Source organism: Ochotona curzoniae, unplaced genomic scaffold (genome assembly GCF_017591425.1).
Source record: "Ochotona curzoniae isolate NIBS_2020 unplaced genomic scaffold, NIBS_Ocur_1.0 scaffold_2453, whole genome shotgun sequence".
NCBI lineage: Eukaryota > Metazoa > Chordata > Mammalia > Lagomorpha > Ochotonidae > Ochotona > Ochotona curzoniae.
In genome coordinates this window covers 15,244,021-15,494,430 of record NW_024467094.1, presented here as the reverse complement: position 1 = coordinate 15,494,430, position 250,410 = coordinate 15,244,021, and the positions used below count along the sequence as shown (strand labels likewise).

At 52.9% G+C, this 250,410-nt stretch overlaps 1 protein-coding gene and 1 non-coding gene across 5 annotated transcripts; both read right to left on the bottom strand.

Annotated features, from left to right (window-relative positions):
* Positions 1 to 147,929: 147,929 nt before the first annotated feature.
* On the bottom strand, positions 147,930 to 148,001 carry TRNAT-CGU. Its single transcript has one exon. It is a non-coding gene; the product is annotated as a tRNA-Thr (tRNA).
* Positions 148,002 to 156,964: 8,963 nt separating this feature from the next.
* Positions 156,965 to 249,606, bottom strand: RAB11FIP4 (RAB11 family interacting protein 4). 4 transcript variants are annotated; one of them, XM_041001048.1, is made up of 15 exons: positions 249,423 to 249,606; positions 220,595 to 220,682; positions 219,276 to 219,364; positions 168,481 to 168,707; positions 167,540 to 167,734; positions 166,992 to 167,126; positions 166,781 to 166,816; positions 166,091 to 166,190; positions 165,873 to 165,976; positions 165,188 to 165,328; positions 161,861 to 161,942; positions 160,928 to 161,065; positions 160,696 to 160,851; positions 159,759 to 159,902; positions 156,965 to 158,814 (listed from the first exon to the last, which is right to left on the bottom strand). In XM_041001048.1, the coding sequence occupies exons 1-15, from the start codon at positions 249,579 to 249,581 to the stop codon at positions 158,698 to 158,700; spliced, it is 1,911 nt and encodes a 636-aa protein (XP_040856982.1). In that variant the 5' UTR covers positions 249,582 to 249,606; the 3' UTR covers positions 156,965 to 158,697. The 4 variants fall into 4 exon arrangements, with proteins under 4 accessions (XP_040856982.1, XP_040856984.1, XP_040856983.1 ...); XM_041001050.1 differs by lacking the exons at positions 219,276 to 219,364; positions 220,595 to 220,682; positions 249,423 to 249,606 and adding an exon at positions 187,580 to 187,691; XM_041001049.1 differs by lacking the exons at positions 219,276 to 219,364; positions 220,595 to 220,682; positions 249,423 to 249,606 and adding an exon at positions 169,506 to 169,605 and having other exon boundaries at positions 168,481 to 168,702.
* Positions 249,607 to 250,410: the final 804 nt, after the last annotated feature.

Sequence of the window (250,410 nt, the reverse complement as noted above, 5' to 3'; positions counted from 1 at the left end):
CAAAATATTAATGTGGAAACGATGGTCTTACCCACGTTCCTGTAGCCCTTGACCCTTTGTGCCCTAATCAACTATGTAAATATTATCAAAATAAAAAAACAATACAAACAAAAGAGAAACATACAGGTATGTAGATTTCTGAGGATGGGCAGCATATTAGTTCTGAGCTGCCTGATCTGCAGCTTCTTGCTGGTGCATCATAGGAGGTGGTGAGCGATGGCTCAATTGTTTAGGGACCTGTGACCCTGGGGGAGGCCTAAAGGGAGCCCTGGGCTCTCGTTGCAGCCTGGCTCTACCCTTGCTACGGATTGGGGCAATGAGCCAGTGGATGGAAGATCTCTGTGTCTCTGCCTCTGTCTTTCAAGTAGAAGTAGACTTTTTTTTAAAAGTACATGTGGCAAACTATAAATTTTAAAACATAGTTTTGTTATTATAAAATTCTAAATACTTTCTAATTTCCAGATTTATTACTTATAACCTTTTAGAATATGCTTCTTAATTTCCAGATGATTTTTTTTTTTTTTGGTTTGTAGTAGACTTCAAATATAATTGTATTATGATGAAAGAAGGTGATCTCTAAGATGCCAGTCCTTTGAGGTGTGTCAAAAAAGACATGTTTAAATTTTTGTAATGGCCCATGTTTTATTTATTTTTTTTAATAAAAAAATTTTATGTACTTGAATGGTTGGGGGAAAGAGAGGACTCCATTCATTTGTTCACTTCCCAAGTGTCTGTAATGGCCAAGACTGATACCCAGCGCTGAGTGCAGGTACCCAGTCCTGGTCTTGAGCCAGTATTGCTGTTTCTAAGGGCTTCACCAGCAGAAAGCTGGAAGAGGGAGCCAGAATTGGCTAGTGAGCTGTGGGACTCCCAAATGGGACCATGGATATGTTAACCAGTAGAAAAAAAAAATGCCTGCTCTTAAAAAAAAGAAAGATTTATTTTTATTGGAAAGTCAGATCTACAGAGTGAAGAAACACAAAGATCCTCCATCCACTGGTTTACTCCCCAAATGGCCGCAATGGGCGAAGCTCAGCTGATCCAAAGCCCAGGAGTTTCTTCCTGGTCCCCCAGGTGGGTGCAGGGTCTTAAGGATTTGGGCCGTCCTACACTGCTTTCCCAGGCCACAAGCAGGGAGCTGGATGTAAAGTAGAGCAGCTGAGATATGAACCAGTGCCCATACGGGATCCCAGCGCACACAAGGTGACAACTTTGAGGATCGGTGAGCCTCTTCCCACATCTGCTTGCCCTCTGTAGCTCTTCCTTAATGAATTCACGGTTAGTGCTCTGGGGCAGCTGTTAGTCCTTTTTTGGGGGTAAGTTTGCCGCAATAAGCCAAAATAGCAGATGCAGGGAGGTACCTAGGGGGTCCTTCCTTCCTGTAGGGTATGGTTGGGAGTGGAGGCGGAGGAAGGGAGAGGCGCAGTGAGAGAGAAACTGGGAGGAAGAGAGAAGACATATGGACACACGTGGAGGGCCCTTTTAAGCGCTCCAGGTCTGTGAGTGATTGGTCCATGAGGGCTGTGGGCGGGCCTCAAGGGATTGGTGGCTAAGATTGTTGGAATCGCAGGGGATTGGTAGGTGGGTGGAGATTAGGGAGAGGGTCCTGAAGGGATTGGTCAATGGGGTTGTCAGGTACGCATCACGTTACAGCGTATTGGTGGAGGTGGGACAGTCCTATAAGGTTACAGCGGATTGGTGGGCAACCAGAATGGCTTGACTTTTGCGAGCTAAGGGAAAGGGAAACAGGAAGAGCCTGCGTCCAAAATGGCGGGGTCTCATCATTCTCTGGATCGGTATTTGAGTCACTCCTCACAGTCACTGTTCACATCCTTTGCCGATTTGCTTACTCTACTGTTTGTCTTACTACAGAGTTTTCAGGGTTTGTTATTGACTCTGGATATGAGAACTTAGTGTAACACGCTTTGGGGAATATTTTTCCCCATCTTGCCTCTGCTGCGGCCCTATGGCTAGTTCTCAGGGATGACGTGGCGGTTGGAAGCGCTGACATTGGAAGGTCGCTCAGGTCAACTTTTAGGAAAGAAGCTTCTCTGGATTTTGGCCACTTTCACCCTGGCTGTGGAGAGACCCCAGGGAGAATATTGTAGAGGATGGTTCCAGTGCTTGGCTTCTTGCCATCCATGTGGGTGAGCTGGATGGAGCTCTTGGCTCCTGGTGTTGGCCTGCCCCAACTTTGGCTGCAGTGAGCATCTGGGGAATGAACCCAAGATCTCTCTTTGTCTGTTTTTCTGCCTTTCAAAGAAAAGAGAAAGACTTTGACATTGGGCTGCCAGGCAACCTTTGGGATCGTCCCCGGCAGCATTTGAGCCAGAGTTTGTCTTGCTGCTTGCCCACGCTGCTTTCTGGATCAGGGCTGTGTGAGCTGTAGCCAGGCTCAAGGCGTTAACTTCTGCTCCCTGGCTTGCTGATTTCTCTTGCTGCTTTCTCCCTGGGCTCGGGAATTCCAAGAGCAGACATTTGCTTCCTTCTGCCAGGCTCTCCTTGGGGCTGAGGGCCACCCAGTATACTCATGACCCCTCCCTGCCTCATGATCTCCCCCAGGGCGCCCCCACCCCAGCCAGCCTCCCGTAGGCTTCATTTAGGAGCCCGGGGATCTGGGCTCACTGACTTCTCAGGACAGAAGACGGTGACTGCACTGTGGGATTGGGAGAGAAGGCCAGGAGAGGATGCAGCGCCCTACCTGGAAGGTGGGGGTGTCTCCTGCAGCAGACGCTGGGTCCAGCCTGTGTGACTCGACTCATGTTGGCCTCCTCCTGACTTTGTGTCTGCAGCTTGGACAAACTGCTGTTCAGCCCAGATAACTCAGCTCTAGTGAGATGTTTCCTGGGCTCAGGGGAAATGTTGCAGGTAACAGAAATGTATGAGCCTAAGGTATTACGTTAATGAAGGAATATAAATCTAGAATAGGTGGCCATAGCAGGCAAAGGGAGGTCAGACTCTTGTGCAGGCCATGCTACGGAGCTGGGAAGGTGAAGGAGGACTGATCCTGTTAAGAGTCCTGCCTGTGACTTCTGGGCACTGTCCTGCTTGGAGGCTCTGGGCAGGCCATCACTCTAGACCCACCCAGACATGCCTGTATTCCTGTGTTCCTGCTTCTATGCCTTCCTGTCTCTTGAGAGACCTTTCTGAGCTGTGTCTGGACAAATACTCAAGTGTCCCTTTTATGTTGAACAGCTCCTTGATGCATTCGCTGGTAAGTCACCAGAAATGATGGCTTCATTTTGGGAGACATCCAATTTCTGCTTATCTGGTGTCCACCCCTCTCCTGCTTTGGCCGTGAATGGTGTTCGTTACTGTCCACTTCTCAGCCTGTGACTCCCTTCTGGGAACAAGGCTGTGCCTGCTGCTTGTCCCTCAGGACCCAGCTCAGTATCTGGCCCTACTGCCCGCAGGGTCACTGCTATTACTGGTCTTTGTCCTAGCAATTCTTACTCTTTCTTTCTGTGTGTGACTTTCTGCCCAGGTATATCCTGAGGCTCAAGTGAGCATACAGCACATCCAACCTGCTGGGATTAGAGCCATGAACCCAGCCAGTGCCAGTCCTCCAGCAGAGCTGGGATGAGAAAGACCAGCAGGCACATGTTCTGGCATGGTGACGGAGCAGAGGTCAGAGGGCAGTTGTGCTCTTCAACAGTTAGCTCAGAGAAGGACCTGGAGGACAGGTAAACCTTGGGCCTAGGGGCTCTCAGAGAAGACCTGCACGTGGTCTCTGTGGTGAGGCCAGCCAGCCCATGCCACTAGAGAAGGCAGGGGGTTTGTGCCTCATCAACTTCCCATCTAGGTCAGAGCCATGTTTGCTGGGGAGCAGGTGGACAGAAAAGGTTTGTTGACTGACCAAGTGACCAACAGAATGAATGAACTCTTTTAAAAATTTAGATTAATTTTCATTGATTTATTTTATTTGAAAGGCAGAGTTAGAGACAGAAGGAGAGGTACAGAGAGTTCGTTCTTCAATCTGCTGGTTTACTCCTCATGGAGCAGGCACCAGGGCTGGACCAGGCCAAAGCCAGGAGCTTCTTCTTGATCTCTCCTATGGGTGGCAGGGGCCTAAATACTTAGGCCATCTTCCACAGCTTTTCCAGGCACATTAGCAGAAACAGCTGGGAATTGAGCTGGTTCCCACATGGGCTGCTGGTGTCACAAAACCTGTAACATCACAACCCTGGCCCTGAATGAGTGAGCTCTTTCACTCCTGGTGGGTGGGGAGCCATAATGACATATGTATCTGTTGGATAATCTTAGATGACTCTCCAGAGTTTGTAGTACCTTAGTTTGATTTTCCCTTATTTCCATGACTTGCAGTGACTGGGGGAGCTTACTATGGGATGCAGTCCTCCCAGAGATCCAACTCTACGCTTAACAACTGTTCTGGAAAAGTCCTGTGATCAGACATGCCACCAGCAGATACGTAAGCATGACGTGGGTGTCTAGTAATAGTGTGTATCCCTGGAATCTGGAGGAGGAGGATGGGAGAAGGTTTGTTTATTTGTTTGTTTAAAAGCCAGAGTTACTCAGAGAGAAGGAGAGAGATATCTTCCATCTGCTAATTCATTCCCCAGAGGGCCACGATGGCCAGGCCTGGGCTAGGCTGAAGCTAAGAGCCAGGAGCTTCATCCAGGTCTCCCTGGATGGCAGTGGGTAACAGAGGCTGGAGACACTTGAGCCACCTTCTGCTGCTCTCCCCGGGCTGTGAGCAGAGAACTGGATCAGAGGTGGAGCAGCCGGAACTGAGGACATCCATTTGGGATGCCAGCACTGAAAGTGGAAGCTAAACCTGCTGAGCCATCACACTGGTCCTTCTGATGGGTGAGTGGGCTGAGAACTTGCTTAAGCTCAAGTGGAGGACGGCCCTTCCTGGAAGCTGGAAGTTAGTTCAGCCTAGGCGGGAGTTTGCAGCACCTGAGCCACATGCTGTGCCTGAGTGTTTCTCACTTGGACATGTACCTTAGGGAGCTTGTGAACCCCCCCAACTCCCCGAACCTAAGGCACCGTCCAGACCTGCGTGGGAGTGGAGGAAGGCAGTGAGGAAAGGCTGGGGCACATTACTTTTAAAAAAGCTTCCTAGGTGTTTCACTTTTTAAAAGATGTATTTATTTGTCTGAAACGCAGAGAGAGAGGAGAGAGGGAAAGATGGAGAGAAGTAGGGAGAGAAAGAGAGAGAGAGACAGAGAGACATAGAGAAGATGTGAGTGATTCTTTCTCTACTGATTTACTCCCCAAATGCCTATAACAGCCAGGGCTGGACCAGGCTGAGACCGCAGGCCTGGAACTCCAGCTGGATCTCCCGCTTGGGTGCAGCGGCCCACACACATGCGCTGTTTTGTTCTGCTTTCCCAGGTGCATTAGCAGGGAGCTGAATCAGAAGCAGCACAGCTGGGATTCCAACCAGCACTCCGATATGGGATGTGGGCACCACCAGTGATGGGTTTAACCTGCTGCTCCACGACGCTGGCTCCCTTTACTGTTTTGGATAGTCCTGGAAACATGGCTTGGTGTGGCTGGTGACGAAGCAGCCAGGGACCTGCAGTAGCCAGGAGAACAGCCTGTTCCACAACCCTGGTTCTAAGAGGCAGGACTTAGCTCACTTGTCAGATCCAATAACCCAGTGCTCCTCTCTCTCTCTCCCTCTCTCTCTCTCTGTGTTTTAAGATTTATTTATTTATAAGATTTATTTTATTTTATATTGCAAAGTCAGATGTACAGAGAGGAGAGACAGAAATTCCATCCACTAATTCATTCCCCAACTGGCCACAACTGCGGGAGCTGAGCCAATCTAAAGCCAGGAGCCCGGAGCTGCTTCTGGGGCTCCCACATGGGTGCAGGGTCCCAAGGCTTTGGGCCGTCCATGACTGCTTTCCTAGGTCACAAGCAGGGAGCTGGATGGGAAGTGGAGCTGCCGGGATTAGAATCAGTGCCCATATGGGGTCCTGGTACATGCAAGGCAAGGATTTTAACCACTAGACCCCAGTGCTTCTGCTTTTAAAAAAATCACTGTGCTGCTGTCTCATGACTTATTCAGTATTTTCTAAACCATGCCATCAACCCAAAGGCAAAAGTGCCAGTGAGGAAAAGTTAATGATCGTGCATTTCTCGTGGGTTAGGGTGCTTTCATTTCTTGGGGAGCAGCTGTGACCTTGTGCCTGCCTGTTGTCCCTCTGAGTGTAGCGTCTTCCTGTTGGCTTAGAGTGAACGTCTGTGTTGTTCTCCTTGGCTTCAGCAACCTAACCAACGCCATCCTAGGATCCCTGATATGGGGTAAGCTCCGAGGGTCCTGCTCAAGATGTTTTGATAGTTCAGCAGTTCTGAATTACTGCCGATCTTGCCACTCCAAGTGCGATGAAATCTCTCCAGACTCCACTGGTTGACATAGTTCACTTTCGAGTTTCTGTTTGCTCAGATATGCTTGGCTGGGGTAGTTGATCCATTTCTTCTGTCCTCCATCCTCTGCCATGGTACCAGGTGTCCTCTGCAGGCTCCAAAATACTGCCACATCCTCCATGTGTATCTGGATATGCTGTCCACTGCTCTATCCAAGCCACTGAGGAGGCCCAGTTATGACATATGCACTCCACGGTCAGACCATGGAATCTGTAATTCTCTCCATGGTTGGATTTCTGAGTCCAGTGGTTCAGTTGGAGGGATCCCTAAAGAAACTTCATCTGAGGTGATCCCAGACCTGATTCTTGTGTGTATTTGCCAATACAGGGTCTGGCACAGTCTGTCACATACACTGATAGTTGTAAATGCTGGGCCAATTCTGTGTCCAGCTCTGTCTTCTATGCAAACCAATGGGTGTTGCAGCCTAGCCCGATTCTGCCCACCACACACTTGGCCTACACGCAAACCAGTGGGAGCTGCAGCTTAGTCAGAGTGATCCACAATAACTCCCACCAGGCCTACCCTATGTCCTGGTTCCCATGCTTGCCAGTGTATACAGTAGACTGGTCCAGTCTGTCCCACAACCCATTTGGCTCTCATACATGTCAGTGGGCATTGAAGCCTAGTTTAACCCAACCATCCCCATTATCCAGCCCACATGAACTGGCAGGTGCCACATTCTGTCTAGCCATGCCTGCCCCTAGTCCTGGTTTTCATGCTTACCAGTGGAGTGGCAACCCAAGATGGAGGTGCCCACTGTTTCCCTAATGGACCCACTCCTGGATCTTGTACTCTGCAGGTGGTTCTGCAGTTTAACTTGATAGACTTTGCACCCCATACCTGGATCTGCCAGCTGATACTTTAGCAAAGCCCAACCAACCCACACCCACTCTGGCTTATGCACGCACCAGTAGGAACAATCAATCCAGCCTGGCTTTTCCCCTGATCACGTGAGGCCAACAGGTGTGTAGTCCTGCCTGGCCTGGTCTGCCCCTGATGCCAACTCACGTTCTCCAATGGGAGTGGTGGTCCAGCAGGGGAGGCCTCTAAAGCCCCCCTACTATATTCACCTCCTTCCCCCTGCCGGGACTCAAGTGTGCTGATTGAGTGCTGCGGCCCAGTCTGACATGGCTCACCTTACCTCAGCATTTGCCAGTGGGAGCTGAAGCCTGGCTTGGCCCAGCGCACTCCAATTCTGGCTCATGCTGGTGGGGGCTACAGCCTGGAACTCTTTTTTTTTAAAGGTTGACTCAAAAGGTAATCACTAAAGATCTTTTTAAAAATGATTTATTTAATTTATTTGAAAGAGAGTTAAAGAGAGAGGCAGGGAGAGAAGGAGGGAGATCTTCCATTCATTGATTCTTTCCCCAGATGGCCACAACAGCCAGGGCTGGGCTAGAATGAAGGCAGGAGTTTCTTCTAGGTCTCCCACGTAGGTGCAAGGGCTCAAACACTTGAGCCATCCTCTGCTGCTTTCCCAGGTACAATAACAGGGAGCTGGGATGAAAGTGGAGCAGGTGAAACTCAATAACTGGCATTCATGTGAGATGGTGGCATCACAGGTGGCCCTTGAGCCTGCTGTATCACAATGCTGGACCTAACAAAATTTGTTCAAAATAACAAAAAATTGGGTTTATTTTAGAGGGAGAGAGAGGGAGAGAGCAAGCAAGTACTAGCTTTCATATGTTAGTTTACTCCTCATGTATCTATACCAACTAGGGCTGACCCAGGCTGAGGCAGGGAGTCAAACACTCCATCCAGGTCTCCCACTTGGAAGGGAAGGGGAACAGGAGCCCAAATACTGGCACTGGCACCTGTTGCCCCCAGGGTGTGCATTAACAGGAAGCTGGAGTCAGGACTGGAGCCAGACTCAGGTCTGGGAGGCAGGCCTTGCACTGATGACTCAGCTGCTCTGCCAAACACCTGCCCTAAGGCTCAGTTTTGCTGACACCAAAGCCTGTGATCAAGGTCACAATGGCTTGGCTTTCATTCGTGGATCACGGGAGAAAAAAAAATATGTTTGGATTTTTATTTCAGAGACCAGAAAATTGGCTTGGCCATAGAGCTAGGCTGGGCTCTGGGCTGTGAGTGCAGAGGGATGCCCAGCACCAGAGTGGATGCAGGTAAATAAAACTGCATCTTGTTTGGAGCATTTTAAACTGGTGGCTTGCTATGCAGGGTGATGGTCTATACGCAACAGGTGACCTGAGTGTGAGCCAGCGCTACCAGCGGGTGGCAGACACCTGGGTCTTCTCTGCCCTTTTCCAGTTCAAGGGTGAGACCTGTGCCAAGAGGTGTTTCCAAGCCAGTTGCCCCTTAGGCACCTTTGAATGAGCTCTTCCCTGCCCTCCTTGGTCTTGCTCTGGAAGTGGGGAGAAATGCCAGACAGGCCCAGGCAAAACCTGTAAGGCCAAATATTATCCCCATGAGAAACTGGAAATGCCCCAGATGCCCACGGGTCAGAGAGAGGAGGGGAGGACAGAAGCTTCCTGGCACATACTCCGTGGGCAGTGAATCTGCACGGTGATGGTATGCACTCAGCCACACCTGTCTTGTTTGTTTGTTTTGTTTTTGGCTTAGGATTAACGTTCTGGAGAGGGGAGTGATGCAAAGGGAGGTCTGGAAATCCTGCCCTGGGCAGCTGTGGCTGAGATGTGGATGGGACGAGGAGCCTTGTCCTGCTGCTTGGGCACTGGGCACATTCATGCCCCGCGGCTGTGGTGAAACCTCTGTGTCTACGAGAACTGAATACTGACTCATCTGACAGCTGGCGGGTAGCAGGTGTCTTTGACCCCTGCTCTGCCTGGGCTTGCTTTTGCTCAAGGTGATTCATTCTGTAGCAATTCCGTAGTTTGGAGGCCTCACCGTTTCTTGCCTTGACTGTTAAAATCATCCCCTGTCTAGTTCCGGTCTCTGGTCTGGCACCTCTCCTGTCCCTCTGTTGTGTAGGCCAACAGGTGTTGACCAGATGCATGTTCTGTTCTGGGAAGGGAATGTTGGCTTTTGGTTGCTTGGCCCTCTGCTTTATCTCTCTGAGACCCTGAAGGACTCCTGGAAGTCACCAGGCAAGCCCTCTAGGCCACCACTCCTTAAAAAGCATGTCCCCCGCTCTGGGCACCCATAGCATCCTGCCAGCAGCTCACCTTGTGCATGCTGAGTGTTTAAATCGGTCTTTTCCCTCCACGGGGGCTTTGAAAAGCTTATGGAAAAATGCAAGGTATGAAAAAAAGATTCATGGATTTCAGGTTTTTTTTTTTTTCCCACCAAAAGTAAACTGTGAGTTCTGTCTTCCTATGAGTGCCTAAAAGTCCTCTTCATGCAGGTGCTTGGGCAGGTGGCATGGGACATCCTCACAGCCGTAGCCAGAGGAGCCAGAGGAGCCTGGGAGCTTGAAGCACCCTTGTCCCTCATTTTTCCACAGACCCCAGGGTCTTCTCTCTGCATGCTCTGCAGGGTCCCGGGGCTGCTGGGTGTCTGACTGGGAAGCTTGGTTGGTTCGTGTCTGTAGAAGAACTCTGATGGGCGAGGGCAGGAATCACCACAGGCTGAACCTGGAGAGATACGGTCCTGGGATAAACATGGGGGAGTGGGAAGGCTAAGGGCCAAGCCCCTTGGAGGCTCCCAGGCCGAGGCCTCCTATAGCCACTGTGGGGTTCACCTTCTTCCACTGAGCGCCCACTGCAGCCTGCACTTGCTTGGGCTCAGGTATTGATCATTGTTTTCTTGACTTCTTGGTTCATTCACCAGGCGTTTATGCAACACGCAGTGGGCAGGGTTTGGTTGCGCCAGGCATGGGAGATTCTGTGAATAGGACAAACTCAGTTCTCAGGGGCTTATATGGTATTGGGGCCAGGCCCCAGGCCAGGTGACTGACTGGGTGGAGGTGGCTGTGGAGATGAGAGAGACAGGGTGCTGGTTGCAGGTCAGAGGTGGATGGGTAGGCGTATCTTCTCTGGCTTGGTGAGTGGTAAAGGCCTCATTGGCTTTTTTTTTTCTTCCTATATTTATTTGAAAGGCAGAGAAAGGGAGAGAGGAAAAGGAGGTGGAGGAGGAGGAGAAAGCTAGGTCTTCCATTTGCTGGTTCACTTCCCAAAAGGCTGTAATGGCTGGGGCTGGGCCAGTTCAAAGTCAAGAGCCAGGAGTTACCTTCAGCCTTCCCATGTAGGTGGCGGGTGCCCAAGTACTTGGGTTATCCTCTGCTGCTTTTTCTAGGCCATTCATAGATAGCTGGATGGGAAGTAGAGTGGCCAGGACCCAAACTAGGGTTCATATGGGATGCCAGCACCACAGGTAGTGGGTTAACCTACTACACGCCAGTGCGCCTCAAGCCTGCCTCCTTTGCTCATCACAATGGACGATTGCTATGTCCTCTACCCCTGTCTTCCTTCCTGTGTTCCTTTGGATCCCTTGGGCTTCAGCTCAGCAGTGACCTCTGAGCGCCGAACTGAAGGAGCTTCTACTTACCTTGTAACTGTGTGTGTGAGAGAGAGACTGTACCTGCACTGGAGAGAGAAGGAACGCAGAATGAGGTCAAGGACTTTGCTTTTTGGTGTCAGCTGTGGTTTGGTCGGGGAAAAGAAAAGCCACATTATGTCCTCCATGTGTGAAGAGGGTTCATCTCTGACATTGGAGGCAGACAATGTGGTCGGAGCTGCTGGGCTGGCCCAGGAACCTGCCGCATCGCAGCAGGTGGTTCTCCAGCTTGTACCTGCCATCTCAGGAGCACTGGCAATTGTCATCGGCAGCCTCCAACTGCAGCCTCAGGAAGGTATTTCTCAAGCGCTTGCTCAAAAGATGCTGAATTTTCTTAAAAAAGGTTATTTGTGCATTGGAGAGGTAGACGAAGTCAGGGTGAAGCAATGCTTTGCTGCACTGATCTCCCCCTTGAACGGCTGCAACCACAGGGCCCCGGCTGCTGGAGCCATCACTGCTTGCGACCTCCCTGGGGGCCGCACAAGCAGGAAGCTGGTGCCGGAGTCTGACTGGTAGGTGTGTGTGTCCTGACCCCTGGGCTCCATGCGTTCCTCTGCTGTGAATCGTGAAGAACTTCCAGGAATCCACGGCTGGCACCCTCACTTGCCTGTAAGTGATTTTTAGAATCTGCCCTATGGATTGCTGTAGACAGCATGCCTTCTGCCTGGCCAGCCTGTAGCTCCTCTGGGCTTTCTAAATCCCCTTTGTGTAAACACCTCCGTCACTGCTTCTAACCCAGAAATATCCCCGGGGAGGAGATTCTGGGGGCACTGTGACTCCAAGCTTTCCCCTAGCAGAGGCATCTGCAGGAGGTGGCAGTGATTCCAAATGGGGGATCACACAGTCCGATCCCTGCAGCCACGCTGGATGCTAGCAGGTGTGCATAGTGGACCATGTAGTGGAAGATGTCCTTGGTCCTTGGGGAGGACAAGGTTTAACCCTCTTCTGTCCGACTGCAAAGTCCAAGCAGCTCCATTAAAACACCAGCTCAGCAAGCGTGACCTTGACTGAGGATCTCAGCCTGGGACTACAGGCAAGTGAGTCCCAGACAGTGGGGTGCAGGAGCAGGGAGTGTGCTAGGAGGATCTTAGGTGCTCTCAACTAGAAAGAGTGGGCTGAGGAAAGGCCAGTGGCACTCTGCCATCAACCCTCCGAGACCCCCTGGAGGAGGTGGCAGCACCGGATTGGAAGAGAGAGAAGTGCTAAAAAAGCTGTTTTGGGTGGCCAGCCCCAGTGGCAAAGGGGGATTAGTGTGTCGACTTGTGGGTGGGCCTGACATTTGGCCAGAAATAACCTTTCTGATGTTTAAAAAACAAATTAGAATTAAAAAAAATATTTATTTACTTGAAAGGCAGAGTTGCATAGAGAGATCTTCCATTTGTTGGTTCACTCCTTAAATGGCTGCAACAGTCAGTACTGGGCCTGCCTGAAGCCAAGTTTTTTTGTTTGTTTGTTTGTTTAAGATTATTTATTTGAAAGAGAAGGGTGGAGGGAGATGGATTCCCATCTGTTGGTTCACTCTGCAAATGCCCATAGCCAGAGCTGGGCTAGCCCTGAGCTAGGTTATGCTTTCTCACTAATCTGGAGGCCAGAAGTTGACCATGGGATTCCCCAGGCTGAAATAAAGGTGTAGCCAGGACTGTCCTCTCTCTGGGCTCTGGAGGGGAGAATCTGTTCCCTTACCTCCTCCAGCCTTGAGAGGTTGCCTGAGTGCCTTGGCGCCTGGCCCCTTCCTGGAGTCACTTCCACCTCTGGCTCCTGAAGTCACCTCTGACTTTACTGGTGAGGTCTTTGTGACTGCATTTAGGACCTCTCCCTGAATACTCTGGGAAGTTTCAGACCCGCTAAGTTCCTTTTGCATACAGAGTTCCAGGGAGAAGGATGTGGATGTCTCCGGGGACCATTGCTCTGCCTCCTGTACTCACCCTTGAAGTTAGCCTGGCCAGGCCCAGGAGCTGAACCCTCTGCTCTGAAAGAGTCAGCTTTTGAGGTTCATGGCACAGCCAGCCGGTGTGGCCTGCAGGGCATCTGGGCCTCCGAGTGTGCGAGGGAGTGAGGACAGCAGCTAGCCTACAATCTCTGTGCTGGTGCTGGGTTGGGGAGGGGAGAGCAAGCTGGGAACACAGATACCAGAGCCTCTGGGTAGCCTTATGATTAAGAGTCACAGATTAAGCCAACCAAAGCACAGGGCACTTGGGTATTTAATCTGGCTATCTGTCCCCGATTTCTGATGGCAGGTGGGCTGAGCTGGGTGACATGCAGCCTGAGCTGCCTGAGCTTAGATGAGACTCCATACCCCATTGCCAATTCCAGCTGCCCCCCCACCCCCACCCCCACCTAGCCTCAGGTGTGTGGGCAGCATGTGAGGAGCTGGCCCAGGACACTCACAGGGAGGCTAGGGAAGGCTAGGGGAGGAGTGAGGAGGTCTTAGGGAATATAGCACTTCCTTCCAGGGGGGCAGACAGCATTTCCCCTGCTGTTGCTTAGTGTCCTCTGCTCTCCCCCACCCCGTGGCCACCAGTGGGCTGGCCATGGCCCTGAGCCATTGTGTGAACCTCCAAAGGTCAAAGGCAGCTGGCGGCGAGTGCAGGACCTAGGCTCCTGGAACAAACAGCATGTTTTTCTTCCTCTGCAAACATCACACATCTGAGAAACTCATTTCCTTTTCCAGACATGTCTTGCCCAGCTGTGCAAGGCCTGGATGGGCAGCGGGGGGACTGGATACAATAGAGGGGGTCAGGGCTGGAGATGTATCTCACTGCTACATCCCTGCTCTTTGCCCCAGGGGCACGCCCATGCTCCCTGGCCTGAGACTGGCTTTTGCTGTTTCTTTGGGTGAGATTTTGTGGGGTCCAGGATGCCAAGTTTTCTGTACCAATAAGAATAATAACAGAAAAGTGGACTGGCACCCTGGTTTCAGAGTCGATGTTCTGATGGCGCATCTCAGAAACCATAAAATGTGGTAGTATTTTTCTCATACTCATAATATCATAATACCATGGTTGCCAGTGCTCTGCTACTGGGGTAAAGAGATGGAATTAGAACCATGGCAGTAATTCACCTGTTTATTTATCTTCAACTTGACTGTGGCTTTATGGCCCTATCCTTAATAGTTAAAAAGTGGTCCCTAATTTTTTGCATGTGGAATGCGATGTGGTATGGCAGAGGGTTGGGGGGGTAGATGTGGGTTCTCATAAGGGTCTTCCTGCTTTGAGTTCCTGCCCCACTGAATTCCCCCTCCATCCCACACTCATGGAGACGTACTGTTTCTCACTCTTGATGTTAGTACGGATAACACGCCATTCCCTAGCATTCCACAGTGTGTGGTGGCATTCAGTGTACACTTGCTCTTGTGCGCATGAGTGGTCTCTGGTCTTGGCTCTGCACGTGGCACCTGCAGGGGAGTTCAGCCTTGTCCTTAGCTGGGAGTGCAGCGTGTGTGTGGGACAACTGTTTCCTGAACACACGGGGAGTCCGGAGGAGCCCAGGCTGCCGCCCCCTTTGTTGTCCCGCCCCTTCTGGTCTCTGGGAAATGCACAGCTGCCTCCTGACCAAGGTGCCTCCACCTCACAAGGTGTCCCTGAGTCTTCCCTTCCCTGCCAACTCCCTGGTGGCCTTCCAAGCCCGTGACTTTATCATGCAGAGCAATCTCTTGCTTCCCTTCCCGCTCAGTTCATTCCCATCCATCCCAGAGTTTCTTCCTTTGCAGGTAATTCCCACACTAAGAACCACCTCGTCTTGAGATAAGGTTATTTTGCTCTCCCTCCAACTGGGAGAAACCTCTTCCGGGTCAGTGATTTGCTGTCGGTTGGCTTTAGACCTGGCCAGATGTCTTCTGCATCTTCGTGGAACAGTGTCTGGGGCAGGCAGGCAGGTGTGTGATGCACTGACTGACTACTGAGCTCCCAGAAAGCAGAGTCCCAAGCCTGCTGGAACAGAGCAGGCTCCTCACCCCATGAAGGCCAGACACTGGAGGTTGTTATTGCCAAGTTCCCTTCCCCATCCGGCACTTTCTCATGTGGGCATCACCTCCTCCCTCTGGCACATGTACACTGCCCACTGGGCCTGGGTAGGGGTGGGCACATGCCAGGGCCTGCCTGGCCCATCAGCACTCGCTCTGCCTAACAGGAACTGGTTCAGACACAGACTTTGTCCTGGAGCTGCCGGGTGAGATCTGCTCTGGGAGGTTGTGAGCCCAGAGGCTGCTGATGGTCAACAGGGCACCACGCGAAGCACAGCTGCTCACCTGGAAGCCAGCCTGGGGTACAGAAGAAAGATGTTCTGGGTGAGCAGATGCCAGGTGTTCGGATTCTAGAGTCAAATATGTCACTCTTAACGCAAAAGGCAGCCTGAATCAGGCATCTACAAGCCACGGTCCAGGAACTCTGACTGAGTCGGGGGAGGCTGCAAAGGGCACAGGTGAGGAGGATCTTGATGTTTAAAGGAGCAGCTTGCAGTAGAGCAGGAGGCCGGAGGCCTGGACCTCACAGCCTGCAGCCCAGGGTGTCTAGGCAATGCAGGAAGGTTGATCTCGGTCTCACAAGTGGTCCCACAGCCAGTGCAGGGCTGAGTGGCCGTTTTCATGAACAGAGTTTCACTTTGTGGAAGAGCATGAGGCTCAGAGAAGTAGTGGGAAGGAGGTTTGTCCTTGAGCACCTCCCCTGACTCCTCCTCGCCTAAGAGCATCACACAGGTGCCGGGGATGCAGCGAGCTGCAGGGCCAGCTGGCAAGGCGAGGGAGGGAACTGGCTTTGGCCACTGTGTTACCCCATTCAGGGCCTCACCCACTGTGTGTTTCAGCGCCTGTGGGTTGAGAAGCCCAGGCAGGTTGGGTTGTGGTTTTCAGTTGAACCACTTGGTAGGATCAGTCCTAGCCCTCTTGGTGCAGAGTGGCTGGCACAGGCCAACTCCATTAGGATTTAAGGATGGGGCCCTGAATTTTAGGTTGCAAAGCACCTCCAGGTGATTTCAATGGGCAGCAAGGCTCACCCAGGGATTGTGAATCCCAGGTTTCTGGGCCCAACCCATTCTCCCTGATGTGGAAGGCCTGTTGGAGTTCCAGGCATTTGCATTTGTAACAAGTTCTCAGGTGTTATGGTTGTTAATGGGTTACCCGTGGGCCTCACCAAGCTCCTTCAGAGCTGCAAGTGAGGCCTGGCTTGCTGTCGCGCCCAGGCTGGGCTGCCAGGCCTGGGACCTGCCACTGGCTAGACCACTGTCTTAGCCTGCCTCGGTCGTTTCCTCCTCTGAACCTTGGGCTGCTACAGCTGGATGACATCGCCTGTCAAGTGCTCCTAAGCTCTAAGCATCTACAGTGAGTCTGTGGCCTGCCACTGTTTTCAGTCAGGCTTGAGCTGGGTGGTTTGGGCATTAACGGGAGGGGTGCTGGGTTGGGTCTCCCTTCCCTGGTGGGCCAGGTTGGGCCTGAGGCCAGTGGTCGCTAAGAGGGTGGGCAAAATGGGCCCTGCTGTCATTTCAGGGCTTTGCCGCTCAGAGAGAGGAGGGTTGCTGAGTGGACAGCAGGGCAGGGTCCAGGCCAAAGGCTGAGGGTGTCGCTTCTGCCCTCCCAGCCTGCCCCTGCCACCGGCAGTGGGGGAGCACAGCCTGTGGCCCAGGGTGTCCGGGGAATGTAGGAAGGTTGATCTAGGCCAGGCGTCCTCTAGAAGTGGGCAACATCTGCTGCCCTGGGTGGCTTGGGGGAACCTAGCGGCAGAGGTCCCCGCTGCCTGTGCCTGTATTGGGGGTCCTGGCTTGGCCACTGCTGCCTGGTTGCTCCCCCTGCACCCTTTTGCTTCTGTTTCTGGAGCCTGCTGTGGCTAATGGTACCCCTGCTCATCATAAGTGGTACATTGGCATTGATGCTTTTCTGGAATATTCCTTGTGTCCAAGTTGGCTGCGCATCTTGCTATGATTCTGTTTCTTGGTTGCAAGTCCTAGGAGGAGGAGGAGAGGGGGCTCTCGGGGGTCTTCTCTGGAGAGTGGGTGTGAGTCATGGAAGCTGCTGGGGGGTGGTTGGCATGGAAGGGGCAAGGGAAGCCTGAGGCCTGCAAGATGGGGCGGCAGCTATCTGCTTTTGACAATGATCCTAGGCGTGGGGAGGGGGGTTTGAGCGGCAACTGTGTGTTATTGGGCCTGTGGCCTCAGTGCGAGCCCAGACATGTCACTCTGGGGAGAGATGCGTGCAGAAGTGTTGGGGTGCCTGGTGTTTGGGGAGATGGGGGCTTGGGAGCCTTTGCGAGGCATGATGTACCTAGTGGTTGCTGAGGTTGCATGGATCCAGGAGTGGGCAGAGCTGGGGGTGACTAGAAGGTTGGTTACATTCAGGAAATTGTGGCTAACAGGAACTGGCTTTTCTACCATGGAGAGATGTGATCTGCCAATGTGGAGAGAACTCGGGGTGGATAGATGTGGAGTCACTGACGGGCAGATTTGCACAATGGCTGTATGCGTTGATATTCAGATGCGCGCAGATACAGTTATAGCTGCTTGTCGGCAGCAATGCAGTGATAAGCATGCCATGCCCCTGCCTCTTGGGTCTAAACATCCTTCTCCACTGAAAGGAACCCGCTGACTTCCAGAGTGGGGCCAGGGAAAGGCAGGACAAAACCTGAGCATCTTCTGTGTCAGAAGGTAAGGAAGAGGCTGATGCAGACCTGTGAAAAGGCCACAGGAGTCAGAAGGGGCTTCTCTTGACTGAAGGGGGCCACCTGAACACCTGCACCAGTAATGGTGGTGGACAAGATCCACTGAAATTAGATTCATGAATCCATTTTGGTGTAATCGAATCCCTGAGTACATGGGGGAGCAGGGCAGGCTTGTTCTTGAAGTCGACTGACTACTAATGTTAGAAAAAAAAAATGCTGGGTATGGGAAACATCTTCAGGCAACTCAGTGGCAGTGGATTTGGAGGGAAATTGTCCATGGATGCCAAGATGGGCAGTGGAGGTCTGAAGAACTGGAGGTTGATATACTACTGGAATGTTACCCAGAAAGCGTCTCTCAGTTACAGAGAGAAAGTAGTGACTTTCTGGTGGAAGAACCTGGTAGCCGGAGACTGCACAGGTGATCCAAGTGAAGTGCCTGGGTGGGGGTGGGGTCGACCTCACGTGCTCCTGCTGTGCGAGGTGGCCTTGGGCTGTTCCTGCCAAGAGCGCCTGGGCCTGGGGTGATACAGGTTGGGAGTTTTCCTGTAAAATGACAAACAGTGCATTTCAAACCACCAAAGTCACGGGAGATGGAAGAACTGTGCCAATGTGAAAGAGGACAGAGGGACATGAATGAGTGTGAGGTGTTTCTGGACTGGGAGAGGAAAAAATAGCTGATTGGGATGGTGGAGAGGAATTGTGGGGGATCTGTGGACAGGGTGGGGTGCTGTGTGGATTGGCTGAGTTGAAAGTAAACTGTACCATGTGTCCCTATTTGTGAGAAATAACCCTTAGAGTGCCGAAGGGTGATGGAACGGTAGATATGTTGCTTGGTTAGTAACAGGTGAGAAGCTTGGGTAAGAACAATCAAATCTTTGATTCCTGCAAGTTGTAGTTCTAAAATCATTGCACAACAAATTATTTTTTAAAAGACTAAGAAAAAACGAACTCACATCTCCACCAAGCCCATAGGGAATTGGAGAACCTTGTACAGTATTTCTTTTCATTCCTTTTATGTGATTTTAAAAATGTAGTTAAAATCGTGCCTTACATACAATTTTATATCCTACTGTATCGTTTAACATGGTAACATAAACATCTCCCTGAGTGTTACTAAGAAGTCTCCATAAACATTGTTTTTAATAGCCACATAGCACTCCACTGAGAGGCTGTACCAGAACTTACATTCCAGATATTGTTGGCCACTATACAGGCACTTCCTTCTTAAAAAGAAACTATAAATCACATTGCAATGAATCTCTGACTATAAAGCATCCTATGCTTGCCTTGGAGGAGGCTTCTAGAAACGGAGTTGGACAAGGCAGGTGCTGCGCCTTGGCACGCTGCTCATGGAAAGCACCGTGGCAGAGCGTGCGGGACTGCAGCACGGCAGCACACCCTGCCAGCGTCTGTAAAACCTTGACTCTCCTGGCGACTTGGGGTTCTGCTGTGTGTTCCTTCCAGGCCTGGAGAGGCCAGCTCGTGATTCTTCGCGCGTGTCGTCATGTTTTCCTTGAGCTTATCTAGCCTGGATACTTTGCTGATCCCAGAGCCACGTGATGTATGTGGCTTGCCTGGAGCTCTTCCAGGAGAGCTGCTGCCTGTATCTGGCTCTCGCTGGAATCATCCTGACTTGACGCTTTCGCATGGGCCTGGTGGGCTTCCTTCACGATAGGGGCCATTTAGAGAGCCTGGGTCACCTCCCAGGTCATCCTCTGGTCAGTTCCAGCCACCCAGCTTGTAAGTAAACGCTGGCCCACCATCACTTGACTTTTCCTCCTTCAGCTTTTTGTGGAAAATAAAACTAGGGTCATGGACTTCTGCCTCCTCAACCCGATTATAAAAACAATTTATACTTAGTGTAAAAAATCAGATATTACAGAAGGTTGTTAAAAAGGAAACAATGTCCTGTGTGATCAGATAATCTAGGGTTACATGCTGTTAATGGAATTTTTTTTCTAATTTTCTTTATGCATCTAAACAGATTAATGTTTAGGAAAATATGTTCAAAGATTCTGATTGAACTTCTTAGTTTCTTTTCAAAAATTAGCGGCAGATCTCAAATTTACATATATGGTTTGCTTCTACTACTTGAATAGCAAACATTAAGAACAAATATCATCCTATTTCACTTCTGTGCTACAAACAAGTTACTGTTCCTAACATACAACATTCCTGAGTTGTTGTAAAGACTCCTTGGAATTTGTATGTGGGGTTTTTAAGAAAACATTGCTTGACAAATAATTACCTCAAAAAAACATTCTGAAAAGGTGAGAAAGCTAAAGGCAAGGTTTTATTTTATTTTTTAAATCTGGTCCTTAAAATCCAGAAGAATCGAGCGTCCTGTCGGCATTGTCCTGCTTGCCTGTGTCGGTTCACTCGCACAATTAAGCATTGGCTTCTGGCTTGAGCTTGTTTCTCATTTATAAAATTATTTTTGCTGGAACGGTAAGCTCTGTACAGTTTTACCCTGGCGACATAGGAAGTCACTGCTATTGCAAGTGTTTCAATTTACTTATCAACTAAAAGCGGAACGAGGGCCTGGCACAATAGCCTAGTGACAAAAGTCCTCACCTTGCACACACCAGGATCCCATATGAGCGCTGGTTAGTGTCCCAGCAGCCCCATCCAGCTCCCTGCTTGTGGCCTGGGAAAGCAGCCAAGGATGGCCAAAGCCTTGGGACCCTGTACCCTTGTGGAGACCTGGAGGAAGCTCCAGGCTCCTGGCTTCAGAAAGGTGCAGCTTTGGCTGTTGTGGCCACTTGCGGAGTGAATCATCAGACGGAAGATCTTTCTCTGTCTCTCCTTCACTCTGTGTATGGACTTTCCAATAAAAATAAAATCTTAAACAGAATGAAGCAGCAATCCCAGCTAAGTGGATCCACAGGTCATGTGCAGGCTCTTGAAGAGACACAGGTATGACCATGGGAACTTTGGTAATTAGGAGAGGGTTGGCTGGGGACTGTCAGGGCAAGATGGAGTCCACACTTAAGTCAGTGGTTAGTGGCAATAGTATTGTAACCAGATAAGACTCTCAGAGGGCCTGGGGTTACAATGGGCATAATGTGACAGAAGGGAAGGGATAGAATGGCCTGACACATGAGGCAAGCTTGATGGGACCAATGGACCAACTTCTGCCCAAGAGGTGCTGACTCCTATCAAGAGCTTGTGATGCTGGTGGCGACATGGTGGCAGGGCCGTTTAAGCCATCACTGTGACGCCAGCATCCCATACTTGGAGCACCCATTTGAATCCCTGCTGCTTGACGTCTGATTCAGCTCTTTGTTGATGTTGCCGGAAAGGCAGAGAAAGATGGCTCAAGTGCTTGAGCTCCCGCACGTGTGGATGAAATTCCTGCCTCCTGCCTTCTGCCTGGCCATAGCCCTGGCTGTTTGAGCCATTTGTGAATGTTGCGGGCAGGGGGAAGGCTGAACAGTAGATTTAATATCTCTCCTTCTACCCCACGTTGCTCTGCATTTAAGGTACATAAATCTTAAAGGCTTAGAATGCTGCTATAAAAAGCTCATTGATGTGGCTGAAGGTTGTGTGGGTTTAGGTTTCATACAGCCAAGACTCCTAGCAAGTGAAGTCCAAATTAATATTACAGCAGATGAAACTTTGTGATGCATAGGGCCAACTTGGAAGTTTAGACACTTCACCTAATAAACTATGGTGAAAACTAGAGAATGGGAAATCATAAAATGATGGGTAAAATAAACGTATTTACTGACTATCAAAAGCTAAAAATCCCTGGACTTTGGTGGAGTGGATTCCACTGAGGTTCTCCCATGAAGAGACTTCAGAACCTCTTGCTAAGTGTATCCCGAGCAGCAGACTGGGAACAGGAAGTGCAAGGAGACCAGTCTGGTGAGGGATGAGCAGGTGTGTGTGGCGATTCTATGTTAAGATACCTGCTCAAGTGCAGGTGATCAAACCTGGCTTTGTTGGAATCTCTGCCCCCAGCCTTTGTTGGCGTGGCTTGCTTGGCTGGCCACCATTGTCTATATTGTTCTGTTCAATAACCTCTGTTTTCCATATATATGTACATAAATATTTTGTCCATATGTTTTTTCCATATATGTGTATATTTTTTTTCCCATAGCTGGATGGGAAGTGGAGCAGCCAGGATTGCAACCTATGCCCATATGGGATCCTGGCATGTACAAGGTGAGGACCTAAATCACTAGGTTACCATGCCAGGCTCATCTCTCTTATATATATGTATTTTATACTTTTTAAAAATTTCCCATTTTATTTGGAAAGCAGAGAGATAGAAAAACAAGATTTTCCATCCTCTGGTTCACTCCCCAAGTGTTCACAACAGCCATGGCTGGACCAGGCTGAAACCAGAAGCCCACAACTCGGTCCAAGCCTCCTACATGGGAGGGAAGGACCCCAGCACTTGAACCACTGATTGCTGTCCCAGAAGGTAGATGGGAGCAAGAAGCTGAGTTGGAAGTGAAAGAGTCGAATATTTCAAAATGGATAGGATAACCCATCTATGTCCTCTTCCAGTTGCCTGCTTCTGATCCTCTTGGGTTTTGCTTTTTTCTACCGAGATGCTGAGTGAAAGCTCTGGGTCTTTGCACAGCTGTGGGCTGCATCTGGGCTGTGCCTTGCCCACGGGACCTTCCTTCTATCCATGGCCTCTGTGGTGGCCCCAGTTGGAGGAAGACAACCTGAGGCCGCAGGAAGGACTTTGTCTCAGCCAGCTGGATGTTACCCAGGACCCTCTGGGTGCATCCTGGGGCTTGGATGTAAATGTGGAAAATAATATGGTTCCATTCTTTGAGATCCCTGTGGGGACCCTGCAGATCGGGGCCTGGGCCTGCTCATGCTCCTGGAAGCCTCTGATCGTGCTTCTGAGCCCCACAGTGGACTGCTCTTCCCAGTTCTAACTAGATGCTCCTTCCCTTGTCTTCATTTTCATGGGAAAGGATCCCAACCATTGACTTGATGGTTTTCTGTTTTTCCTTTCCATGGACTTTATTCTTTCCCAATTACTGCAAGAATGTAAATCGTTACAGAACTTGAGAATGGCAAAGAGAATGACACAGAAGCACCCATGCCCCACAAGAGTTGCCAACAGTCTTTTATCCTGGTGGCCACTTCCTGCCTTGCCCCACAGTGGTTGACTTAACCCTTTGCTTTCCACTGGTGTGTTAGTCCCAGTATTCTGTGGAAGGCTCTGTGCACAGAGGTCTTAGTGACTGTGTAGTGTTAACTTACACGTGTTATTTGAAGTGGAATTCTAAATAGGCTTAGAAAGTAGAATGCCTGGGTCAGGTTCCTTTGAAACTTTGACTGTACAGAATGGTAGCAGCGTATGCTCCTATGAGAGAAGTGACTTTGTGCTTCAGTGCTGAGTTAGCGGCATCAGGCCTTGTGGAGGGAAGTTTGTCTCTGCAAGTGTCCAAAGGGAGGGTGTTAAACTGCTGGTTCTCCACGGGCACAGTGTCATTTTTTTAAAGATTTATTTTTATTGGAAAGGCAGATATACATAGAGGAGGAGAAACAGAGAGGAAGATCTGTCCACTAATTTACTCTCCACGTGGCCACAATGGCCAGTGCTGAGCTGATCCGAAGCCAGGAGCCCGGAGCTTCTTTGGGTCTCTCACATGGGTGCAGGGTTCCAAGGCTTTGGGCCATCCTTGACTGTTTTTCTAGGCCACAAGCAGGGAGCTGGAGGGAAGTGGAGCTGCCAGGACATGAACTGGCACCCATATGGGATCCTGATGCATGCAAAGTAAGAATTCAGGTATTGAGGCATCATGCTGGGCCCCTTGTCCAGTTTTGAAATCAAGATAATGCTGGCCTTGCAGAATGAGTTTGGAAGGGTTCCTTCCCTTTCAATTTGCTGAGTTTGAGAACTTGTGTTCTTAATAGTTTTGTGAAATTTCAGCAGTGAAGCCACCTGACCCTGGGCTTTATATTGTTGAGAAACTTTTTGTTACTGGTTTAATGGCACTGTTTGATTAGGTCTGGGAGGTTTTGTCTTCATGGTCCCATTTTTATAAACTGTTTGCATTCAGGAATGTTTGCATTTCTTCTAGATTTCCCAGGTTTTTCTTGGCTTGCGGATGTTCACAGTAGTCCCCAAGGAATTTGTTTTTATTTCCTCATTATCAATTAAATCTCCTTTTTGAGCTCTGATTTTTATCATCTCTTTTTTAAAAAAAAGATTATTAAAATGTATTTGGAAGACACAGTTACAGAGAGAGGTTAGTTGGTTGATTGGTTGATATTCCACCCACTGGTTCATTCCCCACAGGTGGCAATGGCTGGAGCTGAGCTGGTCCAAAGCCGGAAGCTACTTCTGGACTTCCCACATGGGTATGGGGGATCAAGCACTTGTTTTGTTCCCAGGCACATTAGCAGGGCTCTCTAGGAAGTAGGGTACCCATATGGGATGTTAGCTGTGCAGGTAGCAGCATAAACCACAGTGCCACAGTTCTGGCTCCTAGAAAAACTTCATCATTGTTTCATTTATTTCTGATCTTTCTATTTTTTTTATTGTTTTGTTCTGGCCTTTGAAATGCAGTGCTAGTGATTACTTGTGAAAAGAATATGAATTTCTGGACACAAGGCTCAAATGCTATAGTTTGTATATGATTTGGCTCCCCAACTCACATAGATGACTGAGTTGAGTCCTTGGACCGGTAGTATTCTCAGAATGGAGGTGGGCCCAGCTCTAGGACCTGGGACACTGGGGGCATGCTCACAGGCAGGGACTCTTGGGATGAGCCTCAGCCTTTCTGTTTCCTGGCTCTCCATGTGGTTGTTCTCTGCACAGGTCCAAACTGATAGGACTGCTTCATCTTGGGGGGACTCTGCAAAGCCACCATCAAGGTTCCTTTATAAGCAGCTTGTGGCAGGTGTTTATTTGCACTGAATAATAGTAATATACAAACCTAATATAGCTAGGTTACCTATCTGATATACTTGTTTTTTTCAAATGAGCACTTCTTTCTATAAACTCCCCCTCAACTAATACTGCTTTTTCTGTATTCCATATGTTTGTGTATGTTGTATTTCCATTTGCATTAACTTCAAAGAATTTTCTAAATTCTCCCCTAAATTTCTTCAACGCCCCCTGGCTCATTCAGGAGTGCGTTATTTGGTTTTCATATGTTTATATCATTTCTAAATTTTTTTTTGTCATTTCCAGCTTCACTCCATTGTAATCAGAAAAGATATAATTTTTATTTTTTAAACTTATGGAAATTTATTTTCTGGCCTAATGTATGGTGTGTCTTAGGCAGTGTTCCGTGGATTGATAGATTATGCTGCTACAGATGGAATGTTGTGTAAATGTCTGTTGGATCCATTTGTTTTATACTGTGGTATAATTCTTATATATGTATATATATTTTATCTAATTCACCCATTGCTGCTAATGGGTTGTCAAAGTCCCCCAGGATGATTTTATTGCCGCTTGCGTCTCCCTTAAGGTCTAATGTGGTTGCAGACAGTTGGACACTCCAGTGTTAGTGTATACACAGTTATCATCAGCTGGCTGAATTGATCCTTTGATCATTAGTGACCTTCTTTGTATGTTTTGGTAGTTGTTTTAAAGTTTGTTCTTATTTAATACTAATTACAGCTACTCCTCCTCACTCCAGGGTTCTGGTGGCCACCAGTTGTTTTATTTCTGGTCTGTGTGCGCTGCTGGAGTTTCTTGAAGCTGTGCCTCTCTGGGTCTTTTAAATCATTATACATTTAGTCATTATTTTTTAATTAGGGAACTTGTCACTTAAATTTGAACTTATTGAGAAGTAATGGCTTAGTCAATCATTTTTTTTAAGATTTGTTTTTATTGGAAAGTCAGACATGCGGAGAGACGGAGAGACACAGGAAGATCTTCCATTTGTTGATTTGCTACCCAAGTGGCCGCAACGGCCAAAGCTGCACCTATCTGAAGCCAGGAGCCAAGAACTTCCTCTGGATATCCCACGCAGGTGCAGAGTCCCAAGGCTTTGGGTCGTCCTTGACTGCTTTCCCAGGCCACAAGCAGGGAGCTGGATGGGAAATAGGGCTGTCTGGATTAGAACTGGTGCCCATATGGAATCTCGGCACCTGCAAGGCGAGGACTTTAGCCACTAGGCATGCTTTCTAAAATGAGCTTTGTAGTTCCACATGTTTTCATAATGGTAGTTACCTTTGTTTCTGTAAAGCACTCCCTTAAGCATCAACTGTAAGCTAAATCTGGTCATTATGAATTCCTTCAGTTTTTACTTATCTTGGAAAGTTTTTATTTCTCTGTTTATGAAAGATAGCTTTGATGGGTGAAATATTCTTGTTGAAAATTTTTCCTTTAAGAATTTGAAATCTTATATTCCCCTTTGGCCTGTAAGATTTCTGTCGGAAAAAAAATTGGCTGTTAATCTAATGAGTGATTCCCTTAAAAGTGCTTGGGCACATTTGTCTTGCAGATTTTACAATGCTTTTTCATGTTCTTCTTTTGAGAGTTTGACCATCCCAAGTCGTGGTGAGCATCTTTTCTGGTCGCTTGTGTCAGGGATCCGGGGCCTCCTGTCACTGGATGTCACTGGATGTCACTTTCCTAGATTAGTGACATTTTCATCTGTCATTCCACTGACTAGGTTTTCTGTGTCTCCACTCTCCTATTCTCCCTTAGGGATTCTGGAAGTTAGAGTATTTGCTCATTTAATGAGGTCCTAAGGGTCATGAAAGCTCGTCTCATTCTTGTGCTTTTTTCTCTAACTGGAGTATTTTCAAAGGCTTGCTTCAGGTTCACTTTTGCCTCTGCTTGATCAAGTTTGCTTGAGGATTTTAAAATATTTATTTAAACAAAGTTTCAGAGAGAAAAGAGGAGACAGAAGAAAGGTCTTCCAACTGTTTGTTTACTTCTCAAATGGCCACAATGGCTGGAGTGGAGCTGAAACAAAGCCACGAACCAGAGAGCTTCTTCCTGGTCTCCCACGTGAATATGGTGGTCCAAGGACTTGGGCCATCCTGTGCTGTTTTCTCGGACCATGAACAGGGAGCTGGAAGGGAAGTGGAACAGCTGGGATACAAACTGATGCATATAAAAGATGCTAACACCACAGGCAAAGGCTCAGCTTTATATTTTTTAATTTGAAGATTTATTTATTTTTATTGAAAAGGCAAATCTACAGAGAAAGAGAAACAGAGAAAGATCTTCCACCCACTGGTTCATTCTCCAAGTGGCCACGTGGCTGGAGCTGAGCTGATCTGAAGCCAGGAGCCAGGATGGTATGTTGGCTCTACCCGAATGGAGGCTTCATGGCTGAGGAGGAGTGAGCTGGCAAGCACCCACATGAGGCCCACAACTCTCCATGCCTGAGACTGTCTGTTGGGCCACGTCCCCACTGCTGCCATCTGAGACAACCCTTGGTGATGTTGAATGAGGGAGTGATGAGGGCTGGGCTATTTTGATATGTGCTCCCTGTGCTGTCCTATGCCCTAACGTCTGTGACCTACGTTTGAGTCACATCTTTGACTATCTTGCCTCAGGACCCTGGGTGTGCCCCTCTCCCTGCCATGGCCTATTAGGAATGGTTTCTACTTAAGGAGCCTTTTGAGAAAGAAAGGAACAGCACGCTGACTAGCCAGCCTTGGGCTTAGCACCCAGTAGGTGCTCATTCAGACACACTGAAGAGCCAGCTCTGAGCCTAGCACTCAGTAGGTGCTCATTCAGGGTTCAAATTTCTGCTTCCCAGGATTTGAGGGTCTCTTTCTCCCTTGCCCCTCTCCTCCCTCTGCAGTTGTGGCATTAAATGGATTCTGTTGTGTAGCCATCCCACCTCTTCACCCAGATGGGACAACCTGCACCAGGATGAAGTGGGAATGCCCAGCCCTTGATGGCCGCCCTTCTCCTGTGTCTGACCTTGACCATCCCAGCGCATGCTGTCTGAGGTGCTTTGTGGCTGATCTATTTTGTGGAGTTGTATCAGGAAATGGAGGGCTGGCGCTGTGGCACAGCAAGGTAAGGTACAGCATCCCTTCTCCGGAGTTTCTGATCCAGCTATCTACTAATGTGCCTGGAGAGGCAGTGAAGGATGGCTCAAGTGCTGGAGTCCCTGCTCACCTTCATGGGAGAGCTGGATCCAGCTCTTGGCTCCTGGTTTTAGCCATTAGGGGCCACTTGGGCAATGAACAGGCAGATAGAAGATCTTTTTCTCTCCCTGTCATGTTGTGTTGTAAATTAAACGCACACACACACAAACAGGTTACTTTTAGAACACTCCTACCATGGCTTACCTTCTAGGTTGTGAGCCAAGCCCAGTAGCTGGAGGGATGGGCCAGCTGGTCAGGGCTAGTGATGATCCTTCTGCTGTCCCTTGGCACTGCCTAGCCCCTGGCATTCTCTTCCTCCCAATCCCCCACCATGGCCTCTGTGTGCATAAGGGGCTGTGGCCGTGCCTTGCCCATCCATTTTTCCTTTAAGCCCCCATTCTGTCCAATGAGGGAGGCACAGGCTCTTGGAACGTATTGCAGGTGAGGATGTCAGATGCCCATGGAGAGTGGCTGATGCAATACTCACGGAAAAAAAAAATAAAGTAGCCACAGGCTACTTTGCCTGGTACTGCCCCCTGATTCCTTAGCCCACATTTTCTTTTGTTTCCCTTTTGTTTTTCTTTCTCTCTCCCTTCCTTTCCTCCCCTCCCTCTTTTCCTGCCCTCCCTCCCTCCTTTCTTGCGTGCTTCATTTATTTACTGGAAATGCAGATTTACAGAGAAGGAGACAGATAAAAAGATCTTCCATCTGCTGGCTCACTCCCCAAGTAGCCGCAGTGGCCAAAGCTGAGCTGATCTGAAGCCAGGAGCCTCTTCCAGTTCTTCCAAGCAGGTGCAGGGTTCCAAGGCTTTGGGCCATCCTATACTGCTTTCCCAGGCCACAAGTAGAGAGCTGCAAGGGAAATGGAACAGCCAGGACATGAACTGGTACCCTTATGGGTTGCCAGCACTTACAGGAAAATTAGAAACCCACATGTCATTCTGTGCTTCCTGCCCTGCCCTGCCCTGCCGTGCAGCCTGATCCAGATCTGCTCAGTGGTGCCCAGAGTCTGCCCTTGGCCCTCCACTGGATTTCTAAACTCAATTACTTTTTGAGAAAGAAGACTTTTCCCTTTAATAATAAGAGCAAAATTCATCCATTCACCCATTACAGGAAACTTGGAAATTACAGGAAAGTGTGCATAAGAAAATTAAAATTACCCAGAATCCTCTGGCCTGAAGAGATTATGACAGAGAATGTGACTCATTCCTTTCATTCTTTTTTTCCTTGCATATTTCTCTAGCTTAAAACAGAATTAAAAATATAGAAAACAGGAGACATGTGGACATTTCTGGCTAACAAAGAAGCATATAGCCTTTTGTATATGCTATATCATATCCCGATTTCATGCTTTATTACAGGTTATTTAACAACATGTAAAAATTACCAAATAGTCCATTGATATTAATAATCATCATGTGTATTGAATTCTGAAGATGTGAGATGCGGGGTTGGCAGCATGGTGTAGCACATTAAGCCATCATCCTGTAACACTGTGTGCCTGGTTTGGATCAGATTACTCTGTTTCCAATGCAGCTTGCCGGGGGTGTGCATCCTAAGTGGCAAAAAATAATAGGTCAAGTATTCACGTCCCTGCTTCCCATGTGGGAGACCCAGATGAAGGTCCAGGCTCCTGGCTTTCTCCCGTTGTAACCCTGACTCTTGCAGGCATTTGGGGAGTGAACCAGCAGACGGAAAACCAATCTCTTTATTTCTCCACACCTCACTTTCATTAAATGGAAAGAAAGCAATTTATTTATTTATTAATAAATCTTACGCTATAATCTCCTTTCTGTAAAATATAATATACTTTTTTAAAAAAGATGTATTTATTTATTGGAAAGTCAGATATACAAAGAGGAGCAGAGACAGAGAGGAAGATCTTCCGTCTGATGATTCACTCCCCAAGTGAGTGCAATGGCCGATGCTATGCCGAACCGAAGCCAGGAGCCAGGAACTTCCTCCAGGTCTCCCGCACGGGTGCAGGGTCCCAAGGCTTTGGGCTGTCCTCAACTGCTTTCTCACGCCACAAGCAGGGAGCTGGATGGGAAGTGGAGCTGCTGGGATTAGAACTGGGGCCATATGGGATTGCAGCGCGTTCAAGGCGAGGACTTAAGCCGCTAGGCTATGCTGCCAGGCCCCAAAAGAAAGCAATTTAAAAGACGTGGGTCCTTGCAGTAAATGGATGCTCATTATCTGAATTCAGTGCAGCTGTAGCACTTAACAGGTCTTCTATGTAAATAATGCTGTAATGAACATCTCTGTACATCTTTACATTTTATGTATTTCTAATATTTTTTAAAGATTTATTTATTTGAAAGTCAGTTATAGAGATAGAAGGAGAGACACAGAACAAGAGATCTTTATTTGTTGGTTTATTCTTCAGATGGTTGTAATGGTTGGTGCTGTGCCAGGCTGAAGCCAGGAGTGAGAGCTTCACCCATGTGTCCTGAGTGGGTGCAGGAGACCACGTCCTTGGTCTGTCCTCCACTGCTTTCTTGGGCACATTAGCAGGGAGCAGCATTGGAAGTGCAGCAGCCAGGACTCGAATCTGCATCTGCATGGGATGCAGGCATTGCAAGTGGAGGCTTTACAGTGCCAACTTTCCTCTCCTCCCCACCCTCTGGATTGTTTCTTTAGACCAGGGGTTGTCAAACTTTTTGGGATGGGCCAAATAATAAATATTTTATGTTTAGTGGACCATGTAGTCCCTGGCACAACCATTCAACTTTTCCATTGGACAGAATAACAGTTATAACTTACGAGGCAAATGAATGTGATTGTGTTCCAATAAAACTTTATTTACAAAGGCAGGTGGCTGGTTGGATTTGGTCCCTGGCTCACACTTCACTGACCCCACTGTAACATCAGTCAAGGACTGGCAGGTTTTCTCAATAAAAGGCAGGCAGAAAATATCTCACAATGGGCCAGATCAGGTTTGTGCCACCACTGCTGCTTCTCCTTCATCCCCTGCTCTTTTCCTCCCTCCTTTCTTCTCCTGCCCAATTCTTACTTTTTTCAAACTTTAAAAAAATAAAAACCATTTTTAGTTTGTGAACCATACAAAAGCAGAACCTTTGCTGTTCTACATGGTAAGTAGAGGTGGGATTTCTAATTCAGACAGTGTTAAAATATTTGAGAGGCAGAGAGAAAGAGTGTGCCCATCTGTTGCTTCACCCCTTGGAAATCCACAGCAACAGAGGGCAAGCCAGGAGCTGGCACCCAGGCCAGCTTTCCCACACAGAGGGCAGGGAGCTGGTTAGTTGAGCTGTCACTTGTTGCCCCCCAGCAGGAATCCTAAAGTTGGGCTGGAGCTGGGACTTGAACCCAGGCATTCAGACCTGAATTGCTGGCATCCTAAGCACTAGGCTAAACTGCCTGCTGCCGTAGGAGCATTGCTGAGTCCCTGTACACAGGCCTGAGTGCCTGCTGAGCAGTTTTCACCCGGATCTCCATCCATACAGCAGGCAAGCATCCATCATGCTCTTCCCTCACTGCTGGGAGAGGTCCCCGTTTCTCAATCTTGGCCGATTCAGTGGGTGGAAGTTTCATTTTGGTTCACATCGTTTTGGTAGCTAACAGGTGGGCCATTTTTTTTTTCCTTATCTGTTTGTGTTTTGGTGAATTTTTTGGCATTTTCTTTGAGAATCTTGATTTTCTTCTAGATTTTGTTTGCATTCTTGACCGAATGTTTTATTAGTTGCAATTCTTCACCCTAGTTTTTAATTTTGCCTGCTAATTGTATATGTGATTATTGTGATGGATGGAGGTGCTTTATTTTCTTTTGTCTTTATTCCTTTGTAAGTTTTGTTTCCACCTTAAAACTTAGTCCCTACTTGATTTACAACCTTGGCTCTCCCTCGCTGCTCTCAGCCTCTTGGTATCTCATAAACAGTTCAGGGATGTGGTGGAGAAATGAATAATTGTAAATAACTTTCAGCTGTGCTTTGCAGGAAAGTTGGTGTAAGATGCTGGTTCTCAAATGATAGCCCCCACTTAATCACTTTGGGTTGAGTGGCTTGTGAAAAGAGGGACTTCAGGGTCTGTAGGATTGGGGTGGGGCCTGAGAATGTGCATTTCCCATTAGGTGGGACTGACACCTGATAGTTCTGAGGACAAACTTGCATAGCCAGTGGCTTTGGTAATTGAGGCACTGAATTATATCATAGGACCAACAAGTCCTGGCACTGGGTGAATAGCTCAGGGGTGTCTGGTTCTAGGTCAAGTCTTGGCAGAGGCTGTGACCACATCCTCAGGGTTGCAGGATAGCTGCCATTGCTCCACACAATTCATACACCAACACCCAAACAGATGCCTTTTGGGCATTCTGCCACTTTGACCAAAGCTTATAAGCAAACATTAGCAAGCTGGGTGGATTTGGGGTGGCAGACTAAGTCTGTGTTGGGTTTTTCCTCAGTGGGTAGCATGGTGGATGGTTCAGGCACTGGGGCTCTGAGCTGTCCTTTTTGGGGATCAGCAAGAAGGACCTAGTATCAAGTTGGCTTGGTCTCCAGACTAGTTCTTGGCTTTCCTGAAATCATTGGACTTCTGCCTTGTTTCTGATCCAAAGGCTGGCCTGACTCCCTCTTTCAGTATTTACATACACTTGTGCCTGAATTCCTAACTGAATAATTGGCCAGGGCCTTTCTACATTGAAAACTTGGCTTACTTCTCTCAGTTCTCTAGGTCAGGGCCCCTGTCCCAAGTAATGACCTGGTGCTGTTGCAGTCTTGCTGCGTGTCAGTCAATCCAAGTGCCACCTGCCTCGTGTTCCCAGAGTGTCTCAGCCTGGTGCCAAAGCCCTCCTGAGAAAGGTGGATTCAGACAGGGAGGCAGGGATCATGCTGTGATTTGCCTGTGACTCCATCTTTCTGCTTTCTGCTTATATTCAGTCTTGGAATGATTTCCAGCTTTCCTTGGGGGCCCATGGCTGTCTCAGCTGACAGCATCTGGAGCAGGAAGTGGGAGAAGGAAGTTCCTGGCTGAGGCGGGAGGAAGAGTGAAAGGTCTCAGAGCAGTGGACTGAGGCAGTGTCTCTCGGTGCCGATCTGACTTTAACCTAGGCCCCCTCTTCAAGATTTTATCAGAGGACATGAGATGGCCACAAGGGATATGAGGTGACCTAATTCAAAAGGAGTCAGAAGTGGCTTGTATCTTAGGATCCTAGCAGTCCCAAGGGAAGAAATAAAACTGACCCTGAGCCACGTAAATCTAAAAGCTGAGAAATGCAGGGGTGAGGCCGACTTCAAGCATGGCTCATTGCATTGAGTCCAATAACACTGGATTCCAGTCCTTTCTCATCAGTTTGGTTCTCTGGGTTTGCTTTTTTCTCAAACTGATTCTGCCCTCATGGCCTCAGGCTGGCTGGTAGCACCACTGGAGGTTATATCCTTCCTGTTTTGCTTCCAGAGGAGAATGAAAGAAAAACATCCACTTCCCTAATAGCACCAAGAAAAGTCCTGGAATTTGAAAGTGTTTGTCACCTGTTGGTTCACGGCCCTTCCCTGAAAGCAACTGTGAACACCAGGGAAATGGGATCGTGGGCTGGGTCATGGAATGCAACACTGGACATGGGAATATAATCAATCCAAAGGTCTTGGCAGTCCACGGGGCAGGAATGCTTCTGAAGGGGTACCCCTGGCCTTGGCTGGGGCCACGAAGGAGGGGTGAGTGTGGGGCTGATGCTCACAAACCTTCTCCTTGGTTAGAGATGGAACTCAAGGTCCATGGCTGTACTGGTAGTGTAACAGCAGCATCTTGAAACTCAGAGAAAGTGTGTAGGACTCTACAGATGGAGAGGTGTGGTGGCAAGAGTTTTTCTGAGCACCAGCTTGTGATGTGGGACTGGTGAAACAGGAGTAAAAAGCTGGGGGCAAGTGGGCACCAGCCCAGCCCATCACGTCTGCTGGTGTCTGCCCCCAGCTTGGTTTGCAGGTCTTGTTCTAATTCATCTAGTTCTGGGTCTCAGCCACTGGCTGTAGTGAACTTTTCCATGTTTGGGACACAATTGCCATCCTCCAATTCAAAGGACACATGATCCAGTCAACCAGTGGTTTGGTTTCGGCAGTGAAGAAGACCATTTAGAGTGTGTGGTTGCCGTTTGGAACATGCCTTTTTTTTGTTTGTTTTTGTTTTTAAAATTTATTTTGGAAAGGCAGGTGTACAGAGAGGAGGAGAGACAGAGGAAGAGCTTCCATCTGATGATTTGCTACCCAAGTGGCTGCAGCAGCCGGTGCTGCGCTGATCTGAAGCCAGGAGCCAGGAACTTCTTCCGGGTCTTCCACACGGGTGCAGGGTTCTAAGGCTTTGGACCGTCCTCGATTGCTTTCCCAGACCACAAGCAGGGAGCTGGATGGGAAGTGGGGCTGCTGGGATTTGAATCAGTGCCTATATGGGATCCCGGTGAGTGCAAGACGAGGACCTTAACTGCTATGCTATTGTGCCAGGCCCAACAATGCCTCTTTCAAACATCCTCTGGGCTTATGGTCCCTGTTACCCTCTGTAACTCAGATGTGACTTGTTTGCCCCATATTTCAGCTTGGGTTTGGTTCTAGAAGCAAGTTGGCAGTCCCAGATGCATTTGCTATGTTGCTTGCCATTGTCAGCTTGGGATTGTGGCTGAGTTACAAATGGACCAAGTAACCAGGTGAGCATGTCGTGCCTCTGCCACCTGCACGGGCTTCCCGTATCTCTGATGATTCATTCATCTTCATTGTGTTTAGTCTCCATGAGGCTCCTAAAGCCTTTTTGGAATCCGTCAATTCAAGGGAAATAAATAACATGGGGTGTGTTGATTTATTTTCCCCTTAGGTATTGGTTTTCTCTGCGAGGAAGGGATTTAATTCAGACATAAACTTGGTCTGATTAAGATCAAATGAGACCCAATGAAGTTGTCTTCCCAGCCCCCGCCTCCCCACTCCTTCCATTGTGAGGAAGCGTTTGATCCCTCCTCTGGAGGGGAAGAAGAGATGCTGGGAGCTCAGAAGTGGCTAGTGGGGCATGCCTGCTGCTCGACTTCCTCTGGGGTGGAAATTCATTTAGAACTTGGAGTTTCCAGAATGCTTGCCAAAGCCACAAGCCTGGGAGGGAGGAGAGGCGGCCTGGCATCTCCAAGGATGAGCTGGAGCCAGGGCTGTGAGGCTGGGTGAGCGGCCCTGCCTTGCACAGCCCTTCCGTAGGAAACCTCCTTAAGGCATAACCAAGTTCTCATCCTGAACTGCTGAGGGGTCGAGCCCTTGATTCAGGCAGTGCTGACCACCGCAGCTCTGGTCCTTCCTGATTGCTCCTAAAGCTGGTAGAAGCGATCTGTTGACTTCTTCTGTAAGTTCAGCCTCCTCCTGACTTGTATGGCTAAGATAAACACATGCTGCTGAAAACACCTTCAACACTACTAACACCCAACATAACCCTTGGCTCTTCCCCGACCACACACACACACACACATACACACACACACACACACACACACTCTCACATTCTTCTTAATTTATTTTGAGCAGATCTGAACTTCAGGCACTGGAACCAGCAGACAGAGCTCCATAGAATTTGCAAAGTGTCACAGCCAGTTCCAGCCGCTGTCTCTTTGGCAACCATTTGCCAGAATATCCTCCACTGATTGGTTGGTGGGGTGGGCAGGTGACTTAGGCTGGTCCAATCCAAGTGGGTCTCAGTAGAAAAGAGTGAGATGCCCACACTCGGGCTTCTCAGCTGCTAGTGAGCGGGAGGGGTGTGGTTGTAGCAGAGGGGTTCCCCAGTCAGTGTTGGAGCCTGGTGTCCCCACACTGGCTGACTGCCCCCCCTGGCTACCCTCTCCTCCCTCATGCTCCAAGTCCTTCCCGCCATTGTAGACCAGCACAAAAGTTAGCTGTTGCAGGACTCTGATGCCGGAACCCTCCAGCACAGGACCCCATTGACTTCACCATTCAGCCCTCATCAGGAGTGGCTCCTGGGGTCTCTGTGAACGCCCCACTGTCTGGGCATGGGCTCAGTATATTAAATGTGCAAAACTAGCACTTGTCTCCTAAAGTGATTGCTCTGCAGGGGCACGGGTTTGGAAGAGCCTCGCATGGCCTGGTGCGTAGCCACTGGGTAGGGCCTCGACAGTGGCGTGACTCTTGGGAATCTGGTTGCAGAACTGCCCAGGGGAGCTGTGTGCCTGTGGTCAGTGGCCTCACTCCTGTGAACTAGGGCCTCTGCCATAACCCGAAGCAGCAGTATTTCCCACACAGCCTGGGGAGTATATTGAGACAGCACGTACGGAGGTGCAGGTGAGGAAAGTACTCCAACCCTGGAGGAGGCAGCATGCCCCAGATGATGGAATTGAGTTACTGGGGTTGGGCATATGTGGGGAGAGCAGTCTCCAGGGCTGTTTCAGTGGTTCCAACCCAGAGCCCTTTTGTCTTGCTAGGAAATGGCTAAGTAACTCACCCAAGTTTCATGCTAGCACTCAGTCACTTCTCCCTGGCACTTTAATGAGCCTGTCCCTCTGGCATTGTCAGTGTGTTCCTGTGTGTGGAGGGCATTCATCGAACAACAACATCCGTAAGCTCCCTTCCTCCTCTCTGGTCCAGAAAGGCTGTGTGCAAGGCCTGGGAGACAGCAGTAGAGGACAACCTCAGGAGGGAGCCTGGGGTGCTCCTGGAAAAGAGAGATGGGCTCTGATTTCCCCACCCTTCTCGCTCCTGGGGACCCACAGAAACTTGACGCTAAATCTGCACTCAGATCCTAACTCTGCCACCTGCAAACTGAATGGCAGTAGGCAGGCTACTGACCCCCTCTGAGCCATCGGATTGTAGCCGAGGGAGTCCTCCACGGGGCCCTGCTTACTCTCCGGGAGCCCCAGTGCCCCTTGGGGCCAGCCCCCTTCTATCAGGGCTGCCTGCTACGTCCTCAAGTGAACAACGTGCAAGCCGGTGGAAGCCCATGTCTCTGATCTGTCTGCTTCTGCAGGGGATTAAGTTCTGTCTCACCTTCCCCATGTGGAATGCCAGGGTTTGATTAAGGATTCAGCTGCCCATTTTTTTATGAGACTTTAAGAAAAACCCAAATTAAACCCTGATTTGTTTGTGAAGATCAGAATTCCTAATCTTTCAGCGTTTGGCTCATTTTCCTTACAGGCTTCGAAGGCAACATTAAACAGATCCCGTTTCCAGCACACTCTGCTTTTCCTCTGGCAAGGGTTGGGGGATGGTTCGGGTGTGTATATGCGTGGGGGGGTGGTAGTGCTCTAGCTCTTCAGACCTCTGCCACATGCCTTGCCACACTCCTTTAGCTGGCTGGTGCCCTGGGTCGAGTCCCTGGCCCACTTTGGGCCTTCATGTCCTTGTGCGCAGAGAGAGGGGGCATGCCCCTGGGGCGCGGGAGGTCTTGGGGGAGACCTGGGCATCAAGCTGTGGCTCCCGGAGAGGAAGGGACTGACTCCCAGGCCCACAGCTCTGAGCATTTGATGGGCACAGAGCTTCCAGTTTCCAGGAAGGCCCTCCTCTTTCTGAGAAACCTTGTCTTCTCTGAGGACAGAATACAAAATATGAGGCCCATGGATGACAATGCCTGAATCACTTTGAAAATAAGTTTCACTTGTTTGAAAGGCAGAGTCAGAGAGAGAGAGAGAGAGAGATCAAGATCTCATTGGCTGGTTTGCTGCCTAAATGCCTAAATGTCATCCAGGCCTTGGCCAGGTCGAGACCAGGAGCCAGGAAGTCCAACCAGGTGTCCCACATGGGTAAAAGGGGCCCAACATTTGAGCCCCCACCTGCTGCCTCCCAGGGCAATGGCAGGAAGCTGGGATCAGGGGCAGAGCCGGGATGGGAACCTGGGCACTGCCATGTTGCCCAATATGTAGAATCTTCTCTTTCCTCTTCTCTTCCCTCCTTTCTCTTCTTTGCTCTTCCCTCCCCTCTTCCTCTCCCCTCTCTCCTTCCCTTCCCTCCCCCCCTCCTCCTCTCCCCTCCTCTCTCCCTCTCCTCCCTTCCTCTCGCTTCTCGCCTCCTTTCCTCTCCCTTCCCTTGTCTTTCCTCCCCGCTCTCCCTTGTCCCCTCCCCTCCCCCCCCCGCTCCCCCCTCCCCCCGGTCTCTCCTCTCTTCCCCTCTCCTTTCCCTTTTCCCTGTCCCCTTTATGTGGCCTGGCAATGGGAGCAGACCCTCAGGGGAACAGGCTTGGGCCCCTCGATCTCCCTCAAACAGGCTCTGGAAGAGCAGGGGCTGAGGGGTCTGTAGGGTCTCCTGGGGGCCACACCTCCAGCCACTCTCCCCACTCCCATTCCTCTGTGTCCTGTGACTGCTGTCCTCTGCCTCTCTCCCCACTTGGAACAGTGTGTGGCCACTGAGTCACCTACAGAACTTCTCTGGCCATAGTGGTTTAAATCAGTTTTCTCAGGGTGTGTCCCAGGAATGCTGTAAATCTCAAATTCACTGTCAACTGGACATCACTGCTCGACTTCTGATCTTTTCTCATCTGAATTCCTCTTTGCTCAGAACTTACCTGTGGCTAGGCTCTGTCAACCTTGTCAGTGTTTCTAAAAATCTATTGTTTTTCAGCAGCTTTCTTCTGAAAATCTTTATTCAAACCCTCAGAGATCAAAATCTTACTGGCTCTGATGTTTTCTCCCCTTGCCAGCCTGTGGCTTGACTGTCCTGGGTCACGTGTCAACGGGTGCCAATCAGCCGGGTGTCAACGGGTGCCAAAGCAGGTAGAGTTGGTGGATCACAGGACAAGTCTATTTCTAGTTTGTTTTTTTTGGGAAACACCCATGCTGTTTCCCACAGTGGCTGCTCTAACGTAGTTCCCGTCAGCAATGTTGCTCTAAGGAGCCAGCAGTTGTTACTGGTTAGTGATGGGGAACATTTTTTCATCTATTTGTTGGCTATTTGTATTCTTTTGAGAACTGTCAAGGTCCTTTGCCCATTTTGCAACTGGATTAGTTGTGTTGTGTTGAATTTTTAAGGTCACGTACACATTCTGGATATTAACCCTTGGTCAGATAAGTGGTTTGCAAATATTTTTTCCCATTCCCTTAGATGTCTTTTCACTCTGTTGATTGTTTGCTTCACTGAGCAAAATGTATGCTTTTGATAAAGTCCCATGTGTTTAGCTTTGTTTTTGTTGCCCTGTGTTTTGGGGCAAATCATCCCCTACACCAAAGTTTGAGTGTTTTCCCTATATTTTCTTCCAGCAACTTCATGGTCTTAGATCCTACATTTAGGTCTTTGATCCATTTTGAGTTGGTTTTTGTGTTTAGTAAGAGATCTGGATCTAATTTCATTCATTCACATATATACATTTAGTTTCTCGGGCACCATTTTGTTTGTATTTTTAAAATATTTATTTATTTTTACTGGACAGGCAGGTATACAGAGAGAAGTAGATGTATAAAGAAAGATCTTCTGTCCACTGATTGACTCCCCAACTGGCTGTAGCAGCTGGAACCGAGTCTATCTGAGGCCAGGAGCCAGGAGCTTCTTCCAGATCTCCCACACAGGTGCAGGGTCCCAAGGCTTTGGGCTGTCTTGACTGCTTTCCCAGGCCACAGGCAGGGAGCTGAATGGGACATGTAGTAGCTGGGACACAAACTAGCACTCATATGGGGTCCTGGCACTTAAAGGTGAGGATTTAGCCACTAGGCCAGCAGGTCACAGTGCTGGGCCCTTGAGCGCCATTTGTTGAAGAAATTACCCTTATTCCAGTATATAATCTGGTCACTTTTGTGAAAAATCACCCTTTTGTATGTATGTGAATAAATCTCTGAGCACTCTATTCCGTTGATCTGTGTATCAATTTTTATGCCAGTTTCATGCTGTTTTAATGACTACGGCTCTGTATTATGTTTTGAAGGCTGGTATTGTGATGTGCCCAGCTTGATTTTTCTTGTTCAGGATTTCTTTGATTATTCTGGGTCTTTTGTGATGTCACAGGAATTTTAGGATTCCTTTTTCTAATTCTGTAGAGAATGTAATTGATAATTTGATAGGGAATGCACTGAATCTGTACATTGGTTTAGATGGAAGACATTTTAATGATATTGATTTATCTGGTTCATGAGTAAGGAATATCCCTTTTTAGTGCAGTTGATTTTTTTTTTTTTGGTCATTGTTTTGTAGTTTTAATTGTAAAGATGTTTCACTTCTTGGGTTAATTTTATTCCCAATTTTTTAGTGGATATTACAAATAGCATTTTTAATTTTTCTGTGAGGTTATCATTAGCATAAAAAAGTTACTGTTTTTATGTTTGCTTTGTAACCTGCTGCTTTACTGGACTGTTTTATCAATTCTAACAGGTTTTTGGTCGGATGTTTAGATTTTTTCATGTATAACATCATTTCATCTGCAAACATGACTTCCTCTTTGTCATTTTTGATGCCTTTTATTTATTCTATCTACTTTTTTAAAATCAAGATTTTATTTCTATTGGGAAGTCAGAGAGGAAGAGACAGCAGGGAGCTGGATGAGAAGCAGGGCTGATAGGATTAGAACCAGTGCCCATGTGGGATCCTGGTACGTGCAAGGTGAGGACCTTAGCCACTAGGCTACTGTGCTGGTCCTGCTCTACCTAATTGCTCTGGCTAGAACTTCCAGTACTACGTTGAATAAAAACGTACAAGTGGACATCCTTACCTTATTCCAGATCTGAGGGAAATGCTTTCAGTTCCCTTTCAATTGGTTTGTGAAGGGTTTTTTTAATCATGAATTTTTCTCTGAATCTATTGATGACCATATGACTCTGTTGTTTATTCTGTTAGTGATTTATAACATTGATTGATTTGAAAATGTCTAACCATCCTTGGTCTTCTGGGGTAAATCCCACTTGATTGTGATGTGTGATCTTTTTGATGTGGTTTTGGGTTGGATTTGCTGGTATCTTGTTGAGAACCTGTGTGTCTATGTTGAGTCAGGGTATAGGTCTGTGATTTTCTTTGGTGTTGTATCTTAGTTTCATTTTGATACCATAGTAGTGCTGGCCTCATGACGACTTTGGCAGAGCTCCATCTTGTTCAATGTTTTGGAATAATTTGACAAAGATTGGTGTCACTTCCTCTTTGAATGTTTCGTAGAATTCAGTAATAAAGCAGTCAGGTCCCAGACTTTTCCTTGATGGGAAACTTTTGATTACTGTTTCAGTCTCACTGCTTGTTTAGGTTGTCCATACACTTTCTCTTGGAAAGTTTTATAAATTTGTCGGTTTCTTTTGAGGCTTTTCCAGTTGATTAGCATATAGTTCTTCCTGATAATTTCTTCTGATTCTTTACATTTTATTGGTGTTGGTTGTAATGTCTCCTTTTTCATCTCTAATTTTATTGAGTTTTTTTTTTTCTTTTTTTGTTAGTCTGGCTAGCAGTTTATCTATTTTGTTGATCTTCCCCCCCAAAACTTTTGTTGATTGATCTTTTGTATTTTAAAATTTTCAATTTTATTTATTTCTACTCTGATCCTTATTTCTTGCCTCCTGCTGATTTGGGTTTGGTTTATTCTTCGTTTTCTACGTCTTCAAGATGCACCATTAGGTGTTTGAGATTTTTTTATTATCAGTACTTAATGCTGTAAACTTCCCTGTCAACACTGATTTTGTTGTAGCCCACAGTTTTTTACATGTGTCTTCACTTTCACTCATTTAAAGAATTTTTGTTTCCTTTTTAATTTCTTAATGACCCATCGATTCAGTAACATATTGTATACATTCCAAGCATTAAGAATATCCTATTATTGTTGTTGGTTTTTAGTTTTATCTCTTATGGTGGGAGAAGATGCAGGATATAATCTCATTCTCTTCAGATTTGTGTCCTAATATGTGCTCCATCCTAGAACATTTTCCATGTGCTGGTAAGGATGTGCACTCTGTAGCCGTTGGGTGGAATGCTCTGTGTCTGTGAGGCCCGTCGGCTTGATGCTGCTTCCACTCTGACGACTCTTTACTGCCGTCCTGTGTTGATGATGGGTCATTGATGAGGGGGGGCATTGCAGTGGCCCACTATTTTTTTTTTAAATTGGAAAGGCAGATATACAGAGAAGAGGAGAGACAGAGAAGATGATCTTCCGTACGATGGTTCAATCCCCAAGTGGCTGCAATGGCTGGAGCTGAGCCAATCCGAAGCCAGGAGCCAGGAGCTTCTTCCTGGTCTCTCATACTGGTGCAGGGTTCCAAGGCTTTGGGCTGTCCTTGACTGCTTTCCCAGGCCACATGCAGGGAGCTGGATGGGAAGCAGGGCTGCCAGGATTAGAACCAGCGCCCATATGGGATCCCGGTGTGTTTCAGGCGAGGACTTTAGTTGCTATGCTATCACGCCGGGCCCATGCCCACTATTGTATTTGAGCCATCTCTCCCTTTAGGTCTAATGGTATTTGCCGTGTGCATCTGGGTGATCTTGTGTTGGGTGTATGTATATTTCTGATTTTTTTTTTTTTTTTTGCTGAACCTTTTAATAAAATATATTTCTTCAGTGTTTGATTTAAAGTTTGTTTTATCTGATATCAGGATAGCCACACCTGCTTGCTTTTTTTCCTCCATTTTTTATTATATTTTTGACAATCTTTACATAGTTAATTAGGGTAAAAAGGGCTACAGGAAAATGGGTAAGATATTATTTCCATGTTGTTTCCATCTGCTTGCTTTGGATTTCTGTTGGTGTATCCTTCCAAGCCTTCACTTTGAGTCTGTGTCTGTGTGAAGTGAGGTTCTTGAAGGCAGTGTGCACTGTGGCTCTAAGTTTTATGCATTGAGCCAAGTCTTCTGGTTAGTGAGCTTAATCTGTTTACATTGAAGTTTACTGACAGGTAAGAATTAAAACCTGTCATTTTATTGCTTGGACAGGGAGTCTACCTGCTCTCAGAGAATTTGATGTGCTCCATGTTGATTTAATGCAGCATATTCTTCAGAATTTCTTGCAAGGCTGATCTAATGGCGGTTGAGTTCTGTGCTTACGTTTATCTAGAGAGTATTTCTCATTTACTTTTAACTTTATTTATTTGAAAGGCAGATCCATAGAGAGAAGGAGAGATGGAGAGGAAGATCTTCTGCCTGCCGGTTCATTCGCCAAATATTTGCAATGGCTAGAGCTAAGCTGAGCTCAGGCTGGGACAGGAACCAGTGCCCGCATGGGATCCTGGTGTGTGCAAGGTGAGGATTCAGCTGCTGAACCATTGTACTGGGCCCTTCTCATTCAATTTTTTTTTAATATATAGATTTACTCAGATTACCTAAACACTTGTATGATTTTTTTTTTTAGTAAAAGGCAAAAGATTTATATGATCTGAAATCAGTATTATCTGACTTTTTAAACTTAATTTGTTTATTTTTATTGGAAAGGCAGTATACAGAGAAAATGAAAGAGAGAAACATCTTCCATCTGCTGGTTCACTCCCCAACTGCCACTATGGCCAGAGCTGAGCCAGTCTGAAGCCAGGAGCCAGGAGCCTCTTTCAGGTCTCCCACATGGGTGCAGGGTCCCAAGGCATTGTGTCATCCTCAACTGCTTTCCCAGGCCACAAGCAAGGAGCTAGATGGGAAGTGGAGCAGCCAGGATATGAACTGGCTGCCCATATGGGATCTTGGCATATGCCAAGTGAGGACCTTAAGCTGCTAGGCTACCATGTTGGGCCCGTCATATAGATTTTCTTCATTCTTTTTCATTCTTTCCCCTTTATTTTTGTCTCATTGGGTTCTTTCAGAAGTTTTATCCTCAAGATCATAAATTCTTTCTTCCACTCTGTTCTGCTGTTACAAGTCTCAATCATATTTTTTAATTTCATGACTTGATGATTTCATCTCTAAAATTTGATTCTACTTTTGGTCCCAAGGAGTTTGTCCTTGTTGTTGTTTTTCTTCTTTGCCAAAGGTTTCCATCAGCAGAACCCTGTAAGTGTAGCCCCCCGCCCCTTTTTTCCATACTCCATAGCAGCATAAATGAGTGTGGCTCTGTCCTATCCAGCCATCTTGGGTTCCCAGGCATGGTGAGTTGTTAATGTGGGCCTGGAGACTCCCAGTGTGTGGAAAACATGTGGTTGGTTTCCCACTGCACAACCTGAATTAGTGTCGAGCCTAGTGCTCCTGGTATGGGGAGCCAGAGGTGTTCCCCCAAAGCTGCATAGAGTTGAGGCTTAGGGACAGACCCGGGCCTGGCTTTCCCCAAGGCTGTGGGCACTGGGGGGTGGCAGGTCTCTAACTTCTTGACCCAGCCCCGTGGGTGACACTCACTCAGGTTCTCCGATCTCCCCAGGGACCCAGATGGGCTCCATGCTCTGTCATCCTCAAAATTCGGATTTTATTCTCTGTATCATAAGACAGAAGCCTAGTAATCACATGGCAAGACAGGGCCTAACAGTGTACCGGCTGCACCTGTGTCTGGATAGCTTGCGTAAGAAAACACCCTGCTCTGTGAGTTTGGTGTAGCTTGCAGCCTAGTGGACGGAATCCTGCCCAGGAGGAAAGAAGGGCGTTGCGTTCCGAGGCAAGGGCAGGTCGGGTCAGGACCACTTCTGTTGCTTATATTCCCGTTGTCTTGGAACCTTGGCTTCCTCCGAGTCCCAGGAGCCAACCCCATTTCCAGATGGTTAGATTTTTTTCTTAAAGCCTTAGAGCCCTGGCCAAAAGAAACTGCCAAAGTCAGCCTGGGAAAGAGGGAAGGGCGCCGTTTTCAGTCAGCTGGTCTGGGTTTGAGCCCGGGCTCCGTTCATTTCCTGCTTGGGTCAACACTGGCTCTGCCACTTAAGGTGGGACGGACTTTGCAGCTTGGGTCCAGGGCCCTAGCGCTGTAGGAGAGGAAGATGTGGACTTGCAATGACCAATTAGAACAGAAGTTGAGAAGAGTGGTCTTGGCCGGGGCCTGAAGGAGGTGCTGCCTATTTTGGCTGGGAGGAAGAGCTTGGGGCAGGGAGAGCTACAAGCCTCCCTATGTGACATCTTTGACTTGAGTGAGTCCTGCTGTCCGCAAAAGTGAATTGAAAACAAGACCTGGGGTAGAGGATGGGGAAGGGGAGAGCCTGTCACCACCCTCATGAGAGGGCAGTGAGCTGGTAGATCTGGGGTGCAGACCATGCAGTGGACCCCGGGACTGGGAATGCAGCTTACGGGGGGAGGCTCTTCAGGCCCTGCTTGCTGGTGACATCTCAGGGTAAGAGCTCTTCCACAGCCACGCTCCTGAGAAAGCTGGGGGGCATTTTTCTCTAGTGACTGCCACTGGCAGGGTAGAGGTTTCCACAGGTCACAGGCCCCTCGAACTGGGCTAGGGAACTTTGGAATAACCTCGTGTGGTATTCTTTAGTTTCCCAAGAGTTCATCTCCCCACAAGTCATAGTGGGGTTAAGCTTGCTCTTCTGACCTTGACCCCTGCACCTGACAAGGCATATGTGCTGGAGCAGAATGAGAAGCAGCCTGAATGCGGGGGCCGGGGCTTCTGTCCTGAATCTGCCACTGGCCAGTGGGAGGCCCTGAGCTGGTCTCTGTCTTCTCTGGCCCCAGTCTGCTCCCAGGGGCTTCTGATTGTGCTCCCATCATTCCCAGTACCAGCCACCAGCTGGAGGGACCCAGAGGCTGTGGGAGGTTCCCGTGTTATACAGGCACCCCTGCCATTCGTGTCCCGCAAGAGGATGAAGAGGCTGAGGGCGTTAATGAGAGCTGGCAGCTATGGATCCTGAGCAGGCTTGAAATACATCACCTCCCCTGATTGTGGGAGCTGCTATTTTCCCATTTCACAGATGAGCAGAGAGAGGCAGAGTGAGCAGTCTAGGTTCCGGCAGCCTGTACACATGAGGGACATCACTGCATTTGAATACTGCCCCCTCCTGCCCCAGTTCGTGTTGGGTTAGGATGGGAGATTTTATAGTGACAGAACAAAGGCATGGCTCCTTTAAGGGGGGAATGAGTTCAAATGGAGGGAGCAGCTGAGGAAGTGGGGTGGGGATACTGTGTGTGTGGCGGGCTGTGGCGGGCTGTGGGCTGTGCGGCTGGCAGACCCACCATCCCTGAGTCTCTGGTATTGTCACAGCCCATGTCCTCAGCTCCTGCCCAGCCTGGGATGGCCCAGACGTGAGTCCTGTGGCAGATGGGACCTCTGCAGCTCAGCCACGTGGCCCCCGGCCAGCAGAAGCGGCTTTTGGGGACCGGGGGATTGGTGGGGAGTCTCCGTGAACTGTAATTTTGTCTATTATACCTGTCTTGAGTGATTCACAGACGGGCGGGGGCTTATGTAGGAGTGGTGTTCCTTTTTTTTTTCAGTCTTCGTTTTCCGGTGACTCACTAGGGTTGAGAATGCAGTCTCATTGAGTAGAGAGAAAAGTGAGGGAAATTTTTTTCAATAGGAAAATGTCGTCAAGGCCCTTCAGGACAAATACAATGGTCCAACTCGGGGCCAAGAGATTCCGGTGTGTGCTGCACGGATGTGAAGCCAGTCGCCCACTCTCTGAGCTCCTGGCCTCTCCCGCAGAGGTGCCCAGGAGCCCTGTCACTGTGTGAAGGCAGCAGGCAGACAAGAAGCCTCAGGCTGCCAAGCTTGTGTCTTGGCTCGGAAAGCTCTGGATTCACGTCTCTGCCAGGACCCCTGTGCTTGCTGTGTGACCCTGAACAATTTCTTTTTTTTTTTTTAAGATTTCTTTTTATTATTTTTTTTATTGGAAAGGCGGATATACAGAGAGGAGAGACAGAGAGGAAGATCTTCCCTCCGATGATTCGCTCCCCAAGTGAGCGCAAGGGCCAATGCTATGCTGATCCGAAGCCAGGAGCTTCTTCCGGGTCTCCCATGCGGGTGCAGGGTCCCAAAGCTTTGGGCCGTCCTCGACTGCTTTCCCGGGCCACAGGCAGGGAGCTGGATGGGAAGCGGGGCTGCAGGGATTAGAACCGGTGCCCACATGGGATCCCGGGCGTGGAAGGCGAGGACCTTAACCACTGTGCCACCGCGCCGGGCCCTACAATTTCTTTTTTATTTAATTTTCTTTTTAACACTGTTCAGTAGTTGAGGGCTGCATGCCCGTGTGGACCTCTGATTAGGGTGGGAAGGGTCAGGTATGGAGGAAGGTGGTGGGACAAAGGTTTCAGGGTTTTTTCCCCTCCTCCTGTGTCCACAGGGGAAGCGGGGAGGTGGCTGCTTCTTGCTGTCAAACTACGTCAACACCCAGTCATTTGATGTCACCAGTGTGGGGAGGAGTGTTCCGAGAGTGTTAGTTTGAGTGGTTTTGATAGTTGTGGGTTGCTGTTGGTTTCATTGCTCCAGGGTTGAGAAAATCTTGCCAAAGTGTACTGGCTGACCAAGTCCACCTTAGTGTACCTGCGGACCCAGGAACTTGCCCTGAGCAATTTGTTACCTCTCTGGACCTCAGTTTTCTCATCTGTGACTTGGGGGAAAAAAAACCCAATGCTATCTTCCCAGGTTCCTACGGGAGGATTAGAGGAGTTGCATATATCGAGCTCTTGGCATAGGCAAGGAGCATGACATCTGGTATTATGAGCCTTGGGATGCACCGAGCATCGACAGGACACGGCAGGAAGCTGGCCGAGAGGCTGGTTGGGGTGACCAGTGACCCTCCGTTGGTGAATGGCAGAGTCTGCAGGAGTGGGCACTTGGGGCTCGCCAAAGGCACGGCCAAGGTAGACAAGTGGATTTTACGTGTCAACCCGCCCCACCCCATCCCCAGCTCTACCTGCTCCCACAGGGAACGGAGTTGTCCTTCCTGTCCCTCCACGGGAGCCTATGTAAGTCAGCGCCCCGCAGCTTCCCTAACAGCGCTGCTGCTGATCCTACTGACCACTCAGGCACCCCATCAGCAGCTTGGCGCTCTCTTGGCCCTTCTCCACCTACCTGCCCACAGTTTCCATGCCAACCCTGGAGCCAGCCCAGCAGCTGCAGGTTCCGTGCTGCTCTGGCTGCCTCCCGCACACCCCGTGTTGGGCCCGTCACCCTGTCCTGAGACCTCCATGGCTCCCTGCACCTGCCACACTTAGCACAGACTCCTTGTGTCATCACAGGCAGGTCTTTCCCCTCTCCAGCCTCAGTTTCCCCAGCTGTGGACAGAGATATGAGTGGCATTGGGCCTGAGTGTGGGGTTTCTCTTTCTCACCCCTGCCTGCCTCAGGGGATGTTAGAAGGCCTGCAGCAGAGTGGGTCAGCCAGCAGCCTGCCCAGGTCCCAGCCTTTCCATCCTGCTGTCGTGGCTAGGCTGCTTGCTCCAGGCTGCTGCCACCTGCTCCTTCCTTTGCACTGCAGGAGAGAAGCGTTTCCCTGCTGGCTGGCCCATGGCTTCATGGGCACTTCCTGTGGGCCTTATCTGGTGGGCTGTGATGGGGACCCTGCTCTGCTGTTTCCCGGAGGACATCTGGGATGTGATCCTGGGTTTCATAGCCCGGAGGACGGAGGGGCAGGTGCAGGGAACAGCCAGGGGTTCCAGGAGAGGCTGGGGTACCCTCGAAGCCAGTTGTGTTTTGGAGGGCCCTGGGACTGAGGAGACCCCCGAAAGCTTTGTGCCACTGTCAGCTGAGGCTGCTTCTGTCCTGAGGGATGTCTTTTCCAATGGCCTGAGCCAGGGCAATCCCTGCGTGCAGGACATGGATTGAGTTCTTTGTAAGAATTTCTAGCAGAGTGCTGTGGACTCAGCCCTGGGCCCCACAGCTTCATATGTTGAGGATCAAACCCTCCAGTGTGGCCCTTCTTGGAATTAAGGCCGTTAGGGTTAAATGCATTTTTGTATGCATGGAGCCCTGCTCTGCCAGGTCTGTGGTGGTCCTGTTCTTTTTCTTTTCTTTTTTTTTTTTTTAAGATTTATTTATTTTTATTGCAAAGTCAAATATACAGAAAGGAGAAGAGACAGAAAGATCCTCCATCTGCTGATTCACTCCCCAAGTGGCCACAACAACTGGAGCTGAGCTGATCAGAAGCCAGGAACCTCTTCCGGGTCTCCCATGTGGGTGCAGGATTCCCAAGGCTTTGGGCCATCTTTGACTGCTTTCCCAGGACACAAACAGGGAGACATATGTGAAGTGGGATGGCCTGTCCTACTTAGTCAATCTCCTGTCCCACAGGAATGGTGATCTTTCCTGACCAGCCTTCATGCATTCCGGTTTTTACTGTTGGGTGTTACAGCTCAGCCAAACCTGTCCACACCCAGACACAGTTCATGTGTGGCTCCTAATGGACAGAGACCTAACCAAGCCCATTCTATACCCACCTTGGTTTTCGCAAACACCAGTGGGTGCTGAAGTCTAGCCCAGTCTAGCATACCCCAGACCCACACTTAAGCTGAGGGACGCTGTAGCCATGTCGAGACCAGTCCACAGCCTCCACCTTGACCCTCAAGCTCACCAATGGGAATCACAACCAAGCCAGGGCGTCCCCTTAGCTCCCCAAACAGGCCTATTCCCAGCTACAGATCTCACATGTGCCAGTGGTTTCTCTGAACAAGCTTTGAATAGCCCCTCGCCTGTCTTGGCCTTTGCCTTTGGATGCTGCAGCCTGGCCTGACCTAATCAGCCCTCAGTCCCATCTTGCTGGTGGGAGCTGCAACCTGGCCCTGATCAGTCTGCTCCCATCCCTGGCTCATGTAAACCGGTAGATGTGATAGCTAATCTGGCATGACATGCACTCCAGCCTGGTTTCTGCATTTGCCAGTGGGCTAAGGTTTGCTTGGCCCTGCCTGGTCCATACCATTCTAAAACCAACCCACACACTTGCCAGCAGATGGAGCTACCATGCCCATCCTACCCAAAACCCATGCCTGGAGCATGCACTCACCAATGGGAGCTGTGGTCCTCCAGGGGAGGTTTCTCAAGTTCCCCTGTTAGGCCTACTCCTAGACCCAGATCTTACACATGCGAACAAGTGATAGGCCCTTACCCAGCATAGACCTTCCCTTCTGTTCCAGCCTTTGTCTGGGCTGGTGGATGTTACAACCTGGTCTGCTCCATACCCTGTTTGAAGGTGTTCATGTGAGTGCTGCAGCCTGGACCTAACCAACCTGTTTCTAGCCCCAGCACCCGTGAGTGTCGGCAGGTTCCATGGTCACACCTAGCTCGGTCCTTCACCACCCCAACTCTTAAGCTAACCAGCAGGACATGTAATTCAAAGGATTAGGTGCACATATCCCCCACAGAATCTACCCCCAAACCTGGTTCTCTTGTGTACTTGTGTCATGGCTCAACCTAATGTGACCCATCCCCTGTTCCTACACTCACTGACCAGTGCCGGGATCTGGCCTTGCCAGACAGGCCCCCGGCCCTAGCTTTCATGTGGGCTGACATGTGGTGGTCAGCAATGATCCATACTAACAAACCCAGCTCAGGCATCTCTTATGGGCAGGTTCGTTCATCTGACCCATAAAGGTCTCCTCGTCTCTCCCCTCCAAAACACCAGGTGTCAGTTCCCTCGCTTGCCTGAAAGTACAGTGGCCTTTTCATTGGGAATTCCTCAGGAGTCCTTCCTCACCTGCAAGATACTCCCACAGCATTCCTCCCTACCCTATCTCCCCTTGCTCCTTTGCCTATTCAATCCGTAATCCTTGTGCCCAGGGGTGCATGGGTTCTTCAGCCCAGCCTTCAGAAGCACAGTGGGTGGTATGCTGACCCAGAGCTCTACCTGCCCACCAGGGTCCCAGTCTCCTGGCACACATGCTGGCCTGGTGCCTTACCTCTCCACACACCCAAGATCCAGGCTTACTGCAGTTCTCCAGGCCTGATCCACCAGCACACCAGGGCAGTGTGCTGACCTGGGGCTCTCCCCTCGCCTCACCTTGCCCAGGATCAAGCATATGGGGAAATCTCCAGGTTCATTCTATCCGCTAGAGGTGAGCTCCTGCCCATAGCCCATAGCCTGCCCCACCTCCTAAGCCCACATCCACAGGCCCCCAAGGGTTTCCAATGACCTACCCAGCCCTGTGAGCCGCGAGGGCAGGAATCTGCATATTAAATTTCACCCAATTGAGAAATCATATGGTCAGTGTGTCTGGTATCTTTTGTTCAACATCATGTCTGGAAAACCCATCCACGCTGTTGCACAGATTGCATTTTCATTGCAGAGTAGACTTCCATTGTACAAGCATGGCACCATGGTTTATTCCTTCCTGCCCTTGAAGACATGTTGGTTGTTGCAATCATGGGCCACTGTGCATATAGGCCAGAGGCTTCCCTGTGCCTCTCTCTGGGTGCACATGCACTGCCTTTTCTCGGGGCTTAAGAGCTCAGAGCGTAATTGCTGGGTCACAGAGCAGGTGTATGCTTACCTTACGAAACACTGAACTTCAAGCCTGGAGCAATAGCCTAGTGGTTAAAGTCCTTACCTTGCATGCACCGGGATCCCATATGGGTGCCGTTTGTGTCCCAGCTACTCCACTTCCTTTCCAGCTCCCTGCTTATGGCCTGGGAAAGCAGTGGAGTTTTGTACGTGCATGGGAGACCTGGAAGAAGCTCCTGACTTCGGATTGGCTCAGTTCTGGCTGTTGTGGTCACCTGGGGAGGGTATCGACAGACAGAAGATCTTCCTGTCTTTCTTCTCCGTAGATCTGACCTTCCAATAAAAATAAATGTTAAAAAAAAAAGGATGGAACAAGTTAATCAACCACCTCAGCCATAGGTTGACAACAAAATACCAGGCAAATAGAGACACTATGATGGACAATGTCAATTAATGGATTTTTCAACAACCTCATCGTGTTTGGAGAGGCAAGATTGGCAGCAATTTCAAAACTGGTGACCTATTGAAACCACTTCAACGAGCATCTCGGAGCATGCCCCACATGCGGGACTTGGGGTGGGTGGGAAACCGGGTGGGGCTTCTCCCTCAATATCCCCCTCTACCTCAGATATATGAAGGAAACAATATGGAAATAATAGTCTTGCCCACTTTCCTGTAGCTCTTGACCCTTTTTGCCCAAATTAACTATGTAAAGATTGTCAAAATAAAAAAATTATTAAAAAAAAGAAAAACAACAAAACCCTTAGATTTGTTAGAGGCATTGATTGCCATCAGATTGAGCCATCTCTCTGTTATGTTCTATGCTGACATAACAAATCTTTTCCTAAAGTCATATATACTTTTCTACAATTTCTGAAAGCTTTGAGCTTTATATTTCATGTTTTGGGCTTTTAACAGGGGTGGGAGCTGTGTGTAAAGTATGAATATGGCTTTTTTTGGCCCCTGTAGCCATCCTCAGGTGGGTAGCCAATGTTCCTAAGACCATGAGTCACTAGAAGAGGGCCCCAGCCCGCCCCCAGGGATGCCATGTCTGTCATCACACAGCAGGTTTCACCGTGGATACAGGTCTGTGCTCTTGGTTTATATTTCTAGCTCGGGGCCGAGGCCATGCCATGCTGATGACTGATTCATAAAATGTCCTGCTATCTGGTGGGATAAGTCATCTGATGCTGTTCCCATAATGGGCTTGGATGCTGAGGGCCTCTCCTCCATGTGAGTGTCAGGGGCCATCAGGCTGTGCACACAGGCACACATGAGCAGTACCTCTGTGTTATTTGCAAGAGGGATTGCCAGCCTTGTGACGCAGACACTTCCCACCTTTCTGTTCATGAACGTAGCTCACTTCTCTCTCTTTTTTAGCCTTCCCTTTCTCTTGCCTTTGAAGTCTTTTCATAAAGTTAAATACTTTCCCTTGTAAAGATTTATTTTTAGATATCTTAGTGTTTTTGATGATTGCAGTTTAGTTGAAAAAGATCTATAAATTTCCCATCCACTAATTCACTCCTTATTTGCCTTGCAACAGCCTGGACTGGGACAGGCTGAAATCAGGGGTCTGGAACACCATCCAGGGTCCCCTATGTGGGTGGCAGGGACCCTAGTACTTGAGCCGCCATCTGCTGTCTCCCAGGGAGTGCATAAGCAAAGAACTGGGGTTGGGGTGAGGCAGAGGCACAAACCCAGGCCCTGGAAGATGGAATGTGGGGGCCCCAAGTAGCAGCTTAGCTGCTATACTATATGCCCACCCCTGGATTGTGAAAAGATGTTTTACAATCACTTCCAATTGTGTACAGAAGCACAGTTGGTCTCTGCACATTGTAGTTTGCATCTGGCCAGACACTTTTATTAGTTCCTGTGGCTTCCCAGCTCGGCTTCTTGGAGTTTTTCTATATGGGCATTGTTATAATCTGTACAGAATATTTTGTTTAATTTTTTTTTTTTTAAGAGAGGGAGAGACAAATGTTCCACCTACTGGTTCACTGCCCTGGTTCACTGCTGTCATGACAGCCAGGGCTGGGCCAAGTTGAAGCCAGGAGCCAGTGCTTCCTCCTGTAAGCAGGATATGTTTTTAAATCCAGTCTACTAACCTGTGATGTTTGATTGATGAATTTAAGCCATTTATATTCAGGGTTAATATAGATAGGCGGTAATTAGTCCTGTCGTTTTAGCAGTGGGTAGTTCATTGGTTTTGTCTTCTCTTGTTTTACTGGGATGTTCTTCACGTTGTCCTTTGGTTTTGGTGGGTACAATTGCTCTTCTTTGTCAATAAAACATCTTAAAGTATCCTTTAAGGGAAGGTCTGGAAGAAATAAATTCTTTGAGCTTTTCTTTACTGTGGAAAGTTTTTATTTCATTTTCAAAGACAAAAAGTTCACTGGGTACATAATTCCGGGCCAACAATTTTTTGCTTTTAAAATCTGGAATATGTCACTCCATTCTCTTCTGGCCTATAGAGTTTCTGTGAGGTCAGCTGTGAATCTGATTGGCATTCCTTTATGTCGATTTTTTTCTTTTAAAATTTTTATTTATCTTATTTACGTGAAAGGCAGGGATAGGGAGATGAACAGAAAGCCAGGCAGATGAGATCTTACATCTGCTGATTCATTCCCCAAGTGGCTGCAGTGGCCATGATTGGGCTAGACTTAAGCCAAGACCCAATAACTTCAAGTGGCTCTTCCGCACAGATGCAGGGGCCCAAGGACCTGGACCATCTTCTGCTGCTTTCTCAGGCACATTGACAGGGAGCTGAATCAGGAGTGGAGCAGCTGGGACATGAACCAGCTCTGGAAGATGATGCTGGCATTGTAGAGGGCAGCTTAACTTGCTGTACCACAATGCTGGCCCCACAGGTATACTTTTTTTTTTTTTCTTCCAATTTTTCTATTTCTTGTTGTTCTAGGGGAAGGGGAAAAACAAAGGGACAAACCACTCATGACTTTGTATACATCCTAGTACCCAGGAATGAGGAATCGCCACCTTGTATCAACCCAGAGTGTCTGTGTGTATGTATCAGTATTCTGAGGGTTCTGTCCAGGTGGTTTGGACAGTTCTGAAATGCTGCTGATTTCACTGATCCAAGGATGATGTCACCCTCCCAATGTCCATTGGCTCCATTCACTGAGATTTTTTGCTGTCATTGTTTGTTTGCGGTAGTTGTCTAGTTCTGTTCTTCTGCTATAGCACCAAATGTGCTGCCATATTCTCCTTTTACAACAGGGCCTGTGTCCACTGCTCCGCCTTTTTCATTAAGTAGAGCATGTTCTTGCAGGTACTTGGACCAGGTGTCTCAAGCCAGATCCCCCAACCCTGGGGTTCACAAAACCAACACCCACCTAGAAGGTGGGCCCTAGGATCTGGACCAAGCAACCCACATCCACCAGTTCCCTCATCTCCCGGGGCTCAGGGACCCCTCCCCACCACACAGGTGGGCCCCAGGACCTGAGCTAAGCTATTCAAGCCTTGTCAGATATCCCATCCCTGGGACTCACATACCTGGCCCCCACTGGGCCCAGGCTGGCATAACTCCCGTCACCTCAGTGTCTATAGTCTTATTGCACAGCCTGGCCTAGTCTAGTCTGCCCCCCTGTTCCAGCTCCTGTTGGTGGGTGCTGTAGCCTATCCCAGCCCAGCCTGATTGCTAACCCAGTCTTAATGTGAACTGGCTGGTGTCAGGGCCCAATCTGGCTCCTGCTGCCCCCTGCCCTGGTTCTGCCATGGGTGTTATGTGTTGGCCCAGACTGGTCTGCCCCAGACCTGACCCACATGTCTGTTAGCAGGTACTGTAACCTGGCGTGGTCTGAGCTGCTCCTTGCCTTGCTTCTTGTACTTACCTGCAGGGACTGCATCCCAAGGAGTTTCCCCAGCTCCTCCATTGAGTCTCCTCCCAGTGGCAGTTCTCATGCACACCAGTGGATCATTGGCCCAGGTTGACTTTGTCCACCTCTTGTCCTGACAAGAATATTGGCCTTGCTCAGTCGGTCACATCCATTCTGGTTCTTGTTGGCTGCTGCAGCCTAGCGCTACCTGGTCTGTGCCCAGACACAGCTTTCATGTAGTTCAGCAGGAATCAAGATCTAGTCTGGCCTATTCTACACTCAACCTGGCTCTCATGAGTACCAGTGGGGGCTAGAGTCAAGCCCAATCTGTCACTCCACTGTTCCAATGCTCTCGTGCACATTTAAGCAGTTTTTCCTTATGTTCGATTGAAGAGAGCTTGATTATTATGTGTTGTGGTGAAGATCACTTTTGGTCAACCCTGTTAGAAGTTTTGTGCCTCTCCTGCATGTTGGTTCCCAATTCTTTCTCCAGATTGTGGAAATTTTCCTTTATTTCATTGTATTTTTAAACCCGGCTTTTCTTTCTGCACCTTCTGGAACTCCCATAACTCTTATGTTCGGCTTTTTAATAGTGTCTCTTAATTCCTGTCCCATAGCCTTTGCCTTCCTACACAAAATGATGGCCAATTCGGCTCTACTTGGGAGGGGCGGGGGTCTGGATTGTGAAATCCACCCTGTTCCCTCACTGCCTGTCTGGGATCTGCTGCTCTGTCTCTGTTCTTGGTCAAATCATAAGCCAGCAGGACAGGCAGTTCTTTGTCTGGATTCACCTCCTGAACTCTGGGTAAACTTCCCTTCCCACCTGGTTGTTGGTGGAGTTCTGGCCAAAATTTTCTAAAATACACATCATAAATGTATCTTTTTTTCAAAGGGTTTTTCTGTCGATATCAAATGATGGTGCAGTTTTCCTGTTTAGCCTGTTTTTGCAAATATAGTAACAGATTTTCTAATGTTGTAGCATTTTTATTTCTAGTTTCAACCTGCTGGGTCTATGTTGGTGGTTATTTCCACTGAATGTAGTACCAAACAGGTTTGTGAATATTTCAAATTTTTGCATCACCTGAAAAGGCAGGATTGTGGGCCTGGCAGCATGGCCTAGCAGCTAAAGTCCTCCCCTTGAATGCGCTCTGGGATCCCATGTGGACACCAGTTCTAATCCCGGCAGCTCCACTTCCCATCCAGCTCCCTGCTTGTGGCCTGGGAAGGCACTCGAGACGGCCAAAGCTTTGGGATCCTGCACCCATGTGGGAGACCCGGAAGGAAGTTCCTGGCTCCTGGCTCTGGATCGGCACAGCACTGGCCATTGCACTCACTTGGGGAGTCAATCATTGACAGAGAGGAAGATCTTCCTCTCTGTCTCTCCTCTCTGTATATCTGACTTTCCAATAAAAATAAAGAAATCTTAAAAATAAAAAAGGTAGTATTGTGCTATAATTTTCCTTGATTGATTTTGATATTAAAGTTTTATTCACTCATAAAATAGTCAAAGGCGTGTTCCTTCCTTTCTTGTTCTTTGGAGTTATTTAGACGAGATTAGATCCACTGTGCCTCAAATGCTTGCTAAACTAACTTGTAAGATCTAGTGGATGGATTTTAGGTATTGGTAGAACTAGAGAGAGAGGGAGAAATCTTCCACCCACAGGTTCACTCCCCTAGTGCTCACAGCACCCCACGTGGGCCAATAGGAAGCCAGGGCCAGCAGCTCCAGCAAATCCCGCCATGTGCCCCTCAGGTACCCACGTACTTGAGATAGAGCCTGTTGTCTCCTGTGTGAGCAGGAAGCTGGATTTCAGTGGAGGTGGGACTCCACCCCAGGTCCTTTGATGGGAGGTGGGGGTTGGGCCACAATGCCTGCCCCTGTAGGAGTGGGTTTTTAAAGACACAGTCCAGTGTAATAAATGATAGTTCAGATTTTCTAATTCTGACTTAGTTTTGCTAAGTTATTTTTTTCCAGGAAAATTTTCATCTAAGTTACTGGTATTCCTATATCCATGGCATTCTCCGTCATTTTTATGTTCCCTGCCGTTATCTGTAGTTACATCTTCCCTTAATTTCTAATACTATTTGTTTGTTTCTTATTTTGGTCATTCGGGCCAGATGTTTGTTTCATTGGTAATTTCAAAGAACCAGACTTGATTGCCTCTTCTGAGCTTTTTTGGTTTCCATTTTACTAGTCCCTTTTATTTTTTTTTCTCTTCTCTTTGAGTTTACTTTGTCATACATTACATGTCTTGATAGTTAATGCATTGCGTTTCCATTACCTTCTAACATGTTAATGATTTTTCATGTGTTGCTTTAAACTGTGACATTTTATTCACTTTTAAGCATTTTCCCATTTCCATTCTGCTTTCTTCTCTGTTCCTTTGGTTTAGTAGTGTGGCTTTACTTTTTCCAAACATACTCTATGAACGACTGTGTTGTTACTGATTTTGAATTTAGTTGAATTCTAATGAGAGAATGTCGTCTGCATCAAGTTGGTTCTTGATTGGCTTCATACTGCGATAAGAACAACTCCCCAACCTGGTGGGAGCGTTTCCTACAGAACCCCCAAAACTATGTGTGGCTCAACTGCCACACAGAAAACCACCCATGACATTGGGTTGGTGGAAGAGAGAAGCAGGTGGGGGTGGGGGCAGCTGTGGTTTAATTTCCAGGCCCCCTGGGGGGCGAGGGGAACAGGTGCTCACAGGCTGAAGGTGGGGCTGAGAGGCACAGGTCAGCTCATGTCCAAGTTCCTCCCTGGTTTGTGGTGCACGTGGCCTGCCTTTGGTTGGCAAGGCTGTGCTCTTCCAGGCATTTGATGACAGGTAGGTTCACTCCGTAAAGGCCATGAACAGGTGATGGTTACTTTCTACCCCAGACCTGTAATCACATCAGTACTGGCCATCACAATGTTATCTATTAGATAAATTATCTCCTGGGTCCAGTGATAAGCAACTTGTAGGGCCAGCTCTGCCGCTACCAATTTAGTAAGTAGTTGACTTGCTATCAGAAGGGAAGAGGACCCTGAAGGTGGGGCCAGAGGCTTGGTGGCATCCAGCATGTGCATTCAAAGCTGACTCAGATGTGCTGTACCAGTGTTTCAAGATGTTCCTAGAGGGCTTAAGATATATATATTTTCTAGATGTTGGTGGAGTTCTATGAATGCCCATCTGATTAAACTTGCTGTGCCATTAAAATCTATAGTGCAATTTATTTTTCTATTTCCATGCTCTTTCAGTTTCTGAGCAGTTTCTTTGTTAAAATCTAAGATTGTAGACTTTTAATTTCTTCTTGTAATTCTGTTTTTCCTTTATATGTTTTGAGACCCACTTAACTAGGTGCATGTAATATCAGAAATTTCTGTCTCTGAACTTTTTAGCTTGTTATGTAGTAACTTACATTTTGAATAATGCTTTAAACTATTTACTACAAAGTATATCTGTTTTTAATGTAGCAAATTATATCAAATTTATTTTGATTAATGTTTTCCTAGTTTCTTTCATCATTTAACAGTTTCCAACTTTTAAAAAGATTTATTTATTTTTATCGGAAAGGCAGAGAGAAGGAGAGACAAAGATCTCTGCTGGTTCACTCCTCGAGCTAAGCTGAACTAAAGCCAGGAGCTTCTTCTGGGTCTCCCATGCGATGGCAGGGTCTCAAGGCTTTGGGCTGTCCTCTGCTGCTTTCCCAGGCCACAAGCAGGGAGCTGGATGGGAAGTGGAGCAGCCGGAATACCAACAGGCATCCATATGGGATCCTGGCACATGCAAGTCTAGGATTTAGCCACTAGGGGATTTGTTGGGGTCTGTGCAGTGGATGTAGGGGGACACGAAGGTGTGAAAAGTATTGTTCCATTGCAGGCAGGGCCGCAGGGAACTTCTGGCTGTTTGGCAGGGCCCCCGCAGATGTCTCTGCAGCCACCTGAATGCAGCTCCACCTTCTTTTGCATGGACACCAGACCACCCTGCCGGGGAATTCTAATCCATCCAGGCATTGTTTGCTACTGTGAGGCTGGCCTTTTGCTCAGTGTGAGCTTGGAGGTTAATGTCAGTGATAGCGTCTTGCAAAAGGGCCTTCTATTATCCCTACGGTCTTGGCTGTCCCCATTGACCTTATGCTAATCAAGGGACCTATATTTAGGCTTTCATTCTTTCCTCATTCTTTAGATTCCCCTTTTCTTTGTGATACAAGATTGAGTTATAGGGTAAGAATTGTAGCAGGAACTTCTGTTGTTTCTCGGTAAAACTAATGGCAGAATTATCCTTAGAAATTCCCAGCTTGACCATGACGTAAAAATTCTGAGCCAGAGTTTGACTGATTTTATATAAATAAAGCGGACAGCTTTCCCGCATTGTCCATTATGATCATGAAATCCTAGTGGTCCGTCTTTCCTCTTTACGCCTCATCCACGCACCCTTCTGGAGTTCTAAACTCAGCAGGAGCTGGACTCCAGCAGGGTATCGTGTTGAGCCCCCAACTTATTAAAATCCTTATGCTTTAGTTATGTTTTTTGTAAATAGCACAACCACAGGTTTCATTTCTTAATTTAATGTATCTATCCACTAAGAATAATTTAGCATTTAAAAATATTTGTTTACTTGAAAAGGAGAAGGATGGATACATTCCATCGTCTAGTTCACTCTCCAAATGACTGCAACAGCTAAGGCCAGACAAGGCTGGACTCGGGAGCTGGGCACTCCATTCAGGCTTCCTAGCTGGGCAGCAGGGACTTAGGTAGTGGGGCCATCACTCACTGCTTTCCCAGGTGCATCAAGGGGAACTGGAGCAGAAGCAGAGCCCTGTGGCTTGGGATGGATGTGGCATTCCCACTGCGCCAAAATGTTAGCCCAAAGACTTCACTCTTTTCTAATGCACTGTGATGACTGGTGTATTTGTATTAATTATTTTGGTTACATGAGAAATGCATGCAAATTTACTTTTTTTACTTTGCCTACTTTTCCTTATTTTCTATGGGGTTAAACCTATTCGGTTTTATTTCTTCCATTTTATACTGTTTTGAAAGCTATCCTTTCTATGTTCATAGTGTGATTCCTGCAGTTGTAATGCACAGCTACTCTTTACATTTTTAATGTCATTTTTTAGTATTGTTTACATTGTTAGAGGGATGCCTGCCCATGCGGGCTTCTGATAAGGGTGGAGAGGGCTGAGGTATGGAGGAAGGGGGGTGAGAGAAATGTTTTTTTCCATGAAGCAGTAGTGAGGGATAGTGAGAGGGTGGGGGAAAGAGGGCCTGCTACTTGTGGTCAAAGCACATCAGCCCCCAGGCATGGAAATGATCATTTGATGTCACCTCAGGGAATCCTGAAGTGGGGAAGAATATTCCAAGGGTGCTGCTTGAGTATTCTTTTTATTATTATTATTATTATTATTATTACTTGCATTGCATTATGTGACACAGTGTTATAGGCACTGGGATACCCCCCACCCCTCCCTAAACCTTCCCCCCATGGTGAATTTCTCCACCTTGTTGCATTACCACAGTTAAATTCAGTTGAGGTTCTTTCATTGGAAGTATTTGCCAAACATCAAGTCCAGCATCTTATCATCCTGGTGAGTTCAACGATTTCTTGGTGAGACCATCTCTGGTCTGAAGGTAAAGCCAGCAAAGTATCATCCCAATCAATTAAAAGCCCCAACATAACATCAACAACAATTTACAACATTATGGCATTAATTGACATGGTATTGATTAACCAATATGTTAATAGGAAATTGCAGGTTCTTAACCACATCCTGTGATTTCTTCATAGACATTTCAATTTTGGTTTATATTCAACCGGGTTCTATACACCTGAAAATGACTATAGATTACTATTCAGGTGTCTCGTGTCTATTTTCATTTTTGTATTTAGCTGTTTATAGTGTTGAAGCATGATATTGCTGAACTTAGTTGTTTTTTGGGTGGTCTGAACTGGCTTATAACTCCTCACTGGGGTATTGGGGATTTCTCTGCACACCCCTCGTAAAAAAATGTTCTATACCTAAACTGAGGACACGTGTCCTGCTTGAGTATTCTTGATAGTTCTGAGACATGGCCAGCATTGTTGCATCAGGATTGAGAAAATCTCCAAGATCTGTTGGCTGATCCAGATCTAGTTTGGTGTATCCACAGACCTAGACCTTTGCTGCAAAGCCTGAATAGGGAAGTTGTTGAGCCAGTTCGGCGTTCCATCTTTTGATGAGATACTTGACATCCTCTGTTGGCTTAGGTGAGCTGGCTCGTCTCACTCTTAACAAGGATACAGAAATTCAGTTATCTTACATTCCTCTCAAATAATGTAAGTTCACTGAAGGGTTTTACTAAGATCATTTCTTTCCTAACTTGTATTTGTTTCTAGTTTTCTTGGTTATACATTATTTCAATATTAACTTGTTTTCATTTTAGTAGTTAATGTTTTATGGTATCCATGCCTATCCAGAATTCTATATAATTTTGCCAATTTAATTATATTTTAATGCTTACTTTTTATTTATGAAGCAGTGACAAAAGGGAGACACAGACATCTACCATATATTTGTTAAATCCCCAAATGGCCCAAGCAGCCAGGGCTGAGCCAGGCTGAAGCCGGGAGTCAGGAATTCCAACTGGATCACCTATGCTGTTGGCAGGGGCCCCATCACTTGGGTCATCTTCTGAGGTTTTCCCAGGCACATTAGCAGGGATCTGGGTCAGAAGTAGAACAGCTGGGATTCAGACTGGTGCTCCCATATGGAATGCTGGTGCCACAGGTGGCTGTGCCACTGCTGTGCCACAGTGATAGACTCCTCACCAATGTATCTGTTCATTATTGTCTGTTGCTTCTCATTTGTTACATAAAGTAAAATGGCAGGAAGACAGAGGGGTGAAGGGAGAGTTGAGTGAGCATGAGAGCTACTTTCTATCTGCTAATTTTTCTTAAAATGCCTTCAATAATTAGGACTGTGGTGGGTGAAAGCCAGGACCCAGGAACTCCCATGGGTCTCCAGGGCTTTCCCAGAAAACTGGATTGTAAGTGTTGAGCAGCTAGGATTCGAACCTCTCTTCCAAGAAGGAATGCAGGGGTCCCAAGCAGCTGTATGGCGCACTCCTCATTCCAGCTTCGATATTTGGGTTCCTTCTCCCCCCAGTATTTTCCTTCAGTTCTTTCAGTGTGGTGTGCAATGGTAATCTCTTGGCCTTGCTTTGGAAACAAGTTGTTGTTGTTACTTATTTGCAGACAGAGTTCCATGTTGGCGGTTACTGTGTTACTGTTGGAGAACTTTGAAGATGGTCAGCTGTGTTTTTCTGGAGGCCAGTCCTCCATGATACAATGGGCACTGCTGTGTCCTGGACAGCCCTGGGCACTGACCCTGCCCTTGTATGTTACTATCAGTAGCACCCCTTTGATGCTAACATCCATCCTCATTAGAATGATACATTAATCACTCTATTGTGATTCGTTTTTATTTGCTCTTCTAAGCACTCACTGCATTTCCTGTCTGACAGTCATCAGACCTGGCAGAGGTGTCATCATCATGTCTCGTTTGTAAGACTTTAAATTTAGAACCAGATGTTTGGCTCAGTGGTTAAGATACCATCTGGGATACTACATTCCACATCCAAGTGCTTGGGTCCAAATCTCAGAGTTTGTTTTTGATTGTAGCTTCTTGGTCATGCCTACCCTGAGGGAGCACTTGGTGGGTCAGAAGTTCATGGTTCCCTCCCACCCATGTGGGAGACATGATGGAGTTCTGGCCCCTGGGTCCCTCCCATTCAGGTGGGAGACATGATGGAGTTCTGGCCCCTGGGTCCCTCCCATTCATGTGGGAGATATGCATGGAGTTCTGGCCCCTGGGTTTGGCTGGTTCTTGCTAATGTGACATCTTGGTGGAAAGCCAGTGGGTGGAAGATCTCTGGTTCTCTGTTTGTTTCTTATCAAACAGTAAATAAGGAATTAACCAACTTGATTTAAAATTGCATCTTTTAAATTTTATTTTTGTTTGAAAGGGAGAAGGATGGATAGAGATCTTCTGCCTGCTGGTTCTCTCCCTAATGTCACAATAGCTGGAACTGAGCTAATTCAAAGCTGGGAGTCTGAAGTTTTTCTAGTTCTCCCACATGAGTGCAGGCACCCAAGGAGTTGAGTCATTCTTGGCTGCTTTCCCAGGCCATCAGCAGGGAACTGTATGGGAAATGGAGCAACCGGAGCTCCAACAGGTACCCATATGGGATGCCAGCCCTGCAGACACAGGATTAGCTTACTATACCACTGTGCCAGACTCAAATTATATCTTAAGAAATAGATAGACTATATCATTATCAGACTTGCCTATTATCTTCGAAAACTAACATGATTATGTGACAGCATGTTGCTTTATGTAGAGTGAACGTTGATGTGACCTCCAGTCTGAGACCCTGGCCTCAGCTTTGTGTGTTTGTCCTGACTGGGGATCACATGCCTGTCGCCCTGTTAAAGAATGGTGTGCGAACAGTGACTGATGAACTTGGGTGCTCTGTTTTGGCTTCTGTTCAAGTGCCTCCAGACCAGCCCCTCTGTAACTGCTGTTCTTAATTTTATATTCCTTGTTGAACAACATTTCTTTGCAGTTTTTACCACATTTGTTTACTGTAAACATTTTGTTACCAAACTTTGTCAGCTTTTAACGTCTGCCCAAAGGGAACTGTATTACATAGATTGTATGGCTTCTTTCCCCTTCCATGTGTCTGTCTGAAGTTCCTGTAGGTTGATGAATGTCACAGCTGTTCATTTTGGAGGCAATGTAAGGTCTTGTGGTTTGGACAGATGACAGTGTATGCATTGGTCTACTTCAGATGGACACTTGGGATGTTTCATATTGTCTTAATAATTATGTTCCTCTTGCAGGGACTTCCGGGTCATAGGACACATGCTTACTCAGAAGTACCGAATGGTACCTCACCATTAGTGGATGTACTGATAAGCATTCCCATTTTCAAGATGTGCATTTGTTTTGCTTCACATACTCACCCTTGAACTTCAGTTGTGGCTGTGTTGGTAAATGTGCAATAGTATGCCATCTGTGTGTGTTTACACTTTGCATGTTAACATTGTGGTTTTTATTTGCAGTTCCTTTATTCCCAAATAGGTTCTCATATTTATTAGACATTTATCATTTCTCTCCAGCACAATTCCTGCTTTTGCCTTTCATCTTTTGTCTTCAGGGTTATTTTTCTTTCCTTTATTGATTTATGAGGTTGCTTTACATGTTGTGGAAATGAATCCTTTGTCAGATGGGCTGCAACTGTCATCACAATGCTTATGGCTTGTTGTTTGCTTTTTTTCTTTTTTTTTTCTCATTCCTTATAAAGTTTCTTAAGCACTGTTTGTTCTGTGTTTGTCTCCCTTTCCTTAAAAAAGGTAAGTGCTTTTTGTTGAAGCCCCTCCCTTCCCGCAGGGTCCATGATTGCCCTTCATTGTATTATGGTCTTGGCTATAGTTTTACCTTTCACATCTGTGTTTTATCTGCCTTAAATTGATTTTTATGTGGTGCATGAAGGAGGAATTAATTTTATTTTTTTCCATATGGATAATCAATTGTGTCTGTATCATTTGTCATGGTCCATCCTTGTCCTACTAATCTTAATGTCTGTTCTGTCATCTATCCAGTTTCCATGTCTTTCTTCATTTGGGTTTCTGTAAGACAGCACTGTAAACTGGGTAGCTTATAAACAAAGGGCATTTATTTCCCAGAGTTTTGGAGGCTGGAAAGTTCAGAACCATAATGGATTGAGTACTTTTTTGGGGGGTGGGAGCCTGAATTTTCTCCATGGGATAGTGCTTTTGCTGTGTCCTCACAGGGTAGAAAGGGTGAGGGACATCTCTGAGACCCTGTTTGCAATGCTATAGGACAACCTCAAAATATTTGGAGGGGGAGATGCAACAGGAACCCCCCAAAGAGTAAGCCCATCACTGGCATTGAGAAGGTGGGGTAACGTAGATGCTGTTATAGGCCTGTGTGCCCTGGTTTTTAGTTCAGGTTCTTGTCCCAGTAGAAGTAAGAATTCAAAACACAGCATAAATATGGTACACCCAGAGGGCAAGATTAATTTCAAACAGAGAATTTGAATGAGAATAAATGTTTATGCGAGGGTGTAGGCCACCCTACACAGAGACACCTGTCGTGGGTTGGTCAGAGAGCAGCCTGTAGGAAGATGGGGAGGAAGAGGGCTACCCAAGCAGGGGCACGGGCAGAGAAGGCTCCCTCTCATGTTGCCAGTCTCACGATGGAGGCTGCCTCTATTGGACACATGGGTATGGTAGAGTTTCATTTCTGAGATTCTCATGGCATCTCCACGTGAAGTTGAACTTCCACGTGGCCATCACATCATTCTCCCTTCCCAGTCCTGGATGAGATCATGGGGATGTGGGTGTGCTAAACTGAGAGGTGCAATGCAGGGCTGGCAGAAATCCGAGCTCGACCGGACAGTAAGATGCTGGACTCTATGCTTGGTATATGCTTGCAATGAAGGAATTTCAACTAAACTTGAACTGTGGTTACGCAACCCATCATGGGGGGAGGGTTGGGAGAGGGGTGGGGGGAATCCCAGTGCCTATAGAACTGTGTCACATAATATAATGTAATTAAAGTAATAATAATAATAAAAAAGAAAGAAATCCGAGCTCCCCTCACCCTACCTAACTCCCTGTCTGTGTCCCCTAGATGGTTATTTCTTGCAATAAGGAACCCGGTGGCTATTGTCAACTCCTGGATGCCATGAGAGAGTGAAGGCAGTGCATCGTTTAGTTCAAAGCTGGGTGATGAGCAATGAGTGGCCAGCTCCTGTGTGGGCCTCTGCTTGGTCTGCTGTGTACATGGCCTGTCTTTGATTGGCTAGTGATGGGGGAACAGCAAAGATAGGCTCCAGGCTGTGGGTTTAAGGGTAGACGAGGCATTTTTTTCTTTGAGGTTTGAAGTCCCTGAAATCCATTTCAACTGGAGTCCAGGGTGGGGATGTTAGCTATAGGGAGTGGTCTATGCATTCTTTTTCTTTTTTTTTTTAGATTTATTTAATTTTTTATTGGAAAGTCAGATATACAGAGAGGAAGAGAGAGAGAGAAGAAGAGCTTCCATCTATTGATTCACTCCCCAAGTGACCCCTAGCAACTGATACTGCGCCAATCCAAAGCCAGGAGCCAGGAGTTCTTCCAAGTCTCCCACATGGGTGCAGGGTCCCAAGGCTTTGAGCCATCCTCATTTGCTTTCCCAGGCCACAAGCAGGGAGCTGAATGGGAAGCAGGGCTGCCAGGATTAGAACTGGCTGCCCATATGGGATCCCGGCGCGTTCAAGGCAGGAACCTTAGCCACTAGGCCACCGTGCCGGACCCAGATCTGTGCATTCTGAGGCCTGCCATCCAGAGTTCCACCTGTGGATTCTCATCCATGTTCTCAGATGAGGCGAGTGCTGAGGTGTGACCTTGGTTGAAGACAGGGACACCTATGCTGCTCCCTCACCATTGGGAGGTAGGCTGTGCCAAGCTAAGGAGGAGCTCCTGGGACCCGAGGAAACCTACATTAGAGGTTGCTAGGGATGGTGCTTCATGGGAGAACAAGCACTAGTTCCATTCCTGAAAGCTCTGCGCATCCCCTCCCCGACCACCACCTCCAACTGGGCACCAGCAGAAGCCTCAGCTTTTAATTCTCCCACCTTATGCAGGAGTGTGTGTGAGTGAGTGAGTGAGTGAGTGAGTGTGTGTGTGTGTGTGTGTGTGTGTGTGTGTAAAGCTTTCAGCATGAGAATTTGGGGCAGGAGGCACTAACGCATTCAGATGAGGGCACCCTCTTGCTCCAGTTTTTTGTGGGCCCTGTCCTCTGTTCATCCAGGTATTGGCCCCTGCACCAGTACTGGTTGTTATAGGTTTATCTTGTTAGCTGGTAGGACAAACGCTTTCCTTTGGCTCTATTTCAAGAACGACTTAGGTCTGCCATCTTCCATACAGACTGTTTTAAAAATTATATTTATTTTAGAAACAGATAAGAGCTTTCATCTTCTGTCCCCAGCTTCCCACAATTCCTCTTCCAAAGTCCCTGTGCTTCCAGTCACGCATCAGCCTTGGCCTCTGCCTGGGGAAGCCACACCTCCTGGTGCTCAGTGAGGCCAGAGTTGTGGAAAGGCTGGTCCCCACTGCTTCCGGAAGCTCAGGGAGAAATGTGAGATGGCCATAGTATCTGAAGCGAATGCCTGTCGCTTCACCCTCTCGCCCACCCCCAGTCTAGTGCGAGTGGATCTAGAGCAGACGGTTCTCTGACAACAGGAGTGGTGATGCCAAGCTGACAAAGGAGCATCCTGCTCGGCAGCATCCCCGTATGTTGTTTGCACTCATTTCCACATGCAACTGCTCCTCCATTTGCGACTGGACCATGTTAGAGAAAAGCTCACTGTTAAGCTGAAAATATCTACACTGAACTCGCATTGAATACAATTAACCCACCCAACATTCTGCTTACCCACACTGCCTGTGGGCCAGGATAGCTGTTTGCTCCTACGATTATGTAAAGGACTTGCAGCTATAGCTTGGCCACGAAGACGTCAGCATTCAGCAGCCCCAGTGTGGTTTCTAGTGAGCATCTACTGCTTCCCCAGCATTGTAGAGACAATGGTTGTGAGTTGCACCATCGCAAGTCAGGACCATCCAGACATGTAAAAGAGGAGGAGAGACAGAGGAAGATCTTCTGTCCAATGGTTCACTCCCTAAGCAGCCGCAATGGCTGGAGCTGAGCCAGTTCAAAGCCAGGAGCCTGGAGCTTCTTCCAGGTCTCCCATGCAGGTACAGGGTCCCAAGGTTTTCGGTCGTCCTTGACTGCTTTCCCAGGCCACAGGCAGGGAGCTGGATGGGAAGTGGGTCTGCTGGGATTAGACCCAGCGCCCATATGGGATCCTGGTGCATTCAAGGTGAGGACTTTAACCACTATGCTATCGTGCCAGGCCTGAGCATTTGTTTAGTCAGAGTGATGTGTTCAATGGTTAATGACAAGAAAGCTCAATTAAAAGTAATTGGCTTTCTCTTTCAAGATTGAATAATTAGCCTGAAAATGACGTTGCAACTTTTAACTATACAATGTTTTAAAAATGTTCTGTTGCATAAGAAAGTAATTTATTAACAGAGCTACCTTCCAGTTCTCCAGTTCTCTCTCTAGCTATATTTAGTCTGCTGTTTAATTCATTCATTGGACCCTTCTTTTTAGCAAATTTATATACTTTTCTAATAGTTCAAGTTGGGTAATTTTCCAAAAATGCTTGAATTTTTTTTTCATTCCTTGTTTTATGTTGTTAAGTATTTAATAGTTACCTTGTAGTCTGTATGCTGTTTGTTCTAATGGTTAACCACTTGGCAGGCAGGATCAGACCTGTTGCTTGCTTTGGCTGACTCTTGCTCTCAATGCTCCTAGTTGGAGTGCTCAGTTGCAGGAATGGGAATCTGGGGAAGACCCAGGTCAGAGTGCATCCTCTCTGTCTGGAGTCAGTGTACCGAGGCCAGTTTTCAGTTTGTAAGTTCATGAGCTGCTGGCGGGGGTTGAGGGTAAGATAACCAAAGTTTCTCACCAGATGTGAGCTGAGGACTGAAGGTTACATCTTTTGGGGAGATTTTGTCCCCCTTCCTTAGAACCTCAGCTAGGGCAGAAAAGCATCCTTAAGACTTGCACACAATGAGGTCAGCATCGCAAGTTAAGCTGCCTGTGATGCTGATGTGGTGTGTTTGGATTGAGTCTTGGCTGCTCCTCTTCCCATCCAGCTCCCTATTGGTGCATCTGGGAAAACAGCAAAAGGTGGTCCAAGTGCTTGGTCCTCTGCTACCAGCATAGGAGACATGGGCGAAATTCCAGACTTCTGCTTTGGCTTGGCCCAGCTCTGGGCATTTGGGAACTAAACCAGCAGGTGGAGGATATCTCTGTCTGTCTGTAAATAAATGCATCCTAGAGAGGGGGAGAAAAGAATCTCTGTAACCCACCTTCTACCTCTGTCTCACCCGTTAATGCTGTAGCATTAACTCAAAGGCATGTTCCTTTGAGGTTCAGTCTCCTCTTGATTTTTTTGATCCCTGGGAGTCTCCTTTCTTGAGTTCTTTGCCATGGTGTTCAAGGGACATGTTTATAACTCCCTCTTACCTTTGGGAACATGTGTAAGAGCTCCCGTACAGTCCTGAAAGCCTGCAGAGTGCCTGGGCCCTGTGTCCAGTACACTATGCTGCTTCTGTGACTATATGCATCCACAACTTCAATATCTTTTCCGTCCTAACTGGGCACTCGCCACACCCTGCAGCATGGCCTTTCTAGTGGAAGGTGCAGCTGTAAAATCATACATGTCTTTTGCCTTCTTGACAGTTTCTTGGATGAAAGTTTCCTTCTTACCATGAATCTTAGCAACCTCAGCATGTGATTTTTTTTTCTTTCCTAAGTTAAGAATTTTAACTTAAATAAAGTACTTTATGGCTGCTTGTTGGCATATTCTAATTACTGGAATCACTCATCTGAAATTGTGTGACCATTATGAGGTCATATTGAATGCAAGCACTGTGATATTGCAACACTTGATTAGATATTAACCTGTTACTAAGTGAGTAAGGGACAGGTGGGGTACACAATGTGGATGTTTTTCATAGCCAACATCCAAGTTAAGAATAAAACATTGCTAGCATTCTACAAGTTGTCACTATTCCCCCCACTCCAGTTGTTTTGTTTTTTCCTTAAGTGTGGGGATGGTATGGATCTTTGGAACAAGGGATGGTCACGTTTCTGGAGGGATGGAGCAGGATGGCACACGATTTTATCATACTATGCAAAGCATCTTGTAGTATGGAGTGAATGCGTTATTTTCCCTTTAATAATCTCAGACTGTAGTCAACCCCACATAACCAAGACATGGAAGTAGACATCTCAGATAGGTAAGGGACCGCTATATATTTTGTCCAAGATTTCTAGATGTTTGTTATTGGGGAGGGGGACGATTTTCAGGGTATCTGGTATATCAGGTTTCCAAAACCCTAAGCTTTACTGTTTGTTGATCACTTTGTCACGTCTGCCTATCATGATGCCCAAAAAGGAAAGGCATGAAATATTTTCTCCCTTTTAATATTTGTTTCTTTGAAAGGTAGAGTGACAGAGAGAGGGAGAGAGAGAGCGAGAGAAAGAGAGGGAGATCTTGTACCAGCATGTTCACCCAAATGGCTGCAGCCGCCAGGAGCTCCATCCAGGTGCAGAGGGCCATGGTCTGCTGCCTCCCTGGATGCAGGCAGCTGGATTGGAAGTGGAGCAGCTGGGATTTGATCCCACTCTGGCATGGATGCCAGCATCCTAAGTGGCAGCTTAACGCACTGCTCCGCAACACCAGCCCCTATTAGCTTGTTGGCTTTTCCTGATACTGGAAATCCTTAAGCCCTAAGGCCTTTTCTGAAGGCCCAGCCCTGAGCCTAGAATACAGCAAGCATTCCGGGAGCATTGCCAGAATGAATGAAGAATAAATCTGATAGGTGACGATGCTGGAACCAGATGCAGGAAGTGAGATCAGTCTTGACAAATTCAATGCTGGTCAGACAACTCACATTATTCACTCACATACTGCGTTTTTCATAGATCACCGTTGTCCCGTAGGCATGGGAAATGTGGTTCCTTCTGGGTCTCACTTCAGTGCAGGCTGTACTGTTACTCCAGGTTTCAGGACATCAGTATCTCAAGCTCAAGGGCTGCCAGTCCTATGATTCCAGCGAGGCTGTGAGGGAGAGGGGAGGGGAGGCCAGGTTGCCGGGGCGGGGGCAGGGAAATGGAAAAAGTCAGGCTTCCCGACTCAGCTGTCTCTGGGGCCTGTGTGCCTTTGTCAACTGCCATTTCTCCCTGAAAAATTATTATTATTAGGTTTGAACTCCTACAAGGGGTCTGCTGCTTGCGCCAACAACAACTCGCTTGATTTATTTGTCCTCATGTCAAAGAACAACAGACTTTTCCCTAACTTGAGCTTTCTTGGCTCTTTGGGTGCAGTATTGGGGTGGGAGCATGGCATGGGAGAGGGTCCTGAACTAGGAGTTAGGACACTGTGGCTTCTGGCTGGACACTACCCTGTGTGACCCTGGGCAGTTCATGTGCCCACTCTGGACTCTACCATGTAAGGGGATGATTTCCATATGGTTCTTTGAGGTTCTTCCTTTGACTCTTAATGTTTCCTGTAAGGCTGGCCTACTAGCAATACATTCTCTCCAATTTTAGTGCCTTTTTTTCCCCCCTCTGGTAGAGGTCAAAAGTACTAACAGAAATGAAGCATAGAGTTCCTTACAATTGGTTCTTAGAATTCCCACCTGTTCTTGCATGTGATCTACTTTTCCCATCAGTGACTTTAGCACAAATCATAGCTTCTCTTAGCATTTCTGGTCTGCTGATTGTAGCATTTCTGCTGCATCAGAGCCTGGTTCTGATCTGTGTGCTGAATCTGCAGATTTTGGTTTTTGCCTTTTAGTATGCCTTGTAATTTTATCTTGGATGTGGATACAATCGGTGGCAGGAAATAGGGCCACAGTGCTGTGATGGTGAATTACCTAGGGAAGGAAAAGCATTCTATCATCCTGTGACTAGGGATCAATTTTTCTTTCATAGGATTTATGTACGTGAAAAACAGAGTGGTAGATTGGTCTTCCATATGCTGGTTTATTCCTCAGATGATTGAAGCAGGGGTAGGCCAGGCTATAAAGCCTGGTACCTGAAGCTCCATCTGGGTCTCCCAAGTGGACAGCAGGAACCCATAGACTTGGCCCATCTTCGGCTGGCTTCCCAGGAGCATTAGCAGGGAGCTGGATCAGAGGCAAAGCAGCCAGGTCTCAAAATGGTACTCCAGTATGGGATGCTCAGTGTGTCACAACACGGCTACCAAGGTCTCAGTCTCCTGGTGAACCTCTACCTCAGATGTTAACTTCAGAAGTGCTTCTTGGGTTTCTGCTAGAAGGGAGGAGATGGTGGGGGGCAGGTGGGAGTTGTGCTGGAGTTGAATATTATAAGAGTCAATGTAATCCCTATCAAAGTATCAATTACATTCTTTATAGAATTAGAAAAAAATGGTCCTAAAATTCATCTTGCATCACAAAAGACCCAGAATAGCCCAAGTGATCCTGAGCAGAAAAATCAAGCTGGGGACATCACAAGATTGGACCTCAAAATCATTGTAATTAAAACAACATAATACTGGCATAAAAACCAACACCTAGATTGGTGGAACAGAAATTGACTCATGCATATGCAGCCAAAATGTCCAGACCATACACTGGAGTAAGGATAATCTCTTCAACAAATGGTGCTGGAAAAAATTGTATATGTATGTAGGAGAATGAAACTAGATCCAAACTTTTCACCATATACAAAAATCAAGCCAAGATGGATCAAGACCTAACTGCTAAGACCTGAGACTAGGAAGTGGCTGGAAGAAAGCATAGGTGGGGGCCCGGTGCGGTGGCGCAAGTGGTTAAGGTCCTCGCCTTCCACGCCCGGGATCCCATATGGGCGCCGGTTCTAATCCCGGCAGCCCTGCTTCCCTTCCAGCTCCCTGCCTGTGGCCCGGGAAAGCAGTCGAGGATGGCCCAAAGCTTTGGGACCCTGCACCCACGTGGGAGACCCGGAAGAGGCTCCTGGCATCGGATCGGCATAGCATCGGCCGCTGCACTCACTTGGGGAGTGAATCATCGGATGGAAGATCTTCCTCTCTGTCTCTCCTCTCTGTATATCCGCCTTTCCAATGAAAAAATAATAAAAATAAATATTAAAAAAAAAAAGAAAGCATAGGTGGAAACAATCTGACATTGGTATAGATGACAACTTCTCAAATAAGACCCCAAGGCGTAGGCAACAAAAGCAAAACTAAACACATAAGACTACATCAAACTTAGGAGCTTCTGCACAGCAAGGGAAATGTTCAAAAGTGAAGCGACATTCAACAGAATTGGGAAAAGTACCTGCAAACCACCTATCTGAAAACCATTCATCTGAAAAAAAAATCATTCATACCTAGAATATCACAGCAACAAAGAAAACAATCCAATTAACAAATGGGCAAAGAGGGCCTAGCCTTTAGTGGAGGCACTGACATCCCACATGGGCACAGGTTCTAGTCCCCGCTGTTCCACTTCTGATCCAGCCCCCTACTTAAGGCCTGGGATGGCAATGGGAGATGCCCAGATCCTTGGGTGCTCGCACCCACACGGGAGACACAGAGGAGGCTACTGGCTTTGGGTTGGATTCTGCTCCAGTCATTGCAGCCATTGGGGAGTGAACCAACAGATGGAAGACTTCTCTATGTGAACTGGCCTTTCAAATAAAAACATAAATTTAAAAAGAAGAAGAAATGGGCAGAGGATCTCAGTGGACAGTTCTCAACAGAAGAAATACAAATGACCAGTACAAAATGCTTGGCATCACTAGCAATCAGGGCAATTCAGGGTGAGAAACCACCGCCCCCTCCTCAGAGTGGCTGTGATCCAGAAGTCGGGGGTAACGGATGCTGGAGGGGAACACTTACATTCCACTGGTGGGAATGCAACTTAGTGTACCCACTTTGAGACAGTGTGGAGAATTCTTTAAAAATGAAAAATAGACTTGCTATATGATCCAGCCCTACTTCTAACCCAACTCCCTGCTAAGAGCCATGTGTTTGGTCCTCTGTCACCTGAGTGGGAGATCCAGATGTGTTTGTGACTCCTGGCTTTGGCCTGGTCCATCATTGACCACTGAGACTGGTGTGTGTGGGGCGGGGGGAGGTGATTCAGTGGATAGAAAGTCTGTCTTCTCTGTGTGACTTTGACTTTCAAATAATCTTTTAAAAAAATGTTATCTCAAGAACTAAAAAAAGAAGAAAGGAAGGAAGGAAGGAGAGAGAGACGGAAATGGAGGGAGGGTCAAGGGAAGAAAGGAAAATTGTTTCATTGATAGAATTGTAATCTGTGAACTACATTGAGTTCATACTTTATATAGTAATATTACAGTAACATGAAAAAAAACAAAGTAGATGAATGGCTGTGTCTACTCCCCTCCCAGAAGCACAGGGGACATTCTCTGATTGTCACCGTAAGAGCACAGGAGAACTCTGGCAGGTGGGACTCACAGACATGGGGCCATCCTCTTGCAGGACGGGGGATGCGATATGACCCATGTCCTAGGGATGGTTTGCCCAAGGCTGCTGAGTGTTGTCAGGGACACGGCTGTGACACTGGACCCGAGGAGCTCTACCCTTGCCTTCCACGTGTTAAGGCAGGAGGAAGAGTTGAGGGAAGAGAAACGTGTGCCGTCACGGTACTGGTCCAGAGCGGGGGTGGGGGACCTTTCCTCTGCACAGGGGCATGGGGACGTTTGACACCACGTGGGCCACACAGAATCACCGCCTGAAAATCCAGCCAACTGTAGGTGTGCCGAATGTCAAGTCCTGCCTGCAGTTGCCTTGGCAGGGCCAGACCAGACGATTTCCGGGGCCTTACACAACCTGCGGGCCACCCCTGCTGTGAGGAGAAGTGGCATCTCAAGTCAGACCCCAGCACTGAAAGCACTAGACACAGTGGCCTACTTAGCAGGGTGAATTCTGGTCAGAGGCCAAGCTGCTCTGTGCCTCAGTTTGCTCACTTCCATAATGGGTGCAACAGCGCAGGGAAGCTGTGATGAAAAAGTGAGACAGAGGCCGCAGGGCTTGGTGCCCAGCCCTAGCACCTGACAAGAGCTCAGTGGAGGTGTTGGGGGGCTGGGGTGGTTTCCCAAGGCACTGAAGAGGCCAGGGCCTCTGCCCACTTGCTGAGCTCATAGCCGTCCAAGTCACGTTTGGAATTTCCACATCTGCTGGTCCAAAGTCATAGTCTGTGTTTGGCCGAACTAATTTTATCCAGGGTTATTGCTGACAGAGTCAACATTCTTCCCTCTCCCACCCCTGAACCCCTTCTTAGGTACACAGGCCAGCCGCTGCCCCAGCTCCGTTGCCATCTCCCAGCCAGGAGCTGGGTGCCCAGGAATTCCGGCCCCGCGCGCCGCCAGCCCTGCGGCCAGTGCATCTGCTTCTAATCAGAGCTTGTGTGGTGCATTCTTCGTGCAGGGCGTGCAGGCCTGGAGCCTGGGGACCGCGCTAATTGATTGCTAAATGGGTCTTGTCATTTCCAAAAGAAGCCTCTAGGCCTGCCCTTTGCTCAGCCTCTGCTCCCCACGGGCTGGAGAGCTTCAGAATTAACTCATGCACTGCCTTTGAGGCCAGGCCAGCACCATCTTCAACACTGGTCGTGTGAGTGCCTGGAAGATTTTGAAAAGGCCCGCTGTGCCTTGTAAAGAGGTTCACATCTGAAATAGCTCTTACCCCTTTCCCCATCACGGTCAGCGGAGATTGTAGAAATGCGAACACAGGGCTCATCTTTCTTCTAGAAATTTCTTCCTTGGTCCAAGATGCCCAAAGGGCTTACTGTGGACCTGGGGCAGAGGTTTGCAGAGCCTATAGAGCTGTGGGTTTACCTGTGAGAGACTCTTCATTTGACCAATTGGCTCAGGTGGGGGGAACTAGAAGGGGCAGCTGTCATCCCCATGCCCTGGCTCCTGAGTCCTTCCTCTGCTCGAGACCTTTCTGCTATGGTCCACCCCCTTCACTGCAGGAACTGAGACCTTAGTTAACAAATGGCTGATCAGGATGGCTGAGCATTTGGGTTTGAGTCCCAGCTTCCTGCTTCCTGCACGAGAGGCGACAGGTGATGCCTCAAGTGCTTGGGGCCCTGCCACCCTTGTAGGAGACCTAGTCTGAGGTCCCAGCTTCTGTCTGCCTTAGGCTTGGCCCAGCCTCAGCTCTTGTGGGCACTAAGGGGAGCCAACCAGTTCGTGGGAGATCTCTGTCTCTCTGCCTTTAAAATACATAAAATTTGAAAGTAATTTTAGGGAGCAAATTAGAGATTAAAAGACTTTGCATAAGAAAATGAAGGGAACAATGTGTCTCTTCTTTTGCAGACCCCAGAATGCACAGGAACAGAAAAGCAAAGTGCCGGCTTAGCAGTGCAGTGCCTACAGCTGCGCTAATGCTGATGGCAGGTCGCTGAGGCTTGACACGGCCCAAGCACTGTACTCGGGGCTGCTTCATTGTTTCACTTGTCGATTGCAGGCAGGAGCAGGCTGACCACTGCTGGCGTCCCAGCCCCACCAGCTCCTGGCCTGGGTGGCAGCAGTAGGTACCCCCTCCCCTGCCTGGACCCTCACCAGTAGGGAAAGAGTAGATAAGCAAGCCCCGGCTCTCCAAGCTAGGGCCTGGAGTGGTGTGTGGGCAAGCCTGCCCTTCCATCTAGAATGCCTCCAAGTTCTGGGGCAAACAGAGTAAAGGAGAGATGATCCAATCAGATCCTGAGGGACTCAAGGCCTACCTGAGGTCCTGGCTAAGCTGCAAGGCTCATCTAGGGCTTCCAAGTTCAGCATGGACAGTGGCTGCAATCCACAAGGCTGGACTCGCCCCTGCACATACAGGGTCTCTGTGTTCATGCTATCATACTCCTGGTAACAGGGCAATCTCGCCCAGTTTGCGGGTAAGAAAATAGAGGCCCTGAAAAGCTGAGTGTAGCATAGCTGGGTCTGCATAACCAGGTTCTGTCCCAGTCCACACTCCCACTGCTGCAGGATGCCACTGCCCTGACCCCACACCCACCTGTCATGTACCTACCACATACCTGCCCCGTGAACACCTGTGGCCAGGTATGTAAAATGGCCTTGGGAAGTTTCAGAATCCTTCAACAGATCAACATCTCATGGAAAAGTGCTTCCTAGGGCTTGGGATCTTTGAGAGAACTAGGATAGCTCATGTGAGGGATTTGGGGATCAATGAGCTCCTATGAGAGGCCAGGTTAGGGGGTATCCTTCTGACTTCCTGGAGCCCCAAAGCCTATCTGTGAAATCATGTCAGGTCCAAGCTTAGCACCTGTGCCACGGGATGGCTGTGAGTCATCCCATGAATGCTGCTGGCATCCGCCCAGGTGTTCTCTTCTGTCAGCTACAGGGATGGAAGCTGGGACTGGGCAGGCGGGGTCCGCAGCCTGTGTGAGTCCCATGCACAGTGGAGAAGCCTCAGGAGTCTCACCACTTGGACAGGCTGAGCCTCTCCCCATTTCACTCAAGCTGGCCTCCTCTTCTGATTCTGAAAACTTTGTTCCCTCTCCGCTCAGAGGCTGTGCTCTGGCCACCCTACCCCAACCTCAGCATCTCACAGTGCTCCAGGCTCCTCCTTGGCAGCACAAAGCAGAGTTGGCCAGGGCTGCTGTTAACATTTTGAAGATTTATTCTGCTCTCAGAGTCTCCTCTTCCTTGGCCTCGCACTGTTTATTGAAAGAGTTCATAGGATGCCGTTAAAGACTAAAACAAAAGTCAATAGAAAAATATTTATGGGCACTGCTGGGACGGCTGCCACGCGATGATGTTTGACAGCGGTTTGCTCGGGAGGGGCAGGGGAGAGGGTTCCTGGTGGTTTTTACACGCTGCGTCCCAAGAAGCCCATCGGGTGATGTTGCCCTTGAGAGAGCTGCTGGTTCTGTGAAGCCAGGTCCCTCCCCAGGGGAGGTGGCTTGGAGGCTGGACCTGGAGGACCTCCTCCTCTGCTCCAGCGATTGCATGGCACCACTGAGCATGTAGAAGTATCCCCTTTCCCAGCATGTGGCCACTTGGCTGCCAGGCTTAATGCAGTTTTCCTCTGCTTGACTAGTTGTTTGTCATGTGTTTTAAGGGATCAAAAGCATACCCTTGAGGATGGGTGTTTGGTGATGCGACCAAAACACCGCTTAGGATATCCATCTCCCAAGTCAGGGTTCCTGGTTTATGTCCGGGTTCTGCTTACAACCCAGCTTGCTGCTGCACAGCCTGAGAGGCACTTAGGTTCCCTGCGACCCACCAGGGATACCTGAACTGAGTTCCAGGCACCTGGCTTAGCCTGTCCCATCCCTGGGCATTTGGGGAATGAAGCAGACACAGAGAAGAACTCTTGGTGTCTGTCTGCTTTCTTTCTTTTTTTTTTTTTTTATTATATTTTGACAATCTTTACATAGTTAATTAGGGTAAAAAGATTCAAGGGCTACAGGAAAGTGGGTAAGACTATTATTTTTTCCATATTGTTTCCTTCATGTTTAAAGGGGGGTATTAAGGGAGAAGGCCCACCCAATTTCCCACCCTCCCCTGTCTGCTTTCAAATAAATAAAATTGAAACAAACAAAAAGGTTTCTCCCAGAAGTTAGAATAACGAAGTACAGATGAGGGCATATCTCAGAGTGTTCTGCAACCTCTATACTGGAATCCTCCAAAGAACTGCACTTAGAGTTCTTAGGAGAAAGCTTCCAAAAGTTAATAATAGTAAAAAATGGGCCAACATTGTGACAGAGGTGGGTAAGTCATTGCTTGCAATGCCAGCATTCCATACCTGGAGCACTGGCTGCTCTGCTTGCAGCTTCCTCCTAGCATCCCTGGACAAGCAGTGGATGCTGCTGCTAGTGTTTGGTCCCCTGCACCCGCATGGGAGGTGTAGATGAAGCTGCTGGTTCACCTGGGCCAGAGCTATTGAGGCCATTTGAGGTATGAACCACCAGAAGGAGGATCTCTTTCCCTCCCTTCGTTTCATTTGTAGTTCATATGTATGTGTGTGTATATGTGTATATATGTATACATAAATTATTATTTTAAATGAGTTAATAGAAGATACCTATTATGAAAAAGTGAAGCATGGACTTCTTTCCTTCCTTCCTTCCTTTTTTTTTTTTTCTTTTGCATCACAGTGAATTCATTTCCCTCTGTGTGAATCCTAGAGAGGCCGAAGGTGATGAGGAGGGCCTGGGTAGTTTCAGAGCCCACACTGCGAGGCCAGGGCCAGAGGTTCAAGTGGGGAACAATGGGGGCTAGGCAGGGCCTGGGCAAGGGCTGAGGATCCGGGATGGCACCCAGGACAGGAGAGCAGCACCCAGCCCAAGGTGTGGAGAGTGTGGTAGAGCAGGAGACTTCATGGGCCAGCAGTGAGGCCCTGAAGTTCTAACAGGTGATCCCACTGGGTGGAGCAAGTCCCAGAGCTGGGTGGGCCAGTGAGCCCTTGGGCTGTGGCTCCTCAAAGAGAGCCAGGTCCTATCAGGGCAGGTGACCATGGCCAGGTGCCACCTAGGACCTGACTGAGTTTGCAGACTGCAAACTTGGTGGAATCGAGCGTGTGGTACAGAGGGACTAGCAGAGTCATTCAGTGCCTGGATATGATGGACACAGAGCTGCCAGACACAGGTGGGGCAGCAGGGACCCCTTGACCTCACCTGACCAGGCAGTTTTACTGTTGTGTTAAGCTTCTATTAAAAAAAAAAAAAAAAAAACAAGCACTCAGGATAGGATTTGAGAAGTGCCATTCCACACTTAGCCATGTGTTTAAGTAATGTCATTGTGGGTGGTGTGAGCTAACATTTGCATCTGGTACAGGAGCTGTAACCATACCTATCTTTGAGTCATCTTGATTCCACTGAATCCTCATGGTCACCTTGCACAGCTAGTGCAATAGCTGTCCCTGTTAGATAGATAAGAAAACTGAGTTGATGAAAAAAAAATGAAGGATTTGACTCAGGTCTGACAGCAAGTAAGTAGCAAAACCTAGACTTGAGAGCTGGAAGATTTGATTCCAAAGTATGGAGCCTTAGCCATCACCCATAGCTTTGTCAGATCCATGTACACAGCCTGTGATTGACCCTATTCAGGCTGAAGCTAAGAGCCTTCATCTGGGTCTCCCATATGGGCCCTGCTGCTTTTCCCAGGCCCTTTAGCAGGAACCTGGCTCTGAAGTGGAGCAATTGGGACTTGAACTGGCACCCATATCCATATACGATGCCAGTGTTGCGAACTGCAACCTTATTTACTACACCACACACTGGCTCTGTCTACACACACTCTTGCTCTGGACCCTATAAATATTAAGAACAGACCTGTCCAGAACAGGATCAATTGCAGGCTATGCGTGTGCATCTGACAAAGCTGTAGGATAGATGGCAGAGCCCAAGCACTTAGGGCATCTTCTGCCCTGCCAGTTGCATTTGCAGGAAGCTGAAGCTGTGCCTATATGGATGCCATGGTCACAACTGGCAACCCCAAAACGACTCCAACAGTCTGATGTTTTTATTTAAAAAATTTAAAAATTCATTTATTTTTATTGGAAAGGCAGATTTATAGAGGAGAGACAGAAAGACCTTCCATCCACTGGTTCACTCCCCAAGTGGCTGCAATGGCTGAGGCTGAACTCAAAGCCGGGAGCCAGGAGCTTCTTCTGGGACTCACACAGATGAAAAATACTTCCTATCCCTCAGCCCTCCTTTTCCCCTTCCCGCCCCCTGTGACTCTGTCTTTCAAATAAATGAACAAATCTTTTAAAAGTTGTTCTACATCAGAGATCAAAATATGAAGGTTCATAATTTGGGGCCTAGTTTTGTAGATATAGGTTTATGGGACTATAACCACACCTGCTCATTTACATACTATTTGTATCATGTGGAGCCAAACCTTTGGACTCTGATCCCTTGCAAGGAAAATCTGCCAAACCTCGTTCTAAACATTATGCTAAAATTCTCAACAAAATACAAATTCTAATTAATACCAAACTAATAAGATTATTTGCACTTCTGATACTCAAGTTAGGGTTAGGGCCGGAGCAGAGCTGGCCACAGCCAGACTTCCTGAGTGGCAAGTTGTTCTCATCAACCCATTATCAATGACCGGGAAACCATGAACTGGAGCAGCCTGAAGGGCTGGGCAGAGAACCAGCTCCTGTGTCTGAGAGGTGGCACAGCCTCCCATCCTGCCACTTGCTGGCTGTGCGGACTTGGTGTGGATCTATGTGTTCTGAGACAGTTTCCTCATCTGTAAATGGAAACGGGAACAGTCCTACCTGTGACCATCAACAGGGATGGCTGTGGATGGGATCTATTAACCAGAATGTCTGCCCCCATCACCGCCGCTGCTGCATACTGGGGCTCGGAATCCAGGGTAGATGGGAAGCTTAAGAATCCAAAAAGGAAAGGCATTTCTCCCCTCCCTGGCATACAGGAAGTGCCAATGACCTAGATGCAACTGCATGGTTTTTCCTGGGTCCTTTAATCCTGAGGAAATAACACAAAGAACTCTTGTCTTGCCAGGGAGACTTGGACGTTTCTGTAGCAGTGGTGGTGTAAGAGGGTTCTGCAGTCCAGTGCTGGTGACACTGGGAGCAGCCCCTGCAAATGTTTAAGCCCAGCCGGACCAGTGGTGCTCAGAATGGACATGCTTGGGTGATTTCTCAGCACTCAGTCCCTCCTGCTTCCTGAAAGAGCTGACTTGATTCAGATACCCACTCCTTTTCCCCAAATTACCCTTGTGCCCTGGGGTGCCTCTCAGGTCCCACCCCAGCTTTAAGGGTGGACCTGATTGGCCTGAATTTATATAATCTCAAATTTCTTGCCAGGGATCGGTTTACCTTTCTAGGATTAAATCCACATCAGTTCAAGAAATTTCCCTAACCACAGTTACTGGCTGGGGCTAGGCATGTGACCTTGGTTGGACCGATGAGATTAAACCCAAGAGTTCCGTTCCATGATTCGGAAGGAAGCTTACTGAATTGGAGTCTTTAGACTACGTCCAGTCCATCCAGCAGTCCCCGTGTGGACATTTCTGCTGAAAGTCCCCTACCCTTTCCCTAAAATAACCACTGTTCTGACTCTCTAGATACATTTTTTGCTTTTCATTTTCACCCGTATGTTCACCCTACACAATACAAATCTATTTTGCAAAATCTAACATGTCAACATTTTTGAAGAAATCAAATGATGCGAAATGGATCTTTGTATTCATGCTTTGCTCAGCCATATAGTTGTAAGCCTTCTCTGTTGCTCTTTCACAAAGCTCCAGCTTCTTCTACGTTGGCACTGCTATGCACGGCATGCCATTGATGAGTTCACTGCAGTTCATGTAGCCAATCTGCCTGTGAGAATCAGGGCGTAACAAGAAGGCCACGGCAGATACTTGTGGCCCGTTGCTCTCAGGGCAGGTGTACTGCATGAATTGGTCTAGGCATGCTAGACCAGTGATCAGTTTTACCAGAAAAATGCCAAGCCACCTGCCACGTGGCTGCTCTCGTGTACCGACCTTTAAATGGTGTATGAGCATTCCATGGCTCCACATCCTCACTAAACACTTGGTGGCCTCAGGCTCCGCCCTGACGGTATGGGTGTACTAACATCTCTATCGTTTTAGTGTGTATTTTCCTGGTCATCTTCACAAGTTTATTAGCTGCCTTAATTCCCTCTTTCATGAAGTACTTAGAATTTTGCCAATTTTTCTCTTGTCTTCTTTTGCTTGTTTGCTTGTTTTGACCAATTCTGTTACTTGAAAACGTCTTCTCTCTGTAAATTGAGTGATTAAAAATGTCCTCTCCATCTCTTTTGAGCTCTAGGGCTTCACTCTGGCTGCTACTGACTTGAGTTTTTAGTGAAAGGTAGGGGTCCCTCTGAATGTTCAGCTGTCCCTGTGCCATTTGTCACAGTCTCTCACGTCTCATGTTCTGCGGTCCCGTCCATCCTACCCAAGGCAGAAGTGGACACATAACAAGGACTCTGAGGTGGACATTGAGCTACAATGGATTTAGCCACTGCTCGAGATTCCAACCTCAGATCAAGTCCCAGCTACTCCACTTCCAGTCCAGCTCCCTGGTAATGTGACTGGAAAATAACAGGTGATGTGCTTGGGTCCGAACCACCCATATCAGAAACCTGGATGGACCTGGCTTCAGTTTGGCCCTGTCTCAGCTGTTGTAGCTGTTTGGGAAGACAATTAGAAAGTGGAAAATCTTTTTGTGTCTCTTCCCCTCTGTCACTCTACCTTTCCAGTAGATAAATCTTACACACCTGTACAAAACTTAGAATCTCTCACCCTGCTGCTCTATCCCTTAAGTCAACTTCATCCTGTCTTAATTTCTTTAAGTTGAAAATAATCTGTGTTGTCAACCAAGTTCTCCTGTTTTGAGGGAGAAATTTCGAGAGCATCTGGACTATTCTTCATCCTTTGGACTTTCACAAAAAGTTTAGAATGAGCTTGTCCAGTTCCACAAAAGAACAGAAAAGCAACTGGCATTTTTATTGGGCTTGCAGAGAATCTATAAATCAAACTGGGAAATACTGTTGAGTTTGCCACTCCACAAACACGGTGTATTTCTGTTGATTGGTGCCTTCTATAAAGCAGCTTTATTGAGGTGTGATTGACACACAATAAGCTGCACATATTTAAAGTGCAAAGTCCTGTAAGTCTTGGCATGTGTGTGTCCGTGTGAAACAGACACTTGGCCAAGATAATGGGCTGTGTCTGCCAGCCTCAAATATTTCCCTGTCCCCCTTGGTTATCTCTGTAGCAGTGTTGAGCTTCATTTTGTGGGCTTGTTTTCCTTTCATGTTCTTCTTCAGTTAAGTATTTGTTCAAATCCTTTGCTTATTTGAAACTGAGTTTATTTTTCAGTATTGCAAGAAAATTCTTTATATCCTGGACACAATTCCTTTATTAGATATTTGCTTTGGGATGATTTTGCTCCCCTTCCTCCAATCTGTTTATCTTTTCATCTCTTATCAGTATCTTTTCAAGCAAAAGTTTTAAGCTTGATGAAATCTAGCTATCAATTTGTGCTAGATTATGCTCTTCTTGCCATACCTAAGAAGGCTTTGCATGATGGCAGAGTGGCAAAGAATTCCTGCTTTCTTTTCTTTGTGTAGTTTTAGGACTTACATTGGTATCTATAATTCCGGTTAACTTTTGTAACAGTGAAGGTATGAGGTCCGGTAGGATGGCCTAGTGGCTAAATCCTCTCCTTGCATGCACCAAGATCCCATATGGGTGCTGGTTTGTGTCCTGGCTGCTCTACTTCCCATCCAGCTCTCTGCAGGTGGACTGGGAAAGCAGTGAAGATGGCCCAAAACCTTGGGCCCCTACCCCTATATGGAAGACCTAAAAGAAGCTCCTGGCTTGTGATTGGCCCAACTGCAACAGAGGTGGACATTTGGCGAGTGAATCAGCAGATGCAATCTCTCTCTCTCTAACTCTGCTGTTTCAAGAAAAATAAATTTTAGGGCCTGGCTTGGTGGCTTAGCAGCTAAAGTCCTCTTACCAGGCGCACACCAGGATCCCATATGGTTGCTGGTTCCTGTTCTGGCAGCCCCACTTCCCATCCAGCTCCCTGTTTGTGGCCTGGGAAAGCAGTCAAGGACAACCCAAAGCACTGGGACCCTGCACCTACGTGGGAGACCTGAAAGAAGCTCCTAGCTTCAGATAGGCTCAGCTCTGGCTGTTGTGGACACTTGGGGAGTGAATCAGCAGATGGAAGAAAATCTTCCTCTCTGTCTTTCCTCCTCTCTGTATATCTGCCTTTCCAATCAAATAAATAAATCTTTAAAAAAATTTTTTTAACAATATTTTATTTGAAAGATGGAGGCATAGACAAATTTTCTATCTGCTTTTTTTACTGCTCAGTGCCCACAGCAGCCAGGCTTGGACCATGCTGAATGAAACCAGAAGCCTGGAATTCTATCCGAGTCCTCTGCAGGTATGTCAGGGGCCTAAGAACTTGGTCCATAGCCTGCTATCACTCAAGGTGTGCGTTCACAGGAAGCTTGAATCCGAAATGGAACTGGGACTCTGAGGTGGGATATGGGATGTCCCAGCTGCACTGAACCAATCATCTGAAGTCTTCCTGAAAGTGTCTCAGTTCAGATTCCTGCTTCGCCCGCAGAGAGAGTGCACACCATCTGTCATTTTTATTCCCATTCACTACTGCTCTGATGTTCTTATGAGTGGTATGGTTTTAAAAGCATTGCTTTCTAATTTTGGGTGCTAGTTTGCAGAAATATGAACAATTTGACTAATACTGATTTGTGTGTCTAATATTAATGTTAAAAGCCACCTGGGTGATCTATGTACAAAATTCGTGCCATTTCCAAGTAATGACATGTTTGCTTTTTCCTTTTAAATTCTTTCATCTCCTTTTTCTGAGAATAATCTGTAAATACTGTTTTCTAGGTAAATTGAACCTTAGCCACTGACTCTCCTGGTCTGTCATTAAAGTCTTCTGGCTTTGCATCTATTGTGTGTGCTATGTACAAAGCCAATGTGTACGGCAACTAACATAGCAGACGTAAGATTTTTTGGAGTTTGCAAGCTAATCTTTTTCTATCCTTTTTTAGTCACTCCTTACTTACATGGCTCTTGCAAAAAGTATATCGTTGGATTTTAGTTTTTCATTCATATTTGCTATCCTCCAACTAGAGTTCTTCCATAATATATGTCTTTTCTTTAAACTTGCCACCTGAGTTTTTTCTCTGTCCTGTCTTCTCTGGAGTGCTTACTTTTCCCATTCTTGCCTTCTTTTGGAAGACTTATGTGCAAAAAAAAAATTTTACTTTTTTAAAAAGCCTCTTTTCCTATTCTTTTAGTGATTACTCCCAAAAGTACAGCATGTATTCTCAGTCAGGAGTCGATGGAAGCTTGAGTCTTCCTTCCAAACATCATAAGGATCTGAACTCACAGGATTCCGCGGCTCCCCCAGCCCTGGCAGGTGCTCCAGTCGCCTTGCGTCTTGGTTCCAGCGTGCATGCATGCATGAGTGTGATTGTGTGTTTTCAACCTTGTATAAAAGCAAGAATTGTGTCAGAGAAACAGGAGTTAGTCTAGGTCTGTCAAGCAGAGCTTGAACATGGGCAGTCTGGTTACACATTTGTTGGGAAGCCCAAAAGAACAAAACAGAGGATGGAGGGTCAGCAGCTATAGGAAGTTGCTGCCCTTATAGCAGGTGCAAGGCCCCAGACCCCTGCCACCTCAGGGCTCTGTCCACTCCTGCCTCCTCTGCTAGAGCTAGAGCTAGAAGAAAAGTGGCAGTAGCTCTACCACCTTCCATCTCCTGTCCTTTCTGAGGGACATTGAAAAAGCTCATGGGGTAGAATTAAGGGATACATTTAACTTGGTGTACAATACTTCAAAATCCTTACATACTTACAGATTCTTCTCACTGTTGGGACCCAAGTTGGAATCCTACTGATGTGGAAATCAACACAGCTTCTACTCTTCTAATCTGAAAATGAAGCATGAATTCAGCCAATAACTGGCAGCGAACAGGCAGCAAATGCCAAGACACAGCAATCAGTGGTTTAGGAGCCGGCAGCAAGACACCTGTGTCTCGGGGTACGTTGGTCCAGTGCTTGGTTTCAGGCTCCAGCTAACACAGCCCTGTGAGGTAGTGGCTCTAGCTGTTGAGTCCCTAACACCTACACTGGAGACCTAGGTTGAGTTCCCAGTTCTCTTTTTGGCCTGTCCTAGCTTCAGCCATGGAGTGTGTTTGGGGCGTGAACCAACACAGAGTGTTGGTTTGCCTTTGCCCTTTCTTTTCCTTTTCTCTTTCTCTGTCTCTGTCTCTCTCCTTTATAAATAAACAAATGAACAGAGCTAAAAGATACTTGCAGTTTTATATGATGTATGTTCATTGAGCTCTATCTCATATTTACTTTTTGATTTGTCCTTCATTCATGTCTCAGTTTTTCTGATCAGAGTCGGTTTCCTTCTGTTAAAACCAATCACAGAATTTTCTCTCAGAATATTCTAGAAGTGATTTTTCTTGTCTGACATGAGTTGATCTTGCTCTCCATCTGGAATGATAGTTTTGCTGGATGAAGGTCAATGACTTACACAGCAAGTACTATGCTTGCTGTCTCTAGGCACGCCAAGGGCACCATCCCATCCCATCCCATCTCATCTTTAAGCATCTCATCCCATCCCATCCCATCCCATCCCATCTTTGAGCATCCATTGGCAGCTGCATAAAAACTGATTCTCAGGCACTATCTCTTGTTCTGCTTTTCATAGCTTCCTGTTGTCTTTGGTGTTCTGAAGTTTCACTAACTGGGTCTGGATGGGTGTTTTCACTCCTGGGTTTGGGATCGCCTGGGTGGCTGGATTCAAATATGAATGATTTCCAACAGCTCAGGAAATGTCCCAACCATCCTTTCTTAAAACATTCCCTCTTTCCTGTGTGGATTTCCTGAGACTGTCATGACATGTAACCACAAGCTCAGGGGCTTCAAACAGTGGAGACTGATTCCAGCGCAATTCTAGAGGCCAGGGGTCAAGCTGTCATGGGGTGTGAGTCCCTCTGGGGGCTTGGGGATGTCTCGGGTGGTTTGTGTGTGCATGAGGCATTTGAAACAAACAAGGAATTAAGGGATAAGCTCATCCTGACCCAAAAGCCATTTTTGAAATCTGTACATGCAGGAAGATCTTCAGAAACACAATGGAAAGTACACATTATGGGAAAATAACTGGATTTTAATTTTTTTTCATCCAATTAAACTCTCTGATTTTTCCAGGGACATTTTGAAGTCCCCGAGAGTTATCTGAGAGGCATGTTATCCTGAGAAGTTTCTTGCTGGAAATTCTTTGAGGCCTGAGTCAGGGCTTCCTCTAAGGATGATTCACTCTACAAGAGGGAGGTGCTACCACATTAGGAAGCGTTAACCAAACATTTCCATGGGGCCCGGTTGTTGATCTGCACCTTACACAGGCCTGCTCATGGTCATGCGTTGCCAGGGGGAATTCCCCTCTTGGCGGCTACCCAAGCCAAGGCAGCAGATGGTAGAGCTTTCGTATCCACCCTCTGCTGGATCCCGGCTTCCGGTGGGCTGTCCTAAGGCCTTCCCCACCATACCAGGTCTCGTTCCCTGTACCCAGGGCAATTGTCAGGGTTGGAGGTCAGGGCCACACAGTTTTTACTTAGATGCAGCCTGCCATGCTGTCCTCTGGTCCCTCCACCCCACCACCCCCACCCTGCAATATTCCTAGTCACCTCACTAGTGTCTACAGGTTCCTCTCTGTCGTGCTCAAAGTGATGATTCAAGAACTTGCATGGTCATGACAAGAAGGCACACATATGTTTTAGGTAGGGAATTTCAACTTCCGCTCTGAATTGGGGGACCTCAGTTCATAGAGGGAGATTGGCCATCCGTGTACCCACACCCTACCATGAGGAAGGGGACCATAGGGTCCTGTGTTCTCAATGAAGTGGTAATCCAGGCCGCCATGCTTGGGTCCAGTCCCAGGAGTCCCATATTTTGTCCCCTGGACCGTTGCTGTGGGTTTCTTTCCTCCACTCTGGGTAAACTGGGTAAACCGTGGTGCCCAGCCACTGTCCCTTTCTCGACAGCGGTGTGTTGCTCTGTGCTACGAACACAAGGCTTCACTGAAGCTGAGCCCTTTTGATCCAGCATTCTTTTCTGTGGCCCTACTGCCCCTCTCTGCTCCCAGGGGTGTAAGCACAGGCCCTACTGGCTCCAGCTGACAGGGGACAGGCCACCTGCTGCTTCATGTGATGGAGTCAGCCCTCTGTTTGCAAAGTCTACATCTATAAATTCCATCGACTGCACAACAAAAAATGTATTTAAAAAAATTGCTTCTGTACTGAACATGGACAGGCATTTTTTCCTTGTCATTATTCCCTAAACAATACATTATAACCATAATTTATATGATGCTTGCGTTCTGTTCAATGTGATTCTAGTACTCTAGAGATGATGTAAAATATATAGAAACTTGTTTCATCTCAGTGATTTGAGCATCTGTGGGTTTTGACATGTGTGGTAGTCTAGATCCAGTCTCCATAGATACTGGAGTGACTGGGAATTCACTTTTTTTGAAGAATTATTTATTGGGCCAGGAGTGGTAGCCTAGTGGCTCAAGTCCTTACCTTGCACATGCCAGGATCCCATATGGGTGCAGGTTCATGCCCCGACTGCTCCACTTCCCATTCAGCCCCTTGCTTTTGGCCTGGGAAAGCAGTCGAGGACGGCTCAAAGCTTTGGAACCCTGCACCCATGTGGGAGACACAGAAGAAGCTCCAGGCTTTGGATCAGCTCAGCTCTGGCCTTTGTGGCCACTTGGGAAGATCTTTGTCTCTGTCTCCCCTTCTCTCTATATATATGTAAATATCTGCCTTTCCAAGAAGAATAAACAAATAAATAAAAGAATTACTTACTTTGTTTGAAAGGCAATATTAGAGAGAGGGATATACAGAGAGATCTTCTATCTGCTAATTCATTCCCAAATGGTTCCAGTGGCCAGTCCAAACTGGTCTGATCTGGACCCAGAAGCTTCTTCCAGGTCTCCCACTTTGGTGCAGGGATCCAAGGACTTGAGACATATATATTCTGCTGGTTCCAGGCCATAAGCAGGGAATTGGATCAGAAGTGGAGCAGTCAGAACTCAAAGGGGTGCCCCCATGGGGTACCACAGCTGCAGGTGGCAGCTTTGCCCAGCACACCAATGTACTGGCCCTGAAGTTTACATGTTGCATGAATTCAAAGCAACCCGGTGGCATCGCACCAGAGGTCATCTCCCCAGGTGTGGATGCTGATAGAGATGCAGCCCTGGAGTCTGTGGCGTCACATTGGGTCTGGGGTCACCGTGTGTGGGCCAGGGACAGCATGCTTTCTTGTAGGTGTCCATGGTAAGATGCACTTGCTGTGTGACTGGGCAGTCAACCAGTCCTCAAGCCCCCTGGGTAGCATGGTTAACCCTAGGCACAGCACAGACCAAAGCTGGCTCTTCAAGATACATCCCGAGGCCCCCTCCCCCAACCCAGCATGGGCACCCGCCCCACTGGCCAACTGGAGACCTTGGGCTTCACTTTCACATTTTTTGTTTTCATGGAAGTAATTTGTTTTAGTTATCTCATTTTGAGGACAAATCCACAGATTATAAATAAATTCTCCTTTCACTCCCACTCAGATCCCACAGTTCGCTCCCTGGGTTTGATATGACATGTTCCTTCCCAGGGTCTCTTTCCTGCACCATGTATAGACTGCAGATAAACCAATGCAAGTGCTTTGTCTGAATCATTGAATATAAATGATACCCATAGCCTGTGGCTTGGAACTCCAGTTTCTTAGAATGAAGACTGTTTTAGCGGCTGGCCTTGTTGATGAAATCATTCTCTTTCCAAGTGCTGTGGAGATGTTCATAGAGCAGGCAAGACAGGGGCAAGCCCTTTCCCACTCCTTTACAGACAGATGGGCAGGCGGCCCTAGCTCTGCCTGGTCACCAGCATTGAGTACTTCAGGGAGCATGCCCCATCTGCCAGCTCAAACCTCAAATGCCTGCAACAGGCAGGGTGGGCCAGGCCCAAGTCAGCAGGTGGGAACTCCATCTGGTTTCCTATGTGTGTGGCTACAACCCGACTTCCCAAGCCATCGCTTCAGGCCCCAGGTTCGCAATCCTCAAACTGTCACCCATGACTGCCAGGGTGTGCAGTCACTGAGCCATCACCCATAGCCCCTGGGTGCGCAGTCTCTGAGGCATCACCGACGGCCCTAGCGTGCACAGTCCCCAAGCCATCACCCACAGCCCCAGGGTGCTCAGTTCCCGAGGCATCACGAATGGCCCCAGGGTTCACAGAAGCAGAAAATTGAACTAAAAAGTAGAACCGGAACTAGAGACAGATATGGGCGTTGGCATCCCCAAGCAGCATCTTGCCACTCAGCTGAGCAGCTGCCCCTGAAAGCATCTGCTGGAGGACCTCTAAGACCATCTTTGTCCACCCTTGCTGTGTACCCCTGCCACTCCTCTTCCCAGATGCCAAGGTCACATTTTCAACAATATCCAGTGACAGCCACCATGGATGGCATCCCCTTCAGATACCAAATTTCTGGTCACTTTGGGGCTTCAAATTCTCCCATTTTGACCAGTTTGTAAACAAGTTTTGGAGTCCTCTGTCAGGCAATTAAGTGCACATCCTGCCCTGGCCCCTTCCCTGGTGGGTTTCCAGAAGGTTCTAGACCTTTGGCAGACACTGCAACACCACAGCTGGGCTACGTGATATAGGTCAGGCCAGCATGACAGGCTGGACGGGACTGTCCCTGCCTCTGGTCCACGAGTCTCGTCCTCTCACACAGTCTTGTCATTCCCTTTTCTCGTTTCAAAGGCTGTGATGGCTGTCACTTCCGCTTTTAGCGGCTAAAGAGACTCAGTCCACTCCATGTGGGGTGAGGGATTTAGACAAAGCCGTCAGAAGCAGGGCGTTACACTCTGGTACCTGTGTGGGGGACCAGCGAAGGCCTGAACACCTTAGAAAAGATCCCTGTCCCGGGGTGCTGACGGAGGCTATGAGGGAGTTCCCCAGGGGGTGGGAGAGCAGCTGTGGGCTGACCCCCACCTGCCACGATGGCCCACATCGTGATGTCTGCTTCAACACGAAACACTGAACTCAGAGTCCGGCAGTGGGGCTCTGACCCCCTTGTGCTCCTTAGGTACTTCCTCAGCAGCCCTCAGTTTCCCCACCTGTGAAATGGGGAGAGCAACACCCCCAAAAGGTGACTGGACCACCAAGTGAGATCATGTCCATTAAAATGAAAAAAAAAAATAGCCCAGCCAAGTGGCCATGTATGATATAATGGAATCGGTATCTAATCCAGTTGTCCCGCAGCCAACATGAGCTCATGTGGGAAGGACGGGAGTGCCAGGGGATTGCTAAGAAATCCTGAAAAGGCGCAGTGGAGAGTGAGTGCTCCTGGGATGGTAAGAGGGGGAAGGTGAGCCCGGCTCCAAAGCCTGGATGAGACAGCAGCAGATCCAACTCCCTCCGTTCCGGTTCGCCAGGCAGGCAGCCGCCTGCTTCCTGCTCATTTGTTCCCTTCTTGATCTTGAACTGAGCCCAGGCATGAGAGCAAAGGCCATTCACACGTTGCTTGTTCGTTGTCCACTGTAATTGTACACAGAAGTGTCGTGGGGTCGATTTCACCAGCCAGGAAATAACGCTCGGGGAGCTTCATGTCACCGCACTGGGAAGGGGGCGTGTTGAAGGCCATTGTGCTGGGTCCTCCAGGAGCTGTTCCTACCCCGATCCTGGAGAGGCTGTGGAGTTTGGGCCTCAAGGACTTTATTCCTCCTGCCCAGCCAGAGTCCCGCCTCTGCCCCTGCAGCTCTGGGATGGCCCCCCGACCTTGAGCCACGGTGACTCAGCATGGTCCATCTCCAGCTGTCCCCCACATGCACAGTTGCTTCACATGCAGAGGCTTTTGTAACTGCCTTGAAGCAGGCCAGCCCAGGAGTTAGGCTGCAAGCCAGGCGGCCTGGGGCCGGAGGGGAGAGGGCAGCCAAGGCCGCTGCCGGGCTTTGTGCAGCTGCTGTACAAGATGGGTGACCAGCCAGGCCCAGATTCCCCTACAAGCTTGAAATGTAGCCTTGACATGGATAGAAGGGCATGGGTCTGTAGGGGGCTGATTCCCCATGCCCCATAGCCCACCCTCTGACCCAGACACACTCTGCAGGAATGGGTCCTTGTCCCTCAGCTGGCCTGCAGAAATGATGAACAGGCTCAGAGCATGTGGCCCTCCAGCAGGTCAGCTCAGCCTCTTGTGTGTGTCAGGGTCCCCAGGGTCAAACTGGGCCTGTGTTTTCTCAGCTTCTTTTTCCTCTCCAGTGATGATCCGCTTGGCCTGCTCGGCCAGTGCACCCTGCCCCTGCTCTGTGGCCTTCCCCGTAAAAATGCCTTCTGGCCTGGCTCCACCCAGGGAGCCTCTGACACTTGGGAAATCAGAGTAGGCAGCGTGGAGATCCCTGCTAAGAAAAGACCCATGCATGAATCACTCTCGTGGGTACCGTTGCAGCTTGGAATGGAGAGCTGGAGACTGCGGTGGCCTGGGATCTGCTGCCATGGCTAGGCTGAGAGGTTCTGGTGGAACATCTGGGCAGCTGGTGTACTTGCTGACCTCCATGTCCCAGAATCAGTGACTGTGTGACCTGATGGGGTTAAAATGTGCTTTTCAGATGTGAGAAAGGCAGGCATCTTGACCTGGGAGCTCATCCAGGTAGGCCTAGTGCCCTCACAAGGCAAGGGCGAGGCAGATGAGGTGCACTGTGACGCTGGAAGCTCGGACAGGACGATGTGGCCATAGCTTAGAGGAGCTGCAAGCTGTGGAATGGGAGTCTCCCAGAGGAGCCGACCCTGAGGACATCTGGTCTGAACCCCTCAGATTCCATGCAGATGAGTGAGAGAATGAATCACGGTTGTTTTAAGGCACTGAGTTGGTGGCAAGCTGTTAGGGCGGCAATGGGAGAGGCATGCAGTGTGGCTTAGACAAGGCAAGTTCTGAGAGAGCAGGGACTCCAACCTCAGGGAGGTGTGTGGAGGGGTGGGGCTCCCTGCAAAGGGGCTTTCCTGGTCTTACTCCCATCCTGCTGTAGTTAGTCATGTGTCTGGCTTGGGATCCCTGTTGTCACCACTCACATGTCCCAAGCTCATGACACCTGCTGTACCTGCAAGGCTTTTTGTGGACAAGGACGGACATTTCGACACAGTCTCCACCTCATCCACCATGTGTGCATGCTTCAAGGGTACTGATCGCAAGAGCCTGCTGAACCCTCGGAACGTGGTGGGAGGACCATGTAGGTGTTACACTGTTAGGCAGGGAGAACAGAGAGATTGACTGACCGAGGTGCATGCAGATAGCAAGATTAGCTCAGCCTTCACGTATCTCACTTGGCAACTGGAGTCTTTTTCTTTTAAGGCTTGTGTATTTGTAAGGCAGAGTGACGGAGGGGAGGGAGGGAGAGAAAAAGAGAGAATCTTCCACTTACTGGTTTACTTCCTAAATGACCAGCAACAGCCAGGGCTGAGCCAGGTTGGAGACAGGAGCCGAGAGCTCCATCCAGGTGTCCCTCGTGGATGGTAAGTCCCAAGCACTGGGCTGGACATTTTATTATTTAAAGATTTACTTATTTATTTGAAAGGCAGCGTTACAAAGAGAGACAGATCTTCTTGCTGATTCTCACCGCAAATGGTCATGATGCTGAGGCTAAGCCAAGCCAAGCTAAAGCCAGGAACCAAGAATTTCATCTGGGTCTCCCACATCCGTGTGGAGCCCCAAGCGCTTGGGCCACCTGCCACTGACTTCCCAGGCACATTAGCGGAAGTGGGGCAGCCGGGACTCGAGCTGGCACGCTGATATATTGTGATGATCCCTTCCGAGGTGGCGCTGAGACAGCAGGTCCGCACACAGGGGTGAGAAGCGCAGCTGCTTTGGAGGAAGCCTTTGAGGAGTGCGGTGCATCAAGGGAAGGAGTCGACCGTGAGGTCCTACTGCTAAGAAGCAGGACCTCATGGAAGAGATGATGGGGTGGGTTTTGAAGGAAGCACAGGAGTTGTCTGGACAGGAGGGGAAGAGGTAATTTAGACAAGGAGAGCAGCTTCTGCATAGGCATGAGGCATGAGACACGTGGCACGTTCAGGAAAGCGTGGACAGCGTGGGGCCCTGATGGGCCTCACCTTTCACCAGATGACCCTTTCTGTCCTTGGAGCATGGTTTTCAGTTACTCTACACCCTTTCCCTATATTTTCCAGAAACCTGTCATCCCCAGGGTGACCTGGCATCAAAGCCAGGGAACGTCCACGTGCTTGCCACCCCAAGTGTGTCCAGTGGCAAGACTGCTCCCAAGGGGGCTGCTGTGAGCAGTCCTGCAGGGAACTGGCCCTGCTGGCGTTGGAGCTCCAGCCCTGCCTCCTGCAACCTGGAACTGGCCATAAAAAGTTGCTCAACCTTCGTTCTCTTTTCCGAAGTGAACCCAGTTAAGAGACATGGCCTTCCTTTGTCTATTGGCCTGCTCCCACTCAGTGCCTGGAACTCTGCAGATTTCAAGTGCATGTGGGCTTCTTCCTTCCTCTCCTCCTCCTTTTCTAAGAGGCAATCAGGAAGACAGGACTTATTGAAAGGAGTAGCACACCCCTAGACGTGAATCCAAACAAACTCAAGAAAGACTTGCTCCCCACCTAAGTTGGGCCTGAATGTTTGATAGCACAAGGTCAGTGCTTGGGCAGGGTCTGGGATGAGGCTGCAGCACATGTGGTGGTCCCCAGGCAGGTATCCCAGCATGATGTGTCTGATAGGAAGTGAGGCTGAGCCTCAGGAGGAGGAGTGGGTGTGCCAGGCCTTCAGCCATGTTGGAACAGCACAGAGGTGGGTAGGATTGGGCGAGTTGGCAGTCCTTAGCCCCTTGTCCTTCACCAACCCCTGCAGAGCCCACATCTTTCCCTCAGAGACTTGTCCCGTAGACTTGATAGCAAGTGCAGGGAGGAAGGGTGGAGGGTTTGACTTCTGTAACTTCATGCTGAGTCAGGACTCAGTCCCTGACTTGTTAGGGAAATGAAACCCCTTCGCCAGCTGCTAGTGGAAATGATTTCTGAGAAGCTAGGTGTCTGCCACCGGTCAGTGGCACTGGCTGGGATCCCTGCATGACCACTGGTGTTACATAGAACTGTTAGAGATGTTCTGGGGCCCAGAAAAAAGAACTGCAGCAGGAATCTCCTCAGATCTCTTCTCGGCCTTCTGGCTAAGATCGAGTGTAGGTTTCGTGTCCAAAAGGAAGGTGCCTTTCACCACTTCCCAGGAGGTAGAGGCAGAGGGACCTCTCCCACCACAGGCACAGACTGCTTGGCTTGATCGCAAATGACCCATGTCTTTTTCTTTGAGCCCGTTGTTAGTCACGTGAGTGCATTAAGTGCATTAGGCACCGCACACATCCTGCCTTGTGTGCGGGAGCCAGACTTGGAATCAGTCATCAACTTACCTGGCGATGCAGCTGCTTGAGGACAGGGGTCCTGCGTGAGAGTTCAGTGCTAAGCCAGAGGCTTCAGGGTCAGTTAGCGGCCCTCTGGGACCTCCTGACACACACTCACCCAGCCCTGGCTGGCTTCATCAGTGACGCCTATGGAGCATCTATTAATGTTTGTTTAATTGTATTCACTTTATTTGGAAGGTAGAGAGGAGAGAATTTGTCTGTGTTAGTCAAACTCCAAAATGCCCTCAACAGCCAGGGCTGAGCCGGGCTGAAACCAGGGGCTGGGAACTCAATCTGGCTTGGACCCAAGTTCTAAAGGCATCTGCTCTGTGTGTGTGTGTGTGTGTGTGTGTGAGAGAGAGAGAGAGAGAGAGAGAGAGAGAGAGAGCAAGAAGCTGCATTAGAAGCGTGGGAGTCAGGACTTGAACTGTGATACGAGCATCCTCCCTCACCGTGCTGGTAACCTGCCCCTAGCCGTGGTTCTCACCAACACAAGATTCAGGACTGTTTCTTAGATTAAAAACAAAAACAAAAACAAAACAGGACTAGACAAGCTCCTCCTTCTCTGCCTCAGGGGTTTGTTAGCCTGGAACTGCTCCAGTTTTTGTATGATTGGGTGTGTTGTAAGGCAGACAGCTGTCACTCCCCCTGTGACCCAGCTCCTAGGCCACAGTGACATATGCAGGGCTGGATGCGTGACTACCCCTGGGAGTCTGAGCTCTCCTCTAGAAACTGCTGAGCTGGGTCCAGCCAGGAGGTGCCCTTTCCGTCTCTGGTCAAAGCTGGAAGCACAAGTGTCTGGAAGCTTCTAGCGATGCAGGTGGGAGGAGCAGAGGGACTGCGGCTATGCCCAAGGCCCTGGTTCCAGCCGAGTGGGAGGCAAGCTCTGCCCTTGCTCCCCTTAGCCTCTGCACTGGAGAACTGTCATTCTGGAGGCTTTCCAGGAGTGTTTCACCCTTTTGCCTAATCTAAATCTTGGTTGCTGCTGTCTCTTGTGTCCAAAAAGACTGAAGATTCAGAGTTGTGTAACCAATCGTATTTTCAGGTGAGGGATTGAGAAATTGACAAGCTTGCCCAGGGCATGAACACCAAGGGCATGGGATTTGGCCCAAAGCTGCTGCCCTTCCCTCTGTTCCACTTGGTCCCCTGTAAACCGGGGCAGCTCCCTAGAGGAGCTGCTCAGAGAAAGAGATCGCACAGAGGGAGTTTAATGGAAGGGCAGAAAGAGAGAAAAAGAAACTACAGAGGGGAACCCACGGAAAACAACCGCAGATGGCAGCTGTGACCCCTGGGGCTGGAGAGATGACAGGGAAGAAGGACTTGCAGGAAGTGAGGAGCTGCAATGGGGAGCCCTGGAGCTCAGAGCCTGGGCAGGTGGGGCCCCCTGCCCAGCAGGGACCTCTCAACAGGTAAGTCAGGGCCAGTGCCCATCTGCTAACGGCCAAGCAGACAGACAGGGTGTGGGAAAGACCTCGCCCCACCCACTGACCTGCCTCCAGGGCTTCCTGCAGGGAGCACCATGTAGACAGACAGCTGCAGAGGAGGCTGGGAAATGGGGCTGCAGAGGTGCCCAAAGGCACAGACCACATGGCCAGCCAAGCCACGGGACAGTAGCTAAACAGTTGACACGACTCTGTTTTTCCCACTCCTGCAGACACAGGGTCAGGCTGACCAGAATCAAGCCTCAAACCCTTCCCTGGGCCTATCCCTTATCTCTTCGTTAGACTGTATGTGAGAGAGATCTGCCATCTGCTAGTTTACCTCACAAACCACCACAGCCAGCTTCCGGACAGACCAAAGCCGGGAGCCTGAGACTCCGTCCATCTAATGGAGCCATTGCCCTCTGCCTTCCTGAGCTGTGAGCTGGAACTTGACATCAGGGACTGTGATATGGGGTGTGAGTGGGTGTCCTGTGTGGTACCTCCCTGTGATATGGGGTGTGGGTGTCCTATGTGGTACCTCCCTGTGATATGGGGTATAGGTGTCCGCGTGGGTACCTCACGTGAACCAAGCAGGCTTCCCATGGCATGCTAGGCAAGTTCTGACACTTGCCCCACCCCATAGCTCCCTCCTGGGAGAATTGCACTCTGCTTTGTCCAGGGCTGTTGCCGAGGTCTTGGCAAGCCTGGACAGCTGGTAAGGAGATGTTGGTGGAGAACGAGCCCCTCCCTGGCCAGTGGGCAGGTGCAGGGTTCGGCCTGGGAATAGTCAGCTTCCTAACCTGCTGAGGGTCACCTCCCCACAAAAGCACCTGTCCAGACATGTGGACTGACCTCAGGACTAGACGACGAGGTGGCTCCTGGCACTGGCCGCTCTTTGGCACGTCAGGTCCAGTCCTGGGCCAGCCAGGCTTGAGGCCTGGGAGTCGTTTGGGCTCCATGACGGGCATCCCAGGCTGCTCCAGGCATGGGGACTCTGGCCACCGTCTGGTCCTCTCCTGCTGCCCACTCCCTTTGCTCGTCTGATGTAGATGAAAAGGGCGGAATGTGGGCATTAGTCATGCTTGTTTCTGCCACTTCCTGACTGGAGGACATTGGCACATAACGGGGATTGCTCATTAGACACAGAGGCCTTGCAACTTCGTAGGCGCCTGCCTGGCAAGCCCAACCCCCATCCTGCGTGGGATACAGGACTGTCATCTTGACACCTTACCGCCCCTCCTCCAAACCGCTTTAAACCATCACAAGAACTTTAACGACGTTAGAGACAGTGTTTTCGCCATTACCCTCACGTTGGCTCTGTCCAGAGGTCTCAGGCGCTCCCTTCCAACGTCCTTGGCAGGCCAGGCGGCTGGTGTGAGCTCTCTCGGCTCTCAGATGTCTCAGGGACCACTTCACTTTTCTTCTCGAAAGATGCTTTCACAGAGTATCAAGCCGCACTTGTTTTTCATCCAGCACTGTCCCAGTCTCCCTTGTCTGGTGCGGAGCCCGTGATGTTTCTGAGTGACTGTCCTGTATGAAACGTGCTGCTTTGCTCCCGCCTCTGGCCGTCTTCACATTTTTCACGTTACGTTTGTTTTTCAGTGGTTTAGTTCTGTGTGTGGTGTGTCACTTTGTGCTCTTCCTGCTAGGAGGTTCATGCATGCCTGGTGTGGAAACATGCCTAAATCCCAGTGGAGGAGGGTTCAGTCACTATTTTTTTCAAACCTCTTCTCTGCTCTTTTTTTTTTTTTTTTTCATTTTCATATCCTTGCTTTCTGGGATTCTATTTACATGAATGTCAGACCTTGTTCATGTGTCTCTCAGGTGGCTCCAGTTCTGCAAAACTGGTTCACTCCCCAAATGCCTGGAACAGCCAGGGCAGGGCTGAGCTGAAATCTGGGCCACCCACATGGGCGTCAGGGATCCAAGCGCTGTAGCTGTGGCCCACTCTGCCGACCCTGTTAGCATTGGCCGCCAAGCCATGGTGTCCCCTGCACCTCTGACACCAGCAGCACTGCCCACTAGGCCTCCAGCCCCAACCCTGCCTGGCAGGGCCCCATAGGCACATGGGTCTGGCTAGCACAGCCCAAGTCACACGTCCCTTCCTTGGCACTGAAATGGAAGACTCGGGAGGCAGGAGCTTCCCCAAATATAGTTGGGGATCCCAAGGCCAGTGGTTAAAAATGGTAGCAAGGTGGAGTGTGTGTTGCTGAGGTGTTTTTTTTTTTTTTCTTTCTGTCATTCATGGTAGGTACATTCTATATGGCCGCCTTGAGCTAAGTTGACAGATACTAAACGCTTGCTCTGGGGGACGTGGGCGTTTAGTTCTTTGAACCTCTGGTGATGCCCACAGGTAGACCTGTGACCTTGTGTTATGCTGTTTCTGTGTCAAGCAGCCTTGTTAAACACGCGTCCTGTGGATTCACTGCGCCATATCTGGGGTTCACTGAACACTTGCGTTTTTCCCATGCCAGGGTGTGGTGCACCCCACAGATGTGCTCTGATGGCAGGGCCAGGCTGTGCTCACGCACCACACCTGCAGGCCGTCTGGAACCATGAAAACCCCAGTGGAAACCATGAGGTCATAGAAAGTGTGTCGCTGACCAGACCATGGAGGGGACACATGTGCTCCGCGGGCGACTGTGCTGGGGGACAGGTCACCACCTTGTTGGTCTTGGGCAAAGAAGGAGCATGCTGGGCCGCTCAGGTTTTTTCATTTTCCAAACTTGTCCACAAGTGACTGTGGAAGGGCTACTTTGTAGACTTGGGGTTCTACACAAATGTTAGTAAGTAGGAAACTTGGAAAGGGTGGGGTCAATGAATGGTGCATACTGCTACATGTAAGTAGATGATAATTACAAATATCAACTTGATTACACATAGAACTTTTCCAGCACATTTTTCCAGGCCATCAGTCTATAGCGAGGCTTCTCCCCTACTTGAGGGATTATGTACCTACAGTTACTGGGCATCGGTATCCACGTAGGAAGTTTTGTTTAATTTGAGCGACAGTTCTCCCATCCACTGGCTTACTTTGCCCACAATGGCTAGGACAGGTCTAAGCTAAAGCCAGGCGCTAGGAACTCAATTCCTATCTCCCATGCGGGTGGGCAGGTGATGGGAACTCCATTAATTGGATCATGATCATTGCTCCCCAAAGTCCAGACTAGCCAGGAACCGTGGGGCTGAGGCCTTGCACCCAGGGAGCTCCTGAGGCCAGTAGGACCCTCAGACAAGTCTGGGCCATGGTGGCCTTGGCCCTCTGGCCCTCCAGGACTTTGCTGGGTGTCACGGAAGATAGACTCTTGGTTTGGAGTCAGGCTGCTCTGACTGCAAGTGCCATGTCGCTCTGCCTGCTCTGCGTTATTGGCTAAGCTTCTGGTTTCTACCCCACAACACCCAGTACAGGGCTGGCCCAGCCACACCATGAAGCTCCATGGACTGCCTACCCAGTCTGCTGCCCTGCTCATCTCTTCCTGGTTCATGACCTGGCAGCGACCTGGGTGAGGACAGTGGGCACAAGCACGCCCTTCCCCCACAGCTGCCATGAGGACACACAGTGAATCCTCTTATTGTTGGTTTGTAAAACATCCTGGCTTTGGCATCACAGCAGGGACTTGGGCACCTGGGTTATCTGCTACTGAATGGGGCTGGGCCAGGGATGCTAATAAGTGCCTGGTAGTGTGCAGGACAGTCCCTCACCATTCTGACACGGTCAGTTGTACCCCAACAAGTCTCTAGACCCCTTGGCCTCCTCATCGCTCCTGGGGGAAATGGCGCCACCTCCTTCTGCCTCACAAATACTAAGGCTCAAGTGCTAAAACTAGCTATTCCAGAAGCCAAAGTTCACCTTCTTCCCTGGGCATCTCCCCTGCTCTAGTCAGAGAAAGAGCTGTGCCACCACTTCTGGGTTCCCTGGCTCTCTGCCAAATACAACCTAAGAGTGCCAGTCCCAGACAGTGGACAGGAGGGGGAAGCAGCCTTGAGAGCCTGGAAGATCCTAGATGAGCCTGCTGGGGCAGCGGGAAGGGCTGGGAAGGCTGTGGGTGAGCAAAGTATCTTGCAGCCTGCAGCAGCCTGCCCCCTGAGGTTCGCCTATTTCTGAGAGAATGACAGACCGGATTGGGTATCCTTCCAGCGGAGCCCTCCCATGCTGGTCTTTGGAGACCTGCTCCCAGGAGGATGTGCATGGCAACAGGGGGTGAGGCAGGATTCCCAGGAGGGTGTGCAGGACCAGGTAGGAGGGCCACTGAGGCTGCCCCAGCCTGGCAGGTTGCCCCTTGTTGCACTACAGATTCTGGCTCCCTCCACACCTCCCCCCCCCCCGGGTGGCCTCACTTCCCTAGGAACTTCCACAACAGCAGAGTGTGAAGGTTCTGTGTCTGTCTGCTCCAGCTGCTTCAAGGAAACTCCCTGGGCTGGCTGCAAAGGCCAAGGTGGAGGCCAGGTGTTCACTGCTGCCCTAGGAGCAGTCCTTTGGGGTTGGCATTTCCATGGAGGATATTTTGGTGGTGGAGATGCTGAGTACAGTCACACCCCAGGTCTCGCACCCAGTCAAGCTAGGCAGTGAGTCTGGTGAGGGGACAGTGGGTGATGGAGCTGGCAGAACTGTAGACATAGTACAGTGCTGCTGGGGAGGCCTCATCACTGGTACCTGAGCCCATGTGAGCTCAGCTACCATCCCTCCCTCCAGAACTTTTGAATATGAAATCTCTTCAGCCACAGGGTCCGGGAACTCCTTGTTAGCTCTGCATCACCTCCCACCCCGAGCCTTACGAGGATTTGTTGCATATCAGCAGCGAGAGGGACCAGACATCCCAGACCCAGGCAAAGTTCCTGGGAGCCTCGCTTGGCAACTATTGCTCCCCCGAGAAGGCCAGAGCCTGGCATGGTGCTGGGTTCCTCGTGGGCTGTGCGTTTTGGTCTACGTACATGGCTGTGTTTGAAGCTGTTGAAGCTGCAAAGTCACGTTGCAGCATCTTGACTTTGAACAAGTTCTCAAGGGTGACATCCATCATTGACTTGTGAGGTGATTGGTCCCATGACTGTTCTTCCATCAACTGCATTACGTCGATGTGGGTTACTCCTGAATTGTGGCTATTACAGACCATGCAGGGTAAGTCTCACTGTGTCCGCCTGAGAACATTTCTCTGGCACATACACCTAGGAGGAGAATGGCTGTCTGGTTCCCTATCACTGTGCAAAAAACCATTGCAAACATGCAGCTTATAGCAGGAAGAGTGTCTAACTGGCTACGGTGTTGGCATGGCTGGAACTGTCCAATAGCCGGCAGGTCAGGGCTTTCCCATGTTGTTTAGACTTGCTTGCAGTATGGCAGCCAATTCCATTTTTTAAAAAAAATTATTTATTTTTATTTGTATGGTAGAGTTACACAGAGGTGAGACAGAAAGATATTCCATCCACTGGTTCACTCCCCAAGTGGCCACAACCGCCAAAGCTGAGCAAGTTTGAATCCAAGTGCCAAGAGATTCCTCTGGGTTTCCCGTGTGAGTGCAGGGCTGTATGTACTTGAGCTATCCTCTGCTGTTTTCCTAGGCACAGGAGCAGGGAGCTGGATTAGAAGTGGAGCACCCAGGAGTTGAACTGGCTTGTGGGATGCTTAAACCACAGGTAGATGTCCAGCCCTCTACACCAGGACTGTGAAGAGAGAAAGGCCTATGGGCCTGGGCTCCTAGCATGAGATTACAAGGTTGCTGGTGACTTGACAGGAGGTCACACTGTTGTGTAGCCAAGAGGTCCACTTCAGCTCTCAGGAGAGGGTGAGGCAGAGGCTACCGGGTAAACAGCATAGCTCCTGCTGCTTGGGCAGCTGTTTTCTGTCTCTCCACGGCCAGTCAGACTGCTGGCGAGCCAGTAATTGAAGGTTGCCCAGCCTGTAATTCAACGGCTCCGTTCCCAGCCGTGGCTGTGGCCCAGCATGCCCAGGCCTGGAGGATATGCAGCCAAGTGGGAAGAGAGCGGTAACCAGTCCTGCTCTACGTTCTCCTGGAGGAAGGTGAGGTCGGCCGCGTACACCAGCAGGTGCAAAGGGTACTGAGGCGACAGGGCAGCTGTCTCCACGGTCCACTGAAGTCATCTTCAGCAATTTCACTTCAAGATGTGTATGAAGTTTTCTCTCCCAATCTGAGGAGTCTTCAGAAAGCTCATGGCAAAGTGGAATTAGGAAATGTTTGAATATAAAAAAGTCGAAAATTCATCGCTTTTACATAAAATGCAGTTCCCATGAATTCTGGAGAACCCCTCAGTATGCATGGATCTCAAATTTTTTGCACTAACAATGAATTTTGAATTCATTTTCCATGAATTTACTGAAGTACTTTCATATTCTCATTATAATCTGATATAGACACACAGTATTATATACATATAGTATATATAGCATATAAATATGAAAAGTTATCTAATGAAAGATAGTTGCGACTGATACATCTGTAATGTGACATTTCACGGAGTTGTTCAAAGTGTTGTGTGTGTGTGTGTGTGTGTGTGTGTGTGTGTGTGTGTGTGTGTATCCTGGGGAAATATAAAACTTGCTGAATTCCTTCCCACTGTCACCAGTATTTTGTTATCGTTTATGATTCTTTACAAAATGGCCTCTTGTCACCCTTACAATTTGCATCTGTTAATAACCTTGATGGAGCATATTTATTTATGTTTATCTGTTACCTCTACTTCTTTAAGATGTGCCCAAGCTTCCATTTGCTTTTCTGTTTGTACGTGTGTCTTAACAGATTTTGAGTATTTTATATTTTGAGGCATATCTCAAATTTACAGAAAAGTTGCAAGTATAATGTCAGGAACTTTTTAAGCTATACTTTTTTCTTTTAAAGACTTTTTTTTTTTTAAATTGGAAAGTCAGATTTACAGAGAGAAGGAGATATAGAGAGCAAGCTCCTCCATCAGCAATGGCCAGAGGTAAGCTGATCTGGAGCCAGGAGGCAGGAGCTTCTTTTGGGTCTCCCATGGGGGTGCAGGGTCCCAAAGCTTTGGGCTGTCCTAGACTGTTCTCCCAGGCCACAACCAGGAAGCCAGAAGGAAAGTAGAGCATCTAGGACCCCACGTGGTGGCCTAGTGGCTTAAGTCCTCACCTTGAACGCACCAGAATCCCATATGGGCACTGGTTCAAATCCCGGTAGCCCCACTTCCCATCCAGTTCCCTGCTTGTGACCTGGGAAAGCAGTCAAGGACAGCCCAAAACCTTTGGACCCTGCATTTGTGTGAGAGACTTGGAAGAGGCTCCTGGCTCCTGGCTTTGGATTAGTTCAGTTCCAGCTGTTGCGGCCACTTGGGGAATGAATCATCACACAGAAGATCTTCCTCTCTCTCTCCTCCTCTCTGTATATCTGACTTTGCAATAAAAATAAAAAAATCTTAAAAAAAAAAAGAAAGAAAGAAAGAAAGAAAGTGGAGCATCTGGGATACGAACTGACGCGCATTTTGGGATCCTGGCACATACAAGATGCAAGATGAGGACTTTTGCCACTAGGCTACTGTGCTGGGCCCAGGGATTTTTATTAGTAGTAGGTGTTTGGCCTAGCCATATTGAAGCCTGTTAGGTTGGTCATATTTCACAGGAAAGTGCCTTGGTTCAATGCCTGACTGCCAATCCCAACCTTCCAGTAAGGTGATTCCTGGGAAGCAGTGGTGATGGTATTGAGGTTCCTGCCAGCCAGGGGGGAATGTGCTCCTGGTTTCAGCCTGGCCCAGCCCTGGTTGCAGTGGCCCTTTGGGAAGTGAACCAGCTGTTGGAAGCTCTCCCACTCATGCCCTGCCCCTGCCTGTGACTCTGCCTGTCGAATTCACCAGTAAATCTTTTTAAAAGCAAAGAAGAGGCTGCCTGTTTCTCCCAAGCATGTCCAGAGCAAGATCTGAGGTTGGCAATGAGCCTGCCCTGCGCCATGGGGGTGTACGCCAGGGTGAGGGGACAGCGACACGCCGTGCTCTTGTCCTCTGTGAGGCTGTGGTCCGGGTGCCTTCAGGTCTGGGCAGGAGCACAGCAGGTGGGGCCAAGGGTGACTTCCAGAGGAGCAGCTGCTCTCTCGCCCCTCGGCTCAGTCTGCTACCTCCCCGGACAGGCGGCCATTTGACGATGTCCCTCAGTGTGAAAGTGTACCCGGTGTGCGCCTTCTTCCTCGCCTCGCTAAATGGTCATGTGACACACACTCTTCTTGTCCCACACACACACTCTCCTGGCAGTCACCCCCACTGCCTTGGACAGCTGGGTGGTCCTCCATTATATGGACGGATCATGGTTTGCCCAGCCAGTCCCTAGCTGATGGACTACATGTCTGACGACAAACTTCCAGCCACAAAGAGCTCCATGGATGAGCATTCTGTGTGTTTACTGTTGTGGATGTGGGAGGCATTCCCGGGAGTGGGGCTGCTGGCTCAGCAGGATGTTACTTACATGATTTCCCTGGATATTACCATGCTCTCCTGGGTGGGAGCTGATCTGTGTGAGCACCGCTGGGACTGAAAGTGGTGCCCTGATTCTATGCCTTCCTGGTGGAAGGGCACAGGGTCAGAGGCTTGAATGCTTTGTTCAAGCTTCTGGCTTGGCGCTAGCCAAGAAGCTGTCCCCCCTGGGCAAGAAGGTGGTCTGTGGCAGTGGCCTTGGGAAGGGGCTCACTTTCCCTGCTGGTGGGAGAAGAACGAGGGGCCCAGGTCCTTCATAGCCTCACAACTCCCGGGACTGCCTCTGTTCCCAGGAACTTAGCCTTGCATTGTGGGGAGCCCTCAGTGTGTTGTCCACCTGTCATCTCACAGGGGTGACGCTGGGCTCCGAGTAGCTCTCCAGGCCTCTCCACCTCCTCTCCGCTGCCTACCAACCCTAGGCCAGACACGTTGGGCTCTGCTGCCAGGTGAGCAGTGGGTGACCTCAGGCCAGTCTGGTTCAGACCCCTGAGTGGATGCCTCATCTCACAGAGCTTGCTGCAAGGTAGGCAGCTGTGATGGTCACCTGTTTGTTTTCATGCCCCTCTTCTCCACCTTGCATCATCCCAGTGGTGGTGTAATCCTCGTTCCCCTTCATGGTTGCACATTGGCTGTCAGCAGCTACTGGGGCCTCGTGATTCTGTTTCAGTCAGGGGGTGTGCCTTCTGGGTGCTCATGGAAGAACCGGGTCATCCTGACTCATGTCTGCCTCAGTGTGCTTGCTCCCCGTGGGGTCAAGCGTGGGGACACAGTGATTCCCCAGCCTCAGCAGGGAATTTCTCAGTCCCATCCCCGGGGTGGGGGTAATCTCCCTCCAAGTGCCTGGCAGCTATGGTCCCAGGAAATGGTGTGACTACAACGCAGGCAAACACACTTCAGTCCCGAGGTCCAGATCGCACCTCCCCACCGCCCTTTGCGTTTCTCCTTCACTCAGCTGCCTGGTCCTGTCTCACATGAATGTCTCAGGTGAATGGCCTGAGACCCCACCTGCCTCTCCTGCTGTTTTGCCCACTGTTTCTTGGTAGGTCTCCATCTCTTCTCACCTTCCACTTCACACACAGGGGCATGGCAGTGTGATTTGGGTTGCCAGCACTGCTGCCAGCTCCGGGCCTTTGCTGTTCATGATGTGCACAACTTGGCTGTCTCGTTAGGACTTGGCTTGAGAGAGCCCTGTCCAGCTGGGGCACACCCTCTCCCCCACTTGGGAAGTCTACGGCCCCACTTTGGTTACTTCGTAGGACTGACTTTTACAGGGAATGATTCTGTGGATATGTTTCATTCGCTTTGTGATCATTCCCCCTTTTGAAGGAGAGATCTTGGCAGGCAAACACCTTGTCTGTCCAGGGGATCTATGCAAAGACCATCATGTGAAACATGGCAACCCTAGCTGTATCCCAACGCTGAGATATAACTGAGGCCTGGTGCTCAGTACATGTAGGCACATGGATGGATGTGTGGGTGGAGAAAGGGGTGAGCAGGTGGTGGGCGGATTGGTAGTTGGAGAGGAAGGAAGGGAAGGGAAGATGAAGGGAAGATGAAAGGAAGATGAATGGATAGGCAGTAGGCACACATGAGGTCTTGGAGCAGAACGCTGCCTGAGAGGAGGTCGGCTGTAAGGCCAGCAGGGCCGCTTCAGGCCAAGATTGGCTCTGAAACCAGAACTGCCTGCAGCATCTTCCTGCTGCCATTTCACTTATCAGTTTGAACTAGGCAAAAACAAAAAAAGGAAAAGCCTCCTAGCTCTGAAACCCCTGATTGTTCCAGTGCTCCTGTCCTAGAACCCCAAGGGGTCATTAATCCCATAAAACATGCTGTGACCCAGACATCCCTCCCTGGCCCAGACAGACCACCTGCTGCTCAGGCCTCTGCTTTTCAGAAGGATTGGGGAAGTAGCATCATAAAGCTGAAACAGCAATAGTGGCTGTGACAGCAGACCCCTTCAGAGCACTTCTCAGGTGGATTGTTTCAGTCCCACTGCACGAGGAATCAGGCCGTCCGCATGATCGCTGGTACTGAGGCTTAGAGGGGAACCTTAAAGCTGAGCTGGTGCCGAGGCGGCTGTCCAGGCCCAGTGAAGCATGCATCAGCATCCGGGGCAGGCATCCCTAACTGGTTAAGCCCTCTCCTGTGTGACCCACCCCAGGCTCAGCATCCTTCTCAACACTGTTGAGATAGACCGCGTGTCAGATGGCCACAACCAGGCAGACTGACATGCAGGACCGAAAGCATGCCCCGATCCCGCCCTGGGTCATGGCCACATTTCTCATTTTGTCTGTGTGAAACCTGGGCCTAGGGAAGCTAACATGATCTCCAGATGCTTAGTCCATGTACAATTGGAGTTCTTCTCACTGACCCTGAATATGGTTAGAGGTGTTGAGAATTCTGTTTCATCAGGCCTGGGGGCTTCTCAAGCTGCCTGGGAGGATCCAGTGGGCAGCCACACTTGGAAACTCCCAAGGTTCTCTGGTGGTCACCTGGGCCTCATTTGCCTGATGTTAAGAATTACCTTTGGATCAGGCGTGGTAGCCTAAAGTCCTCACCTTGCATGCACCAGGATCCCATATGGGTGTCAGTTCTAATCCCGGCAGCTCCACTTCCCATCCAGCTCTCTGCTTGTGGCCTGGGAAAGCAGTCAAGGACAGCCCAAGGCCTTAGGAGCCTGCACCTGGACCTGGAAGAAGCTCCTGGCACCTGGTTTCAGATTGGCTCAGCTCTGGCTGTTGTGGCCAGTTGGGGAGTGAACCAGCAAATGGAAGATCTTCCTCTCTGTCTCTCCTCCTCTCTGTATATCTATCTTTCCAATGAAAATAAATCTTTAAAAAAATTACCTCAGGGTTCCTCATGACATGCACATTTCAAGTATACAGATTCTTCCTCTAAAAAACCATTGTCCCCGGCCAGAGATGGGACGAAGCCAGGAGCCAGAAATTTGCTCCAGCATCTTCTGCCTCTGAGGCTGGATGGGAAGCGGAGTGGCTGAGCCTTGTACTGCCCTGCCAGTGTGGGCTTCTGGCACCCCAAGGGGCAGTTTAAGGAGCCACTGCAGCACCCTACTGGCCCCTTACATGACATTTTAGCCCCTAGGCCAAATACCTACTCCCAAATAAGCTTGCTTTTTCATCCTGTTTTCCCCTGAACTTTTTTGAGGCCCCCAATACAGTTCTAAAGAGGCTTATTTAGGACTGTGTGGAAGCTCCGGGATGAGGCCAGCCAGCTGCTGAGAGCTGGGAGGTAAGGGAAGAGCTGACCTTTTAAATCCTTACACGGACTTGTCCATCTACCAAGCAGCTGCCTTGACTCCTGTAGTCCATGATCTACATAATGCATCTCTAAAAATTCTAAGAATAATATCACTCTCATGCCTGGCTGGTGTAGCAACAGGGACAGCAAGGAGACAGATGAAGTGGCTCATGGAGGGAGGAGATGAAAATGACTTGTCTATTTTAGAAAGCAATTTTCTCGAATGTTCTGTTCTCTCCTGTGGTTGTCCTTTGGAGAGCTCCAGGACCTCTGGGATAGAGTGGGTTCGGGGGTTGTTCTTGGGAAGATGGATTAGCCTCAGAAACGTGAGCAGCGACAGCCAGGAGCAGGGTCCGGGGGGACCAAGCATTGGGCACCCACACCCAGGCTGAACGTGCTTAGGTTCCATCACAGCCACACGTTGAGTTGGTTTTATTTTACCTGCATGAATATGCTGCAAAGTACCAACAATACCTCCATTTTATAGATGAGTAAACCGAGTCTCAGAGAATGGACACTGTCTCTGGCTCCAACCAGGACCTTCCCACAAAGGGAGGGAACAGCATTTAATCTCATCCCGAAAACGACCAGGCAGAGCCAGGTTTAACAGAACACTGGGGTGTGAATATGGGCGGCAGTTTAAAAACAAAAGCTAGTCGTGTTTTCCACGTGCACATGTTAACGGAGGAAAGTTGTGCAGAGAATTAGAGACTTGCCACCTCAGTCTGTCGGTCCCTGAGCTAAGGCTGGAGCAGGTGACAGTGACTGGAGGTGAGTGTGGCTTGCAGGATGAGCCATAAATACGCTCCAAAATACTTAAACACAGACATGCGCTGGGTCGGAGGGCGAGGGCTGTCCTCAAGGCAACGTCGCAGACTTTTTCCACAGCTCACCGAGACAGGGTGCGTTTGTGTAGGCAGAGCATAAAAACTGGCACGGTGCATGCATGGCGCTTGGCACGGAAGCAGTGTGCCCACAACAGAAAAGACTGTGGGGCCAGCGTGTGTGATGTGGCTGAGGCTGTGTGGGCAACACACGGGCAGTGCTCCACAGCAGTAAGTGACCTGGTCATTACCCACACAGCAGGCACGCCACACCCAGCAGTGGCTTATTGGGTTATTGTCTTTAGAACGGAATGAGAGGTCTTTTCTAGTTGCTTGTTTTTCCCTTAAGTTTTTTTTTTCTTTTTCCGATTTATTTTCTTCAGAGAATATGTGTCATTTGCATAATGAAGTGAAAACTTAAATCTTTTCAAGAAAAATGCTCCTGAGCTCCTAAAAACTTTTACGAAGAAATGATTTATTTTTTGGTGTTTGAAAGGTAGATTGACAGAGAGGTTGGGTGAGAAACAGATTTTCTACCTGCTGATTCTCTCCTCAAATGGCTGTGTAAGCTGGGCTGGGCCATGCTGAAGCCAGGAGCTCCATCTGGGTCTCCCACATGGGTGCAGGGGACCAGGGACTTGCGCCATCTTCTGCCTCCCTAGGCACGTTAGCAGGAAGCTGGATGGAGGGGTGGAACAGCTAAGACAAATGAGATGCCGCTGCTAACAGCATCAACTTCACATGCTCTGCTACAACCCTGGCCCCTCCAACTGACTCTTGACAGTGAATTCTCCAGAAAGAAACTACTAAAGAAAATGTTGGCTACAGGGAAGGGCCTGCTAATGCCATTGGTGAAGGAAGAACAGAGGACAAACTTAGGCGTGGGGAGCCGGGGCAGGGGCAGCAGTTCCAGAAAGACTAATCAAGGATGCATGGGGCCTTATCAACCTAACAGATATAGCTATGATCACTAGAGCGGGCACATCACCCCCTGTAAGCCAGTGCTGGCAGGCTCAGAGTATACAAGGGTGGCAGCTGCCACACGTCTGTCCCTGACATGTCCTTGCATGGCAGTAATTGATGTCAGGGCCGAGAAGTGTTTGAAGTGACCCAGGCCACTGCTGGTGTCATTCACTGCTGGAGAGTGTGGCTGCCTTGCAGAGGGTGAGGTGGGTGAAGCACAGGGCTTCTGGGATGAATTCATAGTGAGTAGAGGCGTGTCCGGCAGGAGAAGCCCCCTCAGAAGCCAGGCTGGGTGCTACGGGGAGCCGGGTGCTACAGGGAGTGGGGTGCTACGGGGAGCGGGGTGCTATGGGTGCTATGTGCCCTGTGGTAGCCAGCGTTGGCCAAATGTGTCTGCTAGTGTTGACCAGCGTTGTCTGCTAGGCAGAGCGCAGTGGCCTCCTTGGAAAGCAGGTGGAGATCAGGGTCAGCAGAGGCGGCTGTATCCTGGTTACCAAGGAAGCAGCAGGGGCCAGAGAGCCTGGGCAGCTTGGAGGAGAATGTGTGTGGCTTGTTGCTGGCAGACAGGGGAGGGAAAGATCTTCTATCTGCTAGTTCATGTCACAGATGGCCGAAACAGCCAGGGCTGGGCCAAGCCAAACCCAGGCCAAACCCAGGAACTAGGAACTCCCATCTGAATCTCCAACAGATGTTGAGCAAACCCAAGACCTTGGGCCAGCATCTGCTGCCTCCCAGGCATGTCAGGTGGAAGCGCGTTGTGAAGCAGGAAGGGGACTTGACCCCAGACACTCCAGTGTAAGATGCAGGTTCACCTACTATACCACAGCCACTACCCCAAGGCCCTCCACGTCAGCACAGCTGCATGGCCTCTTGCCAAGCCAGGTGTGTTCACAGATCCTGGGGCATAGGACCGGAACGCCTTCTGGGGGCCAGCATTCATGCAGTGCATGCCAGGGTACCTCCCCCAGGCTCCAGGAAAGACCCCAAGGAGCAAAGTGCTGGTAGTGGAAATGAGGGCTTGCCAGGAACAAGCTTTGGGCATTGCTATGTGGTGGAAACTTTAAGGATGCAGAGGGTTGAGAACAAATGGGGCAATCAGGCAGCAGGATGAGCGCTGCCTGGCTTGCTCTCTGAGGGCACAGCAGAGGTGGCATTTCTCAGGCCATGGTAGGAGTGGAACCTTTTGGGTTCTCCTCCAGGGCTTGCTTTGCAAGTGTTAACCCGGGACTCCAAGCAGCCTCAGGCACTTGCTGGGCCTTTGGGCCCATTGTTGAAAGCTGCTTCTGGGAACAGGGTCACCCCGGGCAGGTATGCAGGAGCCAGGAGCCAGGTGGCAGCTCCCTGGGCTGCTTGGCCACTCCTGGTCCCACCTGTGTTGTTTCCACCAGGAAGAGACATCTGTCTGGAGTGGGTGGGGGCTGGGAATGTGGGACTTGTCCAGATAAGTTTTCTCTCGTGCCTGGGACTGCCTGGGGAGTGGGGCATGCTTGTGCCCATCTGCAGGGGAGCAGAAAGACAGAGTTGGGGCTGTGCCAACTTCTCATACCAACCCGTACCTTGGTGTTAGTTGTCATAAAGACGCTGACAGCAGACCCCTGAGCTCGTGTCCTGGCCTTGGCTCTCTCCCAGCATGCCCCCTGGATACCTTCGATTTCCCTGGGCCTCAAGTGGACCCAGTGGTACAATCAAGGGGCAGCCGGGATGATGGCCAAGGTCGCTGCTAGGAAGCCAGCACAGGTCCAACTCGTGCTTGCCTACATTTGATAACCTTCCTGCTGGGTTCTGGGCTCTCCAACCCAGCTGCTCTCTAGAATCCAGTCTCACTAACCATGTTCTCTTTGACTCACCCTGCATGCCTTAACATCCCCTCAGCAGGCCCAGCTGTGGGAACACACAGCAGAGGCTTCACAGCCCCAGGGTGGGTAGCATCGGGTACCCCAGTCCTGTACCCTGGAAGAGGAGCCCCTCTCTTCTGGCTCATTCTGCGTGAGCATTGCAGAATCTCAGGAAATGTGTTGTTAGGGAGCCTACAGTGGTACCCAGCTTAGACAAGGAGTCTGTGGGTCTTCACCTGTTTACCCCACACCAAGTTCACATAGCTACTATGCTAGGCAGCTGGCACAGTGACTGTGGCTGGCCAGCCTCCGGCCACCCTGGGGGGTCCCCTGAGCCTCAGTCACTGCCCACCCCACCAGTAAGCGGACTCAGGAGGGCACCAAGACCATGGCAGAGCCCCCTGGCCACCTGCCTCCTCCTAGGTCAGCCACTGTCCTGCAAGAAGCATGTGGTGTCACTTGACCCTCACAACATCAACTTGCCCGCTCAGCCTCCTTACCCGCAGGCCACCTCTCTGGTGTCCAGCTGCTTCCATGCCCACCACAGGAGGGCATACTCCCACCGAGTTTCCACCTTCCCACACCATACTTCCCATCCCAAAGACAGCCCCAGGTTTGCTTTGGGGCAGTTCTCTGAGGTATGACAACCTAATAGCTGCTTCAGGCTTCCTCTGGCCCAGTGAGGCTGGGTGAGGCACGGCAGGGAGCAGTGGCCTGTCACTGGTCAACAGACTTGAGTGCTGGGCCAGCATGTGGCCTCTGCAGCCCTGCAGAATGAAGGGTGGGCTCAGGGCCCCAGGAAGGAGTCAGGACCAGGAAGACTGGCCCTGAATACACACAGGAGGAACTGGCGGCCCAGTGTTCCTTCCCTCCATGGCGGCCTCCAACACGGCCCTGGGCAGGTTCCTCTGCACTGGTGTGGAACTGATTCGTGCTAAGAGCGTGAAGACAGAAGGCCTGGTGCTGCCTGCCGGCTCCCAATCTGGAGCCAGGTACAGGAAACTCCTCACACTCTGGGTGTCCACCCTGTGTGCACCCCAGTGCAGCAACTGAGAGGACTGTGGCCAGCAGAGGCAGAGTCTGCATGTAGGGAGTCAGTTGGGGCTCACAGGGCTGGGAGAGGCCCTGTGCTACCCTGACCTCAAGGGGCACTTGTCCAGTGCCAAAGACAAACAGGCGTCCTGGGCTCAACGTGAGCTGTGAGCTCAGCTGACTATGGTCACCTGCAAGATGAGCCATGGCCAACGTCATGGGGCAGGACGGTAGGGGGAAGATGTAGCAGGGCAGGACCCTGTGAGAGGAATGGGACAAATCATTTCAGGTCAGGCTTCCAGGAGCTGTCAGGGCCCCGTCCTGTCATCATTCTGGACCCAGGGTGAGCCAAGCCGCTCCACCTGCTAGTGCCCTGTCCATTGATCCTGAAGCCACAAGACTACATTGTTCTGATCTGGAAATAACCACACCAGCCCACCTCCGAATCCAGAGAGGAGACGTCCCAATTCCCGACCCCCTGCCCCCATTCTCCCAACCGTGGCCATGGCAGCCACTTCCTCCCAGCAGGCCGGGCTAGCAGTTTGCAATGCCTATAAATAGAAGAGCAAGATTCCTCGTGGCCCATGAATGGCGCTAACATCCTGCCTCCGCCTGCCCGAGCCCTGAGTCACGGGCCCCTGCCAGAGGCCCACCACGGCCAGCCAGGCCTGCGCCCCCGCTCAGCCTCAGAGGAAACGCCAGGGCCGCCCCAGGCTCCCAGGGGAGGCTGGAACACAGTGGCTGGTATTTCCTCCCAGTGAGGCCTGCCAGGGCTTGGGGCCTCACACTGGCTGGGGAGGGAGGGGGCCCGGGGTCCACTCTGTGTGCTGTGCAGCAGCTGCTAGGTCCAGGAGGGTGGGAAAGAGGGAGGGAGGATGCCTGCTGGCTCCCTCCGTGCTCATGGCACCCTCATGCTGGCTTGGATCCTTTCAAAGGCCAAACCCACACAGAGACAGCCACGGCCACAGTTCAGAGAATCAATGGGCAGAGTGGAAGTCCAGGCCTGGGGCTGGGCAGGAGCCCAGACAGCCCAGGAGGGACGACGGGCAGGAAGGGCAGGCAGGAATCTGGGGCAGGAATGTGAGGCAGGAGGCAGCTGGAGGGACCCCATCCGTCTCTGTCACGCTGCACAGGGGCTGGAAGTATGGGTGTGCTGGCTGGGAGGGCGGCGGCCGCCGGCTGCAGGCACGGGCCCAAGGAACCTCACGGATGGACTGTCCAGTGGAGAAGAGTCATCCCCTTCCTCCAACTGGAATCCCAGTCCTGTGGGAAGGGCAGCAGCTTGGGCGGCCCAGGCCCAACAAAACCGCTCTGGAAATTGCCTGCCTCATTCTCTGACGCTGCACCACCCCTTCCCCCACCACACACACTCTTGCTGCTTCCTGCTTTGACTTAGGAAATGCATTTGAGTTTGTTTTCTGGCTTATTCCTTTCTCCGCCGCCAGTTCTGCTCGGTCACACACTCCACACAGGAAGGGGCAATTCTGTGCTTGCTGCTGTTTCCTGGGCTTGTACTTGTTGAATGAATGCAGAGACAGCCTGTGCATAGGTGGGCACACACTTCTGAGTGCACTCACCCACGCTCATCCCTGCATGTGAGGATGTTTGGGCGGTACCCCCTGGCCACCTCTAAATCCCTCTCCGATCTGGGCACACCGCAGTAAGAAAACCCCACTGTGTGATACTGCTTTTCTTTTTTTACAGGTAGATATATTTGTTCATTGGAAAGATAGGATTGAAAGAGGTCTTCCATCAGCTGGTTCATTCCCCATTCCCCTGGCTGGAGTTCGGCCAGGCTGAGGCAAGGGATCCTGGTGCTGCAAGGTGGAGGAACAACTTGCTGTGCTACCACAGCAGCCTCAGGTGTTCACCTGTTAATGCAGAAAATACTGTAAAGAAACTGCACAGTCGCCCGTAGCATTCTTGCTCAGAGAAACTGTTAACCTTTTCGATGACACACAGGGAAACCGACTCGCCTGTTACCAGAGGGAGAGGATGAACAGCAGTGTCTCCCTGCTTCACCTGCACCTGCTGCGGGTCCTTCCAGCAGGAATTCCTGCTGGCGTTCCTTGTAGCCAGCCGGAAATACAGCACTAAACGACCCCACCCAAGGCTTCTTACTCTTCAGCTTGCTTCCTTTGCGAGGCGCACAGAAACATTTCTACTGTAGTTCCTGGGTCCCATCTCGATCTTTGTAACTACTGCAAAGAACAACTCAGGGCTCTACTTTGTTAAGATTTGCCTATTTATTTTAAAGGCAGAGTGACAGAGATCTTCCATCTACTAGTCCACTCTCAAAAAGGTTACAGCATCCAGGGCCAGATCAGCTGGAAGCATGGAGCCTGGAACTTGCGCCACCTTCTCCTGCCTTCCAGGTGCGCTAGCAGAGAGCTAAATGGAAAGTGGGGCAGCCGGGGCTAGAGCTGGCACTCGGGGTGCTGGCTTCACAAGCCACAGCTGACTCTGTGGCACCACAGCACTGGCCCCAGTGTTCCTGCTGTCACTGTATAGGTCTCTTACTGATAGACTGGGTAGGTGGTTTGCTCTTGTATGTAGGGCTGCACTGAATCTTCCCCCATATACATTTTAGATTATGCAGAGTTCAACCTCCCTCTAGACCCTCTCGCTGTGCCCTTCCCAGTCTCTTCAAATCACTGTGCTTAGATCATTTTGTTTTCATAACTGCTACATGAGAGAAACCATGCAGCATTTGTCTTTCCGTGTCGGGCATATTTCACTTAACATGATGATCTCCATCCATTTTGCTGCCAGTGTCCGGGTTCCGTTCTCATTCGCGGCTGATGAATCCACTGTGAGCGTGTACCTTATTTTCTTTATCCACCTGTCCATCAGTGGACATCCAGGTTGACTATGTATTGTGGTGGATAGTTCTGAGATGAACATGGGGGTACAGGTGTCTCTCTGATAAATTTCAGTACCTCTGGACACAGCATAGAACTAGGGTAGCAGGGTTATATGGTTGACCTGCTGTCAGGTTTGCGAGACCCATCGGACTGTTTTCTAGAATCTCTGCACTAACTGGATTCTCCCCGCCGAGTGTAAGGGGATCCCTTTTGTCGTCAGCATTTGGGATGATGTTTATGCTTCATTTATCGAAGGGCAGAGAGAGGCCAAAGGAGGCAGCTGGTTCTTCCACAGGCTGGTCACACCCCAAATGTTCCCCAAGGCCAAGGCTGTGCCAGTCTGAAGCCAGGGTCCCAGAACTCCATCTGAGTCTTCCACATGAGTAGCAGGGACCCAGGTGTTTGAACCATCATATTTATTTATTTTTATTGGAAAGGCAGATTTACAGAGAGAAGGAGAGACAAAGATCTTCAGTCTGCTGGTTAACTCCTCAAGTGGGCCCAACAGCTGGAACTGAGCCAATCCAAAGCCAGGAGCCAGGAACTTCTTCTAGGTCTCCCAGGCAAGTGCAGGGTCCCAAGACTTTGGCTCATTCTTGACTGCTTTTTCCAGGCCACAAACAGGGAGCTGGATGGGAAGCCAGGATATGAACTGGTGCCCATATGGGATCCCAGTGTATGCAAGGCAAGCACCTCAGCCTCTAGGCTACTGTGCCGCTCCCCTCCCCTCATTTCTTTACTGGGTAGTTTTTCTGTTGCTGAACTCCTTGAGTTCCTTGCATTTTCTGGATAATAATCCTTAGCAAGCCTGGGTCTTGAGGTCATGTAGCAGGTTGGGCACCACAGTGATTGGCACTCTTTCTCAGGGGAGAGGGTATGTCCCAGTGTGGTGAGCCTGGAGGCATTCCTTTGACCCTCCCCCCCACCCCCCGCCCCAGTCCTTAAGTCCTGGCCCGACCCTGATCTCACTACCAGCATCAGGGATGTTGTGGCATTACGCCTGGGAATGTCCTGCACCTCCCACCAGCACCTGCCCCTTCTCTGGCTATGCTAATGATCAGATGGCTACACATGGCCAAGGACAGGCCTGGGGTGTGGGGCCAGAGGCTTCAGTCACAGCGTCCAGCCCATGAGATCCTCTGAACATGAAGCCATACTTTGGATCTGAGCCTGGGTGACAGTGATCACAACCCCCAAGGCCCCACCCCGGCCGTGGGAGTTAGGGAGAGGGGACAAGACTGGTACTTTAAATTAGCCCCTCACCCTGGCCATCCCCACATTGCTCACCCTTAGCCCTTTTCCACAGGCAAGAAGGGACTTTGTGAAAACTAAAAAGCTCCAGCCAGCATGGTATAAGACACACCTGCTGCTCCAACCCTGGGTTGCCACCTGATTGCCCGTGATGTGTCAGACCACGCCCTCCTCGTCCACAGTCCCAGCCTGGATGAGAAGTGAAACAGCTGGAACATGAACTAGGGCTCTGTATGAGATACTGGCGCTTGCAGGTGGAGGACCAGCCAAGGGACTTGTCATGTTGCCCCACCACCCCATCCCCAATATTTATTCTTATGCTGAAACTAAGTAAGCAAGACAAGAATTCCTACTTAAAGTTGAACCAAAGAAATGTGTCTTAAAAGGCCATTAGTAGCACACTAAATACACAGCATCAAAGTTGAGAGGAAGGAGGTGGGGAGTGTAAATTTCGTGTTCAGGGACCTTATAGAAAAGCCCATGGTGGCCCAGTGGCTAAAGTCCTTGCCTTGCACTGCACATGCTGAGATCTCATATGGGAGCTGGTTCATATCCCAGTAACTCCACTTTCCATCCAGCTCCCTGCCGTGGCCTGGGAAAGCAGTTGGAGATGGCCCAAAACATTGAGACCCTGGACCCACGTGGGAGATTCAGAAGAGGCTCCTGGCTTCGGATGAGTGCAGCTCCAGCCATTGCAGCTGCTTGGGGAGTGAATCATCAGACAGATCTTGCTCTCTGTCTCTCCTCTCTGTATATCTAACTTTCCAATACAAATAAATCTTAAAAAGACAAGATGATGGATATGGTTCTGTTACCAATCACAAAGCAGGTGTACAAGCATAGTGTCTCAAGTGGAGAAGGTAAGCTACACATAGAAGGGAACAGATGGACGAGTCAGCCTTGGAGGGAAGCCGGGGTGAAGGACTGAAGAGCAGATTTCATTTCTCAATTCTTTCGCGCTCTTTGTTACAGTCTTCTTGTCTACCATCTGTGTGATGGAGGTGCCATCTGCTTTTTCACTCCCTAAATGCCTGTGACAGCGGAGCCAGACCCGGGATCCAAGAACTCAATCCAGGTATTGCATATGGGTGGAACCCAGACACTTAGCCATCACCTGTGACTGAGTCTTCTGTATTTCTTATGTATTCTGAATAATAGTCCTTTATCAACTGCTAAGTTTGCACAAAGTTGTTTCCATTTTGTTATCTGTTTTTCACTCTTTGCTATGCAGAAGCTTCCTAATTTAATATTATCTCACTTGTCTAGTTTTGATGACAGAGCTTTGGGGTCTTATTCTAAAAACCATTTCCTGTGTTTTGAGGTGTTTCCCTTGTTTAGTAATTTCATGTCTTTTTTTTTTTTAAGAAGATTTGTTTATTTTTATTGGAAAGCCAGGTATACAGAGAGGAAGAGAGACAGAAAGATCTTCCATCTCCTGATTCACTCCCCAAGTGACCACAACAGCTGGAGTTGAGCTGATCTGAAGCCAGGAGCCAGGAGCTTCTTCTGAGTTTCCCATGGGGGTGAAGGGCCATCCACCACTGCTTCCCCAGGCCATAAGCAGGGAGCTGGTTGGGAAGTGCAGCATCTGGGACACAAACCAGTGTCCATATGAGATCCCAGGCATGCAAGGTGAAGATTTAACCCCTAGGCTGGGTCCCATGTCTTACTTTTTTAAATTAAGGATTTATTTTTTATGATGTTTACATAGTTGAGAAGGATGCATGCCCATGTGGACCACTGATTAGGGTGGGAAGGGTCAAGGATTAGGGGAAAGTGGATGAGACTCTTGTTTCCAGCTTTCTTTTTCTTACTTCTGTATCTGGCGGGGAGAGGGAGGAGGAAGAAGGGGAGAAGCAGCACCCAGGGATGAACAGCCACCTGCTGTCATCCTGGGGTCCTCGATTTGGAACATACTCCGGGGGTTCTGCCCAGGTGGTGCCCATAGTTCTGAGATGCTGTTGATGCTCCAAGGATGAGGAAATCCTTCCAAGGTCCATTGGCTGACAAGTCCATCTCAGAGTCTCCATTCTCCCAGATATTTGTTGTCAATGCTTAACTGGGAGATTTGTCCAATTTGTTCTGCCCTCTTTCCTTTGCTATGGTACCAGGTGTCTTCCGCAGGCCCAATGAACTGCCATATCCTCTGTGTACATCTGGACATGCCATCCACTGCACCATCTTAGCAACTGAGAAAGCCCAGTTCTGACACACTCTACTGTCAGACCACAGATCCTGTGATTTCCACTCCACCTCCGCCCCCGGGGTTGGAGTTCTGAGTCAATTCAGTTGGGGAGTCAGGTTCCCAAAGAAACCTCATCTGAGGTAACCCCAGACCTGACTTGTGTGTGTGCTAACTGGTGCAGGGTTTGGCTCAGTCCATCTCCTTGCATCAGCCTACACACACCCATGTCTTACCTTTTCAAGATGTTAGAAAAATGTCTCGCACCCACAATTAACTTCTCAAATACTTGCAACAGCCAGAGCTAGGCCAGGCTAAGGGCTAGGGGTTCAGTGAAGGCCTCCCAGATGGGTAGCAAGGACCCCTCTACCTGAACCACCACCTGCTGCCTCCCAGGGTGCCCATCAGCAGGAAGCTGGCTATAGAGGTGGAACAGCCCTAGCCACTCCAAGATGGAACATGGTGTCCCACATGGCAACATAACCCCAATTTATTCAACAAGTTTTTTATTGATGTACATAAAGTGCTGATTTTGTATGTTGATGTTATATCTTACATTTATTGAAGTCATCAGTTCTAACAGTCTCATGGAGGAATGTCAGCTGAAAACCAGGCCACTTTGACTCTGCTTTCTATGCCTTTTACTTTCTTCCCCACCTAACTATTCTGACTCTTCCAGTACGATCATGAGAAAGAACAATCAGAGTGGACATCTTTGTCCAGTTCCAGATCTTAAGAAAATGCTCTCAGGTGTTCTTCAGTCCATGCCAGCCCTGGGTGCGGCACTGACAGCGTTTATCATGCTGGGGTATGCTTCTTTACCTTTTGTGTTCAAGGTTTTGATCATGATTAGCTGCTGTTTTATTCAGTGCTTTCCTACATCTGTTGGTACTGCATGATTTGTCTGTTTGAAAGGCACAGTTGGAGAGAGATCCTCCAGCTGCTGGTTCATTCTGCAGCTGTTCACCATGGCCAGGGCAGGGCTGACATCAAAGCCAGGGGCTTCTTCCTGGTCTCCCATGTGAGTACAGAGCTGGGCTTTTTCTCACTGCTTTCCCAGGTGCATTAGCAGACAACTAGATCAGAAGTGAGCAACTGGAACTTGAACCCTTGCCCATATGGAAGGTTGGTACCGTAGGAGGCAGGTTAACTAGCGGTGCCACAACACCGGCCCCATTATCTCCTTATTTTGATTGATTGTTCTGTTGATGTGATGATATTCACTGATTTTTTTTTGTTCAAACTATCCTACCTCACTGGCATAAATCTTATTTGAGGTGGGGCGGGGGAGGGTGAATGATCTCGTGATGTGCTGTTGGATTCAATCCGCTAATATTCCACCGAGTATTTTTGCATCCGTGTTCATCGGAGAAATTGGTCTATCATTTTCTTTTGTTATTTCCTTGTCTAGTTTTAGAAATGAGGTAAAGCCAGCCCTGTAGAAAGAGTTGGGAAGAGGTCCATTCCATTCCCGTTTTATTTCAGTGATAAACTCTGACTTACACAAATAAAGACAAACTTGGCTGATACATCTGTTCCTAAAAATACAAGTGGCTAACTAGCTTCTGGCATGGCTGAGCCCATGATGCTGCACAGGCATCATCGGGACCGTGTGTCCTGCCCCATCTCTTGGCTTGCATTCTTCTGACTTCATTTTCTGACAGCCAAATAGGAACAAAGGCCTTGGCCCCAAGCGAATGATCTTAGCCAAGAGCCAGGACCTCTCTCCCCGACTAATAGTGAGGATCCAGAGCAGTGTCCCGTGATAGGCCAGATGCAGGTCCCCTGCCCCGACTCAAGTCTGTTCTTGGGGAGAGCATGAGTGCAGTGCTTAATTGAGGGATGGTGGTAGGGAAAGCTCAGCATCCACTCAGGAGGGCCTGAGCCTGAGGGTGGAAGAGAGCTGCTGTGCCCTGCAGGGTTCCTGCCTCAATAATGCCCTCTCCAGCTATGCACCAGGCACAGGACTGAAGCCAGACTCCCAATTATTCATTTAACAGATGGAGACTGGCCGGAGAAGCTGAACAACTTGCCAGTCTCACATACCTGGACGAGCTGGAAACATGGATGCATCTGCAGCAGACAGACGGCAGTGGGCAGGGTGCAGCCAGGGAAACACCGCGGAGGATCAGAGAAGACCTCACTGATGAGACCTAGTACATGGAGGGCTCTGACAGACATGCCAGCGTCCTTGTCCCCACCCGCACTGCATCCCCATCGAGACAGCCAAATTGCGGAAGTAGCCATGCATCTCTCCTCCTGAGCAACATGTGCTCAAACAATGCAATGCAGATGCTGGAACCCGACTGCCCGGGGTCCCTGGAAGCAGCCTGGAGCAAGCCTAAGTGCTCCACTTCAGTGGGGAGGTCGAGTCACCAGCAGCGAGTGTGCAGGAGCAGAAGTGAGGTAGGAAGGTTTGCGTGCCGCAAAGAGGTTGCATCCTCCCATCCACTGCCCCATAGGACAAACCGCTCCCACACTGCGGCCCCTGGGCAGCCCCTCAGAAGCCCTGAGCTGTGGTCAACCCTGGATGGAGCAATGGAGACCCTACTCCCTGAGGCCAGCAGTCCATCGTACAGGGTGGCTGAGAGGGTCTGTGGAAGCACAGGAGATGCAAATGGGCAACAAACCCATTGACTTGGCTGCCTCATGCCTCAATTTCCCCCAAATGAAAAAGGGATACCACCGCCTCCCTTAAGGCTAGGAGGATCTGGGATAATGCAGGTAAGATATTTCCTAGTTCTGCCTCCTGGGAGATCAAGTGGCCAGGTGGGCAGCTGGCTTGGCCTGGGGCACTTGGGGTGACGTCGTGGCCCAGCTAAATTAGCCATGACTAGCTTGGTTGCAAGCTGGCTCAATGACAAGGACACACTGGCTTGCCAAACAGTCCTGGAGTGCCTCGACCTTTAACACAGCTGCACCCAAGGGTGACGTCCCACGTGAGTGCTGGGGAAATGCTTGGCCTGATCAAGGGCTAGACTGGGCAGACACCTCTAAAATGAACTCAACTGGGGATACCTGCTTGCCCTTCAGATTTGCAGGGGTCACCACGATGCGCTGGTGTCAAGCCATGCAGAGACCTGTTTGCAATGGAACTGGTTTCCTCACCAGGTCTCCCTGCTGGCTGGGACGTGACTGCGTGGTGAGTACGCACAGCACTGCTGAGTGTACCTGCAGCACTATGGGGAGGGTGAGTGCTCCACAGCAGTGACCTTCCTGGGATCTGCAGGGAGCAGCAGTCCTGGGGGAGGGAGAAGGCGGAAGCCAAGGGTCGGCGCTGCAGCCTGACCTCCCAGCAATGACACTCTTGCTTTCCAGGGTTCTGTGAGCGCCCTTTTTCCAGAACACCCCGCAACCCCACCACGCTCCTGCAGCTGCGCTCTCTCCATCAGCCGTGGGTCTCTCAACGAGGCAGCCATGCTCTGTAGAATGATGCGCATGTTCTGATACAAACACCTGGAAACATACCTGCAGACAGGTGTGAGCTTGTGCAAATGTTTTTATTCTTTAGCTGCCAGCTTCTGATCAGTGCACACGATGGAAGGAACTACTGACACACACTGTGAGTATCTCTACAGGAAAGTCTAGAAAAAGTGATACGGGTCTTTGCAAATGTTAAAGGGACCGGCTGGCATGGGGAACGAGGCACCTTTTTGAATCATACACCGTGATTCTGGTGCTAGCTACGAGGGTGTACACATCTGAGAGATGACTTGGGTGGATTTAATTGCATATCAAATACCACTCAATAGAATAGATCTCTTAAGAGCAAAGAAATATGCTGCCCTGTAATGGAACCCTTTCTGTGACCTACAGGGAAGGCTCCGAGCCTCAGGGCTGCAGCTGGCTGCAGGGGCTTACTGATGTCTGTGCACTTGCATGTTCCATCTCTTGGCTCTCCTTCCTCCCTGCCGGCTTCATTTCCCAGTGGAGGACAAGGCAGCCCGCAGTGCCCAGTGTGCATCCCATCTGCTTGGCAGCTCCTGTGTGGAGTGTCCCCCAGGGCAGAGTTCATGGTGGGGGCCCAGAGGTCCTGGAGGAGGCTGTGGGTTCACGCCTCCCTGATGTGAGCCCAACCCTGCCTGGCTAGAGGACACAAAACAGAGCGTGCACAAACTGCTTCCCCACGGGTCAAGCCAAACAGAGCCCTCGCTGCCCATGCTGTTCTGTCTGCACCCCGAGTAAGGGCAGGGGCCAGCGGTCAGACAGCCGCCCTGGGCCAGGCCTTACAGCTGGCGTCTGCATGTCTAGGACCATCCCTCCTGGCCGCCCACCATCACCCCAGAGAAGGACACCTTTGTGGCCCAGGGCTGAGGGAGATGCAGGGCCAAGAGGCAGAGAAGGTGGCTCATACAGTGTAGCAGCAGCATCCTGACAGGGCCATAGGGGACCACTTGGAACAGGCATCCTACAGCATCAAGGACCTCTCTGCCAGGTGGAGACCCAAACTCAACCTCCCAAGCATGATGAAGCCATGGCCATTGATGTGCTGTCATCTCTCCTAGGCGTCCTGGACTGCAGTGTCCTGGAAGAGAGAAAAGCTTTACTCAGAACAAGCCTAGGAAGGGGACGGACACACACAGGCAACGGCCTCACCCATCCAACAAATGCAGAGAGGGCCAGCAGAAGGCTCTGCTCGCATCCCACAGCTGAGGGTTGATCAGTCACCTGAGCCCAGGCCTCCGCACCCCAGCTCCAGGAGCGCAGCACGCCCGGCTCAGTCTTGTTTGGCAGCTGGGAGCCCAGGTTGTACACCGCCCAGATCAGACAAGGCAGTGGGCTGCAGCCCAGGCCAGCACCCCCGAGCAGAGGGCCAGGGAAGCCAGAGCTGATGCCACGGCCCTGATTCCCAAGAAGATGCTGGCTGAGTCGCCTTGTGCATCCATCCTGCTATCCGGAAAGTCAGTTTAGTGTAAGCCTTTGTCCAGAGTGAACACATCACTGCTGGTGGGGAGGGGGCTGTGCCAAGCAAGAGAAGGGTGGGCTAGTGCTGGGACCCTATTTGTTCAACAGCAGCCTGAAGGTCTGGTCCCAAACCCGGGAAGGTGGTGCCCTCAGCTCCCAGCCCTGCCACCCTGGAGATGACAGCACCCTGGCGGGGCAGGCACAGCTGCTGGAGCCCAGGCTCCCGCCACAGGGCTCCTTCCTCAGTCCACCTGTCCAAGCAGAGGAGCAGCAGGGATGGTCAGGCTCCACCCCACCCGGCGTCCTGGGTGCTATAAGCCAGGCTCTCATCTGTAGAAGGGTGCAGGGCTGACACTGGTGGCAGCATATAGCTCAGCAGGCAGCTTCAGGCCTGCATCCAGGATACCACGGAAGTCCCAGATAACAGCACTGCCTGGGCATGATGTGGATCAAGCGCTGAAATTAGCAGTTCTGATGCACTTCCTGCATGGTGCTCATAAGGATCCAGTGACAAGGATCCAACACTGGCATGGGCTTGGAGGGTAGAAGCTGCCCCTTCAGTCCCAGCCTGACCACGTCCTCGGCTGAAGTCCCCACACCTCCTTAACCCGCGCTCTTCTGCCTGCAGATGAGCAGACGATGCCAGTGCAAGTGCCCCAACTTGCAGATGGCCACTTTCTTCTCTCCAGCTCTGCCTTCAGAACCAGGAACAACAATGCCCATCACTAGGGACTATGTGGCCTGATGATCCCCAGCGGTCGGACATGCTCACCTTGGGAACCTGGGGAATAGGCAAGGAAAAAAAGCAACAAACGAAAGTCAGGGTGGCACCCCCTGAAATGCATGTCCAAGCCGCTGAGGCATGACGCTTTCCTCATGTTCCCCAGGTGAGCCTAGTGGCCACTGTGGCCCAGCAGGACCCCACCCACCATGGCTGGCATCTCCTCCAGTTTCAGCAACCCTGGTTAGGAGGGAGACCCAGGGCAGCTGACCAGTGCTACAGCAAATCTCAGAGCCTGCTGGCTGGGGGCCAGCAGCACATCCCACTTGGTAAAGGGAAGAGCATTCTGGCTCAGGGGACATGGGGACGTTGGTGAAGGGGCTCTGATGCTGTTAACGGGGTGTAGCATGCAGGTGGAAGGGAGCTGAGCTGGCAGGGTCTGCTGTGCTGGCGCCCAGCATCTCCAGGTGTGAACATGTATATGCCTCATTTTTCTACCTGTATTCTGCAGAACCTGCAAACCATTTGTTTGCAGTTGTAGAAAATCAAGTCACTGGGGCCGAGCACCATGGCCTAGCGGCTAAAGTCCTTACCTTGAATGCGCCGGAATCCCCTATGGGCACTGGTTCTAATCCTGGCAACTCTACTTCCCATCCAGCTCCCTGCTTGTGGCCTGGGACAACGGTCGAGGACCTGAGGACCTTAGGACCCTGCACCCATGTGGGAGACCTGGAAGAAGTTCCTGGCTTCTGGCTTCGGATCAGCACAGCACCAGCCGTTGCACTTACTTGGAGAGTGAATCATTGGATGGAGGACCCTCCTCTGTTTCTCCTCCTCTCTGTAATAAAAATCTTTTTTATTTTTAAAGATTTATTTTTATTATTTTTTCATTGGAAAGGCGGATATACAGAGAGGAGAGACAGAGAGGAAGATCTTCCGTCCGATGATTCACTCCCCAAGTGAGCGCAACGGGCCGATACTATGCCGATCCGAAGCCAGGAGCCTCCTCCGGGTCTCCCACGCGGGTGCAGCGGTGGCGCAAGTGGTTAGAGGTCCTCGCCTTGCACGCCCGGGATCCCATATGGGCGCCGGTTCTAATAAAAATCTTTTAAAAAAAATCCAGTCGGGCCCGGCGCGGTGGCGCAGGTGGTTAAGGTCCTCACCTTGCACACCCAGGATCCCATATGGGCGCCGGTTCTAATCCCAGCAGCCCCGCTTCCCTTCCAGCTCCCTGCCTGTGGCCTGGGAAAGCAGTGGAGGACGGCCCAAAGCTTTGGGACCCTGCACCCGCGTGGGAGACCCGGAAGAGGCTCCTGGCTTCAGATCGGCATAGCATCGGCCGTTGTGCTCACTTGGGGAGTGAATCATCGGATGGAAGATCTTCCTCTCTGTCTCTCCTCTCTGTATATCTGCCTTTCCAATAAAAAAAAATAATAAAAATAAATCTTTAAAAAAAAATTTTAAAAATCCAGTCACTGGCAATCTCCCTGATGCAGTCACCTTTTGCAAATGCTTTGGGGTAATTAGGGGGGAGCACCTGCAGGGCCAAGGTATTGGCAGAGGGAAGAGCAGGGCAGAGGCTGCTGGAGAACGCAAGGAACACAAGCAATTTGAAATGAGCAGAGGCTAGCATGAGGCTCTGAGACCCTGGAAGGCACCAGACCACTCAGACCACCCCATGCAGGAGGGTGGGGGACCCTCCCTTCAGGACAGCCCCGCCCACCTTTGCAACTTTACCTGCGGAGCTCTCCCCTTCCTTTGAGCAAAGTCTGGCGGAAGGACCATGGTGGTCAGGACATGCGGTCATCCTCAGTGGGCACCTGGCAACCTTAGGAAAACCCTGAGCATGAAGTCTCAGCTGACCTGTGCAGCCAATAAGACATGGGGTGCACCTGATCCTGCTGGCTGTACTGTGACACTCCCTCTCTGTCCCACTACTGCCCGGCCTGGACGAAAAAGCAAAGGGTCTGATGCTTTGGGACTGGGGGACATTCCTGTACACTGGGGGGGCGGGGGGAGAATGCACATAACAAACTGGGGCCCATCTCCAAAGGAGTTTCTGTTGCTGGACTGTCTCCCCCCCAGCCCCTTCCCTGACAAGGCCTGAGCTCTGTCCAAATATTTGATGACAGAGAGGGAGGCACAGAGCGAGGCCAGCCAAGAACAGGCCAGCTGCAGGGGTACGGTGAGCCATAAGATGCAAGTCCACGGTAACAGACTCTTCGACACTGCCAGGTCCCCGGGACTCTGCAAGTAGACTTGGAAGTACTTTCTGTTTCAAAAAAAAAAAAAAATCACACAAGTTCCTGGCCAGGTGCCGCCCCTCCTGCCCTCACTTCTCAGGAAAGGCGTGGTGGCCCGTGCAGTCCCACACTGACCCTCCAGCAAGCTCCCTGGAGCCCCAACGTGCTTTAGGCAAGCCAGGAAGGCACCACACTTGCCCGGCCTGTGACCTCTGCAGGAAATGCCCGCTGTGCAACCCTCCACGCCCTCACCCACCCCATCTTCCACCAAAAGAGAAGTTGCAAAAATATATGTTAGCCAAGGCCTGACAAAACTGTTCCCTGACCAGCACGCCCCAGCTCTTGCTGGCTCGGGGGACGCATTCCTGTCTGAGCCCACAAGGCCCCTCTGACTGCAGAGCAGCCAGGAGGGCATGGGTGAGTGGGTGGCCGCCCGATGCACACTGCAAGAACAATAAGGATTTTTAGGGGCATTATGACTGAGTCAGAAAACACAGCTGCCCCTGAAAGTCCCTCATTTTTCTTGCTGTCCTTGAGTGTCCTCCAGGTGAGGTGAAGTAGAGATGGGGTCACCGCAGCCCAGGGGACTGGTTCCCCCACTCGGGGCAAAGAGACACATCCTCTCCGATGGCCAGCCTGGCCCAGGAAAGAGCAGCCTTGGTCTGCTTGGAGTTAACACTTTAGCAAGTCCTCTGTGCCTGCAGGGAGCCCCTGGAAGAGGGGTCACCTGGCTCTTGTTCCACTGCAGCGTGGGCACCCCTCATCTTGGAGGGACTGAGTGCCAGGACTGATGAGAGGTGAACAGAAGCGAGGGTCGCTGCCTTTGCCTCCGCCAGGGCTTCTGAGAAGGAGCTGAGCTTCCTTGACTTTCCATGGAAAAACAAAAGAGGAAATGAGAGAATTTCAGCTCTGGCTTGGACGCCAAAGGCACTGTTGCTGCAAAGCGAATGCTCGGAGACTTCCATCCCTACTGGTCCCAGGCTATGGCTCTCCGCTCACACAGAGTCTCTGTTCACACAGGACCCACATACATCAGCAATTCCACCCCACCCAAAAGACAACATGAAACCTACAGTGGGCAACAGAGCCCAGTGCAAAGACGTCTGCAAGGTTCTAAACAGAGTGCAGGTTCAAGTCAGTGAGCTGACAGGCTCTGCTGGGAGGTAGCCAACAGGAAAGGAACAGAGGGGGGACACTGGAAGGCAGCAGGCTAAGCCTCTGCCTACGATGCTGGCATCCTGATCCAGCTGCCTGCTAGGAAAGCAGCAGTGACCCAGTGCTGGAGCCCATGAATCTACAGGAGATCGGGAAGAACTCTGGGCTCTGCTCCTGGCTGTTGTAGCCATTTGGGGAAAGGCAGACCCACAGAGAGAAGGAGAGACAGAGAGCAAGATCTTCCATCCACTGCTTCACTCCCCAAGTCTCCGCAATGGTTGCAGCTGAGCCCATCTGAAGCCGGGAGCCCTCCTCTGGGTCTCTCACACGGGTGCAGGGTCCCAAGGCTTTGGGCCATCCTCTTCTTTCCCAGGCCACAAGCAGGGAGCTGGATGGGAAGTGGAGCAGGCAAAACACAAACCGGTGCCCACATGGGATCCCGGATCTTACAAGGTGAGGATTTAGGCATTGAGCCATCATGTTGGGCCCTGCCTCTCCTCTATCTATGGAGAGGAAGGGTACCTGGCACTCTGGCCACTCAGCGGCAGCCTCTGTCCTCTCAAACATGTTGTGGTCACACATTCCACCCAGCAAGGTAAAACCAATGTGTGTCCCACGCAGCAGTGAGCACTAATGCTGTGTCACATTTTATCTGCTCTGCCCCATCCCTACAGTGTACCTGATGCAGCGGAGGCAGCTGCCAGGCGTGCCCTTCCCCACACAGTGCTGTGGAGCACGGGGAAGGGCCAGGGGCTTCTGCCTGCTCCCCCTGAGCTGGAGTCACTGTGGGGCTTGCATGAGTACATTTGTACAACTGTGCCTGGCTCGAAATGCCAGGTGTAGATTGAATATCAGACAGGTATCCGGCCCAGCGGCTGAGACGTGGCTTGGAACATCCCGTACTGGAGTATGAGAATGCTGGTCCTGAGCCTGCTCTTGATGCCAGCTTCCTGCTATTGTACACCCTGGGAGTCAGCAGATGACACCTTGTGTGGCAGAGCTGGATTGATTTCTGGGCTCCTGGCTTTGACCTGGCCGAGCCCCGGCTGTTGCAGCCCTGTTGGGAGTGAACCAGCACACACATCTCAGATTGATTAAGAACCAACTGCTGCCTCTTCCGACCTCAGCCCCTCTCTGGGTCACCTTCTCTCTCCACCATCACAATCCTCCCTCCTGGAAGACCTCCCCAGAACATGGCCTTGTAAATACTGCTGGTTCAGGGACCCCTTGAGGGCTGCCAAGAGGCCCTGGAATCTGCAATGCTAACAAGTGCTCTGTGTGTCTTACCACCATGATGCTTGTGCTCAAAAACAAAACAGATGGGCCCAGCGCAGTGGCCTAGTGGCTGAAGTCCTCACCTTGAATGCACCGGGATCCCATATGGGTGCCGGTTCTAATCCCAGCAGCTCCACTTCCCATTTAGCTCCCTGCTTGTGGCCTGGGAGGGCAGTCGAAGACAGCCCAGAGCCTTGGGTTCCCGTGCCTGAGTGAGAGACCCAGAGGAGGTTCCTGGCTCCTGGCTTCAGATCAGCACAGAACCGGCCGTTGCACTCACTTGGGGAGTGAATCATCAGACAGACGATCTTCCTCTCTGTCTCTCCTCCTCTCTGTATATCTGACTTTGCAATAAAAATAAATATATTTTTTTAAATAGGTGTGGTCAGGAGGGCTGCCCCTGGCTATGGCCAGAGGAAGTCCCACACCAGGCCAGTCCCTGAAGCTGAGCCTGCTGGGCTTTGAGGCAAGGGCAAACTTGGCACCAAGCACACCAGGTACCCACACTAGTGCCCCAAGCCTGCCCCAAGGTTCTGCTCTGGCCACTTGACTACAAGGTACCCCTGTTCTTTGTAGGGCTAAGCCACCGGGGGTTACCATGGGGATGCAGGGTAAGGAGGCTCCACCCCAAAGCCCCTGAAATAGTCTGCAACCCACAAACTTGCTAGGAAGGAAAGCACCAGCAACCAGCTATCAGCCCTGAGTGGAGACTGCCTTAGAAAGGAACCATGGGGCCCGGCGCGATGGCGCAGTGGTTAAGATCTTCACCTTGCATGCCCGGGATCCCATATGAGCGCCGGTTCTAACCCGGTGGCCCCGCTTCCCTTCCAGCTCCCTGCCTGTGGCCCGGGAAAGCAGTCGAGGAGTGAATCATCGGACGGAAGATCTTCCTCTCTGTCTCTCCTCTCTGTATATCGCCTTTCCAATAAAAATAAATCTTTTTTAAAAAAGAAAGGACTATGTAGCACATATCGCCCCCTTCCCTGTTGCTAAAGGAGTTGCTCCGCCAGGCCATGCAGCGGGGGCTGGCCCGAAGGGTCTGGAACTGCGGTCTGCAGTGGCCAAACACGCTGATAGAGCTGGGTGGGTGCACTGAGCTGATCCTGGCTCCCAGAGGAGGGGAGCAGGCTCTGCAGGTCCCATGTACCTCCCACCCACCCACCAGGCTGGCCTAGGCTAGCCCAGTGGTCGAGTGGGTCAGAGGGTTGGGCTGGATTCAGCCTCGCCTGTAGAGAAAAGGCTTGTTTCTTAGCCTCGCTAGGCAGGCCAGAAGACCTGAACCTCATCCATCAAAGTTGCTGGGTTTACGATAACCCATCTCACACTCTGCCAGAAATTCTTCTGCTAAGAACACACACTCCCAGCCCCTCCGCTCCCCCACACCCTGCAAACTCTTCTGGGATGGGGCCTGCCCCAGCAGTGGCCCTGCCTGGCCCAAAGCTGCCAGCCAGTAAGCTCTAGGGGCTTGGCTCAGCCCATGACTCATCAGTAGGTAGAGGGTCTCAGTGCTCCTTGGTAAGGCTGGAACCTTGGCCTGAATGCCTCTGTCCACACAGATCCTCACTCCTGCTCTCTAGGCTGGGCCAGAAAGGGCAGTGCCTGACCATCTGCAGGAGCCAAAGCTGGGGCGGGTGCTGGCTACACTGGTTATCTTCTCTGCAGACTGGGGCCAGGGAATCCAGACTAGCAGAAAGCAAGGGGAAGAAAAGAGAGTCTGTTTAAAGGTGCAAGTATGCAAGTATCCTGCTGAGGAAGAGGCCAACCCAGGCCAGCACCCGCCTTTCTGCACACAGCTGTGTTGGAATGTGGCCGTTCTCGTTGGTTCGTGTATTTTCTACAGCTGCTCCCATGCTACCATCAAACAACACTCATGTCCCTTGGCCAATGGCAAGGTTAAATTCCAATAAAGAAAAATGCACAGAAGACACCGCAGTAGGATGCACATCCTGGCCTACCCGTGCAGCGGTCGAGCACTGTAGGGGGCGGTCCCCCCATCTTGGGGCTCACTATCCCACACACTGTCTGCCTTGCACAGGGACTCACACTACGCTGTCCTCTGACCGCATTAGCATTTTCACACCCCTTTCAAGATCTACATACACGAGCCAAAGTAAGAGGAGTCTGCCTAGAGTTAAAACAGAGACCTACTACACAGTCCAGAAGTCTGTAAGATGGACACCCTGCCATTACAGAAAGCGTGCTGACCTCTGCCTTCCAACAGTACCCAGTGTATTGGTCAGCAGCTGATATGCACCAGGGATGCAAGTGAGCAAACCCTGTAAAAGTGTTAAGGCCTGGGTGGGGAAGGGCGGAGCATCAAAGGTGGCCAGGTCACCTGCACCAGTACAGGCACAGTTGGACCCTCCGTGAGCTGGAAGGGGAAATGGGTCCTGTAGTGGCCGAGTCTGCCCTGGCCCTAAGCATGTGGCTCCCTGAAGCAGATGCTACTCCCAGGCTGGTAATCCCCAAACCTTCAGCCAACCAGAAACATGGTTCAGGTTTCAGAGGGATTGTGGTGGTGGTACCACATACCCTGCCACGCCTGTCACCCGACACACCAGTCTCTCTGCCGGGAGGCTAGAAGTACCCACACTGCTCCACGCACACACAGAGGCTGGGAGTCTCCGGGCAGTACGGGTCAGCTCTTCCCAGGAAACGAGATAAACACACCTTTCGGGGTGCAGGATTGGTGACATGGGGAGTCCACACACCAGCAACAATGACTGTGGGAGTATCTCCACCTCACTAGGACCACTCCTAGACTGTGCTCACCGCCAAGCAGAGTGGGAGCCAGGGGCGCGGGAAGCAGGAACTGAGCAAACACACAGCACCTGAACATGCCCTCCAAAGAAGCTTCTACATAGTCCGTGCCGACCTAGGTCTGTGACTTCATCACTGGGGCCAGAGGTGCCCGGGTCAAGGGGCAGCCGCTCCCACTCTGTTTCTCTTGTCTTGTGGCCACTGTAGCTGCAAAGCCACAATGACTGATTGCATCACAATTCCTAGCAGTTGATTCGGAAAATGTACTAACTGGATAATCTAGTATCAGAAGTTACAATCCTTTGGAGGGGGGAAATGCAATACCTACACATACATGCAAAAATAACAGTACTTATTCCAACATGTGCAAAGGGTTAAAAACCACTTAAGGTGGTAGTGTACAGCGGCGCTCTGACACAATGGGGCCACAGCAGACGAGCGATCCTGGGTAACCAGCATAGCTCCTCTGCAGCAACGGGCCCCGGCCACGTCCTCTTCTGAACTCAACAGCACGGTGAACGGTCATGCCCTCCGTTTCTTCACAGAACGCTCCCATGAATGACTACCAGAAGTTTCCCCATCGCCTGAGATTTCTAAACCCCAAATTGGGAAAGAGATTCTCCATTCCAGCAGCGCTCGTCCCAGCCTCACCCTGGCACCGGGCACCCGTCAGGGAGGGATCTCACTCTGGGAAACCCTGGAGGAGCCTGACAACAGGTGAGGGGGCAGGGCGGGTGGATGGCTGGCAAGAAAGGACAGCAGGTGTGAAGGGGGCTCTGCGTGGAAGCATGGGGGGCGCAGGCGCCCGGTGACCTAGGGCTGCCCAGAGGGCCCTGTGCCCTTGCCCTGTAGGACATGCTCCTGCGATGGGCAGGGCTCCAGGACCCTGAGGGCTGGCGGCCAGGGGCCATTCCTATCCCGTTTCACTTTCTGGGTTTCTTCCTGGGTTACTTCTCGCCCTGAAGGGAGAAGGCAGCCTTTACAAGCCCACAGAAGAGATCCTGAAGCTGTCTGTGTCCTTTCTTTTTTTTCTAAGGACACTGCTTTTCTCTGAAGACTGGGTGAGAGGCTTTGGTGAAAACCCCAACGACGTAATTCGGGTCCCGGGGGCCGCTTAGCTCTAATATGATTACACATCTCAATGCAATAAACGGAGCAAAGTGGTATTATTTTTCTGGGAAAAACCAACATCATAAAAGGGTCTTTATTGAATCAAGGGCCCGGAGAACTGTTCTCTTGCCTAATTATGGCTCCCAAGTGATGGAGGCGGGTTTCCAGGCAGGAGCCCTCACCAGTCCTGAGGCCTGAAGAGTGAGGGGGTATTTGTCACAACTCGTCTCATTCTCATTACAACAGAACCCACCCAGAGGAGAGAGGGCAGCATGCCCTCCCCCACTCAGGTCCATGTTCAAAGTCAGGAGCCTGGACACTGCCCTCCTTCTCCCTGGCTTTCCAGGGCTTTCCAGCATGCCCCACCTCTCACCTCATCTCTATAGAAAAGGCTCATTGTCCAAATGTGGTATTTTGCCAGATGTTTTAGCATTTAGCAATTCATCTAGCACGCACCCAGACCTGAGCAAAAACGGACCTAGGGTGGGTGAGTGTGTGTGTGTGGTGTTTGTCTCAGCCAGGGCAGGGCTCACCTTGCACACCAACCAGCCGGGAGAGAGTGGCCTGGCCAGGCACTTTGAAGACGAACGTTTTGCTTATGCTCAAGTCCCAGCTCCAAGAATCTATCTAATCACCTTCTAGGGCCTGGCACCATGGCCTAGTGGCTAAAGTCCTCGCCTTGAACGCGCTGGGATCCCATATGGGCACCAGTTCTAATCCCAGCAGCTCCACTTCCCACCCAGCTCTCTGTTTGTGGCCTGGGAAAGCAGTCGAGGATGGCCCAAAGCTTTGGGATCCTGCACCCACATGGGAGACCCAGAAGAGGTTCCTGGCTCCTGGCTTCGGAACCAGCCATTGCGGTCACATGGGGAGTGAATCTTCGGACGGAAGATCTTCCTCTCTGTCTCTCCTCCTCTCTGTATGTCTAACTTTGCAATAAAAATAAATCTTTAAAAAAAAAATCACCTTCTACTCCACCCTGCGACCTCCCCATTACACGCACTCACAAGATGGGGTGCAGGAGAGCTGGCTGTCACAGGAGCTTGTCCCCCTCAGCAAATTCTGGCATGGGGACGATGACAAGGGGACTCTACACTGAATCCATACTGAAGCAAGCCAGCAATGTCTGCTCCCTGCCCCTCTCCCGGGCCCCAGTCATCCCAGGCCTGTTTCCCCCAGTTCCAGCAAAGACTTGCTCTTCTTCCAGCATTTTCTCCCCAGCTGTGAAGCCCACCAGCCCCAGGCAGTCCTCCCTCAACCTCCCAGGGTCAGGGGCCTCACAGACACAGGGGTGAACTGCTGGTGTCAGGGGGAGCCTGCTGTTGAACAGCCATCCTTGTCCAGGCTGCACAATGCCCTGCGGAAAGGGCCCGTGCCACTACACAGGGGAAACTGAGTCTTGGGCCAGTGTTGTCAGCCCCGCCCGGCAAGGGCACACAGAACAGCTGTGCTTCTGACCCCAGAGCCAGGGTCAGATTTTCCTAGAAGCAGTCTCCAGAAGTGCTAAGAGTACCCCAGGAGCAGGGTGGATGAGACTTGTTCGTGAGGACCATCTCCTCAGCAGACACTGGGGAGGGCCTTTGTTGCCTCCAGGATCTTGACTGAGAAGGAAACATTCTTGCTCCAACCCACCCCCATGCCCCAGGGCAAAACTACAGTGAGAGAGGAAGAACTCCGTGAGGATTGGCCACAAACTCTTCGCAGAGGAATCCAACTTTCCCAGCTGCACAGCCCCCAGGGCCTCCCGCGCCCTTCCCCAGGCCTCCCCTGCACCTCCTGGCCCAGGGACCTAGGGGCATGCAAGGTGGCAGTGCAATAGGCTCAGAGGCCAGCTGACAGGGAAGAGGGGGTGCTCTGGGGCCCCAGGAGGGCCAGCTAACCCGAGATTGCAATCAGAGCCACAGGTTGCTTCCTCCCTTGCTGCCCTGGGCAGTACGATGCAAGCTCCGGGCTCCAGGAGGATTTCCAAATTCCCCAGGGTGTGCCAAGGGGAAGAGAGTGGAGCACCCATAGTGGGTGAAAAGTCACCTACTCTGAGTCCCTTCTTAAGCCCTGCCCCAGGCCAGGGAGGCCTCCCAGAGGCTCATCAAGAATGGAAACCAGTATGGACTATGCCCACTTGTAGTTTGAAACTTACAAAGCTTCACCAACAACACATCACAGAGAATACAGGCCACAATCTGTGCTGTCCCCCATCCCATCCCCTAAACTCTAGCACTTTGGAGATTATCAAGTCATCCCCATCTGCTCACGCTGCCTTCAACTCTGCACCCTACTTTGTGGACCTGGACCAGCAACACAGCTCTCCCACTGGGTCAGTGATGGAGCAGGCCTTGGGTGGCCAGGGCAAGCCCAACACCCTTGCTTAGACCTTTCCTACAATGTGCTCAGCGACAACCCAGGAGTCCCGGGGACCTTCAGGCTGGCTTCCCTGCAGAGTATGTGTGGGAGGAGCCCCCAGCTACACACCAGGATTCCCAGAAGGCTTCTGAGCTGGCTCACCCAGACCCCTCCACCTTTCCCAGCCCTCGCTGCTGCTCCCCTGGGGTCCCACTCCTGCTGGGAGAGGTTCCACCTCTTTCCTGTACACAGAGAGGCCTCCCCACACCCCTCCTCTGCTCAGAGCTGAGATACAAACCCAAGTGGGCAGTGAGGGCCCATGCCTGTCTCATCACACACACTCACGTGCACACACACAGAGTTGGTCATCAGCAAAATCAGGCAGGAGAAGCCAAGGTGCTCCCAGATAACGGCCCGTGACCCTAGAGGGCGAAGGGGTCCGCCCAAGGCCACACAGTAGCAAGCCACAGAGTCACCCTTGGGTCCCCATCACTCTGCACCCTCCTCAACCAACACGTACACACTGGCAGCCCCAACTGGTTTGTGCCAGGGATTGCTCATGCACATTTCATAGAGGGCTCACCATGCCCTTACAACGTAGGGATCCTAAGCCTCATTGCACAAGGGAAGAAACTGGGTCACCCAAGTCACTTGGCAAAGGCCACCAGCAGGTGGGATCAGCCACTAGGACTTGAACCTGGTACCGTGGACCCACACTGCACCGGCATGGCCCTCACCCTAGGCTGCTTCCAGAGAAAAACTCAAACTAAAAAGATCATTTGCTTCGGAGACAACCCTCTGCCAGGGACTTCACGCAGAGGAGCAGGGCTGTTCTTTTGTGTAACAGAACTCAGACCAGCCAAATATTTACTGGCTCGGCAGCGGAATCAACCGAGTCCTACAGAGAGGCCCAAGCTGTTACCAGACCTAGGGGAGGGGGCATGGGGGCTCACCACGAGGAGCCCTACAGGAACAAGAGACCAAGACCCTAGGGGAGCAGTCTAACAAAACCTGGAGGGTTTTCCAAAACTTCCAGGCAACAGGGCTGACATTCCAATCCCCTGGACAAAAACTGATCACTAATCTCTCAAGAGATTGGGATTTTATTTTTCTTTAAAAAAAAAAAAAAGAAAAGAGGGCCTGGCACAGTAGCCTAGCAGCTAAAGTCCTCAGCTGGCATGCGCTGGGATCCCATGGGCACTGGTTCTAATCCTGGTGGTCCTGCTTACCATCCAGCTCCCTGTTGTGGCCTGGGAAAACAATAAAAAAAAAAATGTCCCAAAGCTTTGGGACCCTGCACTCACATGAGAGACCTGACCGAGGCGCCAGGCTCCTGGTTTCAGATCAGTGCAGCTACAGCCATTGTGGCCACTTGGGGAGTAAATGATCGGAAAGAAGATCTTCCCTTCTCTTTCTCCTCCTCCTCCTCCCTGCATATTTGCCTTTCCAATAAAAATAAATAAATCTTAAAAAAAAAAAAGAAAAGAAAAGAAAACTAGAAGAGTGGGGTTAATTATTCACCAGGTTGCAATTTCCTTAAGAGTGAAGGGAATGCAAGTTTCTTCCAGGAGGCACAACCTTTAGGAGTTACTAAGCTCCAGGGGGTGCATCTCCCTGCTGGGCGGCTAAAATCTTTCCTTCCACCCCCCTGCCCAGTAGGCCACCTGGCATCTAGCTAGTTGCAGAAAAAGGCTCCAAGGCAAACTGTCCAGCCACTTCTCTTTGAAATCTAAAGGCGCCCATCTTCAGAGGATGGCACGGGTGGGAGAGGCAGAAGGCGGCACCAGCATGGGTGAACTCTGAAAGCACAGTCAAAACGCAAGAGGATTCCTCCACGAGGCAGCTTCACAGTAGAAATAGCTGCTGGAGGCCAGGCCAGGCCAGCCCATCCCAGCGCCCGACCGACCGACCGACCGACCCCGTCAGCATCGCCTGGACGCCTCATCTCCCAAGTCCCCCAAAGACCTGAAGCACCAAGTCATTTCCTAAAAAGTCCTAAACCCCTCTGGCAAGCCAGAGGGACCCAGGTATGGTCTGAGGCAGCGTCGCCGGGCTCCTGGACATGCCTAGGCCACTGAAAACCCTGTGGTCCGAATGCCTGCCCTGCCCCCCACCCTGGGGTGGGTGCACAGCAGCCAGCCCAGCCTGCTTTCTGCACCACACTGGCCCAGCCTGCTGCTGCGGGTTTTATGGCCATGCAATATTCTGGAGATCTGCAACTCACTGACATTTCCATTAGATCCCCAGGACCCAGAGAGATGCTGGTTCCAAGGGAGAACCTGGCCAGCAGACTCCGGGCCACAGCGGGAGCTTTTCCTTAAGGAGAGGCAAAGCCTCCTCCGGCTGAAGTTCCCACTGGCCACCCGCCTCCAGGAGTCTATCTTACAACAGAAAGAAGATCGAGTTGCTCAGAGATCCACCCTGGCCAAAGACGCCCTTCTCCAGCCACTGTGCGTCTGCCTATCACACTGTCAGGCCATCCGCAGGGAAGGGCTGGGCCCCTCCTTGGTGCCCCCATAGCCGACTTACCCCACACACACTGGGCTGCTCTCGGCTCTGGCCCTGCAGGCCATCAACCCTGGGGGTCAGGACTACACCGTACGTGGCCCACAGGCCTGCAGTGAAAGTCCCCCTTGAACTCGACTTTGCACAACTTTCCCCCAGAGGATCCAATCTGGCCAGGCTGGTTTCTCCCGCGCCCTCCTCCCCACTCCGTGAAACCTCTCCTGCTTTCCAAAGCCAGGCAACGGCAGCAGCCAGGAGCAGCCTACTTCATCAGCCAGCACTTGATCCAGTTCAAGTCACCTTCCCCGCACTGCCCCAAGGCGCGAACCGCCAAGAGCCCAAACACAACCTACCCTCACAGCGTCACACACCGTAGGCTTGGGGGGGTGGGGGCGGGGAGAGGTTGTTTTCCCTCTTGGGAAGCAGAAGCACTTGGAGAAACAGGTAAAAGCATTTAGGAGGGGGAATTTCAGCAAATAGTTGAAGAGGGCGGGGGGGGGGGGGGGGAACAGCATTATGTTGCATATGTCAGCCAACAAAAGGCCAGCCCACAAGAACCCAGCCAAAGAAATAGTGAGGAGGGTGGGGAGGCCAGGGTTAACCCCCCACCGGAGTCCCACTTGCCCTGGGGCAGTTCTGCCAGTCCCTACCACCCCATTCTACCGCCTTTAACGGAGGCAGGCCGCCGCACCCACCCCCAGTCCGGCGCAAGCACAGCCGAGCAGGGCAGAGCGTGCTGGGTGACTGCAGAATAGAGGGGCCCGCCAGTCCCGGCATGGCGAGGCCCTTAAGCAAGCCGAGATGCATTGCATCCTGTGGGCACCGGCCACGGAGACCAGCTCACACTTGCAGGCGCACAGCCGTTTCTCCGGCGCAACACCGCGTGTGGATTCCCAATCCCCCACCCCCACCCAGCCCGGCCCAGGGTGACTGCGCTTCACCACCTTCTCCAGCGGCGAGCTGGGAAAGGCGCATCCGACGGGAGCGTGAACCCCGCAGGACCCACTATCCACACCGGGGGTCCGGGAGGAAGCCAGTTTGCAGTGGAGTGCGAAGACGACGCAGGGTCCGGCTAGCCGAGGACTGGGACTTTGTAGGCCAGTTGAACCGACACCCTCATCTCGCCCGCAAAGACCCAGCCCTCAGCTCCCATCCGTCTGGGAGTCTGGGATGAGGCACACCCCTCGACGGGCTTCCCAGGGCTGGATCTGGTCACCCACCGGGTCCACGGCTTCAAGTTGTCCCCACATGGCGCTTCCCCAACCCCCGGAAAGCCACCCTGCCGCCTCGCCAGACCTCAGGCTGCAGGCTCCAAACCCAGCCCCCGAAGGGTTACAGGACGCGCGCCATCCCGAGGGACAGTGCTGCGCCGTGGCGGGAGGCGCGGAGACAGGCGCCTTCCACTGGAGTGCGAGCCAGATACACGCAAGAAAACCTGGTCACACTCCCACGCCGCGCTCGCGAGGCCCAGCTCCGCGCCGCCACGGTTACCTGCGCTCGGCTTGGCCGGCCGTGGGGCTGGGGCCCGGCCGAGCCACAGGCGCCTCTCGCTGCAAGGCCGCGCCCTCGTTTTGCCGCTGGTGTCCCGGGGAGCCTCACCAAGAACCAGGACTCCGCGCCCCGACGTTCTGGACGCCCCCAGTGCGCCTAGCCAGTTGCCCAGGGCCCGTGGCCTCGCTCGCCCAGCTCGAGACTTGGGGATCACCTCCGCAAACGGGATGAACCCAACACGGTGGCAAGAGGAACAGGGCCGTGAGACCCCTCGAAGGTCAGGAGCGCAGCGGGGGCTGAGGGGGGTTCTGCCGGCTGGCACGGTCCGACCTGGCTCCACGTGCTGGTGACACATCAGGAAGGCTGCGCGCCCCGCGGCTCTCGGAGGGCGGACGCGGCCAGCGCCCGCCCGAGCGCACCGCCTCCCGGAGCCCAGCGCCCAGCGCCCCGCCCCGGCCCGCCCCCCGCCCGCCCCTCGGCGGCGCCGCCCCCGGCCGCGATGCCCGCTCCCGCTGCACCCGCCCGGAGGACAGTGGGCAGGGGTGCGGGCGCGACCCGGGCGCCCCTCTCTCCGGCTGTCTGCACCACCCTGGCGCTCCGTCCCCATAGCCTCCGGTGCCTTCCTCCCGGCGACGCAACCCTTCCAGCCCCCTAACCCCAATAGTTTTCCCTTTCCCTGCCCTGACCCATCAGAGCCACTGCCTGCGCTCCCTCCCGCGAAGCCCGGTGCAGGGAGCCCTCTGCCGGCCACTCGGAGCCTGGGTCGCGCCCCATCCCAGGCATCCCCCTCCCCACCTGGAACCCGAAGTTTGGCAAGGAGTCGTGAGAGACCTTTGTGGCCCATCTAGGAGACCACTGGCGCTAAACACCCCACGTGCTACTTGGCATTCTTGGGATGTGAAGTTTGTGTTCCCAGATCCTGGTTCTAGTTGCCCTCCAGCAACGTCGTGGCTGAGATGTGAAATACCGTGTTCTTTTAGGGGGTACTTTGGATGACACTAGGACGCAGGCTTCCCCAACACTGGAGGTCCGTGGGAACCCCTGGGCTAGCAACATCCTGCCCCAGGCCCCAGGTTTGCGTGTATCACCTGGGACCTGGCTGGACCAGCCCATACCTCTCGTGAGACCTGCACACAGAGGCTGACGGGGAAGCCAAAATAACCACTGATACAGATTGTCCTGGCTTCAGGCCGGCCCTTGGAGCCAAAGAAAATCAGGCCACATCTTTGTGTAGCCTCTGTCCCAGCCTCACTGTGGTGGGCCGCATGGCTGGTCCCTGGCAGTACAGACACGTGCAGAAACAGATGCTCCAGGAGGCTGTGGGTCTACAAGGGGCAAGGGCAGATGGGCAGGCTCATGCAGAGATGCCTGGTGCCCAGAAGGGGCCCGGCTGGCCGGCCGGGGGCTCTGTGGGAGCCCGGGATTAGAAGGGAAGAAAGAGGGTGCTGTGGTCCTGCTGGAGGGGGTTCGAGCGCCCCCCTTTCATTCCTCTCTCCGGATCTGACAGGCCTGAGGCTCTCTGGGACTCCAGGAGCCTGGAGGCGCTGGTGTCCTGGGGGATCAAAGGGCAGAGATGTAAGGGGCTTACCCCAGCGCTGAGCCCACAGAAGCCAAGGAAGATTAAGATTTGCTCCCTGGGCCCTAAATCCCCCTGCTGCCCCCTGACCACATCAAAGGACACAGCCATGGGGGGCACCTAATCCTATCAATAGAATCAAAGCTGGACAAGAAAAGAAATTCTGCGAGCATGGGGCAGGGCACCGAGAAAGGCAGATATGCAGGCCCGGGCAGTTACCTCGCAAGGCAGCTCCTTGGCCAGCTCGGACCAGGGCCTGTCTGACAGGGCCTGTTCTCTGCTTCACTGGGGGGACAGCCATGCAGCAGGGCCAGAGGGGACCCAGAGCAGGGTCAAGATGGCCCGACCTCACAGCTTGGCTTGTGGAAAGCACTTTGGCATAATGCTCCTTGCACTGGCATCCTCCATCCACTCATAGGAGATGGCCTTGAGCAGGATTAAACGCTCAGTTGCAGTTGTACACGTAAACTTGACAGACATCGCTAAAATGGTTAGTGAGCTGACTCAAAGGTGAGTATTGTATGAATAACTGAAAAGGTAAAAATGCTATTCTGATGGTGAGGTTGGCAAGCAGGTTCCTGAGTCAAACACTCCTTCAGCTGTCTTTACGGAAGCATTGCTTCCAACAGAGGCTTCCGAGCCCAGCCAAGCCCCACCAGAGCTCTGTGTGTGCACATGGACACACACACACGCAAAAACATTTTATGAAACAATTCTTATGCCTTCAATATATGCTCAGCATTATTCTCTTCTGCTCCATTAAAAGAAAAAAAAAAAAAAAAACACAACAGGGCCCAGCGGTGTGGCCTAGCGGCTAAAGTCCTCGCCTTGAATGTGCCAGGACCTCATATGAGCATTGGTTCTAATCCTGGCAGCTCCACTTCCCATCCAGCTCCCTGCTTCGGACCCTGCACCTGTGTGGGATACCCAGAAGAAGTTCCTGGCTTCTGGCTTCAGATCGGCATAGCATCAGCCATTGCGCTCACTTGGGGAGTGAATCATCGGACGGAAGATCTTCCTCTCTGTCTCTCCCCCACTCTGTATATCTGACTTTCCAATAAATAAATAAATTTAAAAAAAAACTGTTTGCAACTCCCACTTGATTTTAGCTGGGGTCTCTGCCCCCTGCTTAGCGCGTTGACTCAGACGCCCTGTGTGGCCAGTGTGGACCACCATCGGGCAGCCCTGTCCCCCTTCCGAGGGTCACTTCAAGACCCAGTCCAGCTCCCTGCTAAAGTGTTCTGAATGGCAGTAAAGGACGGCTCAGGTGCTTTGGGGTCCTGCTACCCAGGCAGGAGATCCAGACGAAGGTCTAGGTTCTTGTTGTGGGCATTTGAAGGTCAGTCTCTCACTCTCTCTGCTTTTCAAATGGATGAAAATAAAGAAACCAAGCAGAAAGCCAAAGCCCTGTCCTGGGAGGGTCTCTTATGGTCCCCTGAGCAGCCCAGATCACAGGGGTTATCACTAACCACCCTGTGCCGATGGGCGAGCAGGCAGGGTCAAGGGTCCCTTGGCCTGTCAGCACAGACCTGAGGCCAGCCGTCCCCCAGCTTCCAGCCTGCTGCCCTTTCCGGCTGCTCCGAGGGAGCATGCCAGCAAGGCCACCACCCGGGGACAGCATGTCCCTCCCTCCGTCTCTCTGAGTCTACCATGACTCTTGCTCTGTCCACCTCCACGGCAAGACAGCCTCCCAGCCCTGAGGTGGGAGTGCCGAGCATCAAGAGTCAGTGCCCCGCCACCCCACTGAACACATCCTTCTGCATGGGTAGGGAGGCTCGGCCTGCACCGGGTCCAACACCCCATAGGACACAGATGCTGCCCCTGTGCCCTGACTCCCCTGTTTGGCATCCCTTCCTAGGCCCACCCTAGTCACCTTATTAAAAATTTTTACTTGAAAAACAAGGGGAGGGCCCAGCGTGATGGCACAGTGGTTAAGGTCCTCGCCTTGCACGCCCAGGATCCCATATGGGCGCCGGTTCTATCCCGGCAGCCCCGCTTCCCTTCCAGCTCCCTGCCTGTGGCCTGGGAAAGCAGTCAAGGACGGCCCAAAGCTTTGGGAACCTGCACCCGCGTGGGAGACCCAGAAGAGGCTCCTGGCTTCGGATCGGCACAGTATCGGCCCGTTGCGCTCACTTGGGGAGTGAGTCATCGGACGGAAGATCTTCCTCTCTGTATATCCGCTTTTCCCATAAAAACAAAATAAATCTTAAAAAAAAAAAAAAAAAAAACAAGGGGAAAAGGAAAGAGGGAGGGGAAGGAGATGTCCCATCCACCCGTGTAGTTCCCAAATGCTTGCAGTGGTCAGGGCTGGGCCAGGTTCAAGATGGGAACTTGGAACTCCCCACCTACTAGGCCACAGGAAGGGATTTCAAGCAGTTTATGCAAAACTGAATTAAAAGATAAGTTTATTTTGATGCAAAAAAGACACACATAGAAATCCATGCATAGGCAGGATCTTCAAGTAGTCCATGGAGGGCCCGATGCAGTGGCCTAGCGGCTAAAGTCCTTGCCTTGAATGCACAGGGATCCCATATGGGCACCAGTTCTAATCCCAGCAGCTCCACTTCCCATCCAGCTCCCTGCTTGTGGCCTGGGAAAGCAGTTGAGGACAGCCCAAAGCCTTGGGACCCTGCACCCACATGGCAGATTCAGAAGAAACTCCTGGCTCCTGATTTAGGATTAGTTCAGCTCTGGCTATTGTGGCTACCTATGGAGTGAACCAGTGGACACAGGTTCTTTCTCTATCTCTTTGTAAATCTGCCTTCCCAGTAAAAAAATAAATAAATCTTAAAAAAAAAAAACAACTGTGGGGCTGACATCACAGTCTAGTGGGTAAAGCTACTGCCTGCAGTGCCAGCATCCCATAAAGATGGGAGCACACACCCAGGGCCGAGCTTGCCACCCATGCAGCCTCAGAGCAGCGTTTCCTGCCTCCGAGACTAGTCTCTTCACCAGGAAAATTAGGATGTGACTTTTCTCTTTTCTTCCAGTTTGACTGTTCCATAACTATAGGAAAAGAAGTTGCTGGTTTTTTTTTTTTCTTCTTTCATAGAACGGCTAACATAAAAACCCCTTTTTAAAAAAAGTTGTTCTCATTTTGTTTCAAAGGCAGAAAGATAAAGACACAGAGACAGACTACCCACTGGGTGCCCCCCCAAGATGCCCCCAGGAGCCAGAAGTGCCGTCTGCGATTGCGCGGTGCAGGCGGCAGGGACAGCAGTCCTTGAGCCCTTGGCTGCCTTCCAGGGTGTGTGCTACCTGCAGCTGGCAGATGCCCCAAGCTGTGTCTCACCCGTCTCATCCAAGCATCTCATAAAAAGCCTCTTTCTTGGTCCACCTAATTCCTAGACAAGACGTACCCCTCGCCCTGGAGAACCGGCAGAGGTGCCAACTCCCACCAAGGACTCAGCTCTCTGCTGGCGTGAGCCTCGCTCGGCCACACCAAGCATGCACCTTCCCTGGGGAGCGGAGAGGGTGGGGATCAGGCAGGAGGCCCGGCTCCCTCTACATGATGCCCAGTGCCTGAGGGTTCCGGCAGCTTCCTAGAAGTGAGGTGCCACCCCCCCCCCCGCTGTCTCACTCAGGACTCCTCTCGGTGGGCATGGTCAGCATCTAGAAAATGTCGGAGCCTTTGGCCACAGCACCATGAAGCTCAGCTTGGCCCATGGCCTCTGTGACTGAATTAATTCTTACGTTTCCCCCAACACACCCCATGTGCGTGCTGCCCCTTCAAGACTGCCACAGTCGCCTGGCCTCAGTCACATGAAAGGAAGTGGCAGAAGGCGTTCTCCATCTGCTCACCCCTGCTCCTCCACCCCGTCCCACGCAGACAGAACAAGCAGTGTCTGTCCACACTCAACTCCCTCACAGCCGTGCTCCCCAGGTGCCAGCGACCCTTCCTCTCCCCTCCCTCTGTGACTCCCCCCACCAAGCTCCTGGCTTCGGATCAGCTCAGCTCCAGCCACTGCAACCTCGTGGGGAGTGAGCCAGTGGATGGGAGATCTTCCTCTCTGTATTTATTTATTTATTTTTTATTGAAAATCTAGATATACAGAGAGGAGGAGAGACAAAGATCTTCCATTCAATGATTCACTCCACAAGCAGCCCCAACAGCCAGAGCTGCACTGATCTGAAGCCAGGAGACGGGAGCCTCATCCAGGTCTCCCATGTGGGTGCAGGGTCCCAAGGCTTTCCCAGGCCACAAGCAGGAAGCCAGATGGGAAGTGGAGCTGCCAGGATAAGAGCCAGTGCCCATATGGGATCCTGGCACTTGCAAAGTGAGGACCATAGCCACTAGGCTACTGTGCCGAACCCTAAAAATAAATATATCTTAAAAAAAAAAAAAGACAGAAATGCTCCTAGGCCTTGGGGTACCCTGCCCAACTCCATTCTACAGAGCCCAGCTTGGACATCACTTCCTCCATGGAAACGTCCCTGGACACTCTAGAACACCCAGTGCGCCAGGGCTCCCCTTCCCTTCCAGCTGCCGGAAATGCCAAAGTGACCAACACGGGGCAGTTGTCAGAGCAGCTGAGACAGTGCTAGAACACCCACACCGTGTGGCTGAATTTCTAGGGTTTGGTCCCAGCTCTGCTTCCCATTCCAGCTTCCTGGTAATGCACACCTTGAATTTAGTTCTGGCCTCCTGCGGTTCCGCTTGGCCTGGCCGCAGGTGCAACGGGTTTGCGGGCGAATGCCCCAATGACTACAAGATCTCTACTTGTCCGTGTCTCTGCCCTTCAAATAGGTTATTAGTAAACAGCTGTCTTTTTTAAAGGACATAAAGGAGCGGGATGATGGCCCAGCCCATCAAGTGGTCCCAGACAAGAAACTGAGCGACTCCTGGCCTGCGCCACCAGCCCCCTCAGAGCACTACGCATGACTGATCCAGCAGCTCACTTGTAGGAAATGCTCGGGACGCAGGAGCGAACTGGAATCTAAAGGCTTTTTGTCAGCAAAGCACAGACCGCATAGCACCTCGGCAAGCCAGGCAGTCCCAGCTGCTCCACAGAGCGAAGGAACGAAGGGGAAGGAAGAGAACCCTGCGGGGCTGGGGCAGAGAGGAAAGAGCTTCAACACTTCGGCGGGTTCTTCACAATGAACCTTTGAATCCGTGTCTTAGTAAGCAACAAAAGACTCTAAAACCATCTCCCTAGGCTGGACTTTGGGACCGAAACTCATAGCACAATTCATTACACACAGAAATATGTATACATGTGGCTGCCAAATTCTGCTTTTAAGTAACAGTCACTCATGGGAACATGGCTGACAGAAAAGATTTTTTAAAATATCGTAGAGGTTTTAGCCGCCCACAAGTGACAGTGTCCGCCTGGGCGCTCTCAGCCCGCACTGGCAGAAGCCCTACTTTCTATTCTAGACCCTGGAGGGGGAGGAGGCGAGTGAAGAGCAAAAGGGGAGAGCTGTCCAGGGGCCGGGATGAGGGGAGGTGGCTCCTGCCCTGCTCATCAGGGAGGGGGCCTGGTCAGAGCCCCTGCGAGGCGGGAGCCAGGGTCCCGGGGTGCCCAGGGACAGACGGTTGGGGCCACTCCAGGGCCCCTGGCTTCTGCACCCCGTCCAGGCTCCAAGGGCTGAGCTCAGAACCGGAGACCACAGCCATTGAGGAACTGGGTGGTGGCAGAGGGGGGCGGGGCGGGGCGGGGCGGGGCGGGGCGGGGCGTGTGTGTGTGTGTGTGTGTGTGTGTGTGTGTGTGTGTGTGTGTGTGTGTGTGTGTGTGTGTGTGTGTGTGTGTGTGTGTGTGTGTGTGTGTGTGTGTGTGTGTGTGTGTGTGTGTGTGTGTGTGTGTGTGTGTGTGTGTGTGTGTGTGTGTGTGTGTGTGTGTGTGTGTGTTTTCACCTTTCTAATTCTGCAATCTAAGGCAGTGGAATGTAGGGAGTGTAAGCGATTTAACACGCAGTAAACTCAACCCAGGTGTCTCTCCTCCCAGGCTGCCTGCATCCTCACCTGGGATCGGCCCTGGTGACCCAGAGCCGGGGCTGCCTGCTGCCCCAGCGTCTCACACACGTTGGTCTTGTCTGTGCCTGGCATCTCATACGGACTTAGCCTCGGCTGCCCTCAGCCTTCCCGCTGGGGCGCTCTCCTACATCCAGGGGCGCTGGTGACCCAGGCTCCCAGGTGCCCCTCTCAAGAAGCCCACCGTGCGGGGCAAGGGGGCAGGCGCCGGGCTTTCTGCCCCCCGACCCTGTCCGGGCCAAGGCACTGGCAGCCAAGGCCGCTGAGGGGAGTCGTGACGAAGCTGCCCCATCCCTAAGCCCGGGTCGGCGCGCCTCCCGCTCACCCGGATCCCACAGAACAGCGGCGCTCTCGCCCCTCGCCCAAGTGTGGGGTGAAGCCCGGGGTGGGGGTGTCCCCATCCCGGAGTCTGCGGGGTGCGGGTTAGGGACAGACTGAAGGGGCGGCTCACCAGGGATGGGCAGGGCGCGGCCCTCACACCCTGCTCCCCACAAGCTCCCGCGCCCTTCTGGAAGCTTCCGGCATGACCCGAACGCCCTCCTGCCGACACCAGGCCCGGAATGGCCAAGAGAAGACGCACGCCCCTGGTCGACAAGACCCGAGTAGAATCCAAAAAGGAAAAAACTGCATAGTTAGCAATCGCAAGGAGATCTTAAATCCCAAGCGAAAGCCCTAACCTTCTGGAACAGGCACGGACGGGGTTCGAACCCGCGATCTTCGGTTTACGAGACCGACGCCTTACCACTTGGCCACCGCGCCTGACAGGCGAGCAGGGAGTGGAAGCTGTCAGTGGAGGGGAGGTGGCGCAGGCGCGAAGGGGCGGGCAGTCCCGCCTCGGCCCCGCCCCCGGCTCCGGCCCCGCCCCCCGCTCCGGCCCCGCCCCCGGCCGCTCGGGCTCTCTCTGCACCCCCGGTTCGGGCCCAGCTCGGGGTCCCAAGCTTGGCGTCCGCACCTAGCGACCTGCGGACGGAGCTGGCTGCTCCCGTCCGGTGCATCCCCGAGGGACACCGGCGTAGACAGCAGGCGGCCGCGAGGTGGAGCAACGCGGCCGCTGCGGAGTGGGATGGACCGCGTCGTTTCTGTGCGGGTGGGCACGGGGGCTCCGGCTGGAAAACCCTGAAGGGTGGAGGCGGCGGCCGGGAGGGTCGGGCTGCGCACCGCGATTGCAGCTGCCGTGGCGCTAGGACCCAGCTCGGACCTGCAAATCCCCGGGTCCCTCACATCAAATGGGCAGGATCTGACTTGGGAACATGTTCCAGGCACCTCGCGTCAACGTCTAGGTCACTTTAGGACGCTCCACGCGGCATGCAGATGTTACTACAGTCGGAAGGGTCTTCGGGAAGTTCGTAGAAAGTTGAAGTTTATTGTGATGTGTTTTTTGAAATCTGTAACTTTATAATACGTATTTTACAGTATGTATTTTGCATGAACTTTTAAGATTCCCTCCAAGTGTGGATTTCAGCAAGGGTTTTGCTTTCTTTTGGGGGAGGGGTGGAGGTGCCAGAAAATGTATATTTGCAAGGAGAGAGGTCTTCTGTCCCCCGATTCACTCCCAAGTGTCCCAGGCTGAAGGTCCGTCCAGGTCTCCCACATGGACAGCAAGGACAGCACACTGGACACATCACCCGTCTTCCAGAGCTGGACAGGAAGCAGAGGGGCCGGCACTCAAACCAGGCACCCAGCTTTGGAACATGCTGCATTCTTCAAAATCATTTTTGCAAAGCATTTGTGCCTGCTTGAAAGGCAGGCAGGGGCCCAGTGCGGTAACCTAGCAGCTAAAGTCCTCACTTTGTACACACCACCAGGATCCCATTTGGGCACCGGTTCATGTCCCAGCAGCTCCACTTCCCATCCAGTTCCCTGCTTGTGGCCTGGAAAAGCAGTCGAGGACAGCCCAAAACCTTGGGACCCTGCACCCATGTGGGAGATCCAGAAGAAGCTCCAGGCTCCTGGCTTCTGATCGGCTCGGTTCCGGCCATTGCAGCCATTTGGGGAATGAATCAATGGATGGAAGATCTACCTCTCTCTGTGTCTCTGACTTTCCAGTAAATAAATAAATAAATAAATCTTTAGAAAAAAAAAAAAAGGCAGAGAGCTCTTCCATCTCCTACTTTGCTCCCTAAACACCAGGGCTGGGCAGGCAGAGCGGGAGCTCCGTGTGTCCCCTGGGCAAGAATTCATGGACTCTGACACAGGAATGCAGCGCCTTACCCTGCAGTGCCACCAGGCCTGTCTGCCAAATCACCCTTTTAGTTCCATTCTCCCACGAGTTTTCTTTTTTATCCTCCTCCCCTCCCCGCCCAACGAGCTTTCTGAAGTGCTGACAGCTTGTACACTTGGGGCTTCTGGGCTGCTCTGGCAGGGGCCCATCCTGTGTCCCCTCGACTGCCCCGGGGGATGTTTCCACATCCACAAGGTGGGAGCATGGACCCTCAGCCGAAGCCCTGTGAGGGTCGTCCTTGTTCACACTCACCCCAACCAGGAGGCACAAAGCCGTCAGGCCCTCTCCCCATTGGCCCAGGAGCAGCCAGCCTTCCCCTTCACTCGGGTCTCGCAGCCACCGCCGCCCCCTCAGTGATGGCTGCCGTGGGCAGTGAGGACAGGAGGCAGCGCGCGGGGACCCCGTAACAGGTGGGAAGATGTGGCGTAGACATGGAAGCCATTCATTCTCCAGGCCAGCAGGTTGCCCTTCCTCTCACCTCCAGACAGTATTTCATTCAGCTGCCTTTTCCCAACTCGTAGTTGGTGGTGGTGGACTTCCCATTAACAAAATACTTAAAATGTGGGGAGGGATCCCAGGTGCCTCATGGGATGGGGTCAGGAACCCCCAGGCAGCAGGATCTCAGCCAGCATCAGCCCCCCAGCAGGACCCTCCCGGGATGGACGCCAGGACCTTCGTCCCGGGAGGCTGGGGTTGTAAGAGACTGCTTGGAGGAGTCCTTTCGGGAAAGGCAGAGGATGGCTGGCGGTCAGGTGGCTGAAACACCCGCTTCTCAGCCCTCGATTGCAGTGTGACCACCTAACCCCACACTCACAACTTAAAGACAGCATTTCCACGCTCCCGTGGGCTGACCAGGCAGTTCTGTATCGTCTGGTGCTGTCTAGGGTCTGGGGATGGCAGAAGGCCGGAGCTGACCTCACCGGCTGTGGACAGCTCTGGCTGGGAGCTAGCCTAGGGGTGTGGGGAGAGCTCACTTCTCTGCACAGCCACATGGGGGAGCAAGAAGGCAGAAGGCAGGGAAGACCCCGACCTGGAAAGCCTCCTGCCATCTGAGGCCTTGGGAGGATTCATGGCTGCAGGCAAGGGCCCAGGCTTGACTCAAGGGAGGCGAGGTAACCAACACCTGATAGGGCTGTGGGCATGGCAGGAGGGTCTGCTGAGGCCCCATCACACCTGCTATTCATTGGCTCTTAGCTTCAACTGGCTTCAGCCCTGAAGATCACCTAACCTTGACTCAGATCCAGCTGAAGGTAATCCAGTGTCCCTCCCGACAGACACCCTTGAATGCAGTCGCAGCCTGGGGGCTCACACTTCTCGGGCTGGCGAACCCCCACGTGCCGTGACTGCTTGGAGACACCCTGTGCGGTGATCCCATCCCTGCCTTCCCTGTCCGACACAGAAAGCCGAACCCCGCACCCCTGCCAAGCTGCTGTGACGTTAAATCTCAACCCCAGCTCCACACGAAAGGCGTAACACTCTGGTGTCTTACAGAGCCGGGCGTGAGCGGACAGGTCACTCCTCCAGCAGCCTGCCATGGCCAGGACTGGGCCAGGCTGGAGCTGAGAGAGCAAGCAGTTCCGAACACTTGCAGGAAGCTCGAATGAGGACCCAGGGTGGCAGCTGCTAAGCCTGATGCCTGCCGTACCTGCCCCCTTCTATGTATTCAGAACCCTTCCAGAACTTTCCTGAAGCCTGATGAATATGGAGGACCCTCCCGAAAGCTGACTGGATGAAACTCCTGGCTCTCCTTCCTTTCAGGGGTCTGGTGTTTGGTCTCAAGTCAAGCTTACTCCTGGTTTGGTCAACCCCAAAATTAATGTCTTTATGCTTCTAGCTCAGGCTGTTGTGTTTCCGTGGGCGTATGCACTAGCCAAAAGCTCCTTGGGGTGTCTGCCCAATCACAGACAGAAATATAGCCAAGTCAGGGGGGGCGGGAGGAACATCCCTCGTCTCCTCTCACCTTTCCCCCCATCCCCACGCCTCAGAGAGCTGCTGCCCCTGGTCCAACTCTCCCAAGCCCAGGCTCAAACCTCTCCCACACTGCAAAACAGACTCAGGCTGTGGTCAGGAGTAGCCTGGGCTGAGCCAGGAAACCTGAGTGGTAGCAGAGCCTGGGGAGTGCAGTTCTCCCCAGAAGGGCCCCTTTGGGCTAGGAAAGCAGAGGAGGTTCACCGGTCTGCTCAGACAGGCTGTAGGAAGTGGGCCCTAGTTCAAAGTCATTAACCACCTATCAGGGGAGGGGGCAGGAGCTTTTGAGGGACAAGCAGGGCTTCTCACAGAGCAAACAATGATGCCTGACCCAGTGTCCCTAGGGGTCCACAGAGCAGGCCCCTAGCTGGACTTGATCCAGAGGGAGAAGGCATCCTTGACCCTCTGGGATGCTCCTGCTGTGGACCCGTGGCTGGGGGCAAGGGGTGGCTGCCACCTGCTGCTCCTGAGGCCGGGCCTGAAGCCTGGACAGTGAGGGGCTGCAGGGTTTTTTGTTTTTCCACCCTTGTGTGAGGTTTAGTCACTTTCCAGGTAAACATGTTTGCTGAGCTAGACCCTTCCACCCAGTAAAAGTGAGAAGCCTGGCTCCCTAACCACACCTGCAACCAGAACCTGGCGAGTCCAACTTGTCATGTATATACACGCCAAAAAAACTTTGGCCCATTAGACTGGGTTGTGCCCAAATTCCTAAGTGCAGGTTGTAAGTGCTGATATGGCTTGGGTGGGGGAGGGTCTACGAACTCAAGCAAAGCACCCAGAGAGCTCCTTTGCCCAGAAAATAAGCTCCTGCCGTTCCAGGCCCCAGGCCTGGGGGAGGGTCAGGCTGCCGCTGGCGTCCCCCGCTCTGCACCTCACCACACACCCGCTCCCACCCCCCACCCCCGGAAACAGAAAGCCCACCCAGGCCAGTCCTGGTGCTCAACCGGCAGCACTGTCTTGCCATGTCACTGCCCTTGTGCCGTCCCTGTCTGGCTTCACCTCTGAACTCGGCGCCCCCACGCCCCGTCCCAGCTCACTTACCTGACCTCCTCTTCCTCCTCCATTTTGGCTGATGCCTCCTGGATTCTTCAAGTGGTGTCGGGCACCCTCGCTGCTGGTCACACATTGCTGTCACCCAGAACCATTCAGATAACTCCCTACCCAGACAGGCTGAGGGGGTGTAACTCCCTGCGCCCCAACCCCCAGTCACTGGGACATGCGGCCAAGGCCTCGCAGAGCCTCTCGGTGCACGCCAGAAGCTCCCTGGGCCAGGAGCGTGTTTTGCTCGCCGTGGTAAGCCCAGCCCTCTCCCCCACACCGGGCATCTATTAGGCTGTGATGAGACGTCCACTTAGAGTCCATTAGCCCCACCTTGGCCCAATGCTCTGCCTGCTGCCTGGCTGCAGCCTCTCAGCCGCAGGACTGTGAAAGCTGACACAGGTGCATGTCTGCATCCCTGTGGTCCTTCAGTGCTTTGCTAGAAAAGTCCCTTCCTTGGAGAAAGAGCTCCAACCGGCTCCACCCCTGGACATCATTCATGTCTCTCCCCTTCCTCAGTGGGGTCAGATGTCTCGCTTGTGTCAGTCCCTAGAACTTGGCGCAGAGCCCCCAGCAAGATGGCGCCGGTTGCTGGAACGATTTCTTGTGCCTGCATCTTTTGGCTCATGCAGTGAGTGCTGGGGGCAGCGTGGCCTCTAGGGAGCGTTGTTTGCAATGGAGAGGGCCAGCCTAACTGGGAACACAACCTGTGCCAAGGCGACACCCTGTGCCCTCAGCTGTGCATGCTCCACCTGCTCCAGAGTGCCAGACAGGTGATTTGACGGCCTCCCCAACAGGTGTTGTGAACATAAAGCTATTCTGGGCTCCTAACCTCCAGCCCCTAAGAAGGCAGGGCTCCCTGCGTTATTAACCTCATCTTCCTGTGCACTGGGTATTCTGGATGTTTCTCTGCTGAACCTGGCAACCCTGAGAGGGAAGATGCCACTGGGTAGGAGGGGGACAGAGGCTCTGGAGAACACCAGCCCCAAGAGCCCCCCAGGAGCTGTGTAGAGGCAGCAAGTGGGTGCTCAAGCCCATCTAGGTGACCACCCAAGGGCCACCTCGGTGCTCCAGGCCATGGGTCTGAGCGCGGGCTGCAGGAGAGGGCTTGGCTACTGCTGATCCCTGGTGGCCCGGGTGGCGGCCATGGGGAAAGCAAGGCAAGAACATGGTTAAGCTGAGGACCTCCCAGCAACAATGACGATGTGCTGGAGCTCCTGGGAACCATCTCTCCTCCCCTAGGCACAACAGCACTGGCCCTGGGGACAGCGACCGGCACTCTGGGAGCTGCCTGTTGCTTCCGGGCAAGATGGTCACGCTCAGGCCTCATCTTATCCACCCTCCCTCTCCCAGCCACAGAAACTCAGGGTCAAGTCAGGCAAGAAGAGCAAAGTGTTTATTTACACCGTGACCTGTCCACTACAATTGCCTGGGAAGCCTGTTCCCTTCCGCATGGAAGCAGGCTGGAGGCAAAGAGCCCAGGACCCTGGGATGCTATGGCCCTAGGGCCCCACCCCTCCCTCTCTCCCTGGGTGCAAGTCCCACTGCAGCCCTAAAGCTAAGCCAGATGAGGCTCCTAGGGCAAAACAATTCAAGTGGAATCCCACAGAGCTTCAGAAACCATCTACAAAGCACTGGGCGTGAGGCCCCCTCCCACCCCACCCCTGCAACTGCATCTACCTGCGCCCTGGGAGACCAGACAAGACAGCAGGAAGAGCTGTGAGGAAGGGAACCAGCGGGCCAGGACCTGGGCATGGCACTGTCCGGCGGAGGTCCCGACGCGAGCTGGGTGTTTAACGGCACTCCGGTCAGAGCACCTTCAGCGGAGGAGGAGTGGCCAGGTGTTACCAGCAGGCAGGGACGGCAGCCGGAAGCCTCTTCCTTGTGCCATGGCTGTCCAAAATAACAGATACAGCCTAAATGACAGACCCTGCACCCAGGTCACTGCTAAGCCCCTGGAGCCACACAGCCAGGGCATCCTCCAGTGAGAGAGAAGCCCAGGCTGTCTGCACAGGAAGAGGCTGTGGGAGAAGCTGCATTGTAGTTTCCCTTCCCTGGGATGCAAGGCTTCTAAACTAGCTGCAGGCAGGGTGAGGGGCTTGGGGGTCCCAGCCCCCACGCTTAAGACAACAATGGAAGGTTCTGTACCAGATCACCAACACAGTCTACGACATGGCCGAGGGGGCCCCAGGGCATGGCCTTGCGCGTGGCTCTGGAGAGGGCCCAGGAGAGACATAGAAAAAGGGGCAGTGGGTGACACAGACGATCCTGTACAGTGGTGATGGGGCAGAAAAGGCACAAGGACAAAGACCCCAAACCATGCAGACGAAACAAGAGCCTGCGTAGCACAGCAGGGCAGCCGGCTCCCAGTGGGCGGAGGGGAGGCAGGTTCCCCTGGGATGCTGTGCCCAGCAGGTGGCTCTGGAGCAGACATCGCTACATTGTAGTCGCAATGGAAAGAGAAGGCGCCTACAAGGTCAGGACACCAAGGGCATGTGGGAAAGCGAGCACCTGGTGGGCATGGTGGTGTCACTCTTGACCAGACACAGAACTCTCTAGAAGGTGATCCTCCCCAGGGTGGGCAGCAATGAGATCCCTTAGAGCTGCGTTGCCAAGCATGCAGTCAGCAGGGTGTCAGGACCTGGGGAGTACCTAGGGTGAGTGCACACAGTCCCCTACCACTCCCCTGCTGAGGGCATGGCCCCTCTAACTTAACAGTCTTAGCAGCTTGCAGTGTCCCCTGAGGGGACAGGCCTCCCAGAGAGCTGGGACGAAAAGAGACGCTGGTGGACAGCAACTCTGCCATCCTTACTGGCCCTCTCAATCAAGATCCCCCTACCTCAGGAGTCATTATGAGCTGTAGGGTGACGCCACAAAACCTCCCCCTGGGCCAGTCACACTTAGACTTGCAAAACGTACCAGACATGGAACACCAAAGGGGCCCCGCTGGCATGGAAGCCCCTCACAGGACCAGAGAGCCAGCTCGGTGACCTCCTGGGCCACATAACCCTGCTTCGGCTGGGGCAAGCACACCTGACACCAACCTGCGGGGGCTGGCAGGACGCTGCTCGGGCTGCTAGCACGGAAGACGCTAACGTTCCCCCGCCTTGGCAGTAAACAGAAGAAAAAGCCGCAGGACCACAGGAGCAGACCAGCTCTTGCTCAGCTTCTCTCTGGGGACAGCCCTACTTGTTGGCTCCCAGAGGACTCCGTTGGGCTGATCTGGCTCTACCTGGTCTGTGTTGCTAACAGCCTGGAGGCGCTCGGCCTCCCAGCCTGGGGTCAGGAACCATGCACCTGCCAAGCTACCAAGGAGAGGCCATGGCCCCAGAGCACACGCCATCATCAAATGCCATTTTTGCCAGTGCAGATCCCTGTCTTGCAAGACCGGGCCTTGCCCTGGCTGCACCGCCCCAGCCCCTTGGGTGGGTGGGTGGGGGTGGTCTTGACACAGCTATGAGCCCCATATGGACATAGTCCATTCTAAATCTCATGTGGGGTTACCAGGCAGTGCCGAAAGCCCCCACTTCAAGACTCAGTGGCTTTGGCAGGTTGTTGAACCTAGAGTTTTTAAATAGGACAGAAATAACATCAACAAAAAGGAATTTGCTTCCGATAAATCTTAAAGTGTACTCATTTAAACTGGCCAATTCAAAGTATGTGTGTACATATATAGACATATTTTCTTTTTGCTAGAACTTTCTTATACCCAGCCCTGGAACGCAGCCTAGCTGGCTGAGGAGGCACTGCTTTCTACTTGTTAGAGTCACCTGGGGCTCAGCTGGGTGTGTGACGTGAGCACATCCCAAGCGCACGCACCCTCACCCTCCTGTCACCTCACACCTTCAGGCAGGTTGCTGCTAAGCTCGCTGGGGAGGGCGTCAGTCTTCTCGTCTCCCCAAAACCCCTGAATGTGAAGTCACCCAGTCCAATCAGAATCATCACATACGGATGCCAGCACCCACACCAATTAAACGGGGAGGAAAGGGGTCCAGCCCAGCCATGGGGATTGTTGAGATCGTCCCATTTAAAGTATCTCCCGAGTGTCGCTGGGGGTGTATTTACGCAGAACTGTCTGCTTCTGAGATCATAGGCCATCTTTGGCTCTCCGCCAGCCCCGCTGCAGAGGCGGGAGCAGGCTCCTCCACACCGCCCAACGCTCTGAACTGGCCCCAAGGACCCCTGTCCGCCCGGTTCGCAAGGTCAGAAGTTTGAGAACACACATGGGGGCTGGAGCTGTGGTGAAGTGGGTGAAGTCCCGCCCTTGCCGGCATTCCATATGAACGTCAGTTAGGAGACCTGGCTCTTCTATACCCACCCAGCTCCCTTCTAATGGTTTGGGAAAGCAGTGGAGGATGGCCCATATCCTTGGACCCGTGCACCCACGTGGGAGACCCGGAAGGAGCTCTGGGCTTCCGACTTCTAGCCTGATCCAGCCCCAGCCACTGCAGCTGTTTGGGGGGGAGTGAACCAGCCAGTGGAAGATCTCTTAACTCTGTCTTTCAAATAAATAAATCCAAAAAAAAAAAACCCAACCAAACAACAACAAAAAAAGTACATGATCTTAAAACGCCAAGTTGGCAGACGAGGCTTTCTAAGACACATTCAGAGATGACAGGAGGCTGGACGTGGCGTGCGTGCCGTGTGGAACCCAGCCCCTGTCCCACAAGCCCCTCTAGCACTTTCTGACTCTGCACAGTCTGTCCCCACAGCACTTCCACAGTCTGCACAACATGGCAGGCCGATAGTCCTCCCCTCCCTCAGCTGTGATGGGGGCAGCTCTGGCCCCACCAGGGCAGCTGGGAGCATGAGTGCCTCGAGCAACATGCTGCCCACGGGCCGGAAGCTCCTTCCCTGAGGAAGCCAGCCGCTGGCCAGCTAGCCGCATGGCCTTCCCTGGCCCGTCTCATGCTTTTCACTGCCTGTCCACTGGCCCTTGGAGCCCCAGCCCCCGGCCTGGGCTCCTGGGTTCCTGGGCCCAGAGTCCTGGGTCGGAGCCATGTAACCTATTTTCTGCAGCCTGAATGGACTCCAACATCGGATTAGGAGGAAGCACAATCCGGCAAGTGTATAAGCCTACTGAGCAGCTGGAAGCCCGGATGGCCCACAGCCCCCCTTTGGCAGGCCCTAGACTCCTGTAGCCCTGGACCTTCCATGCCCCAACCCTGCGTTCATGCAAGGTATATGGAAGAAAACCAGCCCACAAGCGTCTAAAGGAAGGAGACCCCGCACCGAGGGGACACACTGGAGGACTGGGAGCAAACCCGGCGCCAAGCCCCTGCCATGCGGAGCGCAGCATCGCAGCACAGACCCGAGGCGTCAGTCCTGCCAGTGCTCACAGGGTGGAAGACTAGGATTTCCTGCGACCTTCCCGCCCGACACAGGTGTTTCTAAAACCCCCGACAAATGGCCCAGAGCTCAGCTTCAGAAACCCAGAACCTAGGGCCGCCCTCCCCAGACCGAGTGGAGGAGGGGAACTGGCAGGTGATGCAGGATGACCCAGTCCCACACCTGTCCCAACCTGACCTGCTAGGAGCCACACCCATCCCCCATCAGTTCTTTGGTTGCCCACCCGCAACATTTGCCTTCCTTTCTCCCCCACTTCGTTTTGTCCTGCCATCTGATGCCAAGTGAATGCTGCTTTTCTCTTCATTGTGTTAAAACCAAGAAGGGGAAGGCAGAAGTGGTCAGATGGGGCGTGCATGAAGAACCCTAAAAATGCTGAGCACTCAGCCTGCTCCTCTGCAGGCCTGAGCCCCTGGGGTACTGTGTACCTGCCTCATGGGGGCTGCTGGCCAGGGCCCGTGCGAGCGAGGACCCCCTCTGCAGGCTCCCCCAGATCCTCTCTGAGCTCCCCACTCCCCACTTGTGGCTGGGGAAGGAGAAGGGGCAGAGACCATCTCACTCACTTTATAATCCTAATCCCCAGAGGTAGAATCATTTATCCAGGACCCAACATACAGGCTTCCAGTTCTCACTCTCACAGGGACTCCCAGGAGCGGCCCTTGCCCCTTCCCTTTCCAGTTCCCACTGCCCCTGGCCCAAGGGGCTAAAGTGCATGGACGGGTCACCCCCAACCACGGCCCCACTCACGCCTGGCGCGTGCACACAGACACTGGCATGTGGGACACATGGTGGGCACGGATGCATCGACGGGGTGGGGGTGAGTGGCCCGCCTGCGCCCGCGGCCCAGGGTCTGGGGACTGCCCTGCAGCCCACCCCCGGGGCTCAGTGCTTGATCTCCAGGATGGAGGGGTTGTGGTCCAGGATGGCCAGGATGATCTTGTCCATGTACTGCCGCAGCCGGAAGTTGATCTCCTCCTGCTCCTTCAGGGCTTCCATGAGCTGCAGGTGAAGAGACAGACAGCTGAGAGGCCGGGGCTGGGGGCGCGGTGTAGGGGGCTCAGGAGACCCTGGAGAAGGGGACCCCGGGCTATGTCAGCATGCAGTTCTAGGGGAGCAACAGCCGTGCACATGTCTGCGTCCCACTCTGATGATTGGTCTGGAGGAGGGACAGGAAGCTGTTGGCTAGAGGTGCCAACCGGCCTTGGGCACTTAGTCAGAACGGACAGAAACTCTCCTGGGCCCAACACTGTGGCTGCTCCCACTCCACGGTACCCTGTCCCCTCCTGCACCCTTCCTGGGTCCTTGTGGCAGCACTGAGCCATGAACTCTTCCTGGGCTGGGACAGCTGCCTGGCTCATCAGGGAAGCTCCCTGAGGTCAGTGGTCAGCCCGGGTCCTGGGTAGGACTGAGGAGTAAGCCGCCATTTGTGACACCCACATTCCATGTTAGGACACCTCTTCAAGGACCCAGCTGTTCCACTTCCCATCCAGCTCCCTGCTTGTGGCCTGGAATGCAGCAGAGGACGGCCCAAAGCCTTGGGACCCTGCACCCGCATGGGAGACTTGGACGAAGCTCCAAGTTCCTAATCAGTTCAGCTCTGGCTGCTGCAATCATTTGAGGAGGGAATCAAATGGAAGACCTCTCTCTGTGTAAAATCTGCCTTGCCAATAAAAACATATCTTAACAAAAAAGCAAACATGCAGCTAGGGTCTTCTGGGGGCCTGGGTGGCATCACCCGCTGAAAAGGTGGGTGTGGGTGCAGGGGAAACCTGGGGCCCTCCGTGCAGGACCCCGGGACCCTGGGTCCTGGCTGCCCAGGCAGTAAGTGGAGGGGAACGCCCAAGTTGCTGTGAGTGGAAGTGAAAACGGACCGCAAAACCTGCGCTGGCGGACCCTCTGCCGGCGCCGCCTGCGAGCAGACCCGGCGCGGCGGGGCCGGCTACCTCGTCGCGGGAGGCCGTGTCGATCTCTGCCGCCAGGGACTGCGCTTTGGTCTGGGTGGCAAACAGGTTCTTGGCTTCGTAGAGGCTGAGGCTCAGGATCTGGCCGTTCAGGTCGTCGTTCTGATCCCGCAGCTTGTGGTTCTCCTATGGGAGAGCCAGGGCAGGCGACAAGGTCAGCTCCGAGAGGCACCCGGGACCCTCAGCACCCACCATCTCCCTCCCCTTCCTGCAGGCATGGGAGCAGGAAGCCTGGGGTGGGGGCAGCTCCTGGACACCTGAGCCTGACTGTCCTTTCCGCCCAGCGCCCTGCCAGGGCACACTGGCCGCGGGCAGCTCAGCCTCCAGCCTGGCCCCAGGATCTCTGGGGCATCCGAGGGTGCTGCTCCTGCCCAGATCCTGCTCATGGCCCCGAGGCCCAGGCACTGGAGACCCTGCACCCGTGTCCTTGCTCTTGGCTTGAGGCTGCTACTTAGCCTGAGACCTGGAAGGATACAAGTGTGGATCTACAGCTCACAGGGCCGCTGCCCCTTGGGGCACTGGCTCCTGTTCCGAGCCTGCCTGGTCTCCCGGAAGACAGCACTGTCGGGAACATGGGGAATGGAACTCTGCATGCAGGGTCCCTGGGTGCAGCCCCAGAGCCAGGCCCTGGTATGCAGCTGGCCACAGCCTTCTCTTCCACCCGACGCACCACAGCCAAGGGGTAGCTGCACCCCCTGCCACGGATACACAGGAAAACTGCTGGGATCTCCACTACAGCCAGCCGGAGGTAATCACTCTACCAAGCTGGGAGGTGGAAGGCCAGCCCCAACACAAGGGAGTTGGAGCTGCTGCGAGGGGCTACTAGCCCACCTGGCTCCCTGGCCTGGGGTCCTGCACGACCAGCCCACCTGACCGCCATGGCTGCCTTGCCCTGTGGGACAGAGGCCCCGGGACCCACCTGCTTCAGCCGCTTGACCTCATGTTCCAGCTCCACCTCGCGGGCCCTGGCGTTGAACTCGCCTAGGCCGGATGAGCTGCGGCCGCGACCTGGCCGCTCGCAGTCCAGCTTGTACATCTGCAGGTGCTCCAGCTCCTTCCGCAGGTCTTCAATGAGCTGTGGGAGACCGGGGCTGGTTGGCAGGGACAGCGATGCAGGTGGCAGCCCTGAGGCCCTCGGGGCTGGAACTCACCTCCTGGGTGGCTTCGCGCTCCTTCTGGAACTCGAGGCGGTTCTGCCGCAGCTTGTCCATCATGCGCTTATACAGGTCCATCTCGTCCTTGAGCCGTAGGCTGGTGTCCTCCAGCCGGTCGGACATGCGCTGCCGCTCCTGGGGGCGGGGGAGGAAGGGGGAAGGGGAGATGGGGGAAGAGTGGGGGGATGGGGCAGTGCCCAAGAAGGGGGCATCACTCCACAGCACTTCCTGGGGCGTGTGGCCCACCACTCCCCCTGGTCACAGCCCTCCGCGGCATGGCTTATGGAAGTCCTGGCTGCTCCACTTCCCTTCTAGCTCCCTGCTGATGGCCTGGGAAAGCAGCAGAGGATGGCCCAGGCACTGGAGACCCTGTACCCACGTGGGAGACTCAGAGGAGGCTCCAGGTTCCTGGCTGTGGCCTGACCCAGCCCCAGCCATGGCAGCCATTTGGGAGTAAAGCAGCGGATGAAAGATCTCTCTGACTCTCCCTCTGGCCCTGTCTCGGTAATTCTGCCTTTCAAATAAATACATTCTTAGAAAAACAAAACAAAACAAAACAAAACAAAACAAAACCACTGTTGGTTAAAACAAAAAAGTACCCAAACACCCAGAACCTGTGTGCTGAGGGTCTCCAGGTCTCAGACCTTCACCTTCAGAGAGGCCAGCGGGGGTGGGACAAGGGCACCAGCCAGACACAGCGACTTTCTGTCAGTGTTTTAAGGCCGTCCTTTCCCCCACCACCCAAGCCACCTATTCACTGTAGATGGCTTAAAACGTTATACAAATAAATACACAAATTATCATCCACACTGGCTCTTTTTTCTTTTTTTTTGCATTTCCCGCAATAGGGCCGTTCCCTACAGTCTGGGATAGCAGCAACTAGAGGCCCCCAGTGGCCAACTCAGCTTCTCCGTGAACTGGGCTGCTCACCTCATCCAGCTTCTCCGTCTGCGACTTGAGCCGAGTCACCGTCGTTCGAAGCTCCGTGTTCTCTTCCTCCAGCTGCTGTACCCTGCGGGAAGGACAAGGCGGCAACCTCAGGACTCGGGGAGGGAGATGCTCGCACAGGGGACCAACCGATTGTGGCCGCCTCCTGTCCTGGGGGAGGAGACATGCTGGGGGCTGCAGAGGGCAGGATGATGGCCCCAAATGAGAGCTCCCTGTCAGTCAAGGAAAAACAGGCAGGTTGCTGAATTAGCCTTATTTTTCAATGAAAGGGAACATTCATTTGTCAATAAGAAAGCAAATTTCTTTTGGCAAACATTTTTTTCTTTTCCCAGTATTTTCTTTCTATTTAACTTATAGCCTGGGAAGGCAGTGGAGGATGACCCAAAATCTTGGAACCCTGACCCTCTGGGAGACCCGGAAGAAGATCCTGGCTCCTGGCTATGGATCAGCTCAGCTCTAGCTGTTGCGGCCATTTGAGGAGTGAACCAGTGAATGAAAGATCTTTCTGTCTGTCTCTCCTTCTCTCTGCAAATCTGCCTTTCCCAATAAAAATAAATAAATCTTGAAAAACAAATTTATTTATTTGAAAGGCAGAGCTACAAACAGAGGGAGAAATAGAGATTTTTCATCTACTGGTCTGCTTTCCAAATGACTGCAATGCTCAGAGTTTGGCTGGTCCAAAGCCAGAAGCCAGGAGCTTCATTTGGATCTCCCATCTGGGTGCAGGGGCCCAAAGTCCTGGGCCGTCCTCCACTCCTTCCCAGGTGCACTAGCAGGGAGCTGGATCAGAAAAGCAGCAGCCAGGACTTGAACTGCCATCCATGTGGAATGGTCATGCTGCAAACAGCAGCTTCATCCACTACACCCACAGCACCAGCCTCTTTGCATGCATCTTTTGAACCTTAAGACACCGTGAGGCTGGGAGGGTTGCTTTCCAGTCTTCCTGCGGCTGACTGTGACTGGGGTTCCCAGCAGGCACGGTGAAGATGCCACCTGAGATGCCCAGGTCCCAGACTGGGCTGGGTGGATCTGCTTCTGATCCACCTTCCTGCCAACATGCACTCTGGCAACAGCATTGATAGCTCAGGTCCCTGGGCCCCTCGTATCCACAAGGGAGACCTGAATGGAGCTTGGGGCTCCTGGCTTTGTCCTACCCCAGTCCTGGCAGTTTTGGGTACCAGGGGAGTCAATTTGTCCATGGAAGGTCTGTTTTTGCCTGCCTCTGTCTGCCTCTAAAATAAATGAAAACAGATATATTAAAACAAAACCAACCAACTTAGCAGTGGGCAGGCAGCAGCTTTCTGTGCCTTTCAGCATGGCCAGGGCACCTGTCTCCACGCCCCCCTGCAACTGCCTCTGATACATCACACAGCGTGCACCTGGGTTAGCCTGCACATAGGGGCTGCCCCCTTCAATGACCCCTCAAGATCACGGAGCCTGGCTGCTCGGGATGAGGGGGCACTGCAGCCAGCACGGTTGTTCTTGGCTCGGAGTCCTGCAGAGCGCACACAGCTCACGATTAGACCAGGTACCTCATGGTGCCAGGAGGGCCTGAGTGCTTGGAGAACAGGCTTCCAAACCAGGGCCAGCCAAGAATGCAGAGCAGAGGCTCTGCCAGCAGAGGCTGGGGGAGGCGGTGAGGGCTGAAGCCACCCAGGCCCTGAGAGCTCCGTCTGCATCCTGGACATGAAGAACCCAGCAGACACTTCTCAAGGGCTGGCTTTCCACGCCATGTGCTCTGGGCCACACCCTGTGCCTGCCACCAGCCAGGCCCCAAGTCACCTCTCTCTTGCTGGCAGCTGTCAAAAGTCTCTTGAGTCTAGGCGATCTTCCTGAAGGAGGCTCCAACTCCAGAAACTGACACAACCAGCTTTTGGAATATGAGCCAGCATTTAAAATGATCCCCCCCCCCCCCCCCCCGCTCCCCAGGGACCAGGTTAACTCAGCAGGTCCGAGGCAAGAATCCTCACCAACACCAACAGCACAGGGCCTGGTCGCCCGTGGGCCTGCTGGCCCTGGCAGGCCTCGTGGTGCCTGCCTGAGAACTTCACGGTGTAGGCAGGAGCCCAGCTTCCAGCCATTAACTCAGCAGTCCCCTCACTCCAGGCTGGGAGCTCAAGAAAGAGACTGGGGTCTTGTCTGGCCAGCGCTGAAGTCAGCACGGGTTAAAAAGCCCGTCTTGCTGAGTGTGGTGGATTGATGGACACTGGCTGCCTCACAGTGTGATGCTTGTGTGGGACACACAGGAGCCTGATGAGCAGGTAGGGGATGGATGCAGCACCTCCAGGGCTGTACAGCCAATGGGTGACCAAGCTGGGCTCTCAGGGAACTCTGTCTTGGGCACCTGAGGCCTGGCAGCCTGCAGCTTTGGGTTCCTGGTTTTCTACCTGCTTGGCCCCTGGGGCTGGGGCTCAATCTGTCCCCTTGTTCAGCATCATGGCAGGATGTGACAGCAGGGGGCACTCCAAGCCTGGACACCAAATGCAACCCAGAAAACGCACGCATTTGAGGAACATTTCCAAAAGTTCTTGAAAATGTTTGTTATGAAAACTAAAGGTGGATTTTAATTTTTCAGTGCTAAAATAGACTTTTTAAAAGATTCCTTCATTTATCTGGAAGGCAGAGTTACAGAGACAGAGCTCTTTCATCCACTGATTCACTCTGCAAATGACTACAATCGCCACTGCTAGTCTGGGCTGAAGCGGGAAGCCCAGAGTTCCAATCAGGTCTCCCGCGTGGATGCAGGCACCCAAGCCCTTGGATTACCTCCTGCTGCTTTCCCAGGCTGGATCAGAAGAGGAACAGCTGAGCCACAAACCGGCACTCCTGCTGGGAGGCCATTTTTTTTTTTTTTTTGGCTTTTCAACTCGAGAGGAAAAGAGACACAGTGAAGGAAACATGAGACAAAGAGACAGAACTCCACACCCTCTGGCCCACTCAGCAAAGTCCTGTGATGAAAGGGCCTGGGCCGAGCTAAAGCTGTGAGCTAGGATAACTCAATGCAGGCCTCACATGGGTGGTAGGATTCCAATTCCTTGAGCCATCACCGGCAGCTTTCTCTTAGGGTCTCCATGAGCAGGCAGCTGGAGTCAGGAGCCAAGGCCAGGCACTGAACTCGGGCATGCCCTTGTGGGATGAAGCCACTCAACCTAACCAGTGTCTTAGCTGCTGGCCTCTAAAGCTTCTTCTAACTGCAATGTCCATGAACTTTCTGAGGGCCCCTCATTGCCATCCCTCCTAGGGGATGTAGAACCGTGAGGATAAGAGGCTGGCTGCCCTGGTACACCATGGGAGTGCCCGCGGGCCCACCTGCTGTGCAGCAGCTCCAGCTCCGTGCTCTTCTCCCGCTCCAGCTTGCTGCAGGCCTCGCGGTGTCGCCGGGCCTCCTCCTCCAGCGCCTGCGCGGCTGTGGTCTCCTGGTCCTTCACCATCTCCTCCAGCTCATGTACCCTGGGGGTGCAGGGTGGAGGGCAACCTCAGGCAGGGCCAGCTCTTGGGGCCTGCCGTCAGCTCACTTCCCCAGATGCTTGGCCACCCCTGGATGCAAAGCCTCGGGTCTCACCCTTCCTCCTCCTCCTGTTGGTCTCCTTCCTGGGCAGTTCCCTCAGCAACAACTGGCTTAACTGAACACCCTGACTCCAAAATCAGGTACATCCTGGCTAGCGGCCCTGAGTAGGCCGGGCCTGAGCAGCACCCTCCACCAGGCTGACCTTCCTGTGGACAGCAGCCTCAGCAGCAGACCCCAGATGGGACTCAGCCAGCTGGCGCCCCGCTGCCTGGTACGGACAGAGGACTCATCCGTCCACCACCCCTCAGGAAACGTGATGCTCCGGCAGCCCCGTGCCCACAGCAATAGGGCTTTTCCTCGCACCCTGCCCACTGACCTCTCCTGCTGCAGAGCCAGTCCCCACGAGGGGAGGAAGGACCCTTGTCCCTAGAGGAAAAGGCAGGGGGACCAGGGCTACAGGCCTGGTGGTGCCCACACGGGCCTGACCTGTGTACCAGCTGCGTGTTCTCCTGCCTCAGCTTGCTCTTCAGGTCGCCATTGGCCAGGCTGTCGTTCTCCAGCTCCGTCACCTTTTTCTCCAGGAAGCTCACCTGCAGCACAAAGGGCCTCAGGAATAAGAACCCAGAGGTTCATGATCAGACCACCCAGCCCTGCCACCCGCACCCCCTGGGGACCCCCTCTGCACCCATTCAGGTGGGGCGCACCTTCTCTGTGATGTCATTGTCACAGGAGTCAATGCTGTCCCGAAACAGGTCCTCGGTGCTGCCGTTGCTGCTGCTGAAGTTGCTGTTGTGCAGGAGCTGCCTGCGGGGTCAGGGAGGGACACTGTGGGGACTGCAGCCTGTCCTGGACCCCAGGGGAGCCACCTGCACTCAGCCAGGGGGACGAACCTGACCTCTGACCCCGACCACAATAGACCAACCAGCTCGGGGCAGGGCGGCCGCAGCACCGCACCTCCTCATGCCTGTGTCCTAGCCAGCAGCTCCCAGGCAGCCAAGGCCAGCCTGCGAGGACCCCCTGCCTCAGCCCTTCTTCAGCTGGAGGACAGGGTCCTCCCCACAGTCCTGCCACCTGCGCCCTGGAGGTGCAATGACCTGCTCCCAAGGGCACACACAAACTGGACTCTGCCAGTAGGGACAGCAGCCACCAATACCAGGGCACCCAGTGCACCTATGCCAGCTGAGGCTGTGAAGGTGCCCACCCCTGCCAGGGAGGATGGGGCAGGGGACATGGAAGCCCTTTGCTTAGCAGCCCCTGTGGCTGCACCACCCTGGGACGGTCCTGTGCCCCTCTCTCCTTGGCTGCACACAGGGTACCAGGTACCAGGCTGCTGGCAGAGTCCCGGGCAGCTGAGAGGACAGCCCCCAGCCTGCTCTCCCTGCAGGGGTCCTTACCGTCCGAAGGCTGTGCTGGAGATCTTGCGGTTGGGGCTGGAGATGGGGAGAGGAAATGATCACGGATCAGAAGAGTTTGAGTCCACAGGACAGAGTGTGGGACGGGCTGCCCCCTCCCCCAAGAGGAATTCGCTCCTTGCAGGGAGAGCCCCTCGGGGACCGGCGGCCCCTGGCGCTCTCTTGGGTGACCCTGCCGGGCCTAAGGCCTCACCTATTGGCCTTGAGGCTTTTGAGCCGGGCTTCCAGGTCGTTGAGCAGGTTGATCTTCTTGCAGCACTGGGCGCAGTACACGTCAAGCAGCTCACTATTATAGGCGTGCCGCATCTTCCTGGGGGTCTGACCCGCGCTGGGGTACCCAGGGAGAGAAGTCAGTCCCTGAGTGGCTGCCCCACCTGCCTCGTCCCAAACCCTGCCCAGAGGGCACTGTGGACCGGAGGATGGGGGATGGAGGGAGACACAACCACACAGAGCATCCCTCCTCTGCTGCTCGGAGATGCAGCAGGGACTTTGTGCCCACTCAACAGACAAGGCAAACTGTCAGCAATGACTCGGGTGCATGGGAGGGAATTACACAAGGTGGCTGGGAAGGACCCTGAAACACTGAGGCTCCAGGGAGTAAGATGGTGCAGACCCTGTGCCCCTGGCTGTCCTAGGTCAGTTAGGAGGAAGTGGGAGACTCCAGCACATGGAATCTATGCAGCTGAGCATGGCCACCCGGGGCCTGGGCCAGCCGGGCCGCCTCCTGCCACAGCTCCCCACCTGGAAGACACGGACGAGCCCAAGTCCGAGTAGACGTTGGTTCTGGTTTCATCGTCGGGGCAGGGGCTGCTGGGAGCACAGTCCACATCATCGGCCTCTCCGTAGTCTTCAAACTGCTCCTCGTTGCTGATGAGGGAGGCAGTGGAGTGTGTGGACAAGTCCGACGTCGTCACAGAAGGGGCATGCATTAGAGACCTGGGGCCGGACAGCATCCGTGTTGGAGAGCTGTTGCTAGGAGCTGCAACAGCTTGGACCACTGGAACCAGTGAGGGGGCGGGGGAGGTGGTGAGGGGACCCTGGCCTGAAGGACACATCTCACTACAGGCCCCATTTCTGTACAAGAGCTTGTCAAGCCCTGGCCAGCTGCCCTAGAGCAAGTATGAGCCATAGTGAACCACAGCCAGTTAGATTCAATAATGGTGATTACATTAATGCAGAGACTATTAGATTGTGGAAATCAAGTAGTTGCCGAAAGGTTTGTAAAAATATTGGCCATTAATGTGGGGGGAGTGGACACAAATAGGCAGGAAGGAAAGGGCCTGCCCAGAATGAGGTAAAGCAGGAAAAACCAAAGCATGACAGGGTAGCAGTTTGGGTTTAGGTGCTCAGTCATTCTCCTCTAATCTGGCTTGTCCAACTTCTCTCTTGTCTAGCTGGCAGGTGCACCCTGCATACTGGAACTACCTTCTCAAATAAGTGACAGTGAGCTGCTGGCCAAGAAGCAGCTCCTAGCTCAGGTGCGGCCATTGGTTCCAATGAAAACCACGACTCCTGACCCAGTCCTGCTGCTGCCTGGCACTGGGGTGCTCTGTGCCTCCATCCACCCTGAATGCTCAAGGAAGCCAGGCCTGTGATGCAGAGCCGTGCAGGCCCTCACACCTCTGCCCTTCCAAGGCTGGTGGGCACTTCCAGGCCCAGAGTGTCACACAGCTGCAACTCACTTGTCATCAGGCAGAAACAGGCCGCCAAGCTCCCGGGCCTTCTCCTCCGCATGTCCGATGGAGCCCTCCAGGCCCTGGGTACTCTCCATGGGGCTGTCCATGTCTGACTCCTGCGGGCCCTCAGGAGAGGCCAGTGTCATCGCCTCCTCCTCGTCCTCGGGGAAGAAGCCGGACTCCGTGGGGATGAACTCGCCATCAGCGAAGCTGGGGGCTGAGATATCGCTGTCCTGGGGGAGACATGGAGAGCCAGGGTTGGCAAGGCTAGGACACCAGCAGGGGCATGCAGGCAGGCCTGGACACTAAGACCTCGAGTTTGAGAATGTCAGGTAGCTGACTAGTCCCACAGGCCTCTCCTGTTGGCTGATTTATGAGGGTCCAGTGAGGGACTTCCCAAAGATGGCTGCCCAAGCATGACACGGGCTGCGTCCCGGCGGGAGGAGGAGGCACCTGGGCAGCCCTGGAGTCTTCCAGGAAGTCAGACGAGTTGGATCAGACTGCCTGGCCATCTGTAGGAAAGCTACATCCACACTGAATGGCCTTTCAGAAGGGTGACCATGACCCAGCAGAGACTTGCGGAGGCCTGCATGCCCCAGCCACAGATGCTCATGGGACCTCCATGTTGATGGAACCAGCACCTTCCTATGAGCAGTGGGCAGCACAAGGCAGGACCCTGCAGAATGAATCCCGGCCACAGGCTGTGAGGATGCCGACCAGGGAGGAAACTGCCCTGGCTTGATGTAGCCACAGTCCTGCTGGGCGGCGAGGCTGTAGAGCCCTGGACCAGGCACGCCCACGATGGGTCCAGGCCTAGAACACTGCCTAGCAGTGTTGAAATGCAAGGAAGACGTGCCTGCACCTGTTGTTAAAATCATCTTGAAGATGAGCTCTGCCTTTGTTCAGAGTTACTCTATACTGAGGGGCAGCTTTCTATAAACTGCTTGCTCCTCTCTCTCTAAGTATTTAAGATACACAGAGAGAAAAGAAGGGGAGAGAGAGACATGGTTAGTTTCCATCTTCTGGGTAACTTCCCAGATGTCCCAACAGCTGGGGCTGGACCAGGCATAAACCAAGAGCACCACCCGGCTCTCCCATACAGGTGGCAGAGACCCACACATTTCAGCATCACTGCCGTCTTCCAGGGTCCACCCACATCAGCACAAAGTTAGAACCTGCATTAGGAACTGGAACCAGAGGCTGTCACGTAACACGCAGGTGTTGAAAACGGCTCTTAACCACAGCACCAGTGTCTGCCCCTACAGATCTCATCCTGAACTGTTTCCAAGGTAGCCAGCACTTCCCGGGTGGAAGTACCACTTGCTTCTGTCCAGGTGGTCAGCTTCTCTGGAGGCTCTATGTGTGCCCATCTGCTGGACTGGCTGAGCACCCCACAGCTCACCCCTCAGCCAGGCTACAAGAAGGGTGGTGGGCATGAGGACTGGGGAAGCCCGTGGGGGTCTCAGACAAGAAAAGACTCTGGGACAACTGAGGAAGATGCTAGATGGCAGGCTTGGGTGTGCCCAGCCAGGAGACACCTGGGTTAAGAACAGGTGGCCACTGATGAGGTTGGCTCCTGCCATGGCACAATGCCCCTGAGCACCACATGCCAGGTCCCCTCAACTGTGACCAAGAGGCTCCAGAATCAAAACCAGCCCTGGGGTTCACAGGGTCCTTCACGTGAAGGATCACACGTGGCTGATCCAAGCCTACAGGCTCCCAGCCTGCAGATCATGGGTCCCAGTGAAGCTCTTCACCCATATGTTCAAGTTCTCGGAGACCACCAAATTCCAGGGACAGAGCCCTGAGGTTCTGTCACGCCCCCCCCTCATCCCACTGCTGGGTCTCTGAGAAGACCCCAACTAGCAGGCGGGGACCCTGTACCACCAGCTATCACACACTTGACTCCACAGCAGTTGATGGGCTCACCCTGCATGGATTTTCAGGCCTCAGTAAGGATGAGGATGGGACACTCAACAGGGACAGGACCAAGCATGATGTCCAGGCATTCCCCATCTGCCATGTTTGCACTATCCAGGCCCACGGCAGGCTCTGGGACCATGTCGTGGTGGAGCTGCCAACGGGAGGAGAACTTGAGGAGGTGCAGTGGTGTGGTTCACTCCTTCAGTGGTCCATGTCTGCCTCTGGGGCAGTCAAGTCAGCTCCCACCCAGAGCTCACCTGAGAGGCCAGCTGCATGGCCAGTGACTGGCCCTCTCGCTCCTCACCGCGGCCTTCTCATCCAGCCTCCAGCCTCCTGTGCTTGTACTGGAAGTGGGGAACCTTGCCTGCAGCCAAGTGGGAGATGGTGGCAGGATGGGGACTGTAGCTGGGTCCTGCACCCACCCAGCAGGCCCGCAAAGTGCCCAGTGAAGGACCAGCCCCAGGGCTGCTCCAGGGCCTGGCCTGGGCTCCAGACAGCTCATGGATGGCTCACTGGACATTGAGGAACAGGGCTCAACTTGGGCTCTCTGTCCCCAGCACCCCAACTGAGGTAGGTGGGTGGGGGGCCTACCGGCATCCCAGCCCAATGACCATGGCAGTGTCTGAGGCTCCTGACCAGGCCAGGGGAGGGGGCCAGAGAGGCCAATTTTCCCTGCCTCACTGAATCAGCCCATGAATGAACCGAGGCCACATGGGCCTACGCCAGTGGCCCCGGGTCAACCAACCCCGCAGCAGCCCTGCACGAGCGCCGGCCAGGATACAAAGCAGATGCAGATGCAGGACTCAAGTCCCCTCTGACGCTCTGAGAAGCAGGGTGCAGATGGGAGGGTGGCCCGGGGAACTGCTGGGTCATAGAGGGCCCAAAGCCAGGCCTCCTGGACATGCTGAGTCCAAGGCCCAGCACCCAGCCCCGTACTGCCTCCTTTGCTAAAATCAGATGCTCCAGGGCAGGCCCTGGGCACAGCATCGTGTGTCCTCAGGCAGCAGGTGACGACTCAAGTATTTTGTGTCACTGACACCCACATGGGAGTTCGGGCTCCTGGCTTAGGCCTGGCTGTTGCTGGAATTGGGGAAATGAAAAAGTGGGTAGAGATCTCTTTTTGCCTTTCAAATCATACAAAACAAAAACAAACTAAATCACTCCCTACATAACATCTTCTCATTCAACCCACACATATTTGCCCAAGGCAAGTGGAAACTGCCTGTCCCTAGTCCCGCTCCACGTGACCTGTGTCCTGGACCAGAGCCACTCTGGCCAGGCTTGCTCCCCGCTGTGGGCCTTAGCCCCTTGCCCTGGCTGGGCCCTTGGGGGAAGGTCTGGGAGGAACCAGCCCTTCCTCCCACCCTGCCAAGGAGGGCAGCCCCGTCTGATCCCACACACTTTCAGGAAGGCAGGCAGGACCAGCGGGTATCTGCCTGGTACCAGCAGCAGCCTTTGTCCCCACCTTGGCCCTCTATTCTCACTGGCTGGGAGAGTTCATGGTCACACTAGAAACCGTCTGACCCGAGGCCTTTGTGTTTTCAGATGCAGTTGCAGAAGGAAAGCGAGAACTTGTCCATAGTAAAAACGTTGCCCCTGTGGGGTTTCTGGCTGGCCTGGGGATGCAGACAGGGAGCAGCCCAGCAGCTGGCCACCTGCAGGGCCAGGCCTGCATGGAGATGAGGGTGTCCAGTACAAATGGGAGACCTCAGGGACCCTGGAGGAGCTAAGGGAATGACCAGTGGAGTGGCGGAAGGGACGGTTAGGCAGAGTTGCACCAGGCAAACGCAAGACTGTAGATGGGGGTGTGGCGTCACCCCACTTCAACAGCACCACGCTTGTTGGAAGGCTCATAGAACTACCCACTTTTACCACACAAGTCTCCCCCCCCACCACCGAGGGGCAAGAGAATGCAAGGACTGTGTAGGGATGGAGGACAGAGGCAGGGACGAGCTGCTCTGGGAAGAAGGTGAACACCCCTATTCTCCCTCATTTTGTGCACCTGCCAGGACCCGTTCTGCAATGCAGAGTGTTCACCAGCAGCTAGGCTGCTCCAACCCCCACTTCCCCTGGGCTCGGCTCCCATGGGTTGTGGGGATTGAAGACCAAAGATGGTCTAGCACTTTCTATCCATGTTTCGTTCCTCTGCTTCTCTTTGTTTTAACAAGGCACTCACTTCGCATATCTGGCTCTCACTTTTATACTGAAAAAAGAATCAGGGTGCACTGCCCTGCCATCACACAGCTGTCCCAAAGCCAGGCACACCAGTCTGTGGCATTCTCTGAGCTGCTAGTGTGCGAGGAACGTGGGTGTGGGTGGCCGTGTTTCCACATGTCATTGTGGGAGAAGACCCCACAGAGGTAGCACCTGCATGGCATGGAGGAGCACATGCAGCAGGGAAGCTGGGAGGAGTCCACCCACAGGAGCCCGGGGCCTGGGGCCAGTCCTGTAATGGCCCCGGAGCCTCACCCAAGAAGCAGGGACACAGGGACCCACATGGCATCACTGCCAGGGAGAATCCAGCACAGAGATGCAGCTGAAGGGTGCTGAAGGCGTGACAGAGGGGCTGGCAGCCCCAGGGATAGTTCTGTGGTAGATGGCCGGGGTCGAGCCCTGCTCCCTACTCTGGAAGGTGGCATTAACAGTGACCAGGGGTCTGGCACAATAGCCTAGTGGCTAGAGTCCTTGCCTTGCAAGCACTGGGACCCCGTATGGGCACTGGTTTGTATCCTGGCTGCTCCACTTTCCTTCGCAGCTCCCTGCTTGTGGCCTGGGAAAGCTGTCCAGGAAGACCCAAAGTCTTGGGATCCTGCACCCCACGGGAGACTCGGAAGAAGCTCTTGGCTCCTGGTTTTGGTTTGGCTCAGCTGCAGCCGTTGCAGCCATTTGAGGAGGAAAGATCTTTCTGTCTCTCCTTCTCTCTGTAAATCTGACTTTCCAATAAAAAATAAATGTGGGCCCAGCACGGTATCCTAGCAACTGGTGTCCTCGCCTTGCATGTGCCCGGATCCCACTTGGGTGCCAGTTCTAATCCCAGGGGCCCTGCTTCCCATCCAGCTCCCTGCTTTGGCCTGGGAAAGCAGTGGAGGACGGCCCAAAGCCTTGGGACCCTGCACCTGCGTGGGAGACCTGGAAGAAACTCTGGACTCCTGGCTTCGGATTGGCTTGTCTTGGCTCTGGTCATTGTGGCTACTCAGGAAGTGAATCAGTGGACGGTGGATCTTCCTCTCTGTCTCTCCTCCCTCCTCTCTGTATATCTGCCTTTCCAATGAAAATAAATAAATCTTTAAAATTTTTTTTAATTAAATAAATTTAAAAACCAGTAAGGAGAACCGAAGCAGTGGGCACATGCTCTAAGCGCTCGCAAACCTTAGCTCAGGAGCTGCAAGTGCTCAGCACTTCTGTCCTCACCATGGTGCACACACCTGGGGTGGGGCCTGCTGGCTCCTCCCCAGCCCGCGGAACCCTGTCCTCTACCCCGTGTGACACATGGACTCAGCGTCTGAAAGCCAGAACTCTGTTAAATTCCCAGCTGCCCTCCACACTGCCCTGCGCATGCCAGGTGCCTCTCCTGCCCACTGGCTGGAAGGTCTTGCTCATTTATTACCCCCTTTAAAGTGCTGAGATGCGGCAAGGGAGGCCAGGAGGCCCTGTGCAACGGCTTGTCCACCCCCAGTCCTGGCAACGCTCCGCTCCCCAGGCAGTAACTCCCCAGCCAGAGAACAGCTCTGTGGGCCAAGGCTGGGTAAAAATAGCTGGGGCGGGCATATCCTAGCTTCCCTCGCAGCATGGCATCTGCGGGCACACGTAGAACACCATTGCAGGGGAGGCAGTGGGGGAGTGGACACGAGCTGAGCCTCGTGAAGGGGAAACGCCTACCTGCAGGCAGCTGAGGTTGGTGAGCAGGTCCTCCACCGTAGGTGGAGGAGAGCGACGGACACAGGGAGCTGTGCGAGGTGGGAATGGGGTACCCCTAAGCTGGGGATCCCCTGCCATGCACAGTGGCCCAACTGCCCTCACCTCCCCCAGGCTGGTGGCAGCAGAGACCAGAAGCCCTATAGACCAGACCCACTAAGACGGTGGCTCTGCTCGGCAGACAGGGAGGGCTGTCGCCTATCAGTGACCTGGGTGCCAGCCAAGGGGCCAGTCTGGGACAAAGAGGGCGGATGCATCCTCACGGGAGGTGGCTGCCAGCCTTGCCCTCAGCTCGGGTGTGCACCTGTCACCCAGACAGCAGGGAGATGCTCTGATCCTCTGTCCCCAACATGCCATTTTTAAAAAAGATTTATTTTTATTGGAAAGTCATATAGAGAGGAGGAGAGACAGAGAAGATCTTCCGTCCGATGATTCACTCCCCAAGTGACCGCAAAGGCCTGAGCTGATCCAAACCCAGGAGCCAGGAGCCTTTTCTGGGTCTCCCACATGGGTGCAGGGTCCCAAGGCTTTGGGCCATCCTCAACTGCTTTCCCAGGCCACAAACAGGAAGCTGGATGGGAAGCAGGGCCACCAGGATTAGAACTGGCATCTAGATGGGATCCCGGTACATACAAGGCGAGGACTTTAGCCACTAGGCTACCGCCCTGGGCCTAAGGTGCCATTTTTAACCCACTAATACAGGAGATCTGAGAAATGAGCAGATCAAGAACAAGGAGAAAAATGTTTTGCTAAAAATCTGCAGTAATTTATTAGATTGTGGGAGTCACCTAAAAAGAGCAGAAAAGAGAATCTGCCAACAGAGGAAGCTAATAAATAATAAACGACAATGCAGCCACATCAACCATGAATGAAACCAAAGTGGAACACATGATTCTATTCAAAGGCAAATATTAGACTACAGCTTAAAAAGCAACTGCATGAGGTCCACATGCTGGCTCAAACTGGCTAATCCTCCACTTCCAAGTGCTGGTTCGTGTCCTGGGTTCCTGCTTGTGGCCTGGGAAGGCAGCAGAGGATGGATCAAGTCCTTGGGACCCTGCACCCACGTGGGAGACTGGCAAGAAGCTCCTGGCTCCTGGCTTTGGATCAGCTCAGCTCCAGCAGTTGCAGCATCTGGGGAATGAACCAGTGGATAGAAGATCTTTCTGCATCTCCTTCTCTCCCTAAATCTGATCTGCCTTTCCAATGAAAATAAATAAATTGTTTTAAAAAGCAACTACAGGGCCTGGCATGATGGCGCAGTGGTTAAGGTCCTCGCCTTGCATGCGCCAGGATCCCATACGGGTGCTGGTTCTAATACCGGCGGCCCCGCTTCCCATCCAGCTCCCTGCCTGTGGCCCGGGAAAGCAGTCGAGGACGGCCCAAAGCTTTGGGACCGTGCATCCGCGTGGGAGACCCGGAAGAGGCTCCTGGCTTCGGATCGGTATAGCATCAGCCATTGCGCTCACTTGGGGAGTGAATCATCAGACAGAAGATCTTCCTCTCTGTCTCTCCTCTCTGTATATCCGCCTTTCCAATAAAAATAAAATAAATCTTTAAAAAAAAAAAAGCAACTACATGCCACTTTCAACGGACACAATCTAAGGATCTAAGGTTGAAAGTGAAAGAATCAACTATATCCACACAACCACTAATCAAAGACAGCCAGAAGGGCCACACGGATCAGGCGAGGCGGACTTCAAGGCAGGAATGGGCTTTTAAAGATGAAAGATTCCATGGAACAAGATGGAACACTTCTACACATACCTAACAGCCTCAAGATGCCCAAAGCAAAGCTTCCCAGCACACCGAGTCGGAGCTGTCAACTCGCACCACGCTGCAACGAGCGACAAACAGGAGACTCAGAGGAACCACAGAAGTCGGGAATGGCGTAGATGTGGCCTGACGCACACACAGTCCTATGCCTGGTACTTGCAGATGGCAGCTGGATGCCCACACAGTCACCTGGCTGCACACACCTAACGCCCTGGAGGAGATAGGCTGCCGGTCCTTCAACGCACCAGGCCACCCTGGGTCTCCGGCAGGGGCCGGAACCAGCCGCTGATCTCCCAACATGACACAGCCTGAGGTCTATCACCAGTTATGCAGTCCTAACAAAACATTTCATGCCGTTCTTATCAAGCTCTAGGGGGATACGGGAACAAGTTCCATAGCATCACAGGACAAAAAAAAAAAAGACAAAAAAATTATGTGCGATGTTCCACCAAAAGATTTAAATAGACCTGATTTGGTATGTTTAAAAAAAGCACGTTGGGGTGTGCAGTCACTGCTGGGCTCTCCAAGAGCATGGCTAAGGCGCCTGGATTCAAGTCGTGGCTCTGCTCCTGATGCCAGCTTCTCACTCCGGCGGACTCTGGGAGGGACTGGTGATGGGCCACTGCAGGTGTTTAAGAAGTGACCCAGCAAATGGGGCTATTCTCTCAATCAATAAAATTCCATTAGGGGTGGGTACTCAGCCCACTGACTAAGATGCCACTTGCGATACCCGTTTCCCACACTGTATGCCTGGGTTCCAGCCCCAGATGCAAGGCTGGATCCACCTTCCTGCAAACAGGGCCCCTCGGAGGCAACAGCTGACGTCTCCGCCAGCCATGCAGAACAGCAGGAAGTGCTAGTATCCTGGCTTCAGCCTGGCCTTGCTCTGGTGTTATAGGTACTTGGGGAGAGAACCAGGGATGGAAAATCTCTCTCTCTCTGCCCTTCAAATAAAAACATTTTTAAAGGAATATAATAGAAAGAAAGAAAAACAGAGAGAAAGAAAGAAAGAAAGAAAGAAAGAAAGAAAGAAAGAAAGAAAGAAAGAAAGAAAGAAAGAAGCAAGGAAGGAAGGAAAAGAGACATTTCCAAACCAGTGGCTCTCAAACTCCAAGGTGTACTAGATGCACCATGGAGTGGAGGATGAACTGAGCCCGAGTCAGGTGACGCTGATGCTGGGGCTCCCAGGACCACACTGGGAATCCCAGCTTGGGGCCAGTGCTGGGCTGCAGCTGTCACCTGTGATGCCAGCAGCCTATATCAGTGCCAGTTCGAGTCCCATCTGCTCTAATTCCAGCCCCCGCTTACAGCAGAGGATGGTTCAGATAAGAGTCTCTGCCCCTATGTAGGAGACCCAGTGGAACCTCCTGGCTTTGGTCTGGTCAAGCTCTAGCCATTGTAGTCTGTCTCTCTCTAAATATATATACAATTCTGCCTTTCAAGCAAGTAAAAACAAATTCTAAAAAAGAAAAAGCAGCAAAGTCGCAGAGCCCAGGGAACCAAGGCAACCTGAACCAAGGCAGCCTTCCAGGTGAAAACTCAGTGCTGGGCGGTTGAGGCTGTACCAAAGCTCTGGTTGCTAAGGACTCATGACCCCCAGCCGTGATGGGGGCATCTCCAGATGGTCCAGACCCATCCCTGTGAGGAGCTTTGGTTTCCCCTTGAAGCTGCCTCCTCTCCACCCAGCTCCTCTGGGGTGCAGGCTCTGCTCACCCTCCTCTTCCTCTGCTCTTGGAGGAAGGTTCCCAAGATCCTTTATCTGTTCTAGATTGAGCTGTGGCCCCACCCCAAACTGGCTTTTTTTTTTTCCTAGAGTAGGATCTCTTTTATTATTATTATTGGAAGCATTTTTAAAAAGATTTATTTATTTTTATTGAAAAGGCAGATATACAGAGAGGAGGAGAGACAAAGATCTTCCACCCAATGATTCACTCCCCAAGTGGCTGCAACAGCTGGAGCTGAGCCAATCCAAAGCCAGGAGCCAGAAGCTTCCTCCGGGTCTCCCATGCGGGTGCAGGATCCCAAGGTTTTGGGTTGTCCTTGACTGCATTCCTAGGCCACAAGTAGGGAGCTGGATGGGAAGTGGAGCTGCCGGGATTAGAACTGGCATTCACATGGGATCCCAGCACGTTCAAGGCAAGGACTTTAACCGCTATTCTATCGCACCAGGTCCTGGAATAGGATCTTAAAAGGAACAATTACATTCTGCTGAGGCCATCAGGCTGGGCTCTGACCCCGGGGGCCTGGCGTCCTTGTCCTGGGGAGGTCAGGACCAGACACACACCCCGAGGGAGGGTCAGATGAAGATGTAGGAGGCCTGTTCCTGGATGTCAGACCTCCTGGAGCTCTGTACAGATGCCTCGCCAATGTTCAATGTCCCCACAGAGTGGAGGCGGGGAAGGAGCACTTGGCCACAGCAGTCCCAGCAAACTAGCACCTGTCCCCCTTAGGAATCCAACACGGACGCCCTCACCCACGCTGGGGCTGGGGTCTCAGCCCAGACTGGCACCCTGACATGGCTGATCGGCTCAACCTCCAAAGGCCACAGGGGAGTTCCTGGGCCATATCTGGTCATTTACCCTTGCTTGTTCCACAGCTCCCTCCTGGTCAGCCGGAGACCCAGCTAATGCTGGACAGCCTGCGTTGCAGAGAAATCCAAGGCCAGGCGATGCTGTGACAGCCAAGAGGAAGCTCTGTCACCACGCCTCATCTAAGGATTTGAGTAAGCCATTCCCACTCTCCTGAGTTCTCGCAACAGTCTTGCTATTAGTCTGTACAGTAGTCTGTGAGCACCTCAGCCACAACAGGACTGTGAGCATGAGTCCAGTCTGCCCAGAACCGAGTGTGGTTGTCAGACACGGAAACGCTGCTGCACCCGGTGACCGTTCGCAAGAGAGGGGATGGGCCGCCAGTATGGGCGCCATGGGCCCTCCACGTGGATGCCCCAGCCTGGGTCAGGCGGCCTTTGTGGCCAGAAGGGGCTCAATCACTCAACAAGATATTACCAGGTTCTCTGTGCCAGATGGTATTTCTGGCTACTTGAAGCCCAGAGTCGAGTTCTGTCCTCTGTTGTGGCCAGTTTAGGGAGGAGGCTCCCCTTAGCTTCACTGTGATGGCAGCTCCCTCGGACAGGGTTGGAATTAGAGTGGCCACCCTTGCCACAGAGTTGTCCAGGAGCAGCGGTGAAGACGGAGGGCACAGTGGCTTTGGCTGAGAAACTCATCTCCAGGGAGGAGGGAGCTCACCTTCCGAGCAGGCCGGGCACGGGCTAAGACCATCTTGTCAAAGCTCCACGGCCCAGGTTCCCAGGGCCCCAGCAAATGTGCCCTCTGAACCAAAGGGCCTAGCAGAGCCCTCTCATCTGCCCTCTACCCCCCAAATAGAGTCACGGGCCTTGATTTTACATCGGGAATGTGGACTTCAGAGGCACACAGTTGGGGACTGTGAAAACAGAACTTAAATTGCTTCCACATCTGGAAACCCAATCCCACAGCCAGCCCCAGGCATTCCTGGCATGCCAGCTGGCTCTGCTGGTCCAGGGCGGTGCTTCCTGTGGGCTCCCAGTCCCCCAGCCACCCTCCTGAGCCCTTGCAGAACATCTCCATCCATCCTCAGCCAGTGCTAGGGAGCCGCCCTCTGCGGGAAGAGAGGTGGTGAGCATGCGGGTGGCTCTGCTGGGGCCAAGGTCTGTTCCGGGCTTTACTGAGGGGTTCTGTTTTCTTGCCCCAGGTTCCTGTGAGCAAGTCCTGTCCCCACCCTAGAGATGAGCCAACAGCACATGCGCTTTTCTTCCCCCTTTGCAGAAACAGAGTTGAAGCTGTCTGACCGTCAATGACCCTATTCAAATTCTCCAAAATACAGTTTCCCAGGTACCTGCCAGCTCAGCCTCCTGGCTCCCCTGGGGAAAACCAGGGCCAGGCTAGGAGTGTACAGGCTGTGACCAGGAGTGGCAGGGGCGTGCGAAGGGCTCTCTCCCAGCTCTGGGAATGCACAGCTATTCTGGGCTACAAATTACAGCTTTTAACTGTGACTGTTTGAAGCCAGGGAGGGCTTAATTATTCACACAGCCAAGGGCTTCTTGGGCTTGCTTTGGGGGCTCCAGATTTTACCATCGTGACAGGAGAATGCAAGGACTCAAGGTGAAGGCTAAGGGCGTGGGGGAGCAGGGGCTCGAACCAGCTCCTTCCCCACTAAGGCAGGCTGGGCAGCACCCATTCAGGGTGCCCTCCAAGAGGAGCCCAGGAGAATCCCAGAGGGGCGCCATGGTTTCCAGGCCCACATTCGAATGCAATAGTCTGCAGCTAGGTTAGGCCCACACCTACTCTCCCGGGGGGTAAAGTCCTCAGGGCTGGGAAAGCTGCCCAGGAGCTTCCCACAGCCCAGGACCCAGCTCCACCTGAGTCCAACTCACATACCCCCATAACTGAGCAGACAGACAGGGACCAGGTTGGCCTTCCAGTGCCCACAGCCTGCTGGCAGGCTCAGCACAGATGGCCCTCTTGGTCCAGTGCCTTTGCTGGGTCCAGCCACTCAGACTGTGTGGCCAGGAGCTGCTGTCTTGCACAGAAGTCATGCAGGCACAGCCACAGCAGCTGCTGTTGGGTGTGGTGGGGGTGGCCAGGTGAGAGGTGTGGGTCTGAACACAGCCAAAGCTGCAAGCTCAGAGTGCAGGGCCTGGGGTAGGGTTGGGGGGATGGGAAGGTGAGGGGAACCCAGGGAAACACGCGCTGCCTGCCTGCAGGAATAGCTCCAGCAGGGAGCCCTTTCCCGGTAGGCTTGGGCTTCAGGACATGAGGCCCCTCCCCCACAGCCCAGACTCCAGAGCATCCTCTAACCCTCCCCCCACCAGTCCCGTCCCGGAACACACCGCTCCTTATTAAAGGAGTCCCTGCCGAGCAAAGAACACTGGGAAAGTTCTGCTTTCATCTGAGAGGAGGCAGGGACAAGGTCCCAGCCAGCCAGCTAGCTGCTCGGGTTGAGGTGTGGGACTGGAGGGACATCCCCGTGGCGTGCTTGCCCAAGGCCCAGTCCCGCCTCATGGGCAGCCCTTGCCCAGTCCTCTGCCCTGCTGCATCCAGCCACCGGGCAGCCGTACCACCCTCGTCACTGCTCCCCTCTTTGGTGCACATGCTTTTTGTGCATTCACCTGCTGTTTGGACAAGAAAATTTGACTCCCAGGGGTCAGCTGGCCAAAATGTCACAGAGCTGGTGGCAGGGCAGGTGTGAGCCGGGTGTGACTGCAATGCTCCCATCTCAGCCCCAGGACAAGGTCTCCTGCTCTTTCCCACTACAACAGGGGGCTTCCAAGGGGGCTACATGAGGGAGAAGACATTTTACAGAAAGGGAAAGGAGAGGGACTGGGAAGAGACCAGCACGGGGAAACACATGAAAACGAAAACAAAATCAGAGACCGGAAGGCGGAGTCCAGAAGCTCTCAGGGCCCCAGCAGCTCCTGCCGCTTCAGGCAGGCTGGCGGCCCACTCCTGCCCTAAGGCAGTTGGTCTGGGCAGTGTGACCCTAGAAGACACCCAGTGAGCCAGAAACAGGGAGAAGTGCGATGTTCACAACCAGAACTGCGTAGCCACGTCCACATGTGTCGGGGAAACGAGGCCCAGAGAAGCTGCTCCGCTTTCCCATCAAGTGGGAACCTGAGCCCGGCTGCCCATGCCTGTCCTCTTGAACCAAACCACAGTGTCCCCTCGCACTACGAGGTGGCTCTGTCCTTCCTTCAAGAAACCAGGCAAGCTCTGTAAGTTCTCGGGGGGGGGGGGGGGGGGGGGCGCTCTGATTGGATATGGGGAGAGAGGGTGCCGCCCACACACTAGCAAGCACACAACCTGTCCTGATGTGCGATGCTCAAGTGTGAACAAGAAAGACACTGCGTTCTGTGGACCACGCATGTGCTATGAAGTGTAGTCAGCTCCCTGCCCACGCAAGCACACGTCCACGCACCTGCTGCCACGCAAGACCCTTTTGGCAACCCACAGTGGTGTGCTGGTCAGAGCTGCCTTGCCATCCACAACACTCATTCTGTCAGGAGGGCTATTGTCTGAGGTTGTTACTCATCGCGAGGCAGGGACCAGTCCAGCCTCCCAGCCAGGCCAGGCCGGCTGGTGTCACCTGAGTGACTTGAGGAGGCCAAGCTGAACGGGCAGGCAGGTGTGCTCCTTGGAAAATGACCAAGGGCGGTCATCGATGTGGCCGAGTGGCTGCACAGCCTGCCCCTTCTCTCTGGCCCCCCTCCAGATCTCCTTGGGCCCAAAGCCAGCAAGAGCCAAGGCGTTTTAACAAGGCAGGTCCTGTACACTGGCAGGGGTGGTTGGGCTGCACTGCTCCAAGCCAGCTCTCCCAGCTGGACACTGGTAGACAGACAGGGGAAGAGAGAGGGCAGGAAGGCAGGCGTGCAGAGCAGGGCAGGCAGGCAGCCTCTAGGAGGTTAGAGTGGGTGCAGCTCCACCCCGGCCAGCCTGGTGGCAGAGCCAGGGCTGGGCTCCTGGGCACTACACTCCCTGCCCTTCCAAATTCTCCCTCAAGTGTCAACTGGTAAGAGTCAGAAGCTACTCCAGTGGCTTTAAATCACAGGGAGCCACTTTGTCAGCATGATGATTATCAAACCCATTCTGCAGGCAAGGAAATGGAGGCTGAAAAAGGGCTGGTAGCTTGTCCAAAGTCCCATGGCTGGCACACAGCTGAGCTAGAGTGTAAGTCCAGATGCTCTCTGGGAGGTCCCAAAACCATTTTTCACTCACTTAAGAGATCGTGCTTTAGAGCCCAGCGCGATGGCCTAGCAGCTAAAAGTCCTCGCCTTGAACACATCGGGATCCCATATGTGCTCTGGTTCTAATCCTGGCAGCTCCACTTCCCATCCAGCTCCCTGCTTGTGGCCTGGGAAAGCAGTTGAGGATTGCCCAGAGCCTTGGGACCCTGTACCTGCGTGGGAGACTTAGAAGAAGTTCCTGGCTCCTGGCTTAGGATTGGCATAACTGCTGTTGCAGGCACTTGGGAAGTGAATCATCGGATGGAAGATCTTCCTCTCTGTCTCTCCACCTCTCTGTATATTTGACTTTGCAATAAGAACAAATAAATCTTAAAAAAAAAAAAGAAAGAAAGAAAGAGATCATGCTTTAGGGGCTGGCACCAAAGCGTAGTAGGCTAAGCCTCCATCTGTGGTGCTGGCATCGCATATGGGTGCCAGTTCTATTCTGGCTGCTCTAGTTCCCTTCCAGCTCCCTGCTGGTGGCCTGGGACAGTAGTACAGGATGGTTCCCTGGGACCCTGCACCCATGTGAGAGACCTGGAAGAAGCTCCTGGCTCCTGGCTCTGGATCGACTCCACTGACCGTTGGGGAATGAACCAGCAGATGGATGATTCTGTCTCTCTGTCCTTCTGTAAATCTGCCTTTTAATTAAAAACAAACGTAAGGAAAAAGAAAGGAACAAACAAATAAATAAATCACGCTTCAGAGCTAGGCTGGGCAGGATGGGTGGCTGAGTGCTGGAGGCTGGGCAGGAGGGGAGGTGGTCTGAGTGTTGGGGGGTTGTCCCTCAGGAGGGACAGGTCAGCAGGACCGAGTGGACCTTCAGCTCTCTGACTTCACCACACACAGCATCAACTCCTTGGAAGCAGGGCTGTCATCATGGTCTCAGGCTCTCAGAGCAAGTGCAAAGGATAAGGTGGCCACAGAGGACCCGAGAAGGGGCAGTCCCACCCCTCTCCCACACCCCACCTCTGCTTAGGCTTTCATCATAGGGTCCCCAAGAAGCCAGAGGCTCCCATGAGCAGAGCCCGCCAACACGAACAGGAATCTGGGCAGAGCCTGACCTTCAGCTGAGCAGATCCTAAGAGCTCCCCTTGACCAGATGCTGGAGCAGGCTGACCCAACTAAATTAGGTGCAGGAGTTAGAAACGAGCAATGCTGGGACCAGCCTGCCAGGGAGACCTGGGGCTGCTGCTCACCCTGGGCCCACCCTGGGTCTCCACAGCTGCCTGATGCCCGCTTCCTCCCAGGCCACCAGGGCAAGGAGCAGATGACCAGTAGGCCCTCAGAACCCAAGCTTTGGGCCACAAACACCTGTGTGAGGGTCCTGACTCCTTAAGAGTCAAAGCCAGGCAGGCTCCCGGTGAGCAAGGTGGGCCAGATGGCCACAAGGACCACACAGCCTTGATCAAGACCTGCATGAACTGGACACAGCCCGATTCCAGGGTAAAGAGGAGGCCCCAAACACCTGGGCAAGGGCACAGCCTTCCTCAAGTCAGATACCTGGCATGGGAAAATGGCAGCTGCAGATGAAACATGTGACAACGGCGCTGCCTGGCTTTAGGACGCACTCGGGACAGCCGGCCACCAGTGCGGGCTCCAGAACATGCAGCTGGGCACCGCGGTCAGGCTCAAAGCTGGCAGCTCCTGCAGAGGGACACGTGCCTGCCAGGAGAGGTGGCTGGAAACTCACACCGTGACTCCCCATCGCCCTCTGCCTTCAGCTTGCGCCCCCCCTATGGAGGGAGGGTGGTGGGTGTCTGCCGACATACACATGCTAGCATGCACACACGTGCACATGTATGCTGGCATGCACACACACACGCACAGCCAGCTGGGGCCCCAGCTCCACAGAAGAAACCCGCAGCTGCTGCTCAGCGCCTCAGCAGCCATTAAGAGACCAGAGCACCAAGCTGTGTGGCCAACTACCTGTGGCCAAGGGAGGGCCCATCTACGTGGGTGACAAGAGCAGACAGCTGGCCATTTGGCTTGCTGATACCTCTCACCCCTGTGGCAGGAACTGACCTAGGCCTGGCATGCTGTTGGCTACAAGATGCGGCTACACAGAACAGCGCTGGCTTCACAGCTATGATTCGCGTGCTGCAAGCACAGTCTGCCCAGGGCCACAGTCACACGGGCAGGTTGTCAGGTCCGACCCAAGCAGGCAGCAGGGATGGCCAGACAACTCTGCTCCAAGAACTGCCTGCGGCTTGTTGGCCAGAGTCTGGGGGTTCCAGGCAGCTGCTGGACAGCAAGAGAGTTTGTGCCCATGCTGCTGCCCACAGGGCTCCTCACCAGCCTTGGCCTCCACCTCTGAGTCCCGTGCACAACCCATACCAGGGCCTTGGCAGTGGCTGTTCCCTCCAGCTGTAGCACATTCATCAGTGAGCGTGACTTCCAGGCCACCTACCCCCCACCAAGGGTGGCTCCCTGCCAGCACCCCAGGGCCAGCTCTAGGGAGTCAAGCACTAGATCTGTTCAGTTTCCCAAGTTACATCCAGCACCTGGCACAGAGGCCCAAGGTAGATGCACAAATACTTGTTCAAAGAGCAAGTTAAACCAGCAGCTTGTTGGGGCTGGGCAGACAGCAATAGGGAAGGTCTGTGCCCTGAGAAGCCACCTGACGGAGAGAACTGTGACATCATATGGTCAGACACGGGGCAGGCCTGCGTAGTCATGCCCAGCTGGTTGTGCCCAGGACCCCCCCAGTTCAACCAGGTGTGGCCTGAGACGTCCTCCTGTCTCAGTGACCTGGCACTACAAACATCCAGCCACAGACCCCCTGGCAGAACTACCAGGAGGAACCTGGGCCCAATCTGAGGGGTCCTAGACGTCTCAAGGTCAGGGCACTGTCCTCTCTACTCCCTCCAGGGAGGGGGAGACAGATGCTTCCTCTCCACACACCATCAGCCCTGTGCCAGGAGAGCCCCCTTCAAGCGACAGGGTGGCGTGGATGGCTTCTGTTCGGGCTGCCTCTCCCTGGCCCTGGGACACCTGCCTTCCCAGAACTGCACCTGCTCTCACCAGGAGCCTGTCCCTGCCTCCACCTCCTCCTTCATGTCCCCAAGAGTTAGGAAGTGTACAGCCCCTCAAAGCAGGAGGCTGGCTGGGGCAAAGTCCCTGGGTCCCAGAGCTCAGCCCCGGGGGGATGGGAAGGAGAGGGGTGAGGGCGAAGGCTTAGGTACAGTACAGTTGGTCCAGACCCCAGCAGGTGGGGCTGGGAAGCCAGCAGCTCCAGCAGGCTGCAGGGAGGGGTACACCTTGTCTGCAGGGCTCATCCCAGCTGGCTGTCCCTGAGGGCCCTCAGACCCTGCCATTCTTCCTCCCCTGTCTGGAAATCCCTGCCAAGTACAGGCTCCAGGCAGATCGCCCTGAGGGCAAAGGTCACACCTCCCAGCAGGCTCCACCGACCTGCCAGTACACCAGCCCTCCTCAGAAAGCCAACCTTATCTCAACTGCTGGACTTAGCTATTGCCCCCACCCCACTCAGCAAAGCCCACCTTCACCAAATTCCAGAGAGTGCAATCCCAACCAGGCATTGATTGGTCCAGGGGGTGCGGCGGGGCGTGGGTGTGGTGCTCAAAGCCCAAGTTCTCCCTGGCTTTCCCCTTCCCAGGCCCAGGCTGACCTTCCCAGGTAGTCAGTCTCCCAGAGTCTGGGGATGCCTGGGGACAGGCCCATGGCTCAGGTACAGGACCCTCAGGGCAAGCCTGTGGTGGGCAGCCAGCGCAGGCTGTGTGAGATGCTTGTTGGGACACAGGTGGACACACACCACACCCACAGTGGCGGCACGCCCTTCCCCTAGATTCCAATCTCTGTAACTGTCTGGCACCTGGGCAGGGACCTGGCGCTGCCAGGGTTGGGGTAGGGGTGGAGGATGGACGTGCCTCCCAGACATCACCACCCATCACAGGATCATCAGGGCTTTGCCACTCCAGGTCGTGAGGCTGAGTGGAGACAGGAACCCAGGCCTCTCCTGAGTCAGCCAAGGACACCCACACGGCAGAGCCGGGTGTGCACTGCCAGGCCTCTGGGGAGAGGGGTGAGGAAGAGGCTGGGGTTGATTCCAGACCGAGGTCCCCAGAGCAGCACGGGGTCCTGCAGAGCGCCAGCCGCCAGTGCCACTCATAGCAGGAAAACGGCAGAGGCAAAAAGCAACTGCTACCGCGGTGGGCCCCAGAGTCAGGGGCTGGGAGCCCTGCACACCTCCGCCCACCGCGGCATGGCGGGAGGCGCAGGCCCTCCTGTCCCGAAAGACCCGCACGGGACTGACCCTCTCTTCAGGCCGAGCCGAGCCCCGCGGAGGCAGGAGGCAGGGCGGAGAGCAAGCTCGACAGAGCGGCCAGGACTAAGGAAAAACTTTGCGGCGCATGGCGTGAGGAGGAGGTGGCGCGCGGGGGAGGTGTCCGGACAAACCAACTCCCTTCCAGCTTACCAGGTTCCCCCGCGAAAACACTTTCTGAAACTGAGCCGAGGACACAGTGGCCGTCCCCTGCCCGTGCCGAGAGGTGGTCCTGCCTAGCTCGCACCTGACTGAGGGGCCAGCAGAAGGGCTTCTCCTCCCCCGATCAAGTGAGCTAGCGCAGGTAACCCGACCTCCCAGGCCGGGCCCCAAGGCTGGACACTGCGGGGCCGGAGCGGGCGCAGTTCCGCGCTCCGCCAACTTCCTCGTCCCGGGGCCGCGCGCCTGGCCAGGTGCGCCCTACCAGCCGGGCCTTCGGCTGCCACGCTTACCTGGATCCCGGGAGCCGGCGGGCTACGCATCCCCTACCCGGCTGCGGATCGCTGCGCTGCAGAGGGGCGGGCTGGACTCGGACGCCGGCCGCCCAGGGCGCGCACAACAATCCTCCGGCCGCGCCGCCGCGCGCACCATCGGCACCCAGGCAAGGCGCCGGCCCCGCCCCCGCCCGTTGCCGGGAGACCCGCGTGGGCCCAAGGGCTCTTTGTATCAAAGCTGCGGTGACATCACGAGGCGCCGGGGCTCGGGGACCGGGGGGCGGGGCTAGCCGGTGGGGGCGGGGGCCGCAGGAAGCGCGCGGCCCGGGAACCCGAGCCGCGGGGGCGGGGCCCAGGTATCCCCGCCCCTGCAAGGTAGGGGCAGGTGGCTGGGGCCGCGCCGGCCAATGGGCGCCGGGGGGCGGAGCTCGCCTGGATCGGGCTGGCCCGTGACCCTCAGGGGGCTGCGGCGGGGGCTCGGGGGTGGGGGGGTCCCGGACCAGGGATGGGGGGTCCGGCTGTGGCCAGCGCGCGCTGCTTCCAGGAGGGACCAGGGGTCCCAGACCAGAGATAGGGGGTCCGGCTGTGGCCAGCGCGCGCTGCCTCCAGGAGGGACCAGGGGTCCCGGACCAGGGGTCCCGGACCAGGGATGGGGGTCCGGCTGTGGCCAGCGCGCGCTGCCTCCAGGAGGGACCAGGGGTCCCGGACCAGGGATCGAGGGGACCCTCGCTGCTGGCCGCCGGCGCTCCCGGGACACACACACACACACACACACACACACACACACACACACACACACACACACACACACACACACACACACCCCACCAGCAGCTGTGTCTTCGCTCCCGAATTGAGTTCATCCTACATCCTGCCCACAACTCTTCCAGCTCCCTAGCCAGACCAGGCACATGAAGAAGCGAGTGGCAACAATTAGGAAGCAATGCAATGAAGTTCATCCCTTCTAGGGAGCCCTTGTAACAACCAACGGCTCCTCTTACATAGTTGCTCTAATGAGAGGGACTATATAGTTTTTCACTGTGGTGGTCTGGTGGGATGGGTGTGAGAGAGACCATGTTGCAAATATGGGTTCCGTTTGAATCAATGCTGCTCTGACTTACGGGTGCAGACTCACCGTCCTAACTGTCCTGCTGGAGCCCGCCCTTGCCTCCTCCAAGTTCTCACAGTCACTGTAGTGGCACCAGCGACATGAGGATGAGCAGCTGGGTGCTTTGCTCCAGCACACTCCCACAGCCTCTCTGGTTCGGCCCCCTGCCTTCTTCCCAGTGGCCCCTCTGCCAGGGTGCATCTCTGAGGCAAAGGAGCCTGCTGGGGCGCTCAGACCCACTAGGAACTCTTCTGTAAGGCAGCATCAGCTAGAAGGGCAAGGGCTGCAGGAGCTGCAAACTCGCCAGCCCCACGCCTTGCAGCTCCGCCATGTGCCAAGGCTGCAGGCCCTTCCCCGTTTGTGTGTCCACTCCACAGTCCCAGTGCAGAGGCACTGTGCTGTGTCATAAAGGAGCACCAGTTACAGTCCCAGCTGCTGCTCTTTCAGCTCCCTGCTAACGCGCCTGGGGAAAGTAGCTGCTCTCCTCACGGCAGCCGGTGAGAGGGGGAGAACCGGTGACATCATGAGGCACCAGAGCCAGGTCCCACGACTTCCTGTGCTCTTCAAAGTGGGCATCAATCACTGACCAGGGCCATCCCTGCCCAGCACTGGCCAGTATGGGAAAGCTTGCGTGGACACGGCCCTGACATCTGCTCTGTCCTGTCCTAGCATTTTCCTCGCAGACTTCAACTTCAGCTAGGTGACCCAGGCAACACATGGGACATGGGATCACAGAGGCAAGGGTTTAAAGAAGGGAAATTGGGCCTGGGCCAGCAGGCAGAACCCTGAATGCAGAGGCCTCCCAAACCCCCAGGAAAAAGCGCTCCTGAGTGCCCACTTAGAAAACCAGGAGAGCCTGGCATGGTAGCCTAGTGACTGAAGTCCTCACTTTGCATGTGCCTGGATCCCATATGGGCACTGGTTCTTATCCCGGCAGCTCTGCTTCCCATCCAGCTCCCTGCTTGTGGCCTGGGAAAGCAGTCAAGGATGGCCCAAAGCCTTGGTGTCCTGCACCTGCGTGGGAGACCCAGAGGAGGCTCTGGCCTCCTGGCTTCAGATTGGCTCAGCTCCGGCTATTGCAGCCACTTGGGGAGTGAGCCAGCAGGTGGAAGATCTTCTTCTCTGTCTCTCCTTCTCTCTATAAGTCTCCTTTTCCAATAAAATTAAATAAGTCTTGAAAGAAAGAAAACAGAAACCCAGCAGAGGCTGTTGGATCCCAGAGCACTTGCTCTCTAGCACCGACAGGTCCACAGGGCTGGCAGGGGCAGGTGGGGGTGGGGATCTGGCGTCTTCCTGGGGCCACTGCTCCCCCCAGCCTGGGGGTGGGACCCTCCCCAGCTCTCTAGGCTTCAGACAGCTGCCCTGGAGGAGCCGCGGGCTGGCCAGCTCACTCACTGTAAGTCTCTGGTTTTGGACCCAGGTGACCGTCCTCTGGCGAGGTTGCCCTTGGTAATGTGCCCCTGGGACTGGGTTCCCCGGCAACCCAGTCTGCCTGGTTGCTGGGAAAACGAGGCAGGGCCAGGTCTTCCTGAGGCCTCCCTCAGCAGTGCCAGGCTCTATTTCTGTAACCTGTGCCCACACGAGCAATGGGTTTTCTTACTCAAGCTCACTGAGTCGGGGAAAATGGTGAGAAGCACCGCTTCCTCCTTCACAAGCGTCCTACTGACTCACGCGGTCGGCCACAAGCACAGTGTAGGGAGCAACAAGCCGAGCAGGGTCTCCTTCGGACTGGGACCTGGCACAAAGGACAAGCACCCTTTCTCTTTCCTTTGAGTAACATCAGGGACCTACGACCCAAATGTATCCACCATGGCCCTGTTCCCCCAAAACCCTCAGGCCATCCTCACACCTGCTCCCAGCTCAGGCAGCACAGGGCCCCACCCCAGGTGTCTGGCCCATGTCTCTGACTCGCCATCAACTCAGCTAAAAGCATTAGCAATCACGGGCAGCTAAGCAGTGGTCGCCACGCAGCACTGTGTTCTTGGGGGACTCAGGCTGGTGCCCCATGGTGACCTAATCCACAGGGAGGAGTGGGTGTCCCGTACTGATGAAGCTTAGAGAACCCCCTCCTGTCGCGCACCCCTGGCCACAGGTCTGCAATGCAGTAGAGCCTGGGAATTGCTCTGCCAATAGCTTGGTCAGCACAGGGGCCTCATCTGGTCATTCATTCATTCTCAAGCTGTTATTGAAGGTCTCCTGGGCGCCAGCCCCCTGCCTAGGTGTTGCAGGACACTCACACAGTTACCACAGGTATACAAAGTCTCTGTTAGTTCTTCGGAACTAAAGCTGTGGAAGGGGTAGTCAGACAGGTATCCAATCCTTGACTATGTGCGCTGCACACGGGATGCAGCGGACAGGGTAGAGAGATCCTGCGGGCAGCCACTGTGCTTCAAGGGTGTCCAACAGCTGGCAGCAGGAACATCTGCCTTGGGGCCTGGGCAAGGTATGTCCTCTCTGGAGGGTCGTTTGGGGCCACTGCCAGGGATGTTGGGTTTGTGGGGTGAGGGAGAGGTCATATGCAGTGGCAGAGAGAAATTCGGGGTCATCTTGGAACCAGGATCTGGTGTGGTAGCCTGGTGGCTAAATGGCAAGGGCCTTGCATCTGCTGTGATACCATATGGATGATGGTTCCTGTCCTGGCTGCTCCACTTCCCATCCAGCTCCCTGCTTGTGGCCTGGGAAAGCAGTCGAGGATGGCCCAAAGCCTTAGGGACCCTGCACCTGCGTGGGAGACCTGGAAGAAGCTCCTGGCTCCTGGCTTCAGATCATCGGCTCTGCTCTGGCTGTTGCAGCCACTTAGGGAGTGAATCAACAGACAGATCTTTCTCTCTCTGTTTCTCCTCTCTGTAAATCTGTCTCTTCAATAAAAATTAATAAAACAAATCTTTAAAAAAAAGTCCTTGACCCGAGGCTTGGCTCTCTCCCCAGCCTGGCTTCACTATGTCTCAGTGTCCCTGGTGGTCAGTGGCCAGTGTTATAGACAGGGCTGTGAATTAAAAGAGAAAACATCAGAGACCTTGGAAACTATTTTTTGCAAACATGCAAGCTTGTCAAAAATTCTCTCAGCCTGCACAGACGTGACACTGCAGGGGCCTGAAGCTGTAAGGGTCCCATCGTGTGAATGGGAGCCGGCAGGCTGGGGGATAAAAATGATGATGCACAGCCTCAAAGCCAAGTGCACAGGGGCCTAGGAAGGGGACACGGCTGTGAGTGACCAGGGAATGCTGTTTCAGTATCAAACGCTTTGCCAGTGGGTGGGCTAGTGACCACCCAGTCCAGTGTGACCCTAGGAGAAGCCCTCATGGACTACCCCAAACCTACTCCAAACATAAGCTGTGCTGCTGTGAGGGACACCCGGAGATGCCACCCGGAGATGCCAGGTGCCTGACAATGTGGGACCCCGGAAGTGCGTGGACTCACGGCCCGCCTGGGGATGGCTCCCACCGAGGGCCACTGGGGGCCTCACTGGCTGTGGACAAGCAGGAACTTGCTCTTAAGTTTCGGAGATGTGCACCACCACAAAGGGGAGGAACCAGAGCAGGGAGAGAGGCCTTTTTCAAGAACCAGCCACCCCTCCTGAGTGTGTCAGCTCTCAGCTCCAGGGACATGCCCCCACGCCTAATAGGAGCCCTGGACAGGCCCCCAAAATCAAAGACAGATCTTCCTGCAGCTCTTTGTCAGCAACAGTGACCAAAGCAGTGATGCTGAGTGCCCACATGTCACTTCATTTCTTCTCATTTATTTGAATCCAATCATCTGGGGAGGGAGGTAGATGTTACTGTACACGTAGTCCAGATGAGGAAACAGCCCGGGAGGGCTGAGTGACAGATGCGCTGGCCCAGGAGCAGGACTCCCGCCTCTCTGCTTGTATAATCAGCGTATTGACAGCGACTGTCTGAGAGGCAGCCGAAACTAACGAATAAGGATGATTAACCATAGGAACTACCCGGGGCCTCCCACTCTCCCCCAGTGTCCTTGGGGCTGCTGTCAGCCACATCCCACGCCAGGCCTCAGTGACTCACCCCCACGCACCTCTGTGATACCACTGGAGGCGTGTCCTGCTCAGCTGACTGGCTGAGAGCAGAGGGCTGGGTGCACCTGGGTATCCATGTGGCTGCCAGTTACAAGCCCAGGGGCATGCGCCCTGCCTTTCCCAGGGCGCCAACCAGGCGAGACAAGCAGGACGAGACTGGGGCTCTGGTGAGGGAAGCTGAGAGGCAGAGTGAGTGATACCCCATCCCACGGGGAAACTCAGAGGAAACTCTGCCACCGCCCCTGGGGAGGTGCCCCTGGGAGGGGCAATACCTGCTCCACTTCATCTCCACCTGTGTTTCTTCAGACTTGTGAGACCTTCCACAGCTCAAGGACTCGGGGTCCCATGAGGTACACACTTGGGCTGACCATGCAGAGCTAGGACAGCAAATGCCCAGGTGGCACTTGCCCTCTATACGTGCAAGTCTAAATGCTTCCTAGGACATGAACTCCCTCAATCCTCCGACAACCCCTGCAGACAACTGGCATCCCCACTGTACGGACGGAACACTTGAGGCTAGCAAAGTTCCTCAGAGACAGAAAGCTAGCAAGCAGAGAAGGCAACCTGGCTGCAAAGACGATGCACTTAATCATAGTACTATTAAAAAAGGTAAAATAACTCCCTCAAAGTAGGTACAGTGGAACCAAGGTCATCCATCCACCCATTCACTAGTTCAATCACTCAAGCCACCTTCCTGGGCATTGGTCTGGCCCCTGGAGATAACCAAGACCGTGTGTCAGCCTCGGTGAACTTGAACTGTCTGGGCCTCCTGGGCCCCAGAGCCCTGCCTTGTTCCCCCAGCATCCTGGAGCCCCAGGCCATGCTGTCAGAGGGGTGCACTTCCCGTCACTGGCACGCACACATGTGTGGGTGCTGGGGTGTGAGCTTGCCTGATGCTGCCTCAGTTGCTCCGACCAGCTTCCTGTCCCTCTGGCCATGGTTTTGCCTTCTAATGTACAAAGTGTGGGTTTCCAAGCCCAGGCTGCTTTCTTGACCCCACAGCCAGGCTCCTGGACTGTCTCCTGGGCTGGGACAGCCCCAAGCCCTCCCTGGTAACTGTCCTCCCACAGGGTGGGGACCCTCTGGGCCCCTTCACCACAGTCTGCCTCTCCCTCTCCCCTCCCAGCCTTGTGGTGCTTCCTTGCCTCCCAGCCCACAGCTCCTCCTTAGGCCCTCCAGGGTGCGGGGTGCCTAAGCTTGGGGCTTCTGGGCAGCTTAGAGACCAGGCTGGTGGTGGACAATGGTGACCGCACAGCAGGAAGGGTAAAGGTTGCAGAGGGGCAGGGACTGAAGGCCTCATAATCCCACTTGGAATGCAAACGTGGCCCCCCTCCCCCACACTGTCTCCTAAACTGTTCTACCAGTACTGACATGAAAATAAAAAGGCACCCCAAGCTCACAGCAACACCCCACAAACAACACGAGTGAGGCTGTGGTGCTGGTCACTGGGCAGGCGGGCCTGGGCGGCTCCAGCAGGGCCCTGTGCCACCAGCTCACTTGGGCCTGCCCAAGTTTGCTCCCTGGGTAAACAGGAGGCTGCCGCGGCCGATGGGATGGGCTCTGGAGGAGACGGACACTAGCCTCCTGTCCCGGGCAACACGCAGTCCCTGGGCTGGGCAAAGGAAAACCTAAGGCGCCGGCCCTGGGGCCTGGAACCGGGGTTGTTCTGGCTTAGGGGCAGACCGCAGCCTGGCAACAACTCTAGTGACCTCAAAGAGCCACTGTGTTCAGGTAGAAACCAGAGAGGCAGGAGCCCGAGGAGGCCCCTGCGCAGGAGATGGGAGAGAGGCAGCTCATAGGTGCCCTTAGAAAGAAGCCTTTCTTCCAGACCAGGTCCCCTGCCAGCCCCTGCAGACCACAAGGCCACGTGCACAGGGCAAAGTGCTCTGGCATCCAGCCAGCCCCGGCTCTGCTACTTGTGATCCATGGCTCAGCCTGGCCCTGCACTTTGCAGCAGAGTTCACACCAGTAGGTCCTCTGCTGTGACTGACAGGAGCTGCGTTCCATACATTGGCCACAGGCACTCACTCTACCAGGGGATAGCGAGCAACTGCTCCTGAGGGAACAAGGGGTTCGATTCCCACGAGCCTGTGATGGCAGCATTTTTGTCAAGAGATCAATACATGGCCTTGTTTGATGCGTGGCTGTTGGAAGACGCCATAGCTGGTTGGTGTTGTTGGTTTGTTAACACTAAATACACAACCAGTTGTGCTGTAACTCACTCAAGCATGAGCCAAGCATATTGAATGCCAGCATTTTCTCCCCAAGGCACCGCCATTAGGTAACAAGGAAAAGTACTGAAGCGTAGGGCATGTGGTACTAAATCAACCACCTCAGGCACACCTGTTTGCAGTGACAGCTGAAATAAGATGACAGGGACTGGCACACTGCAGGTTTCACCTCCACCTGTGGCACAGACACCAGTTCTAGTCTTGGCTGCTCCACTTCCAATCCAGCTCCCTGCTAACATGCCTAGGAAGGCAGTAAGGGATGGCCCAAGTGTTTGGGCTCCTGCACATAGAAGACCTGGATGGAGTTCCAGGCTTCTGCTTGGATTGACCCAACCCTGGCCATTGAAGTCAGTTAAGGAGTAAACTAGCAGATGGAAGACCTCTTTGTCTCACCCTGTCTCTGTAATTGGCTTTCAAAAAATTTAAAAAAAGATTTTTTTAACAGGACAGCAAGGTTGCCTTGTTCAATAGTGACTCAGATGTTTATCCTCAGAGCACGTCCACAGATGGAGGGGGCCATGAGTGTTGCTCTGGGGGCTTCCAGATACAGACACAGCAAGGAGGCAAATAAAGGCAGCATGTGAGAGGAGCAGGGATGAGCCAGGTCCGTGCGCAGGCCCACAGAGGGGTGTGGGGTTGTGAAAATGACAGTGCACACAGTGGCAGCAGCTCGGCCGACCTAGTCACCATGGCTGCTGTCATTCGTGGAACAATTGCGTCTTGATGTCTTGACACCTTTGCTGTTCCCTCTCCTTAAAATATCTTTCCTTGTGTTTCTGCCATCCAATGGAGTGGCCAGGCTGGAATCCCGGCCATGCCACCTGCCAGCCAGGAAACCCCTGGGCTAACCTGGTTCTCCTTTCCTCCCCTGCACCTTCCCCGAATGCCCACCTGAAGCTGATGAAGGTGCTTCCTGAGAGCGACCTGCCTCCTGTTCTCCCCACCATGTCTGCACACCCACCTGCCGGGCACCTGTTTGGCCTCCACCTGGTGCCATGTGCGTTTGCAGAAGGCCCCTTCAGTTTGGTCCTGGACTCCTACCCCTGGGAGGTTCTTTGCTCCTGGATCCCCAGTGGCACTGCATTCATCAATGTCTCCTTTTTTACTGGTTCATCCCTTGAACAGTATGCACAGCTTTAGAAACCCCTCCCCCTGGCCCAGCACAGTAGTCTAGTGGTTGAAAGTCCTCACCTTGCATGCTGGGATCCCATATGAGCACCGGTTCTAATCCTGGCAACTCTGCTTCCCATCCAGCTCTCTGCTTGTGGCCTGGGAAAGCAGTTGAGGATGGCCCAAAGCCTTGCGACCCTGCACCCACATGGGAGACCTGGAAGAAGTTTGGACCAGCTCAGCTCTGGCTGTTGCAGCCACTTGGAGAGTGAATCATCGGAAGATCTCCTCTGTCTCTCTTCCTCTCTGTATATCTGCCTTTCCAATAAAAATGAAATAAATCTTTTTTAAGAAGAAAGAAACCCCTCCCCCAGGGTGGAGGTTAAAACCCAGTGCTTGTGTTTGAGTCCTGGCTTTGCTTTGGATTCTGGGAAGCAGTGATGTTGGTTCAAATAATGGGGTTCTTGCCACTCATGTGGGAGACCTGGATTAACAGGCCCTGCTAGGCCTTGAACATTTGGACAGTAAATCATGGGCTTGAAGCAATCTCTCTCTTCACCTCTTTTTTTTTTCCCATTGTCAAAGTTAAAAAAAAAAAGGAGGGAAGAGGGCAACATTTTTTTAACATTTATTTATTTTACTTGAAGTCAGAGTTACAGAAAGAAGGGAAAGAAGAGAGAGTGTGAGCTCTTCCACCCTCTGGTTCACTCCCCAAATGGCCACAAAAGGTTAGAGCTTTTGGTTGGCCCGAAGCCGGCAGCCAGGAGCTTCTTCTGGGTCTTTCTTGTGGGTGCAGGTGCCCAAAGACTTGGGCCATCTTCTGCTGCTTTCCCAGGCCATAGCAAGGAGCTGGATGGGAAGTTGAGTAGCCAGGACTGGAACTGCTGCCCATATGGGACACTGGTGCCACAGGTGGAAGATTAGCTTGCTATATCACTCTGCCAACCACCCCTCTGTCTACCTCTTAAACTACATGGCACATTCCTGCCCTCCCCGACATTATAGCGATTAAGATGAACTAACCAGAGTGGCATGGATTGGCTCTCCACACTGTGGGGCTCTCCTTCAAACAGTGCCTCAGTGATGCTGTTACATCTGCCTGCCCCACAAACCCCAGCTCTGCACATTAAGCCACTCTGTTGTAGGCAGCTGCCTGGGAGAAAGCTGGCTGGAGAGCATCTTAGAGACAAAACACAGTGCATGTCGGAGGTGGGATAGACAGAGAGAAGGGGGTGTGCCGACCCCACCAAGACTCTGAGTTGTCCTTCAGAGGTACCCCCACCCCCTAAGGAGGGGGAGGAGCAAGACCCTTCTGTGACCTGCTGTGAGTTCAGGCTGCCCCAGGAAGGGGCTGTGCTGCGGGACAAGGCTTTCCCATTGGGTCCCATTAGGAAAGTTGCCACCAACATCTCCAGCATCCAGGACAAGAGCCTTGGCCCTAAACACCACACCCAGGAGCAGCTTTAAATTCCCAGAAGGAGTGCAGGTGAAGGCCAGGTGTGCCTCCAGGCCTGTTGCCTCCCTCCAACATGGCCTCAGGTCGGCAAACAGCACCAGCTTTCAGGGAGAGCCTCCTCCTCTCGCAGGGGCACCTGCAGCCTTCCAGACAGGTTTTGGCCCTGTCTTCCTGGACCAGCAGCAGGGATGGCTTTAGAACACTAAGCAGGTCTCATCACTTCCCAACGGAAACCTCAGCTGGCTTTTTGTGCACATGGAGCACTCCACAGTCCCTCCTTGCTGGCCTCCTCTGCCCCTTCCTGCCCAGGCTCCCTCCACCCCTGACCTGCGCAGCAACCTTCCCCTTCCTGTCTGCCCTCACTCTGCTCCCTCCTCCACCCCACCCAGTGTGCAACCCTGACTTGCCTTCCTGGTTTGGGGGCCCCTCTTCCGGGGGACAGAGATGTGTTCTTTGACACACCTGTCTTTTCTCTGGCAGGTGTGTCCACCTGTGCTTGGTCACGGAGGGCTTGACTGACCAGTCCTGGGTGCTTGTCAGGACCTGAGATGACAAGTGCTGGACAAGAACCACAAGGAAAGCCACTGGCAGGTGTCACCGCAGGAGCCAGCTTTAGTTAGTCAATTCAATCCTGTGTACTTAAGGCACCACACGACACGACCTTAGGAGATAGACGTACCATAAAATGGTTAACTCAGTGGGACAAGTCAACCAGCCCATCATCTCACACACTTAGCCACTGGCAAGGGCAGGTGTACAGACCCATGTAGCCAAGGCCCTGACCATGGCATCCTGTTACGAACTATGGTCCCCACGGGGTGAATGGGCTTTCTACTTGCTCACCCCACTGGCAACTCTGTGTCCTTGAGCCCACATGTACATACCCGCTTTCTGCCCACAGCCCCACCCTGAGCCTGGCACCCCTGCTCTATCCTCTACGCTTTGGATTAGAGTGTAAGTTCCACACTCCTGTGAGGTCACGTGGCAGTTTCCTTTGTGAACCGACGTCCCCCATGGCAGGCTTTACAGCCCAGGGTGCCTGCCTTGGGCGCCCGGGCCAGAGCAGCCACCTCTTACCGGGTTCCTCTGGAACGTGTGGGGCAGGGTGGTTTGAGGGATGTGTCCAGGATCCAGCCACCCCAGGGCAGGGCTCAGCTGAGTGGCAGAGAGGACCTTTCCTGCCTGTGACTCAGCATCTGGGGGATGAAGCCAATTGTCTGTCTCACCGGGCAGGAGACAGACAAGGCTTAGCTGTGAGAGGTGAGAAAAGCAGATTCCATAACTCGGGCAGAGTTTGTCTCTTTCTCCAACTCTACCTCTTTGATGGCAGGGGACAGGAAAGGGCTAATCAGGGAAATTGAAATAAAAAGACCAAGTTCGGATTTGAGTCCCAGCTGCCTCGCTTCTGATCCAGTTTCCTGCTGAAGCAGCTGGGAGGGCAGCAGATGACAATCCCAGGGTCCTGACACCGAGATGGCAGACCTGGACAGAGCTGCTGGATCCTGGCTGTGGTCGGCCTCAGCCTGGCTCCTATGGGCATTTGGAGACCAGTGGATGGAAGATCTCAACTTTTCTCTTTCTCTCTGTCTCTCTGTTGTTTTTGCAGTGTTCATTGCTACTCACATCACAAGAACAGGGGTTAGAATTCTAAGAATTCCTTCCTGCCCTTTCTTAATATTGCAGAGAGACTTCTAAAGCTTCAAGTCACCCTGGTCTCGTTTTTCCTGCCCCGGATACCGTCTCACCGTCTCACAGCGCTGGTCACTGCTCCAGCAGGAGTGGCCTAATTGTGTGACCCTGGATGTCTGCTCACCCACCCCAGAGTGAAAGCTTTCAGGGTCACTCACACCACAGCGCTAGGAATGGTCCCTGACACCTGGCGAGTGCTGAGTACTCAGGCAGCTGAGGAATGGGCGTGTCCCGTGTGTGGCACCTGCCAGCAGCATGCTTGCCGCCTTCCGGGCCACACTGCCTCCACTTCATTTCCACAACAGCCCGAGGGGGCAGGACAACCAAAGCTGGCTCTGACCTGGGGCACACCTCTGCCAGCTACTGCTGTGGGAGCCCCTGCAGGTGCCAGCCATTTTCTTGCCCCAGCAGACCTGTGCCCACCTTTATTCACCATGAAGCTGGCAACGGTTAGGCTCCCACCCCCTGCCGTGTGGTCACATGATCATGGGTTTACAAACTGGCAGGAGGAAGGTGTGAAGATTCTTTATCTTCAAAAGGGTTCCCCACACAGTGTAAGAGTCAGGCCCCCTGATAACCCAGGTCCACTGAGGATGAACTATTGTTCCCATTTCACAGGTGACAAAGCAGGTACTCCGACACAGCAAGGCACTTGTCAGCTCTCGCCCAAGCCCGCTGGACTCCCCTTAGGCTTCTCAGATGGTGGGAAAGGTACCTTGTATGGCTGGGGCTCTGAGCAGCTCGGCAGCTGAGCACAGGCAGGGCGATGGGCAGGGAAAGGGAGTGAGAAGCTGTGCCAGGAGGGTCCCCAGTCTGGGGCTCAGGGCCCAATGCCCCCAGCATCAACCACTTAGCATTTGAATCTGCTCCTTCTGACCCCCTCCCCCTCCATCATCTCCTGGTGACCCAAATCTATCACCTGCCTTTCCAACCCCTGAAAGCCCCAAGCGCCAATTTCGACGGGTCCGCCCAGCTCACCCCAAATAAACCTGCTCTCTGTTCCCTTTGCCTTCCCCAGCCTCTCCTCGGGGACTGCAGGGCCCAGGCTGGCTCTCACACAGGCAAGGGTAAACAAGAGCTGGCACACTCGCCCTCCTGGACACTACCCCAGCCCTCCACGCTGTTGTGTAAAGGGCTGGTTTCAGCTGCCTAAGCATTCAGTCACCTTCATTAGAATGGGCCCCATGAGCTGGTCGGGCACTGCCCGCTCGGGCAGATCCTATCACAGTAGGGGGGAAGCAGAGAGGGAAAGCAGCAATGGAGCCACCCCAGGCCACGGAGGCGGAGGCGGGGAGTGTGGGGAGAGGGGGTGCGGCCGGCTCCCTGCGCCAAGCTCCCTGACGCTCAGGGCACACTGAGAGATGCCACAGAGCCCATCTGGGGGTCAGCACAGTCAGTGCAGGACACAACCTCAGGATCATGGCCCTGGACCAAACTCAGCATTGGAACCACTCAGAGAAGAGAACTAAGGAGGCAGAGCAAGATCGGAAGGGAGGTGTGAGATGAGCTGAGAAACAGCAGCTTTCCAAAACACACTGGAAGGCTCGAGGCAGAGATGGAGTTCACGGGCACCTGGCCTGAACTCCGTTTCCTTCCCCAAACAATGAAATGGCTTTGTGGACACCAGGACCCAGAGGCTGGCTGCTCCTCAGGTCCTAAGACAATCACCTCCTTAGAACCAAACACAGCGTTTCTAAGGGTACCCTCTCCCAGAAAGTAGGGAGAAGAGTTCAGTGTAAACAGGCATCAGCATAAAGACAGCTGAGCCTTGGGGCTGGTGCTTGGGCATAGCAGGTAGTGTTGGCACAGTCTCAGCTGCCCCACCTCTGATCCCACTCCCTGCCAGCGCCCCCGGCAAAGCAGTGCATCATGTGACCTTCTGGAGAGGGTGGCATTCCTGCCTCATCCTCAGGACCAGGAGCACGGCAGCTGCGGAGGGGATGTGTGTGTCGGGGATGGGAATTGGGGATGGGGGCTATTCTCCTCTGCTGTGGACCAGAGCGAGGCAATGGAGCCGGGGGGTTGGGAGGGTCTGGGGGGCAGTGTCACAGCTCAGGCAATAGCACACCCAGTGGGCAGAGCAGCCTTTCACAGACCGAAGGCCACCAAGGAGTTCCCACCAAAGCAGAAGCGTGCAGGCATCTGCCTGGCGTGGCTTCCAGCCCTGCACTGGATCTTCCACACCCGCACCCACGTGGGACACGCCTCCCTTCGTCAGTCTCTGACACGTCAGGATGGCCAGCAGACAATGGGTGTGCCCGCAGCAGCAGGACAGGAGGGCGGTGGCCCTGGACAGAACTGGGCAGGGGAGCAGGGCGAAGCTCCCATTGGATGCTGTCAGGAAGAAAAGTTAGACTCAATGAAAGTGGGAAACCATTAGTGATGGCAGGGGAGATATTTGACATATTTACTGAGAGGGAGACACATATTAAAAATTTAATCTCCTAAGTTGTGGTGTGTTCATAAGGGGATTGAGAGTGGTAAAATGAATGAATCAGAGGTATGTATGTCAAGGTAGGTGAATCTGAAAAATAGGACATTGAGCAGAAAAAGCAAAATATAGCAGTCACATATAGGACATACCTCTTCGTTCCCACAGGTGACTGCGCAAAGGCGCCAGGTAAAGAAAAGCTCGAGGTCTAGAAGTGGGACTCAAGCTGTGGCCACCAGGATCTCAGTGCATACACTTTACCTTGACCCCTGGGGTGCACCTGCCCTTCACCTGGTGCCCACAATCGGCAGGTGCACTCGGGGAGAGGTGCTGCACATGGACGTACAGGGAGTCAGGGACTGCGATTTGTATGTGGTGAGATTTCGCTGTTAGGACTGGAGAGAGGCCCAGAGGCCAGGTGTGCAGCTTTGGAGCCAGGGGTTGGGAGGGAGGGAGAGCGGCCACAGCTGTGATTCCAGAACTTTGGCCAGGTAAGCTCCCAGGTCCAGGGGCAGATTCCCAGATCCACTCCAGACCCCGAGCAAGTCAGTGGGGCCCAGGATTCTGCACATCCCACAGACAATGGAAGTAAGGAAGAGCCTGAGACCGAGAACCAGGAGGAGTAGGTTCTGGTCCAAGCCCAGTGCTGCCTTAGGCACTCCCAGGCCCGCTGCAGCCTCAGTTTCCCCATTCATGGGCTGAAGGGTGTTCCACCGCATGGTCCCCCTGACTCTGCCTTCAGATCCTGGCCAAGAACAGCCCACACCTGCTCCTTTTAGCAGCTGCCCCACATGCACCATGGAGGAGGGTAGATGGCCCCGGCACTTCCCAGACCCTGCTCCATGCAGAGCTGCGGGGCAGAGACGGCCTGGAGTCAGCCCCTGGCTCCCGATGCTCACAACCCAGTGGCCAGGAACCCTGACCTGATGGTCTTACAAAGGAAGTTGCCAGCCCCTTAAGTGGGTGGGTGATTGGTCCAATGTCCCACAGCCTGCGCATCCCAGAGGCAGGATCCCATCCCAGGACCCCTGCACAGCTATGGGCACACACAGAAGGCTCAGGGAAATGGCTCAGGGAAAAAAGCACCGTGGAGGAGGGTAGGGTGGGGAAGTGACACAGAGGAGGGACAGGAAGTCAGCACAGAAGCTGTCACAATCGTCGGACACTAGCGTTGAGTGAAGGCAGGACTAGGACTGCCACACTCAGGGACACCGGCTGCACGCTGCCCGTTCCCGGATGCAATTCCCACAGACCACAGTGAGGCCACCATGCTCGGAGCAGTGTAGCATGGTGACCTAGGCTGGCAAGCAGAGGGACCTGACTCACGCAGTGGCTGGGGGGGTGTGCCTGCAGGCTTTTCCGTCTGGGGTAATGATGGCCAATCAAATCTCACACTGTTATCACAGCCCACATTTCATTTCCTCCTTGGGAGGAGGTGGCAGTCACACCCCGCATGAGTTTCACACCAGGTTCCTGGCTACCCCCAGGGCCATGCAGTTCTGCATTTCTGACACCAGTGCTGCTGGAAAGGGAGTTTCAGGAGCCAGCCAGCAGCCTCTGCCTCTGCTGGGAGGGACTGGTGTGAGGGGACCTGCAGCAAGAGGCCACGCGCCTAGCTGTGATGCTCTCCCCAGGCACCCCTGCTGAGCAGCAACTTTCTCCAGATCCCCTTTTCAAAGTGTTTATTTATGGTCATGTGCTTGGAAGACACACACACACACACACACACCCCAGGTCTTCTCCCCATTGTTTCACTTCCCAAATGGCCACAAAAGCCAGGGCTAGGTCAAACCCAAGCCAGAAGCCAGGAGCTTCCTGTGGATCTCCCTTGTAGATGGCAGGCCCCCATGCACTCCTTGGGACATCTGCTACCTTCCCAGATGTATCAACAGGGAGCTGAGTGGGAAGTGGAACAACTGGGACTTGAACTGGTGCTCTGGGGGTGAGGAGGCTTCACCTGCTGCACCACAGTGCCTGCTCTGTGGAATCCTTGTACACAGCCCCAGCATCGCCCCACGCCGGGAGGCTCCAGGTCACCTGCCTGCTGCATCACACTGGGGAGCTGCAGGGTCAGGGTCCTCTGTGCTCAGGCCAGAGTCCACTTGCAGGGCTGGGGCACTCTAGAGCTCTCAGTGCTCTACCCAGCAAGCCTCAGCCTTGAACTCCAGCCGCTGCTGAGCTATGCACATCCCTCAGGACAGACAGGCCCTCTGGGCTTTGTGTGTGTGTGTGGGGGGGGGGGGCGGGCAGTGAGAAGAGGCTGGGGAAAAGCCAGGAGCCTCAGGCCAAGCAGAGGTGTCTAGGGTCAGATAGGGGCAGATGGACATTCCAGTCGGCTTGCTGTGGTTCTGAGACCTGGGACAAGCAGTGGCACAGCTGTTTGAGCCTCAACATTGCCGTCAATTATATCGGTCTACCAGCACCTACTTGGCAAGGCTGGTGCCGGGAGATAGTGGGTAGAGACTCAGGGGGATCTGAAGAGAACCTGTGCGGCAGGGGGCACCCACTTGTGCATCCCCACTCAACCCCCATCTATGCTTGCTGAGGACTCTGTGTGAAAGATGGGGCGGAGGGGGACAAGGAGACACATATGCAGGCAGACAAAGTGTGAGAGAGAGCGAGAAGGGGGTCTAGGTCCAGAGATGGGGAGACAGGGAGAGAGTGCGGGGCACCTCCAGTGGCAGCCAGGCAGGCAGGCAGCGCCAGCCTTGGAGACACTCCCTCGGGGTCGCTCAGGGTCACCGACTCTCTGCCTCCTCCTCTGCCTGCCTCGGAGGAGCAGCAAGTGGGCGAGGACACCCCCGCTCATAGGGCCAGCACCACCCATAACTGGGGACCTCTCCCTGGAGCCCAGCTTCTGATCCCCAAAAGGGCCTCATTGGGCCAGTCAAAAAAAATGCAGACCCCTACTGAATAATCCATTTACACGGGATTGAGGATCTTGGCATAAGACCTGAGGCCATCCAGTGACAGAAGAAAACTGGGGCGTGCTGTAAGACACTGACCCCAACACGACTTCCGGGAAGAGAGCCCAGAGCACAGGCAGTAAAGGCAGAAACAGCCACCGGGATCCCAGCTTCTGCACGGCAAAGCCGACCACTCACCAAAGTGAAGCCACAACAACGGGCAGATTGGGAGAAAATACTTGCAAACTATGCATCTGATAAAGCACTAGCATCCAGAACATGTAAGGACTTCAAGAAACTCAACAACAACTAAACAATTCAAACTGGGCCACGGGGGGTGGAGGGGTGGGGGGGGGGAGTGGAGGGGGGGGGGAAGCGGGGGAAGGGGAGGGGGACAGGGGAGGGGGGCGGGTGTAACATGGGCATTCTTCAAAGGATTCAATGCAAATGCCTAACAGACATAAGATAAGACTCTCAGGATCACCAGCAACCAGGGATATGCAAATAAAAACCACAAGGAGGTGTCACCTCACCCCACTTAGAGCTGGCTAGCATCCAAAAATCACAAAATAAGAATGCCAGTGGGCTGGGGGAGGGGGGATGGACCCTAGGAATGAAAACCGGGACCACCAATGAGGAAGCCAGCAGTGAGAGTTCTCAGAAACCTGAAAATCTTCCCGTATGACCCAGCTAGACCACCCTGGGGAGTTTACCTAAAGGAAATGAAATCAGCATAGGAAAGTATTACTTGCACTCCCATATTTATAACAGCTCAATTCGTAACCGCCAAGATAAGGAATCAACCACCACCAACTGACATTGCATAAAGAAAAGTGCCATGTGCACGCGGTCTACAACCTAATCAGCAGGATGAGCGAACGGCAGATGAGACATCCTTCAGCAGCCCGGGACCCAGGGCTGCGGAGTTTCCGGAGGGAACGAAATGGGACAGGCAGGCGGCAAGTTAGACTCACCAACTGCAAGCTATACTTCCCGTGACCCCCTCCCCAGGCTCAGAGGAGCCAGACAGCAGGGAGGGGCAACCTCTCCCGTGGACACAGGATCAAAGTAGAAACTTCTCTCCCAGGCCAAGCATGATGGCTCAGCGGCTAAAATCCTCGGCTTCCATGCCCTGCCGATATCCCATATGGGTGCCAGTTTGTGTCGTGGCTGCTCCATTTCCCTTCCAACTCTCTGCTTGTGGCCTGGGAAAGCACAGGAGAGAGGCCCACATCCTTGGGATCCTGCACCGGCATGGGAGATCCAGAGGGCTTTGGATTGGTCAGCTCTGGCCATTGCGGCCATCTGGTGAGTGAACCAGTGGACAGAAAATCTTTCTGTCTCTCCTTGTCTCAAAAAAAAAAAAAAGGAAATTATCTCTCCCACCTTTCCTTTCTCTACTTACTCTGTCCCAGAAAGTGTTTCTTTCTTCTTTTTTAAATTGTAAAATCAGATATACAGAGAGGAGGAGAGACAGAGAGAAAGATATTTTGTTTTTTTTTTAAAGATTTATTTTTATTTTTTTTTCATTGGAAAGGCGGATATACAGAGAGGAGAGACAGAGAGGAAGATCTTCCATCCGATGATTCACTCCCCAAGTGAGCGCAACGGCCGATACTATGCCGATCCGAAGCCAGGAGCCTCTTCCGGGTCTCCCACATGGGTGCAGGGTCCCAAAGCTTTGGGCCGTCCTCGACTGCTTTCCTGGGCCACAGGCAGGGAGCTGGAAGGGAAGCGGGGCTGCCGGGATTAGAACCGGGGCCCATATGGGATCCCGGGCGTGCTAGGCGAGGACCTTTAACCACTTGCGCCACTGCGCTGGGCCCAAGATATTTTGTTTTAAGATTGACTCCCCAAGCGGCCGCAACAGCCAACGCTGTGCTGATTTGAAGCCAGGAGCCTTAAGTCTCTTCCAAGTCTCCCATGTGGGTGCAGGGTCCCAAGACTTTGGGCTGTCCTTGACTGCTTTCCCAGGCCAAAGCAGGGAGCTGGATGGGAAGCGGGGCTGCAGGGATTAGAATTGGTGCGGGACAAACTGGATTGCTGCTACACATACTGGCAAACCAGGGTAGGAGACGGGCCTGATGGGGGTTATTGCGGGTCGCTCTAACTAGGCTGCAGCTCCCACTGGTTTATGCAAGGGCCGAGTATGTGCTGGGCAGAACCAAGCTGGATTGCAACACCCATTGGTTCCAGTGGAAGTCGGGAGTGAAAATAGAACCAACCCAGCAATTGCAACCACCAGCTGATTGGGGTGATGGACTGTGCTGGGCCCTGTAATTGCTAGCACATACAAGAATCTGGTTTGAGCACACCTCAGACAAAGTGTCTTTGGAGATCTCCCCAATCAAAATGCTGGACTCAGAACCCTAACCAAGAAAAGAGAGAAGACAGAACAGGTCAACCAACCATCTCTGCTATGATGGACTATGTCAATCAGTGGATTCTTCAAGGACCTCATAGTGCTTGGAGTGGCAAGATTGGCAACGATTCATAACTGTTGAAATATCAAAACACTTGAGCAAGAACCTCAGAGCATACCCTACATCCGGGACCTGGGGAGGGTGGAAAATTGGGTGGACCTTCTCCCTTAATACCCCCCTTTAAACATGAAGGAAACACTTTCCTGTAGCCCTTGAACCTTTTTACCCTAATTAACTATGTAAAGATTGTCAAAAAAAAAAAAAAGAATTGGTGCCACCAGTTCGTAACCTGGCTGCACCACTTCCCATCCAGCTCCCTGCACATGCTTTGGGAAAGCAGCACAAGATGGCCCAAGTCCCCGGGCCCCTGCCTCCATGTGGGAGACCCAGAAGAGACTCCTGGCTCCTGGCTTTGGATTGGCTGAGTTCTGCCCACTGTGGCTATTTGAGGAGTGAATCAGGGGATGGAAGATCTTTCTCTATGTCTCTCCTTATCTCTATAAAACTGTATTTCCAATAAAAATAAATAAATCTTGGGTCCAGCTCGGTAGCCTGGTGACTAAAGTCCTCGCCTTGCATGTGCCGAGATCCCATATAGGTACCGGTTCATATGCCGGCTGTCCCACTTCCTTTCCAGCTCCCTGCTAGGAGAGCAGTCAAGGAAGGCCCAAAGCCTTGGGACACTGTACTTGCATGGGAGACCTGGAAGAGACTCCTGGCTCCTGGCTTTGGATTGGCACAGCTTGGACCATTGAGATTACTTGGAGAGTGAATCATCAGACGGAAGAACTTCTTCTCTGTCTCTTCTCTTCCCTATATATCTTACTTTCCAATAAAAATAAATAAAGGGGGGGGATGTCAGTGGTATTTTTAAAAAGTCACAAGTCACCTTAATTACTTGCAGATTTGGCATTTATGATCAGGGCTGCCCTAACCCAGGTGTGTCGGATTTCCTGCGTGCCTGGTGCCTGACTGTGGCAGGCAGTGAGGGGTGAGTGGGCTTCAGGGTCAGAGCACGCTCAGCGTCATGCCACCTAGCCGCTCACACTGTTCCGAGTGCCCGCCTGTTGTGCATTTTCAAGAGCAATGAGCGGCCGTTTGGGGGCTTCCCATCTCCAGCGTGCTGGGGGGCGAGTGCCGTGGATCTTCAGCACTCTCACGGGGTTGTGCTGGAATCTCACTGTTTCAGCTTTAGCTTCTCTGATGACACGTCACATGAGGGATGTTTTCATACGTATTTGCCACCTGTGTATATTCTGAGGTACAGTGTCAGCCTCTGCCTTATTTCTTAATCAGTTGGTTGTATTTTAGGAATCTGTGGTTCTTGGATAACAAGGCTTTAACACTACATCTTTCATACATGCATACACATGCGCATACGAGGGCATGCACATGCTTTTACACATGTACATACATACATGTATTTAGATGTACACATTCATGTACACACACCAACAAACTGGGTTGGGCCTGAAGCTGGCAGAGCTCAAGCGCGCGGCGTAGCTGGGAGTGAGCCCTGGGCATCTATACGCGATGCTGTGTGGCCGCTCTCCACCCCAGGCTCGGTGGTCCTGTGGTTCCCCCACCCAGCTCTTCCCAGTGTAGCTCCCTTCTGCCTGCCTGATCCTGTGCTGCCTGAGACCTGCCCCAGGGCTCGTTCCCGAGGGGGCAGGATCCTCCCACAACCTCTCCTCACCAGGACTGGTCATGCTCCATGTGTGCAACAACTGACCACAAAGGTACACTGCCAGTGGGACTCACAGCACACGGGCGAGGAGGGCAACATCCCCAGGACCAGCCAGCCGCACCAGCGGGGACCGCGACTGGACACACAGTGCTGCTGCCACCCATGTCATCTGAGAGGATGGACTTAGCTTCCTGGCGCAAAACCCCACAAAAAAAAGACTGGGGCCATGCACCTAGCATCCATCAGAGACACTGAACTGGGTGGGTGGCTTGCTGGAGCCGTGGAGACAAAACAAAGATAATGAAGAGGGTTTAGACAGCGTGGAAGGGACAATGACATGGGCCTTGCTGACACAGAGGGCTCCGTGTAGGGATCAGGAGTGAGCATTCTCAGGAACAGCGTGGCTGCCGGCCCCGGCATCGCTTGTCAGCATGCTCACGCCTGCACGCTGAGCCTGGCACCAGCCCAGATGGTGGCCAAGCTGTCACTCACGGCTGTCACTCATGGTCACACACAGGGTCTGAGCCCTGGGGCTCCTCCCGCCTTAGCTCAGCAGTGGCCTTGAGGAGGTGCCTGCGCAGGAGTGCCACGAGGAGGATCAGGTCCAGTGTGGCACTGATGACCGCTGTGAGACAGGCTCCTGGCTGCCATGGTGCATCCTCAGGACACAGAGGATGCTCAACTGCCCGCCCCTTGCTCACAGAGGGACCACTTCAAGTGGCTGCAGCTGGGCGTCTGTGTGTGCAAAGCCTAGGAGTGCGTAGGGCTAGGGAGGGGGTCAGGAGCCACCACCCCAGAACGTGCCCACTTGGGTACATGGACTCTTTTGAGCTGAAGGTCATTGAGGAATGGTGGGCATGGGAGCAGCTCTCTGCTTCCCCCCGATATCTTGTGCCAGGAGAAGGAACAGACCTAACCTGCATTTTCTTCTGGCTACTGTCTTGATGCTCGGCTCCAGGAAGCTCAAATCTCCTTTCCCTTCTCCACAATGTATCACCCTTTAGTAATTGGTACAGAAGCCCCTGGTTTAACTTTCAGATTCTCAATTTTTTTTCTCCCAATCTCCCATGCATATAGAATCAAATGGCTGTCACCATGGTATATGTAACAGGTTAAGTCTCTGCTTGATGCCATATGGGCATTGTTGGGAGTCCCACCTACTCCACTTCTGATCCAGTTCCCTGCTAACGGCCTAAGTCCTTGGGCCTCTGCACCCATGTGGGAGATCCAGAAGAAACTCTTGTCTTCTGACTTAGGATCAGCTCAGCTCCAGCCACTGCAGCCGTCTGGGGAATGAACCAACAGATGGAAGATCCCTGGTTCTCTGTGAATATGCCTTTCCAAGAAAAATAAATGAATCCTTTCTTAAAAACTACAATATCAAAATTTGTTTATTTTTTTCTATTAATCTGTCATTTTGTCAGTATTAAACATAGACCCCAGGTACAGGACTTCATAGGGTATGGGAAAAGTTCCCTACTCCCACCAAAAAACGTTTGGTGGGGGCCTCATCTGCTGGCCAGGGATCCCCGCTGTGTTCCCGGAACCCATAGGGTTTCCATGGGAAGGTGAAAACTGACGCTGGGCCTTGTCTTCCTTCTTCTCTTAAGGAAACAGGAAGCACCCAGGATCAGGCCGAGGGCTGCTTCCCTGGCTGAAACCCTGGAGTGTTGAGTGGTTCCTCACGGGCCCAGCTGGCGTGGCTGTCATGTGACCAGGCGGACCGGGCCCTGGGAGGTGGGACAGAGGGAAGGCCCCAGGAGCTGAATCTCTCAGTTTATAGGAGTGTTGTTTGTTGCAGGGGTGTAGGGGGAGAGCAAGTCCAGACGCAGCCTTGCTGTGGGCACCTGACCGCCATCCCTGCGACCACAGTGAACCTTACAGTGTGTGTCACAGGTCAGGACCTCCAGCACTTTCTGGGCTCGGTGCTGGCTTGCTTCCTAGGCACTTTCATTTTTCTTTCTAATTATTTATTGATTTATTGGAACAGCAGAGTTAGAGAGGAGGAGAGACAGAGGGAGATCTTCTATCCGCAAGTTCACTCTCCAAATGACCACAAAGTCAAGGCCAGGCTGGGCTGGAACCAGGAGCCAGGAACTTTCTCTGTGTCTTCTATGTGGGTGCAGGGGCTCAAGCACTTGTGCCATCTCTCACTGCTTTTCCAGGTACATTAGCAGGGAGTTGGGTCAGAAGTAGAGCAGTCACCCATTGTAATACCAGAGGGGAAATCAATGTGGGGGAAGGGAGAGGGAACTTGTGGAAGGAGACGGGAAATCCCAGAACCTAGGAAACCGCATCATGGGCCCGGCATGATAGTGTAGTGGTTAAAGTCCTCTCTGTATATCTGCCTTTCCAATAACAATAAATAAAATCTTAAAAAAAAGAAACTACATTATAACACAATAATAAATGTATAATTTTTTTAAAGATTTGTTTTATTTTTATCATAAAATCAGAAATACAGAGAGGAGGAGAGACAGAGAGGAAGATCTTCTGTCCAATGATTCACTCCTCAAGTGACTGAACAGCTGGTACTGTGCCGATCCAAAGCCAGGAGCCAGGAACTTCTTCCAGGTCTCCCGCATGGGTGCAGGGTCCCAAGGCTTTGGGCCGTCCTCGACTGCTTTCCCAGGCCACAAGCAGGGAGCTGGGTGGGAAGTGGGGCTGCCAGGATTAGAATCGGCGCCCATATGGGATCCTGGTGAGTTTAAGGCGAGGACTATAGCAGCTAGGCCACCACAATAAACATATAATTTAAAAAGAAAAAACAAAAGAGAAACAGCCTGGACTCAAAAGGGAATGCAGGAAGATGGCACAGCAAGTGGCAGCTTTACATGCCATGCCACAGCACTAGCCCTCCGACCACTAACTTTAAATGGCACTACACAATCGACTAGCAAATCACCAAGGGCAATCAAGCCGAGGGATGGCCTTTGGAGAAACAGATCTGAAGCTTCAAACATGTCCATGTAGGGCCCATTGCAGTGGCCTAGCGACTAAAGTCCTCGCCTTGTATGTGCCAGGATCCCATATGGGTGCTGCTTCATGTCCCTGCTGCTCCACTTCCCATCCAGCTCCCTGCTGTGACCTGGAGGAGCAGTAGAGGACGGCCCAAAGCCTTGGGACCCTGCACCCACTGGGAGACCTGAAAGAGGCTCCTGGCTCCTGGCTTCAGATTGGCGCAGCTGCAGCTGTTGTGGCCACAGGGAGGGAACCAGTGGATGAAAGTTCTTTCTCTTGTCTCTCCTTCTCTCTGTGGATCTGTCTTTCCAATGAAAGTGAATAGATCTTAAAAAAAAAAAAAAAGAACAAGTACATTAATTTTTTTAAATGCCCATGTCATTAGGAAAGGGGGAAATGGCTGGAGAGAGTAGTCAGTAGTCGGTACCAAGACCTGGTGAAGACGCCACGTTGTGCAGCAAAGCGCTCGTTCTGGCTCCTGCCATGGGAGACCCTGGGAGGCGGCAGGCACTGCTCAAGCAGTCGGGTCCCTGACCCCCACATCGGAAACCTGGGTTACTGAAATGGGTGACAGGTGACAACTGCTCCATGGAGACTCGGGTTCCGGCCCTGCTGGTCCATGGGCCCGGGGTATTACCCTGTCTGGAAAGGCAGTCACGGCTCCTCAGAGGCCAATAATGCCATTCCCGTGACTAGGCACCCAGGCAGCTGTGCTCCACAGGCAACGCCCGAGCTGTCCCCAGCTGCTCTAGCTGAGGACGTCCGCTGGGTCATGTGTATGGAGTGCCCACCATCTGTGCAGACACGCATTGTGCCTGGTTCAAGGTTCAAGACTTTGCCCTGTCTCCAGGCTCTGGGCCCCAGCCTTCGAGGAAGAAGCATAGATGTGAACTGACTGGGGGTCAGACAGACACTGCCTGCATTGCAGAACTGCCCAGGGAGTGGCGGAGAGGCTGGGGCTGGCCCTGGGCCCTGGGGATGCAGTCTGAGCACCTGCCGGGGTCTGAGGAAGCTCCCGAGTTCCCAGGCAGCTCTGCCGAGGGGCAGGGGGGGCACTCCTGCCTTACACACGGACTTCTCAAACATAGACATGCACTGGACTCACCTGCGGGCTGGCACTGTGACACAGCTGGCTAAGCTGCCACCTGAAACGCACCCTGGCAATTCCACTCCTGATCCAGCTCCCTGCTAATGCTCTTGGGAAAACAGTGGCAGATGGTCCAGGATGGCTCCTGCTCCCATGTGGGAGACCCAGATCGGAGTGCCAGGCTCCTGGCTTCATTCTGGCCCATTCCCAATCATTGTAGCCATTTCGAGATGGTCTCTCCCTCTCTCTAACTCTACCTTTTAAATAAATAAACAAATCTTTACATAAATAAAAGTGGGGGCATTCAGGCATCGATAATTTTCTTTCCTTTTTAAAAAATGATGTGTTTATGTATTTATTTGAAATGCAGAATGAAAGAGGTATGCATGCATGAGCATACGCACGCACACACACACACTGATTTGCTGGTTTATTCCCCAAATGGTCCCCACAGCCAGGGCTGGGCAAGCTGAGGTCAAGACCTCTGTCCAGGTCTCCAACATGGATGGCAGGAGCCCAAGGGCTTGGACCATCATTCATGGCCGTCCCAGCTCTTGGGAGCACTCTCTCAAGGGCTTGCTCAGGCTCCAGCACACCGCGCAGAATCTCCGTGGCATCAGGAGGTGGCCTGTGGGACTGTGGTGGAAGTGGGCTGGGGAGAGGGTGAGAGACAGCGGATCTGGGGTAGACCGGAGTGAGGAAAGCCAGCAGACTGCAGCAGGTGTGCCCCGCCCGTCCCCGCCCCCGCCCCCTTTGGCCCAGCAAGTCACTTCCCCGAGACAGGGAAGCTCTGAGGCACAGGACGAGTGTGGGACAGTGGCCGCCTCAGGCAAGGTCCCTCCCTGAGCGGGATTCCCTCTGGCCACCACACCTCAGAGAGAAGGGCAGGGGTCCTCCCACACCTCCCAGAGCCCAGCAGCATCACCGAGGCACTGTGTTCAGGAAAGTGTTTCTGAAGCTTAAAGTGCTGGAGCTGTGGGTGGTTGAGAAACACACCGCAGCCCTTGACGTGAAGCCGGGGGCTTGGACGGTCAGGTGGCAAGCACTGGGCCAACCCGGGGCAGAAGCTCTCCGCTGTTTCCTTCCTTCCCTTCCTTTCTTCTACTTCTCTCTCTCTCTTTTTTTCTTTTTGGGTAATAATTTACTAATTTGTTTTGTTTTAACATTTATTTTTCCCATTGGAAAAGCCAATCAGATTTACAGAGAGAAGAGGAGACAGAGAGAAAGGTCTTTGGCCCACTGATTCACTTCTAAAATATCCACAACAGCTGCACCAATCTGAAGTCAGGAGCCAGGAGCTCTTCTGGGTCTCCCACACGGGTGCAGGGTCCCAAGGAGGGGCCGTCCTCAACTGCGCCTCCAGGCCACAAGCAGGGAGCTGGATGGGAAGTGGAGCAGCAGGGACACAAATCAGCGTTCATATGGGATCCAAGCTCTTGCAAGGCGAGGATTTAGCCATTTAGTCATTGCGCCTGTTTATTTATTTGAAAGGAAGAGTGACAGAGAGAGACAAGAAGTGATTGGCCATCAGCCTGGTTCACTCCCCAGGCATCTGGTAGCCAGGGCTGGGCCGGGCTAAAAGCCAAGAAGAACCAGGGCTTCACTCAGTTCTCCTGTGGGAAAGAACGTGGGCCAGCTTCCTTCTGCTGCTTTCCCAGACACATCAGCAGGGAGCTGGATGGGAAGTGGCGTTTCCAAGACTCAAACTGTACCCACATGGGATGCTGGCATTTAGGCAGTGCCTTTAGCCTCTGTGCCACGACATGAATGATTTCCTGAGTTCTGTAGGCAAGCCTGGGGTCTGGCCCAGTGTGAAAGTAGTGGTGAGCTGAGGTCCCAGCTTCCCAGCCCTGCGTGTTGCACCCCTAGGGGACTGTTCCCACCTAGGCTGGCCGAGGCCGCAGGGAGAGGCTCTGAGGAGAGACATCTGATTTCTTTTCATCCTAGACATCAGAATTAAGTCCATGGATTACAGCTTTAAACACAAAAATCCGATGCACAGAATGAAAATAAAAGGAAGTGGCTTCAGAATCTTGGGTGGGAAATCCTTGCTAAATGTGAGACTGAAGTCTGAAGCCACGATGGAAAAAAACAGATGAACTGGCTACGAAACGTTTAAAATTTTGCCATCATTATGCACAAAGCTAAAAATAAGTGACAGGGTGTGGGTGTTGCGGCACAGCGGTTAAGCCACGGAAGCAACACTGGCTGGCATCCCATATCGGAGTGATGATCCGAGTCCCAATTATTCTACTTCCGAGTCAGCTTCCTGCTAATATGCCAGGGAATCAGCAGATGTTGGCCAAAGTGCCCACAAGAAGACCGGGCTAGAGCTCCTGGCTCCTGGCTTTGACCTGGCCCAGGCCTGGTTGTTGCGGCCATTTGGAGAGTGAGCCAGCAAATGGAAGCACACACACTCTCTCTTTTTCTCTTTCTATTCCTGCTTTTTCCTTTTGACTGAACCCTGTTCCTCAGAGACCCCAGGGGCTCACTGCACTCACCTCTGCCCTCCCAGTGTTCACAAGGTAAACGGGCATGGCTATGTTGCAAGGAAGTGTTTACAAAAATAGGCTGCTACCTTTGGCTCCTAGTGACAATAACCGGCTATCCTCTGACTTACCCCAAAGCGCCAAGCAGCTGACTCAGGCAGAGCAGCCCAGAGGGACGGGGGTCTTGAGACGTCCACGGTGGGAGGAGGGAATCCACCGGGGAGGGGCCACCAGGGACTGTGTTCCTACTGTGCAATGTGTGGAATCCTTGCATTCACTCCCCAAGCCACTGTTCCCGATCCGTTCCCTGGGGGTACCAGGGAACCTCCCAGCAAGACCCCAGGCTCTGGCTGGCTCCTGGTATCAGGCTGACCCCTAGGGGTCAGCTGAGACACAGCAGGACACCAAGTGCCTGGCCTGCAGGACTGGCCTACTCCCCTCCACCCACAGTCCTGCCTGTGATCTTGCTGCTGCTGCAGGACCTGGAGCTGGAAGGAGACTCATGCTGCCCAATTTACCCCTCCTGACATGCAAAGCCCAGGTCAGCTGAGCTGCCTGGAGGAGCAGAACAAACAGGGCCAGCAAGGCTGCCCACATTGTCCACCCATCCATCGTCATCCCACTGGACCTGGGCCAACCAGCCACCTGTCAGGGTCAGAAAGGGGTTTGCCTGGGAGGAGTGAAAAACCCAAACCCAGAGAAACCAACACGCAGAACCAGTCCCAGAAGGATGGCGAAGGTGACCGACACCATCCTTCAGCCACCCCTTGCCCACTGGAATTGGGAGGGAAAACTGTATTTCTGCACAAAGAGGAGTAGGGAACGCATGGTTCTGCCCTCCAGGACTTGGGGCGCAGGGTGGACACAAACCCAGAACACCAGGATTTGAGGGTAAGAGGAGCGGGGGTGAATTGGCACCACCTCTTAGCTTGGTCCCAGGACAGCACAGGGCCTGTCTGCTTCCTCGGTGGGTCTCCACAACAGATAAACTGGATTAGAATGGCCCCACTTCTCAGCAAACTGACTTGAGAGGAACTTGCCCAGGGTTGTATGACGGTCTGTGGCCAAACTGGGGGAAGCGCCCAGTTCTGGTTGACCTCACAGACTGCCTCCTCAACCTGCCTCCTGCTCAGCACTCCACCAAGGGAAAGGGCCACCCCGAAAGTCCTTCGGAGTCCTCGGTGTTCTGTTCACCCTGGGGAGAAGCACTGCTCCTGCGAGCTGACATCACCCTCCCCCAGCCTCTCTCAGCACCTGCCTCCTTCCAGCAAGGCTCCGCCCCACACCTGGGGCCTGGCTTTGGTCCCAGTTGGCATCTGGCTGGGTGACAACATCCAGAGGCCCTTGCTTAGGACTGAGTTACTGCACTAGCCCAACGTGCCACCCCAAATGGAGAAGAGCTCGCCACTCCCCAAGCTGAAAAGCAGTTGTTCATTTACCTTCTAGGAAATTAGGAGAGCGAACAGGCCCATCCCCCAGCAGGCAAGTGTTGCCCTCCGCCTTAACCCTGACAAAAACAGGAAGCAGAAGTAATCCGCTGACCAGTCAGTTATCTCCTCCTTGCCCCCCACCTTACAAAATCCACAGGAAGTGCTCATTCTACCTTCCTGTGAAGGTGATTTAGGAATTGCAAATGCACACCGGAAACCAACGTGCTGCAATACGTGCTGCAATTCTGTCTCCCCACGGGGCTGGGGCCTTCTCCTTCAAGCCGGCCTCCCCTGTCCTCCACCCAGGGCCCTCTTTCTGGGCTCTCCCTCTCCCGCCTGCCTGCACCCAGCTCCACTGTCAAAGGGCCACCATGGAGCCGGGAAAAGCATCCATGTATTTGGGGGCCATCCCGAGCTGGGGGTCAGGATGAGGAAACAGAATCATCACAGCTCCAGGGGGCTTCAGTCAGAGGGTCTTGAGGCCGTCAATGCCTCCCCGTGCTGGGCAGGAGAGCCCAGTGTCACACAGGAACACAGGCTGGGCGGGGCCAACAGAGGCGGAGCAGAACTGAGGATTGCTGGTTAGCAGCATGGTTGGCAGTTGCTGGTCCGCAGAAGGACGATGCTGCCATGAGAGTGCGAGGGAGCTGAAAGACTGCCATTGCCTAGTGGGGTCTTATCCATCCCGCCACTGCAGCACATGGCGCGCCCACGTGACCGTGGTGACCGTGGCACCCCTGGTGCAAACACACCTGCTGCACTGCACACACAACCACACACAGCACGCAGGACCCAATCACACAGCAACACGCTACCTCACACACTTCCTGGACCAGGCTTTCGGTTACTGAATCTTAGATTTCTATTTATTTGAGAGAGAAAGGGGAAGGATAGCAGAGTGCATGCACTTCCATCTGTTGGGTCACTCACCAAACGCCCTCAGTGGCCTGCACGATGTCAGGAGACAGCAGTGCAATCCAGGTCCCCGGGGCAGGTGGCAGGAATCCCATCCCTTGAGCCACCACTGAGGATCCCATTCCTCGAGCCACCAGCGCCGCCTCCAGGGGCTGCACCAGCAGGAAGCTGCGGGTGGGGAGCCACAGCGGGTCCTGGACCCACAGCCTCAGATACAGGATGCGGGAACCAGAGAGACTTGCCTTCAGCTCCCAGGCCTCGACTGCAGGCAGCCGGGGAGTGAACCAGCAGAGAGGCACTCTCTGTCTCTCCGCCACTCAAATTCACAAATAAAAATAAAAGAATCAATCATGCTTCCAGTTCTGTGACATCACACTGAAACTGTTTATCCAACCTCCTGGGAAATCCCAATCCGGCCAGTACCAGCTGGCGTGGGGTTAAGGTTCCCTCTGCTTTAATCCTCAAACAGAAGTCACTAGAAACAACCTGATGTGAACTGCCCAGTCATGTCCCTTGTGCCCACTGCACGAGTGGACAATCCACGGTGGACGACCGGTCCACTCTCTGCCTTTGGTTCCTGCTATCGCTAACACAGGCTTCCTTTGCTCGGAGTACCGGCATGCTTTATCTTTTATGAAGTATTGCTGAATCCCAGGATTGAAGCAAAATCGATTAAGACGGTTGTAACTGAGCCCTTGGACACATGGGACAGCAGGTCATTGTTGCAGCCTCACATACCTCGCACTGACCAGGACAGCATCCAGGGCCAAGCCCTGCCTGCGAGCTCTGAAAAGGTGCTGCGCTTGAAGGTCGCACAAGGACAGAGCAGTCCACCTGCCAGCAGACCCTTCCACCCTTGAGCGCATGCGGGCTCTCCGAGCGTTCCTACACCCCCAGACACTTCCCTGCAGGAGTGGGGCACACCTGAGGTTATTTAAGCAGGGTCTTGGGGTGGGGCCCCAGAAAGCCCACATCTGGGACTGGAAAGAAGGGGGCCCTCTCAGGTCCACTTACCCCCAGGAGAGGAGGCACTGGAGCTTGGGAACCACCAGATTCTGTGGAAGGGGGGAGCTGGCGTACACACTAGCGTGTGGAAGCTGGTGCTGTGACGGTGTGGGAGCTCATGCCCACCCCCATCCGTGCCCTGGCCTCTGCATTCTTTCGTTTGGCCATTCCCAAGTTGTACCCTCAGCAATAAACCAATCGCCTCAAGGGCAATGTTCTCTGTTCTAGTGAATTATTGAACCAGAGAGCAGGGCGGGGAGTCCCGGGTTGGGGACGGGGTGGAGGAAGGAGGGAGGCTGGGCAGAAGTGTGAGTGGCCTGGCATCTGGTCTGTGGCTCAAGTCTGGAGTGGGAGCAGGTGGGACTGACCCTGAACTTGTGGGGTCTGTCGCTAACTCCGGGAGAGCTCGTGTCAGACTGAACTGAGTGGCTGGACATGCAGCTCATGTCAGGGAACTAAGGAAAAACCACCCAGGGCCTGTCGCACAGACGTGACAGTGCCGGGCTGGTGGAGAGGAGAGGGAGACAAAGTGGCAGCCGTGCCTGCCTGGCCTCCAGCCTTGCCCACAGCTGTCCCTCCTGGGGCTCAGGTCCCCCTTCATCTCAGTGACCGGAAGTAAAGAGACTCTGCAAGGCCCGCCCCCCACACCATAGCTCCTGACCCAGACAGCACGTCCTGACTTGGCAGCCATGCCCTGGCCCACCCGGACCTGGCGACAGCGCAGTGCCCGCCCACAGTGTGGCGGGGTCCTACCTCCTCCACGCAGTCGGGGATCTCAGGCGCGCAGGGCAGCGTTCCCGCGCTCTCCACGGACAGCACGTCCCGCAGCAGCTCCTCGCACCCTGTGAGCAGGTAGACAGGCAACGTGTGGTCAGCGTCTCGGCTAGGCCCGGCCGCTCTGCTGTGACAGCAGGCCCTGAGTGGGAAGGGACTGAGGAAAGCTGGTGGTCCTGGTCTTCAAGGGGCAGGGAGGAGGCATCTGGACAAAGGGAGCTCAAATGGTGCCCTTTTACTGGGACCAAGAGAGAGTCACCAGTGCAAAAGGGCAGGCTCTGTGTGGAGGCAATCCAAGAGGCCTTCCTGGAGGAAGGGATATGAGATGGCATTGCCACGTCAACCTCCCCCTGAGGCTGAGCAGTCTGCCAACTCCTTCCCACTCCAGGACACCTAGGACAGGGCCACCCTCAGAGGGCTCTACCTCCTGTGGACTCTGTCACACAGGTCGTCTCCCCCCATATCCTTGAGCAAACACCCCAAAGTCACATCCAATAGGCTCAGGTATCCCGTAGATGCAACCTGTGGTGGTCCAAAGGTCCAAACAAACCCCATGTCCTCGACGGGAACCTCCACACGCCGTCCCTGACCCTCGGCTCACTCCCTCTGACGCGGCTGCTGTATGCTTCCCACCTGTGAAGGCCAAGCCACCCCTACAGGGAAGGACTCTGGCCCCAGTGACAGCCAACACGGTGGCGGGGAGGTGAGGAGCAGGAAGCACAGTCCCCTTCACAGGGAGTGGGGTGCCTGGAGTACCCAGAGGCAGCACGCAGAGGTGGGCACTCATGCTAAGTCACATTCTCAAATCAGCCCAGTAATAGGAGCGGCACCATCCCGGCACCACAACTGGCTTTTGGATTCAGGAGAGACAGGAGATTTTACGGTGCGTCCTTCAACAAGGGGGAGCGGGAAGAGAGGGTGTCAGGAGGGGCTGAGAGACACAGGGAGGGAGGGAGTGGCCCTGCCCACTGCTGTGGGCTTGGGAGGCTCCTGGGAGCCTGGGACCCTAAAGGGCAAGACGGAAGAGGGGACATCAGTGAGGAGGCAGAGATGCCCACCCAGCCCTGACTGAGCAGGGAACACCGCGGCAGAAGGTTAGGGAGACCCACAGTCCCACAGCTGCCAGGGCTGGCGTGGCTATGGGAGCCCAAACCCTCTCCCGCATCTCCCATGGGTCACCAGGCAGACTCGCTTACAGAGGCCACCCAGGGGGTCCCTGGGACCCCTAACGAATCTGCCATGCCAGTCTCCCTACTGAGGGAACAGGACACAGAGGGACCCCAGGACTCATCCCTCACCTTTCATGGCGAACACCCCCCGGCAAAAGTCCTTGAAGTTGATCCTGCCCAGGTCGTGGGGATCCAAGTACTTGACAAGTTTCTCCACCTGAGGGAAGGCAAGAGGACACGTGTGAGTCCGATGCTGACAGCCCGAGCGTGCGAGAGCAGCCCACCTGACCCTCTCCCTTCATCCCAGGTTAGCACCAGGCTAGCCCGCTGCGAGGTCTCTTCTGGGATCCAAGAGCAAGCTGGGACACGCACGGGGACAAGCGGGGACGAGCAGCCCAGCCCCTTCCCCGTGGGCAGCCGACGGGCGGCCATGGAGGAGGTCAAGGCTCCAGGGGACTCTTTGGCGGCTCTTCAGCACAGAACTGACACAGACTCCACGCCAGACACCCAGCTATTGTCCTAAGAAAATCTTAGCCATGTTTTACAAATTTTACTTTTGTGCTTTGTAGTTCTGAGACCCTTGGTCAAATCCCTATCAACAGGATTGGACAAACACAGTGCATGGCAGTTGCATCAGTGATTGGAAATTCCAGGTTTGGGACCCAGCACAGTAGCCTAGCGGCTAAAGTCCTAGCCTTGAACGTGTCGGGATACCATATGGGCGCTGGTTTGTGTCCCAGCTGCCCCACTTGCCATCCAGTTCCCTGTTTGTGGCCTAGGAAAGCAATCAAGGATGGCCAAAAGCCTTGGGACCCTGCACCCACGTGGGAGACCCAGAGGAAGCTCCTGGCTCCTGGCTTTGCATCAGCTCAGTTCCGGCTGTTGTGGTCACTTGGGGAGTGAATCAGAGGATGGAAGATCTTCCTTTCTGTCTCTCCTCTCTGTAAATCTGACTTTCCAAAAGAAATAAGTAAATCTTAAAAACAACAAAACCGAAAACAAAAAACAAAAAAAAAAACCCCAGAAAATCCCAAGTTTGGAGCAAAGCCAAGGATGGCTGTGATGGGAGGCAGTGTGGCAGGTCTTTTCATCAGTTTGAAAGCAGTATGACAGAGGTGTAGAGAGACACCCTCCACGGGCTGGTTCGCTCCCCAGCTGAACAAGGCTAGGAGCCTGGAACTCCATGTCCCCGGCTGAGTGCTCAGCTGCTGCCTCCCAGGGTGCGTGTTGGCAGGAAGCTGGGTTGCAAGCGGAACTGAGGCTCCAGTATGGTTGTGGGCCTCCCAGGTGTGACTCAACCTCGGAGACAGACGCCCACCCCAACTCCTGGCTCTCACAAGGAGAGCCTGGGGTCTTCCGCAGCTGGCTGATAGCCTCTCCAGTCCTTGTCAGTTGCCTTTCTCCCCCAGTCCACTTCAAATACCCACATCCCTGGGTAAGCTGGCCACCGCCCTCTCCGGGACCAGTGGCTTGGATGGTCCAGTTTGCTGGCCCTGTCCTACCCTTCCTGCCACAGCATGGCAGAGCTTGCTCCCTCTCTCGCCTGCATCCAGCCTGGGCCCCACTGTTCCCCACAGCTACCTTCTTTGCACACCACCCCTTGGACCCACCCGTCTACAGCTGTCACCATTGCCCTCCTTGGCCATGCACATGTTTCATCGGACTGTCCCACTCAGTAGACCCTGGCACCCACCCTGGAGGCAGCCTCTGACTGCCTCTCCTCCCACGTTCTCCATCACTGACAGCACCCGAAGCAATGAAGCTCTTGGCTGCCTCAGGGCCCGGCACGTGCTGCTTTCCCTGGGGTGCCTGTCTTTCCTGTGGCCGTCTGTCTGGGCCTCCCTGTGCAGCTCTGTCCTGACCATGCCCCTGTTGCTGGGGTCCCCCTCTGCTGTGGCCCAGCCTTGAGGTATCCTAGGTTTTCGCCTCTAGACTCTGGGTTGCAGTCTGTAAATATGGGTTCCTGTAATGGTTTGAGTCATTTGTGCCTTCTCTCTACAGAGGGAGCTCCTGGGGGGCCAGGGCTGTGCCTGTGTTGATCACCACTGTACACCTGCTGGTCCCCACCGGACCTGGCATGCGGCACAAGTTTCACATATATTTAGCGAGTACAGGGACCCGAGCGGTTCCACAACACATCTTGATGCTTAAGGCTTTTGATACAAGTTGCCAAATTCCTCTCCAAAAATACATCTCAATCAGAGTAACTTGGAGCTTGCCAGCCCGTGGTATTTTTTCCCTGGTTTTTGGCCATAGCTAACTTCATAACAATTGGCTTTTCTAACGAATTGGGGGTGCCCCGTCTCTGGCCCCCGAAAATTTTCAACACTTGAATTTCAGAGCTTTGACAGGTGTGGTTCTAGAGGCTTTCTTCTAAGTCAGTCTGGCATTGAGAGGGCCGCTGTTCCTCAGGGCACGTGGGTGTACACACACACACGCACACACACGCACACACACACACACACACTCACACTCTCATTCACATTCCCTTCTGCCACACAGCATGGCTGAGAGCCACACATGCCAGACCCATGGCGGTAGCTGCTGCTCCTGCTGGTTAAGCACACATGGGCACACAGACCACACACAGGCACACATGGGCACAGGGGTGGGGAGAGGAGGCTACACACCCTCACTGCAGGCACCTTGCATCTCCCCTGGTAATCCTTGTCAATATTTACTGCACAGCCAGGCCCTTCTAGAACCCTCTCTGGCTTCATTGCTCACCATGGGAACACGGTCTGGTGTGCAGGGAAGGAACTCCTGCGCCTGCTAGGACTGTTGATGTGGTCAGGGAAGACTCGCCATGCCCTTACACCACCTGCCATGCGCCCCAGGTCCAAGTCTAGTCATGGGCGCATTGCATTTCCCTTTGAGCGTGGCAGGTGCCACAGGGGTCCGCAGTCCTGGTCAGTGCCAGTGACTTAGCCTGCTGGAGTGGGGCCCTGGAGGGTACGCAGGGGCCAAGGAGCCCCCACCTCAGCCCCTCCACCCTCCTTGAGTATGCGGCTCTGGCTCGTGCCGTTATTCCAGCCTGTCCTGCCTTCCCACCCTGGCATGGGGTTGGGGTGAGGGCCGGGCAGAAGGGTCCATGTTCCCTCTGAGACCTCTGAACCCATTACCTGGTGGGCTTTATAAAGAGCCTGAAGGAGGAAGGTGGCTTTTTAGCAGCTTATGCGCAGCCAGAGCCACCTCAATATTGCTGCCACCACCTCCACCCTTTCTGACACTGCCAGGCACTGACGCGACCTCTGAGAACAGCAATGCCAGGTGACACCTGCAGGAAGTGGGGCAGCCCTCGCACCAGCCCAGCAAGTGGCACCTCCTCTTCCTGCTCTCTCAAGGTGGGTGTGGGCGGAATTGCCGAACATAAGCATGGGCTAGGACACCCGCATCTCAGGCCTCTGCAGCCCCAGCTCCGCCCAGACAGTCCGTGCTGAGGCCTCATTCTAGACCTTCATTTCCTGTGGTGCCAGTCAAGGGTGGAGTCTGTGCCTGAGTGTGGAGCAACTGAGAAGGAACCCCAACTTCAAACCCACCCAGAGAGCAGCAGGGCTCTGTAACCCCTGAGCGGCTGACGCTCCGGGACTGGGGGACGCAAAGGCAGGGTGGGTACTGTTTACTGAGAAGCAGCCAGCCAGTCCCTAGGGCACCCTAGAGCAGTGCAGGGTCCCCATCTGCTGTGCCCTCCTTTCTCTGTGGAGCCCCTTAAATGCAGTGGCCACAGATGAGGGTTCCGCACTGCCTTGCGGCCCTTCACCAAGCAGGCCATTGTGAAGTGATTTCCACACCACGCGGTGACTGCTGCCCTCACAGACTCATGGGCACCAGGGACCCCCAGCGCACAGGCAGCGGGGTGTGGGTAACGCCTGCTGGAGCCACGGCAGGCCACTAGGACGTGAGCCTAACAGCGTGGGTCATTCTTAGGACAATTCCAACAGCAGCAGTGTTTGCGGCCGCGAAAGAGCCTTCTCCTCTACTAGGGCCGGACCCCTCAGCAACTCTTGCCCTTCCTGGCCACGGGATAACCTTGTCCCCCTCATTCTGCTGATCAGTTCCTCTTTCCATCAGCAGACAGGCAAAGTCCCAGGCAGTGCAGGGATGGGCAGAGGCTGTTGAAGGTCGTGCAGGGCAGTGCAGCAGGTGACCCACCTGCAGGGCATGGGGGACTAGCGGACACACACACATCGTGTGGCTGAGCAGCCCCGGGGGCTCCTGGCTGGTGAGGCCTGGCTGGCAGGGTCCACAGGAGCAGCTATCGCCAAGCACTCCCAGCTGGCTGCAGAGCTTGCTGCCAGGGAAACAGGCAGCTCCCTGGCAATAAAACACTGATCTTTCCTTTTTTGGGGCCACTCAATTACCAGGCTTCCCCATTCTATTTCTGTGGCCTTTTTCTTCAGGCTGCTGTCTGCTCCCTCCCATTCATTCCACAGGGTCATATCTCTTCAGTGGAGCCCAGACGGTGGGGAAGGTTGCACTGCTGCTGTCACCACTACACGAACTGATCACCAGCCAGATCCTCCCTGAGCCCGCCCCCACCTCCCTGATGGCCAGGACTGCAAGGCCAAACGGGGTGGGCCCTTCATCCTTCTGGGATCCCACTGCCATGTCTCAGAAGAAGGGGGTCAGCCTGCTTATGGTGCCACTATGAGGCTCTGTGCATACAGTAAGGGGCCTAATAAACACTGGCCACGCCACTACCAAGGCAGTCAGCATGTCCCCTAAAGGACAGACTTTAAGCCCGGGGTTAAGACAACTGTGTCAACCTGGCACAGTGGTGCAGCAGCTAAAGTCCTCGCTTTGAACATGCCAGGATCCCATATGGGCACTGGTTCTAATCCTGGCAGCCCCATTTCCCATCCAGCTCCCTGCTTGTGGCCTGGGAAAGCAGTCAAGGATGGCCCAAAGCCTTGGGACCCTGCACCAGTGGAGACCTGGAAGAAGCTCCTGGCTTTGGATTGGCTCAGCACCAGCTGTTGCGGCCACTTGGGGAGTGAATCAATAGATGGAAGATCTTCCTCTCTGTCTCTCCTCTTGTATATCTGACTTTCCAATATAAATCCTAAAAAAAAAAAAAAAAAGACAGCTGTGTTGTCCCCCAGAGTGCCTGGGGTCAAGTCGGCCTGTGGTTCTTGACTCCAGCTTCCTATGAATGTGTACTTGGGGAGGGGGTGGGGGCAGCTCAAGTGCTTGGTCCCTGCTACACACTGGATATCTGGATGGTTCCAGTTCCCAGCTTCAACCTCTTCTAAGCCGGGTTGTCCAGGGCATTTAGGGTGTGAACCAGCTGATGACGGTTCTGCTTCAAATAAACATGCCATATATTTACACACACACACACACACACACACACACACATATGATACACAAAATTTTAAACAGAGGAAAGGAGGGAGGGAAGATGGGAGGGAGAGGGAAAAGAGACAGATCTTTCATCTGCTGGTTCACTTCCCAAGTGTTCATAGTAGCCAGGGCTGGGCAGGCTAAAGCCAGACACTTGCCATCCATGTCTCCCACGTCTTCCTGGTGCTTTTCCCAGGTGTATTAGCAGTGAGCTGGATCAGAAGTGGAGAAGCCAGGACTGAAACCAGCATTCACATGGTATGCTGGTGTTGTAAGAGGCAGCTTAACTCATTGCATCACAGCCCCAGCTCCCAGATATCAATATTTTTTATATCAAAATATATCATTCTATTTTCCTTAAACTTTTTAAAGTCCTTAACTTTTTTTTTTTTTTTGGTGCCAGGTGCCAATGCATGCATTCACGTAACCCTTGCCACAACCTGGGAAGCAGCTGTTAGTATTCCCGTTTTACAGCGAGGAAATGGAGACATAGAAAGGAGAGGGCCCTGTGAGTGAAGGTCACGCAGCTGAGCTGAGGCAGCTGGACACGGACGGCCTGGTGCCCGAGTTTATTCTTTACCCAGTAATTATGTCTACTAAAAATTACTATTATTTCCCCAAGTGTGGCGGCATGCAGTAACCAGAAGAAGAACAAATCTGTATTTTGCTCTCTTTGCTTCTAGAAAAATTGGCATTGGGACAGGGATGTCTTGCTTGAGAGCCAGAATATTAACGGAAAGAATATCAGCATGTTGTGTTGCTCAAGCAGAGGGCTCCGACTAGCACCCCACACACGGCTCAGAGACAGACTCGACACGTGTCAGTTAGACATCGATCAAGGGGCCGGGGAAGCCTCCTGGTGCAGGCGAGACAGTAGCAAACACACTGCACCCCATCGCTTCCACTTACTGCAACCAGAGCCCTGGGCAGGTGACATCAAACCAAATGAGCATTCTGAAAACAGTGAAGCGAGGAGAGCAAAAAGTAAAAGATGGTGTACGTTTCCAAGTTCATTTTTCTTCTTCATCTATTTTATAACCTAGACTCAGGCTGCACAGTAGGTTACAGAGAGAAAATGGTCCATAAGAGATCCTCTAGTGTGCGTTCGGTGTGGGGAGTTGTGTGGTGGTATAGCAGGAAAAGCTGCTGCTGCTTGCAACACAGGCATCTCACGGGAACTTGATCATGGCCATCCCACTTCTGATGCAGTTTCCTGCTATGCAAAGGGACGGCAGTGGAGGGCGGCCCAGGCCCTGGTCCTTGTGGCCATCTGAGGAGTGAACCAGCACACGGAACAGCTCTTTGTCTCTTTCTGTCTGTCTCTCCATCTATGTAGAACTTTTCTAAAATAAATGTATTATTATTTTTTTAAAAGTCCTCTTTCTGATGAGAAACTGAGGAAAGAGGCCCTTCACGGATGAGTTGAGTGGGAGGGAAGGAAGAGATACCTCGGTATTTTCCCTGAGTCCCCTCCCATGAGGCGTGCTGGCAGGCAGCAGCAGTCACGCCCATGAGGAAAACCTGCAACTCCTGCCTGCCAGGAGAAAGGAGGAAAAGGGGCCTCAGAGCTGGAGTGGGCCGACAGCCCGGCAGGAGGGAGCTGGAGGGCCATGTGTACGGGCCCGGGCCCACTCCCGAGCTGCACACACATGCCGCGGAGCTGCAGCCACAAGGGGGGCACTCGGTGGACGATGCCGAGCCCGAGACAAGCCAGACGCAGTCATTATAGGACGCAGACTTTGAGGTTACCCAAATTACCCTGCGTGAAGCAAAGGAGAATCCTGAAATAAATGGAAAGGCAGAAATTCTTAGCAAGAGAGAGAAAGAGAGAGAAACGGGATTTTTGAAGGCCAAATGAAATTGTTTTAGAACCGAAATGCAAAACTTCAAGTAATCGACATTTTGAAAATTCATTGGATGGGACTTATAGCAGAATGGAGACAGGAAAAAAAATAATGGTAGAATAATTGGAATTAACTAATCATAACAAGGCAAATAACCAGAGATTCAGAGAAACATTAGAGGAAAAAATTCACTCAGAAGACATAACAACTCCAAATGTACCTGCACCTGACAACAGGGCTGCAAAAAAAAAAAAAAAAAAAAAAGTGAGGCAGAACTAAAAGGCCTGAAAGAGAAAGTTGGACAAGTTGACAGAGCTGGGTCCTTCGAAACTCAGCTCCAGGGATGAACGGAACCACTTAGAGGGAAAATCAACAAGGGCAGGAAAGGGCCGAAGAACACTACTAGCACCCAGCACAACCAAGCCGGACTGCGGAGCACTCGGCCCAGTCACAGCAGGGCACGCCATGCCCTCCTGAACGGGGGACATTTATCAAGGTAGACCAATTCCTGAGAGACTGAACAGGACTTAGTACATTTACAATAACTGAAACCATGCAATTATGTTTTCTCACCAAAATGGAATTTAAAAAAATCAATAACAGCAAGACATCTGAAAAATTTCCACATCCTTGGGAATTAAGCATCATCAGCCCAAGTAATCCACTAGACAAAGAGGAAGTCCCAAGGGAAATTAAAGACACATTAAAGTAAATTAAAAACAGAAAAATGGAAAATGGTAGATGAAAAGCAACAACAACAAACTGATTCATTGAGGAGATTCATCAAACAGGTGCACCTCTAATCGGATTTCAGAGCGACAGAGCGAGGGAATGCAGATTACCGTCTCATAAACGAACGCTGAGATGCTACTATGGCTTCACAGAACTGAAAAGGCTAATAAGGAAATGCTAGGACCACCGATGGGCACAGAATGTCTATAACTTAGATGAACCAACCAAGTCTTTGAAAGACACAAAACCGTGAAGCTCACACAGGAAGAACAGATGATCTGAATAGCACTGTAAGTAGTAAATAATTTCTTCATAATGTCATTCATTCACTAGTGAATAACCCCATTTACTAGTTCACTCCACAAATGGTCACAAGGGCCAGGGCCAGGACCTTAACCCCATCTAGGTCTTTCACGTGACTGCAGAGACCAAAGCACCTGGGCCCATCTTCTATTGCTTTCCCAGGCACATTAGTGGGGTGCTGTATTGGAAGTGGGGTAGCCGAGACTTGAATTAGTACTTAGGGAAGTTGATGTCAAAGTGATGGCTTAATCGGTGGTGCCACAATGTTGTCCCAGAAATTAATTTCATAGTTCATCCTAGGAAATCCTTCTAAAACAGAAAACCTCAGACCCAGACAGTCTCATCAACTATTAAAAAAAAAGATACATGAGTTTTACCCAATCTCTTCCAGAAAACAGAACACTTCCCAAGTGATTTTATGAGTCCAGCATTGCCCTGATACCAAAACCAGATGCAGGCGGTGCGAGAGGAGCAGCCTCGGCAAGCATCTGATGCAGCAAAGTCACCACTTCCTGTAGCGTGTTGGGTTCAAGTCCTGGTTCCACCAGCATCCACTACCACACTGTGGGAGGCAGCTGATGATGGCTCAAGTCCTTGGGTCCCTACCACCCACGTGGGAGGCCCAGGTGGATCCTGGATCCTGGCTTCAGCCTGGCCTGGCCCTGGTGGTTGAGGACACTTGCGTGAACCAGCAGCTGAAAGACTGGTCAATCTCTCTCTGCATTTCAAGTAATTAATAATGAACATTATATAAAGGGACACACGTGGCATCCCACATTCAGACCTGCTGGGGGGAGTTGTTGGTGAGAGCTGGCCAGGCAAGGGGAGAGGTGGACATGGGCGTGGTGGACAGCAAGCAGAAGCAGGTGTGGGCAGAGAAGTGATTAAACTCAAGGCAGAGGGGCCTACTGGCTGCAGTGCTCGCCTTGAACGCGCCAGGATACCATATGGGCGCCCGTTCTAATCCCAACAGCTCCACTTCCCATCCAGCTCCCTGCTTGTGGCCTGGGAAAGCAGTCCATGACAGCCCAATGCTTTGGGATCCTGTACCCGTGTGGGAGACCTGGAGGAGATTCCTGGATCCTGACTTTGGATCAGCACAGCACCAGCTGTTGCGGCCACTTGGGAAGTGAATCATTGGATGGAAGATCTTCCTCTCTGTCTCTCCTCCTCTCTGTATATCTGACTTTACAATAAAAATGAATAAATCTAAAAAAAAAAAAATCAAGGCAGGGGGTCTGAGGCAGCTGGACACTGGTGCCACCAAGGGAAGAGGCCAGCAAGAGGGGACTCGGGCTCTGTCAGCTGCACCTCGTCTGGAACATCTCCAGCGGCTCTCAGGTGTGGAGCGCCTACAAGGGCTAGGTATCACGGGCAGCCCCTCACACTGCCAGCTGATGCCCTGCCCGGGCAGAAGAATCAAGCCTGGGGGTGGCTGAGGTTGGAGTCCAGCTCGGTCTTGGCCTGCGTCCCTTTTCCTCCTGATGTCTCCATTGAGTCCCTTCTCTGACCTTCCTGAGAGACTGTGGCCTCCGTGGGGTGTGGGTGCCGTAGCACCAAGCGCTCCAGCTACTTGTTTACCCACTTTCCCAGGCGGTCCAGCCGCCTGACCTCAGGCACACAATGAGACTCTGTGTTCTGGAGTCCCCGCTCCCACCCCCCACGGACAAAGGCCACTGCCCTGTCCACGGATTCTCTGCAGGGGAGCAGCCGAAGGGCAGCCAGAAGCAAAGCCAGTGGGAAACAAAGGGTAAGGCGAGGGCTCCACGGTGGGGGCCCACTCTCCCTCCACAGTCAACGCGCCCCCCAATCCCAGGTGAGGGACAGTCAGCACTAAGCTTATGCAACTGCACAGACCCCGGCCAACAAAGCCCACCCCAGATCACCCTGGGCGAGGCAGGGCACTTCTCCATACCAAGGCCCTTCAACCAGCACCCAGGGCCAATGTACAAATCACGTGAGACTAGGAGTCAGTCCTATGGCAGACAGGAGAGTGCGGGGTGCATAGTGAGGGAAGGAGCAGACAGTGGGGTTAAGTGACATGGCAGGGTGACCTCAGGACCCTGTGACTCACAGAGCCTCAAGACCTGCTCTGCTCCACCACCAGCGGCTTCACCAAGTGTGTGCTGGCAAGCCCCGACTCTGCCCAGGGCGCCGAGCGGCTCTGTCCTACAGGGTGCCCTCCTGATGCCTTCCCAGGGCTCTCTGGGACAGAAAGGAAACTGGCAGAAGAGGAGAGAAACAGCGTAGAGCAGGACAGGGCAGCAAAGGCCATGCCTTGGGCAGCTTCCCAGGGACCTGACAGCCGGGGGACAGCAGGTGTGGAGGGACCCCAGGGTGTCCCTCAGCTTCTCAGTAAAGCAAAGAAACAGTGACAGGGTTTGCCCAGCTAGGGCAGCCCTGAGGCACCTGAGGGGCCCACTTCCTGTCAAGACCAGGGTCTCCAGGGCATCTCAACCCTGGGGCATGAGCCCAGCCCAGCCTCCCACCACCGCCAGTGACTGGCCCAGGCAAAGACATGTTAGCCATCTCTGGCCAATGAGACATGGGCTGCACAGCCTCGAGAGACACTGTCTTGGCAAAGAGGAAAGCAAAAGGCGGGCACATGGAAGTGCTCCCCTCCCTGGGAACCCTCCTGGGGAACTGCCGCCATCGTGGCATGGAGTCAGCTCAGTGGGGGTATGGCTTGAAGTGATCCTTCCTGGAGCTGCCCAACCCCCGCCTGTGGATATTTGTGTTGTACAAAGGAAGAGGCTGTTTGGTGCTGATGCTTAGCTCTTAGAGCTGGAGGGATCCCCTTAACTGAAGAGGGACTGGCTTCAGGACCAGCAGGGGCAAAAAGTGGTGATGGCAGAGAGGGGCTGTGCCACACAAGGTCAGGGGTCGCTGGTCAGCACTGAGATCCAGGCACAGGCACCCCGCACCGCCCGTCCAGGGAAGTGCTGTCTTCCTTTTTGTCCCCAAGTGGCCACTCAGAGCCTGAGCCGGCTGCTGACCGCTGCCGGGACCACCCCTGTGGCTCTGTTTGCTTCCTGAACAGGAACGAAAGGGTTAGGAATCGGGCGGATCCAGGGTGCGTCTGCCCATCTGTCCCTCCCTTCAGTCAACCAGGCTCTTCCCCGACTCTCTGGTGTGTGTGTGTGTGTGTGTGTGTGTGTGTGTGTGTGGACGGCGACAGACACCTCTGCAGGGGAGGGACAGATGTCTTGCTATTTCTCAAGTGAGATAAAAATAGCCCAGGGGCCAGCATCACAGTGGGCAGATGACTGCTAAAGCTGCCACATGCCCAGGGGCAGTGTGGAGGGAGGCAGGGAGGAGGGCCACCAGGCTGTACCCACCCAGGATTGTGGGGGAGGGGAGAGCACCAAGGTCAAAGGCAGAGGTAGTTTGATGAGGCAGGGAGGGAGGCAGCGCTGCCTCCCAGGTTCTCTCGAGGCCAGTGCCTGGTTCACCCAGGGGTGATATGGGAAGATATGGGGACCAAAGAGTAGAGATTCCTGCATTAGGGAGGGCAGAAGGCAGCCTTGCCACACACCTGGCAAGCCCCGGTCTCTTAGCGCCTTGGTCCGTTCACCTGTGAAATGGTGCAGGCCAGACTCCCTTGGCTCCTGTTCCCCAGGGGCCCAAAAGAGGTCATGATCATGATTTCGGGGGTCCCTTAACAACACTGGCTGGTGGACTGCCAGCATTCCATGTAACCTAGGCTCCTTCCCTGGGGCCTGGCAGGGGTCAGGCAGACACACGCTACAGAGGAACACACTGTCTTGCCCATAGTAGGTATCTCCCGCACAGAGACCCCACAAGGATCTGAGGACCTGCAGGCCACCTGCATGCTCTCGGCAGACCATACCTGGGGCAGCCGCTGGTGTCTGTAGCCCACTTCTGGGTGATACCCAGCCAGGGGCAGGTGAACACAGAGGCTGACCACTTGCCCAAGGTCACAGAGAGACCAGTGCACTCATCAAGGTGTCAAGGAGGGTTCTGAGATGCTGGGCCCAAGGCTTTTACCAGACTGACATGAGGAATTGCTGGGCACCACTCCTGGGACCACCTGGCTTCCATGCCTTTGCACCTCGCTTTCAGCCTTGCCTGGGCACTAGCCCTGTTATGTTTTTTTCCTTTGCCCAAGATGTGGGCCATGCCCACAGCATCGTCAGAATTGGGGTGACAGCTGCCTGGGGGTACACGTGCTCTCACCCCTCCCCATAGGAGGAAGCCGGGTGCAAAGCAGCTCCAGGCTTCAGCGAAACTCCTCTGGCCTCAGCCCCAGGGGTCAGGGGCCACTCCAGGGAGGTAAAACTATTTGCTGGCAGTGCAGCCGGAAGCAGCAGAGGCAGGAGGTCTCATGCATGATTTAGGCCCCTATTTATAATTCAGATCTCTTCCTCCAAAAGTGGGTTGCAGGCCTGAGCAGAGGGCGGAGGCCGAGGCCCGTGGGGCCAGCACACCGCTCAGCCACTCATCCTCACATGGCCCTGGGAGGGAGGGCACAGGCCTTGCTGCATAAACCAGAGGAGCAAGACGTGGGGTGGAGAGAAGGGGGCGCAGGGGAGGCAGGGAGGAATTGGTGGGGACCTTGTGGCCAGAGCCCAGGACTCATTTGCTCATCGTGCAACCTCCAGGGCAGAGGGACCAAAGGCAGAGTCCCTCCTCAGTTACCCAACACAGACCTCCTGGGTCTGGTGGCAGTGGGGGACCCTGGAATCAGCATTTTCAAAGCCCCCAACCTGGAGATTCCGATGATGTGACCCTGGGGTGGGGGTGGGGAAGCTGTTCACGGTAGGGGCTGTTCCTCACATACCCCCTCTGGGGTGGTTCCAGGGCAGCTGGTGGGGGGAGGTGCTGGGAATATTTCCAAGCTCAACAGGGAAAGCAGAGAGCACTGTGCCATCATCCCCCTCTCAGGTGGCAACCCCCAGCAGCCACAGCCTTCCAGGGGTGAGAAGCACTCCTGACAGCCCTTGTATGGGTGGAGGGTGCTTGTTTGCCCCTGCAAGGGCAGTGATGCCAATGACCAGGACCAGTGGCAACACTTGGGAGCAGTCACTCTGAACCAGCTGTTATTCCAAGAGTTTCACGTGGATGAACTCAGCTATGCCTCATAAGCCTGTGAAGTCGCTGCCATTGCTGACCCCTCTTAGAGACGAGGACACCAGAGAAACTGAAGACTCCCTAAGACACGACAGAGCCAGAGAGAGCGAGTGTCTGTTCTCTTCTGCTGATGTGACACCAAGTGAACCCTTCATCTGCAATGGCAGGTGAGCCTACAGTTCTCCTAAATCACGTGCATTGCTCACCACACATGCCACACAGCAGGTGCAGCAGCAGCGAGAACAGAACTGCACTGGGCCCTTTGGACTAGCATGCCTAGCTGCCAGGCCATGATCAGTGTAAGATGTCCTCTGAATGTCCCTGAAGCCACCGAGAGTCCACAGCAGCGACTACCCCCAGAGATGTGCTCAAGATTTCACCACCACTCTTGCTAATACAGGAGGGGGCATCACTGCCTTCCCATTTCACAGATGAGACTCTGAGAAGTAAAGGCCTGCCTGCAGTCACAGAGGGAGCTGGAAGGCTGGGCGTGCCAGCCCTCCTGAGGCCTGAGGTCCTCCTGCCTCCCCGGCCCCAACCTGCTGGCTCTGGGAAGCAGAGAGGTGCATACCCCACGCCTCACCTTCCTGCACAGGGCGATGGTCTCCCACACCCAGCACCGATCAGTTCTAGAAACACAATGATTTTCATCTCAGAAGGAAAAGTAATTGGAGTCATAAATATAAGAACAGAGGACAGAACAAAATGATTACTTTTGAAAAGGATGTGATAGCCTAGCAAAGGTGAAGGAGCCAGCCAGAAAATTACTAGAAATGATACATGAGTTCATGCCCATGGTGAGATAGGAGATAAATCAACAAAGGTCGGGGCACTCTGCTACGCCAGGGACGTGCAGCCACAACAGCAAGCATCAAGGGGCAAGAATCTCCTCCTCCATAGTAACAAAACACATTAAATATTAAACATTAATTTAGTCCTATTGTAAGGCATTAATTTTTGATGTTAATATTTTGTTCCTGTTGGGAGGATTAAATAGATACTGGAGATGGTAACCCTTTCCCGTTGAACAGATTAAACACAACAGCAATAAAGCCCCTGAAAAAAATGTGTTACATACGTTAAGATCTATAACGAAGAATATCAGAGAGTATTTTTAAGGACTTTTTTCCATATTCCCTTATTTTTTTTTATAATAAAACATTTACTTTTTTATCCCAAATTACATTTAATCAAAATGATAACTTGCTCTCTAATTTAAAATGTTTTAAGAAGAGTACATTTCACATTTTTCAAGACACACATGAAGAAGCATAGGCACTCTATTCCTGTTGCGGGCTGTGAGCAAGATCACTCCAGACATGTCTAAGTTATACTACAGGGGTCTTCATTAACCAAGCTTGGTGATAACAGCTCCTGGTAGAAATAGCAAATCAAAGGTCCTTATGGCAATCCAAGCAACTGTAACTCCAAGAGAAACAAACGATCATTACCCTGAAGTCCATCCATTAAGCTGAAGACCTGTGTCCCAGCTTCCCCAACACTGTAAATTAAGAGTATAATATAAGTATAAGCTAACAGACATGCAATGGTCAACCTGAAAGCACGTACAGAGCTGCAGACATTCACCTTTCCCTGGCTTCTCTGCCCACCTTCTACTGCTGCTAGGCCTCACCTCTCCTGGAACTCCTGATACTACACAAATCAGAAACACAAAGCATCTTAGCATTGCTGTCTTTACTGTCCCGCCCAAGCAGTGAAGAGGAGATGAGGAATACAGACACCCAGGGGCCATGCTCAGGGGACACCTGTCCTGGGACGGCCAAGAGTCAGAGTGCCAGAGCAATGGAAGCACAGGACCAAGAGAGCCATATTCCCTTATTCATCTGAAAGGCGAATGACAGGAAGGGACAGGAGGAGCTCTTCCACCCGCCGGTTCACTCCCCAGATAGCAGGCTGGGGGGCCAGGCCTAAGGCAGGAGCCTGGAACTCCACCCAGGTCTTCCCCATGGATGCAGGGCCCAGGTGCTCGGGAGAGCTTTGGCTACTTTCCCAGTGCATTATTTGGGAGCTGGATCAGAAGAGGAACAGCTGGGACTTGAACTGACATCCATAGGGGATGCCATGTCACAGGCGATAATTTAACCTACTGCATCACTCCCCTACCCGCACCCCCAGCCCTCTGCAATTATAGTTGTCTCAATTTTAAAATACATTACTCCAAGCAATAATTATTAAAATGCTATAGGAGCTGGTGCACTGGTATAACAGGCTAATCCTCTGCTTGTAGCGCTGGCAAGTCAAACGGGCACTGGTTCGCATTCCAGCTGTTCCACTTGCAATCCAGCTCCCTGCTATGACCTAGGAAAGCAGAGGAGAATGGCCCAAGTCCTTGGGCTCCTGCACCCTTGTGGGAAAGCTAGAAAAGAAGCTTCTGGCCTCTGGTTTCAGATCAGCTAAGCTCTGGCCATTGAGGCCATCTGGGAAGTGAATCAGCAAATGAAAGACTTCTCTCCTTCTCTATATATAAAACCTGCCTCTCAAATAAAAATAAATGTCTTTTAAGATGTTGTAATATTGATTCAGAGACACAATCTCTGAACATCAGAACAAATAGGGAAAAGAACTGGCTGTCACTCTAGCGCAGGGGATTGAGGGGAGCCAGCAGCCCAGCAGTGCTCAGGAAAGGGCGGAGTGGTGTGGGCATCGGCCCAGAGGTTAGGCATCTGCTGGAGACCCCTGTTTCACGGTGCCAGGTTCAAGTCTTGGCTCCTCTTCGAATTCCAGCTTCCTGCTAAGGTGCACCCCGGGGGTGGGGGCAGCAGACAATGACCCGAGCACCCAAGTTACGGCTGCCCCTGTGGGAGACCCAGCTGGAGCTCCAAGCACCTGGCTTGAGTCTGATTCACAAACAACTTTGAAATATTAACAGAACTGAATGATGAATGAGTCCCACGGTCAATTCCAGGGGATGGAAGCTCAGTGTTTTGCTCAGCCAGCGTAATGGCACAGAGGGTTGAGCTGCTGCTCGTCACACCAGCACCCCAGACCACAGCGCTGGATTGAGGCTTGCCGCTTCCACTCCAGCTCAGGAGCCTGGGAGGCAGCACTCGAAGGCTCACGCGCCTGCAGGACCCTGTCAGCCCTGTGGGACACTAGAAGGAGCTCCTGATTCCTGGCTTCGGTCTAATCCACCCCTGGCTGCTGCAACTGTTCTGGGAACGAACCAGTTGATATAAAAATCTCTCTCTCTCTTTGCCCTCTCCTTCTCTACCTTTCAAATAAATAAAAGAAAATCCTATAAAAAGCTTTTTAAAAAGCTACATGCATTTAGGAGTTGCAGAGTGCAAAAGAAAGGTGCGCTTCTTACTACTACAGAAATAGGAACACACAGAAGAAAGCTGTGCTGCCACTGAGACACTCAAATGTTGAAACAAACGCCAAAGTAAAGCCACAGAGCACAACAAAGTCAAAAGCAGCCTTGCTTCTGAATCAACTGACTTCAAATAGATCAATACAGAAATTTCCCTTGGTCAGTGGCTCAAAAAGAAGGATACAGCCATGCTTTGCAGAAATACCCACATTAAATGGAAATGAACAGTCTCATTGCCAATTAAAAATGAAAAATTAAACAATCCTGACATCCCATTACACACCTGTCCCACTAGCAGAAACAAATGCAGACGAACGCTGGCCTTGACCGGGAGGCTGTGAGGCTGGTGCAGCAAGCAAGGGTTGGAGAACAGAAGCTGCAGAGGGACTCAGAACAGGTGGCCGCAGTCTGCATGCCACCGCCTAGGCGAGACCCTGGACTCCACCCATGCAGTGGCTCCCGGTGGTTCTGAGGCGCTCACATGTGAGGTCAGTACCCCGGCTGGGAACAAGGCTCAGGGCACAGGCGGGATTACACATGGGGTCTGCGGGACCTGTCCCTCAGGCTCTCAGCACTAATCACGGCTCCAGACCCTCCCCCAAGTCTGTCTACCCTCTACAGGGCATCGATGGGGGCACACTCTGGCCCTGGGCACTGCAGAGGAGGCTGCTAGAAGGTCAGGCTGGGCAGCACAGAACACCGTGTACATGCTGGTGCCAAGGGTGACCCTGTGCCAATGATGTGGGCGAGGACAGGAGGTGCACGGGGCTCACATCCCCAGATCACGCCCATAGCTGGGTCAGGGCATGGATCGTTAAGGTTGGGACATCGGGACTGGTACTCCTCAGCTTTCTTTTCCTATAAAGTTGCTGCAGTTTCTACATCTCCAACACTATCTGCACATGACTTTATTTTTTTTCAAAATCAAGAGCAGCTGCCCCCAAAAATCTCCCTACAAAAAGGCGATTCTCGCTCTCAAGTTGCCAGGAGGGTAGATTTCAAACGTTCTCACCGAAGACAAATGAGAGGTTGCACATGAGCTGACAGCTTTGTGAACGAGTTTGACTTGCAGATTGCACATCCCCCTGCACCTCAGGGACGTGCAATCATTTGTCAATAAAAAATAAAATGCTTGGGGCGGGCATGATGGCTCAATGAGCTGATTCTCCACCTCCAAGCACTGGGATTCCATATGGGCACCATTTTGTGTTCTGGCTGCTCTACTTTCCATCCAGCTCCCTGCCTGTGGCCTGGGAAAGCAGAGGAGGACAGCCCAAAGCCTCGGGACCCTGCACCCATGTGGGAGACCTGGAAAAGCTCCTGGCTACAAATCAGCTTAGCTCCAGACATTGTGGCCATTTGAGGAGTGAATAGCAGACACAAGATCTTCCTCTCTGTCTCTCATTCTCTCTGTAAATCTGCCTTTCCAATAAAAATAAATAAATTTTTAATATTTACTTATTTATTGGAAAGTCAGATATACAGAGAGGAGAGACAGAGAGGAAGATCTTCCGTCCGATGATTCACTCCCCAAGTGAGCGCAACGGCCGATGCTATGCCGATCCAAAGCCAGGAGCCAGGAGCTTCTTCCAGGTCTCCCACACAGGTGCAGGGTCCCAAAGCTTTGGGCCATCCTCGACTGTTTTTCTAGGCCACAAGCAGGGAGCTGGATGGGAAGTGGAGCTGCCAGGATTAGAACGGGCGCCCATATGGGATCCCGGCGCGTTCAAGGCGAGGACTTTAGCAACTAGGCCATGCAGCCGGGCCCAATAAAATTTTCTTTAATGAAATGCTCATAAAGGACGTCTGTCCTACTGTGCCTCCCCAGGACTGGGGGCTCCCTCAGAGAGTTCCTGTCTTCTCCCTCTGTGTGTCCCCCTGCCCCACTGCCTGGGCAGGAGCTCAGGAAACGTTACAAAAGGCTGGGAATGAACAGCCCCCTTCCGAACCCTAGAATCCCTGGGGACAGCGACACCCACATGGGTGCGGGGTTAGGTGTTCAGTGCATGTTTGCTAACATCCCCACCTTACAGATGAGCAGATTGAGGAGGCACAGAGAAATCCAACAGCCCCTCACTGCAAGCGGTGAGTCTCCAGCCAGGCATGCCTGACACAGGGCCCTGGCTCCCAGCCGCTGGTCTAAAAGGAACATCAGAGCTGGCATGGGGTGGGGGAGGACAGGAACAAGAGCGAGCCAAGGCCAGTTGGAGCAAGAAAAACCTGTGGCATCAGCCTGGGAAGGGGAGGGGCTGGAAAGGTGACCCAGGTTCCAGGCTGTTCTGCAACACAGAACAATCAGCGCGTGCAGCGCTGGCCCCTCCCAGGACCTGTGACACAAGCACCTGCAGCTAACACATGTCACCGTCCGCTAGGAGGCGGAGTGGCTTCAGAAATCAAGGTGTAGGCCCCACCCTAACACCATGCCACTTGCTGCCACCTGCTGCCTTGCTCAGCAGCCATCAGCCAGGACACAGGACAGGGAAGGGCCAGCCTGAGGACCATGGAGGGCTCAGGGCAGTGCCTGCCCATCCTGCTCAACACAGACCTACTTCTGCTCCACCCTCTGACCCCTGACCCAGACCACCCAGGCCCAGAAAGCCAGATGAGCCTCTGATACGAGATTTCCCAATGTTGGATTTCTGAAACTCAGAAGGGGATCTTTTTCCCCTTTCCCTTCCTTCTGACGAACCTAAAACTACCAACAGTGAGCAGCTCAGGAGGCAGCTCTAGAACAAGACCTGGGTTCAAATCCCAGCTCCTCCTCTTACTGAGGGACGACGGCCCAGTCATTACCTCTCCGGCATCTCATAGTTGCTGGAGGGTGGAGTAAGATACAAAGGCAGCTAGCCAGCTCCATGCCATGCCAGCTCCTTCTGCCCATGGAAACCCACTAGTGGCCCCAGGAGAAGGTCCCGGCCATTGCATCAGGGAGTCCTGTGACCAGAGAATAGCAGGTGCACTCTGAAGCTCAGGGTAGCCAGGACACCTGCCCAGCTCACATAGCAGGTGGCCGTAAGAAAAGATGCTAATGTGAAGTATGCCAACACACACACACACGCGCGCGCGCACACACACGCACGCACACACACACGCGCACACACACACACACACACACGCACACACACACGCACGCACACACACACACACACACGCACACGAGGGTCTTCAGAGGGTGCGTAGGAAACTATGCGTGGGTTTCAAAGATGCTGGAGCAGGGCAGACTGCCAGGGGCAGGAGGGCAGAAGAGCCGTCGGTTTACCAGTTGAGGGCGGAGACGCCAAGCACTGCTAGCAGTCATGCCAGAAGCACAGCCCGGTAGTTTGTGCTGGCTCCAGCCAGTTTGCACCTGCACAGGGGGAGGCAAAAGCTGGGTCTTCAACTGAGGGGCTGCACAGGAGCGGTGGCACCCTGAAAGAAGTGGGCGAGACGGGGCTGCGCCCCTCAAGGCAAGAAGCCCTATGTGAGCCTGGCAGGGGTGTGGCGGCTAAGTCGCAGCCGAGCTGGCTTCCTTGCACCGCCCGCATGTAAAGTGCTCCGTGGTGGACAGCGACGTCTGAGATCCCAGGGAGCAGGCAATGGAGAGGGAGAGCGACGGGTCAGCTGGGAGGAACCGAGCAAGGGTGCCTCCTTCTGCCACTTCTGGCTCCACATGCGCCCCTGGCGGGCGTCCCAGGTGGAACTCCTGCTCCTCCCTGCTCTGCCCTCCCTGCAGCCTAGCTCCACATCTGTCTCACTGTCCACTTCCCATCAGCTCTGTTTTGAACACCCTGCCCCTTCTGCACTGCCACTCCCTTTGCCAGGCAGCACCCCGTGTCACTGTGCTCCCGTTTGAGTCCCTTCGGCTCCTGACTCCAGCTTCCTGCTAATGTGTACCCCAGGAGGCAACAGTGAGGTTCAGGTCCTTGGATCCCTGGATGAAGCTCTTGGCTCCCAGCTGGCCCAACCCCAGCTGCTGCAGGCATTTAAGAGTGAATTAGCAGGGCCCGGCGCGGTGGCGCAAGTGGTTAAGTCCTCGCCTTGCACGCCCAGGATCCCATATGAGTACCAGTTCTAATCCCGGCAGCCCCGCTTCCCTTCCAGCTCCCTGCCTGTGGCCCGGGAGAGCAGTGGAGGACAGCCCAAAGCTTTGGGACCCTGCACCCGCGTGGGAGACCCGGAAGAGTCTCCTGGCTTCGGATGCATAGCATGGGCCGTTGCGCTCACTTAGGGAGTGAATCATCGGACGGAAGATCTTCCTCTCTGTCTCTCCTCTCTGTATATCTGCCTTTCCAATAAAAAAATAATAAAAATAAATCTTTAAAAAAAAAAGAGTGAATTAGCAGAAGGAAAATCTGTCTGTCTCTCTGCCTCTCCAATACTTCAAATAATTGCTTTTCAAAAAGATTGATCTGGGCCCGACACAGTAGCCTAGTGGCTAAAGTCCTCGCCTTCAACATGCTGAGATCCCATATGAGCGGTGGTTCTAATCCCGACAGCTCTGCTTCCCTTCCAGCTCCCTGCTTGTGGCCTGGGAAAGCAGTCAAGGACAGCCCAAACCTTTGGGACCCTGCTCCTGTGTGGGAGACCTGGAAAAGACTCCTGGCTCCTGGCTTCAGATCAGCTCAGCTCCAGCCATTGTGGTCACTTGGGGAGTGAATCAACTGATGGAGGATCTTCCTCTCTCCCTTCTCCTCTCTTGTATATCTGACTTTGCGATAAAAATAAATCTTTTTTTTTTTAAGTGGTATGTCTGAAAGACAGAGAGAGCACACACACTTCTTTCTGCTTATTTTTTCCCTAAGTGCATACAGCAGCCAGGGCCTTCGCGGGTACACTTGCAGGAAGCTGGCTCAGAAGTACAGCCAGTCTCCAACAGTAACAGGAGGCGGGGAGGGGTCACAGGCAGCGGCTTAACCAACAGCAGCACAATGCCTGCCCCTCAAAGTGAAGCTAAAATAGAATAAAGGATTCAAGATCTCCCTCCGTGACGTTGGCTGGGGCGACGAATGCACACGCACTGCACGCCAGTGGCCTTGCCCTCTGCGCCGGCGCAGACCTGCCGCCAGTCCCTGCCAGCTGTCAAGCTCTCTTCTGCATCTGCTTGCGGACCCCAGCACACACTGCACGGCTGAGGCAGGACCCTCTCCCGCTACAACCCTCACACCAACAGAGCCAGGCGCGGTGTCCCCGCCTGGAGGGGCTGTATTCCTGCCTCTGGTGCCTGCCAGGAGCACTGGCCCCCGATCCACACCCGTTTCCCTGGACGACCTGCCCAGCACTGGCTTTCTCCACCCCTTGGACCCTTAGGATCCTGTCCGCACCCCGGGGAGCAGGCAGGACTCATCTACCTGGCCCGGGCCTTCTCTTCCGCCCACCCATCCTTCCTCCTGGGAGTCTGGTTATCTCTCCCATACCCTCTGTACCTCCACCAGCTGGGCAGGGACAATGAGGGTCCCCTACCAAGCTCCCCACCCCCAGTGCTATCCTGCCTCCCTCGTGGGAGCCCCTGTCTGTCAGTGAGGTTTTGCCCTGGCGATTCAGGAGTCTGACAGGGGGCCGAGACCTGGCGGGCTCTCCTGACCAGCCCATCCTCATCCCTCCTTGTCCCCAATGGATTGCAGGTCTCTCTGGGGTCACCCCTGTCCTGCCCCCCGCCGTCATCCCGTTGCCCCTTTCCTGCCAGGACCTAACCCCGTTCTCTTCTTTTGCCAGCTTTGCCCCTTGTCACTGTGGTCCCGTTAGAATAGGGTCCATAGAGGGCTGTTCTCAAAAGAGCTCCCCAAATCTGCCACCCAGTTGGGAGCGCCCGTGGTTGTGCAGGCCTTTAGGGTCCCTGTGCCACTGCTCCAGCCTCTCTTCCTCTCTCATCACGGTCTCCAGAGGGTCCCCCACTAACCCATCCAGGATTTTGAAACACACACATGCCCTGGGCTGCCTAGGTCTTCCCACTGCCCCCAGGGAACAGTCCCCACCATCCCTGCTGGCCTTTCCTCTAGCCACAGATGTGGGGGACACAGGCGTCTCCCCTAACACCCATGCTCACAAGTCGAACCCAGCTTCAGTTCTACATTGTTCTGGTCCTGCATGCCCACATAGAGGCACTGACCCCAGCCCCCTGTTTGGGTCCCCCTCGCAAGCTGCTCCACCCTGACCTCGGCCTTCCTTCCTCAGGGGAACTGCAAGGCTGGGAATGACTGTCCCTCAGCGAGGTTTAGCCACAAGATTTAGTCCACCAGAGCAGCCACCCCTGTGCCACTCCAGATATCCAGGCTCAGCCTAAGCGGCACAGGCATTCCCCTTGCTGCGCCCAGCAGTCTCAGGGAGCCCAGTCAGGATCGTGGCCACACCTCTCTGCACGTGAACCAGGAGGCCCACGCGCCCAGCTGCATCCAGCTGCAAGGAAGGGGGATGCGACAGGCTGCTCTCCGGGTCACTGGTGCTCAGGCATCTCCCCAGCACGTAGAGGGGGCCAGAGGACCGGGCCCGGGGAAGGGGTGCTGCGCCAATGGGCGGCACGCACCACCTTGGCTGCTTTAGTTCTGATTTTTCTGGCAAGGATGAGCTCCAAACTGAAAGGCTCCAATTTCCAGGAACACACCAGCCCAGAGCAACTTCTTAAAGATGCATGCATGTGTTCAGAAAACGACAACCACTGGAGCAGCAATGTCTGACACTGCACTGCACCAGGTATGGGGCACGGAAGCAGCTCCACAATAACCCTGGTGCTGGGGACTGTGACCACCCCATTCTGTGGATGAATAAATCAAGGCCTAGCGAGGATCGGGAGAAGAAAGCCAGACAGCTGACGGGAACTGAGCTGTCACTTCTATTTGTCACAGTTGTTTTGGTTTTTTGTTTGCTTTTAAGATTTATCTATTTTTATTGGAAAGTCAGATATACATAGAGGAGGAGAGACAGAAAGATCTTCTGTCCAGTGATTCACTCCCCAAGTGAACACAACGGCCGGAGCTGCGCTGATCCAAAACTTCTTTCAGGTTTCCCATACTGGTTCAGGGCCCCAAGGCTTTGGGCTGTCCTCCACTGCTTTCTCAGGTTCCAAGCAGGAAGTTGGCTGGGAAGTGGGGCTGCTGGGATTAGAACTGGTACTCATATGGGATCCCAGGTGTGCAAGGCAAGAATGTTAGCTGCTAGGCTACCACGCCAGGCCCATTGTCACTGTTTTGTTCCACTGCATTCTAAGAGCAGATGTTCAAGGTTAGGACAATGCATCCCTCTCCCAGTCTCTGTTTCCCTTAAAGGGGATGTCTCTATCAAATCCTGCTGTCTCCTTTTTTTTTTTTTTTCAATAATTAGGGGAATATCACAGACCAAACTAACATGCTGAGGGCACGTCCCACGGGCTCTGGAGAGTGGGATTACACGACAGGTTTGCTCTGGTGTTTGTGTTCACGAACACAAAGTTCATGAGCCATGATTTGATGGAAAACCTGGCACGGTCTCAAAGGGTTTTTTGCGTCAAAGGAATGCATCTTTTAGTGCAATTCTCCATGAACCTTCTGAAGTCCCACCACGGAGAACGTTAGCCCCCCACTCACACCTTCTGGTTTTTCCTAGTGTCATCTTGTGCCAGCGTCCTACCTGGGACACCACGTACTGCTTAGCTTGTCTCCTTGGGCTCCCCTAGGCTGGGACAGTCCGTGCCTTTACTCCTCTGAGGTGAGCTTGAGGACTTTGTGGAGGACTAACCAAGCATCGTGTGGGATGCATGGGGGGAGCTTAGGCGGGACAGTGCTGTGGCATGGTGCGTTTAGCCACTACCCGTGATGCCAGCATCCCATGTGGGTGCCAGCTGGAGTTCCAGCTACTCTACTTCCGATCCAGCTCCTTGCTAGCGCACCTGAGAAAGCAGCACAAGATGGCCAAAATAACTGGGCCTCTGCCACCCACCTGGGAGACCTGGAAGAGGCTCTCAGCTCCTGGCTCTGGCCTGGCCCAGCCCAGCCATCAGGGGAGTGATCCAGCAGATGGGAAATCTTTCTTCCTGACCCCCTGTGTAACACTGTCTTTCAAATAAATAACACCTTTTTTTTTAAAAGTTATTTATTTTTATTGGAAAGACAGACTTACAGAGAGAAGCAGAGACAAGAGAGAAAGATCTGCTATATGCTGGTTCACTGGCCAAGTTGCTGCAACAGCCAGAGCTGAGCCGATCTGAAGCCAGGAGCCTGGAACTTCCTCCCGGTCTCCCACACAGGTGCAGGGCCCCAAGGCTTTAGGCCATCCTCTGCTTTCCCAGGCCACAAGCAGGGAACTGGATGGGGAGTGGAACATACAGGACATGAATCAGTGCCCATATGGGATCCCAGCATTTGCGAGGAGAGGATTTAGCCACGAAGCTATCTTGTCAGGCCCAAATAAATAACGCTTAAAAAAAAAAAAAAAAAAGACTAGTCTATGTTGACAGGTTTGGGAAGAAGATGCCGGGTGAAGTCCACGTTCACTTGAGTCACCAGTGCTGATGCTGACAGTGCCAGCCTCCTGAGACACGACGGGTTCTCACCACGGTCAGGCCCCTTCCCCGCTGCCCATACTGTGTCGTTAGAGGGGATGCACACCTCCTGAGGGGCTGGCGACTGGAGCTTCTCCTCCTGGTCACCGGAACCATCCACATACACTATTTACATTTTCCCTCATGGCAGATTGTCCTGTATTTCCTCCGTCCTCAACTCTTCATTGACTTAAGCACACACTGATTCAAAACTATGGTCTCAGGGGGTATTTATAGCATGCTCTACCACCCAGCATATGTCGGATTTTGCAAAGCATTTGGTCCCCGTGTCCTTGGTGTTTTGGGAATAGCTGCTACAATGTGACACTAAACCCCATATCTAATAAACGATGTTGCCCTCTTCCCCCACCCTGCCTGCAGTATTCATGGGCTGAAAAACCTACGTCCTGCTCTTTTAGCAAACAAAACAGGGACAGCAGGGGGCCCTGCCGAGGGGTAGCCACACGCCTGTGTTGGAAGCCACACTCCTGGGAATTTGGCTTGCAGTTCAGGGACACAGACCCGCCCCTGCAAGCGCCTCAGGGCCCTGTCCGTGGTCCTGCCCTGCCTTCCCGTCCAGGAGTCAGCCGGAGTCAGCTGCAGCCTCTCCAGCCCCAGGCCAGGCTGTATCTAGAGGTGACAGAGGGAGTTCCTTCCATTCTCTCTCAGAGCTGATCCACTGGCGTGACATGAACAAGGTGAAATTTAATAGGCATGAGTCAGGTAATGTAGGCTGAGATTCAAGAAACCATTGACACACAGGCCTGATCTCAACAGGGCAAGATTTCTAAAACAAGCAATTGTGTTAGGATCAGTGAGTCCGGAGGGCCCGGCAGCCAGCCACGCCACACTTTCCCAAAGAGCAGCATGGTTTAAAACACAACAGTGCAAGTGGACGTTTTGAGGTCAGATGGGGGAAATCTGCAAAAGGTCTGCATATTAAATCAGATGAAAATGTACTGAAGCAGAAAAATAATGATCATTTCCTGGAACAGAAATTAGGTTACAAAACAGTATGCACGGCATGAGCTCATTTTATGCAGGAAATCTACACAGAGGCAGAGGCATAGAAGCAGCTCCGGAAGGATCTGCCCAGAGTGTCACAACGGACTCCCTGGAAGAGGGGAAGCGTGTTACCTCTTGTCCAGCTCACGACTCTCCCATGGTATGCATAGCCTGCTCCTGTAATTATGTAAGACAGAAGTGTCTCAAGCAGACCTGGGGTGGGGGACTCATGACCAGAAGCCCCCTTGAAAGTGCAGGCCCACCCACAGTCCCGTGTGTGGGAGACGCACCAGGTGGGCTCTGAAAGACCCTGCAGTCCCTGACACGGAGAACGCAGGGAGAAAGCACATAAAACCTTCTAAGCCCTGTGGATTCCCGTGCAGGGGGCACACCCAGAGAGCGCCTCCATCCCTCCACGCCCTGGGGTGTCACACCTGTAGAAGAGGTGCCCAGAGTGTGCCTGGAATCCACTGGGCCCCCAAGGTGGTGCTCTACAGCCCCGGGCCCTGAGAACGCACCAACGGTGCCTTGAAAACTACCACGCCTGGCAACACCACGCCTGCAGGCTCCAATCTCTACAGGAAAGCATCTGACGGCCCCTCAACACACGGGTCCATTTGCCCCACCAGAATACACCAACGCAATGGGAAAAACCACCAGAAAGAGTTGTGCTCCAGATGAAAGAGCCAGCACCCCACCAAACAAGGGCCAAAAGCCATTATCAATATCGACGATACGAGATGAAGACATGGACGTGTTACCAGCAAAGGAATTGATGAAAATAATTAAAAAAAAAAAAAAAAAAAAAAAAGTAAAACTAGAAAGTGCAGGCCCAGTCTGAGCCACCTGTGGGCACCTGTCACATGGTAGGGCTGCGAAGGTCGTGGGGGGGGGGGATGTCGCATGTGGCTGGCACCAAAAGTGAGCAAACAGCAGATTCAGGCTGGTACGGAGGCAATCAGGAGGGAAGACGGGCAGGAGTGGGTGGGAAGGCGTGAAGGGGCAGGAATGTGGTTTTCACATGCTGAAAGGCTGCCACATGGAAGGGAGACCCATGCACGGCCTTGTGCACAAGTGTGGCGACTAACATGGCTTACAGGTCCAGCTCCAGAGTGTGGGAGGGAGAAGGTTCTTGCTGCAGGGCAGCCCACCTTGGGAGAAGAAGGGCAAGCTTGAGGGGACACCGGCTGAGGCTGGCAGCCTTCTCCCCAGTGCTGGGGCTCTGGGGTTCTGGACCTGCAAGGCTCAGCTTGAGCTGGGCAGCTTTCAGCTCCACTCCACCCGCAGCTCACGTCCTGCTGGGAAGGGGCTGTTCGTCTGCCACAGAGGGTCTTGGCTCACCCTTGTAGAAGGACAAGAGTCTTGGTGGGGTAGGGACAGCCCTGGGCAAGACCCTGCAGAGAGGAGCGCGGGCTCCAAGCAGGCAGCTGCGGCCTCCTGGGATGGGGACCTGCATTGCTGCACCTGACACCTGCCCCACCCTCTTCGACTAGGTCCCCACACATGCCCAGGTACCCACAGAGAGGGGCTGGTCTGTCACCTCCCACCTGACAGGTAGTGGGGGAGCCACAGGTCTACCTGGCTATCGCCAGCTTTTCTCACACCAGGCCTGGGATGAGCACAGTGGCACAGCAGGCTAAGCCACCACTCGGGACAGCTGCATCCCATCTGGAGTGCTCTTTTGAGTGAGCACTTGCCTGCTTTGTTTCTGATCTGGCTTCTCGCTAAGGCACCTGGGAAGTAGTTGAGGATGGCCAATGCCTACTTGGACCCCTGCCACCTACATGGAGTTTTGGGATTCTGGCTTCAGTCTGTCCAGGTCCTGGATGTTGTAAACATTTGGGGAGTGAGCCAGAGGATGGACAGTCTCCTTCTGCCTTTCAAGTGATGACATTTTTTTTTTAAAGTGACAGGTCTGGACCCATCTGTCCTGGGATGAGGGTCTCCTGGGATGACCTCCAGCTTGAGGTCGAAGGACCCAGGCTCCCCTGGCAGGGCCCGAGGTCTCAGGTGGCCTTGAAAGCTGACCATATCAGAGTGGACAGTACCCTTCCTGCCCTCCCCAAAGACACGGTCACCGGGCCCAGTGCTAATGAGGCCTTTGCCGAGGTTACTCTGTCCACCCACGGGCAATCTGGTCGCTGTCATCGGTGCACACCAGTCCTGCTTTCCCGTAAACAAATGGCCTCACTGCAAGAAAACATTGCTCAGCACCATCTCGGAGTTTGGCTCTGACAGGCCTGCGGCAGCCACCACCGCCAATTACCAGCCAGGCCTGCCCGTCCGAGCTTGCCCGGGAGGCGAGCAAGCACCTGGCTCAGAATCCAGGCGGGTTGCAAGTGGATATCTCCCCCTCTGGGCTCTACGCAGGGCGGGCGCAGCAAGGCTGGGGGCCAAGGCTGGTCCCTCTGCCCCTGGGCTAGGCCCAGCGGCGCACGCAGACACTGCGGCTGGGTCGGCCGCCCGCAGCGCGGGGTGGGGACCTGCGGCCAGATCCCGGCAGCCGCTTCCCGGTCAGACACCAACTGCGTCTGCACACCGCTCGCACAAACCCGCACGGCCGGGGGGGAGGGCAGGCTGAGCAGGAGGCCACCTGGGCGTGACTCGTGGCCGTGCGGGTTGTAGCCGGAGTCCGAGCCGGGCGTGAGGCAGCCCGGCCTCCAGGCGCTCAGCTCGGGCGGAGAGAAAGGTCGGCACCCGCTGGGTCTCCCCGCCACAAGAAATTCAGGGGGACCGTGGAGTTTGGGGAGCAGCCGGGGGGGAGGGGAGAGGACGCGGGGAAGGCAGCCCGAGGCCCGAGCGGGGCCGCCGCCTCCTTACCTCTTCGCCTTGGCCGAAGCGCAGGCCGAGCGCCGCCACGCGCTCCACGCGCAGGAAGCCGTCGGGGTCGCGGCCGCACACCTCGAACACCTCGCGCAGGCGGCGCACGGAGCGCAGCAGAGCCGCGGGGGCGCCCGCCCAGCCCGCGCCGCCCGCCATCCGCGCCGGCCCCGCAGTCAGCCCGAGCCCCGCGCCGCGCGCCGCCGCCGCCCGCCCCGCGCCAGCGCCATGGCCGTGGCCATCGCCGCGCGCCCGCCCGTGCGGCGCGCAGCCTCCCAGCCGTGGCAGCCGCGGCCGCGCCGCTCCCGGCGGGGGCAGGGGAGGGGGCGGGGAGCGGCGGGCACGCTGCAGACAAAAGGAGCCGCGCGTCTTCCCTGCGTGGGGCCACCCTCGCCGGGCGGGGGGAGGGGCGCGCTGCGAACGGTCGCCTCCTGCCCGGACTCAGTTTCCCCAAGAGGCTTCCTCCGCTTGGAAAGCCGCCGAGGGTGGGCGCACCGCCGCCGCCCGCCCCCCTGGGCGAGGCAAGTGCCCGGTGGTCAGAGAGGCTGGGACCCGGGAAGCCGCCGGCGCCCTCCGTCCTGCGGCCGACCCCCCTGCTGGCTTCTCGCGCCCCTTGCTGGCCCTCAGCGGCCCCAGGAAGCCCCCAGGTGCCTGCTGCTCTCGTCCTGATGGCTAAGGCTTTATTTCCTAGGCAACGGAGACCCAAAGAGGATGGTCCACCCACCTTAGAAACACGCAGCTCGGGAGAGGCGGGGCCGGATTCGTACCCCGGTTTGGGTGGAGCTCAGCCCTCTGTTCCCGCGTCTGTGGCTGCGCGCTGCGGGGCTGCCACGGCTTCCAGAGCCCTGGTCTTGCAGGCTTAAGGGCCTGTAGGTGTTTTGCTTTTTTTTTTTTTTTTTTTAATTGTTAGTCCCTGTTGATCTTCAGTTCTGTCTTGGGAGAACTTGGTTGGACTGAAGCTCCTCGGCTCCCTGCCCTAACGGAGTGG

Coding starts and splice junctions, on each gene's coding strand:
- RAB11FIP4 (XM_041001048.1), bottom strand. CDS start 249,581: ATGGCGGGCGGCGCGGGCTGGGCGGGCGCCCCCGCGGCTCTGCTGCGC. Junction 166,817..166,991: donor AAAAGCCTCAAGGCCAATAG/GTGAGGCCTTAG, acceptor CCCCATCTCCAG/CCCCAACCGCAAGATCTCCA. Junction 161,066..161,860: donor AGACGGAGAAGCTGGATGAG/GTGAGCAGCCCA, acceptor CCCCGCCCCCAG/GAGCGGCAGCGCATGTCCGA.